Source organism: Rhipicephalus sanguineus, chromosome 11 (assembly GCF_013339695.2).
Source record: "Rhipicephalus sanguineus isolate Rsan-2018 chromosome 11, BIME_Rsan_1.4, whole genome shotgun sequence".
Lineage (NCBI taxonomy): Eukaryota > Metazoa > Arthropoda > Arachnida > Ixodida > Ixodidae > Rhipicephalus > Rhipicephalus sanguineus.
In genome coordinates this window covers 75737944-75997942 of record NC_051186.1, presented here as the reverse complement: position 1 = coordinate 75997942, position 259999 = coordinate 75737944, and the positions used below count along the sequence as shown (strand labels likewise).

The 259999-nt window shown below is 46.5% G+C and overlaps 5 protein-coding genes, 1 long non-coding RNA gene and 1 other non-coding gene across 8 annotated transcripts; 1 reads left to right on the top strand and 6 right to left on the bottom strand.

Moving 5' to 3' along the window:
- Positions 1-28691: 28691 nt before the first annotated feature.
- LOC119373836 (uncharacterized) lies at positions 28692-59757 on the bottom strand. The gene is made up of 8 exons (XM_049411187.1): positions 59654-59757; positions 58534-58679; positions 56748-56880; positions 51844-52079; positions 37096-37225; positions 36374-36519; positions 32752-32884; positions 28692-29059 (listed from the first exon to the last, which is right to left on the bottom strand). The coding sequence occupies exons 1-8, from the start codon at positions 59755-59757 to the stop codon at positions 28801-28803; spliced, it is 1287 nt and encodes a 428-aa protein (XP_049267144.1). The 3' UTR covers positions 28692-28800.
- Positions 59758-77856: 18099 nt separating this feature from the next.
- LOC119375166 (uncharacterized) lies at positions 77857-112451 on the bottom strand. The gene is made up of 5 exons (XM_037645358.2): positions 112430-112451; positions 88880-89009; positions 88140-88285; positions 84460-84586; positions 77857-78194 (listed from the first exon to the last, which is right to left on the bottom strand). Exons 1-5 carry the CDS (start codon positions 112449-112451, stop codon positions 77909-77911), a joined length of 711 nt encoding a protein of 236 aa, XP_037501286.1. The 3' UTR covers positions 77857-77908.
- Positions 112452-114084: 1633 nt separating this feature from the next.
- Positions 114085-147808, bottom strand: LOC119375165 (phospholipase ABHD3-like). The gene is made up of 6 exons (XM_037645357.2): positions 147569-147808; positions 138380-138658; positions 130218-130484; positions 124550-124672; positions 124178-124190; positions 114085-114895 (listed from the first exon to the last, which is right to left on the bottom strand). The coding sequence occupies exons 1-6, from the start codon at positions 147791-147793 to the stop codon at positions 114561-114563; spliced, it is 1242 nt and encodes a 413-aa protein (XP_037501285.1). The 5' UTR covers positions 147794-147808; the 3' UTR covers positions 114085-114560.
- A 6752-nt stretch (positions 147809-154560) lies between these two features.
- LOC119374355 (beta-1,4-mannosyl-glycoprotein 4-beta-N-acetylglucosaminyltransferase) lies at positions 154561-191789 on the bottom strand. Of its 2 annotated transcripts, XM_049410902.1 has the most exons (3): positions 191249-191789; positions 179745-180430; positions 154561-156388 (listed from the first exon to the last, which is right to left on the bottom strand). In XM_049410902.1, the coding sequence occupies exons 1-3, from the start codon at positions 191652-191654 to the stop codon at positions 156182-156184; spliced, it is 1299 nt and encodes a 432-aa protein (XP_049266859.1). In that variant the 5' UTR covers positions 191655-191789; the 3' UTR covers positions 154561-156181. The 2 variants fall into 2 exon arrangements, with proteins under 2 accessions (XP_049266859.1, XP_049266858.1); XM_049410901.1 differs by lacking the exon at positions 179745-180430 and having other exon boundaries at positions 154781-156388; positions 190563-191789.
- On the bottom strand, positions 174484-176368 carry LOC125756339 (uncharacterized). Its single transcript, XR_007414387.1, has 3 exons — positions 176242-176368; positions 174966-175149; positions 174484-174674 (listed from the first exon to the last, which is right to left on the bottom strand). It is a non-coding gene; the product is annotated as an uncharacterized LOC125756339 (long non-coding RNA).
- Positions 191790-207309: 15520 nt separating the features above from the next.
- On the bottom strand, positions 207310-217220 carry LOC119374354 (beta-1,4-mannosyl-glycoprotein 4-beta-N-acetylglucosaminyltransferase). The gene is made up of 2 exons (XM_037644434.2): positions 215905-217220; positions 207310-208495 (listed from the first exon to the last, which is right to left on the bottom strand). Exons 1-2 carry the CDS (start codon positions 216991-216993, stop codon positions 208463-208465), a joined length of 1122 nt encoding a protein of 373 aa, XP_037500362.1. The 5' UTR covers positions 216994-217220; the 3' UTR covers positions 207310-208462.
- A 10514-nt stretch (positions 217221-227734) lies between these two features.
- Trnas-gga (transfer RNA serine (anticodon GGA)) lies at positions 227735-227808 on the top strand. Its single transcript has one exon. It is a non-coding gene; the product is annotated as a tRNA-Ser (tRNA).
- The last annotated feature ends 32191 nt before the right edge of the window (positions 227809-259999 follow it).

Here is a 259999-nt window from a genome sequence, read left to right as displayed (position 1 = left end):
CAAGCCTGGAGTACATGCGCTAAATATCACGCAATGTCACTAGAAAGCTTCCAGAATATACGTGATCACCCGTTCCCTTCGTAAAGCTTTTGCGAATTAGATTTCTTGCCACCGAGAGAAAGCAACAGCTCGCGCCAGAAAATGAGGAACTATGCCAAGTGATTCCACCATTTCGGAGTTTAATAAACCAGGTAACTCGTGGTCGCACGAAAAACAAGCAAGAACAGCTGCATATACCGCGCGCTTGCTGCAACATTGGCGGATGTGCGTGAGCAGACGCTGTGGTTCAAGTCTCAAGTCGCATAGCCGACTCTCAAGTTGAGCCAATGTGATAAGCGTGAAAAATTCGGCCTGTTGTCACTTGCTTGAGCTCGTCTTTGTATTTGTCGGCGGATTGTTGTAGCCTCAGTATCTGGCTCAGCTCTCTTTCTTTTCTCTTCCATTTGGCCTTTTCGGTAGTGAGCAAAGCAGAGGCCGAATGGCTGTAGGCCGGGACACTTGTCGCATGAGGCAGCCTGCTCAGCCTTGTGCACGCCATTCATTGTGACACTGTGCATTATGATCGTCGGTTCGTTTCGCCGGTAGCGAATGTGGTGTCCGTGGGCTCCCATTCTTCGGCTTCGGGACCTAATGTCAGCGCTACACATGGCAACGATCGCGAGGTAGCGTTGCTACTGGTACATGCATTCGTTCACTGTTCGGACGCAGCACAGTCACGTTTAGTGGTACTTGCCATGCTTGGTTCAGTTGTTACCTTGGGATGCAAACGTCTGCAAATGACCGACGCTCCTGCATCCTTCTTAAGCCACCGCTTCTTATATTCTATGAAATCTTCGAATCGTAAATGACGGCTACATATTTTAGTGCAGCTTGAAGATGTATTAGGAGACCAATTATCCCGCCCTAATTACTGCAAGCCATCTGCTTCCGAACACCAGCTGCCGCTGGAATTTCACGGAACGACAACCGAACAATTAAGGCGAAAGCCTTAGATGCCTCATCAAACGCGAAAATTGACCGTCGGCGGTGTCAGCACGAGTGATGCCAGAAATCATTACGTGATGACGTCATCATATGACGTCAGAGATAATAAAATTTTGTTACATCATCGTGACGTGACATAACGTGACATTGTCATATTATATCTTCGCTTGACACAAACTGGGCCGATCAAGGAGGCAGTGCATGGCCAGCTAAGATTTAGAAAACTGGCAGCGCTTCCGTTCATTCAGGGTGTAAGAAAACCACGTTAGATGCGGAAATATCTGGGAGGGAGTCACGGGATGTTCAATACAGTGACTGCGAAGATAATGATGGCTTTCACCTTTCAGTCATCTTAAATGAATTCGTAACGGATTCCTGTGATTTTTTTTTCTTTATCAATAAAAGGAAATAAGAAAAGGACAATCGTGATTTTTTTCCGTTCCATTTGCAGAGTGCAGCACAACAGTATGACATACTGAGGCATGCGCATGACGTGGTTGCGATAGCCTGAAATAGAATATAAAAGGGAATACTATCAAACTCGAATGCAAGTAATGAACTGGCAGCACGGCCTGAGAGACTGCCGGCGTAATACGTACAGTGGGGATGGAAAGAAATGCGAACATGTGGCATCTACATTCCTTGCTGTTTCGCATTTATTTTCAAGTATAGTTGCAGCCTGGATGATTCATGAAAAGGCGGAGTCATTCATGATACAATCAAAGACCATATAGCACCTTTTTATTGCCACCATGGTTAGAGTGTGATGAAAAGAGCCCGACGCTATGTTTGTATTTCTTCCCATCCCTCCAGTACCTGTGAAAGCCTGCGAGAATCACGAATGCAATTAAACTCGGATGCAAACAAGAATTCGTGAGCTTCGTAATATACGCGGCCGTTCAGTGCCAGCCTAACATAGTCTACTCACACAGCGCCACCACACGCCAGCGGCGAACGCACGCGCAGCGCGCGCTCGACGGTCCGAGGAGAGCGTTCGCCCATGCACTGAATATAGAGGAGGCGCTCGCCATACCAATTTTGGTATAGATCCCGTTAACGAAACGGCCAGGAGACAACTAAATGATAGATAGATAGATAGATAGATAGATAGATAGATAGATAGATAGATAGATAGATAGATAGATAGATAGATAGATAGATAGATAGATAGATAGATAGATAGATAGATAGATAGATAGATAGATAGATAGATAGATAGATAGATAGATAGATAGATAGATAGATAGATAGATAGATAGATAGATAGATAGATAGATAGATAGATAGATAGATAGATAGATAGATAGATAGATAGATAGATAGATAGATAGATAGATAGATAGATACGCTCAAAGTCGCCAAACAAATGCTTCGCATTTAAAACACATTGCAGGTAACCACTCATATATTATCAGCACAGAATGTTCCAAGAACGTTTTAAATAACTGACAATCTGGGAAGTCTTACACCCGGTACATTCCTGCGGACGCATTAATGACCGAATTACACACTCCGTCTTTATTTCAAAACGTCTTTTATTCATTTTCACAGTGTCACCTAGTACACACCAGTATTGTGTGTGAAAATCCATTTTTCGTAACTAGGATACACGACTCGATGAGTAGGACACTACCAACTAGTTCTTGCGGCCGATCGTGCTGGCAGCTGCGGCCAAGAGCTCCACGTAGTTTTCAATCTTGCGATCGTTCGCACCCAGTGGGGGCAGTTTGGGAAGTGCCCTGCAAGCGTGGGATCCATTCTCGTATTCGCCGCACACAAGATTCAGCGAGTCTCCGAACACTGCTTGGAGCAAGTCGAGAATGAATAGTTTTCCACCGCTGCTTTCGCATGGAGTCAGCGACTGGTCGGCACAGCTCACCAAGTCATGGTACGAGCTGCAAGTGAGCACATAAAAACGCGAGATGTGTTTTCCGAGAAATCAGTGAAGTAAGCTATCACGAGTGCACTAAAATGCACTCGAGGCCTACGCTTCTGTGCAGATTATGGTTGGGTGTCGTATTTACGCACGCGTACGCGTTCCGCATAGGAATGGCCGACACCGCATCATGTGACCACTGCGGCAGTGATGAAACTATTCAACATATTCTGTGCGACTGCCCACAGTACTGTCCGTAGAGAAAGTCGCTTTGCAACGCGCTCGATAAATTGGACGACCGCACTCTTTCGGAAGAAAGAATCCTGCGCCATCGACCGGACCCAACGTCACAGAAAAAGGCTGTGCAAGCTCAACTGCGCTTCTGCGTTCAACCGGTCTCTCAGAACGGCTCTGTCTGGAACGTCTTGCGTGTGTGTGCATGTGTGTGTGTGTGTGTGTGCGTGCGTGTGTGCGTGTGTGTTTTTTTAGTTTTCATTTTATCGCTCTCTCTGTCCTCTTTCTTATCCCCCTTTCCCCACCACTGTGCAGGGTAGCAAACCGGTCACCTGCGTTTCCTTTTCATCTATTTCTCTCTCTCTCTCACAGACTCCGTTTGGCGTTGCAAATACGATGAGTATGAAGAACCTGCTATGACTCTAGTGCCTTAAATTCTCACTTATTAAACAAAACATCCGTCATTGTGGTGTAGCGGTTATGGTGCTCGACTGCTGATCCGAAGATCGCGGGTTCGATCCCGGCCTCGGTGGTCGCATTGCGATATAGGTGAACTGGCAGATGCCGGTGTTATGTGCGATGTCAGTGTACGTTAAAGAACACTAGACGGTCAAAATTTCCGCAGCCCTCCACACGGCGTGCCTCAGAATCATGTCGTGGTTTTGGAACGTAAAATCCCTTATATTATTATTGTTGTTAAACAAAACAGGCGGCTTTAAAAGCAAGGTATTTTGCAGAAGTGTTGAGAATAAGCCGAGTGCGATTTTTTTTACAGTAAGGGCCCTATAATATCAAGCCTTTCTGAAGATGAAGACCAAGTTCAGTCGATTAATTTTTATGGAAACCACATTGAACTGGTTGTGCATATAATATTATGAATGACCAGGAAATTATATAGTAGGTGTCGTTCCTTGCCCTCATTTTCCAAGGCTTGGCGGGGTGTGGAGGGAAAAAGAGGTTAAGTGGCTCTTTATTCGTCCCCTCCGGCGCCTCCAAGAAATCGCCTACGTAAACTGTGTGAGCTTAAATATTCTTTGAAAAAATGTGGGCGATTATAACGTTAAACTACTCCGCATTGTTTCCTTCCGTCCGTATACGTCGTTAGCTGTTAATGATTGGTCGAAACTTTCTGAGTCATGCTCACAGCACATGCTCGTAACACGATGCAACAAGTGACGCGTAAGGGATCCACCGCGTAATGACCCCTTACGCACGACCACGTCAAAAGAAAAAACAATAAACTGTTTTCAAAGTGGCATATTGTTGGTCATTTGTTCTTCGCTGTTCGTCAAAAATTTTCGGTGTGCCATAAAATCGCTTCCTTCAAGAATCAAGCAAGTTTATTTCCAACATAGCAGTTGGGGGAAAAGCGGCGAATGCAGCTTGAAGGTGCCTGGGGTCCGATACACAAGGCAGCGTACGCATACATTTCTAGGCAGCATAAGCGTACATAATGAACAAAGGATATTAAAGTAGTATCAAAACAAAGTAAGGACATGGAATATTGGTAAACATATGACATACACATAAACTCTGTATACACGCGCATATATAAACGGAAAAAAGAAGCATACTAAGAAGTAATAATGTTGGATCGTGATACGTACATTTAAACATGCTGGCTTTAAACAGGCTTATATCAATATATTGTTACAACACAAATGTTTAAAAAAGTGTTACAAGAATTGTGTAGCAATAAGAACAGACAGCACTGTTTAGCACAGTTCTGGCATAAAATATTCGCGGCCCTCTTTTTTACAAACATTGTTAAAATCAATAACCTGCTTCTGATATGTGTTTAAAAGATGCGGTACATGGAAAGCCAGTGGTTGTTTACCATAAGCTTTGCGCCATCGCGGTACCAATCATTTCTCGTGGCCTGTGGTTCTAGGATCACCTATTCGTTTTTTTTAAACCTGTAGTTACTACTTAAATGGTTCTTAATACTTTCGCGTGCCGGCACAAGCCCGCGAAAACTCGCAGCGTTAAAATGAAATGTGGAAGATAAAGATCGCATTACTATTCTGAACATTAACTTTTTTTTTTTTGAAATAGCCAGACAGTGTCTCATTACGAACGCAACTCAAGACGGCTGCCCGCCAATCACATTGCCAGCGGCTGGTTGTGCGTATGTGTATATCAGCTGATGAGACGGATTCGTATGCGTATAATAGGTGCTTTCAGACGCAGTATAACCATGTTGAGCTGTTTTTGAGCGTATACAACTCTCTGTGAACTCATCCTTGCTGAGAGAGAGGTAGGCAGAGAAATCAACATAATTAGGAACAGACGCAATCCTTTGCAGGTGGGCAGTATTCTTAGTCCAGAAAACCGTGGACGCTAATCATCTCTCTGGTCAGGTAGATGAAGTTGTGGGGCAAACTCGAAAACTGGGCTCCTCAATGTGCTCGACTCCACTGCCTTATATATCGTCTTGTCACGAGCCGCCGAAATCGCTGCAGGCACAGGTTAATCGGAGACGAAAGCGGGAACCTTTTTTAGCTCTCCTGGCTTGACACAACTAAAATTCCCGGCACTTCTGTCCACATAAACTCACAGCAGCTTGGATATGGAGCAGCGGCGAAGCTATCCGTTTTCAAGGACAGAAACTAAATTTCCTGAAACAGGAAGAGCAATTTATCGGGCTATAAAACGCTTACTGGTTCCCGCCCATATTTTTGTCGCCGATTACGTAAATTTCAGGCCAGGTAGAACAAAATAAAATGATGACATATTGCCCTAATGTTATAGAGCCCCTGCTGAGCGGTAGCCTCCTCTGCAATGCTCGATCAGAAAGCGCGAAGGCGTCGCATAGGCAGCCCGCACCGCAGAGAGCTTACAGTGCGTGGTCATCGAAACACGAATTACAGTCGTCACACCAGATTCGTAGGAAAAATATTTATTACATAATTACGTGAATGCTGCGTTAGTGCAATTTTGTCTCACTTGTTTCCCAGTCCGCAGCCGACAATGACCATTGTCGAAAGTGGGGGAGGGGGGTGGCTAGCGCCACCCTTCCCCCCGAGGTAGATACGCCTATGCATGCATGTCATGATTTCGTGTTATGACATGTCAGTTATGTTCGTCATACAGTCATGTTATACCATACCAGCGCCTCCTCTATCTTTCTGTGCCTGGGCGAAGGAGAGGAGCGCAATGGGAACCGGCCGTCGGCGTTAGCGCTCCTTTGATCCGCTTGGCGCCGCCATCGTTGTAGACCCGGAGTCGCGTCGTCGCTCGCGAAAACGAATGCGACGGCTGCATTCGAGGCTGCTATATGGTTCAGTTTTCGGCTGTATTCGCAATGTGTAAAGTATAATGAAAACTTTTAAACGGAAATCATGATCATTCTGGGCAACCAGCCAATTTCAAAGGCATGTGTTGTTCGCGGCTATTTGATCGAGACTCTCTCGCAGAAAATTGTTGTGATCGAGCGATGCGCAGAAGATTGTTTTGTGACCGTTACGTTCGCTTGACTGAGTGTCGGTTTTTGAGTGTCTCAAGGTCGCTTTTTGAAAACAGCATTTGCCAGGAGCTAATAGTAAAAGCTTGGCCGCTTAAAGTTCCCCGATGCGTGCTACCATCTACTGGTGTAGCACACTATACACAAGCCTGGAGTACATGCGCTAAATATCACGCAATGTCACTAGAAAGCTTCCAGAATATACGTGATCACCCGTTCCCTTCGTAAAGCTTTTGCGAATTAGATTTCTTGCCACCGAGAGAAAGCAACAGCTCGCGCCAGAAAATGAGGAACTATGCCAAGTGATTCCACCATTTCGGAGTTTAATAAACCAGGTAACTCGTGGTCGCACGAAAAACAAGCAAGAACAGCTGCATATACCACGCGCTTGCTGCAACATTGGCGGATGTGCGTGAGCAGACGCTTTGGTTCAAGTCTCAAGTCGCATAGCCGACTCTCAAGTTGAGCCAATGTGATAAGCGTGAAAAATTCGGCCTGTTGTCACTTGCTTGAGCTCGTCTTTGTATTTGTCGGCGGATTGTTGTAGCCTCAGTATCCGGCTCAGCTCTCTTTCTTTTCTCTTCCATTTGGCCTTTTCGGTAGTGAGCAAAGCAGAGGCCGAATGGCTCTAGGCCGGGACACTTGTCGCATGAGGCAGCCTGCTCAGCCTTGTGCACGCCATTCATTGTGACACTGTGCATTATGATCGTCGGTCGTTTCGCCGGTAGCGAATGTGGTGTCCGTGGGCTCCCATTCTTCGGCTTCGGGACCTAATGTCAGCGCTACACATGGCAACGATCGCGAGGTAGCGTTGCTACTGGTACATGCATTCGTTCACTGTTCGGACGCAGCACAGTCACGTTTAGTGGTACTTGCCATGCTTGGTTCAGTTGTTACCTTGGGATGCAAACGTCTGCAATGACCGACGCTCCTGCATCCTTCTTAAGCCACCGCTTCTTATATTCTATGAAATCTTCGAATCGTAAATGACGGCTACATATTTTAGTGCAGCTTGAAGATGTATTAGGAGACCAATTATCCCGCCCTAATTACTGCAAGCCATCTGCTCCGAACACCAGCTGCCGCTGGAATTTCACGGAACGACAACCGAACAATTAAGGCGAAAGCCTTAGATGCCTCATCAAACGCGAAAATTGACCGTCGGCGGTGTCAGCACGAGTGATGCCAGAAATCATTACGTGATGACGTCATCATATGACGTCAGAGATAATAAAATTTTGTTACATCATCGTGACGTGACATAACGTGACATTGTCATATTATATCTTCGCTTGACACAAACTGGGCCGATCAAGGAGGCAGTGCATGGCCAGCTAACATTTAGAAAACTGGCAGCGCTTCCGTTCATTCAGGGTGTAAGAAAACCACGTTAGATGCGGAAATATCTGGGAGGGAGTCACGGGATGTTCAATACAGTGACTGCGAAGATAATGATGGCTTTCGTCCTTTCAGTCATCTTAAGTGAATTCGTAACGGATCCTGTGATTTTTTTTTCTTTATCAATAAAAGGAAATAAGAAAGGACAATCGTGATTTTTTTCCGTTCCATTTGCAGAGTGCAGCACAACAGTATGACATACTGAGGCATGCGCATGACGTGGTTGCGATAGCCTGAAATAGAATATAAAAGGGAATACTATCAAACTCGAATGCAAGTAATGAACTGGCAGCACGGCCTGAGAGACTGCCGGCGTAATACGTACAGTGGGGATGGAAAGAAATGCGAACATGTGGCATCTACATTCCTTGCTGTTTCGCATTTATTTTCAAGTATAGTTGCAGCCTGGATGATTCATGAAAAGGCGGAGTCATTCATGATACAATCAAAGACCATATAGCACCTTTTTATTGCCACCATGGTTAGCGTGTGATGAAAAGAGACCGACGACTATGTTTGTATTTCTTCCATCCCGTTTCTCGAGTACCTGTGAAAGCCTGCGCGAATCACGAATGCCAATTAAACCTCGGATGCAACCCACGACTTCGTGAGCTTCGTAATCATACGCCGAAGGCCGTTCAGTGCCCGCCCTCACATAGTCTACTCACACAGACGCCACCACACGGCCAGCGGCGAACGGCACGCGCGCGCGCGGCGTCGTCTCGACGGGTCCGAGGCTGATTGCGTTTTCGTCCTGCAGTGCTACTGAATATCGAGGAGGGCGCTCGCCATACCCAATTTTGGTATAGATCCCGTTAACGAAACGGCCAGGAGTACAACTAATTGATAGATAGATAGATAGATAGATAGATAGATAGATAGATAGATAAGATAGCTAGGATAGATAGATAGATAGATAGATAGATAGATAGATAGACTAAGATAGATAGTGATAGATAGATAGATAGATAGATAGATAGATAGTATATGATAGATAGATAGCTAGATCGATAGATAGATAGATAGATAGATAGATAGATAGATAGATAGAAGATAGATAGATAGAAGATAGATAGATAGATAGATAGATAGATATAGATACGCTAAGTAGCTCAAAGGTCGCCAAACAAATGCTTCGCATTTTAAAACACATTGCAGGTAACCCACTCATATATATCAGCACAGAAGTTCCACGACACGTTTTTAAATAACTGACAATCTGGGAAGTCTTACACCCGGTACATTCCTGCGGACGCATTAATGACCGAATTACACACTCCGTCTTTATTTCAAAACGTCTTTTATTCATTTTCACAGTGTCACCTAGTACACACCAGTATTGTGTGTGAAAATCCATTTTTCGTAACTAGGATACACGACTCGATGAGTAGGACACTACCAACTAGTTCTTGACGGCCGATCGTGCTGGCAGCTGCGGCCAAGAGCTCCACGTAGTTTTCAATCTTGCGATCGTTCGCACCCAGTGGGGGCAGTTTGGGAAGTGCCCTGCAAGCGTGGGATCCATTCTCGTATTCGCCGCACACAAGATTCAGCGAGTCTCCGAACACTGCTTGGAGCAAGTCGAGAATGAATAGTTTTCCACCGCTGCTTTCGCATGGAGTCAGCGACTGGTCGGCACAGCTCACCAAGTCATGGTACGAGCTGCAAGTGAGCACATAAAAACGCGAGATGTGTTTTCCGAGAAATCAGTGAAGTAAGCTATCACGAGTGCACTAAAATGCTAATCTACAATTCGTTATATTGTGTCTCCTAGTGCGCAGTCATTTAAAGGGGAAGCGTAGAAAGTGGCATAGACGAGGATATTCTTTGACAATTTCAGTTTTCAAGAACCGATTACAGCAGGCTTTAAGCTTCGTCATTTCTCATTCAGCGGTGTCAGGAGACTTGGAACGACTCCGAAGGTATCGGGTTGTAGAAATAGGTTTGCATATTTTGTTAGATGCACAGTGCGTGGGCAGAAGCCTGCAGACTTGTCAGTTTAAAGGCCTATACTTGTAATCAGTGGACCTGTTAAAATTTATGCGCGGATGCTCCATGGCGTCATGAATTTATCATGCTGATGTCATGGTGACCACGTTTTTTCGAAGCTGGTACTAGCGCAGCTAGTATACATGTACAAGGTCAATATAAATAACACTGGTAGTGGTGCATATAAACAACACTCTTAAGAAAATTCCACGTAGTGCTCAATATTTTTCACGCGGTAGACACAGTAACCGGCGTAATTTTCGCCACCCCAAGCTTTTCGAGAATCTTAAAAGGTAACGCGCAACTTTTCTACGACCATTATATTAATATGAAGAGTTTATCTATGAAAGCGAAGAACGCCACGCCAATAAAACGAAACACATTCCTTCTTCGCAGTCGTTTTATTTATTGGTGCTTTTTGTGCTTAGCGCACCATTTTTAGCTGCTCAAAACGCTTCATTAACGAGCAGTATTTTGGTTGAAAGTGAACCACGCAGAATAAAGGGTGCATCCGCAACATGTGCTTAATATATGGTGGTTGGGAGGAGCATACAAATAAATACTAATTCGGAAGATTTGGGTACATCTGAACGTGACACCATCTCTCGGCGGCGGCGACGACGCGCTAACAATTCTGAATATAAAATGGCCGAAAAAATATCGTATCTGACGAAAAGCGAACTATTTATCGATGTCGAATCCCTCGTCTATACGGCAGAGACCAACTGGAACATTCTGGTAAATTAATAATAATAATAATTACAATAATAATAATAATAATAATAATAATAATAATAATAATAATAATAATAATCAATCAATCAATCAATCAATCAATCAATCAATCATTTATTTAACGTGCCAGGAACAACCGTGAGGTCTTTGTGCAGGCGCACGTAAAAATAAAATCAATAAAAATAAACAATACAATACAGACAGTCTCAGAAATAAAAAGAGCAAAAACACGTAGACAAAGAGAAATGAACACTAAAGGGGAGGAGTAAAATAAGACAATATGAGAAATATTGAAGGGGAATAAAAAATTAGATTGCACACATACAACTATGCGGAAAGACGGAGAAGGGAAGACTTTGTACACTGTGCCATACTATGTCAAAACAGTGCAAAGCTCGGATAAAACAGTGATTGTGGACTATGAAAAACGTCAAAATCAAGAAAATTAATATTATAAAGACTTTGTATTCTGTGAACGGTAGAGTGTTGGAAGAAGCAGGCGGGTACATGAAACGGTCTGTTCTCTCTGGTTAACTTACGCGGAATTCGAAAATTAACACAATTGAGAAGTACAGGGCAGGATATGAAACCGTGGACTAGCTTGTAGAGAAATAAGAGATCAGAACGATTTCGTCGGCAGTGAAGTGATGGCAGTGATAATGACTCAGCAGTATTTGAACGAGATCCAGAGTCATTTTTAGCAAAGCGATGGTTATATATGCTGAGGAATTTTTTCTGGACTCGTTCAATGGTGTTACCGCTGGATTGAGCAATGCCATTCCATATCACGGACGCATACTCAAGTTGCGGAAGACATATTGCCGTGTACAATTTGTGTAGGGCCATGGGAGACCTGAATTCTCGAGATATTCTACAAACACATCCGAGAGAACGAAGGCCCCGCATAGCAGCACGCTTAACGTGAGAAGAAAAGTTTAACGCGCTGTCAACAACAACACCAAGATCACTGATTTCATAAACCTTGCATAACGGCACAGAATTGACAAAGTATTGAAATGACACGCTAGATGTTTTGCGAGTGATAGACATGAATTTTGTCTTTGCGGTATTTAGAGAAAGGTTATTGCCGTTGCACCATTCGGAAAAAGAACACAAATCTGACTGCAACAAGCGACAGTCGTTAACTGAATGAATTTCCTTAAATATCTTGATGTCATCGGCATACAAGAGGAAAGAAGAATTACGAATGGCAAAAGAAACATCATTAACGTAAATTAAAAATAGGAGTGGGCCTAATACCGACCCTTGAGGGACCCCACTAGTCACTTTATACAAAGAAGAGGTTTGGCCATTTACGGCAACATAACAAGATCTATTGAGCAGATAGCTGTGCAAGAGATTCACAATCGACAAGTCAACGTCAAAGTTCGCCAGTTTAACCATAATCAGTGTGTGGCTGACTACGTCAAAAGCCTTGCTCAGGTCACAGTAGATTACGTCAACCTGTCCTCTCTGAGAAATAGGTGTGGAGATCTGCGTCATGAAACTAGCAAGATTTGTGGTAGTTGAGCGGCCAGCAAGAAAACCATGTTGATTTGGAATCAGTGAGTTTTTCACACTAAAAGACAATAATAATAATAATAATAATAATAATAATAATAATAATAATAATAATAATAATAATAATAATAGTAATAATAATAATAATATTAATAATAATAATAATAATAATAATAATAATAATAATAATAATAATAATAATAATAATAATAATAATAATAATAATAATAATTGTTGGGGTTTAACGTCCCGAAACCACGATATGAATACAGGCCTCAAGCATTTTATCCCCCATCGAAAATGCGGCCGCTGCGGTTTCGGTAAAGTTAGGGTATCGTACTACAAAAGGCGTGTTTTTATATTACATTTGAGCACCACGCACAAAAGAAACACATGGGACCGCATTGTAAATTTTAGGAATTGAAATCTTTGCACTAAATCGCGCAGAGCTTGGAACAGCGAAGCACTGGCCCGTCGCCGCTCATGCGCGGCTTCCTCCTCGGGAGTTTTCACTTTCTTAGGACGCCCCATGACTCTCTGGACACGATCGGGCACAGCCATGCTATGCACTAAAGAGCGGAGGTTTCGCGCGATGTCTCCGCGATGTCGCGCGAATTTTTTTCGGCAATACTTTTCCCCTTGCTCTTCTTTTTTCACTTCCTTTTTTCTCTCTCAACTTCTTTCTCTCTCTTTTATTGTTCTCTCTGTCCTCTTTTTAGTCTTTCTGCATTTCTTTATCTCTATTTCTCTTTCTCTTTCTTTCAGTATTACTCTTTACTCTCTCCCCTTCTCCTTTCCCTCCTCGTAACCATCGCATCTCTCCTCCTCACGCTCACTTCCATTTCCAAACCCCTTGCTACACTATACTATGCAAGGCTATGCTATGCTCTGCTATCATGCCTGGATAGCCGAGTGGTCAGGACGCTGGCCTTCGGATCGAAGGTACACGGGTTTGACTCCCGCCTCGTGAAGAATTTCTTTCTCTTTCATTAAATATTTTTTTCCGTCTCTATGTTTGTTTATCTCTTTCTTTATTTCTCTTTCTCTCTCTCAGTATCGTTCTCTCACCCGTCAGGGTTATTACAGGCCACGCCGTAGAAGTGGGCAGTGGGACTTGCCCAAGTTGTGTGGCACGTATCCGTTCGTGATGACGATAGTTTTGCGGCAGTGTCCACACTTTACGGCCGGCTTCAACAGTTTCGCTGTTATTAACTACTCTGGAAAAATGTACCTTTTCCCACGCATCTGGAATTCTGCCAGAATATCCCAGTGAGTATCTGCTTTAGAGAACCGGGAGTCCATTTCGAGAACTACTTTTTGGTCACACATTATATATTTTTTTCGAATATTTCCCATTCAGTCTCGGCAGAGGGCCGCTGTAGCCGCCGAGAGAAGTCCCCATATCCCGTTCATCGCAGACACTGACAGTCGCTGCCAACACAGCTCTTGCTGGAAGGAATCACTGAGCGCTTTCGGTGCTGGAAACCTTATGAGGCATCCTGCGGCTTCGCGAACTCTTTTGAGACGCTGAATCATGCCGAGTGTAGCTTCGCGTTAAGGAATACTCTTTTGACGCGATTAGCGCCGATTTCGTAATGTCGCGTCAGCTGCTTACGCATGGCGCCCGTGACGCAACCCAAAAGTTAACGAAGATAAGTCAGTGCATGTATTATACATCGTGGGGCCTCCCACTCCCGAAATAGAGTTCGTAACAACCTCGTAAGAGAGTAGCGCGCTTCAAGTGTCGAGCTGTGACGCATGATAGTTCGCGCTATACATTCCAATTTGTTGCTATCGCATTCATATCTTCGCCGTTGCTGCGAGACTGTGACTTTTTGTTTCTATTGTTACCCCGACAAATATTGTGATGGTAAACGCATAAGCTCCTTCTGCCACCCCGCTTCACTTCTTGATATACAATTACATGTCCGCAATAAAGCTGATTACAGCAGCCATGGTATGTTGCTACTGGTGACCGCCCCTTGCAAAGGAAATCTCACTATACATCATGACTATCAAGGGCCAGACTGAAGCGTCATTGAAGTGCCCACCTCATATTTATGGCGTTTTGGGGCGTTTTACACGGTGCTTTTGCTGCTTTTGCCCCGTTATTGAAATTCCAGTCGCTGTAAAGGCGACGCACTTGCTTAGGTGGTTCAACACAACGCTTTGGCGGGCTAGTTGGTGTGAATCCATAAAGCTCTTTTTCTGCTCTAGAAACCATTATGGATGTTTAGGTAGCTTTTGTCTGACTTCTTCTAGCGACGCTGCTGCATCTTGACGTTGAGAGTTAATAGCCCGCCACCAGAAAGTGCAATCCATTCTGTACTCACCAACACGTGTAGAAGATTACATCTTTGGTTTGGGCCTTCGCTACAGCCTTCTGCACAGCTCCTTGTAGTTCCCTCCAGCAAGAGTTCAGCTTTGTGGCGACGGAGTTCATGCAGACGACGGCTTTCCTGAACGCTGAATGACACAAGAGGTCAAGTATTGAATCACCAAGCAGGGTATTTCGAGATTCATTCATTCATTCATTCATTCATTCATTCATTCATTCATTCATTCATTCATTCATGCATTCATTCGTTCGTTCGTTCGTTCGTTCGTTCGTTCGTTCGTTTGTATAGGCTTGGGAGCCACGGGGGGGCAAGTGTGCACCAAAACGCAGCATTTTCATAAACGATATAGTTCTAATATAAACTTCACGACTTCGAATGCGTAGCGCATAAAAAACATAAAAGGAAGAGACGTAGAAAGGACAAGCATTAAGCTTCATTTGGAAACATACATGAATATATACTAACTCAAATCGCAAAGCTCTTACGCATGACGCTCATACAATGACACTACATAAAAACCATTTACAATATCAAAGAAGAACAGTGACGCTAAAGAATCCCGCATGCGTGGCCAGAAATGACACCCAATGATGCAATACCGGGAACGACAATAAAGTAATCCCATCTTGAAGAAAGCCAAGAAAATCTAACTTCATGCCAGCGTTACATTTACCAAGTGCTATATTAGGTAGTTGATTCCAAACTTCAAAAGATGTAATATATGTTCCGATATTGCATCTTGAGAAAACAGCATTTGAGAAGAGGGTGTTTTCTACACTGTATTATGGAAGACTCCGAACCATACCCTCGTGGTGTTTTGAAGTCATGTTGCAGATACCTTCCATGCGTTCCTTAAAACCATCGACTACTGATAACGAAGCAATCTTGGTCCCGCCTTCCATGCAGTCGTTGACGAATTTCAAACTGCAAGCGATCTGCTGTTTCTCGTTCCTGCAAATGTGATAAGACATGTTTTCAGTGAGACAGCGTTGTTTGTTGGACGTGGCTGTCTACGGCGCTCCACTAAAGGTGAAGCGGATTCTTCAACTGCGATACTGTGAATATTCTAGCGCGCGTGCTGACAGGGGGATACACCTACAATAACAGAAAGCTGAGCTAGTTGGTAAGTATTCATTCTAAAAGACAGGACGTCCAAACACGGACACAAGAAAGAAGTCAACGGACCACAAACGCCGGCTAACAACCGCAATGACACTACAACGGCGGAATAAAGAAGGCACAAAAACTTATCTGCGCATGCCCAGGCTTTAGGCGAACCTATGAATCCGCCACTAGTTGGGGTCTACGTGAAAGATAACTGTTAAGGCATTTGATTTCTTGTTTTTGCAAGTTAATCGACCATTGACTCACGCTTGCCGCTAAACTGTGCCGATTTTTCAGCGACGCCGTATGACTCGTTGCTGGAGGTTTCTTCGTGTCCGGAGAAATGATTCTTCAAAAATACTGAATAGAGCAACAAGTTTTCATCGTGGTCTGCATTTGAACCCGTGTCCCCACGCAGCTAAGGGGAGTTTCTTCGCACTAAGCTACACACTCATGCTTGCAGAAATGATTGTGCCTGAACTATGGGAAGAAAAACTCCCACAAATAAATTAATATACCATAATTATATTCGTCGCGGCGCAGGATTTCTGCCCGGGTCCCACGCTCCCAAGGCCAGTGTCTTGGACCCTGAGTCCCCCATGCTTGCAGAAGGTGCGAGAACCGTATGAATGCGTTGTGCCCGCAGTGAAAAGCAAATGTAAAACAGAACACTTTTCATGACGGCTCCGTCAACTTTCGTGGCGGTGGTACAAGAATCCTCCGCGTGATAAATTCTCAAGCCGTCAGCCGAAATCGCAAACATCAGTAAAATTCTACCTTTGCTTAAATTTCATGCCAGACATGTATTTTGGTGCTCGCGCGATCCGCCTTTTAGGAAGCTGCTCAAGAAGCTGATGAACGCTGGAAAGAAGGACGTGCAATGTCTATGAATGAGTTCGTACGTTTGTTGAAAATTCCGCTTAACCTTTGTGTGGTGTGCTAAACGGCTTCGCCCTTCACCCACTTTCACACAGCGCAATGGCTCCTCTATTTGTTTTTAAAGAAAAGCTTTCGTTCAAGCAGCCCGGATGTTGTAGACCACGTTTACGGCTGCTGCTGCTGCTTGTCCCTGGCCTTATGAGTCCCTGACTGAAAATTTAGTAATGAATCCGCCATCTGAGATACATGCAACTAAATACGGCATAATGACACTAACGAGCGCCGAGAGCGCTGCTGGACCGTCTCAGGTGGCTATCCGTCTTCGTGCTTAGCCTACGCTATTTGGAGAGGAGAGGAGCTCAAGGTCATACACGTACAAAGACAGAGGATGGGACGGGCGCTTTCCCGTTCTCTGTCACTGCTCCCGAGTCTGTACCAACAAGCCCAGTTTCGAGCACTGCTAAGCTACGCTAACTTGCCCACCGCAGTGGAAGAAGCAGAAGCCGGCTGCGCTGGCACATGTGCAACGCAGTGCACTGGTGTATTGCGTGAAGGGCTGGGACGGTGAAGACCCGAGTGGTTAACTTGCCAGACACGAGAGAAATTCCGGCCGTGTGCACTTCTGCGGACCTAACGATGGCCGTTGAAATGGGTGCAGAAGCTGTGAATACTTGCTCGCATGCTTTTTCAAACTCCTGCCCAGAAGAATGAAGGTGCGTCTTCTTCGCGTAAGGCACGAAGTTGTCGCCGCAAGCCCGGAGAGTCTCCAGCTTGCACCCAGCCTTGAGCTGCGCTCGACAAGAGCCTGTAACAAAGTTGCGGGGTATGGAGTCGGCAGCTGCCGTTTTGAACCTTAGGAGAATCTGCCGAGGCACCATTTGTCTGCATGTACTTCGCTAGATCAGGTTTTGCCACGATATCACTGCATTTCTCTTGTCATGGGGAGTATACTGCCAAAACAAATGAGCGAAGAAACAGGAAATTTGACTCTCGCAAGGAAGCATTGGTTCATGGGCGACGTCACAGTACAGTGCTTGAAATCTCTAATTTTTTACGCGCATTTAAGCCGTGCTTATGAGGAATCTTAGCACTTAGTCACAAACGTATTCAAGTGCCCCTGCTTTGGCGGAAGTTCAAACACATGACTTCGCGCTCAGTAACGAAACACCAAAGCCACTAAGCAAACAGCTCGTTGTTGTCAGTTCAAAAGTGGATAATGATATTTATAACGACGCGTTTTATCCAATCAAAATACAGTTACCAACTAATTATGGTTTCCAACCAACAAGGAATCCTTGCAAGCTTTACTATATAGTCTTTAGACAAGCTGTACGCCGTGCACAAAATATTATTCAGCACCTCCTCTTAACCCCCTTATTCGAACCCTAATTAACGCGCTATAAAAAATTCCCTGCATTATTTATTACCTGTCATTCGCCAAAGCTTTAAATAAATATTGTTATGGGTTTGACGACGGACGACTTTTCAATCGAACAACCTTCATAACTGGCATCCAACGTCTTGCGAACGGTTGCGGTCGCATCATCAGCGGTGCTGTAGATAACGTACACAAGTAAAAGATATAGGATTCACACCTTCCTTACCTTGGCCTAGGCTTAACATACCTGCCCCTCAAAGGAATAAATATTTTAGTGCTGTGACTGGAACTGAGACTGTTCATTTTCTATAAAGAAGAAGACATAGTAGATAAGGGAAGGCAGGGAGTTTAACCAGTGTGGGTTAACTGGTTTGCTACCCTACACATGGCTACAGGGGAGGGGGGGGGCATTGAAAGATGGAGAGGAAAGAGAGAGGACAGCTCATAACACGACACGCACAGGCAGTCACACTTTATACAACAACAACATAGCTAAAGGATCTGCCTTAAGGACTGTAGCTCGCGCCTTCTATGAACAATAAAATTCAGCACTTTAATAATAGGGCATGGGCCGTGTACAGTGCACTTCTTCATAAAGAACTTTGCTACAGGACATCATCGATTGCAATTTATTCCATTTCCAAGTAGTAGATTTATTCTGTAGCATGCCACGCTATCTTGAGTGACAAGCTGCTACTTTCTACGCCCAACCAATACTACTGTACACCGCACACTGCGCGGCGCATGCGTAAAGATGTGTGGTAACTAGAACTTGTTGCGTCAGCTAACAACCCCGTGACTGCATTACGCAGGTACTTAAAACGCTGTTCCTGTGCACATGCTGAAATCTGTGTCAACCGCGTAAGTAAATCACGTAGCATTACAACGGCGAAGTGCACACTTGAGTCTCTTTTCCATTATGCTTATGAGTGCCCGATTACACGTGCGAAAGAGAACAAGAATCAACGGCTCGCTCGTTTCAGTGTTACACAGCACCTAATTAAACCAAGAGCAACGAAGCCAATGAAAGCATCGGTTTAGTATGCTTAGTAATGTATGCTTTAGTAATTCTGACATAAATAGAAAGAAAATAATTAAAGTGGACGAAAATTGAACTTGCCGGTGGTAGAGATTGAACCTACAACGTTCGGATAATGCGTCCGATGCTCTAGCAATTGAGCTATAGCGGCGGTCGCATCCGTTTTATTGCGTATTTATGGGCCTGCAATCCTGGGAGTGTTTGCCAGCGCCACTCATAGCGAGGGTCCCGTCCCTCGCTATGTGAAGGTGGAGGCAGCATGTGAAGGTTTATTCGTCAGCTTCCACCTCGTAAAAAGTTCACGCGCTACGTGACGCTCATTGGCAAAAGAGAGAAAGAGTGTGTGTGTGTCTTTGTGTGTTCTCTACTCGCCGTTATTGCTACGAGTGGCACTGGCTAACGCTCCCAGGATTACACGCATAGGCGTGCGCAGGGTTACCCATCAGGGGGGGGGGGGCGAATGTTCATCGCAGCGCCCCCCCCCACCCTACTAAGACAATGTATGGCGAAGATTTTGCGCCCCCCCCCCTCTTAAGTGACTAGAAGGGCCAATGTACGGGGCAGATTAGCGCCCCTCCCCCCTCTTAGGTGATTAGGGGGGGGCGGCCGCCCCCCCCCCTGCCCCCCTGTGCGCACGCCTATGATTAAACGCCCACAAATGCCCAATCAATTTGATGGGAAAACGACCGCCGCTGTAGCTCAATTACTACAGTATCGGGTGCGTTAACCTTATGAGTGTCAAGTAGATTTTTCATCTATTGTAGTTTATTTTGATTCATGTCATAATTACTACACTACAGTTCAAAACTGCAAATAACGCCCCCTATACCTCTCTCAGTTTCATTTTCTGTTGGTTTAATCGGGCAATTTTTCTCTAGCACCACGCCATTCACTAGGAATTCAAACATGTAAGCATAAACGACTTATTGATTCGCTGTAAAAGAGACGCGGCCGGTTGGTTGGTTGGTTTGAGGGGTTTAACGTCCCAAAGTAAATCGAAGTACGAGAGATGCCGCGATGAAGGGCTCCGGACAAGTTTTGACCACCTAAAGTTCTTCAACATGCACTAATACCTCGCACAGTACACGCGCGTCTATCATTTCGCCTCCATCGAAGTGCGACCGCCGCGGCCCGGATGTAACGCGCGGCTTTCATGTCAGCAGCCGAGCGCCGTAATCAGTGCGCCACCGCGGTGGCACATCCGATACGCGAACGGCTCGATGTAGCTGGATCAAATCGAATTTGCTGATAATCATCGGGGGAGGGGGGATCATATATCATATATGCATACAGAGAAAAATGTACCCCGTAGACCTGATTCCCCATCAAGTCCTCGTGGTACAGTGTTACATATATGATAAAAAAAAAACAGTGTGAAATAATTTTTCTGAATGATTAAGAAAAGTCATCTCAGTATTGTTACGTATACTTTTGTGCAATGCATTTCCATGGCATCAATAATAGTTACCCGGATAGTTTATTTTTCCTTCTGTTTCAAGTTAATCAAATATGGTGGAATACTTCTCTCAAAGGAGTAGGAAGACCGCTGAGCTACTAAAAGGCAGCTCTATTTCTGCGGTTACTAATACCGTACGAAAGGTTATGAAGACTGTCACTTAATATGGTTTACCTTTAAAATCCCATCGATCATGCAGCAGGTTTATCCATCGGCAGCGCTCATGTAACGAAGGAGTGAGCGCTATTCGAAGTAGGAAATTTAACGACACGTTGCGCGTTTACCAATGCTTCAGAAATGTCTATAGACCACCATAACGTGCATGATATTTTAACAAGCCAGCTACCACAAAAACAAGGCTTACCAATCATCAAAGCCCCGAGCAGCACGACACTGACACCACGAAGTCTTGACACCATGATCTCGGCTTGTGCTCACACGCTGTCTGAAAATAAGGCATCTCCGGCCACTGGGTTTACACCACTTTTTTAAGCCAAGTATTTACGTGACGAGAGTTAGGCAAAGAAACACCCATAAGAAAAAAAAAGGAAATTTGCCGTGTAAAGTGCCTGGCTGGCTGCGCGCAACTTAGTATGCGGTACGAGTATCAGCATGGTCCCGCGGTTAAATGCGAATACAGGACGCAAAAGATTAACAAGACACGTGGAAAACTTGGGGCTATCCAAGTTTTTCACGTGTGGAAAACTTGGATGGAAATTTTTCTTTCTTGCATGAACAGATATTGTAGGACAGCTTCTACGTGCACATACAGCAGGGCAGCCATGCCCGTATGTATGTTGCTGCAATCAACAACATCGCGAACTGCTAAGAGGCTATAGTTATGTGCGGTCGAATTCAGATGTTTACGTCCACATTCACCTAAAAAGCAGAAAAGCGCGTATGATACAATCTCTTGACCGATTCGCATTAGTTCGATTGCACTTGGAACTCAATAATAAAGTGACCTTGAAGGCAATATCATCACGCAGTGTTCGAACCTGCGTTTGAAAATTTTTTGAAAATTCCACGCTTCAAAAACCTAGCTGCTAAATACAAACCGACAATCGCACAACAAAATACAGCTATGCAAACCGCATCTGTTAGTTCATTTAAAGCGCATCAATTCCAACTATGCATTTACGCCCTAATTTAACTGGTGAAATTATATGCATGGGCGCTCTGAAAGTTTTTCTAATAAGCTAGCCATATATCTTTGAGCTGAAAGTAGTGTATTAATTTCACACCTTTTGACGTTTCATGAAATGCAGATATCAAGACATTGCTTTTATTTGCTGATACAATTACAGACTTGCCCGGGAAGGCGTTGGTACAGTGTTCTGATATTTTAAAAAAAATATTTATTTTATTGCGATAGCAATTATATGGACGCTCTCGGCTGATTTTTGCCGTAGCCGTCGTGTTCTGTACAATGAACAAATCGATAAGATATGCCCGCGCATTGTATGTTCTACGTGCAAGTAAAAACGAGCGAGCGCTGTGGACGAACGCGGCTGAAGCAGAGATTTAACGAGCCGGCTACACCCGTCCTTCGCACGAAGGGCGCAAGGACGCATGCGCGACGCGAGGCCTGCCATCGATGACCCCTCAAGCGGAGAGCCAACTGCCCCGCCCGTCTATCGCCGGGCGAAGGAGCATGAAGGGGCGCCGGCAAGGGGGGGGGGGGGAGCAGCTTCACTCAAGCAGCAACCAAGGTATGCCTAAACTGGTAGCGAAACTTACAGAGACGCCCATGTGTCAAGTAGATGGCGGCTCTTTGCCATTGTCGCCATCTACGCATCGCGGGGACAACTAACAGCAAGCAAAAAATAAAAATAATAAAAAGTTACAGTTTCGCTGTAAGGGCGAAGCAATGAATGCGATAGCAAGAAAAGCGGCCCGTGATGGACGCGCTGCTACGTTGCAAAAACCTCTGCCCCACGGCAGCAACTAACGCGCGAGCATACAGCGGAAGGGCGAGGTTCTCCCTGCGCAAATATTAAAAGAAGCGAGCGAGCTGGCCGACGACATTCAAATGCGCCCGTTGCGCTTCTCGCGTCATCTCGCTGGTAATGAAGAAACGCTTATAAGCGCCTGCCGTCTCTGAGTCCTGCCAGCGGTAAAGGGTGTGTATATAACGCTCGCCATTAGCTTTCTGAAGAACCTACGCTTTCTGGCGTAGTGGTAGCGCCACGCGCTGCGGATTGAGAAGTCGCTGGTTCAATTCCGCGCCTCGGAAGCTTTTTTTCTGAATTATTTTTCTTTTGGTACTTTTATATTTATATATATAAGGTGCATGACGGCGGCGGCAAAAACCAGCCGAGACTAGAGTGTACTAGGACAGAGGAGTGCTCGGAACGGCCGCAGCACCAATGCACAGAAAGTGAAGCCCAAAGAGGGTCAATCCGCTTGCGGCGCAGCGATCGGTAGTCTGCAATGTGTCGTCATTTAAGAGTTTCGCGCGGCTCCGCCGAAGTGGTGCAGGGGTAAAATGCCCGCTTCCCACTCAAAAGGCCCGGGTTGTAGGAGCTGTGATCTCACTACTTCCGCGCTGAGACGACAGACAGTATGAAAACTGCTTCGCTTCTTTGAGTGGCCGTACTTTTTTACACCAGCGCTCTGTAGAGTTACTCGAAATCTGACCCAAAAGAGTTAGCTGTTAGCCTTATTTCGTATAACATTAAAATTTGCTGCTATCGCATTCATTGCTTCGCCTTTGCAAGGAAACTGCGATTTTTAACGGCGATGCTGTTCTTAATCGAGGTTTTCATGTCCGGGATTGTGGTAGCAGAGGGCTGCGAGTGCTGCGAGAAGCGAGGGCGTGCTGCGAGAGGCAAGGCTTTCTGCGGAAGGTGAGAGCGAGGGCGGAGAATGTCGAGGGGTGAACCTTCGAGAAACGCGCCAAGGTGGGGTGACGGTGAGGTGCGCTGGAGTATAATGTAGCGTGTCAGTGTTAAGGAGTGTGCGCTTTCAAGATGGGGAGCATTTCTCGTTATCCCGATGAAGAAGCCACCCGACGTGAGCGTCGGCGAGAACGGGCGTGTCGTCGCCGAGCCAACAGCGATGTTTGCGCCAGAGAGGCCGAAGATAAGCGTCACCGAACGGAAGACTTCAAAAACATGCAAGTACGACATAGCCTGACAAAGGACGGGCATAAGCTTCGCTGCTTCGATGGTGTTCGCGAAGTGGAGTTGGCTGGATTTTTTTTTGGTCAACTGTGAAGAGTTCTTTCAGGGAGACCCGGAAGAATTTCCTTTTGTACATTTTTGCTACGAAACGGCTGCGTGACAATTTTTTCTCTTTTGTGGACTTAAATCTGGGAGGCTTGCGCAGAACTGATAGTTCATCATTCTTTTTTTCTTCTCAGGAACATACGCGGCTCGACTCTGGCAGGCATAAACCGACGGCTTCCATTTTGTCATCTTGTCATTCATAATACCGGGTGTTCAAGGTTAAGCTTTCTGATTTTGTTAAAATTCAGCACTGAGAAGAACGTGAAAACCACCTTTACAGATAAGTTTTTCATACAGGGGAAGACAAATTGAGACAATAAGTATCGCTGTCAGCCGCCCAATTAACTAAGATTACATAATGAATTTTTAACGGCTGCAGCAAACGGGCATGTTTGTATTGAAAAGTTGGGGGCAGTAGCGTTGCTACGCAGTTCCACTTGGACGAATTGTTCTAGCATGTCTGTTCTCCGAGATATCCCGCTGCAAAGTGTAATTGCGGTTTGCATGATTAGGCATGCAAGACGGTGAGCACTGGCACAAAGCTCCTCCCCGATGTGCCGCGGAAGTTGCGTGCGGCGTTTAAAGGGACATTAGAGGCAAATATTAAGTCGACGTTGATAGTTGAAATAACGGTGTAGAAACCTCGTAGTGGTACTTTTGTGCCAAGGAAGTGCTTATTTTGAAATAAAATCACGTTTCAGTGGTCCGCACTGCTTCATCATTATCATCATCAGCCTGTCTACGCCCACTGCAGGGCAAAGGCCTCTCCCATGTTCCGCCAATCAACCCGGTCCTGTGCTTTCTGCTGCCACGTAATACCTGCAAACTTCTTAATCCCATCTACCCACCTAATTTTCTGTCTCCCCCTCACGCGTTTGCCATCTCTTGGAATCCAGTCAGTTACCATTAATGACCACCGGTTATCCTGCCGACGTGCTACGTGCCCGGCCCATATCCATTTCTTCTTCTTGATTTCAACTATGATGTCATTAACCCCCGTTTGTTCCCTGACCCACTCTGCTCTCTTCCTGTCTCTTAAGGTTACACCTATCATTTTCCTTTCCATCGCTCGCTGCGTCGTCCTCAATTTAAGTTGAACCCTCTTTGTAAGTCTCCAGGTTTCTGCTCCGTAGGTAAGTACCGGTAAGATGCAGCTGTTATATACCTTCCTCTTGAGGGATAGTGGTAGATTACCATTCATGATTTGATAATGCTTGCCGAATGAGCCCCAACCCATCCTTATTCTTCTAGTTATTTCACTCTCATGGTTCGGCTCCGCGGTTACTACCTGTCCTAAGTAGACGTACTCCTTTACAACTTCCAGTGTCTCGCCACCTATCGCAAAGCGCTGTTCTCTACCAAGATTGTTCCACATTACTTTAGTTTTATGCATATTAATTTTCAGACCTACTCTTCTACTTTCCGTATCCAGTTCAGTAATCATGAGCTGCAATTCGTCTCCCGCGTTACTCATCAATGCAATGTCATCAGCGAATCGTAGGTTACTGAGATACTCTCCATTAACTCTTATCCCTAGCTCTTCCCAATCTAGGGTCCTGAAAACCTCCTGTAAACACGCGGTGAATAACATTGGAGAGATCGTGTCTCCCTGCCGTACGCCCTTCTTTATTGGGATTCTGTCGCTTTCTTTATGCTTTAGCGCGCTGCTTTAGCGCGCTTCAAATCACCCGCCTGAAAGTGGTGTTTCTCAGGTCACTGCTGCCGTGCCCAACGTTGCCCGCCTTTACTGCGCGGCGGCGTGCTCTGGCGGCATGCGCCATTCGGGCATCCGGCAACATCACATGGATGCGGCATTTTGTCGAACTTTCTCTCAGAGCGACTTTCACGAGCGCGCAATTCACACGCGGCAGTACGCGATACCGAAACTACCACTGAGACGCGACCATGTGAGCGAAGCAGGGTGGCGGGCGAAGCGAAGTTCGGCGAAAACGGAACCTTTGAACCACGCGCGCCGTTCCCCATGGCAACGCCAAAGAGGTTCTTTTTTCCATGAATGAAACAAAAACGAAGAAGAAGCATTTTATTACGTCTCTTGATGCATGGTAGGTTCTTTTTTTATTGCAGCTAGTTTGATTACTAATGATTAATTGTATTCAGACTCTCCCACGTCATCGGGATCACTTCCAAAATGTCCCACTCGTGGCGCTCAACGTGTGATACATTTTGCGTAATTTCTGGGTAAGTAGGGTACTGCTGTTGATAATACTGCCGTTTTAGACGATTTCATACATTGAGCTTTCACTCTGACATAAATTGTTATTTGCCTTTTGTGTCCCTTTAATCTGACAACGGGTCGAAGGCATAGACGAAAATGTTAACGGTTACCTTTTTACTACTGGCTGGCGATAGCAAGCAATGACTGCTCGTCACATCAGGGAGGAACACTGCGCAGATCCTCACCGCTTTGGATGCGTAATCATGCAAACCACAAACTTTGCAGCGGGATATTTCGGAGTACAGACATGCAAGAAGAATTCTTCCAAGTGGAACTGTGTTGGTACGCGACTGCCCCCAACTTTTCAATACAAGCATGCCCGCTTGCTGCATTCATTAAAAAGTTCATTATTCAATCTTTGTTAATTGGGCGGCTGACAGCGATAATTATTGTCTCAAGTTGTCTCCCCCTGGATGAAAAACTTATCTGTAAAGGTGGTTTTCCCGTTCTTCTCAGTGCCGAAATTTAACAAAATGAGAAAGCTTAACTTCGAACACCCAGTATATTTGGTCAGCGCTAGATGCCGTCTTCTCAAAAAGAAAAAAAAAACGCTGGATGTGTTACGCCACTAGTAGTCATAGAAAACTTTTTCGTTTTGCTTGTGAAGTCCCAGTGGGTGGAGCCCTCAGTCGAGGGCCCCCATTTGCTGCTGCTATCCGGCTGGCCTATACTGGTCAATAAGTCTTCGCTGGTCGTCCAGGGCTCTGCGGGAAAGAGCGGCTTCAAACTGGGAGGGTGGGGGAGGGGGGAGGATTGGGTATTCTAGTTAGGCCGGGCGGTTTGAGGCGTTCCCACGTGGAATGGTGCAAGCTGGGGTGTCCTCCGCAGAAAGGATATCGGCAAGGATATTGTGTTCGGTAAAAATGTCTGGTGAAGTGCAAGGTTGGGGAACGTATTAGTTTGGAGCTGGCGCCAAGCAGCATCATCTGCACGGGCCTGTTTTGCGTGTGGAGCAAATCATATACAGGGTGCTGAAAATTAAGCTTTATGGTTTTCTTAAAATTCAGCACTCGGAAGGACGTGAAAACCACCTTTGCAGATAAGTTATGTAACCAGGTGTGAAACGAATTGAGAAAATATTTATCACTGTCAGCCGCCGAATTAACTAAGATTGCATAATGAACTTTTAGGTTTTTAATGAGTGCAGCATGCGGGCATGTTTGTATTGAATTGTTGAAGGCATTCGCGTTTCTACACAGTTCCACTTGGAAGAATTCTTTTTTGCATGTATGTGCTCCGAGATATCCCGCAGCAAGGTTTAATTGCGGATTGCATGCTTACGCATGCAAGACAGTGAGCACTGACGCAAAGCCCCGATGTGCCGCGGCACTTGCGTGCGGCGTTTAATATGATGACGGGTCTATGACGGTTACCCAAGATGATAACGATTACCCTTTTGCTACCAGCTGCAGATAGCAGGCAATGACCAGGGTTCACAACATATCTCACATGCATACAAGGTTTCGCAACCTTGTATGCACGTGAGATATGTTTTCTCAATTGCTGCAGCCTCCTGAACAACTTCAGTGATAATCTGTGCATCACTTGCGCATCAATGAATCGAAGCGATCTTGTGTGTCTCAGCGCATAATGAAGAAAAAATATAGTAGTTATCATCATCAACACTATCATCACCAGGCACTTCCATGCCCACGGCAGGACAGAGGGTCTCCCAATAATCTCCTATCTGCCTCGGCGTGCCCGAGCTGGCTCGATTTTGTGCCTTCAAATTTTTAATTTATTCGTCACATCTCAAGTTCGCCGTCCTCGGATAAGTTTCCCATGTATTGGTATTGATTACCTAAAACAACTACCCATCGGTTGTATATTGCAAATATTTTAGCAGGTTACTCAGCACTAGCATTTCAAGAAAAAACTGCACTCCACAATATAATGATATACTAATTGCCGTACACTATTAAGCGTGAGAGAGAAGAGGAATATAGGAAAGGTCCCGAGGTGAACTAGACTACGTCCAGTTTGCTACCCTACACATGGGTAGGGGAATAAGAGAGAGAGAGAAAGAGAAGGAGGGGCACATCACACACATTTCACATCACACACACAGCGCCGAGTTTCACAGGCGGTCGCGCAATGAAGTTGCTTTCAAGTACTGCAGTAGGGCTCGTGCGGCTTTCTGGGCTGAATTCTAGTTCTTTTTGTATTTCGCGGGCTTTCTTTGTAGCTTGGAAAAAATGGTATACGTGAGACTTCCTTTATCGCAAATAATGCAGTTGGGATTTCTGAAGACGCTCTCGAGCCTTGCAAGTCGCACTGCTTTCCTAAAGTCAATATTTAGCAAATTAGTGAAATAATCCTAATTAACAAATTAATTATTTACCAAACAAAAAATTGTCTGTAGTGCGAGAGGTGACTGTCAGCAATTTGCAACTGATTTCACTCGCCTGCCTCTAGGGTATTTTTTAAGCCGTGGCTAAAGATAGCTCCCGGTATACACCATGGTCATCACGTCCAACATCTGGAGTAGCAAGCCAGGCTGTAAACCATGCTAACGTTTCCAGGATATCATTTGAAAAATTGCTATCTATCTATCTATCTATCTATCTATCTATCTATCTATCTATCTATCTATCTATCTATCTATCTATCTATCTATCTATCTATCTATCTATCTATCTATCTATCTATCTATCTATCTATCTATCTATCTATCTATCTATCTATCTATCTATCTATCTATCTATCTATCTATGTTCCAAGAAACCTTTAGAAGAATTTACAACGAGTCAATTATTGCACCAGGAACTTTGGCTGTGGATGCATGTATTGTGAAGTTACACAAACTCCCCCTGGTTTTCGAAACGACGTTTATTCCTGTTGGCACTGTAATGTAGTCTGTACTGGCTTTGTGCGCGAAATGCGCTTTTCCTCTAGGTAGGTAGCTTCGAGGTCACAGTTGACTCGTAGCACACGATCAACTAGTTCTTGTGGCCGAGAGCGATGGCGGTTTCGGCCAACAGCTCGATGTAGTTCTCGATCCGGCGATCGTTCGCACCCAGGTCGGGCAGTTTGGGAAGCGCCCTGCAAGCTTGGGATCCCGCAGTGTAATCGCCGCAGGCCAGATTCAACGACTCTCCGAACACTCCTAGGAGCGAGTCCAGGGCGAATCGCTTTCCACCGCCGCTTTCGCACGGTGTCAGTGACTGGTCGGCACAGCTCGTCAAATCATGGTACGAGCTGCATGTTCGCACACAGAAAATCCCCATGTGTTATCCAAGAAATCGAGAGAGCAAATTATTATTACACATACTAACATACACCTCATTACAATCTGTATCTTAATGCTACGCTCTTTATTAGGGTGGAGGGCCAGAACTTGTAGACACATAAAGTATGCTTTGATAATTTCGAATAGGAACTGAGTTCCGCGGCATATAAGCATTTTCTTTTCGCATTCAAGGTTATTGCAAGCCGTGAAACGACTCTCGTAAATTATGTAGATTGTAGCCGCAGCAGGCTTACATATTTTGAAGTGGATTTCAGATCTCTTTTGATGTAATGGCTATGTGTATATTGATGAACACACCAGGCGCAGGCGCAAGCTCTCCAACTTATCAGCTTAAAAGCCTACCAAAAACTTGTGGAGCCGTTAAAACTGTGGCGTGGATGGCTCGGGACATCTTCAATGTATTGATAGCGCAATTTTCCAAGCAGCCCCCTCTTGCCCGTACCCTAGAACGCCATTAACCGGACCTAGTGCCTGCAAGCGAGCAACAACAACAACAACAACAATAATAATAATAATAATAATAATAATAATAATAATAATAATAATAATAATAATAATAATAATAATAATAATAGCATACCTGCGGGTAATTATTTGGAGCCGCAGCTTTATAAAACCGCTGCATAACATGCATTGTTTTTCTCGTGATGGAGACAGTAACCGGAAAAAATGCGGGGACTTTCAGATGTTTGTGAATATTGCGCCACCCGAAAGGTAATGTGACATGTAAGATCGATCGAAAACGTAATAGAGTTGATATGTGAATCTCTGGACGGAACGTAAATAAAACAAAAGAGTAATCTTCCTTAGGAGCCGTTTTACGTTTACCCGTCATTTCCTGCCTCACTGACCATTTTTAGATGCTCCGAAAGGGATTAAAATATTTCGTGGAAGCATAACTTTTTCGCGGTCGGTTGACCAGCCAGAATAATACACCAACATGATTTTCATGTGTGCATGATTGAGCGATAGGGATAAATAAAGGAAGATGAAAGAACGGTGAGACAGCCAAGCAGGCTAACCAAACTACGTCTCATAAAGCGAAGGTTCACACGTAAAAATCTAACTCAGACACAACGAAAATGTTTTGCATTTGTTGCAGAGGCTGCTCCATAGCTGAACCAGAAGTGCAAATCTGATATACCTTCTTGAAGGCTTTCTTTGAACGTTCGCGAATTCCGTAATTTTCATTTCCATTCGTTAGACCTTTTTACGATGCTTTGCATCCCTGCTATATATTTCCCTATTTCTTTTAGATGCGAAGCAGCTTTTGCTCGGGGCTGTGTCCGGCGTCGGTAGTGGCGTCCGCGCTCCACTGCGCATGCGCCTACTCTCTCTCCCACTCTCCTCCTCCGCGCTGCAGCCAAGGGGATGAAACTTCGCGGTTTTTCTGTCCCGTGACCGCAGCGATCCTAATGTTTGGGGGCTGTACATACCTACGAGCATAAATGAACCTTCTTGTTCCATTTTATATTCATTACCAGGTTACTTATTAACTCCGGAGTTTTTAATACGCAAGTGAACGCAAAGGTTGCAGTTCGAGATTGCGAAAATACGAACGCCACCCGGAGTGGAAAACGGGAACTGCGCCGTCCTATCTCTCACGGCGAAAAAGGGGCGTTTCTTGTCGCGCGCCCATGTATGCTACGGCCTACGGTGTCCCAAAGGCCGCTTTTGCCGCCGTAAAGCTTATTTCAGCGAAACCCCTGCAAGCTTCAGCGAAACAGACGCATGAATGGATTCGCGCCGTCATCACAAATCGTAGTCTGTTGAGTGGTGTTGCAATTTTTCACGCCACACCGGCATAAAATTCTTTAAGATTCCGGCGGACACAATGAACGATCTACATACTGCTCGTTTTGTTTTTCTACGCTCGCACGGCATATCAGGATGCGGTCGCATCAGTAGCTGTGTAATTTATTAGAGCATACACGTGCATGATTTATTTATTACTTTCTGACTGTCTGCTTTGCTGCTTGAATTATACTGTATACTTGAATTTGCTGTATGAATGATACGTTTCGGCAATAAAACATTCAAACAAACTCTGCTCTTTATTCTTGTCTAATATATGTGTACACGTAAACAAAAACAAGACCTACTTAGAATAAGTGGTGCAAAAATAGGTGGATGGGCAAACTTTCATCAATCAGAACGCAACGATTGCCGTTTTGATCATGTGGCGGGTTGCGCAACAGGAAGAAGGTCGCGCGCTCGCCATCTGAATACCTCCCACTCGCTCAGTTTGGCTTGCTGGTGCATCCCAATTGAATTGGGCGCTATATCGCCCCCCCCCCCGCCACTCGGATCCTCAGTCCTCATCAAGATGGCGTCCCCCAGTGCGTGTCTGCAATGAACCGCCATGTTTCAGTACCGCCCTCAAACACCAGCCGTTCGTCCGGCGCTGCGAGCGAATATCGCGTTCCATGGATGGTATAGGATGTTTCACTCCCTTGCTGCAGCCGCTGCAGCTATCCTATCCACTACTGTCCACTATGTGCGGGCATCACTGAAAGCTCAGCCTTCGTCGAATTGGTGCTTGCACTGTAAAGCCTGTAAATGTCACCCCTTGCTGCGTCAAACAATGGTGCTGCCCCGGTATAAAGATAGGACAGCGCGAGAAGTAGTTGAGGCGTTTTTTATTCACAAGTATGGCAATATGTGCGTTGCTAGGCCATCGGTTGCGTTGCACAAACTAGAGATAGATTACCTAACTGCCAACCTCTAATCGTTCACGTGGTTTTTGTATCCGTTTTTCATATTTGTGTTTATTCAATAAACTTCCAGTTGCTAGTCTGCGCTTGTGCGTGTGTCTTACTTGTCGGAGTTTTTCGCGCAGTATTCACTTTCGTAGTCACGTTGCTAAAGCACCAGTCACAGTAACGCCGTTAAACACGCTGAAGTAGCTTCCGCTAATTTTACAACGAAGCATTAGACGGTAGGCGTTTCGTGTATGCTTCCTTCGCGCCAACAGAAAGCGTATGTGCCAAACAAATTGGGCAAACCCTACCAATCATTACGAGTCCACTAAAGATTAGCAAGGTGACCCACGGGCAGCAACATCAACTATGATCGTGCACGAAACGCCAAGCGCACGCGTCAAGCCTGACAAGATGGCGCGTGTCACGCAGCGAAGAATGCGGCTCAAACATGCGGCTACCATATGCTGCCCAAATGAAAAATTTCAGAGGATATCAGACGCTGTTCAAAAGGACTGTGTGGATACAAATTTCCGAGTACGCTGCAAGGTGCGTGATAGTACATGGTTCGAAATTGAGTGTCACGTATGTGTCGTGCGCTGCAAACTTCCCTGATCATCGACTTTCACAAAGTTGAATGGCTCGTTACTTTTTGCGAACAGCCTGCCGTGCATCGCTAGTTAGAGTTAATATAATATTAATAATATCTGGGGTTTCACGTCCCGAAACCATGATATGATTATGAGAGACGCCGTAGTAAAGGGCTCCGGAAATTTCGACCACCTGGGATTCTTTAACGTGCACCTAAATCTAAGTACACGGGCCTCAAACATTTTCGCATCCATCGAAAATGCAGCCGCCGCATCCGGGATTCTATCCAGCGACCTTCGGGTCAGTGTTAATATACCTCCACCGGAACTTGAAATGCATTCTGTACTCACCAGCACGTGTAGAAGACTACTTTGTTAGCCTGTGCCTTGATTACAGCCTTCTGCACAGCTGCTCGGAATGTCCTCCAGCATGAGTTGAGCTTTGTGCCGACAGAGTTCATGCAGCCGACGGCTTTCCCGAACGCTGCAGGACAAATGAAGGGAAGTAGTGAACAAGAACGGTAGTTCAATCTGACCATTATTTCATTTATTGATTCACTCTTACGTTCACTTGTTGGCCCGTTCATTCATTCGTACAGTCATACATTCATGCGTTCACATTACCGGCGTTAGCGCCATCCAGGCAGGTGTGATCCAAAGCACAGTATAGTCATGTAGGATATAGACGCTAACTTTTACACTGCCAGACTTAAAGCTAAATTTGGCTTGTCGAATAAAGTGTTAATTGTTACGAAGGAGGACAGTTTTGTGTGGTTCTGTGTACACTATCAGCTGCTCAACACGATAACTTTCAAGGACTACACTTCACCTCCTTCGGCGTGTTTTAAACAAAACGCCGGCTTAGAACTACATTAAGTATGGTGATTCGCAGCCCAGCAGCTGACAATAGTAGGTTACGTCGTGTCTAAGGATGGAATCCTCCCCGATACAGCCAGACTGCGGGCAGTCGCCGAGTTCCTTAAACCGGCGTCTGTGTAAGAACCACGCACTTTTTACAGGTCTGTGTTCCTACTTCAAACGCTTGACTCGATTATGACCGCCATCACTTCGTCCCTGATGAAGTTGCTTGGAAAACTTGCGCGAACAACATCGCTAATGAAAGCAGCACATTCACCCTTCTTCCTTTTGTAGGGCCGCCATTCACCGCACGCAAATGACAATTATTCCATATCACACAGGCGCTTCTGATACTAGTCCACGGGCGCTAGTGCTCGTCGGTTCCTTGTCATTCTGTCTGTCCCGCGCTTTTCACGTAGCTCTGGTTGTAGACGTATTTCTGCCACTGCTAGGCATGCTGAAAAACACCGCTATATTGCACGTGTCGAATTATCTGAACAAGAGCACCCGAGGAACACTCGCGACTACACCACTACTGCGCTCACTTTTCTTCTAGGAGCACTTGTGTGGCTGTCAGCTCTTGCAAGTACACCTGGTGTCTCTTCGATACTCCTACTCACGCATTGGTGCCCCTACCGCATCGTCGAACGCACGTCACCTGTCAACTACGTCACTGAGCCCATCGCACCGTAGATGAACCTGCGTTGCCGTGAACGAGACGTTCTAAATGGGCACCGCCTCAAGGCTAATACGATCCGATCGTAGCGATGGGCTGTTAGGTCGCGGGAAGGCTGCCTTTTCGCTCTCATGTTCTTTAGCGCGTGGCCCGAGAACATCGCGCCTGCTCAGAATCTATGACCTACTTCGACGGTTGGTCCGAGTGCTGCGGAGCTATAAACATCTTTTCACATGTAAATGGAAGATAATGCCATTTTTTACACGGCCTTACATATTCTCACAACGTCTGCGCCAGAGATTGCCAATCTGCCGTAACAGGAATGGTTAAGGACCTATGTGTTCAATGGCGCGTTGACACGATCGCCCAAAAACTTGCTCTTTTAAGCGATAAATAGGACTAGAGGGTCTATTACAACTAAACATACATGGAAAATGCATTTGCAAGAATATTTGAGTGCAAAATAAGCCCTAGAAGTTGCCGGATATACACCCGCTACGCCGTCCAGTACGGCGTCCCTCACAATCACGTCGTGGTTGTGGCATAGAGTTTCCTAAAATTAACTAGAGGGGACTCTGGCGCTGCGATCGTTCATCCACCATGGGAATGATGGGTAGTACACGGATTTGCGTAATGTTCGTGCTTAAGGCTTCGAACCCAATTGTGGCTTTGTTTATTGCCGTGTTTCGGCGTTTGTTTCGGATAAAAGAGTGGACCGTTTTGAACTTCTTGACCAGATTGGAATTGGTAAGCTCAAGGAGGTTAAAGTGGTGAAGTGGAACTGCTGACTTTTGATGAACTCCGTTTTGCGACAAAGCGGATGCAGGCGACGCGGAGCCAAACGGAGCCAAACGAACGAAGTTCAGACAAATCCGTGTACTACCCATCATTCCCATGCTGGCTGAAGCGCCATGCGTTATTGTATTAAGTGGTTAGTAGTAGTGAGTAGTAAGCAAGTAGTAGTAGTAGTAACGAGTGTAGGAAACTCTATGGGGTGAGGGACTTAGAACCGCAACGAATAATATATTACTCCGCCCACAGCCCGCGACCATCACTTTGTCATGGCGTGTGTGACGTCATGTGCTGCATGGAGCGGAGCCGCCGTCTTCTGCATAAGTCTCAGCCCCTGCAATTCGTTCAGTTTCAATGCCAAGCTAAGTCAAGCTCAAATGAATCGAGTGCACGCGCATGTGACCAGGGAAATAAACCGTTCGCCGGCTAGAAAGCAGCCTGTCACGTCGCGGCTCGAGAGTGTGCCAGTGTTCCCTACTCTCAGGCGAATGGCGTCCTTATGAAAAAATATCAATGATGACGTAAGTGCTCGACCAAATGCTCGAAACTTTCGCCAGATTGTTTGTGAATGCACAAAGATTAACCGGCAGAACGCAGATTATGACTGAAGATTGGATCTCATGATCCTTTAAAGGGCCCCTAAACCATCAAGAGGAGCTCGCCTGCTCCTCTCCGTGCCTTTCGCTATCGACAACAGCCGTCATGAAGCCACATGTATGATTAGGTGACGTCGCGAGCAAGAGACGCTATCCGTGGGCGAATAAGAGCCTGTTTTCTGCATGGAGATGCGCGCGCTTCTTGCGTTTCAACCTCGAACACTGAGGAAGGGCACTCGGAGAGGTGGACAGACGAGCCGGCGAACGCAGCCTAGGGAAGGAAAGAGCGAAACGAAAAAACACGCGCAAGTCCGCCAGCGTTCACTGTATACTCGTGCACGACTGCAACGCCACAACTAAATTCCAACCTCTAGGTGGTTTAGGGGCCCTTTAAGGATTTTGGGAAGGGCGTGCGCAGAGCGCTAACGCTCTCTGTTGATAGGATACATTGAACGCAGGAGCACAAGCGATAAAAAAGGGAGGAATCACATGCTACACCGGCTTTTCTGTCCCACCTCACCATTTGGTGATAATTTTCATGTCTTAATAATTAATAAAAGGCGCCCCTTTCTTACACGCGTTCATGCCAGATTTCTTCCATCGCTGTACTGCAGCGTCGCTAAACGCGTGGACGCCCAGTTCAAACGAAGCCAATAAGTTTTTCGATTGAAGATTTGTTCGAGACGCCGAGTACCACATCGATACGACGCAATTTACAATGCGACTGATCGGCTCCACTCCGATCCCAACTAAGGACCTAATCTGACGATGAAAAAAGGAGTAACCCTTCGTGTTGGTTACGGAATTCCACACAAGTGACTTGCCTAATTTGACCATTAGCCAAAAAAGATACAGAAAAACAAGCTGTCTAATCTCAGAACACTCCCCAGTTTTACGTTACGAAACAGATCGCAGGGATCACGAGGTTATTCTACTAAGCGTTAAAGTCCACCACATTCATGATTGCAAAATAACCGTAAAGTAACGTTGCACTTCCAGCCTTTCGGAAGTGAAGGTCCCTCACAGTTTACCGACAGATTCCTCAACGTACCCTCGTGTTCCTTCGAAGCCACGTTGCAGACTCCTTCCACGTTTTTCTTAAAACCATTCACAACCGGCAATGAAGCGATCTTGCTCACACCTTCCATGCAGTCGTTGACGAACTTCCCAGTGCACGCGATCTGCTGTTTCTGGTTCCTGCAATTGTGACAAGGTATGATTAAAGTCAAGCGGTGTTATATTTTGCCCGTAGATGTCTGCAGTGTCATACGGGAATTTAAGCGCCAATGTGACTGTATTGTAGCACGCGTACTAGCAAAGGAATGACTTGCTCCAATTTTTTTTAAACCTTTCTTTGCGAATCTGCCCTGGTTTCGTTGACCGAGGCTGCTACTGCTGCTGTCGCCCCTCCCCCCGCCCCTCGGCGTCTGAGTGTGTGACTGACCGACGATTTAGCGATGGATTCACTAAATCGTCGCTGTAATGTACTGCATTATGACACTAAATAGCGTCAACAGCGCTGCACGGTGGTCTCAGCACAGATTTGCGCCCTCGCACCCGGCCTACACCATACTGGCCACCACAGTGGAATGTAATGGAAACCGTCCTGCGCTGCCACAGGCGGAACGCCGTACACTATAGGGCGAATTAAGGTCCGCGATAGTGGAGAGCCGAGCGGTACAAGTCTTGGCGCAAGACAGCTATTCCCGTCGTGTTAACTTCCTGGAACGTATCGAAGCGGTTAAAATGGTCACGTACGCTTTGAATACTTACTCGCATGCTTTTTTAAACTCGTCTCCTGAAGAATAAAGGTGTGTCTTCTTCGCGTAAGGTACGAAGTCGTCGCCGCAAGCCCGAAGAGTCTCCAGCTTGCATCCTGCCTTGAGCTGCGCTCGACAAGTGCCTGCGACCGTGTGACGTGCACGAGTGTGAGGAACTGCCGTCTTGAATTCCGGATAACCCACACTGATACCACATGTCGGCAACCTATTCGCGGGTCCACGCTTTTCCACAACACTACTGCACTTGCCTTGTCTTGACAAGATGGTATGGTATGGTATGGTATGGTATGGTATGGTATGGTATGGTATGGTGCGGTATGGTATGGCAAAACTTTATTGGGTCCTGAGCCTCAGCCAAGGGCTGATGCGGGCCGCTCCCACTCTGGGACAAGTAGGCTGAGCCTATGTGCCACGTCGTGGGCCAGCTGGCTTGCCCTGAGTTGGTCTTGAAGTGAGTAGCCGTGTAGTGTCTGTTGCCACCATGCTCAAAATAAATCTTGAAAGAAGTGTGTGATTTAACTCGTGAGGACGCGTTGGCGTTGGTTAATATGTGGCACCTTCGGCGAGGGCTTCGAACCCGTATTTCATTTGTTAACGCCCCTATATTGCAGAATACATCAAGATCGTTGAAAAATATAAACCAAGGACGAAGCGAGGGGACACAAACAAGCGCTTGTTTGTCTCCCCTCGCTTCGTTTTTCGTTTATATTCTCTTGCGCTGCGATTTACTTGTGCACTGGAGTACCAACTAGCCCAAACCTTCATGCTAACGTTACTCTAGCCTATGTTCAGGTGGATGTTGAGCCCGTCGTCACAATCGCATTAAAATGCAGCCGCCTTGGGCAGGGATCGACATCATGATGTCGCGCTCATTAGTGGAGCAGCACAGCCACTGAGAAAAGAAAACCTTCTACTTGCGAATTCAAAAGCGGACGACGAGATCTAAGAACGCGTTGCAGTCGATAAAACATGTTTACCGACTATTATTGTTGATGGCTACCAACCTCACAAGCAAGCATTTCAAGATTTATTTATAATCCACTAGTTAAGCTCTTGAGAACCAGGCGGCTTAGCAAGTTTTATTGAATCCCACGCCCCTCACGTCACCTATTCATTCCCTAATTAACACGCACGGAAAACTGGCGAGCATGCTTGCCCTACATTCCCTATATCTTTACAATATATTTTTATTGGTATACAGCGTTAGGTATTTCGAGAAAAATTTTATGTAACCGCCGTCTAGCCTTTTCAAGCGGTTGTGCTTGATTTTAATTGATTCGCAGTAAAAATGCACACAAATATATAGAGTATGCTACTGTAAACCACGAAGCCCTCGTAAATACGAGCCGACGTGGCAGCTGGTTTCGGTATCATCATCATCATCATCAGCCTGTCTACGCCCACTGCAGGGCAAAGGGCTCTCCCATGTTCCGCCAATCAACCCGGTCTTGTGCTTTCTGCTGCCACGTTATACCTACAAACTTCTTAATCTCATCTACCCACCTAATTTTCTGTCTCCCCCTCACGCGTTTGCCATCCCTTGGAATCCAGTCAGTTACCTTTGATGACCACCGGCTATCCTGCCGACGTGCCACGTGCCTGGCCCATATCCATTTCTTCTTCTTGATTTCAACTGTGATATCCTTAACCCCCGTTTGTTCCCTCACCCACTCTGCTCTCTTCCTCTCTCTTACGGTTACACCTATCATTTTCCTTTCCATCGCTCGCTGCGTCGTCCTCAATTTAAGTTGAACCCTCTTTGTAAGTCTCCAGGTTTCTGCTCCATTGGTAAGTGCCGGTAAGATGCAGCTGTTATATACTTTCCTTTTGAGGGATAGTGGCAGACTACCATTCATGATTTGGTAAAGCTTGCCGAATGAGCCTCATCCCATCTTTATTCTTCTAGTTATTTCACTCTCATGGTTCGGCTCCACGGTTACTACTTGTCCTAAATAGACGTACTCCTTTACAACTTCCAGTGTCTCGCCACCTATCGCAAAGCGCTGTTCTCTGCCAAGATTGTTTCACATTACTTTAGTTTTATGCATATTAATGTGAAGACCTGCTCTTCTACTTTCCGTATCCAGTTCAGTAATAATGAGCTGTAATTCGTCTCCCGCGTTACTCATCAATGCAATGTCATCAGCGAATCGCAGGTTACTGAGATACTCTCCATTAACTCTTATTCCTAATTCTTCGCAATATAGGGCCCTGAAAACCTCCTGTAAAAACGCGGTGAATAGCATTGGAGAGATCGTGACTCCCTGCCGTACGCCCTTCTTTATTGGGATTCTGTCGCTTTCTTTATGGAGGACTGTAGTGGCTGTGGATCCGCTGTAGATTTCTTCCATTATGTTTGTATAGGCTTCGTCGATGCCCTGATTCCGCAGTGCCTGCATGACTGCCGATGTCTCCACCGAATCAAATGCCTTCTCGTAATCTATGAAGGCTATGTGTAGGGGTTGGTTGCGTTCCGCGCATTTCTCTATCACCTGATTGATACTATGAATATGGTCTATTCTTGAGAAGCCTGTAGGAAATCCTGAATGGTTCTTTCGTTGATTGAACTCTAATGCCTTATTAATTTTGTTAGCAATTACTTTTGTAAATAGATTGTAGACAACGGACAGTAAGCTGATGGGCCTGTAATTTTTCAGGTCCTTGACGTCCCCTTTCTTATGGTTCAAGATGATGTTGGCATTCTTCCAACATTCTGGTATCCTCCCCGTCGAGAGACACTTCGTATACAGGGTGGCCAGTTTTTCTAACATAACCTCTCCACCGTCTTTCAACAGGTCTGATGTTATCTGATCCTCACCAGCGGCTTTGCCTCTTTGCATTGCATTTAGGGCTTTCTTTACTTCTCCTGTCAATACTGGTTGGATGTCAGATATAAGTGTTTCGCACTCTGACTGATCCGCGCCCACGCGCTACGATTAGCGTGTTCCGCGTGACCGAGTCGTAGCAAGAATGCCACAGCAGGTTTTGATAACTGCATAAACGGATATAGGTGGTGCGTAGGGATCCATGCACATGACCATAGGCGTCGCCCATATAGTTCTTTACTACAATACCTCAAGGGGAATCTGGCGCTACTGTCTACGCGGGCTCCATCAGCGGCGCTTCAACCACCATGGGAATGATGGGAAGTACAGGCTTCGGATCTGCTTTGAATGGCTTTCGTTCTTGAGATTCGCGACGCGTGTTTTGCCGAGTGTAAAACAAAGTGATATGAAGTTATTTCTAATGAAAACGCGCTTAAAACATTTCTACGTAAAACTTATTGCAAAAAGTCTGCGTGACCGCGAGATAGAAGTGAAACCTCGACACATTCAACCACCATTGCTCTACAGTTGTCTCCGATATTTGGCATCGCGATATAATGAATTATATTTTTACAACACTTAACACAAACACGCTTGTTTTTCCCTCGAAAGTAAGCATTATCTATTTATGGAAATAACAGCACTGTGTTGAGTGAGAAACACTTAACATATCACCTGCTGCGATGCCAGATGCGTCTGTCCAAGTGGTCTGCCCCCAACGTATCTCTCGTTTTGTTGTGAAGTCAAGTTAGAGGAGCGTGACGGTGCTTCTGCTTAGCTTTGCAGTCGTTTTGCAGTCGATTTTAAAGAGTTTTGACAAGTAGCGCTTATCAAAAAAACGTGAACTCTATGCAATTTCCTGCCCTCGCATGGGACGCTACATCTATGCGCAGCGGTGAATGCATGACGCTTCGCTAAAACTGTCAAATATAACCTGCAAAGCTGCAAAGTCGCAGCAAACCAAGAGACCTAGCGGTCTTCAGCCTTTTTTGAACAACAAAGGGACTGCGCCAGTATTCTGCAAGGCACCCCACTTCCCACGCCTCGCAGAGAACGAAAGTGAACCTGTAGAAAAAGATCTGTAGACAGTTCGCTAGCTAACACAATTCAACCTGAAGCCTGTACTTCCCATCATTCCCATGGTGGTTGAACGATCGCAGCGCCAGTTTCCTCTCTAGGTTATTGTATGAAACTCTATGGGGCGTAGAATGCAGATGACTTCTGAAGACGCTCCTTATTTATGGTTTTTTTATACACCGCGTTTTCTTATTCTGGCTGTCTCGTTTAGAGCAAGTGTACGTAACCTTGACCCCAGTTGCCACATGTGGCGCTGCTATCCCAAGGACTGTTTCGTCACAGCTCTTAGAGAGTAAAAAATAGCAGCGAGCATGTAATGAGAACCTGCCGGAAGCTATCGTGGTAGTCCGTTTGTGCACAGAAACGCCCCACACGACCCTAAACGGCTGCCCCCCAACAAATATAAAAGAAGCTGGTGCATATGGTATTCCTACTGTGTGTTTCCATGTTCCATGACAGATAAAAAAGAAAAGCTTGAGAGGTTGTTCTCGCGCCTTCGCTGAATATTGATATGCAGCACGTTTATGCATGGTGAGCGGGCCGTGATAGGACATTTTAGCACAAATAATTTTCTCCATGCCACTACCGACTGCAAATGATTGATTTTCCCATTGCCTACACTCTTGGAAAAAAAAGTTAGTAAAAAGCCAGTAAACGCATGTATTTACTTGTTTCAAGCGTATTTTACTGCATTAAGGCATTGTTAAGGCATTGACAAAATTGAACTTCTATTGAAAACGTGCCGAATCTGACGGACGCGTAACGCGTTGCAGGTGCTAATCGCGGAGGCCAGAGTAATGACGAATTACTTTACTTTACGGCTCCCAGAGGGAAACACCAGCCCGCCGACCGGGAGAGTGGTAGATACAAAAGGTGCGTTTGTAAAGCCTCTAGTGTCTGTGACCGTGGCGCAGTGGATAGCGTGCCCGGCATCTGTTGCTGTGGACCGAGCAGTTCTCGGTTCGACGGAACTTTTTTTCTTTGCCGATCTGATCGTGTAAATTTTTTCGACATCATTTCCGTGACGGAAATACGTCACTGAAGTCTTGGTAGACCCCAGCATAAAACACTTTCGTGTTAAAATGTAAATCCTGTGCACATTTGGAATCTATGTAAAGCACCTAAGGAAATGCTATAGTATAGAATTGTGAAAAGCCGGAATGTGCGTGTTTTCGTTATGCTTATGATTAGCGTACTCGCGTGCAATATCTGTCTCTAGCGCAGCGCTATTCACGATCTACAGGGTGTCCCAAATATCACGCAACACAATTTAAAAATAGAGGAACGGCGTTACGCGAAAGCAAGCCTATGGCATAACGTTCCCAGTGCACTGGAATAGCCACAAGTTTTTATTTCATTAATGAGGCTGAATTAATTAGTCAAAATTATAACTGCAACTTTACAAGTAATCACCTAATTATCAAAATGGCAATGGGACATGTGCAGACAAGTTACAATGACATCTAGCGGCGCTATTTGTAACAACGTACTTAATTGGGTGCTCATTTGTTCCGGTTGATGAAGAAAGCCCGCGAAATGTTAAAAGCGACACGTGACCAGACTGCAGTGCGCATCAGGAAGCAGCGCCATCAATTAGCCTTATTGTGAGATGGTTAGTCAAGTAAAATGTTTGGTTCGCCCTATCTACCACTCCCCGACCGAAGAAACGCGTCGCTTTGGTCTTGCGCCAGCCATAATCTGAACAGTGCTCCGGCCGTGTTATCAATGAAAACAGTCGGCCGTCAGATACGGATAATGATAGTGGCATACAAACGAGCAGAAAATTGAGACGCATGTTGTTGGTACTCGTGCTGTACCCTTGCCAAAGTGCATAACGCTGTCTCTGGCAACCGACAAAAGGCAAAGCGATTACTTGCAGTAAGCTTATTTAAGGGCGCTGCTTTCTTTTGCGGGTGGGAACGTAGTCACGCGCTATTTTTCATAATTTGCGGGTTCCCTTTATGAGCCGGAAAAAATGAGTACTCAATGAATACGTTCTTGAAAATAGTGTAGTTAGATGTCATTTCAACGTGCGTACACATGCCTCATTGACATTTTGATTTGAGAATTAGGTGAGTACTTCGTTAGTTACAAATATAATGACTAATTAATTTAGCCTCATTAACGAAAAAATTAGTAGCAGGTACTCCAGTGTATTGGGAGCGATATGCACTGGGTTTGCTTCGCGTAAGGCCATTCCTCTTTCTTTAAAAGCTGGAACGCCCTGTATACCACAAATCTAGCACAAAGTACTTATTGATTCACCGAGTATGAGATACGAACACAGTGATGTCACTGGGCGAAGTACAATTTACATTTTTTTTAGTGAGAGGGGGAGGGGAGTGGAGGTTAATAGGTGTACATGGAGAGAAAAAAAACCCGACATAAATGCGAAATAACTTCTAGCCCTCGTATTACAGTAGTAATTATACGAAAAATTGTCTCAAATATTTGTTGTGAAAGAAAAGAAAAGCAGGTAAATATTGTTACATATACTGTTCTTTCACGCACTTTATAGCTCGCATAAAACATTTAGTGGTTAGTGAATTTCTTCTTTATGTGTATATATATATATATATATATATATATATATATATATATATATATATATATATATATATATATATATATATATATATATATATAACATGTGTAACTCTCTTAAGGGAGCAGCTCTCGTCCATAGTGTGCTTAGTGGATGGAGTACGAAAGACTCCTACACTTAGTGAGCACCAGGGCACTTTTCAAGTTGTTCAAGGGCAGCTTTTCTTTTGGAATGCCTCGTTTCACACAGGCAAAAACAAAAAAAAATGTGGAGACATTGATGTGCGCCCAGATTACTGGTCTAGTTCACGAGAGCACCATTCCGGGCACGTTGGTAATTCGTAACTTCTGAAATTGTACTGGGTGTGTAATGGGCGGAATGGCGCTGAGTGTGTCTTCTTTGTCGTCCGTGTTCTTTCGGTGCACAGTCATTCTGAAGCTAGTTCACGATTTACAAATGTCTTATGAATGAGTGATGAAGTCTGTCATTTAAAATGGTTTACCTCTAAAAGTCCACGACACATAGAGACGTTACTCCACAGACGTTGACTGGAATTAGCATATGCAAACAGCTTCCTGCACAAGATACACCGATCCAGCTCACCGGAAGGCTACTGTGGTCACGAAGATGAAGATGTTGGGCATATTCTTTTGGAGCGCTTAAAGTACGCAAATGAAAGAGAAAAATTAAAAAAGAAACTAGCAAGTTTAGACAGGCCCCCTCACATTACACACATTACATGGACCGTGGCCTCAGATGCATCTTCTGGAAAAGGCGAACATCTTTCTAAAAGACTTCTTAGTGGACACCGGACTAGATAAGCGCTCGTGATGAACAGCTATGTGTTGCTATTGGCATCGTGCGCTCACTTGATGGCGCCACCGCTCTCCGAGTGCACAGCGCCAATGCGGCCACTTAGCGCATTTTGTCCCTGTTCCCCTCCCGGCACGTAACTCGAAGTTGTGTGCGGTGACCGTCGATGCGTGGAAGTGGCCAAGCGAAACGGGCTCCGCTCGCTTTTAGATGCGAAGCAGCTTTTGCTCGGGGCTGTGTCCGGCGGTGGCGTCCGCGCTCCACTGCGCATGCTCCTACTCTCTCTCCTCCACTCTTCTACGCTCCCTCTCATCGCGCCTCTCATTCTCTCCTGTGCAACGCCGCGATGAGCGCCCTCCTACGCTCCCCCCCCCCCTTCTCAGGCGCCTCATTCTCTCCTGCGCAACGTTGCGATGAGCGTCAGCGCATGCGCGTCCCCTCCCCCTCTCTCTCCTCTCCTACGCTCCCCCGCTCTCGCGCGCCTGTCGACCGCGTTCCCCGCTCGCCTTGTTAGAATTAACGGCTAGGCTAGAGAGAAGACACGACGCGCGTAGCGTTCCTCTTCGCGTTCCACGACGCTTTGAATGGATGGATGCAGCTTACGGTGCGGTACTTCGCCCCAGCTTAAGAACCTGGCGAGCCAGCTCCTAAAATAAATCACACCATCTGCCGCTCAAGCGAACCATCTTCCCACTGCTTGGCATCCACACATAGTTGCCTTTAGCGGGAGATGGTGTAATTTTTTGCTCCTACGGACAAATGGAAAACGTTCAGGAATACTTCAAACGAAGTAGTTCGCTTAAACGTGGCAATTTGTAACCGCTTTTCACGTTTACTGCGTGAGATAAGAACTGCACAGTGCCGTCGGTCCATCAGAAGTATTCGGAAAATGCGGCGCACAAATTAATGGCATAGAGTACGACGTGCGTGTAGAAGCGAGCAAACTTTCTTTCTTGGCATGCGATGGAAAATACTTTTTATCGGCAGCCTCACACTTCGCTTGTCCTAGGACCGGCGCGCATTAGCAGAAACCTGGGATAGTTGAAATGACGTATTAGCAACGATAAAAAGAAAGAGACCGCATGAAATGCCCGTCTCTTAGTTTTCTAAGCTAGCGCGGTTCGTACGTCGAACACTTTGCTAAATTATATTTTTCAACATGTGCAACTGTGTTTTTCGTCTACGACCTTCGATCATAAAGCCGATCCTGAGCCTCAGCCCGGCAATCGTGCACAGCCGACAAAGTGGGCACTGCAGAGGACTACTCTGCCTCGCTATGGTTGCCACAAAACCTCCGTTCGGGCTAACAATGATAAAATGAACAAGAGAACCAACAATGTGTCAATATTAGCTGGAGCAGTGGCGTAGCCAGAAATTTTGTTTTATTGCGATAGCAATTATATGGACAGTCTCGGCTGGATTTTGCCGTCGCCGTCGCCGTCGCCGCCGTCATGCACCGTATATGTATAAGTATGTATATATATATAAAGGCCCCAAAGAAAAATAACTCAGAAAAATGCTTCCGAAGCGCGGAATCGAACCAGGGACTTCTTGCTCCGCAGCGAGCGGCGCTATCCACTACGCCACGAAACGCAGATCCTCCACATAGCTAATGGCGAGCGTTATATACACACCATTTAGCGCTGGACGGACTCAGAGACAGAAGGCGATAATAAGCGTGCCTTCATTACCAGCGAGGTGGCGCTAGGAGCCCGACGGGCGCATTTAAAAGTCGTCGGCGAGCTCGCTCGCTTCTTCTTATATTTGCGCATGGGAGAAGCTTGCCCTCCCGCTGTCTGCTCGCGCGGTTTTCTCGTGGCGCGGGGTAGAGGAATGTTTCACGCTTTCACCGTGATGTCCGCGCTCATGTTACGGCGCGTACGAATGTCACTCGAGCTCAGGGACGCCGCTAAACGAACAAACAGAAGATGAGCGCGAACTATCAAGTGTCACAGCTCGACACTTGAAGCACGCTAGTTTCCTTCGCTGCTTCGGCCACCTTTGCAACAGAAGCGCTGTTCAAACTGAGAGTATCCATTGGCGAGCCTCACTTCGTATAGCATTATTTCCTTGCTATCGCATTCATTGCTTCGCCCTTACGGCGAAACTGTGACTTTTTTCTGTAGGGGTTCAACTTCATGTATTCGTCCGTTCCTTTGTATGTGCGCGTGTATACACACGTGAAATTAAAAAAAAACTATTCGGGGTGGGGGAGAGGGGTAGGAGGTTTACGCCAGTGGCCCTGATTACGCCAGTGGCCCGGACAGAAAGCGAAAGAAACCGTGCGAAGGCAGGACGCGTTTGCTTATCGGCCGCCCGAACGGCTGCGTTCTAAAGTTTTCGCCGATCAGCCTCGTACGACTTCCATGGCACATGATGAAATTGCACCTTCAACATGCGAACTCGCAAGAGCAGATAGTAGTCGAATTTTTTCGCCGCGTACACACGATCGCGCTGCTAGGGGCCATGGCCAACCTGCTGCGGCAAAGCGCGGCTGTGCGGATGGAACAGGGACATTTTGCCAGCAGCCGCCGCAGTGGCGTTGCATGTCCGATTTGAAACAGCAGTGCACGAGGCCCATATACGAAATGATGTGTTGTTCCATATACTGTGGACAGAACAAGAAATGTGTGCGCGTGGACGCTCTATTGTAATGGGAACTTCTACAAGGAAACTGCATTTACATTACCATGTAATCTTACCTCGTTTTAGGGTGCTATATGTTTGTATTGTGTATTCACTTGCTCAATTTTATTGCGATAGCAATTATATGGACACTCTCGGCTGGTTTTCGCGGTCGCCGTCGCCGACCGTCGACGCACCAAGGGCCCGTATATATATATATATATATATATAATATAATATACAGGGTGTCCGAGCTATCACGCAGCACGATTTAAAAAAAGAGGAACGGCGTTACGCGCATCAAACCTACAGCATATTGTTCCTAGTACACTAGAGTAGCCACTGCTATTTTTTTCGTTAATGAGGTTTAATTAATTAGTCATAATTATATTTCTAACTCGACAAGTACTCGCCTAATTGTCAAAATGTCAATGAGGCGTATGTAGGCATGTTCAAATGGCATCTAACTGCGCTACTTTCAACAACGTGCTAATTGCGCGCTCATTTTTTCCGGCTGATAAAGAAAGCCCGCTAAATATGGAAAATAAGACGTGACTACGCTCCCACCCGCAAAGGAAACCAGCGCCCTCAAATAAGCTTACTGCAAACAACCGCTTTCCCTGTTGCCTGTTGCGAAAGACAGCGTTCCGCATTTTGGCAAGAGTACAGGTCGGGCGCCAGCGATATGCGTGCAATTTCGCTGGAATTCAATCCGTTCGATAGTACGCCGCGATCATCCATATCTCACGGCCGACTGTTCTCATTGATAACGTGGCAGGTGTTCCGATTACGGCCTGACTCTGTAAAACCAAGCGGTGCGTTTCTAGGCCGGGGAGTGGCAGATACACTCTAAGCCAAAATCGAGTATTTGGGGAGTATTTCTGCCACACAACAATAATCGTCATCTGGCTTGCTCGCGTTTCCTTTCTTGAAAACCTAGCTCTCGTCACTTTCCTGTCAAGAATGCTATGTCGCGCTGATAACGCGCGTGCCGTTCGTGACCGGGAAGTGCCGCGACCGCGGTGATAACGCGAGGAAAGCACGCGAGGTGGATGACGATTGTTGTTGTGTGGCAGAAACACTCCCAAAATACTCGATTTTGGCTTAGAGTGTAGGGCGATACGCTTTTTTTTTCTGCATTTTTTCGTTGATACTGTCTGCCTCATAGGGAGCCTGTTTGAGGGCGCTGGTTCCCGACGCGCGCAACACTCTAGTCACGTGTCACTTTTCATATTTCGGGGGCTTTCTTGATCAGGCGGAAAAAATGAGCGCGCAATTAACACGTTGTTGAAAGTAGCGCAGTCAGATGCCATTTGAACATGCCTACATACGCCTCTTTGACATTTTGACAATTAGGCGAGTTTTTGTTGAGTTAGAAATATAATTATGACTAATTAATAAACCTCATTAACGAAAAAATAGCAGTGGCTACTCTAGTGTACTAGGAACAATATGCTGTAGGTTTGATTCGCGTAACGCCGTTCCTCTTTTCTTAAATCGTGCTGCGTGATAGCTGGGACACCCTGTATATAAAAGCAACAAAGGAAAATAATTCACAAAAATGTTTTCCGAAGCGAGGAATCGAATGGGCAACCTCTCGCTACGCAGCGCGCGGCGTTAAACGGCTAGGCCACGAGAAATGCGTCTTTCGGGCTGCTAACGGCGAGCTATTTGTATACACCATTTACTTCAGCATGCTTTCTTGGTCACCAGCGAGATGGTGCGAAGTGCACGCGGGACGCGCTTCAAAGGCCGGCGCCCTGCTCCTGCTACGCCGACTCTCTCCGCCCTACAGGGCCTGGTCGCCTGCGCGCGCTTATTTCGAGGAATGGGGGGGGGGGGGGGGGGTGTTAATATGTCTTGTGCTTTAGCCGCGATGTCCGCGCTGAAGTTACAGAGCGTACGAAGGTCACTTCGCTCGCTTCAGCGGCCGCGTTTGCGAAAGGAGCGCGCTGTTCAAAGAGAAGTAAGTAACAGCTGTGACTGTTGTTAGTTCACGTTAGTCCTGTGTATACGTGTTCGTTCGTTTCGTGCGTCCTGCTTTATGTTTGAGCAGTGCGCTTCAAGTGTCGAGCTGTGACGCATGATAGTTCGCGCTCGTCCTGCATGCGTTCTTTTCGTGCGTCATTTGGGCTTGAGCGACGCGCTGGCAATTTCAAGCTGCGTTACGTTCTTCCCGTTACATTCCAATTTTTTGTTATCGCATTCATTGCTTCCCCATTGCGGCGGAACTATGACTTTTTTATTTTGGTTAACCATTCATCTTCTTTTTTTTTTGCTGTTTAGCTTATAGAAATAGAGTAGCTGAGGTAATATAAACTTCAGCCTCTCCACAGCAAGCCAGTTAAAACAGAACAGAACAGTCCTTCGGCCATGCAGAATACTTTGCGATGAGTAGCGCTGGTGAAATGAAAGTGTCGGGGTAATTAGTAAGGGTCGCGTCTCTTCTTTTCTGAGGTTGCTCGCACGAGTACACGTAACGGCATGTTTGGTGCTTCCTGGCGCTTCAACAGTAGACTTCTGGCTAAGCCCCAAACTTTTTATTTATCCTTTTTTTCTTCCGGTGTCTTAAACTAGCATATCATGCAGAGCGTTATATTAAAGTGGCTTTCATGAAAAACAAAAGGCTTACCAATCAGCAGCACACCGAGAAGCACGAAACCGACGCCACAAAGTTTTGACACCATTGTCGCCGCTTCTACCCGCAGGCTGCGTCGAAATAAAGGATCTCCGCGGCCAATCGGTTCAGACCTTTTAACTAAGGCCTGTAAACGTGCCACCCCAGTAGGGCAGGAAAAGTCAAGAAAAATAAATCTTGGCGTGGGGAATCCTGCCACGCAGGCGCAGCGCCGCTTCATTCGACATTTAATATGCAGTATGACTATCCCACAGCTTCGCGCTTAAAAATAATAAAGGAGGCCAATGACACGCAGAACTTGTGAGCAGGTAGTAGCTCACACAAGAGAACCGTCGCACTTGTGAAATCTAATGGAAGACTTGGAATGTCTTCTTTATTTCTTGAATGACCGGACGTCGCCCAATAGCTTGCACGTACACATATAAGTGGGCAAGTGCACCCATCCTTACGTGCCTGAAATCGACTAAATCGCGAAGCATTCGAAGGAATACACAATGAGCAGCGGTTTAATCATGATTTTCACGCACAAATTCATGTCACATGCAGAAATGCGTTTATGACACGATATTGTCCACTAGGACGAGCACGGGGGCGATGCTTTTTTTTCAGGGGGGGGGGGGGGAATAATGCCACCTGGTCATGAACTGCGGCGAGCACCAGCCCGCATCCAGCAAAAACAAACGAAGAAGTCCGTTTGGGACAGCGCGCGCTCTCGCTCAGACTTAGTAAAAGAAATTACAGCATATCCACGGGTGAATGATGAAGAGCTTGGCGAAGCTCCCGAAGCAATCATGGTCTCGGGATCCGCTTCTCGTTGAGCCCGTTTCGCAGCGGCGTCCTTGGCGCGCACCTTTTTGGGATCCGCCTGGATGCCGCCAAGCGAGCGCCCGCCGCTGCGCATCGTCCATGCTCCACCAACGATCTGACACGTACGGCGACGATCCAGGAGAATGGTGGTGGTAGTGGTTTGAAGAGGAAAAAGCGCCTCATTTCTGCAGCCCGGTCGGGAGCACGGCGCAGCGCCTCAGGAGAATGAGGGAGGCGCTCGCTCCCCGCGCATCCCCGCGCAGCCCGCGCAGCAGCCAATCGGAGAGCAGCGGCACTTCTAGCGCCATCTAGTGTCCATTTACACAAGCGCCATATTGCACACAATTCTATTGGACCAACGCCATCTAAGAAATGAGACGAGAAATGGTGATGACACAGATTGTGTACAGCGCCATCTAGAATAACGTCCCTGAACTGCAGTTGTATGTACTTCTATGAGACAGCGCCATCTATTATACTGTTCGGGAGATACTGCCACTGCCGGTTACGCCTGACATGGGACAAGGTTAGACTAAGAGGAGCTACGCCCCTAAAAAGTGATAAGGCCGAGGCACAGTCTAACTAACGCGTGAAGTACGGCTTGAGTCGTACAACGTGGACAATCGCTGGGTGGTGCTTTCGACGTTGGGGCGACAATATATAAGCCAATTCATATTAATCTTACGGCGTTTCCGTGTCGAAATTGATCTTTCAGTCAATGCGATGACTGACGTAGCCGCCCAATGACAAGAGGAAGGGCGGCTCCAGCGCTTCAATGTAGACGTTGTGGTCATTGTGCTGTAGGGGTTGTGACTGGACAGCGGTGGTGGTTGGCGGCAACGGTGCAATAAATGTGCCACCATGCCGTTCTCGGCGCATCTCTAGTTTACAAATAACGTATTCACCACCGCCCACAGAAAACCACAAATCATGACAGAAAATCACAAGGGAAACACGGGAATGTGGCAACTCCGCTCTTCCTGCAGATTTCAGACTGGGTAGAACTGAGGTAATTTTTTATTCGTATTTGAGCTCACACAATATACAGCTGTACAATGTACAAGTTCTGCGTTTCTGCGTTTGTAAAAATATCCGCTATGTAAATAGGAAATGTACAACCTCAGCCAGAAGCCTTTTTGGCAGGGCGGAGGGGATTAAAGTCCTCAGGACCGATGAAAAAAAGTTCTTGACTGATTGGTGGGGGGGGGGGGTGTTCAAACGTACTTTATGCGTGTTTGTGCTGCATTTGTATATGCGTGTGTTTATATACAATGCAAAATCGGAAAATTTCAGGGAGGTGGGGGAGTGCTTGGAGCCCCCAACACCCCTCTCCCCCGCCCCCTTGGCTACGCCAGTGACCACAGCCATGGAACCTTCGCTCCGGCGACTACTACTTGTGGCCGATCGTGCCGGCAGCTTCGACCAACAGCTCGACATAGTTGTCGACCTTGCGATCCTTGGCACCCAGAGAGGGCAGCTTCGGAAGCGCCTTGCAGGCTTCCGATCCTTTCTTGTACTTGTTGCACACCAGGTTGACGGCGTCTCCGAAAACTCGTTGGAGCAGGTCGAGAGCGAATTCCTTTCCGCCGGTGCTTTCGCATGGCGTCAGCGACTGGTCGGTGCAGCCCACCAAATCATGGTATGAGCTGCACGTAGAAATGGGAGAGAAGTTACTGAAGTTACTGAAGGAAAAGCAGATTAAATTGCGACGCTTCACCGTAATTCAACTGATATGGACGAGTGTTCCTTTTCATTTCATTAGGGGGTGTGGGAGTGAGAAGGTAAGCCCTTATAAAGCTTTAAATAAGCATAATGTAGTCAAGCCGCTGCGGTGGCCCTGTGGCTACGGTGCTCGGCTGCTGACCCGAAAGACGCGGATTCGATCCCGACCGTGACGGTCGTCGTTCGATGGAGGCAGAAGGCTCAAAGCCCGTGCCTTGTGCGACTTTAGTAACATTACACCTTCCATCCTTTCCCAACTAATTTTGAAACAAGATTTCGCCGCATTCAACCATTGCATGCTCATACGAAAACGCGCCAGAGACTTCTCAAGGGGCTGAAATTTATGAGCTAGTCTGAAAAATGAATGCACATATTTTACTTCACGTCCTTTGTTTTCTTATCTGTTCCTATTTTTAAACTAGTAGTAATGCGTATTCAGTCAAGTGGGAAACCTTGAAAGCATTAACAATTTTTAATTTTGTATCCTGCCAATAATTCTTCCTCAATACAACCATAGAGATAGAAGCAGCCCACTCAAAGAGCAGTCGGATATTGTTCAAGAATAAAGCAAGAGCGTTTGATGTGCACTTTTGTGAAATATCCTGGAAATGTATACCCTTTGTTGCCCCTTAGCCTACCGTGATAACTCTTAACTAATAATGTGCAGCCTACGCAGATCAATATAGCATAAGTACTATAATTAAGCATACTACGGATTAGTGTAATAGATAATAGCTTGTATGTGTCACGTCTTTGAGTGCGAATCTAAAACGCTTGCACGATGCCGCGGAGGCTTCAAACACAAAACTGGACGATTATGAAGAATAACACGGTTGCTTCTAGGTTGTTGTTGTAGGCTTTAGCTCGGTGATGCTAGGTTGTTTCTAGGCTGTTGCCAGGCTTTCGTTGGGTGATGCTAGGCTGTTTCCACGCTGATTTGCAGCGTAGGGAGGTTCGAGTTAAACCAGTCACAGACACGGCAGGGCTGTCCAAGCTCTAGAGAGAGAAACTCGCGCTGAAACCGAGCGTTCGCACGTCTCATAGATTACGGGCACGTCGTCGTTGACGTAGGGCTTCCATCGCTTCGGGGTCTTCTCGCAGCCGCCGTTGCCTTTCCCGTTCCTCAGTATTCTCTCGTTGTACGTACTCGGGGTCTTCGGGTCGCCGCCGTCGCTTCGCAGCCATTTATTGGGCTTAGTGTTGCAATTCATGTTTAGTGGACCAGTGGTGAGCAGTTGGAGTTACCCAATTTTTGTGGTACATATCCGTTTATAATGATGATAGTTTTCGCCAATCATACGTTTTACCTCCAGCTTCGAGAGCTTCGCTGTTAAAAATGCAGAAGCAGTAGGGACGATGGAGGCTTGAAGACATGAGAAATTCGTGAACGCGAGCTGTCACTGGGTTTCTGCGACACCCCGCGTTCACGAATTTTTCGTGTCTGCAAATGGGGAGGCACGTGTTAGTTATATTTTTATATTTTTTACAGCTGAATTGATGACACGAACGTATTTCTGCTCCAGCACTGCGTGAATGCCAACGCCACATTTAATGTCATTTGCACATAAGGCAATTGAACTGCGGGGCTGTGCTTGATTTTATGGTCTTTCTTCTTGTCTGATAAAAGCCACTGTGGGTACGCGCATCAGCGCTCTGCATTTCACTAATAATCCACATTGCGATCACTGTGTTTTGCACTTCTATCTCCATCTAATTTATATGCCGTATTCACTTCGATACATTATATTCTGGTTAGTTCATATCTTACCAGGGAGTCTTCCTATTGTCGTTGCCTACTGCAACGTGAACTTTCTCGGTGCTACGGTCTTTGTGGACGAATTTTATAGCTCTAACTGTTAACACCACACGCACTGTACGTCTCAAATCTGTCTACAAACTTCAACAAAAAAAAAGCTTATATGCTTTACTATTCGGCATAGTTGCACTTATCCTGTACGTCTTTTTTTTTCGTTTTTTTTTTAAATGCGGAGCACTTTAGGGGCTCGGGCTGCCGTATGCTGTCGTATGCTGTCATCTCTGGGCGTAACGCAGGCAAAACCACGTACGAAAAAAGCAAAAAAGAGGAAGCAAGCGAGAGACAGAAAGAGAAAGAAAGAGAAAAAATAACATTAAGAAAAATTGAAATAAAGAGAAAAGGCGAGAGAAAAAAGACAGAAAAGAATGGAAGAAGAGAAATAGAAAGGAGGAAAGAAAGAGAAAACCGCAGAGAAGCAAAGATGGCTGCCCAGCTCCGCACTTCCTTCAGGCTTGGCACCCTGGTGCGAAGCTACCTTAATCGTTTTTTTTTAATTTTGCTGTGGATGATGCAGCAACATGGCGAGGAGGTCTTTACTCCGATGACTTTAGTGACAGCCGGGGTGATTATTACAGACTTGATATCACCGAAACTCGACATTCATTCGAGCATAACAGTAATGACAATAAGAAAGTTGATTGATGAACTCATGATTAAAAGGTGAACAACGCGAAGTACGACCTCTTGTGACAGCTGTATCTGCTTGTTTTTACGTGCTTTGCGTCGAATGGATGCGGCATGTCATATGCTGCTCATGAAGCCAAACAGAATAGTAGACGCAGCGCTATTGAAAGTCTCACATTTGTATGGATCAAACACTTTTGTTAGTAGGAACGTTAGAATCGTTGTATGCGGTGCTATTTTAGAACTCTGATGCTTAAAATTGACGATCAGACTACTCGAACAGTGTAATTAACAAACCACTTTTAAATGGGTGCTCCATCGGATGCTCGAGAGTAAGATGATGCCTGGGGTTCGGTACAGGACAGAATTACACTGCAGATGAGTTCACATGAGCGACCATGTGTAGTGGTCAATACAACGCTAGCAATTGCAAGTACTCCAATAGGAAAGGAACGCCTATTCAAGAGTTTCGCTACTGCACGAGTCACTAGACCATAACTGCACTCCCAGGTGCGTGCTCACTATAAGTACTGCAATTATTTCAATGTAATTTGTAATTATCCCGATTGCTGTCCACAAAAAAGTGCAGCTTCATATCTAAATCTTTTTTTTTTGTGCGAACTTACTTCGAGTACTGCCTTCGTGGTACTTTTAGTACCACGAAAAGAGCAATTCTCAGCGCTCCCACCGGCGAGCTAAATATACGGAGGCGGCGACGGTAGATGGCGATGCGTTTGCAGAAAGAAGGCAGAAACGGAGCCCGATTGGCTTCCATGAACGTTTCACTTTTGCGCTTCCATATATCGTTTGATTTCATGCCACTTTACATCCATATCGCATCCCGTCATCGTAATTCATTCGTCGACGCTATGAGCACATTATAAGTCAGTGCAGGTTTTGACTACATCTGAACTTTGCGCCACTAATTCCCGCCAATCAGCATCAACTATTGAACGTTTAAGCCACGAAGCATTTCTCATGTGAAAACATGCTGTGCAGCTGCATAGCTACAAACGTAATCGCACTAGCGTCGAGTATCATCCTACGGTTGGTTTTACCTTTATTATTTTTCTTTTGAAGAGGCGGGGTGGGGACAGTGGCCTTCACTGCCTCTTCCTTCGCCTGATGCACCTGGATTCTCTAGCGGAGCGAGCGTCCGATTTCTGACAAAGTATAAAGGCCGATGCCGAAAGGCATCGCCGTATGACAGAGCGATTCATTATGTCAGGTGACTTCAACTACCATATTATATTGCCTAATGCCAGCACTCGTTAGCACAAGCGAATGTTGCGTGTACCAGCGCATTTTGAAGCAAGGCCCCTCCACTCACAACATAGAACACAGACAGGCACTGTGAATGACCTGTTGTGTGTGTTAACGTGTTTAAAATGTGGTGCTTTTTCGACGTCTTCACTTACGAACTACCCCAACAGCTTTTAAGAATGCTAAAGTTGCCTGGTGTTAGCCAAATGATGACCAATGTTTCTCTAAAGTAGGCGATCTGGTTACTTATGCCGGTCAATCTTGTTGTAATACCAACACTGGCTTCAACCTCCTTCAGTGCAATGGTTCGGATGCCTGCCAATCATGTATTCTACGGTGCCCTGTCCACTAAGCCAGCGCCTCCAGAACGTGAAATGCACTCTACCATCATCATCATTCTCAGCCTGTTTTAGTCCACTGCAGGATAAATGTCTTCCTCAGTAACCTTCAGTTTATCTTATCCTGTGCGAGCTGATTCCATATTATCCTTGCGAAATTCTTAATATCGCGACGCCATCTAACTCTGCCCGCCTCGACTGCGTTTCCCATTCCCTTAGTAACCATTCTGTTCCTGTTCCTGTCCATAGGTTGTCTGTTCTACGCATTACGTGGCCAACCCAGGTCCATCTCTTTCTCTAAATGGGAACTAGGTAAAGCGCCAAGACATGAACTCGGCAAGCTCTACCAACCAACAAATGACTTAATAAAGAAACGGCAACAGTTGAAGGAGACTATCTGAAGGTCTTGAAAGGAATTCGCTTATCTGACCAAGCTCATCAACAAGAAGAAAGTCAGTGACTTAAGGAACTACAACGTCAAAGCGATAGAAGCAGCAGTAAAAAAAGACGCCAGCATCAAAGCAATGAAAACGAGAGCGTTATACACTCACCAGCATGTGTACGGGAGAACATCCTTGATGGGTGCCTTGACTATAGCCTTCTGCACGATTCCTCGGAATGTCCTCCAGCAGGAGTTGAGCTTTTTACCTACGGAGTTCATGCAGCCAACGGCTTCCACGTATGCTGCGTGACACAAGAAATCACGCGTTCCCTTACAAAGCAAGAGAATACCGATCCACGCTTTGATTCATTACCATTCTATATGCGCCAGTGTTATATAGAAGTGGAGGCGCAAAATTACAGCCGTCACAAAGCACATAGTTCCCGTCCGATTCGCCAGTATTATTGGCAAAGATTGACTGCTGCTGTAAAATACTTGCATGACGCTTGAGCTTCGCCTTCAAGAGTAGAACGCGAGAGCGTGATTGGGCCCCGTGCGCATCGCCTTCGACAATGCCGCAAGAAAAGGACCATTTGTGCAGGTAACATTGGCCGTTTCAGATTATCCTAGAATGCCTACTGCAAGTGCAGTTACGAAGTGCCCACTACGCCATAATTCTTTCCTTTGCAAATTGGCGAAGCACCCATACGCGTCCGTGAGGTGCCATGCTCACCTTCGCAGCTGCACACATTGTAATGGAGGGCAGATTTTAACCACCTGTTCATTGCGCAGTTCACATGTTTTGACGCCTGGTGCTATGGTACGATTCTGCCACGCTCGTTATATTTTAGTTATACTTTCGGGAGTCATATTTGTAACTCGCAAATCCGCTATCTCTCTTTCTCCGTCGTGGTAAAGGCCTAGCCAGGATATTTAAACCCTCTTTCTGCCTTATCTCGCGGGGAAAGCATGTATTTTTTATGCCCCAATCAAACATTGAACCAAACGAAAACTCGCGTTCCTGGGTCGAGATTTAAAGGGACACTAAAGAGAAACAATGAATTAGTTTAGATTGATAAAGTGTGCTCGGAGAACTATTGTGTAGTTTATTTCACCACCATAGGTTTATTATTAGAGGAGAAAACCAAGTTCAAAGTTTCATTTTTAAATTTCGCGCCGAACTTTGTAATTCGTGACGTAAAAGATTTCAAATAGCATTTAACGTATTTTGGCGCCACTGGCTCGACGAAATTTTCACAAACTCGTTATGTCAAGTCTCTGGCCCCCTCAGAGGACAATGTACTTCGATTTAACCGATTAGCAACTACGTAGACCCAAGCAGGCGCCGTCAAAAATATGTGACGTCACGGCAAATGGTGCGGGAATTCCAAGGTGGCGTCGCCAACTGTATTTTCTTTTCGCGCTTTTTCTCGCTTATTAAGCGTCCTCTCGCAGCAAGCGTGGTGTTTTTTGGTATCGTGGAAGACTACTTTACTAATGCGAGAAAAATCGTTTTGCTCTTTAGTGTCCATTTAAGACTTGAGGAATGCGTACGATGTTGTCTTGTTTTAATGAATGGTCAAATCAAACTAGTCGAAATTGCAGCCTTTCTATAGTTGTTCGTTAGAATTGCCGCAGTGGATTCGAACGCGCTTACAACAATTTGATAATTTAATAATGACGTGTAAGAGGGCGTTGTGCTAGGCACCGGTTAAACCGATTGACGAGGACTGACAAAAATGCAAGCAGCCTCGTCTCAGCACCTTCCCCAAGTTTCTACCACATGACGGAACGCCATGCTTACGAGATATGCTTGATTATAGTAATGCCTCCAAACAATCGCATCGCGAAACTCAGTGCGACATGTGTTACCTACGGCGACATAACCAGTCCTTAGCGAGGAGAGCTTCCTCTGTATCTGTACCGTTGCGTATCGAATGTATTTCGCGACGTACCCTCGTGCCTCTCCGAGCCCACGCTGCAGATGCTTTCCACATCTTCCTCAAAAGCATCGACAGCCAGCGTAGCAGCGACCTTCGTCAAACCGTCCACGCAGGTGTTGATGAATTTCTTACTGCACGTCAGCTGCTCCTGCAGCTTCCTGTAAGTGTAATAAGGCTTGACATCGAAATCAATAAGACACTGACTATTAATTAACCAATTAACGCCGTCCAAATACTGAATTTTGCTGAGTCAATGCTAGGGAGATATGAAAAAATCTCCATTTTCAAATCTCGCTAGTAAAAAAAACCTCTTATCGTAACGTTAGCGTCAATAGAACGTACAATCAATACTATTATTTTATTATCTCTAAGTATACAACTCTTAAGCAAGTTTATTCATGTTTGGCACAAATCGTAGGAAAGCTATGCCACTTTTTTTACTTCCACCTGCGATTTGGAAAAGTTTCGTTGTTTTTGGGCTGTAAATAATCGATCACAGTGACATAACGTCGCTCACTGTCAGGGAAATATTACTAAGAATAACCTTAGAACAGGCGTTACATAGAAGGATTCATATTAGCCCACATATAACTAGAATTACCATCTGCAGCAAGAACATCAGCCACTGAGTAAAGATAAGTGAAATAAATGGCAGCTCAAATGAATAACTGTTGCATTCGCATAATACTTCCTGAGTTCGGATACGAAACTAGCATTATTTTGGAAAACTTGCCAAGCCGATAGACGAACTACAAAAAAAAAACGGTTTCTTAAAGCTTAAGTACTGGCTTCCCCACGATTATTTGAGCAGAAACGTTTCAACGTTAACTTGTCGTTCTCAACAGTCTATTTAGGAGCGCGCTGGAAGAGGATAGTTAGAAGTCAGCGCCAGCCCTCGTCAGTTCCTTGTTTTTTTGTGATCCTTCCGCACTGTCTATGCATCATGAAATACGATTAAGTCCGGTCGCACACCTTGCTTCAGTTTGTATCTGGGGGCCGCGAGTCCTACCATAAACGCTCCTTTGTCTCTTGGCGATACTCCTTATACTTTGTACAGAAAGCTGCCAATACTAACCCACATCTATATACAAATGCTTCGCCCGAAGACAGCACCTCTGTTTTCCGCCCGTACGGCACGAAGTCGTCGCCGCAAGACCGGAGTGTCTCGATCTTGCATCCGTCCTTCAACTGTGCTCGACACACGCCTGCGGCAAAGTGACGGGGAGAGGAGGACATCATTGAGGCGTCGATAGCAGTGAATTCCTGTTTACGTCAGAAGACATCACTAACTCGGTCAGGCCCGTAGCCAGGCATTTTTTTTGTTGGGGGGGGGGGGGGGGTAGTGGCCCACTTCCTGTAGGCCTTGGCGATTTGAGAAAAACATCCATTTTCATTATTTATTTTCGGTAAAACACCATGTCTCACCAAAATTTCGCGGGGTGGGGGAGTGGGGGGTTGGACCCCCTGGCTACGGGCCTGAACTCGGTGGTTACTTGTCAGGAAACCCTTCACGACTACGCCCTATATATACATGGTCTCTGGCATAACTCGCCGCAGTTTTCTTTTTTTAGCAACCAGGTCGCTTTTCAGCAAAAACAAAAATCTAAGTATATTAAGGGGTGTATTGCCCTGGAACCGAACTATAGCAGATATAACCGAAACGTGGGCTATTGTTGACGCCCTTGCAGCCATCTGCGCATGCTTCGAACCTCCTCGGGCTGCTTTCTTGGCACGCACCAAACTATCTCCACACAATTTTTATTGCATTTATATTGCCGCTGTCACCGTGAGTAAAACTCGTGACATCAAGTTCAGCTACAGAACATCATTATCCCCCAGGAAACGCTGTAGCTCTTCGTGCAAATGTAAGAGCGTGAAATAGATTCGTAAAAGATGTTAGTCACGAAATGTGAGGTCTCGAGCAACAATTTATTCTCGAGTGAGCCGGGAATTCTGTCAGGCGTGATTTAACAAAGGGTCCCCGCCTGTAAACCGGCAGAAAACGAGAGCTGAGCAATTATTATTCAACAGTTAACCAGCATTATCACATCTAAACCAGGCTGCGTATTGCGATTAACATTACCTTGCACTAGCTCATAGCGAAGTTATCTTGTGCTGCTAGACGGGAATGATAGCTATGTCGCACGAAGATAGAAAAAAAAGCTTGTCGACCCTTCAAGAGCTATCCGAACACCCCCGGCGAATGTGAACTGACTTGACCGGTTTTCTGTATATGTGACTGCAGACACGCACTATCCCTCCTGATGTGTGTTACCACGTCCGAGCGCGTATAAGTGTGCCCGTACGCTGCCGCTGGTATTGAGCGTGAGCATGCTATCACGTCGAAATACGGCGGACACATGAGTGTAGGCTGCAACGAACGTGGCTGTCGTGCCAAACAGGTTATACGGGGTTCTCTCGAAGAACGATCGATAAACACAGCGTACAAATCACTGCACAAATTAACATGCCTGCGAAGATGGGTAGAAGTTTAATCTTGTAGGTTTCGCGGGTCGAAACGGCACTTCAGGTCTCCGCATGTATTCACTTTAATTTAACTACTCCAACTGATGTGCTCGTTTTCTATAGTTGAATAAAAAGCGATGAAGAGCTATAAACGTCGCAGACTTTTCTTCATATCCCAGCGGCCAAGAAATGTAAATACAGCCCGTCGATGCGAATAACTTAAGCCCATACAAAAGGATGGTACTGCCACGTGCGTTTCTTCATCACTTTTGCTGTAGTCGGTATTCGGCCACAACGACTGTCAGCAACGCTCAGCGCGAAGCGCGCCTCATTTTTCGAGAAACTTCGCGATCATTGTAGATTGTTTTGCTAAGATTGCGCTCAAGACGCGCACACTCGATATTATTCTAGAATTTGCACGACAGCCAGCGATAACGCTGGAATATTCGACGGCACATGTTTAAATGCCGACGCGCTTCACCGCTTGTCAGTTGATCGACGGTCGACGCTTTGTACGCCGCTATCAGTGCATACCGTGTGTATTGCTGTAAATTAACTTTCCGTTTCCCGGCCACAAGTTCGGCCAAAAAAACAGTTTCATCTTGAAAACGCCGACTGCTGTCTTCGTCGACGTCACGACCGCGTGACAGTATGTACACTTTCGGAAAGTAAACAGATTTGTTTTTTTTTTTCAGCAAGTAGCTGTTTGCAGTATAATGCTGTCAAATGAGCACGACGTGCGTGGCAGTTTCAGAACATTCCTCACCGCCATAATATGAGGCCACGTAGCAGGCCCGTAGGCATCTGTAAGGTGTTATGTACACTTTGTTGATGCTGCATGTGGCTGATGACGATGAAGAAATATGGATGAGCACATTGCAGTGGGTGGGAGGCATTAAACCACACACTCGTTGCGCAGTTAGCATTGCGTGATGACTTGTTGCAATTTTACTCTTCTGCCACGCTATATTACATAGGTTAACATGTTTTCTTGCGCGACTTGACGCCTGTATAGGGTCTTCTTGGAATTGAGCTTCAAGCACCAGCGTGGCTCGGTGGTAGAATACTCGACCGCCACGCAGAGGGCTCGGGTTCAAATCCCACTCCATCATGTTTTTTTTTTCTATTTTATTCTTTCATGCCAATCGGTTACTTTTTCATGTGTATCGGTTACGCCACCGACGGCGACGGCAATGCAGCAACGGGCGCCTAAGAGCTGCGCTCTAAAAAAAACAGCGTGATAGTTAAAAATATTCGTACGTTTGTGTCAAAAAAGCAAGAGTACCGGCGCTTCAAGAGATACGACAGCACTATAAAAAAATATAATATTAGTTGCTGCGGTATAACGTCCCAAAACTACGATATGATTATGAGGAATGCCGCGTTGGAGGAGTCCGCCAATTTCGACCACCTGGTGTTCTTTAACCTACACGGGTTTCAAGCCTTTGAGCCTCCATCGAAAATGCGGCCCCCGCGGCCGGGATTCGATCCCACGACCTTCGGGTCAGCAGTCGAGCACCATAACCATTACACCACCATGGCGGGTCTTATTAAAGAAGGGCAAAAACAAATGAATACGACTAAACAAGGGTTTTTGTAGTTACCGTCTCCCTGAGTTTTTAATCACTTTCGCTGGCACGCGAGATTCTGGATAACGTTCGATAACTTCGTGTACAAGTAACGAAAAGGACGACCCAGTGATGCAAAAACTGACATGCAAATATAACTTACGCAAAAGGAAAATCGATTACTGTTGTTCAAGCCGCGAAAATAACACGCTTCAAATTACCAAATTCTGGGGTTGTGATGAAATCACGATTTGATTAGGAGGAACACCGAAGCCGGATGCTTCGGTGTTCCTCCTATTTTGGTTACGTTTGTTTTTCTAAGGCGTACATAAATTAAGGTTCACGCGAGCGTGCCCATTTCTTCCCGATCTAAACGCGGCATCCGTGGCCGGGCATTGAACCCGCGTCCTCACGATTAGCAGAGCAACACCTCAGTCGCTAAACTGCCCCGGCGAATAAAGCAGCGCATAGTGCACAATTTATACGACAGTAACATTATCGGAAGACACGAGAGAGGGCCAACGCAAGTATAAAGCGAGAATTATGCGCAAACATTAACGCGTGGTATAAAAACAAATAAAACTGATGTAGCATCAGAATGGGGGCCTGAACAATTGACAGACACGTTGGAGGCATCACCGATGATGTTCAAGTGGTAGACTGGCCGCTTGACGTCGACACATACGCGTAAATGCGTTATATAAACCTGAGTTCGATGACAACCAAAATGCTATTCAAGAAAACAGAAGTTTGCGGAACTTTGCAGAAGCACTTTCTTCCAGAGTCTCTAAAAGATGTATTATTGTCGCAAGCTGCTGCTCTGCAATCTATACCAAAGAAAAAAAGAGTGCATGTTACAACGTACGTGAGTCCTTACTTGTCGCATAGGCCTATATAGCTCTCCCTAAATATACAAGTGAACTCCCTCTTAGAGAGTCTCGCCCCCAAAAACACTCCGAAGAGAGTATAATGATTTCCAGGTACAGCAAACGTATGTCGTTCTAGAGAGTCGCATAGGCCTATTTCACGAGTCAGGAATCACCTGAAGTGAGTTAAATGACCCCATTTTTTTTCTGCTAGAAATCTACGAGATACTAAATCTGCTAGAGATCCACGAGGACAGCCAGTGACCGAACAAACTGCAGACGCCTGAACGGACTGACTCACGAAAACATGACGCGATTGCCCAGCGTTGATAGCTTTGTACTCCTGTCGCCGAATCGAATCCCGGCCGCGGGGGCCGCATTTACGATGGAGGCGCGAAATTGTAGGGCCCCGTGTGCTTAGATTTAGGTGCACGTTAAGGAGCTCCAGGTGGTCGAAATTTCCGGAGTCCTCCACTACGGCGTCTCTCATAATCATATCCTGGTTTTGGAACGCTAAACCTCCCCGCAATTGTGGTTAGCTTTGTACTCCGTGTTGTTGGTCTTAGGGTTGTTATCACACGCTCGTTTACGCTTCCGTTTTTATTAAATAATTTCTGCGGTTTTATCTGCAAAAAAAAAAACACAGACACACAAGATTATCATGATGCACGAAGTACACGTCATGGTAAGTGGCACGGGAATACTTCTCACCTCAGGGGATTCTCCAGAGTGACCTCATTTTAAGCACACAGTGATATTTGCACGTCTGCCCCAACCAAATGGGGCCGCTGTGGCCGGAAATACAATAAGCATGTTCTAGTTATGAAGCGCAACACCTTAACCTATGATCTCAACTCAACGGGTAACACCCAGTTTCGGATGCGTGCGTAGAAGACCGCAGAACTCGTTGTGCGGCAGTTCCGCGCTAATCGCAATTGTAATCGCAGTCAAGTATAAACAAAGGCATGAGTCTCATGAGGTATGACTTCTTATAGACGCCTTACGGAGGAGTTATAAAGCGTCTCTTAATAAACAGTTTTCTTCTGCCAGGCCTCCGACTATTCGAGGAGGCTTTCCCGCCAGCCGCGTTTGTGCCTCTGCCTCTAGATTGAAGGTGTCAGTGCAGCATCCACACTTCGCCTCATTTACTTTACGATGGCTCTCATAAAGCAAACTGTTGGCACACTTCGCCGACAAAGCTCCACATTCCCTGTGTTGTGAAGCTTAATTGAAAGTGACAATGTTAAGTACTCAAATAGAAAGAGAAGACACGAAACATGATCCTTACCCATTAGCGACGCCGCGAGCAGGGCACCAACGACGGCCAATTTCGACGCCATGGCAGCGGCTCGTTCTGAAGCACTATCGCCAACAAGTGTGACTCTGGTTAAACGATCCGCAGCATTTTATTGGGTCCCGTGTTTACGAGAGGAAAGTTGGGCATCAAAATTCTTCAAAAGAAGAACGACACCTATCGCGTGCACTCACAGCATTGCCTGCACAAGTTGCCCAAAAAATAAGTATGCAGCAGCAGTGCCTCCACTTGCGCTCTAGGCCAAGAAAGAAGAGAACCCGATGAAATGTTTAGACGCCACGAGTCATGTGGATGCGCATTTCTGCCGCGAGAGCGCTTCAAAAATCTTAATTTTTTTCCCCTGTTTTTCCGAACGATCATTGCTGTCAGCTTGCGCGGGGATGTCATTCAACCCTGGCGTTACCTCACACATTCTCAAGTGGCTGCATTGAGCAATGCGATGAAAACTGGAGGGGACGCAATATCTGTGGCCGAACACCGACTTCCTCGTTCAGTTGTACGTAAAACCCACAAACAGCTTTTAGAAGATGAATACCAGGAATAGGTGGCTTATAAGTTCGCGCCGTGCGAAGAATAACACCGTCATCAGCCTGACAACGCTCACTGCAGGGCAAGAACCTCTCCCGAGTTCCGCCAATCAACGCGGTCCAGTGTCAGCTGCGCCCACGCTATACCGCAAACTTCTTAATCTCATCTGTCCTCTGCCTCCTCCTCCTCGCGCGCTTGCCTTCTCTTAGAATCCAGCCAGTTACTCTTAATGACCAGCGGTTATCTTGCCTACGCGCTGCATGCCCTGCCCAAGGCCATCTCTTCTTGATTTCGCCTAAGATGCTCCTTAACAACCGTTTGTTCCCTGACCCACCCTGTTCTCTTCTCATCCCTTAAGGTTATGCTTATCATTTTCCTTTGCATGGCTCGCTGCGTCATCCTCAATCTAAGCTGAACCCTTATCGTAAGCCTCCATGTTTCTTACCCGTAGGTACGTACCGGTATGATGCAGCTGTCATATACCTTTCTCTTGAGAGATAGTGGCAAATTACCATTCATGATTGGAGAATGCTTGCCCAATGTGCTCCATCTCGCACTTTTTCTTCTAGTTACTTTGATCCCATGGTTCGGCTCCGCGGCTGCTAGACCTGTCCTAAGTAGACGTATTCCTTTACAAATTCCAGTGCCTCGCTACCTATCGCAAAGCGCTGTTCTCTTCCGAGACTGTTGCGCATTACCTTAGCTTTCTGCATATTCATTTTCAGACCTACCGTTCCGCTTTCCTTGTCCGTTTCAGTAACCATGATTTGTAATTCGTCCCCGCAGTTACTCATCAGAGCAACGTCACCAGCAAATCGCATGTTACTAAGGTACTCTCCGTTAACTCCTATCCCTAACTGCTCCCAATCTAGTGCCCTGAAAACCTCCTGTAAGTTCACAGTGAACAGCATTTGAGGAGATCGTATCTGCCTGCCTTACACCCTTCTTTATTGCAACTTTATCGCTTTCTTTGTGGAGGACTATGGTGGCTGCGGAGCCGCTGTAGACTTCTTCCAGTATTTTCATATATGGTTGATTGACGCCCTAATTCTGTAGTGCGTGCAGGACTGATGAGATTGCGAAGAGTAACATGTTTTTCCTGCTAAATAGCTTCTGGTGACCGCTGTTACTCCATCAACTCTGTAAACGCCCATAGTTAATACATCGATCACCAATGTCGATCTTCTGGTCATGCATTTTCTACATGCCCCGAAAAAATTCTGTAGGAAGGAGCTTTTTTTATTAAAACAGTTTTATATCATCACCCAGTCAGTTTGGTGGAATTCGAATTAGAGGCAGCCCAACAGAGTTAGATAAAAAAATGTACACTCCGCAAATAATTATAGAGCCCTAGATACCATCAGACATGACGTTGTTCTAGTGAAACTCCTGCTGATGTAATTGAGAGGACCATTTTGGAGCGCAGCACGAAACTACAATAGGGGAAGGCCGCACTTACGCCCGCTGAAGGAGCCGTCATCAGCAAACAGCGGCTTAAGACTAATGTCCACGCATTGTTCCGTATGTTCACAAGTAATCTACCACAAGTAGCTACTAGAGGCACTACTCGTCAGCATTCAGATGATAAGATAAATTGAAAAAAATATTTGGATCATAAATAACTGTGAGTGTCATGTCAGTGTCACATGTGAGTGTCAAGGGGAGAAAAAACAGCTCAAGATGAAAATTCTGCAGCAGAAAAATTGCAGGCTGACCAAAAGATCGAGGTTCGATCTTAAAACGATAGTAAACGAGATAAAGGATCAAAAGCTCATGTCTCAGTAGGGCATGGGGATGTTCACTGCAGTCTTCCCCCATACATACAGCAACCCCTCCACAGGGCAAGAAAAGACCGGAAAGGCACGTATCCATCCGAGCTGCGGGCGTTTGCGTTAACGCTGCACTTCTATTCTCCATCAGCTTATGAGTATGTGCATTCGAAGTGTAATCAAGCACTGTAGCAGAGCGCACTATACGAGTAGGGTATACAGAATTTCATCAAAGGAAGTGCTGTCTTCACAGATGAGTCACTGTCTCGAAAAAGCTAGCCCAATGCCGCACTAAAAGTCTACTGTACTTTGATTGTTGATGACAAATGAGGAAACATGTTGGGATTGTGGGCGACTAAGTGGTTAGATATGTGAACTTTGGGACTGGAATGCATGACAGGCTGCATGTGTATATGCTCGTTGGCTTACACTTACGACTTAGGATGCCACTTGGGCTTTTTTAATTGATTTATTGACAGCATAAGAGGGAGCCGAGCCAACGAAATAGTATCGAGAAGATATATATCTATTGAAGTAGTGTCGACTGCAAGCTAAATGCCCATATTTAAAGCACGTCCATGCAAAGCCAAAACTATTGGGTTTTAGGAGGCTTTGAGCTTGTCTTGAGAAAAGAAATGGCTTTCAAGCCTTGATGAGCATATCCTTCTCGGTGATCATATCCTTGAGTGTGGTGCTTTGGACACCCACATTTATATTCCACTCAAAGAAAGTCGCCGAACTCCACATATGCATAAGACTCCGCTCATATGAAGAATGAAGTAAACAGGAAAATGAGTGAGGTGTGCTCTTACGAGGATGGTTATTTTTAAAAACCGGTGATACAGACCCTTCTTTGGTGTGCATACTTGCAAGGAAAACGCCAAAAGAAACAGAATAAAACTGACTGCATTCTCATCCGCCATTTGGCTTCTTATTCTTGACAACTTTGCTCGCCACAACCATTAGAAACCACGGAGGAGAGATGCGGTCAGCGCGGCGGGCCTTCTTCTTGCCTATGGCAATATGGCCGCCGCGTGTTAGGCGCGGCTTCACTGCGGTCCATTAGTAAGTATAGGCGGACTCCACTCCAGCAGGTTTTAATAAACCTCCTTGGCCCTGGCCGCCGATGCACCAGGACTCACACGGTCCATCTGCCTTATCAGATGATAACACTTGCAGCAACTGAGGGCTTTGGCCCGATGATGTTATAGCCAAAAAAAAAAAAGACCGCTACTGGGGGCATGTTGTTGGCCGAAGGAAGCGACGTCCTTCCGAAATAAAAGTTGAGGCAATCATTAGCTTGCCTTTGCAAAAACGAGTACTAACTTGAGTTTCTTTTTGGTTTAGCTGACTAATAAAGAAGCTACATTCCTAACTTCGGCAATATCGCTAGTCCTCTCACAGACGATCTTTGCGAAACCGATCCAAGTATTTTTCTGTTGGAACAAGACGCGTAAAGATGCTTTTGCTGTGAATAAAAATATTCTTGTCAGCATACCGGTTCTCGCGGCGCCAGATTACTCCCTCCTTTTCTTAGTTCAGTGTGGCGCCAGTGACCGCACAATGTGCGTTCTTCTAAGCCAAGGGAACGAAAAGGGCGAGGAGCATCCTGTTGGCTACGCGAGTCGAAAGCTAACGTCACGCGAGAAGGCCTACAGCACAAAAAAAAAAAATGCGCTTGCTTGGTGTGGGCTCTCGAAAAGCCCTCGTGTTACCTAAAAGGCTCTTCCTTTGGTTTTGAAACGGATCTCCCCGTTAGTGTGGTTAAGCCAAATGTCAAGTAAAAATGGCCGCTTGATGCGGTGGAGGCTAGCACTTAAAATTTTTATTTCACAGTGCGGCACAAGAGCGGAAAACACCGTGTTAATGCTGACTGCCTCGGTCGCACCTGCTAGTGTTGTTTCTTTCTTTTGTTTGTGTGCATGCAACTAGGTGCAAGTTTTTTTTTCCTCTTTTCCCTTGTCGTGTCAGTTTTCCTGCGGTCTGCTCCCAGTGAATTCAACTGTCGGGTTTTCCTAAACTTCGACGCCAGATAGCCATAGTAACTGCGTTCCAGCCGGTCGTTCACTACGTCATTTCAGATGCTGCCCTGCATACTAGCCAGATGAACTCTGAGCCAGGCATCTGCCGCCTGCTCCCTCTCTATATGCTCGGCAGCCCATCGTCACTCGACGAGCAGAGCTGGTTCTGAACGTCGCCTCCTCCTGGACGTGCTTTCAGCCGCGCTTCACGGGCTTGTTGCTCGAACCTGAAGACGCACAGTGCCATTTTCGCTCTTTCTGTGGTGCCTAACCTCAATAGTCCGCCCACCATCCACCTCGGGGTCTTCGCCCATGTCAAGCACAAGGACAATGTGGCCGTGCAAAACGCGTCAGTGCTGCGCTTGGACAAACTTGTCCCCATGTTGGCTACCTGTTCCCACCTTCCAGTCGTTCATGAAGCCTCGTCCTCTTGAACGCCTTCCGATACGGGTAGCTCTGGCCCGGTTGTAACGTTCATGGTGCTTGTCTCAATCTACGGTGGGACCTTCAGATAAGACTGGCCTGCTTGCCGCGTTATCTTCTTTCTTTTTATTTTCTGTCCCCCTCTGATTGGCTACTTAGCGCTTAAAAGCGCGTCGCAGGATAAAAAACTGAGTTCTGTGTTCTTGGCACTGGTCGTGGTCTGTTTCCTGGGACCGGCTGTCGTCCAGTCGCCGAATACGTAACATGGCTTAACATCAGCCTTCTTTTTCATGACCTTAATAAACGTGCACCTTGAGATGCCCAAGTTGGACTGTATTGATTATCACCAGCTTTGTGGAGAACAGCAGCTCCTTCGGTTCTACGGTATCTATCGCGTGAACAAAACGAGCATAGAAGCGAATGGCGGCACCGCAAGACGGGCCAGTGTGCTACGACAAGGAATGCACGGGATATGGCAAGCGATAGTTTCTACCCGCTCCGCTCAGTGCTCTACTAATCACACCCCTCGCTCTTTTAAATGCATACGGGAAATTCCTCATCCTTGAGGAAAAGCCAAACGTTTTTGAGGGAGAGCCAGCTTCATGGGGCGTTTCGCACTGCCTGATGTTCGATATTCAAGTGTTCCGGCTCTTTTTGTTCCATGTAGACGTAGATTTTCCCATGCATTGACGTGCAAGCAGTACCATGATCATACATAGTTTTATATAAAGGATAATTCGATTTACCCGAGTTCGATATAGTTGCGTTCGACCGTATATGAAAATTCAGGCAAAATAGTTGAGTAGTTTGGAATTTATTACGTATTACTTTTTTTTCTGGGATTTAACGTCCCAAAACCACGATATGATTATGAGAGACGCCGTAGTGGAGGGCTCCGGAAATTTTGACCACCTGGGGTTCCTTAACGTGCACTTAATCGAAGTACAGGGGCCTGAAACATTTTCGCCTGCATTGAAAATGCAGCGCCGCCGCGGCCGATTAAGTATTACTGAAACAAAACTGTTACAAAACGAAAGTGCTCCTACGACTTCCTTGAAAGACGGTGCTTTTACTGGGCCGAAATAAATAAATTTCGTATTGCATTCCTGGAAATGTTATATTTGTACTAGGCAGGCTTTTTAATGGAAAATAATGAGATAAAATTAGATGTCTTCATGCAATCAGTGTGATTTTAGTTCAGAATCTCGTATGACCACTCAGCCGTTATTGTTTTAAATTTCAAATAAAAGGCTTAGGTGCCCTTAGCTTCCCTTAAAGGAGAAGTCTTGCGTATTTTAACACAATGGGCTGGTGGGCTAGTTGGTGTGAATACACAGTGCTTTTTTTTTAGCGCGAAACGACAACACAAGAAAGAAAACATGACAAAGCGTATTTTACCAAATCAAGATATTGCCGTTTTTAATGGTATTGATAGCCCTGTAACTGCTAGGGTGGTTTAATTTGATTAGAGACTCGTTAGTAACTTTAAATAAAAAAAACTATGTGTCAAAACCGAAACGGGCAGCTGCATCCTGCTTCGACTGCAATGACGTCGCAGAAAGACGGCATGTTGTTTAAAACCGAAACGGGCAGCTGCATCCTGCTTCGACTGCAATGACGTCGCAGAAAGACGGCATGTTGTTCCGGTTGTTTAGGATTCATCCTGAACTTCGTTACAGAGCTACACTATACACGGGCTAAAGCAAGGAAAACGAAAACACGGCGCTGACTCTCAACTGCTATTTTATTTCAGAATTGTGAAACCTATATGGGGCGTTTAAAAAAAAAAAAAACCAAATGCGCTTTAACTGAAAGTGAGAAAAACGCACTTTTTTGCTACTGTCAATATGGTAGGGCCTGCTCCAACAATATTTTGCCAGTGTGATCCTTTCCCCTAAATGCTTAAATCTATATAGCCCACTATCGTCGGTATTTAGGAGTAAACTTTGTATTTGGCTCTTTTAGATTGTAACATTTCATTTGGGCTTGAATCAGCTTGTAGAAGAAGTCTAAAACGATTCGAATGTACGGTATAGCCAGGGCTGGGCAAGGATACTTTGAAATTGTATCGTTATACGATACAAGACACTCGGGCATGAAGTATTTGAGATACAGATACAAGAGACTACCAGAATAACTGTATCGATACGATACTTCCCAATTGTATCTTCAGATGCTTGGATACATTTCTAGATTTGTTGTTTTAGATCTGTGTAATGAAGCAGCAAACGCCCATGTACAAAAATGTTTGCTTGAAAATTTCTCAACTGCGTACAACCTTGTTTATTCAATAAAATATCTGTTAGTATCCGAAAAGGGAGGTCTTTCTTGCTCAGAGTATATTAGTTTCATTCCGTAAAAACTTATTTTGACTGCTTTGGATGCTTAACATGACAGTTTTTTTATACGCTGAGCTGTCGGTGGTTTTTGCTCGTCACTTTTCTACTGATGAGTGTCGCCCCTCTACTTGCCGACCAGCTAGCCGGTTGCCGTCTACTTACAAGAATGTTAATAAGAAGCCTTCGCACGATGTGGCAGAAGCCGCTTGCGAGTCTTACCTTGTCCGTAAACGTATTGCCGTGTTCGCAATACCGGATCGCCCGACAGGTGCACAGCAGCAACAATGCTGGTAGCGATGTTTTTTTTTAGCATAGTGTATACTTAGAGGACATAAAACTGCAATGCCTCTCCTATTCTACTGGCGTAAAGCGTTCGTTAGCAACATGTTCACTAACGTGCAATCTTTTAACGTTTCTTCTCTGAGAGAACTTGTGCCGCCCAGAAATGTCTCAGACGTATTGTAGCGAAGAGATACCACTATTTTTCACACTATTGTCACTTGTAGCTCCGATTGCCTGGTGATTTGTAACGCTAAGAAAACTTTACGTGGACCTAAAAAAAGGAATGCATATACATTTACGTAAAATAGCAAGGCGGTTGCGTATCAGTCAGGTAATAAGTATACGCGGTTTGTCACGTAACTAGAATAATATATTTAAAAATAAGTGGTTGACCGCAACTGAATGAAACCAACGGCACCTGGCTTACCGTCATGTGGCGCTCCTTAAGGTATTTGTATATTGTGATTAATTGGTTAACTTCCTAAAGTCAATTATGCAAAATCTTTAAAATTTACTTAGGGCCAAGTGCTTTCTCGTCCCGTCGTAGAGGGCATTCCAAAATGTCCGATCACATTTTTTGTGGTGCCGTACAAGCTGCGTATTGGATCTTTCTGGCTTTTAAAGAAAGCCCGTGAAATACGAAATAAAATCACGTGACTTCGCTCATGCGCTACTGTACTGCAGCGCTCTCAAACGTGCTTCGAGCGTTAACAGCTGGCGCACGGACCTTCAGCCTGCCGTTTCTCATGCAGAGACGAAGGCGTTTCCTCGCCACGTGCGGCCGTCAAGGAGGTTCGATGCAATAGGAATCCGACGCCTAGAGCCGCGGCCGCTCATTTCGCCGCGGTGCACGCGCCGGTTGTTTCGCTCGAAACACGTTTGAGAGCGCTGCCAGTCCGCTAGCGCACTAGAGTGGCTCGATGTCCTCCTCTCACACTGAACGGCGGGCGAGGAGGACAACGAGACACTCTAGTAGCGGAAGAGCGCAGTCACGTGGCGATATTTTGCGGACTTTCTTTAAACGCCGGAAAAAGTCGCCACACAGCATGTACGTTGCCACAAAAAATTGTATCGGTCGTTTTGGAATGCCCTCTAGACAAGGCAATGTAACGTACTTGGTACTGCAGTGAAAAATATTTTTTTTTCATAATTGATCTTAGTTGATTAACCAAATAAACGCAACATTAAAATAACCTAGAGAGCGCCCCGTTACGTCAAACCATATAAAGTTGGGTTCATTCAGTTAAGGTTACCGACTTTTTAAAAATGAAAAAAATATTTGGTTCTAGTGACGTTAAACACCCTGTATAAGCATGATACAGACGGCACCTCTAAAAGGTATTACAATTGAACACGATGCATCGTCAACTTAGGTGTTAATTTCACACAACATAAACTCAGTGCCTATGAAAAATAGCATAAAATGGCCCTCGGGAATACTCACGAGACAAAGGAGTAGCAGGTATTGTGTTTCTAGAGTCGATTCTCGCTTCTGCAGCATTCCTCGTGAACAGCGAGAACGAATCACCGTTCTCCCCATCCCGCGAAACATCCACCCCGAGAATAACGAGGGTAGGAGAAGGGTGAGGGCAGAGGCTCTTTTAGAAAGGGCTCACGATCAGGCCGGGGACTGTTGGTTCGTCGACGCGGCCTGGTATCCCGAGGGGAAGGCGTATGCGGCAGCCGTGGTTATGGCGCTCGGCTGCTGACCCGAAGGTAGCGGGATCGAATCCCGGCCGCGGCGGCTGCATTTTCGATGGAGGCGAAAATGTTTGAGGCCCGTGTACTTAGATTTAGGTGCACGTTAAAGAACCCCAGGTGGTCGAAATTTCCGGAGCCCTCCACTACGGCGTCTCTCATAATCATATCGTGGTTTTGGGACGTTAAACCCCAGATACTACTACTACTACTACTACTACGTATGTGGCAGTGAGCATCAAGCACGAGATGAGAACCACAAACTCGACGACGGTCCGGACGCCGGCGGCCTAAATAGCGGAGCAAGCGGCGATTGCGTTGGCCTTGCAGGACAACAGGAGGTCCACGATTTACAGCGAATCAAGATCAACAGTGAGAGAATTTGCCGAGGGCACCATCTCGGAACCGGCCTTGTGGAACCTTCGGGACTAGAACGTCGAGCCACACAGACTTCTGGTTCCCAGCTCAAGTGGCACAAATCGAGGGAGCCCCGCCCAATCTAAATGAGTCGGCCCACATAGCTGCGCGCGGACTGTAGACCACATAGCTACCGGAGGGCACGGCGCTGAAGTTTGGAGAATCTAAACCCTCCCAGCTCGTATAACGAAGTCACACGAAACATTTTTACCTGGGGCGGAGATAGTTTCCTCCACCACACAGAAAATTAAGCAGACCACAGGCTCTGACACTCAGGCGACTTCAGATCGGGGCGTACCCTCACCCCGCGCTATTACACCAAGGTTTATTGCGCCAGACGATTGCACCACATTACAGCCAATTAATGCATGTTCATTATGCGCAGATATATCCAATCTAGAACATACGCTCTGGCGGTGCCCAGCGTTACGCGGCGGCGAAGACATCACGCCGTCCAGATGGGAGGCTGCTATTATTAGCTCCGGACTCCAAGAACAGCTCTGGGCCGTCCAACAGGCCGGTGACGCAGCAGAGAGACTTGGTCTTTCTGTTCTGACGTGGGAGCGGCCCGCAACGTGCTAGAAGGCGTTCCGAGGGACCATAATAAAGTTTATCCCTCCATCTATAAATATATCCCCTTCCCAACATCTTTAAGATGTTTGCTTATAATTTCTATTATTGTGATGCAAACTCAATTTCTCCATTTTACTAAGTCGTAAGCAACATTGTTGATACTGTGTACTCTAGGTACACCCTCATTATTTTACTTTTGTCCTCAACATTGGAAATCAAAGTAAACTCATATGGAATGCAAATATTTAAATAGTAGGAATGACGCAAACAGTCAAAGATAAGAATAAAGCAGAGAACGTATTTTTGCAGCCTGATACAAAAAACATATTGCAGAAAAGAACTCCTTGAATCCTCTTAATGAGTAATACCGTGCCGTACGCCGATCCCTGGTGTGTGAAAGCCGCGAGACGAAAAGAAACCCCATTCTGCAGACTTCGTAACGAAGCACCACGCAAGAGAAACATCTATAAGGACACTATTGCGCCGTCAGAATGTCGACAAAAGACGCCGCAAGCATTCGAGCATGCAGCACGGTACAGTGGATACGAGCAAGTGTCATGGCACCGACACAACTACAAAAATCACACCATCTCCCGCTAAACGGGACCTGAGGCGATGCGAAGCAGAGTTTCGGCATGTAGAGCCAGCGTTTCAGAGGGGGAGTGGAGAGGGGGATGGGAAGTGGGGAGGGGAAAATGGGAGAGGTGAGGGGAGAGGGAGAGGGGAAATTGGGAGTGGAGAGGGGATGGGAGAGGGGAAGTGTAGAGGGGGAGGTGGTTGTGGAGAGGGCTTGCGCATGCGCAGTAAGTGTGGTCACGCCGCACACCACCACCACCCCCACCGGAGTGCACTCCGCTATAAGATGCTTCACATCTAAAAGAAAGAAAGTATCGAGACAAAAGGTCGGCTGCGAGTAGGCGTTTGGACGCTTGTTTCTTTCGCGATAGCGCGAGCGCCACTTCGTGACTCTGCTCCATCAATAGAACGCACTGTCCTGGTCGCCTCCCCGGGCTGGAGTACTCTGGCGGAAAGATAAAAGAATGTCACTGTCTTTAGTTTTATCCAGGTGGCTTAGTGGCAGAAGTATGAGCTTGAGAAGCGGAATTCAGTCAACGTGTGCTGCTTGACACGGCAGTGTTGCTATAGGAGTACCTTGTTTCTTAAGATGCACGATACAATATTGAAAGTATCACAAATACCGATACGCTCGGTATTTCCGATACTTTCTTGCGAGACGTATCGCGATACAGATACAAGATGCACAAAGAGTACCTCAGATAGTATCTAAAATACATGTATCTTCGATACTGCCCAGCACTGGATATAGCAATATTTTACGATAAAATTAGTATCATCCTTGTGCTTCCATCGGTGCCGTCCTCCGTCGCATGTGCGTAACGGCAATGACTAGGCTTTAAGAGCGACTGGTCCTTCCTGGCAAAAGGCGCCCTATTCGGGATTGTCGGCAGCGTTTTCTTCTTCTTGGCACCTATTGAAGGCTTTGAAAAGTGCTCCAGCTCTTCTCCTTCTTCTGAGCTCATTTTATGCCATGCCGTTTCGGATCACTTCTTCTTCAAGGAATAGATCGGTGCCCAATGTCTTCATTTCACATATCTTTTATTTCAAATATACCGTCTTGGAGCGAAAGAAGGACATGATACTGTAGCGTTAAACTCGAAAAGAAATGCTAAGAGGCAAAAATAAGTAGTAAAGTCGGCCTCTTACTCTTTATATTCGAGTTTTTCCCTACAACGTCATGTCCTTCAGTACGTGCTAACTCGCCCTAGAAAAAGTAATCGTGGAATGTAAACACGATAGCAAAGCAAAAAAGGCACAAATGAAACAGATTGCATGACACCATGCTGGCTGTTTTGGTCACGATCGTTGAGGCAGCGCTGGTTTAATGAATGTGGCTCAGTTTGATTGAAACAGGTGTAACATTTCGCTCACCTTTGATTAGAAACTTCCTTTTTGAGTTCACGTTGTAATCACGAATTGCCCCATATTGATCCCAACTGTTTTAGAAGTTAAAAATACTTAGGCGCGGTTTACACTCCCGTGAAATTTATCACAGTTTCGGTTTGTGAATTTGACTCTTTGTGGGAAAAAAACGCCACATATACGCACCAAGTACAGAAACCGTGACATGCGCAAGACGCAAAGATACATCAGGGCAGTGTAAAAATTACACATAATCAAGATTGGCAAATGTTACTAAATTTCTTCTCAGGAAGAGCGACTGATGGGTTCACTGATACAAGTGTTGTCTCTAATCGTTATATTGTAAGCCTCAGCGATTTCGCTTGTCAATTGGTTCGTATGTTTAAAAATGTCGTCGGTTTTGTGAATAATGGGCGACAACCACATGACCTGCAACGTTGCGGTAGATGGAGTTTTTAAACCCCCTGAAGTTATAGCTGAATCGCACATTCACACATCGTTTAGTTCGAATCGAACATTCACACACCGCAAGACAATGGAATCACATACACAGCCTGTTTAACACATGCGATATACCTGTTCTCATGATTAACACTCTACTTTCCATTTACTTGCTTATCCGTTAGCGCATTGTCAATAATCGGGCAGACGCGACCTATTTTATGTTTCGCAATAAAACCGAACATTGACGACATAGCTAGAGCCCATGTTCATCAGCCTATGCGCCAATCTCGGCACATAAGCAAAAACTGCGCCTTTTCTTTTTTCATCAGAACCAGTTTTACCACCCTTACCATTTATGTGCTTGACGTTACTAACAATGCGTTCACACACAGGTGAAATTACTGCATCAGGGTAACCAGCGTCCATTAAGCGATTAACCTTGTCATGAAAAGTGGGTCGAGCATGTGCAAAGACGATTTCTTCAGTGACGCAATGTTCCTCTTAACAATCTTAGATTGACCGGACTTCTAGTTTCAGCCGGGCTTAACAGAACTTATCAGCAACGTTTATTCAGAAACCTTTTTAAGAATTCACAACTTGTCAAATGTTGCACCGGGAACTCCGTGCTGTAGATGAATTTAGTGTTGATCTACATATGGAGCTCCATTCCGATTTCGAAACGGCGTTTATTCTTGTTGGTACTGTCACTATTGTGCACCAGCTTTGTGCGCGAACATTCACTTTTTGTAGCTAGGAACCTCACGCGACTTCGTACGGCCGACAGCGATGGCGGTTTCCGCCAAGAGCTCGACGTAGTTCTCGATCTTGCGATCGTTTGCATCCAGATCTGGCAGTTTGGGAAGCGCCTCGCAAGCTTGGGATCCCTCGGTGTAATTGCCGCACACCATACTCTGCGATCGTCGGTACACACCGAAGAGCGAGTCGAGGGCTTGTTGCCTTGAGCTGCTGCTTTCGCATGGTGTCAGTGACTGGTTGGCACAGCTCACCATGTCATAGAACGAGCTGCATGTTCGCACACAGAAAAGTCACATGTGTTATCTATAAAATGAATAGAACAAATATTAGTTTCACCTAATTATATTAATTACAAAGTCTATGTTAATGCCCAGTTCCTCAACAGGTTTGGAGGTCATAATGTTCACAAACATGATGTACACTTTGATAATTTCAACTGAGAACCGAATTCCGTGGCATATAAGCAGTTTCGTGTCGTATTCAAGCGAACCACACGAAACGACTCCTCGAAATTATGTAGCCTGCAGTCACAACACGTTAACATATTTTGAAATGCATTGATGCTTTTCTTTTGTGTAATGGTTATACGTACATTATTAGATACACCGGGCTCAGGCGCAATTTTGACAACCTGCGAGTTTAAATGTCTACCGAAAATTCATGGAGGAGTTAAAATTTGGGCGTGGATGCCTCGGAATGTCTTCAATTTATTCAATAATGCGTTTCCTTTAACCATGATTCTTGTCTGCAGCAAACCATGCCAACTGGCGGACCTAGCACCTTTAAAGAGCCCTGATAATATACTTTGGAGTAATTCTTCGTCGGCGTACCTTTATAAAACATCCAATTAGAGTTAATTGTTTTTCTCGTGATGCACACAGTAACCGTCAAAAGAGTTGGAACATTCATATTTTAACCAAAAGGGTAATGTGGGATGTAAGATTGACGTAATCATAATTAGTACGGTTGATAAACATGAATCGCAGAAAGTAATTTAAGTAAAACAAAACAAAGAACTTTATTAGCAGCCGTTTTATGTTTACATGTCGTTTCCTGCCTAAAAGACCATATTTAGATGCTTTAGATGCCTATTTAAAAGAATTCATTGAAGCATAATTTTTTTCGGGGTCCGTAGACCACGCAGAAGAATACACCACAATTTTCATAATGTGCATGGTTGAGCGATAGTGATAGATAAAGTGTGAGCATTGCTTATGCGCTTAATCTTCTCATATGCATGTACAGTGGCGTCCACCCTTAGGGTGCGCTCTGCGGAGCGCCAGTGCATACGGCGTGGCCGCGCATCAAAACGAAGCGGCGCAGGCGCACAAGAGCCCGCCGCTCTTGCTGTACCACGCCCAAGCAAGACCGACGCCTGGCTACTACGGAGCGGCGCGTTCGAGTGATAAAGCAGACGTCGCAAAGTATCTCCCGTGCGTCCGTGTGCGCATGCACCGCTACGCTTCGATGCGCGGCCGCGTCGGATGCACTGGCGCTCTGCGGAGCGCCGCCACGCTGAGCCGAGTTCACTATAACAGTGGACGGCACTCTACACACTCATCATCACTGCTTGGGTTTCGGTTGTGGGGCTCATACTCGACACAATAAAGGAGTGTCTTGAGCGTCCTAAACATTGCCTCAGAAGTTCTGGAGAGTTCTGTCCGGTCCCTGAATCCTCTCACGCTAACCGACCATCTCCAGCTTCACCTGGAACACATCCCTAGAGCTCCGTTCGGGACGCCGTTTACACCGCCTGCGTTCGGCGATGTCGCAAGACGAGCAGCCCAACACGGCAGCAACCTCAATGCTCGCCCTGGCGGCAACCCCTTCTTGGATGGTCACCAGGCCTCAAAAGAATACACCGATGTTCGCTGGGCTTCGTGGTGAGGACGTTGAAGACTGGCTGGAGGAGTATGGCCCCAAAGTGCCATGAACCACTGGGATGAGCCTGCGAAACTCACCCACGTTACGTTTTACCCCACAGGCGTCGGAGACATGGTTCTTCAACCATGCGAAGGATTTCCCGAATTGGACCTCTTTTACGCTTCAGCTAGGACAGATATTTGCCAACTCGTCTGTGCGCTCAGATATCGCGAAGAAGAGGCTTGCTGGGCGTGTTCAACACATAGCCGAGCCATACACTTCTTACATAGAAAAATTCCGCTACCTCCGCCGCCGCGTCGACAGCTCAATGGCGGAGAACGACCATGTGCGCCACCTGCTCAAAGATATTGGGACTGCCGCTTTCAATGAGCTCGTAGTGCAGAACCCCACGACCGTGGCCGGTATTGTCGCTACCTGTGAGCGCCTCGATGAGCTTCAGAGCACACGCTTGCAACCAGACATGTCGGACCTGAGGCCAATCAACGACATAGAGCTGCGTGAACTGATGCGCTCGATCATCCTTGAGGAACTCCATGCACCAGCTTCGCCGTGCCGTCTTGAGGTTCGTACGACGCCACCTGGTGCCAATCTACGTGACGTCGTGAGAGACGAACTGGCGTCCTTGACCGGCATGCAAGTCCCGAGCCCGCATCCCGTGCAAACGCCACCTTATGCTCAGATTGCTGCTATGACACCACCGCCCATGCTGACACCACTACAGGCGCCTGGAGTACACGGTTCGCTCAACTCCCTCACACCACAAGCACCGGTCCTGCCTTACAACGCCTGGCGCACTCCTCGGCCGATTTACTTCTATTGCGGCATCCGTGGCCATATTTCAAGATTTTTCCGGCGCCGTCAGCAAGACAAAAGACGAGTCTACGAAGACTTTCAACGGGAGGAGTTTTACACCATTGGACCACAATATCACCGCCCATACCAGAACAGCCCACATCGATCACAGTCTCCGCAGAACTTCGGCGCAGTTGTTAGTTCCCGATTCCCGCGTCGTCGCTAGTCTTCACCGATGCGGCGCTCCTCTTCCCCACTTCGACCTGCTACTTCGACTCCTGATCATCGACTGGAAAACTAAGTAGTGCAGCTTCGGGAGGGAAAGCTGCATCTTCCGCACTACCTGAAGCTCCTCCGGAGCGCCCGTCAAATATATTGTTGGTGTATGTTGAAGGTGTACGGACTGAGTCACTGGTGGACACAGGTGCATCGCTTTCCATCATTAGTGCGTACTTGTGTTCCCGCTTAGAGAAAAGTGAAGACGCCATACTATGGCCCTCCCCTTCGCTGCGCTGACGGAGTTCTTATTCAGCCTTCCAGTGCTTCTACAGTGCGGGTTTTCATTGATGGCATCCTTCATCATATTCAGTTTATGTTTCCCTATCAAAGATGGCGGCGCCGTCTACCACGTTTATTCCTCCTCTTTGTGCTGCCCACGTGCGACTTCCTTTCTTCAGCATCAGTTTTCATGTCTTGTCGTAAGCGAGTCATTCATATGGCAGACACAGAGTTTTCCTCCGAAGTCGTTCCTCACAGCTTGCGTTACGTCGCAGCCGCTGATTGCTATATTTCGCCGGGAGAAGAGAATATTTTACGCTGGCTCCTGATACCATTGATAATGGGGCCGTGTTCATTGCACCATCTGGTCGCTGCAAACCGGCGGGGCTTACTATCGCACCCGGTCTTGTGCGGTTTAACAACGGTAGAGCGTTGGTCGCCGCACTTAACCCCATCTCCTCGCCAGTGACGCTGCCCCAGGGCACTGCTGCGAGTTGCTTCGCTGACACCGAGCCTTTTCCGCTGGTTTCCATTCGCGCAGAATCACAACCTTTGTCTGCCTCAATTGATCCTAAGGCTGCGAGCGCTGCTTTAAATGCTACCATCAATCCCCACCTGATGAAAAAACAGGTCAGAACAGGAAGATGAAAGAAAGGGAAAGTTAACCAAGTAGGCTGAACAAACTGCGTCTCATAGAGCGGCTATTCTCACGCACAAATCTGTAGCTCACATCCAGCAAAACATTTTCCATTGGTTGCAAAGGCTGCTCTGTAGCTGAACCAGAAGGGCAGTTCTGATGTCATTTCTTGAAGGTTTTCTTCGAATGTTCGTGGATTACGTAGTTTTCATTGCCACTTGATACAGATTTTTTGATGTGTTGGCGGCCCCGTCTTGCTCCACTAGTATTTCTTCAAGTGTTCCGAAAACTAGCGCTTAAGTCAGGGGTCTCAAGCAGCCCACCAGCCTTTCTCTAGAGGCTTGGCCCGCACATGAATGTCCTCGTCCCATACTTTTTTTACTTCCTTAATTAGTCTTTCCGGGAGCTACACAGGCATGATTGGTCTCGAGCATTGTTTTCATGAGGTCACCATGTATTGACACACAACCGTGGAACAAAAACTCTATATTTCCGAATCGGCGTCCAGATTGCAGTCAGAAGTGACCCCATCAGAAGTGACTCATATGTGAAATATTGGAAATGTTTCCTTTCAAATGACAACATTAGCTGACAACTGCGGGCGACTTTAGGTTGCCTCGTCTATACTATAGTGTACTAGAATAATTTCCTAGTGACGCGTTCAGCATAGAGGGACAATAGGCCCGTTGAAGCAAACGCCAGGAGACGCCATTGGTGGCGTTGCTACACTTTTTTCTAGTCGCTGAGCCAGTTCGCACCGGTTTGGGCCTATTAGACGGGCTTCGCGGCTGCTTGCCTCGTGTGTGTGCCCTGCGACGCTACGTTCAACGTGGTAGTTCTTGTGAAAAAAAAATGGTGAAGGACGTTTTTTTTTAGAAGACGGCAGTCTTTCTTGGGACACTTGAACGCAGAAACTTTGGTCTGTCTGTCTGTCTGTCTGTCTGTCTGTCACACGACAACGATTGAGCCACCCGGCCAAAGTTTCAGCACTTTCTGAACGCCCCGCCATCTTGAACTGGTAGCTGCGTTCATACTTGTGAACATTGTCGATCAAAAAGCAAATATTACGCATATCTGAGGCGCAATATCAATACGTAAGTATTAGGTCGTGTTTTCCTTTACTAGAAAATACATATATACATAATTCTAAAGAACCTAGTGTTTCTTAGGCTGCGCTTAAAATGCGTCGCTATTCACGAAAAAGTCCTCTGCCGATGATATGGTGCTGCCACCTGGCAGTGGCCCTGGGAACAGCATCACGGTTGGCCGCGTATGAAACCAGGACTCATGTAGTACGGCCGGCAGAAGACTATCGTCTATCGACGAAATTTGCATCGAAGCACGCAGATACGCGGACAATTTTTTCTCGGACGCTCTCATGTAGGATGCTTCCATGTAGCCTCATTGCACGCCGTGGAATGGGGTAAGGAAAAGCCGGAATAATTTTATTGAGCTGCGTTTCTGTAATCGTCAATAAAGTACGAAGTGTTCACCACCATCAATATGCGTCCGTCGATGTCGGTGTTTAATTGTACGCCTTCTGGCGTAGCAACGAAGCGTAGTCGTTGCTGCGCAGTTTTGTGTAGTTTGTGATAAGCACACGATATAAATGTGTTATATGTTGCACAATAGAAGCAAAACAGACAGATATACTTGTATGCTGGGTTAGTGCAAATAGATGATAAAATAAAATGCGGATACTGCTGGAGGCGATGTCCAGAACTGCAATGAATCCGCCGGCCTGCGGCATTTACGCTAGCAGACGACGTCGTCGATACTAGTATGTTGATGGGTTTTCACTGAACTTCTTTACACTATAATATATAGTAAATGCAGTCTGTTTGTGCAGCAATCAAAGAATACGTCGCTTAAGGAACACCTGCAAACGCTGACAAGGACAACGTTAAACTCAGCGGTGGAGACAGCTGGCTGGTCTACTAGAAAAAGGACGCAGTGGCGGTGCCTGGTGGCGTCTACACAAACGGGCACCCGCGCTTCTTCTCAGACGCGTCACTAGGAAATTATCCTAATACACTATAGTCTATACACTCATCAGCAGCAGCAGGCACCGTAGTGGACATTCTCTGGAGCGCCAACCTCGCCGATAGGGGTTGGGGGCGCGGGGTGATACTCGGTGTTCTTCGCTACGTTACTTCAAGTGCTAGTCGCAGTTATCCCGAGATGCACGCATGTAGTAGGTTCCGCTAACTTCACAGCCAGGCTGTATACGGTAAGAGCACTGATTATGTTTCATTTTGCGTCAACAAAAAAATAATGTGTCACACAAATTGGGGAAACACTACCACCCACTACACGTCCACTGAAATTGAAGAAGGGGATCCACGTGCGGCAAACATCAGTTAGGATCATGCGTAAAACACCAAGCGCCGGCGTCAAGCCTGTCGAAACGGCGCGTGTCGCGAAACAGAAAATGCAAGAAGAACACGCGGCTACCATGCTGCCCAAATGGGAAACTTCAGAGGAGAGTACGCGAAATTAAAAAGGGAATTTCTGTACAGAAATTTTGCAATAGGTTGCAGAGTGGGTGATAAGCTATCATTCGAAATTCGGTGTCACATCGGTGTCACTTGCAAAACAGCTTCCCTGGTCCCCCGCCTTCACAGAGTGGAGTGGCCCAGAACTTATCTGACGAGGCTGTTGTGCATCGTTGTTTAGAGTTAATACATCGCCTCCGGAACTTTCAATGCATTCTGTACTCACCAGCACGTGTAGAAGACTACTTGGTCGGTGGGCGCCTTGATTACAGCCTTCTGCACATCTTCTCGGAGTGTCTTCCAGCATGAGTTGAGCTTTTCGCCGGCCGTGTTCATGCAGCTCACGGTTTTTTCTAACGCAGCATGAGATGTGAAGTTAAGTATTAACGAAAAAACGGTAATTCGATCTGATCACTAACTGATTTATTTGTTCAGTCGTCCCTCTGTTGGTTGATCCGTTCACTCATTCATGCAGTCATACATTCATATGTTCACATTATGGGCATAAGCGCCACCGAGGCAGATGTCTGCCAAAGCGGTGTACAGTCATGCAAGATATAGATTCAATACAAATTGTACGTTGCCACAGATTAAGTTAAATTTGGCCTGACGAGATGAAGTGTTACTTGTTACGAAGAAAGGCTGCTTTGTGTGGTTGTCTATAGGATATCAGCGCCTCAACAGCGTCTATCAAAGAACTGCACACTTTTACAGTTCTGTGTTCTTGCTTCAAACGCTCAACTCGAAATTTCGCCGCCATCATTTCGACCCTAACCAAGCGTCTTCAAAACATTTCAGCCCTTTGTAACTTACGCGCGCAACACCGATACTCAGATCAACGCTTGTTTTTCGCTCTTCTGCTTACTGTACAGAACCCATCCGTGATACACAATCGACACAATTGTTGCGTGCGAAGCGGATGCATCTGAATCTGCGCTTATTTCTGCCACTGATAAACATGCTGATTAGTGCCGCGATCTCGCCAGGACCTTTACCTCAACTAACCAATAGCGCCAGAAGGCTACTCGCTGCGGTACCACTTATGCGCCCACTTTTCTTCTAGGAGCGCTTGTATGGCTGTCAGTTCTTGCATGGGCACCTGGTCTCTCAGCGAAACTACTACCGTAGTATTAATGCCATTACCACACCGTCAAATGCACGTCACCTGTCAATATGTCATTGAACCTGTCGCACCGTAGACGGACCTGCACCGTCGCGGAAGAGACATTGTAAAGGGGTACCCCTTCAAGGCCTACTACGATCTGATCTTGTAGTGACGCGCTGTTATGCCGCGGGGAGGCCGCCTTTCCGTTCTCACGTTCTCCAGAGCGTGGCTCAGGATCGCCGCTCGTACTCAGAATCCGTGGCCTACTTCGACGGTTGGTCGCAGCGGGGCGGAGAAATAAACATCTAAAGTCGGCACTGTGTGTGTAATGTGAAATGTCTCTCCTTCTCTCTCTTTCTCTCTTTTACTCGCTTATTCCCCTCCCCGTGTGTAGGGTAGCAAACTGGACGTATAGTCTAGTTAACCTCCCTACCTTTCCTACATTCTTTCTCTCTCTTTACATATTTAAATGGAATATAATGCAATTAGTTACACGGCCTTAGATATTCTCTCAAAGTCTGCGCCAGAGATTCCCAATCTGCCGCAACACGAATGGCTGAGGACCCATGTGTTCAATGGGGCCATGACACAGTCACTCAACAATTCGCGGTTTTCAGCGAAAAACAGAAGTACAGGGTCTATTAGAACTATACATACATGGAAAATGCACTTTACAAGAATATTTAAGTACGAAATAAGCCCCAGAACTCGTCGGATACACACAACTAGGCCCTCCAGTATGGTGTCCCTCATAATCATATCATCGTTAAGGGACGTAAAACCCCAACGATTATTATATTACCCCGCTCACCGCCGGCGACCGTCACTTCGGCATGACGTGTGTGACGTCATGGGCTTGATGGAGCGGAGCCATCGTCTTTCTCAGTTTTAGCCGCTGCAAGTCGTTCACTTTCAATGCTAAGCTAAGATAAGCTGAAATGAATCGAGTGCACGCGCAGCTGACCAGGAAACAAAATCGCTCGCCTGCCAGCAAGCAGCTTGTTACGTCACGGCTCGAGACTGCGCCAGTGTTCCCGACCCTCAGGCGACTGGCGTCTTTATAAAAAAAATCGATGTTAAGGTAAGTGCTCGACCAAATGCGCGAAAATTTCGCCAGCTTGTTTGTGAATGCACAAGGACTAACCCCGCAGAACCCAGATTATGAGCGAAAATTGGATGTGAAGGCTCTTTAAGGATTCTGGGAAAGGTGTGCGCGAAGTGTTAACGCTAACTCTTAATTGACAGCATACATTCACCGCAGGAGTACATGCAATAGAAGGAGAAGGGAGCACATGCTTTACGGGCTTTTCTGTCTCACCTCCCCATTTGGTCCTTGTCTTAATAATCAATAAAAGGCAATCCTTTCGTGCTAGATTTATTCCATCGCTGCAATGAAGCGTAGCTAAACGTTTTGACGCCGAGTTCAAGCCAAGGCGAGACCTTCTTTTTTTTTTAAGGTTAACGATTTGTTCGAGATACTGAGCTCCCCATCAGAATGTCGCAATTTACAACGCTGTTGATCGGCTCCGCTCCTATCCTAACTAAGGACCTAATCTTGTAATGAATGAATGAATGAATGAAATAAACTTTTAACTTTCGGAAACAGTGTTCTTGGCCTGCCACGTGTCGGCAAGGAGGTTGATGTGTGCGGTCATTTCGGGCTTGCTATGGCATCTGGGTGACGGGACAGGCACTGAAGTACTAGGCGTGCAAGTGTGTCGGGAACGGCGTACATCGAGCAGTTGTGTGGATGAAGGGTCGGGCGGATTCGATGTCGCAGGATACGGTGCGTGTACGTGTTACTTTGGAGTCTTCGGAATGCTGTAGTTTCTTCCTAGATAAACTTGGGGTGAGGTGGCGGGTACACCGTGCGAGCTAGGCGATGGTGTTGCTGTATGCCACTACATGTCTGTGGTATGGTCTCCACTTCTTCTGCACCACTGGTTAACCGCGGGCTGAGTGAGGCGGTGAGGGAGGCCCGGTAGTCGTGACCGCCGGTCGCGGCGTGAGCGGCTTCGTTCCCTCGAGCCCCTCGTACCCCGGCACCCACACTACGCATGTGTAAGGAAGCGGAGTGTTGCTCTTACGCAAAATTTTGAGTGCTTCGATGAAGATTCGATCTGACGTCTGATTGCGAATAGCGATTGGGAATCTGTGAAGGCAACGACTGCGTCCGTACTTGGTGTTGTGGCAAGGTGATTGCCGCTTCGTCCACCGCCTCGAAGATTCGCACTCTGACGGTGGCAAATGCCAGCTCCTTTCCTCCTGAATTGACCACACGTAAAGCGTAGGCATTTTTACCCGGGCATTTAGCCGCGCCGATGTAGCGAGCGTCTGGATTGTGCTGGTGTCTTCTGCGGATAATGTCGACTCGAGCGATCCGTAGTTTCCGGTGGTAATTTGGTTGCATATTACGCGGCACTTGGGCGATGCTCAGAGATTCTCGGAGGTATAGCGGTACCTTCACATTGCGGTCCGCTTCGCAGGTGTAAAAAAGAAAGAAACTAAACTGAAAAAAAAAAGCCTTTGTCCACTTTGCGGCATTCCGCAGAATTAACTTGCCTAATTTGATCATCAGCGAAAAAAAACGAAAACCACAAAAGAAATAATACCAAGCTGTCTAATCTCGGAACACTAATGAATTCTGCTTTACGAAACAGAGAGCAGTGCTCATGAGGTTATTCTGCTAAACGTTAAAAACAACCACACTCATGATCGTAATGACTGAAAAGTAACATTCCACATCGAGCCTTTCGGAAGAGAAGGCTCCTAATAGTTCAGCGAAAGATTGCTCAACTGACGTTCGTGTTCTTCCAAAGTCTCGTTGCAGGCGTGTTCCACGTTTCGCTTAAAACCATCGGCAACTGGCAATGCGATGGCCTTGGTCAAACCTTCCATGCAGTCGTCGACGAACTTTGCACCGCACGTGATCTGCTTATTCTGCTCCCTGCAATTGTGAAAAAAACGTGTTTACGGCCACATGGCGTTATACTTTGCACGTGAACGTCTACCGCGCAGTACTCGTATTTAAGCGAATTGTGTAACTGCGCCAACGTGACAGTACTTCAATGACGGCTACCGACAAGGGGATGAATTGCTCCAACTTTTTTTTTAACTTTTTTTGCGAACCTGCTCTCGTTTCGTTGACCATGGCTGCTACTACTGCCGCTACACCCCCCGCCTCCCTATTGCCAGCTGAGTGTGCACCCCTGATTGATGATTTATTCATGAATTCACCACCTAGGATACATGCAGGCGCGCACTGCACCATGACACTAAATAGCTCCGACAGCGCAGCGGGGCAGTGTCAGCACTGCTATGCGCCGTGGCGACCGACCTACAACACACAGTGTAATGTAATAGGAAGTCGCGCTGTGCTGGCACAGGCGGAACTCTGGACACTGATGTAGATGACGAAGGACCGCGACAGTGGAGAGGCAAGTGTTTAAACTCTTAGCGCATGACAGCTATTGCTGCGGTGTTTGCTCTTAGGAACGTATCGGTGGTTGTTTAAATTGGCGCATATGCCGCGAATGCTTACTCGCATGATCTTTTCATCTCGTCTCCAGATGACTCCAGCTGTGTCTTCTTCGCGTAAGGCAGGAAGTCGTCGCCGCAAGCCCGAAGAGTGTCCAGCTTGCACCCGGCCTTCAACTGCGCTCGACAAGAACCTGCGAGCGAGTGACGTGCACGAGTGTAAGTGACTGCTGTTCTTCGGAACAACTCCACGAGTGCCGCATGTCGGCAAGCAATTTACGGGCCGACGCTTTGCCGAATTATGACTGCGCCTTTCTTGTCTTGGCAAGTTGCTAGTCGAAAAGAAATCATGGAACAAATGCGCGATTCAGTACTCGCCAAGACCGGTTGGCTGATCGGAGACGTCTTAGAAGAGGGCTGGGAATCCGTCTCTTTCTTTAACGCCACCTTCGTCTATCTTAAAGGGGTACTGACATGTTTTTTTCGAAGGTGAGTTTACTCCGCCATACAAATCTACTGTATGCAGAAATTGGCGCTGAGCAAGTGTGAAGCTCAGCAAATGCTGATAAGGTATTTTAATTTGATATTGAGGTCAATTTTCCATGGCGCACCTACTGACATCGACACTAGCTTGCCGTCAGGCTACAGTTTAAATTCTGGTGACTTCACGCAGCTGTCTGGCTAGTTGTGATGACGTAGTTACCAAAACTTCCAAGATGGCCGCTTGAGCGTATAAAAGCTTTCAAAATGGCCGCTTGTGCGTCACCTACGGAGCGACGGTGTGGAGCGGCAGTGGAAACGTCACTATATATTGTGCGAGCACGTGACGAGAAGCTCACACCATTTTGTGACGTCAGGGTACAGTAGGAACCGAAACTAGCTTTTAAAAACATACTGTAACTACGTTTTCAGGGCGCACTCGCGCTTAGCACTACCTTTTCTAGGCTCTTGAGGGCTTCCACCTTTCATTTGACGCAAAAAAAAGAACTGAAAATATTCGTGTCAGTACCCCTTTAATACCGTAATATCGCAGGTAAAGCGCAACAAACGTAGCATAGAAATTTCCGCAGATGCCACGCATTGTGGGAATCGGTTTCATGCGTAGCAGCCAGTGAGTAGCTGTCTATGCTGCAATATTTGGCTTAGAGTCAAGCGTTACGAGGTGGAGCGACGCGTTTTTGTAAACGGTAATAATAACAATAATAATAACAATAATAATAATAATAATAATATTAATATTATTATTATTATTATTATTATTATTATTATTATTATTATTATTATTATTATTATTAACTGGGGTTTGACGTCCCAAAACCAAGATATGATTATGAGAGACGCCGTAGTGGAGGGCTCCGGAAATTTTGGCCACCTGGGGTTCTTTAACGTGCACCTAAATATAAGTACACGGGCCTCAAACATTTTCGCCTCCATCGAAAATGCAGCCGCCACGGCCGGGATTCGATCCGGCGACCTTCGGGTGTTTTTGTAAATGGAGAAGGTGTGTGCACAGTGTGCGCTTACCAGGCACGCTAATTACACTGACGTTTAAAGGGAAACTTACGGTCTGACGTAACGTCAGCACTCATGTCAGAGCACAGCCGTGAATTTTGTTGAAACGAAGCGCCCGCTACGGTGCGATTCACATTTCGCATGCGATGAAGATCATACTCAGCATTCGTTAGTGTATTGTACCGGGGTCGAGCAACGCTTGACTATAGCTTGCTGAGTCATAGGAGTACATCTTCAATATTTCTTCGAGTGTTATAAAATCGGATAAAACCCTGGAAGCGAAATTGACGCTAAGCCTACAAGACGTCGGTATGATAGGAGTACATAAGCATTCTTTATTACCATGTTGTAAAATTAGATAGCCAGCACTGCAACTACAACTGACGTTGAACCGACAAGACTCTTGCGCGCAGGGTCTTTTTTCCAAAGTAGTTTGAAGGCATGGTGTGGCTCTGTGGTGGAATATTTGACTGCCACGAATAATGCTTTTGTTCGATTCCTGCTGGAATCCTTATTATTCTTTGTGTTCTTCGGGCCAACGTGGCTGATGATGCATATGCTTGACGCTCTCTCGTTTAAATTACCAATGTCTGTTCTCGCCGTTGCTGGGCAAATACAAACTGTGAACAACGTGTGGCGCATACCACCAAACCGAGGCCCGTGGTATACTAGCATGTGCCACATGTGACTGGGGGAAAGGGTTTCATGACGTACACACCAGGATTTTCGGGCTATTCATGTCATGACCATGTTCTTCATACCATAATGCCCTCCTATGCCAATTATTGGTCACTGCCAAGTTGAAAAAGCGACCACAAGAGCGCCCAGACGTAGGCTCTTAGATAGATAGATAGATAGATAGATAGATAGATAGATAGATAGATAGATAGATAGATAGATAGATAGATAGATAGATAGATAGATAGATAGATAGATAGATAGATAGATAGATAGATAGATAGATAGATAGATAGAGACAGACAGACAGACAGACAGACAGACAGACAGACAGACAGACAGATAGATAGATAGATAGATAGATAGATAGATAGATAGATAGATAGATAGATAGATAGATAGATAGATAGATAGATAGATAGATAGATAGATAGATAGATAGATAGATAGATAGATAGACAGACAGACAGACAGACAGACAGACAGACAGACAGACAGACAGACAGACAGACAGACAGACAGACAGATAGATAGATAGATAGATAGATAGATAGATAGATAGATAGATAGATAGATAGATAGATAGATATGGAAATAACGAACGGGCGTACGTCAAACAACGCGAATAACGTAACTAGTGGGTCGTTTAAAGAGTCCAACCCATTACAAAGGCCCCAGCTATAATTCGTCATCGTCATCAGCCGTCGCACCAACAAAGTACACGTAGTGCCTTACAGATGTGCAGCTGGTACCTCGCTTCTCCACAGAATGACGAATAATGGCGCAGTGGATGCTTCCCAACTTCACAACAATTATCATTTATGGCCTAGTGGGTACCTTGCTAGTGTACTTGTATTAGTAGCCCCAAGAGAGTTTACAACGGGCTCTAGAAATGCCGCTCTTCCAGCTTTCGCTGTGACTGTGCTGCGCTTTCCGCGCAGGTTGGCGTTTTCTTTTTCTTTCCTCCTTTCTTTCTTTCTTTTTCTCCTTTCCAGTTTTTTCTGTTTTTTTTCTATTTTTATTTCTAGTGATTTCTATTTCTCGTCCTATTCTTTTCTCTTTCTTTCTCTCTATTTTGATTTCTCGCTTGCTTGCTCGTTTTTTGTATTTTTACACGTCGTTTTGCCTGCTTTACGCCAAGCTACGACAGCCCGGGCCCCTAAAGTGCTCCACAGTTCATATCATCGTCGATGCGCTCGAAGAACAAGAGGAAGAAGACTTCTCGTTGGTGCGAGCGCGCGCTCAATATGCTACAAATGGCTATACTGTATGTGAATTTGCCAGCGTTACGCCAAGCTACATGAGAGGACGACAGCATACGACAGCCCGGGTCCCTAAAATGCTCCGCACTTAAAAAATGACGGCGTGCAGCTCGAGCAAAGGCAGACGATAGTAAGGTCCAGGAGGGTAGGAGCTACAAATATGCACGATAATATTACTCCTGATCATATTTTCCTGATCATATTACTCCTGAGCGATGCACCTCTTTAAAATCCTTATTTTTGATTTTATCAGAACATATCATTTTGCTATTTTATTGCGATAGGAATTATATGGACACTCTGCTGATTTTTGCCGCCGCCGTCATGCCCTGTATATATAAATAAAAGCCAGAAATAAAAATAGTTCAGAAAAAAAATGGTGAGTGCCAAACCGGAGATTCGAACATGCGACCCTTCGCTCCGCAGCGCGCTGCCTTAGACAATTACGCCATGCGTCATTCGTTCTCCAAGGTACTAACGGTAGAATGCAAACGCACGCGGCGTTGCGTGAAACGTACGGGACGCCACACGTGGCGAAATTAAAATTATGCGAAACGAGGGCCATGATGTATCGTTGTCCGCGCTGCATTTACGTCGTATCGCTGGCGACCCACGCTAGTTTTCAATTTTGGGGTTGTTGTTATTGTTGCCCTCCGAACATTGCTCATATCCAATGCAGGGGACTGGCTGAGTAGTGGGTGAATTGTAGCACTGCACCACTTATGGCCAGTGGGCCAGGGACAAGAAGAGGGTCCCGTGGCTCGTGGTGGCGCGAGCTAGTGGAAACGCTTTGGCTCTTGTAGGCTGATGTTACTGGAGGGAAGAAACGAGACGGCTGAACCAGAATCGCAGTATATATCTTACACTGTGACCACAATCCTGAGGCTAAAATTACAGCGCACGAAGAAAAGAAACGAACGACACAAGCGCTCACTAACAACTGCTTTGGAATGAATTGCTAGCTAGAAGAGCTAAAGTAAGGGCTAGTTGAAGTAACAACTGTGACAGCTCGCGCTCATCCTGTCTAAAACTGCGCGATCTTTTCGTGCGTGCTTCTTTGCGTTTGAACAGGGCGCAGCAAGTTTCTAGCTGTTTGCGGTTCTCCCTGTGACATTCCAATTTCTTACTATCGCACTCATTGCTTCGCCCTTGGGGCTAAACTGTGACTTTTTTCCGCACGCGAACAAGCATAACTTCTTAGATAACAAATATTTTTCATTAAAACTTGACACACTTCCATATCACAATAGTGGGTGTGCAATGGGCCTCGATAAGTAAATTCGTGCCAAAAGATTTAATATGGCCGCCTGTTATACGAAGGTGCTCCTAGTGTTAGTGTACAACTTTTTCGTTGCCTAATCACTGTTTTTAATAATTATCTGATGTTATTTGCTTCAATCGTTGCACTGGCCAAAGCTTCTTCGATGTACCTACAGAAAATTAGGTTTTTTTTATTTGGATTATTCGAATGAAGTGGTTTTTAGCTGAATTTGAGTTAAGAGTGTTCGTGTAACACCATTTTTCATGAAATGTTTCATTATTAAAAAGTAACAAAATAGATGGCTCGCTTTGTAATGCTTGCATGTGCCCAAAAAGGTGCGCTTTAACAAGCAGACTGATCATATCTAGTGCTTATCGATTTCTAATAAGTTTTTTCTGACACTTTGCGCTCAGCGGAGTTTCTGACTCGTCTTGGCTGACACCCGATTCCCGGCCTCTGGAATGGCGACCAGTGACGCTCGGTTTTCCAACCTTAGATGCACATGACCTTCTCGTCTGGCAACATGCCTCTTCCGTCACGACGGCCGGTCTGCGCAGTACTCGATATAAGCGTCAGTCTGTGACTGCTGGTTTGGGCTCGACACCGCCGGAAGGATGTCATGCTTACGGCCTTTGCTGTTTCAGGTTGGTAACTTGAATAATGTTTCTTTATAAGAAGTAGCAACCGTTGCTTCCTTGCGGTGTCGTGCCCATCAGAGCTTAGGAGTGTTTTGAAGCGACTCTTATCTTGTACGTACGTATGTGGTGCCATGCGTGAACTTTTGTTAATGTTAGCCGGTGATGTAGAATCAATTCCCGGTCCTATGAATAAGTTGGAGGCCGACGCATTCGCTCTTGCCCTTAGTGAAATACGTGACCTGAAGGAAAGTTACGAAGCCTTGCTCTCTAAACAAGCTACCGCCGAGATCGAAATTAAACAGCTAAAGCGCAAAGTAGAAACGCTTGAAAAAGCCAACGCTGTTCGCATTGCTGACGGGGCTGGTGCGGATGCTGACGCCCTTCGTGTCATGTCCGACAAAATGAAAGCGGTAGACAACGAAATTAAACGTTTAAGTACCAAGGTGAATTCGCAGGAAGAAATCAACGCTACTCAGTCTGTGACCGCCCCTTCTGGTTCGGTTGACGCTTTACGCGATGTGACGAACCAGCTGTCGAAGATTACGAATAGGTGCGACGATGCAGAAAATAGGTTACGTCGGTCTAATCTGCTTTTTTTTTTTTTAGCCATGAAGATGACCCCATTGAGAACTGGGCAGCCTCAGAAGATAAGATAGCGAAGTTTTGTTCAGACCACCCAGGCATTTCCATAACAAGTCAGCAATTACAGCGCGTGCACAGGTTGGGCAAATTTAACACGGATAGACGAAGGCCAATTATTGCAAAGTTTACATTTTTCAAGGACAAGCTGATTTTGTCAAATGCGCGCAAGCTTAAGGGAAGTAATTTTTACATACGCGAAGATTTTTCTACGAAAACGCGACTAGCTCGCCGAAAGCTCGAATACGCAAAAGCTCAAAACAAACCCTTTAAGCTATCCGTTGATAAATTTCGCATTGACACTCACACCTACGTTTTCGATCATTCTAGCAACGTAGTGGTGCTGTTGTCTACAAGATAGCTTGAGGATAACGCGCGCCCGCGTAAGCGGAGTCAGTTAAAGTCGCCATGTTTATCTTTGTCTCTGACTAACATTTGAAGCCTACTGCCCAAGAGGGATGAGTTGTGTTCTTACGCGGCCCGCCACGGTGGCCTAGTGGTTATTTATGGTGCTTGACAGTCGTGTTCTTACTTAGATGATAGTGATGCAGGCATATCAGTACTCACAGAGACTTGGCTTTATCCCGAAGTAACCAACGAAGAACTGTTCCCAGATAAGGACAACTATAACATATATCGATGTGACCATCTCGATAGAAGAGGAGGCGGCGTGTTAATAGCAGTAAAAAAGACAGTGTCATCATTTCCCCTTGATACTAACCCTTCTATAGAGATAACTTGGACTGCATGCGTTACAACTTACGCTAAAATACTTATAAGATCATGTTATCGCCCACCGGATGCCCATTGATCTTTCCCCAAAGATCTACGTGATAACATAGAGCGAGCTACACAACTCTATTCAGCTGACATAATATACCTTATCGGTGATTTCAATTACCCGCTCATTGATAGGTCTGCCTTGTCTACCACATGTCGCGTCTCATCAAATTTTCCCGTATGAACTCTCGACTACAACTTATCACAAGTTGTTCACCAATGCACCCGTGGTTATAACATATTGGACCTTGTTTTCACTAATGCACCAGAGAACTGTTTCACATTTTGACCGCACAAAAAAGACGAGGACAGAGGGAGGTACGACGACACAGGCGGTAAACTTTCAACTCATTTTATTCAGTGAAAGACGTAGCAATATATAGCGAGAGAATACTGGAGCGATATCAATTACATCAGATCAGGATAATGAGCGACCACATAGTTCCTTGCCCCAATTTCGACAGACCAATCTACATCCGGTATCACTTTTAACAGGCTCGGTGCATAACGTAACTACCGAAGGATTATAACCGTGATAATTTCGATCAATTCAGCACGGAGCTAGAAGATTTTGATCACGAGCTTTTTCTGCCGTCGTTTGCCTCAGAAACCGTGAACGAAAACTGGATTCTTTTTAAACATAAAATATTACGAGTTAGTTGACAAGTTTGTGCCGCTAATCTCTATATCCAACGATAAAACTAACCCTTGGTTTACTAAACATCTTCGAACATTCCGAAATAAAAAAATTCGGCAGATCCCACGCACCGTGGGAGTCGATGTTATGCGAAGCATCCGGCGGGTAGGTGACTGTGGCGTAACTTTTTTTACTGAGCGACACGTTACAAAATGACGCTAAAAATTTGTATAAATTTTCTACGCACACATATATATTTTGAAGAGCCGCATATGTGTTATATAACCAGTTTACGGCTGGGTAACGCTGACAATGTCAACGTGGGTATTACCAACGCCAGAAGCGGTAAGCTGATATGTAGTGCTTATACGTGCCCCGAGAACGCACGCACGTTTCACGAACCCGTGTGCATGTGTGCAAGAAGTTCTTGACAGTTCTTCAACAAGAGCATCATCACCGTGATCAGTGAGCACCAGCATCTGATCATGACTTGTTATAGGATCCGGTTGTGATCGTGGTGATGAGAGGTCCATGTGTAGTGAAGTATGGGTATAGTACAGCTGTTGGAATTTGTTAATGCCTCGATCATTTCGTCGACAAATTGTCTGTCGACAGAGCCGGCGACATGTCGGAACCTGAAGCCACCCTTCGCGTTGGTGAGGCATAGGCCGTCGAGGCTCCTATAGGCCTGGATAGTGCTACGTAGACCAACATCAGTGGATCCTGTTTGTCATATTCGTAGACTACCTGGGCGTATGTGGCCTACGTAGCCTAGTCTACAAAACGGCTGTCAATCAATCTGGCGTCATTCTCGGTCAGCATGAGAACATCACGCAGACTCGTAAGAAATGAAGGGGGCACTGCGTCGTTCTGGTGGACGAAGTGCACTTTACGGTGCGATGATGTGAATATCATACGCAACTTTCGTTAATGTATTGCCCCGGGGTCGATCAATGCTTCAATATAGCTTGCTGAATCATAGGAATACAATCGTAATGTTTATAAGACTGCTATAAAAGCGCAGCCAACACTGGAACTACAGACGTTAATCTGATATGACGCCTGTATCGTAGGAGAAGACATCGTAGGAGTATCATGTAGTGTTGATTGCTTTCTTGCAAAGTTGGATAGCCAGCACCACAACCACAATTGACGTTGCACCGCTATTACGCCTAGGCTGTTTTTCCAAACCAGTTTATTGACCTGGCGAGGCTCAGTGGTAGAATACCTGATTGCCACGCAGAATGCTTGGGTTCGATCCCTGCTGGCATCTTAATTTTCGTTCTTTCCATTCGTTGAATCAACGCTACCGATGTTGGTTTTCTTAACGCTCTAGCATTTAAGTTACCAATGTCTGTTCTCGCCGTTCCTGGGTAGATATAAACTGTCAATCACCTGTGGCGCATACCCGTACACCGCGGCCCGTGGTAAAGGGGTATGTGCCACACGTGTCTAGTGGAAAGGGTTCGGCGACGTACGCGACAGGATTTTAACGTTATGCATGTCATGACCCGGTAATCTTATTCATCAAATCCTCTTACCCTCCCATGCAAATTTTGGTCTATACCAAGTCAAGGAGGTGATCATGAGAGCACCCAGACGTAGGCGGCTAGATAGATAGATAGATAGATAGATAGATAGATAGATAGATAGATAGATAGATAGATAGATAGATAGATAGATAGATAGATAGATAGATAGATAGATAGATAGATAGATAGATAGATAGATAGATAGATAGATAGATAGATAGATAGATAGATAGATAGATAGATAGATAGATAGATAGATAGATAGATAGATAGATAGATAGATAGATAGATAGATAGATAGATAGATAGATACGTAGATAGAAACGCTCAAAGTGCCAGAGGTTCGCTAAGAAATGCTTCGCATTTAAAAGAAACCATATAATACCGCGAAACGCGATGATTCTGCGTCCTACTGGGATAAATACAGGGTGTGCTTACAAGAATATTGTAAAGATTTAGGCGCAGCGATGAAGAAATATTACTCGCAGGACTTACCCTCACTTCTCAAAAATAACCCAAAAAAGCTCTGGCAAATAATTTCACCCTAGAATAAGTATTCTAATCACGTTACATTATAGGATACTGGAAAACTCCGCTTTCCGATGAAGCCTCCACGATTGCTTTCAATTAGTATTTCGCCTCTGTTTTTCCACAGGAAGATTGTTCCAATGTGCCATTTGTTCCAGATCAACCTTTCACTTTCCTGGCTCCAATCACCTTCACTGCCGAAGGTATAGCGAAACTCATCATGAATCTTAAAGTCTCTACTTTATCAGGCATTGATAATGTTAACTCTAAAATACTGAAGAACACTACTGATATTTCAAGTCGCTTCCTGTGTCTCCTATATAACCAGTATCTATAATCAGGTGAGCTGACCAAGGATTGGAAGATTGGCAAGGCAATTCCTGTATTTAAGTCCGGTGACAGGCACTCGCCCCGTAATTATCGACCCAATTCTCTAACATGCATACCCTGATAACTACTTGAACATATCATACCTTCTCATGTCTACGATTCTCATACCTTTTTTTTTTGTCTAATCAGCATGGCTTCAGAAAAGGCTACTCATGTGACACTGAGTAATTAGAATTCACGACTGATCTTCACTTTATATGAACACTAACGATCAAATCGATTGCCTCTTCCTTGATATCGCCAAGGCATTCGATACTGTCCCTCATTGTCGTTTAATTTCTAAACTATCTGTACTCTGTATCGATTCATTAACCCTGTCTTGGCTATGCAACTACCTCTCTTCGCGTGAGTAATTTACGGTGGTCAACGACATTTCATTAACCTTTGTGACGTCACGTCCGGCGTTCCCCAAGGCAGTGTAATAGGTCCGTTACTTTTTCTAATATACATTAACGATTTGCCCGCTAACCATTCATCCTCAGTTAGGTTCTTCGCCGACGATTGCGCCATATACCGCAACATTAAATGTTTTGATGATCATTCCGCTCTCCAAAATGACCTTCACCTAACCTTCCTGTGGCGCGAAACTTGGCAGATGTCCCTTAACACATCTAAATGCAAGTTAACCTCATTCACTCGAAAGCGTACTAACTTAGCATTTCACTATACGATTAATGACATCGTTGTATCGGCTACCCCTAAATATCTCGGCGTTCACCTTTCATCGGATTTATCCTGGACTACGCATATAGCAGCTGTTTCAACGAATCCTCTGAATCTCTCAGATATCTCGGCAGAAACTTGCGCAACGCTCCTTCGAGCGTACGCGCATTATCATATATTACTAATATTTGCCCACAACTAGAGTAAGCATCATCCACATGGTCACCATATCAAGATTACCTAGTACGTATGTTGGAAGCCGTCCGGAATAGGGCAGCGAGATTCATCTCTGGGAACTAAGACTATCATTCAAGCATCACCCTAATAAAACAAGACCTTGCATTTCAGTCACTGGAAGAACGCCGCAACATTGCTCTTTTATGTCTGTTTCACAGGTACATTTATAGCAATAAATTTCACTGTTGCCACTTCATTTGGCTGTGCGCACATCCCGACGCATTCACAACGCACGTAGTTTCATGCGCATTCATGGTCACACGCAGGCATTTAACTCATCACCACTACCTCGAGCCATTGAATATTGGAACGATCTTCCTGATCACGTTGTATCCATCCCTAATCGTGAAACATTTCGTGATAGCCTGATTTCGTTGCACTCTAGTATTGTACAACGTTGTTGCACCTTGCTGTTTCTAATCTTTGTTTTTATTCTTTTCCTTTTTTCCTTTTTTTTGCTTTTTGTCTGTATTTCTCTTTATTGTTGTTTTGTATACACTGATGCCCTCTAACTCAATGCCCTTCAATGGGCTTGTAAGCATAAGCGTGCGCAGGGTTCCCCTTCAGGGGGGGCGAAGGTTCGTCGCAGCGCCCCCCTCCCTATTATGTCAATGTATGCGGCTGCCTTTGCGCCCCTCTTCTCGCCCCCCCTACAATGTATACGGCTGACTTTGCGCCCCCCCTTCTCGCCCCCCCCCCCCCTGCGCACGCCTATGCTTGTAAGGTATTTTGAATAAATAAATACCTTAAGAGAGCAATGAAATTGCTCCCGCTCCTTCGCACATTTGGGAACTGCGAAAAAATCTAAATTTTGTGAGCGCCTGGGTATTTCTTGAGTACGTAAAGGGTGGCCTTTGTTTCGGAGTTCCTCTATTCACACTAGAGAAACATTCAGGCATCGCTACACTACCAGATAACTAATACAGTTCACGAGTTACAAAAGCCTTCTGAACGAGTTTTGAAGCCATTCACCTGAGATAGTTTACCTTTCAAAGAATTTACGTTCATGGGTAGTAGAATTTACGTTCATGCAAGGACGACATCCTAAAGTGGCCCTTCAATTTCTTTACGAGGTGCTTCCACTAGCACATTTAATGTCGCGTTTAACGTTTCCTGAAGCTTCAACGGTGCGCTCCTGGCTAACCACACTAATTTTATTTCGTCCTTTCTCTTCGTCTCTTGCTATCAGCGTATAATGCAGAGCGTTCAAATGAAGCCGCTTAAACGAAAACAAGGCTCACCAATCAGCAAAGTCCAAAGCATCACAACATCGACACCACAAAGTCCTGAGGCCATCATCCCCGCTTCTACTCAAAGGCTGTCTTTCGAGATAAAGGATTCCCGGCTGCTCGTTTAGCCGCATTTTATTAAGGCGTGTGTGTGCACCACGACAGAGGGGCAGCAAAAGTAAAAAAAAAAAAAGAAACAGAAACGTTGCCGAGGAAACACGTGCCACGTAGGCGTAAAGATGCTTCGGTCGGCTTTTAGTACGCAGCATCGCAATCCCACAGCTGCGCAGTTCAAGATAATAAAGGAGGCAAACTAAGAAAAGAACTTGTGGAAAAGTTATGGCTCCACTAAGAGAATAGTTGCAATTTTGAAATCACATCGAAGGCTTAGCGTGGTTTCTTTATTTTTTGCATGACTGAATATTGACCAATAGCTTGCACGTGCGCATACAATACTCCAACTTTAGCAATCCTTACGTTGCTGTAATTAACTAAATGTCAAAGCCCCAAGAGCAAACTATTTTTGACAGTGGTCGGAATCTGGGGCCGAATTCACGGAACTTTTCTTTCGTCAGGACGTTTTCCCACTGGTCAGCCGGCTACTCTACACTATCTATCCCACATCATGGTTGCTTGAAATAACCTCTTACAAAAAATTTCAACGCAAGGCATTTTTTTAACACGGGCCCTGATTTTCAAAACCTCAAATTGGTGGGACAGGTTGTACGAACCGGAGAAATTGCCTCAGACAGGCTGGTCGACGTTTCGCTAGGAGGACCTATCTAGATGAAGTCCTTTCTGAGGCTTCAACAGTAAACTCGTGGCTAACTCCCGAGCATTTATATTTATTATTTCCCTTTCTGCCAACTGATATTCGCATATCATGCAGAGCTCATGATAAATCAGCTTACAAGAAAACGAGACTTGCCAATCATCAACACCTCAAGCAGCACAACGCAGACACTCCGAAATGTCAACAATGGGCCGCCATTCTTCAATCCACGTATTTACAAAGACGTCCTCCTACATCACCCTACAACATCGGATAGCACTCACCACTTATCAGACTGGCGAGTGCCATCCATCCAATGATTCGTCAGTACAGATTTATTTATTTATTTATTTATTTATTTATTTATTTATTTATTTATTTATTTATTTATTTATTTATTTATTTATTTATTTATTTATTTATTCATTCATTCATTTATACAGTACTGCTATCCTCTAGCTGAGGCTGTAAGCAGGAGTGGGAGCAACAAGTACAAAACGAAGTGAACAAATCACGATACAACAATCGTGTCACAAGAACAAGGGAAAAAAAAAAGAGCGCTCCAGAAGAGCAAGACGCAAACCGCATACGCATCCTTTCAACACTGGTACGCGCAAACTGATTGCAGAAAGATATGACAGTACTTCTTTTTCACGTAAAAAAAAACTAAAAAATTGGAGACGCGACAACCGTATCAGGTTGCCAGCGGTTAAACAAAAGGGTTATGATGCGCTCTAAAGAAAAATGAAACGAGTAAGTGTAACGCATATGGACAGCGTTCGAATCTGCAATGGTCGTAAATGATTGTGAAAGCGATTACAACTGAATAGTTTGTACAAAGGAATCAGTAATCGGACATTCCACAGCACCGGCTGGCAGGCGGTTCCACTCTCGAATTGTCTTCGGAAAAAAGAGTTTGCAATGGTTTCAGTGCGGAAAGAATAAACCTTTATTTTTTATTTTATGGTGGGACTGGGTGGCTCGCTTGGACGCTAGTTCTATGTACGTGCGCCTATGTATACCAATTTTATCATGGAATAGCAGGTGTATAAATTTAGATCGGTCACGTTGGCGCCTCTTTTGAAGACATTATAGACCTGCTTTGTTTACCAAGGCACTCGCGGAAGTGCGCCAACTACATGAACGATATACAAACCTAGCCGCTTTCTTTTGGGTAGATTCCATCTTGTTTATCTTGCCTTGAGTGTATGGGTCCTAAACGATCGATGCATATTCTATAACAGGACGGACTGAAGTTTTATATGCTATTAAATTAACCATGTGTGTACATTGCCGCAAAGTTGTTTTTAAATAACCAAGTTCCCGCATTGCCTTCCTCGCAACTTCCGATATATGTTCATTCCACCTCAGATCTGACATTATTGTAACCCCGAGGTATTTATATCTGTTTACGACAGCGAGAGAGTTGCCGCCTATGCAATATGAAAAACTTAATGGCAGTCGTTTTCGTGTCACAGTCATCGCAACTGATTTTTTTACGTTTATTTTCATTTGCCAATCTGTGCACCATACTGCAATTTGTGCTAAGGCATTGTTCTGCAGAGCCTGGTCACTAGGACTCTGAATGTGGTGACAGATTATGCAGTCATCAGCATAGAGCTTCATTGTAACAGGTACATTCTGAACTATATCATTAATAAATATTAAGAACGACGGCCCCAGCACGGACCCTTGTGGAATGCCCTACTTAACAAATACTGGATATGAGCACACATCGTCAATTCTGACACATTGGGTTCGGCTATAAAGATAAGCTTCGATCCATGCAAGGAGCGAATAATTATTTAACAGTGGGTTTAGTTTCAAAACAAAATGGCGCTGAATTGGCGAAGCACCTCATTTTTTCACGAATCTCTCAGCACTTCACATCATTGGACCTGCGGACTGGTTGTCATGGCTGCATGCGATCGCAGAATTACTTTCGGTACAGGTGGATGCTATGAGCCAGGCCAAAGCTTGGGCTAAGGTTGCCACCTGGCAGTGTGTTAAGGCGTTGACAAAATTGCACCTCTCCTATCGGTGACGCGCCGAATGGGACGAACGCGCAGCAACGACGCATTGCATGGGCTAACAGCGGAGGCCACGGTCATGATTCCTTACTTCGCTTTACCGCTCCCAGAGGGCGACACCAGCCCGCCAACCAGCAGCACTGTGAGAGGAAAGAGTGAGATATAAAAGGCGCGTTTCTGAAGCCTCCACAGAGCCTGACCGCGGCGCAGTGGATAGCGTGCCCGGCATCTGTTGTCGCCGACCGAGAGGCTGTGGGTTCGACTCCCGTTGACGGAAACTCCTTCTTTTCCATTTGATCGTGTGCATTTTTTATGTCATTTCCGTGACGGAAATGCGTCACTGAAGTCTTGGTGGACCCCGGCATAAAACACTTTCGTGTTAAAAAGAAGTACCAACGCGAACTTGTTTTGTCAACAAGATCAGCACTGCGCTTTGGTTCAAAAGTGAACGGCGAAAGCAAAAACGCTCATCAACTTGAGTTCTCGTTTCTCAATGCAATTTATTTGCTCACCTGCAGTATAAGCTAAACTTGCAGAACAAGAGTTCGATATACGCATTTTTAAACACACTGATGTCGCACACGCGCGAAAGAACATGATTTATCGACATTTGCTTGTCGGTGCTGCAGATCGACGTAGGATCTTCAACATTTACGAGGATTTATGTGTATAAACGTGTGTAAGACTATTTCGATGGCTTAGGCTGAGAAGCAAGTTTGGAATAAAAATAAGTATCACATACGTGCTGCTGCGTGCGTCTGACCAGTGCTTTCATAAGAAACTCGATCGGCGCAAGGGCTTCAACACGCAGCTCTATGCAAGCATCGCAAGGCAGTGCGTGCCGAAGTTCACACTTCGCACACCGCGTCTGCCCTTAGCTTTACACCCTCTTATCTCTACCGTTTTAAATTAAAGACGATAGTCTTTCTTTGAGAACTTGAACGCAGAAATTTTGATTCGCCAATTTTGATTGAGCCAATCGGCGAAACTTTAAGCACTTGCTGAACGCCCAGCTATCTTGAACTGGTAACTGTGTTCATACTTGTGAACATTGTCGATCAAAAAGCAAATATTACACATATCTGAGGTGCAACATCAATACGTAAGTATTAGCTGGTGTGTTCCTTTACTAGAAAATACATAGATACGTAATTCTAAAGACCCTACTGTTTCTTAAGCTGCGCTGAAAATGCTCGTGTTTCTTAGGCTGCGCTGAAGCGGCGCAGAAACGGCTGGCAAAAAAAAAAAAGCCGGCAGAAGACTGTCGTCTTTCGACGACATTTGCAGCGTAGCACGCAGATACGCGGCCAATTTTTCTCTTGCGTTCTTCAGTCAGCGTGCGCGGCAAGCACGTTAGCCAGAGCTATGGAGCCCATAAATTGGATGGAGCTTTCTTTTTAGCAGGCTATCACATTCATCGTTTCACTTATCGTGGACTCGTATGCCGCGCGCAATGGCGCACGGTAATGTAACGCCGCCATAGGATGCGAAAGAAAAGAGTGCAGTAATGTGAAAGAAAAAAGATGTGTAAAGAATGCACACGAATAGTATACCAGAAAACCAGGACGATAATACTAAATAGGCGCGATAGATCAGGTACATTACCCATTATCAGGAACCAGTGTGTAGTAAAAGAGCATTACGTATTTGGGCCGCTTTCTTTGGATACAGTTGAAAAGCGCGTGTTTGCTTTGAGGTGCACCGCTCAATCACGTCCCCATGCCTTGTTTATTTCGCAAAGACTAAGAAACACGCCACTGTGAAATGAATAGATATGTATGTGGCTAAACAACGTGGTTTCGATACATGACGCGTGTTTATAATTGCAGTGGGAAATACGATAAAGATGTGTTGCAGTGCAAGGTTCTCATAGAAGTTTGACAGTCATATCTCACCGGCCACGAACGCCTTTCTTCAAGGCTTACCTCAGATTGGAAGCACATGTCACTAGAGAACAACAGTTCGGCTTTGCAAAGCGGTGCGCCTCTTGCAGCTGCCGTGATTATGAGTTTTCAAGTGCACAGACGTACGATATAACAGACAATAATGCCAATGAAAGTATAGGGGGTGTTATTTGTAGTAATTAGAATGTAAATGTGAAGAAAGTAAAGCGGACGAAAAGATAACTTGCCGCCGGCAGGGACCGAACCTGCGACCTTCGAATAACGCGTCCGATGCTCTACCACTGAGCTTCGGCGGCGGTCATCTTCTCGTCCACTTTATGGGGGTATATATGTGCATTTTAACCTAGGAGGGTTGGCCAGCGCCGATCGCAGCCATGGCGACGAGTGTAGAACACTCTTTTTTCTGCCTGTTGGCGTCACGTAGCACGTGATCTCTTTACGAGCCAGCAGCTGACCAATAATCCCTCGCATACTACCTGAAGGCATCAAGTCTGCCAGAACGAGACCCTCGCTATGAATAAAGGAAAGAAGGTGACTTTTAAGGGCTCCTTTTTCTTTGTTAGACACAATATTAATCAGAACTAACAGACAATAATGCCAAGGAAAGTATAGGGGGTGTTATTCGTAGTAATTAGAATATAAATGTGAAGAAAGTAAAGTGGACGAAAAGATAACTTGCCGCCGGCAGGGACCGAACCTGCGACCTTCGAATAACGCGTCTGATGCTCTACCACTGAGCTACGGCGGCGGTCATCTTCTCGTCCACTTTATGGGGATATATATGCATTTTAACCTAGGAGTGTTGGTCAGCGCCGATCGCAGCCATGGCGACGAGTGTGGAACACTCTTTTTTCTGCCTGTTGGCGTCACGTAGCACGTGATCCTTTTACGAGCCAGCAGCTGACCAATCATCCCTCGCATACTACCTGAAGGCATCAAGTCTGCCAGAACGAGGCCCTTGCTATGAATGAAGGAAAGAAGGTGCCTTTTAAGGGCTCGTTTTTCTTTGTTAGACACAATATTAATGCCTCTTCCTATGGAGCCGCTAGCAGACAATTTCGCGAATGCTCCCAGGAAAAAATGGCGGATGTGCCCAGTGTTGCCGGAGCACCACGGCAGCGCAACAGTAAGAGAAGATAGAACACACAAGCACAAGCGGATACTTGTAACTGTTATTTCATTCAAGGAAAGCACAAAGTAGTAAAGCACTGAGCCTACTGGGCGTCACCGGAATTGAGAAAATATATTTTAACATACGATGACTACACTAACCGCAGCCTCTGTGCAAGCCAATAAGGTAAAACAACATAGTTCTAAGGGCGCATAACACGTAACTGATGTAAATATTACGACGTCAAAAAAAAAACTCACAAAATTCCTTATACACTCGCTTGAGACAACATGAAGGCGCATCCACCACCTTCTTTGTCTTCTCAGTCGATGCATTGTTGCTATCCCGACACCCTCCGATAGCTTTCTGTACTTAAAATTGTTTTCCATTGCCTCTAGCATCGGAGGTACCTCACCTGGTTTAGTACTGCCGTCGTTACCTCTCTACCGTTGAGGAAGCTACGATGTCATGCGATGGCGTCATAAGGATGTCACAAATTTTGCCGATCTGTGACGTCATGTTGACGTGAAATGGTGGCATCATCATGTCATGATGATTTTTTTGCATTACTCGTGCAGACGTCGACGGGGAACGCCGACAGGGAACGTCGGTAAATTTTCGTGTTTAATCAGGCCTCTAAGGCTTTCGCCTTAATATCTCTCTGTGAAAGAGCGATAGTTGAACATATTTTGAGCTTCTTGAATAACGAACGCTTCCATGAATTAACATGCCTGGTGATCATGATGATCAAGCAGGACAATGTTGCTGAACTGCGTATATACAGATTCGCATAAACTGCCATGCGTTGCTAAATGTGAAGAGTGATTAGTATTTAGTTAGGCGCACATTTAGGCAACGACCTGTCCGTACTTATATACACCTTTACACCTTGCCGCAACTAGTAGGGACGTTGTACACTACACGCATTGCACATTAATTCCTAGCAGCACATAACAGAGTCTGCAGAACGTTCAACCGGGTCAAGCGATCGCTTGTAGGCGTGCAGAGGACAGGCGCACATGTACCCTGACAGTACTTTCTTCCGTCTTCTTTCTTCCTTTTAACCCCTTCGGCCATCTCCCCCCAATGTAGGGTAGCAAACCGAACGCGCGTCTGGTAGACCTCTCTGCCTTTCATCCCTTTTCCTCGTCCTCCAACCTGGAGAACATTCCTTCAGTTGTTTACTAAGTTTGCTAGGATGTGAAATCCGAGGAACAAGGATATCCGTGAGAGTAAAAGAGGACGTCACAAAGTTGTCAAATGTCATCATCATGCGGATACACTTTATTTCGAGGTAAGCATTTTCATGTAGCCTTGCTCGCTGCTATATTTCACATACATACATTAAGAAAGGCTCAAAATATTTTAGTCCCTCATTGATTCTCCGATGAAAACTACATTTGTTCATGTCACTTGGGCGTCAAAGTTTCTGGAAATTTAAATCCCTCGCGTTTCATGAAGCCCCTATTGCAAAAACCAGCGCCACTGGGTACCAGCGTCCAGTGCCATGCCTGATTATGGGCCCAGCGTCGCGCTGGATACTGGGCCGCTGGAACGGCGTTTTACTGGGAGGCGCTGGCTACTCAAGCGCAAAACGGCTCTACAGCGTTAAAACGGTGGTCCCTACGTTCCCTGCATAAATATATTAGTAAAGAAAATCATATAGCAAGCATCACTGCAATAAAAAAAAAAAAGCCGTATGAAAAAAAAAAGCTCCACCACGAGGATTCGAACTCGCCACCTCTAAATCTCCAAACGAGTACTCTACCACTGCGCCACGCTGAATTTTTTTTTCCTTTCATGGTATTTATTCAACATAGGATAGCACTTGAGAGCAATTGAATACAGACAAAGAACTAATATGTTGATTATGCTCTTATCGCAACACAATGACGAACAGAAGGCACTACAGAATTCGGCACTACAGGCGCAGTCACCTCTATACGGCGCAGGCGCAGTATAGAGGTGACTGCGCCACGCTGAAACACGTCAATGTCGCTGTAAAAGGGCTAGCCAATACAGTAAGACAGCGTTTCGTTTCATATTTCGGTGTCGCGTATTCAAAGAAGACGCGATCTTCCTTTCCAAAGCACGCTTGCTTCTTTATTAGACACAAACAAAGGGTGGCCGGCAACGAATGCAATGCCCAAAATGGGAAGAGCGCTAGGTTTCTTTAAGAATTCCCGTTTTAACTCCGAAAAATATCAAATGGATCGAGGAGCAGGGTACAATTTGACGGCTGTTACTGCCGATTTTTAACAGCCGTTTCTCGCCCTTGCTAATGATGAAGATGTACAGAAGCTTTATGATGACTCGTTCGATAAACAAGCGCCTACATGTATTCATACTGAGTAGTTTTCTCGCGCGAGCGACGATATTACTGTGGGGCGGGCGTGTCTGTATTCCGACTTGCAGTTCTATCGATACCTAGAACTATAAAACCGCTCCGCAAAAACAAACACAATCAGTTGAAAACAGATGCCGGTGTGTTAGTTCACTAACGCGTACCGGTTGACAGGTATGTGTTCTGACGTATGAGTCAGAGAAGTACCGGCGAGTGCGGCCGGCTGCTTTCGGTGAGCCTGCGTTTGTTGCTGAAAGCGCGTCGCATCGATGGTCATCGCGCCTTGTGCGGACACCGTACACAAGAAAAAATAGTTATTTTAGGTTAACGGATGTCCAGGCTATACTTTACAGTAATTCTTACACGTTGGAATTGCGTGTGCTTAAACCAAGAAGCGCCGGTGGCATGTAGACGGACTCGGCCGGTACGCTAGGCCTAACACTCGCTGGGAACCGCACTGGGTAGGAATGATCTCGGCGCAGATGAGTTGCGATGGTTGAAGTTTCTGCATTTTAGCCTCGAAACCTTTTTAACTGTTACCTAACGTATAGCTAAAGTAAGTGGAAGTGCAAGAATTGCCCGAGATGCGTTTCCGGTGTGGCGATATCGAACGACGGCTGTTTTTCTGGCCTCCGTTGGCAGAGGTCGCGAAGCCAGAGCTCATTTACTTCTTGCCAACTGCACGGCGATGTAACGATTTGCTCTGTATGTTCAGACCAACGCCTCCAGACTTATAAACATTACAATTTTGAAGTCATTACCGCCATACATCACGGATGCAAAACTGATATATACATATATATGAGCGGCATGCACAAAATGTGTATTCATTGCAGCTACGTACGTGTTCCGCAAAAATTAACGACGTTATTGGCACTGCATGAATAAAAAAAAGCGTGGTAGAAAGCAAAATGATCAGTGTTGGCTGCTTTGGGTTATTAACATATTTTTCTCCCCTTTCGACATGGAAACATTAAATGTGACCGTGATTTCACATATATATGATATCACGTATACCATGAAAATAGTGCGCATCTCCTGGTCTTTTTCTGCCAAGCTAGAATTTGTGACACATGTTTGGAACCCGTCAGGATAGCATCTATCGGTACCATCGAATCAGACATTCGATATTCAACGATACCAAAGCATTCCGCCGCTCACGATACTGAAAGCAGCGCGCGGCACTGGCAGAACAGTGCAGGTTCCAGTATGTGCCAGCGCACGCCAGTGATAATTCCAGCGTCTCCAGCGCTTCCCAGTGAGCGCCAGCGCCACAGCGGCAAAGCCAGTGGCTCTACCAGTGCGACCCAGCGATTTCACAGTGCTTTCACCGGAGTCCCAGTGAATTCGAGCGTGTACCAGTATTCCCAGTGCGGTCCAGCGCCAAGAAACGTACTGGTATCCCGCTGGGAGTACTGGAACGGCGCTGGTTTTTGCAATAGACCCGTACGTTCACGAGATAATGAAGTATTATCCTAGAGGGAATAGTGGCTATAGAATGTTTTGAAAAAAAAAAAAAAAAAGAAGTATAAGCCATAAGTACTTTGTATATCAACACGTAATTGTAACCGTGTGTTCATATAAAAATAATTGCATTTAACAAAAAAAAAATAAAAGAAAAACGAGCCCTTAAAATTCTCTTTCTTTCGTCGATTCATTGCGAGAGCCTCATTATAACAGACTGGATGCCTTCAGGTAGTGTACGAGGGATTGTTGGTCAGCTGCCGAATCGTAAAAAATATCACGTGCTTCCTGACACCAGCAGGCAGAACAAATGTTCCGCATGGCTGCGATCGGCGCTAAAACTCCCAGGTCTAAATACCCCATAATGTGGACGGGGGAGCTCAGTTGGTAGAGCACCGGACGCATTATTCGAAGGTCGCAGGTTCAGTCCCTGCTAGATGCAAGTTATCTTTACGTCGACTTTACGTTCTTCCAATTTTCATCACAATTACTAGAAATAACATACCCTATACATTCCTTGGCTTTTTTGTCGTTAGGTCCACTTATTCTTGTGTCTAACACAAAAAAACTCACAATGTGCTTCGGCGCTCCTACGGTCATATGGTTCAAACAAGAGCGCTTTGTTTGACCATTTACGACTTCTCGTGCAAAAGCTGTTTTATGTTTTCCAGGCACAAAACTGACAGAGATGAAATGTAATCAGACACCACTTGGATCTTTCCTGGACATAGAATATCAATGTTCGAGTCTCCTGTAATGGAAAACGTTTCTTCACAACTAAAACCCTTCAAAACAGCTTAAAGTGCCAGAATGAAGCTACTGACATTGTTGTTATGGGGTGGTAGATTTCTAACAAAGACAGACCTGGAAGTAACTTAACTTTATTATAAGGACTTCAGCATTGGTCAAACTGACGTCAACATCACCTACTGTCGCAAAATCAATCGCAAAATATCACTCGCAAAAACCGCAATTACACCGCCTATACGGAGCTCTCGAGTTAAAAATTTAGTGGTGAAACCTTTTTAAACAATAGAGTGCAGGATTGAATCTGGAACATTAATTTTAGTAGGTAAAAGAAATCCACGTGTTAGCATCTACTTCTAAACTGCTGAACTCCTCCCATTATTTACGCTAACTGAGAATATTCATATTAACCAAACTAAAATTTGAATCCGAGTTAGGACCGAAGTGGCTCTTAAAGGCATCGAAGTTGGAAAATACAGATTAAAAGTGCAGCAGATAGCATCGTACTCATTTGATTTTTTAATAATAATAATAATAATATTAATAATAATAATAAAAGGACGTTATGGTTATCAGCGGCGAGGCAGCGTGGGGAACCGCTCAGAGAGACAGCAGCGATCAGAAGCACGAGTCGAGTGAAACCGAGCGTTGGCGATGCTGCTGGATGGAGGCCCATTTTCTTGTTCACAATCGCCCCTGCTGAAAGAGAGCCATCCTGGCGACCTAAGATGTTTGCGGCAGAGGTTCATGATATGGCTTGATACGGGAAACATGGACGATGTCTCGTCCACGACAGCGCATGTCATCAGATCGAGAAAGTGGCTCCATAGAAAAATTAACCGGAGAGGTTTGATCCAGGACGCGGTAAGGCCCTTCGTGCATTGGAACGAGCTTCGAGGAGAGTTCCAGAGTTTGACCTGGGAAAGATAGCCATACAAGAGACCCTGGGGCATAGCTAGGATCTAGAAGTGAGTTGCTACTGTTTTCTTTCTGGCGTCGCTGGCGTTGTTTTTTTTGTTTTTGTTTTTTTTTTTTAGTTTTAAACGTGCGGGAGAGCTGGCGGCCCTCTTCGACTTGTCGAGCAGCTTCGAAGACAGGTGTACACTCGGAAGCGTCAGGACGGTAGGGAAGTAGATTGTCGATAATATATGAAGGCTTGCGTCCGTAAAGGAGAAAGAAAGGCGAAAATCTCGTAGTTGTTTCTATCGCGGTGTTGTATGCGAATGTTAGATACGGTATAACACAGTCCCACTTACCATGGCCAGATGTCACGTCCATCGAGAGCATATCACTCAGCGTGCGGTTAAACCGTTCCGTTAGCCCGTTAGTCTCCGGGTGGTATGCCGTGGTTCTCTGGTGAATGATGTGGCATTCCCAAAGCAGAGCTTGGACGACCTCCGAGAGAAAAGCGCGGCTTCTGTCACTAAGGAAATCTCGATGTGTGCGATGTCGAAGGATGAAGCGAGGTAAAATGAAAGATGCGACATCCCGAGCGGTAGCACTCGGCAAAGCGGCAGTTTCGGCATAGCGTGTCAGATGGTAGACAACAACTATAATCCACCGATTGCCATCTGGTGTCATGGAAGTGGGCTGTAGAGGTCAACGCCGACGCGATCAAATGGATTGGCAGGGCATGGAAGCGGCCGCAATGCCTTTCCATACTGCCTGCGCCTCCTGCCGACGATATTGCTTCAGACTTCCGACCAGTCCTCAGTGAGGTCAGCGAAGCCATGGCGACAAGCATGGCTGAAGCCATCGTTAGGCAAGGTCTGCGCACACAACCCGAGTCTATTTTCTATGACACGGGTTCTGACCTCTGCTCGCATGACCTGATTGGCTCGGATGCACGCAGCATTTATTCCAATTCGCGGTGCCCTGGCCCGATGACAGCGGAGTTGCCAAAGTCGTGTGGGGCGCCGGCACATAATGTCGCTCCCGTTTCGCCGATACGTAGCATAGCGCCACACCAGCGCACTGTGACCAATCGTGATACGGCCCAACGACTCGTTTTTGTACGGCGTCTACAATCTCCTCTGCCTTGCTCCTGCATGCGGCGGCACAGTCGTCAGCGACACCTACAACACCGATGGTACAGCCAATGGCACCTGCCAGAGTACGCTGAGGAGCCTTCTCAAGCCAAATCGCAACCAGGACCGACCACCGACCACGGCGATGCCGACCACCGCGATGCAACCAGTGTCGCCCACCAGAGACACGTGTGGCAGCTCAGTGCGCTCGCAGTCATGGCCGAGTGTGCTGGCGAAGAACCACACTGTGATTTGGGCGCGCGAGCAGCTTGCGCGAAGTAAAGAATGACGAGGGCAGATTAGAACACCTTGTCCGACGAACGGGTATTGAGTGTGTCTCCCTCATCACAGTACATAACTTATACGTAGATGATGGCATGAGAGCCTCCCCCCCTCCCCCCGCCAACAAAATTGCTGTCTACGTCTCTGGTACCAGTGCATAGTATGTTGTGCTGTGGTAAAGTAGGGTGTGCTCTCGCGAGCGTGCACTATACTCATTTTAACATTGTGGCTATACCGTAAACTCCAACTAATCCGTTTTGGCGACAGCAAATTCATATCGTCACCTCGTCATAATGATACTTATATTTATGCTCTACTGACACCTTCCAGATACCAATCCAACAATTACACATTTTTTCAAGTAAATAAAAACATGAAGCGGCTTGTTCAGTACATTAGCCATTTAGTTTAATGAGCATTATACCGTATGTGTGGAATTATTGGAATGGCATACGAAACATTTTAGGAAGTCCAAAAAATAATAACGAACTCTTTCATCAGCCATTAGTGCGTATTCTGTAACCACGTTTTGATTGTGCTGCATGTAATGATAATTTACACTTCATACGTTGTCACAATTGTATATTACAGACAGCACATATTTGAACAGTTTGGGAAATTTTTGATCTGTTCATTATGTCGTTTTGTGGTTTTTTTTTTACTTCCTTACTTTCTTTATCCCACCCGCCTCGAATGTTACATGGCTTTGATGAAGTAGATCACATAAATACTACTAACTAAAGGGCTAGAAACACTGTAACAGAATAACATTAAGCGACAATCGACGAAATTTCATGGTATTGTTTCACAGTGGGCTTACTTCGTTGCGAGGCCTTTGTTGCTGTGTCGCAAGAAAGTTAGATTCACCAACCAGCTATTCTCACGAACGGCTTCGGCCGTGTTTCGTGCAACGCAGCATTTTCTACTCTCTGCAATCACAACGAAAGTATAAAATCATTACTATCTACAATAAAGAAAGGATCGGTACGACAGGCGAAAGGCTTTTACAATTCCGCGCGTATGATGTACAGCCGAGGACGTGTGAGCTATGCAAATGCGCTCTTTCCTCCAGTCATCGTCACTCTCCCAGGTTGTGCAACACTTGAACGCCGCGAGATTTGCACACTCGGTGCACACCTTGCACGAACGACGTGACGAAGCGCTCCAGGTAGAACGGCTGTCGCGGCCACAGCCAGCCGTCCACGAAACCCATGTGGCCGCCGCGGGGCGTCACCACGGCGGCCAGCCACGGCGACTTCATGATCTCCTCTTCCAGAGAGGCGCTGCGGGGGTTCAGCGCGTCGTCCGACGAGAAGAGGAACACCAGGGGGACGCTGCACCATGCCCAGCCATCCCTGCACGTACGAGCCAATGCACGCCCGGAACTTGTAATATATCGGTGCTCACGAGACTCTAAAAAAAAAAAAAGAAATTGGTGCAGCTAAGCACTAGTGTTGCGAAGACTGAGGAATCCTCGGAGCTGGTGGCCTTCCCCCTTTTCCTTCCCGTCTGTTCACTCTCTCCTTTCCTCTTTTCCCTCATCCTCACCCGCACAACAGTTTTCCTCATCCTCTCTTTCATTTTCACCCCCTTGCTATACTAAAAATGAAACATAGGTGCTACGCGTCTCCAATTAGCGCACTATTGTTCAGAGCCATATAGAGCACGTCAGAATATTTTTTTTTTCAAATCCGTCAAGCTCGGTAATTAACAAAGGTTTGTGGCGTGCTCTATACGTCTCAGAACAATACTGTGCAAATTGGAGACGCGTAGCGCCTATACTTAATTTTTTTATTACTTGGTGCTTTTCAGCCGAAACACCCTGTAATATACAAGTATAGGCTATACTTTACCCTGTACTTCATTGTTTCCCTCCTCCTCCTCACCGCTCTTTCCATTCCCACCCCTTCATATTCTATACCATGCATGGCTATGCTATACCAGGGGCTGAGTGACTGTAGCGCATAGCCGCCGAGTTTTCTGCAACGTCGAGCTTGAATATCTCCGCTGTTAAAAAAAAAAATAAAGATCACTGGTTACTGTTTTGGTAAGTCCTTGCTTTCCACAACCCTTTCGATAATCGCCTTAACTTGGCCCTTCCCATTCTGAGGCGGTTCTTTGAGAAATAGAGGGAGGGCGCCATCTTCGGCAGCCTTCGCGGGAGCTCGGCTTCGGTGCCTCGCTGCCGGTTGTCCAAGTAGCTTTCTTGCTCGGCTGTTTTCTTCGTCGTGCCTTTGGCGGCTCTCGCTCTTCTGTGCCACTCCTCCTCCTCCTCTATTTTTCTTTTTTCTTTAGCTCTTCTTATCTCCACGATGCTATTCCTGATCCCTGGCAAAATTTTCCCTCAAAATGAGCAAGGGCTATAGTCATCTGCTTTATAGTTCTGTCTTTCTTTTTACACGGTGATTACCAACAGAGACATGCGCCACCACTGGACATGACGTCAACACTAATTACCTTAGAACGGACACGCCAAGGATGACAAGGGGCCTTTGCAAAGATAGGTCCTGCTATCGAAACGTCGGCCAGCCAGTCAGAGGCATTCTAGGATAGTTTGAAACGACGAATGCTACGCGGACAAACGTTCATTTCCTTGAGGTTCGATTAAGGCATGCACCGAGAGCCAAAGCCAGGCTAGCAATTGCGAAGGCGATGCGCACGGGACCGATTACGCTATCTCGTTCTACTCTTGAAGGCGAAGCTCAAGACTGCTTCGTTTTACAGCGAAAACTAATATGAGATCGCATCAAGAGCCGATTTTGGTGGCGTAGTTGTCCGTTGCCGCCGCCGCCAGTGTCCGTAACCGCTGTTGAGCGAAATGAGAAAACCAATACCCAGTATCGAATGGGATTTGAACACGGTGCCTCATCGTGGGAGTCAAGTGTTTTACCACAGAGTGACGCCGGTGCCTGAAACTCATTCGCAAAAAGACCGCTATACCGGCGTCATGTCGGGCAAGGAATCGCGTTACATGTGTAATACAACGTGAGAGAAGAGGAAACTAACAACCAGGCGACACGCAATGCGAATCGGGCAACGAGTTGGTCATTCATAGCTTCCAACACATTACAATGGGCTCAGCCATAATTCTTTATCGTCATCAGCCACATGATCGGCAAACCACACCATCGTCAAAGTTCACTGAATGCCGTGCAGATGTGTAGCAGGTACCTCGATTATCCGCAGAATGACAAATAATGGCATTGTGGGTGCTTCCCTTCACAAAAATGATTATTTATGCCGTAGTGGGTACCTTGCAGGTGTACTTGTATTAGTTGCCCTTCAGAGGTTACGAGGGCTCTACAAAGGCGGCTCTTCCAGCTTTCGCTGTCACCGTGCAGTCCTTGTATTCCGCGAAGTCCTGGTATTTCTTTTTCTTTTATTTTTTGAAACGCTGGCTAGAACTAGCTGGTACACCCCGTATGCTGTTAAGGGGCTTGTAAGCCTGTCAACGATGGTGCAATTACACGCGTTTGAAGTGCACTGAAACTTTCTTTCTGTTGTCAGAGGCCCGAATGTTATGTGTTATCGTTGGTGATTCACCGTGTCGAGCTGGGTACATTACACGTACGGAGAATCTCCGTGTTCCGACAAAAACTTAGAACAGGATTGTTCATTTACCATTCTAATATTTCACTTGATGTTATGGGAAACAATAAGAAATTCAGGAATGTCGAAGTGGTGTCAGCTTAGCAGAAATGCTATGAATAGCCTCATTCTTGGCAAACATACGGGCGAAATATTCAATTGAATATTTTGTCGTGCCTGATATTAAGTAACCCTACCTCCGACAGTCCCGAGTGCATTCCATAAACACCAGTACAAGTTTAATCACATTTTGGAGACAGATATACCTCGAGAGTTATGCTAGCCTGAGTGTTTCTGCTAATGGGATAGGACTTAAACGGCTACCTGTTTTTATTTGAAGTTTTCCAATATAATATAACCGGAACAGCTCATTGGTAATATATTACATCGGCTAAATTGAAATCAAAATTCGTATTAAAATTATGATGTCCAGTGCATCATCCATTGCAGGTTAAACTGTCGAACACTGTTCTGTTTAAAAACAATTGAAGACAGTGTTGTCAGAATTTAAACAATACTCGAACCAGCTGCACTCCATGAAAGTCGAAACAGCGGAGCTGGTGCCCCCTTTCGTCAGGCTACTGGATTTCTCTATATTGCAAGAATTTTCTAAATATTTCTGTGTGGTGTCAGTGTTGTCTATTTGTTCCTCTGTGTTACGCTATGGTGTGGTAGTAAGGATTTATTGTACATTTGCAGCTCCTTGTAATATTGCATCTGCTGGATCCCGTTTCTTCAGGCGTTACACTTTGCTGTTAAGCTTCGGCAGCTTACGCTAAGGATTGCTTTGTTCTTCAGGTTAAGTCATGTGGTTGGCGCGCGACGATATGCTCATTCACGGCCGCGCTGGAGCGCTGTGGTAGCGCTTTACTGCGATTCTGGCCTATTCCACCCGGAAAATCGCCCAAACCGCGTATTACTAGCACGGCTGCGCTGGAACGCGAGCGAGCTGGAAACGCTGCTGCTGCGCAAACCATGCCCGCCTTGCCAAGGAATTGGGGCAAGCCGTTGTTGCATGTAACACCCTCTCACCATCCCAGCGAGCTTACAGCGACGCTAATCGCCTTCTCCCCCTCCTAACGAGCCTCTCCCTCCCCAGTCTCTGCGAGGCGCAGCTCTTTCCCCTTCCTACCGAGCCTCACTCACTCCACACCGCAAGGCCACATGGCCCAGTGCGAACCTGGGGGTCACGTGGCTCTGCGTGACGACCAGAGACCTCCCATTGACATGGCGTAAACAACTCCCTGTTAAAGGGGTCATGAAGCACCCCTTGGGCTTGTTGAAAAAACACATCCTGCGGAAACCTGACAAGGCTATGAACTGCTCTGCCAAATATTACAGTCGTGCGCGCCGCGTAAAGGCCACAAGCGGAGCGCGAAGTTGCCGTTTCCTCAGGCGCCCTCTTTTCAAACAGACGCCGGTTCTCACTCTCGTCGGTGGGCGGGGCGTCTGCACGTTGACGTCGCGGATCTGCCAGTTTACGTCGCAAGAGACATAGCATGCTTCTTGGCCGATAGCCGACGTAAATCGAGAGCGGCGTTCGGATCAGATGCGCTTCTTGCCGCGGGGTGCCGTCACTTGCCGGCGCCGCAATCCTCAGTACACGGTAGCCGCACTCGCGCAAGCGAATCACAGCGGGAGAGCGATCGCGTTTCGTGACGCGCGCTGACGTAACTTGTTTGCCCCGTGCCATCCCTCCCTGTCTAGCTTCCAGTGCGCTCGTCGGCACGAGAAAAGAGAGAAAGCGCTGGGAGCGTGCGCCAAACCCCCGTAACTCCGCTGATTCTTGACGGATTCGAGAAATTTTTGCGGCAATCGATTCGGGAGGCAGTAAACTCCGATACTGAGGTCATTAGATCATTACTTGGAAAAGTGGTTCATGACCCGTTTAAAGAAATAACAGAAACGAAGAAGCAGCTGGAGAGAAATGGTCGCAGCAAGTAAGAACGCAGTGTCGTGACGTTCATGCGCCTGCGCCACATTGCTGAGAATCTGCCAGATCCATCACTGAGCCATCTATGGCTTCGACTGTACAGGTAGCAAAGACACCAATGCTTTGCACATTCCATTGTTTGGGGAACTGACTCTTGTCCGTATGAGTGGGTTCAGCGGAAAACGTTGTGACGCACACCAAAAGTGAACTTCTATTGTACTTCGGTACTGTACAGTCTCTGACAGTGTTATCTGCTGCCTGTTTGCAATGGACTATTAGCCCTTTCAGACGCCACCTATGAAAATCTTCTCTGTAAATGCGCCAAATCTATGCAGTGTTACTTCAAGGCACTCGATAATATACTGCAACGAAACTAATGTCGGAATACGTTAATTTATGTGCGTTACAGTAATCATTCCTAATTACTTTGTTATTAAATATCTATTTATTCTGAAGCCATTCAAGCTGTGTTTTTGCATAAATAGAATGAAATCTCAGGCTAGAAATATAGTGCGAATTTGTTTTCGCTTGTGTCCATGTTGAGCAAAGAAAAATTATACGTTTGACGTTTGCCGCGGGAAGTGGCACATCGAACGACTCGAAGGACATGATAGTGCCTTCAACAAAGTAATAACATGCAACAGTATTCTACAAAATAAAGTTAAATGAAGACATATTTTTTATGCAGGAGGCTCACTTGATCCAAAGCTCAATGTATCTTGTTCTTTCTTAGCCCCTAGTCAATACAAATAGCAATAACTGGTGTACATAATTGTGTACATATCATCTCAAAGGTTAGACGCCAATCAGCAAGATGTATCACTTTGAAAGCGCCTGTGGAAGTGTCATGGGGTGCACCCGTTTTACATTTTAACTGAGATACGGAAGCAATACCAATACATGGCGCCATCATACTTATCGTGTGAATTGGGAATCAGGAGAGAGTGAATTGCATAAGCAAGGATATTAAGGAATTTGGTAATGGGGCCGATATTCTGTTTCATGGGACATGAATGCCCACATACATGACCTTGACGGATATTCAGACACCAAAGGGTTATTGCTAGATCTCTGCGAGCAAGATAGTGTTGAGATAGTTACCAGGCAGCCTAGATGTGATGGGCAGATCACGTGGGAACTGTGAAATAGGCAATCGAACATTGATTATTGTTTTATGACAAAAGGAATTTATCACAAACCGAGTGAAATGAAAATAGCCGAGGAAGAGATTAACAGGTTGGGCAGTGATAATAAACGCATATTAGAAATGGGATATAAAACGACAAATGAGAGCATGGAATCAAAGTTTGCCAGCTCGTAATTAAATTACAAACAAATTATATAGCGGCGAAGTCGAGGAAGAAGGCAAAAAGCAGGCAAGGAGTGCGAGTATAGTGAGCTGCTGCATATAATAATGAACGAGATAGGAAAAGAGAAGAAAACTGTTTGCGGAAAGAAAAGAGAAATCCAAAAAGTTGGAGGAACAAGGAAAACCAGTAAGCAATCGAGAATCGACGTGAAGGATCATAGGAGCATAGATAGGCAAGAACGGAAAAGCGGCCACAGGACGAAGTCAGCAAGATATGGGAAATATATTTACAGAAAGAATTCATTGTACAGATGTTGATCGTGGAAAAAAAATTAAAAATGAAAGTGAACGCTGGGTGGTAGACATTCACGAAAAAAAATAAGGCCGCGCCTAGGGTATTTTGGAGCCACATAAAGGCGCTAGGTAGCAAATCTATCAGAATGCAACATGCTCTGCATGAAGGAGGGTTTTCAAATGGAAGGGTACGAAGGGCTATGTTACGTCCTAAAGGTAACAGCCGATTCGTTTAGTAAAATCGCCCAGGGGATTTCTTCGGCGAGTAAAAGTATGAAGGAGAGCGCAGCCCAGGAAGAGGTCGTACTTGAGAATATGAAATGGAAGGCCGAAGGAACAATTCTAAAGCGCGCTGCCCCTAGTTTAGATGGGGTTCCCGTCATCCTCATTGACGTACTGAGACATAACACTAATGAATCACTGTTGAAAGCCGCAGAAAAATGCTTGCAGGGCAGGCAAATAGTGGACAGTTCGCAAAACAGTAGAATGAACTTAATCTATGAAAGCAAGGGAGAAAATGAAAACCTTTTCTCGTATAGACCACTAGGCAACCAGTCAAATTAAAAATTGAAACTTGGACAAAACAGAACGATATTTTGGGACAAATATAGAATGAATTTGGAATTGGCAGGCGGTGATACGACGAACTATTTTTTTCTTACGAAGTGTATAGAAATATCAAAAGTAGAGAACAGGCCCTTGCACATGGCTTTGGGCATCACTGGGCTGACCTTATGCAGTTTTTGAGAGAGATTTACCCAGAAAATACAGCTTACTTAGAATGGGAAGGCACAAGTAGAAAAAGAACGCTGATATTTCCAAGGGGCTCAGTCAAGCATGTCCTTTGTCCCCACTCTATTCATGCTGAACAAAGTGAGGATGGGAAAGCGCTAGAAGGCCTTGTGGGGTAGAATAGGCATGAAGGAAAGAAGGTGACTCTTAAGGGCTCGTTTTTGTTTGTTAAACACAATAATAATGAGAACTAACAGGCAATAATTCCAGGGAAAGTATAAGGGATGTATTTGCAGTAATTAGGGTATAAATGTGAAGAAAGTAAATTGGACGAAAAGATAACTTGCATCCGGCAGGGACCGAACCTGCGACCTTCGAATAACGCGTCCGATGCTCTACCACGTACCTACGGCGGCGGTCATCCCCCCGTCCAATTTATGGGGTATATATGTGTATTTAAACCTGGGAGTGTTAGTCAGCGCCGATCGCAGCCATGACGGCGAGTGTGGCACACTTTTTTTAACAGGAAAGTTTTATGCCAGGGTCCACCAAGACTTCAGTGACGTATTTCCGTCACGGAAATGACGTCAAAAATATTTACACGATCAGATGGCAAAAAAAAATCACAGCATATCCACGGAGTGAATGATGATGAGTGGGCGAAGCTGCGGAGGTTCATCGGTAAACCGTGAATCTTCCGTGAATTCTGCCCAGTACATCATCACCGACGTGAGATCGGGCGCGTTTATACTAAAGGTTCGATGAGTTATGACGACTTGCAGCGCACTTTAATTTTACATGTACGCTGTGAATTTTCATTGTTTAGAAAACCATTGCTTAGAAAACATCTGGCGTCTTTCGTTAAGCAGCTGGCGTCTTTTCGTTTTGCTTTAGAAACATCTGGCGTTCTTTCGTTTTGCTTTTACAAAACATCTGGCGTCTTTTGTTGGTTTATTTCATCAATCAACGGCGTTTTGAACAAAATTTTTATTGTTTAATCACGCACAGGAGAAATCTCACCAGGCACTACCTTGGAAGTAAAGAATGGCTGCTAATGGGAATGAGAGACAGAAGAAGTCGGCTTTTAGCTAACGCTGCGAATTTTTTATTGTTCAACAACGCACAGGAAAAATCTCCCACCGGCACCACCTTGCAGGTCAAAGCGTAAGACTGGTTACATACTACGCTACGAGGGACGAACGGGTGCCGCTATAAGGAGCTTCGCCCCTAAAAAACGTTCCGTCAACGGGCATCGAACCCACGACCGCTCAGTCCGAAACAACAGATGCCGGGCACGCTATCCACTGCGCCGCGGTCACAGACTCTAGAGGTTTTACAAACGCGCCTTTTATATCTACCACCCTCCCGGTCGGCGGGGTGGTGTTGCCCTCTGGGAGCGGTAAAGTAAAGTAATTCGTCATTACTGTGGCCTCCGCGATAAGCACCTGCACGGCGTTACACGTCCGTCCCATTAATTGAACGCGTTTTCTGTAGAAGTTCAATTTTGTCAATGCCTTAACACACCGCGAGGTGGCGACCTTAGCCCAAGCGTCGTAAAAGCGTCGGCCTCGCTCATAGTGTCACGCTAATCCAAACCAAAAATAGCTCTGCGACACGCGCCTGCCTCACCTGGCTGTAACACCGCGTTCCCCGTTCACGCGCTCGCCCCGAGAAAAATCGCGGTCGGGCTACCGGGGCGGCACGACGCGCTTTGCGTTTCCCTCTACTGCGGCAGTGGTTTTCAATCACATTTTAACATGCCGCGGGATGGCGACCAAGTTCTGCGTCCAATATGCGACGCTATTCTGGCTATCACACCTCGTTCTCTGATTGCCCTTTCACCTTCAACTACTACAGCTAGCACAAGGGTTTGTTTAATCATTTAACATGGTTGTTAGTCGTCGGGATGGAGATGTACCACCAATCATCAAAGTGGGTGCATACACGTTAAGCGGCGCCCTAGCTGCCAGACATCAATATACATTGTGGAAACTCTCTTATATCAATGCACAGTAAACATTCAGTTACTTCTATAAGGGCACGTTTTACTTTCGTGTTATTCCGATTTCGTTGACGGAGGGATCAACCATGTTTTTTTTCTGCCAACCGGCAGAAAAAAAGAGTGTTCCACATTCGCCGCCATGGCTGCGATCGGCGCTAACACTCCCAGGTTTAAATACACATATATACCCGATAAATTGGACGGGAGGATGACCACCGCCGTGGCTCAATTGTAGAGCATCGGACGCGTTATTCGAAGATCGCAGGTTCGGTCCATGCCGGCGGCAACTTATCTTTTCGTCCACTTTACTTTCTTCGCATTTATATCCTAATTACTACAAATAACGTCCCCTATAATTTCCCTGGCATTATTGCCTGTTCTCATTAACAATAGGTACGAGGTGCTTCGAGGTCTGTGGAAAAGTGTAATGTTTCCGGGGCTTACATTTGGGAACTCAGTGGTGTGCATGAGGTCAGAGGTGCAATCAGGAATTGATGTGAATCAAAGGACTGTAGCTTGCCTCGCGTTGGGTGGTCACGGGAAGACGACAAATGAGGCTGTAAAGGGCGATATGGGATGGGCAAGTTTTGAGGTGAGGGAAGCTCATACCAAATGAGCTTCGAAGAGAGGCTAAGGAACATGAGAGTGGATGGGCAGCGAAGGTGTTCCGGTATTTGTATAGAAAGAGCGTTGACATACAGTGCAGAAAAAGAACTTGGAGACGCACTAGCAGGCCTACGGCTGCCAGTGTAAGCGATATGGCTAAAATACGCGTTAAGCGAAAAGTCAGTAAACAGGAGAGGATTTATTGGATGGCAGCGAGAGGAAAAAACTCACTCTGTGTAACCACCTAAAGGGCAAAAATGAAATGAGGGAGGCATTTTATGATAATTCAAGTGGACGAACTTTATTGTTTGAAGCGTGGTCCGGTTGCCTTAGAACGCGTACTTAAAAAGCGAGATTCAGTAAGGAAGAGGAAAAATTGTGTGCTGTCAAAAAGCAAAGAAACGCAAAGCAAAGCAAAGCTCATAGCAAAGCAAAGCTCATAGCAAAGCAAAGCAAAGCTCATAGCATCCATCAAAAAGCAAAGCAAAGCTCATAGCATCCATCAATTCATGGTGTGGAAAGCTGCAGTCCAAAACAAAGGCGCAAAAAATTCAGCAGTTCTCACAATTGACCAAAAGTTCACGCGCGCCTGAGGAATCTTACCTTGAGGCTGCAGTGTTCGTAGAAGTCCTCTAGAGAGGGGAAGCCGTATACCGGAGCAGCGTAGCGCTTGTTGAACGAGGACAGCGTCCAGCAACTGAACACCTTGTCTGCTTCGACTACCTTCTGCGAAGAAACCGTGTAAAAAAGAGCTTTTGAATAACTGCAAAGTTATTTGATGTTTGCTGAGTCCATTACTTCTGTTAAGGCCAATGTACAAGACACTTCTAGTAGCACACGTTTAGCGTCTACCTGCTGCATTGTTTCAAAAAGGAAGGTTTGGGGAGGTCTCGTTGTCTCCTTCTAGTACGTGATGTGCAATGGTCGGCAAAAAATGTGGAGCTCACTCAGACTCACCCATGAAATATCTTTTGCCCTTAGTACTCACTCGGACTCAGACTCAGCAAACGTTTCCTCAACCGGACCCACTCGGACTCAGACTCACTAAAATCTTTCTTGACCGGACTCACTTGTACTCAACCTCACCTAAATATTACTTACTTGGACTCAGTCAGACTCGCGGCTCGATCTGAGTCTGAGTGAGTCTGAGTGAGTCGACTATAATGAGTCCGTTATCATGTAATTAACTTTCTTGATCGGAATGTCAATGCACTTAAATTCCAATATGTCGCATAATCGGTGCTCTGCGATATGCATTTTAATCTCGCACCTTCACATACGAGTTATCAGTGAGTGCAATTCAGCAAGGACATTTTTATTTAAAGATATAACTCACACGAGATTACCTTATCAAGAAATTCCTTTGAAAAATTTTGCGGGGCAGGGGTCAAGACACGCCTCTGATCAATAAATATTGAGCTGACGTATGAACGCTAGTGCGTTGAAGTATCTGTGAGTAGGAGGGAATATCAACGTGAGCCGTCATAGGCTGATAGTAATGCTGAATTTCAGTAGTTATCAGTGATGTGTTTTCATTTTTGCAGAATCGATCGTTTTTTATACAAGTCCCTTCTTGCGACAGTAGTTGTATAGTCACTAAAAGCGAGCTTTTACCACTGATGTTATCGTCATCGAAAGTGTGCTGTCGGAGTAAGTAAGGTCTGAGTTTCAAGAGAATGGCTTACGCCGCGTGGGGCTCTGTGTGTTCAGTGGTGTCCACGTGTGTGCCTTGTCGCCCTGTGCCCAATGTTAGGTGTCACGGAATTGTGTCAGTATGGGCCCTCGGACATTGCAGTGCGAGAACGAAATTTTGCTTTATGTACGTTTTACGAAAGTTGTTACACGAGTTCAATAACTACAGTCGGATACGACTTAAGACGTCCGCGTTATTTCCTCCTCAGCGGCGGTGAGCACAAGTTTCCAGCAATGCGCGGACTTCTGTAGGACGTCATTAGCCGGACGGCCGGTGTCCCCGCGTTTGAAGAACGTTGCCCAATGTATGAGTTGGACTATCTCTTTAGTCACCGAGGCGACAGGTTGCAGCTCTTCGGTCAACTAGGTGGGACCTCTCACAACTTACGAATTTTATTGCGGTAGCAATTATATGGATATTGTCGACGGGTTTTTGCCGTCGCCGTCGCCGTCATGTCCCTCCCATATGAAGTCCAAATGGATAAGATCCTCCCACACATCGTATGTTCTACCGCGGGTAAAAGCGCGCGAGCAGGGGCTACGAACGAGGCCGAAGCACAGATCAAACGAGCCAGCCCATCTCCGTCGCTCGGAGCGTGCATGCGATAACATCACTCCGCTCGGGAGACCTGCCGTCGAAGCAGAGAGATAACGTCCCGCCCGTCTTTAACGAGCATGAAAAGACGCATGCACCCTCCGTCGCTCGGAGGGTGCATTCACTCGGAGGGGGGAGAACGGTGGGTGTCGCGCGAGCAAAAACTTTGAACTTTGAATCTAAGGACGCTGTCGCGGCTGGCGCGCGCGCTATCTCTGACAGCCATCACAGCGGGCGGCTCGTATACCCTTTTACGTGGTGCGCTCTCAACACGATGTGATTATGCAGAGAGCATCTCTCCCTGGAGCGGCCGTATTCTCTTACACCAGCGTTTTGTACTCGTAGTTACGCGAGATCGGATACGAAAGTTATCTGCCAGCCTTACTTCGTATAACCCTACAATTTGCTGCTGTCGCATTCATTGTTTCGCCCTTGCGGTGAAACTGTGACTTCATTTCTTGTAATACAGGATAGACATATGTAAGGAGCAATTTTAGACAAGTCCGTAAATTCAACTTTAACCTTAGCCCTATCCTGAATGCGAGGCTATGCCTGCCGATACTATAGGCTCCGTGCAGACGTAACTCCGCTGCCCGAGCGAAGGCGTCCCTAGCGGCAAGAAGCGCACATTTGGCGGGATGCTCTGACGCGCTCGCAATGGGGTGAGATCGAGGAACGATGCCTTTTACGATGACTATACTTTTCGTGCTTTTCACGCTTGGCCAGTGACCAGAGAGCGACGGCTCGTCCGCGCTATCAACGCGATCAGTCAGCCGCAGGTGGTGGATGATAAGAATAACATCGCATAAAACATCGCTCCGCGAGTGGACCCCTGCTCGCTCCACGCTCCCGTTGTGACGGCGCGAGGTATTTTCGCGGGCAGTTCATTTTGTGTCGGTTGTGCTGTTCGTAGGAATGCCGAACACCAAGAATAATTGCTGCGTTGTTCGGTGCAATAACACCTACAGGAATTATCTGGGCACGTGTTTTACGGCGTTACTCGTTCGACGACAAAAGTGAGTTTTGTGAATAGATGGGGTATTTTTTATTCTGGGGGGTACATTTGCCCGTGATTGTTGATCTGCCGAGCAGCACGTCTTTCACGACGCCGTGAACGTGCCCCGCTTCGAGGAGGTCTCTGCCCTTCTTTAGGTTAGCTCCTCGGAAGAAACTATCTATATCACGTAGCTTTCCGAACTTAAACGTAATAATAATTGGCGCGCTTTGCAGTACCATGGCAGCAAAACACGAGCCGCAACGACGAACTCGGCTGCACTGGTTAAGTCGGCGCAGCGAATGCAGTCCCATGGCCATTCCGTGGAAAGCGTTTTTTCATTCAGCGGCCGTGAGAGTGAAATTGCTGATATCACCAGTTTCAAGCTGCCGCTGAGTTCGCTGCCGCGTTAGCCCGAGGGTGATAAGCTGTGATTGTTTAGTGAGTGAGACGGCCCGCGTTACACGTGCGCAGTTTCACTCAACGGGCTCGTCACCTCCGTTGTCTTCCCCCAGTTCATGCACTTTATGTTGCCACTTTCGCCTGAGGATAGACTAGGTCTGGCGAAAAGAAGCACACGTGCTAACGCTACGTTCTCTGACAGCTGCTAACAATTTGACGTCTTTTGGAAGCAAACGGGAAAAAAGACGCCTCAAGCGAAGCACCAAAGCACGGCGCAGTGGCTTGCCGCCGCCTGCGTCGTCTGCTCCCTTATCCCGCCAAGTCTGCTGCCGTGGCCGCTTTGGCGCTGGAGGCAGCGTGCGACTGTGGCGGCTCCTAACGTATGCACGGTGCCCATACATGGTATGCAGCTTCATTCCAACGAATAGCCTTCTAAATGCAATAGAGTAAAGAAGTACAGACATTTCATACCGGGCGAATTTTTGCAGTGAATATTTTTCGTTGTTTTTTTAAGCCTAAGACCGTAAGCACCTGTTCCCTTCACAGGCAAACTCGACGTCGAGGTCGAAATATTTTGCCGCTGCTCAACCTAAATTGAAAATGCTAGAAATAAACCTTTCTTGAATTCAGACAGTTGTCATTAGCCTTTTCTAGTCATGAGCTAGAGGGCTTTGTATGAAAATGTTGCAAAGGGCCGTCATTTATGGCATTCCCATATCTGAGAAATACAGGGTATCACACGTAACTTCGGATGCTCATCATCGGAAGGCCGCGATGAAGGCAATGCCGAAACCGATCGCCTTGGCAGCGCGGGAAAGTCGGCCGCTCTTTCGCAACTGGCAGAAACGCCTCGTCACGAGAAAGGGACGAAGATTTAACGAAGGCGCGTCGCAGCACATTCTGGTCAGGGAGAATGGCAAGTCGTCTGACATATGCAGGTGTACCGCTTCCTATTTCTCAGTAATATTTCGTGCTTATCTGCTTATCTGCCCCTTTCGTAATGTATCAATATCCGCTAAAGAATCTGTCGCTTGTCGAAGAGTGCAAGAGCCGCTAGGGCTGTTCTTCAGCGTTACATTCTACTGAAGTGAAAATGCGCACAACTGGCGCTTTTCTTGCCCATTGTGCGAAAAACAACAGTTGAGCACAAAGCATCACACGCAAGAATAAGGGATGCGCTGGCGTACGTGAGATGGCTTGGTGCGTCCCTGAGAACACACTGCCGTCACGCGCCTTCATTCATATTTCGCCACTTGTTTCAGGGCGCTCAAACAACACAGCGGGAGAGTTTTCGGCGCTCCCAACGCGCTCCTGGGCTTCAGTTTCAATAAATGATATCTCGAGAACTCTTGCGACTTTTCAGATTTCTAAAAAGTGGGGCTTTCATAAATGGCGACCCCTTACAACGTTTCCATGTGAACAACTACCAGCAAGCTGATAATTACAATGTTACTTACACGCTTTTCGACAATCATTATTTCCCATTTAACTTTAACAGTGGCAAACTGTTTCCACATGGGGTGAAGCTCATTTGCGAAGGCGACAGGTGCCTTTCCGTCAAAGCATTTTTATGAAAATTTGGAGTAACTAAAAAACAACCACCATGTGTATTGGCTAATGACTCCATGCGAAACTTTTACTATACAATTAAAGAAATAAATTGACTTTTAAGGACCCGTCTTTTTCTTTGTTAGATACTAATGATACTAACAATATTAATGTTAATTAACAGACAATAAAGCCAGGTGAACATTATACATCGCAAAGCACACCTGGGTCAGGCAATTCGCTTTCATCAAAATACGACCGCCGCAGCTAGCATCGAGACCGCGTTTTTCGGGTCAGCAGCCAAGAACTGTAACCACTGAGCCAGCGCGGCGGCTATGTGTATATTTATATATTTTCATTATTAACATGCACTTCTTGTAAACGTTCTTGTAAACGGGCTCGCATGATTCGGCCACAGCTTCCGAGTACAAAGATTAGGTGATATGTTGGTTGAACAACTGATTTATTTGTCGCAAGATTATTAAACATAGTGAGGCAATTACTGTAGGTGAAAGTGAGCTTGAGGGCCCGTAGCATTTTCAACAGATCGCAACGAAGCACTATATGCTGTGCAAACTCCACGCACGGCCATTCTCGCCCTACATATAAATTACGCTCCGTATATTCGTATTCCACTCGAAATTTTTGTTCTCAGACTTCAAACACCTTTCCTACACTACAAATTGGCCGTCTTCGTCAACCTGCTGACCTACAAACCGAAACATATCTGACGATTACGCAAGCAACTGCAGTCTTCTTATATTCCTCATTTACACAGGAAACATCGTGTCAGAGTGCAGGCGTTAAAAGCTTCAAGTAAACGTAATGCTGAACGTCCACAGAGTGATAGCTTTCATGGAGCAAAATGGGGACTACCTAAAACCACAGGCCTCATTTGCAAGATATTTCTGCGCTTCACAGATATCTATATCGAGTATTTTTGCAAGAGACACTCTACGTGACATATTTGTTGCAGTGCAACTTAGATCATCTTTAGGAATCCCGGTAGAGATTTACGAGATCAATATTTATGTACTCACGGCCGTGCGCACCACCTCCTCGTTGTCGCGCAGGCAGCGCACAAAACGGCGAGTCATCCAGACGTTGAGCAGCATGTTCGTGCCCCAGCGCCCTAGATTACGGCTAGCTAGGCCCAACTGGAAAGGTGCCGACACGGCCACCGCCGCGTCTAGCTGCGCGCGGGGACCCCACTGGCACAAGTAAAGCGCCAGCTGCAGGCCGCCCAAGGAAACGCCCACACCAAGCACACACTCCGTCGGGTACCGTTTGCGCACCTCTGCCACTACCTGCAAATCCGCAACGATCTTCATGTACCATTCAGATTTTGAGGTATCAACAGCTGATGGAGAGTCCGGGTTAACTTTGACCAATTTGTTTGTGTCTGCTTAACGTACAGCTAAATGTAGGTGCACGGCTATTTTCCATATTGCTGGCATCGAAGTGAGGCCTGTCATGGTCGGCAATCTGACGTCGGCCCTTGAGGGTGGCAGTATACCAGTTGCATCGGCAGGTCCCTGTTGTTCGCGCTGCCTTCGGAGGAGCACAAACAAAAGAATATTTTTCGGCAAGAACTTTTTTCTTGCTGTTTCTTTATATATCTCTTTCCGTCTTTCTTTCTTTCTTTCTTTCTTTCTTCCTTTCTTTCTTTCTTTCTTTCCTTCTTTCCTTCTTTCTTTCCTTCCTTCTTTCTTTCTTTCTTTCTTTCTCTCGCTCTCTCTCTGTAATCGTTCTCAGAGTTATTACAGGCCGCACCATAGCGGGGAGTAGTGGGATATGGCCATATTCTGTGGAACATAGTTGTTCATGACGACGATATTTTTGTGGCATGGCCACGCACTTTAACAGTTTCTCTGTTAATACATTCGTACACAAGTAGCGGCAACTTAGAAGAGCCCCCAACGAAGTCCACAATGGGGCCTCAAATCACCATTATTATAAAGTTATGGGTGAGGACGAGCACATAGTTAGCAGCCAACAACTGAAGCATATAGAGTACGTTGTCAAAATTTGCATCCTAACGAAGCGTCACTAGCGGCATACGAAGGCGTGCGTCTATGCGTCGCGTGTTGGATAAATTCGAACGCTACCCCATGACATAGCAAAGTACGCAGTTGAAATATTTTGGGCTTCTCTAAGAAATCACAGAAGATACGTGTGTAGTCAACCGCCTGAAAGGTTTCAGTCGGTGGAAAAACAGGCTCCTAGGATTTAACAAAGGCGTGAGATAAAAAATAGCGGCCAAATCGTCAAAGCTTTCGCGTCTGTGCTTTTGGCAATTAGCAGGCCGCCACTACATACATCTAGAGATGTATGTAGTCTGTATATGTATGTAGTCTATATATGTAGATGTATGTAATCTAGAGCTAGATTCCCGCTAAGCTGGAAGGAGCTCGTGCGCAAAGATCAAGCGTAAGCAAGTTTTGTGAATACATGACACACGGAGCGTTCAACGCGCAGCGTTCCGCTCGAAAGTCAGTGGGACTGCATGAATGGCCCATCTCACAACAAAAACCCCTTCCCCACTTCTGCAATACGGCACACTTGCGATCGTGAAGGATATGCGCAGTCGCGAAAGGAGCTATAGACGGCACTCGTGATGTCGCGCTCTCTGTTGACTAAAGCAGGTAGCGGAACGACATTTCCCTGCTTCGACAGTGCTTATTGCCACACAGTGAACCAGGTGTCATGGTAGAGTTTCTGTTAAAATGTGATGTGGATCAGTTTTCCGCATTGGGCAAATAAACCACCTGCAAATGACTTGGCGACGTCAAGTCAATATATTTGCGCTTGTTTCGTGCACTTGTTTCGCCGGAATTTGCACGTGTTTCACCAAAGCTCATATGAACACCGCCGCGGCAAGAGCACATCGCACTGTTCAAAAGGGCAAACGAGTGAATGCACATTATGATGCGCTGAGAGTGGTGACGTGCGTTGTGGGGCACTGGAACGCTGATGGATGAATATCGCACGTTGACTGTTAGTGGGCGTACAATAGTAGCCACTAAAAATTTTCTCGCGCTTCTCCACGTGCGTCACTACGTACCGCAAGCTGGCTCAAGTGGCACATGATGAGTCTGCATGCAACCAGGCTGTCGAGTCTGTTTTGTATGAGGGCTGCATGCCAGCAGTATTTCGATTTTCTATTGCGATAGCAATTATGTGGACACTCCCGGCTGATTTTTGCCGTTGCCGTCGCCGTCATGCCCTGGATATGTATATGTATGTATATAAAAAGGCGCAAAGAAAAATAACGCAGAAGAAAAAAATTTCGAAGCACCCGACCGGGTATTCGAACCATCGACCCCTGCTCCCCAGCCCCCTGCATTAGACAACTCAACCACGCCTCATGCATGCGCCGGCGAAATAACGGCGACCTATTTATATACACCATTTACCGCTGGTGTTAAGCAAATTTCGGAGGAGCTTGAGTGCGTTTTCTATCACGCAGCGCTCTTAATATTCTTTCAATTTGAAAACTACCCTTGACACGCGCACGACAAGGTGGCCCTTTTCTGTACCCACTCGTGATGTGGAAGAAGAAACAAACAAAAAACACCTTGCATCAGACGCCCCCGTGTGGCAAGAAACGCGGGGGGTCACTCCACGCGCCGCAGTTTCAACGAAAATTCCAATTTCGTGCTCTCGCATGCATTGCTTCGCCCTTGCGGCGAAACCGTGACTTTTTTGTACTCAAAAACGAAGCACAACATAGCCAGTGGCAATCCAGAATGAAAAAAATTAAGGCAGATTAGCACTCATGGTGCCGAGCCTGAAGGAAGTGCGGATCGAAGTGGCCTTCTTTCTTTCTTTCTTTCTTTCTGTCTTTCTTTCTTTCTTTATTTCTCTCGTTCTTCCTTCGTCTCTTTGTATTTCTCTCTTCTGTGTACTTTTTCAGTCTTTTGTCTGTTAAAATCTATTTCTTTCTTTCTCTATCTATCTATCTATCTATCTATCTATCTATCTATCTATCTATCTATCTATCTATATATATATATATATATATATATATTGCTTTCTATTTCTTGCTCCTGCTAGCTCTCTTTCTTGCCTCTTTCAATCTCTGTCTCTATTTATCGGTTCCTCTTTGTTTTTATCTCTCTGTGTTTTCTTTCCTTTCGTTCTCTCTTGTAACTCTGTATTTCTCTTTGTTTCTAAGCTATGGTTTAATCTCTCCCCTCCTCCTTTTCCTCCTCCTCACCCTCACATATCTCATGCTCACCTCCCCTCGCCCTTCGTATACTATACTATACAAGAGTGCCTGGATAGCCCAGAGGTTACGATGCTTGCCTTCGGGCTGTGGGTTAGAATCCCGCCTCGTCATGAAATTTTATTGCGATTGCAATTATATGGACACTCTCGGCTGCGTTTTGCTGTCGCCGTTGCCGTCATGTACCGGATGTGTATATGTGTGTATAAATAAAAGCCACAAAGAAAAATAAATTTAAAAAATTCCGGAGCGCACCACAGCGATTCGAACCTGCGGCCCCTCGCTCTGCAGCGTGCTGCTTTAATCAACTCGGCCACGCGCCGCCGGCTGTTTAGCACAGCAACGGCGAGTTATTTATATCCCCCATTTAACGTTAACGGCACGCAGAGCTCGGAGGTGCTTCAGTGTGTCTAGTATCAACCGCGAGAATGCCCGAAGGGCGCGCTTTAACGCAACACTCCTATATTTACCTGCAGTTTGAAAGCTGCCCTTGAGACGCGCACTAAATAATGACCCATTTCGGTACCCCCACTTCTGATGTGGAACGCTGAGTAAACAATGCATCGAACACCACCGCACGACAAGAGATGCGGAGGGGTCACTCCACGTGCCACATGCAGTTTTTAAGAAGAAGTGTAAGAGCGTTGGGTTGTAGCGTGCTGCTCAAACACGAAGAAGTAACAACCGTAACAGTTCGCGCTCGTCCTGTGTATACCTGTACGTTCTTTTCGAGTGTCGTTCCTTGCGTTTTGGCAGCGCGCTGCAAGTGTCGAGTTTTGCAGCTTCCAACGCGCTCGAGCGGTGCGTTGCAAGTATCGAGCTGCTTGCCGTTCTTCGCGTGACATTCTAATTTGTTGCTATCGCATTAATTGCTTCGCTGTTGCGGCGACACTGTGACTTTTTTTTTGCCAAGAATTCCTTCCTTTCTGTTTCTTTCTTTCTTTCTCGCTTTCTTTCTCCCTCTCTGTGCTTGTTCCCTCGCCCATCAGGGTTATTGCAGGCCACAGTGCGCAAATCGGCTAACGTGTTTGGAAGCTTTGTCTTTGACGACTGAGAGCCAAGGTTTAATATTTAAATGCTGGTTTTAGCCACCACAACATCAAGACCTGCGTTTCCCCGCTTTTACCTTCAGCCGCGTTTCGTAACAATAAATTTCATGTCCCAAGCTGTGCTTCGCATCCGCCGAACGGCAGATCTAGGCGATTATCACCTGGCTGGGTGTCATCACTGACTGATTGACTGACTAATTGACTGGCTAAATGGGATGCAAAATAAATGAATCTTCATCACTACTGCCTTTTGCAGTCTATTACAAAAACTACGAGGTTTACGCAAAAAGAAAATTCTTAAAATTTTGAGCCATAGGCTAGGCGATGGATGTGCCCATAGCTGTTGCTGAGGTATGCTATTTGAGGCGCAGAGTATCGTCGCAGATTATCAGCAGTGTCATTATTGGAACAAAATAATGGAAACACATATAAGTGATAGAATGGTGCCAATCCAAAAAAAAGAAAGAAAAAGGTGGGGTTCAGGGGAGCATGGAAGCTTCTGATGAAAAATTTGCTGCGTTCAACAAAAAGCAGTTGCGGCCTTGAAGAAGACATGCCCGCTAGTCCAAACGCCGGCTCCAGCACGCCCCTCTCTTTACAAATTTTTCATCAGAACAGCGCAACAGCGACGAAGTGCAAAGACCTCAACTCTTTCATCACAGTGCACTGCCACGCTTATACTTCGGAGTGAAGTTTGACTCGGATGTGGGCTTCACATATCGAAACAATGTAGCGTTCACTGCATGCCGTATTGGCATTCCCCCTCGCTTCATGTTCACTTAGTGTGCTCTGACAAGAACGGAAAATATCACCCGCGTACTGCCGCTCAGCTTCACGTAGCTAAAGGCGGAACGACTGTTGGCTGGCACTGCTTTGTTCATAGTTTGGTTTATGTTTCGGTTAACTTTACATACCGTCCTTACTGCGCGGTATGCTGCGTTAACGATCAACATGATTAAGTATGTGAAGCCTACGACAGCTCTCAGAATTTTTTTCACGGAGACACAATAAGATAAGCGCTACGCACTTTAGACTAATGAAATATTGAACAGCACTTGATGCCGCTCGCGAATCACTAGTACAGTATAGTGGATCAGGAGAAACATATGAGACGATATTTTTTTCCCGTTGTAGCTCACTAATATACATATTTTTTCGGCCTTTAAATCGCTGTAGCGTAATTTGTGTCGTCACACTGTATTGCACCTTGGGTTGGTGTCATATTTCTGAACATATTCTCGGAGACAGAAATTTCTCCGAGTTGTTGATAATTTTATCAACGACGGGTTTTCTGTACCCTTTCATGTTTTGATGCCCTGGCGTGTATCAGCATTTTTTGCCGCAATGTCTTGCTCGATAAGCCGTCGCGCTAACTTAGAAGGTTGGGTGCCCCGCTGCCGAACTCGGAGGCACGGGTTCGATTCCCAGCAGCGTCGGCCACATTTCGATGGGGGCGAAACGCGAGATCACGAATGTGCTTGATTTAGGCGCACGTTAAGAGAACCGCGGCTGGGCCAAATTAATCGGCAGTCGCCCACAACAGCGTTCCTCAAAATCGCATGATAGTTTTCGCTCACCAATCGCCATAAATTATATTACTTCTCGCTCTGCTTCCGCGCATGTGGATGTACCTTCCTTCTTTTCATCTACCCTGCACTTCACTGGACGTACATGTTACCTTCACATAAGTATTTATTTACTATTAACGGGACAGCGTTAAAGCACTCGTTTCGCAGAAATTGCGGTGTCGGCGTCGTTCGTTGTGAGTGAAAAATGACCGTTAACCATGAGCGGAAATTCGAGGTAGATGCAAATAAAGAAATTATAAATAAATCTTTCGTTCGAGTGGAATCGGGGATACGCAGCTGCGACCCCTCGCTCCGTGGCGCGGTGCGTTTAGCCGCTCGTCCACCACGCATACATCATCTAGCATACTAACGGCGAGCTATCTATATGCACCATTTACTGTTGGTGGTACGCACATCCCGGAGGTGCTTCAGTGTGGCTTTACTATCACCTGCGAGATGGCGCAGAGTGCCCACGGGCGCGCTTTAAACCAGTGTTCTTCCATCATACCAGTTTCGAAACTCCCCACAGGGCCCTGTATCAAAATCTGAACTCGTCATTGGCCGAAATCATGGGAGTTCTGCAGATTGTAGCGTCATCTGTTGACCAATACACTAACAAACGCTACATCAAACGCTGCGCAGTCATTAGCGCCGCCGCATACTACCAGAAAACATGGCAGCGCATGCAGCAGTGGCGTGCTTGTATTTTGTATCACTGCGCCTAGATGGCGCGACAATCTGCAAACCACCGCGGAATCGGGCAATGGCTTTTTCGGGTTTCGGAACACAGTTTCACATCTGGTATGATTGAAAAACTCTGCTTTAAACGGCATCGCCCCGCCGTGTTTCGTCGCGCCGAATGCATAGGTATAGAAGCTGGAGGACATCCGGACTTTGGCTTTCCTTGCGTCACGGTTTAAATGTCCACCAGGAAGCGAAGCTGAGCTAGCAATTGGGAAGGCGATACGAACACGGTCCAAATACACCATCACGTTCTACTCTTGGAAGCGAAGCTCAAGCGTCCTCTAAGTTTTATTGCGATATGGACAGTCTCGACGGGTTTTTGCCGTCGCCGTTGCCATCGCCGTCATGTCCCGTATAGAGTCCAAATTGATAAGATCCCCCGCGCATCGTATGTTCTACCGCGGGTAAACGTGCTGGAGCGGGGGCGACGAAAGCGGCCGAAGCAGAGATCAAACGAGCCGGCCCATTTCTGTCGCTCGGAGGGCGCATGCGATAACATTACCCTGCTCGGGAAGCCTGCCTTCGAAGCAAACAGAAAACGCCCCGCCCGTCTTGAACAAGCATGAAAAGACGCGAGGGAGGCGAGGGGTTGTCCGGAAGCGAACTGAAGGAGTTGCCGCTCGAGCAGCAAATTTGAACATTGATTCTAAGGGCGCGGTCGCGATCGCTGGCACGCGCACTATCTCAGGAGCCATCAGCTGGCGGCTCGTATACCCCTTGTACGTACTGCGCTCTAAACAAGAGGTTGCTATGCGGAAAGAGCATCTCTCCCTGGAGCGGCCGTATTCTCTTACACGAGCGCTTTGTAGTTACGCGAGATCGGATACAAAAGAGTTAGCTGCCAGCCTCACTTCGTATAACACTACAATTTGTTGCTGTCGCATTCATTGCTTCGCCCTTGTGGTGAAACTGTGACTTTTATGTGGCCTTTATGAGGCTCGTACTTCTTTCTGTCATGTGGAGCTTGACGCGTCCCGTGTAAGTTAGTTCTATGCGGCTGCACAACATAAGTTTCATCAGCTTCTGACAGCTGTTGTGTGGGTGTTCGTGTGTGTATTTCGAGAGTTGTAGCTCAACCCAGCCTATCGAAAGTCGCTTAGTACAGCATTTCACTCTTTTATAATGAAATCTTGTTCACATCTACTTGGCAAATTTAAATGGGCCTCATCAGATGCCGTTACTGTACATGACAGCACGGCGAGCTGGTCCGTGTAATTCTAAATCCCGTGGGTACTTTAGCTTTGATGGTGGTGTAGAAGTGTACTATACTTGTAAAACTATAACTACTTGCCTTTCAATCATCAATTATGCTATAGAGGACTAAGTATATGACCCACTAATATAGTAAATGCAATCTGACTTTTAAATGTAAGATTTATCAATTTGTATTTCGTCATTACAACAAGAAAGTAAACTGTATCGGTACCACCGTCGATCATATATATAGATTCCACAGTGGTACACTTAGGATACCGAATAAACTTTGCAGTGACATGTTGGTTGTCTCATTGGTTTTGCATCTTAATAGACGCTCAGTACGGCGAACACATGAACGGCAAAAAAAAAGGTAAGCCACCCAAGAGAATTTCACGCGCCGCTCAGAGTGCGCATACCTCTGCGAAGTCACTGACACTGGCCGCATAGGTGATTCGATTCGTAGTCAGAGGGACGCCACCGCAACCGCGGCCGTTGACCACTACACAAGGATTGCCGAGAGCCGTGAGCGCTGGCAGGAGGGCGCGCCAGGGCCGGCTCTGGCTGTCCGTGAAGCCGCCGCCAGCAAGGATCACCACCGGACCCGTCTGGTCCTCATTCACCCAGTCCAGCGCTACTAGGCCCCGGTCCGAGAGCTCCAACAGCTCGCGTCTGTACGACAGCCGCGGAAGCCAGCTCTGCGAACGAAATCAGCATGTTCGAAGTGCAGCATTGTTATGTGCTCAATATATCCCATTGTGCGCGCACCCCCGGCATGACATGTAGCCCTATGTACTCCGTGATTTTTGTGACTGCGGTTCGTTGAAAAGAGATTATCTTATGCTGCGAAGAGTTTTTGCAAGATGCGCTACATGGCGCGATTTCTGTATGAACTGACCATCTTCTGATAGCTGCAAGTTCGTACGCACGGCTATCAATGAAAATGTAATTACTCGCGCAGAAGAAACAGATATAGTGCGTTGTCAGGAACACCGCGTCTAAACTTCGCTTAATGCATGCACGGACTGTGCTGCCGGTAGTCACACATTACTCAAGTAGGTCAGTTAGGCCGCGGCACTTTAGGCAGTTTACTTCGTTCCTTTAGGCAAGAAAGACATCTCAGCGTCCGGTTTCCGAGGCTTGGATTGTGTCAGGATTACGGGGCTCTTTCCGTCCCCTCAAACGGACAAGTCGTAAGAGCAATGACCTAGCCAGCTGGCTTGAGAACTATTAATTGTGGCCATGTGGTTAACATTGTCCATTAGCTCTAGCCAAAATACAAAGACAAAAAAAAATAAGGCAGCGTCGCACTATAGCGGCGCCAAGCCTGAAGGAAGTGCGGAGCTGGGCAGCCTTCTTTTTCTCCTCGGTTTTCTCTTTCTTTCCTCCTCTATCTTTGTCTTTTTCTTGATCTCTGTATTTTTCTTCATATTTTTCGCGTTCTCTATCTTTCTATTTCTTGCCCCGCCACGGTGGTCTAGTGGTTATGGCGCTCGGCTGCGGGCCCGAACGTTGCGGGATCGAATCCCAGCCGCGGCGGCTGCATTTTCGATGGAAGCGAAAATGTTTGAGGCCCGTGTACTTAGATTTAGGTGCACGTTAAAGAACCCCAGGTGGTCTAAATTTCCGGAGCCCTCCACTACGGCCCCCTCAATAATCATATCGTGGTTTCGGGACGTTAGACCCAAGATATTAATATTATTCTTATTATATCTTTCTCGCTTGCTCCCTCTTTTCTTCTGTTTTTATACGTGGTTTTGCCTGCGTTACGCCAAGCGACGACAGCCCGTGCCCCTAAAGTGCTCCGCACTTTTCTTCATCAAGGTTCTCGAAGAACGAGAGGAAGAAACTTTTCCTTTGCGTGAGCGCGCACTCAATATGCTACAGATGGCTATGCTATTCGTTATTTTGCGTGCGTTACGCCACGCTACGACAGAATAGGATGACAGCATGAGACAGCATACGGCAGGCTGGGCCCCTAAAGTGCTTCGCACCTAAAAATAATACGTTGCCTATTTCCCGTGTTGACGATCTCCTGAAAAGGGGATATACCTATACATAATTATTTAAATAATTCACTAATTCACTGTGGCGCTTTTATATGGCAAAACCACGATATGTTATTGAGGGACGCCTTAATGGAGCGCTCCGGAAATTTTGACCATGAGGTGTTCTTTTTTACGCGCACCGTAATCTAGGTTACACGGGCCTCTAGCATTTCGCCTGCATTGAAATTAGGACCGCGCGATCGGGATTCGGTCCCCCGACCTTCGGGTCAGCAGTCGAGCACCATGGCTCGTCACCTAGACAAAAAGACAACGCTTACAAATGTAGTGGATAGTAGGTGATGGCAGGTGACGTAGGTGCTGGCCGCTCTCACACCAAAAATTAAAGAACCTCAGTAAAGTACACTCTTCCCAAGAAAGCTCAGTTTTCAGGGTAAGCGTGGAAATGAGTATGATCATCATGGGCGAAGTGGTAGATATAAAGTCTTACGCTAAGACGGCATGGTAAATGTGCAGTAACCAGAAGTGCTGTCATTTTGTTGTTATTAACAAAACGTATTTAGCAGGGGCCTCAAACACGCGGCGCCCGGACCTTTCGCTAGCCGCCCGCCCCGCACATGACTGCCTTCGTCCCAATTTTTTTTCGTAAGGCACCCTATGCTGTGACTATATGTTAGAATATGACCGTAAAACATTTCAGAATCGGTGTCCACGTTTTAGTCATCCAGGAGATCGGTACAGATATGTTTCGCGAATCCTGATGCCAGATCCTCTTAACAAATGATTCCTATGAGAGATACGTGAAAGGCCTGCTTTCCAGTGCAAAGTTCAATGCCACTCTCCGTCCCCCGATCCACTGCTAGGGTGCCTGGGTAGCCGAGTGGTTAGGACGCTCGCCATCGGATCGAGTTTAGGCTGGTTCGAGTCCCCTCTCGTGAAGAATTTCTTTTTGGCAAGATATTTTTTCTTTCTCTTTCTTTACGTCTTTCTTTCCGTCTGTCTGTTTCTTTCTTTCTTTATCTATCTATTTATTTATTTTTCCTTCTCTCTGTCTCTCTCAACTCGTTCTCAGGAAGCCGTACAGTGGCACATAGCCGTTATGATGATAGTTTTCTGCGATCGACTCACAAGGAACTATTTGCTAAACAGATTCGCTGTTGAAATAAAACGAGCATAGCCATGTATAATATGGTATAGCAAGGGGCGGGGAAGATAGAAGGGATAAGGCAATGGCCTAGCCAAACCTGGACCGGGTAGGCGCCCACCAGCTCTGCTGTGTTACAAGGTCATTGCAAGACTTTGTTCCCACTGTCCGTCTACGGACACTGGCGGAACCCCCTCCCCCCTCCTCACTACGGAGAACGCATTTGTCGCCCACACCTACCGTCCTCCGTTGGACCGGGCGCTTCTACTAGCAGGTGCGGCAGCGACGCAGTAACGCCCGAAAATGACCCTTCCTCGTATTTCAAGTGTGCGAGAAATGAGGTTTTGCGCGAAAGGACGATCTTCAATTTAGTGCTTCTGCCGGGGGGGCCTTTGGTGGCACCTGTGTTTGCGAATAGTGCTCAACAGGTGTGCACTGATGACATTGTTCGTCAAAACTTGACAAGGGACAAACCCGCCTCTCCCTTCACTCGTGGCGGATATGAAGAGAGGGTTAAGGGACTATACACGCGCTATCCGCACACCCGCTCCGCACGTGGCGGGACACCTGCCGCCCGCAAACGGAGGAGGAAAAACCGGAACGACGCCAATCGTCGCTCACGGGGTACCGGTTTTTCCTCCTCCGTTTGCGGGCGGCAGGTGTCCCGCCACGTGCGGAGCGGGTGTGCGGATGGCGCGTGTATAGTCCTTAAGTGGTCGTCCTCATGAAGGCGGTGACCATGGGCGTTGGAAAGCGTTCCCTTCATGGATCGCTCGTCAATTGATTCGACATTTCTAATTAAGGCATTTTCCCAACTAGGGACTGTATGTAACGAGCAGCGGATCTCCCGCTCGACACATTTTTCTGTCGTCTTACAACATGTAAATAACATTAATGAGAACTAAGAGACAATAATGCCAAGGAAAGTATAGGGGGTGTTATTTGTAATAGTTGGTATATAAATGTGTAGAAAGTAAAGTGGACGAAAAGGTAACATGTAAATAAACTTCTTTTAATTTTCCACTTCACGAGTCGCTCTCTGCCTCGGCTCTCTGCTCCGGACGTCCGTTGGCCTGCGCTTCGACATCTCCGCTCAGCAAAACGCTACCCGCTGGTCGGCTCATGCAGCAGGCTAGTTCGCAGCAGCTGTGACCCAGCGTTGCGGTACTAAGTGCAACGTGCGCCAATTTTTTTTCAGTTTTTTTTACTACTTTTGAAAGTATCTCACAAGGGTACTTCTGGCATCGCGGAAGCATGCAATTGGTTATTGGAACCTACCATTACCTCACAATCTCTATGTCTTCGACACCATTCAAGCTAACCTATAACGTAGTTTTATTCGGCACCTTGGCATTCGAACGTGAGCTCCACTCCGTGAAAGCCATAGAAAGAGTGAGGCTGATGCCTCCTTCGTCGGCGCATTGCCTGTCTATGTTTTTTTGGCAAGAGAAGACTAATTTTCATCGCTAAAACAGCTGCTTGAGTGAGTTGGTTCATGATTAAGATAGATTAAGATAGATAGGTGCGTGTGTTCCTTCTTAAGTGCTTCGCCTCTTTGCGCCAGTAAATCTATCTTAATTTTCATCGTTCACATAATGCGGCTCCTCCGCGGGAAAACTTGGAGCACATCGATACGTTCCATGATGCCGCTGTACAGAGCACTGTTTGAGGGATTTTTACGTTACAGCTTGCCGATGCTGGCTCATACATGCAAGACGAACAACCGCACCGTCAAAAGTTTGCAAGGCCAGGCACTACGCACGTGCTTAGGATTACCACGCTGCACCTCAATTCACGGAACAATTACGATCGCAAGAGACCATCCGATTCCAACATACGTCACCACTGACAATTTAAGAGCGCACATTGAACATATCCGTCGAGTTCCCGGACACCATATTGCTGCGTTGCCACTTCAGAGAGCGCAAGCCATGTTTTCAAAGATTGTTTCGACTCATAGAGAATGCTTTCCGTCGGGCTTTACTCCAGCAGCAAGACCACTAATGTCGCCTCCGTGGTGCCTACACCAACCACAGGTACGCCTCACAATTCCGGGAATAACGAAGAAGAGCCGTCATTCAACAGTGGCCCCACGACAGGCGACATTGTCACTACTCAATGAGAAGTATGGCCAAAGGACGCACAGTTACACCGAGGGATCGGTCTTTGCCGGCAGCTCCACAGGTGCTGTTGTTATTCCGGCCTGCCAAGTGACTGTCAAGTTGAGGGTGTCCCACAGGACATCAACAGCAGCGGAGCTTGCCGCCAGTGGCGCATCCAAGGGGGGGAGGGCACACCGGGCCCGTGTCCCCTCTCAAAAAAAATTTTTCCCCATGGGATACAGAGCGCAAGATGACACTCGATCCCACTTATCTGTCCGGACCCAATGTCGGATCAAGAAAGTGTCCCCCCCCCCTTCCCGAAAAAAATTTCTGCCTACGCCACTGCTTTCTGCCTTACGTGCCGCTATAATTTATATCGCGGAAGCCCAGCCTCAAAAGGGCGCTGTCTATTGCGGCTCTAGGGCATCCCTTCAGAGTCTGCAATCAGCATTACGACGAAAGGTGCACGAGCAGTTAGTAGACGAAATGAGAGAAGTTCTTCACCAAGGTTTATAAAAGAGACATGACGTTGTGTTTCAATGGCTGCCGGGACATTGTGGCATTGTCGCTAACAACCTCGCTGATGATGCTGCTCGGTCAGCGCCCACGAGGATGCCCAGACATCCCAATACCCTTGTAGAGGACAGCCGCTGCAAAGGGCCTTCGCTCGTTCGCTGACGCAATGTCGCAAACTCGGTTGAGCGACCCCAGTGCCTGTAACCGTGGCCTACATAAATTAGACCCATCTAGGAAGCTGCAAGTTCCATCACACCTCTCCCGCCATGATGCAACTTTACTGTGACGCCTGTGGTTAGGAGTAGCTTTGAGGAAGGCTTACTCTTTTCGCATAGGAATAGCAGACACCTCCAGATGCGACTCGTGCAATAGTGACGAAATGATAGAACATCTACTGTGTTTCTGTGAACGTTTCGTGAACGAGCGAATCGTTCTTCTCAATGTGGTCAACAAGAGAGACGACAGACCGTTTTCCGAAAGAGAATATCCTTGGATCGTGGCCCTACGCGTCGCAGGCCAGCAAAGCGATGCGAGCATTGCTACTGCTTCTAAAATCGGCCGGTTTGAGCTACCGCTTGTAGGCGTGCAATGGACAGGTGCATATGTCGCATATGGACCCTGACCGTGCTTTCTTCTTTCTTTTATTTCCTTCCCCCCAGTGTAGGGTAGCAAACCGGACGCCCGTATGATGGAACTCCATTCCTTTCCTTCCTCCTCCTCCTTGGCAATTCTTTCTAGGTATTTCTGTTGCGCAAGTCTTTTATAAGTATTTCTGTGCTGTATCATTTCCCTTTATTGGGCAGTGTGTTAAGCTTTGGGGCCACCATATGCTCATTGTACCCATCCACTCGCCCGAGACGCGTACTACTACCTCGGCTGCGCTGGGACGCAAGCAGCCTTGCAAAGCGCTACTTCTGTGCATGACATGCCCGTCTCGCTAGAATGTATGCTTTGACAAGGAAGCTGTGGAGGCGTCGTTGCATGTAAACCCCCTCCCCATGCGAGCGAGTTTCTCTTTCGCCACTCGAGGCGAGGCGCAGCAACGCCACCTTCTCATTCTCAGCGAGCCCCATGGCATCTTCATGATATCGCCCCGATGCGCACCGGGGCACCAAGGCGCCACGATGATTGGACGAAACGGTGCACCGGGGCGCCCCGATGCGCACCGGTGCGAGTTCATGAAGATGCCTTCACTCTCGCCACACCGCAATGCCGTTTGACCAGGGTGCCTTTCACTCTTCCAGCGCCACGCTGAGGCAACGCGCGACACTGCCGAGCTCTACTGAGCAATACGACAGCTCACGGCGAAGGGTCGACTAAGGGATCTTTTTTGTACGCTTTCCGTAACAGAACGGAACGAAACATCACGAGAGGGAGCAATCAGCCAATTGGAGAATGGCGAGCGCCCCGGAAGAAAGCATCACGTCTTGATGATCTGCTGAGGGAATTCAGAAAGGTAGTCAAACCATGAATAGACAGAAAATTATCATAACTGAATATCAGTATTGGGGGCATTGTTTTTCATTGATTGAAATGGCAGGGCACGATTACTTTCACAATTTGGTTAATGACTTGATTGGACGCAATCTCATGAGACGTTCGGTGAGAGAAGTGGTTACGATTTTTGCATACTCTCGACACCGGGTACAAAGCAGGCTTAGCCAGGCACAAAGCAGGCTAATTCGATTCTCCGGCGCAAGCGCCGGTCGACCGGAGACCGTTCTATATCCGTTCTATCGGACGGAATGGCTCCTCCGTCAGTTCTCATTCTTTGCCGAAATGATTGACAGCACTGACTTTTTCGGTTATTATTTTCACGTCTGACTGTCAGACAAGCAATCATTGCTCCCTCTCGTCCTCTCATGAAGTTTCTTTTCGTTCTGTCAGAGAGCGCGTACAAAATTGCTCCCTAAGAAAAGCTTAGCTGCTAAACCTTTTCATGGAAATCTACGTTCACGGACGCACAAGAACATCGTAAAATCGGTCAATGAGGTCGACGTTCCTCAATAACTGCACTAACAGAAGAATAGTGTTTTTCTCTTCTGCCGACAGATGTGGCGACGGTCCCAAAACAATCGGTTCAATAAATGTTCTAGTGTAGACTCCGTTTGAGTTTGTACTTCTAGCCTCACACTCTACATCTTTTCCTCTTTCGATTCCTCGTTTGTACTCCTAATTTTGGGTGTCAAAAGCCGCGAACTTGCCCCGTCAATTTTATAGTCTAGTGGTTTATTTTTTGCTGGATGGCAGCAACATCGTAAACCTTACACAGGGCCCGCACATATTTGTGGTTGCTTTGTGGTGCCTTTCTTGGCTTTCATGTTTACGCACCGTCGGTGTGCTTTGAGGCAGAGAATCTGAGCACCCTCTTATGAAAGCACAGTATTCACGGCCTTGTAATACAGGTTTCCTTCAGTTCACAGTGTCACTATATCTCGAATGGGTCTCGCACTACCGTATAACGTCAACGACGAGAGATCTATGTTAGTGATCTTCTAAAACAAGATATGTGCGATTATTGTACAGTTGTGTATTCTTGCTGTTATGCTCAGACGATGTGAAAGCGGTGACCATTAGATATTGTATTGCGAAAAAAACTATCATGATACCTTAATTCGTGTTTTAGGGCAATTATTCTGAATTAAATTGCAATTAATTATATATATTATCCCGATGTCGTTCATGTTCTGTTATTGCTTAAATAAAATCAAATCTCAGTCTAGAAATCAGACGGAATTTTGCATTCGGTATGTTCATTTCGGGCAAAGATATATACTTTTCACGTGGTTGGCGAACAGCGGCACGTCGAACGGCCCGTCGAACGTGGTAGTGCTTTAAGCAAGGTGAACCTATGCAACTTGCACCGCAAAATGAAGCTAAATGAATCACATTTATCGACACATTTATGAAGACGTCCAGGAAGCTAAATTCATCGAAAGCTCAAAGTACGTTGCTCTTTCTAGCCACTTGTCGACACAACTAGCTGTACGTAGATGTGTAGAAAGTGGCTCAAAGTGTTAAAGCCGGAAGTTTGCCGGTCTATTACACACATTTTCTCGTGTAGGCAACAGCAGGCGTGTTTCTTCTGCAAGCCCACATGCTACGTAGTATCGCTGCGATCTTTTCTCTTTCTCCACCTTCCTACCCTCTTACCTTCATTCATACTTTACCTCCTCCTCCTAATGATTCTTGCTACAGCGTAGAGTGAGGTGCGCGAAAAATTCGCGGGAACTCACGCGTGGGTTTTTATGATTGAGTAGTTTATGACAAATTTTTTTCCACGTGAGAAGCCTTTATAACCCTTCCTTTAATTTAAGTCGTAACCAAATCACAGCTAATTCACAGGTGTTAAAGCCCTTTACGCCGGCCAAATTTTTATCTACGGAACAGAGCAAAACAAGCTAAACACAATCGAAGGACGTCAAAGAAACGCTGGTGTTTTTTTTTTTTCGTTAGTCAGGATTTTGCTCGGTTCGCCATAAGAAAATGGATTACCAACTAGCTCAGCAAACTGTCACTCGGAAAGTAAATTCCTACCAGCCCTTTAAAACCGACTAACCAACATGTCTCATAAAAAAATTTTATGAAAAAGTACGAAGCCTGCTCAGGCGCATGGAGCACTAGTAGAATGGGAGGGTTTACTTTCCGTTCTTTGCTCTACGCCTTCGCACGACGTCCATTTTTCGGGAATATGAGACAAAACATTAACTGCGATATGCCTGCGTAAGCAGTGCCGCTTAATATCTTACTGATCGACTGTAATCACCCAACCTGCCTGCTCATCCGAAACAGCTAAACTGGTCAATGTGAATGCTGATGTTGTCGTTATAGCACGCTCACGTTGTAGAGGAAGCCGACGAGGCACTGCATGTTGGCGCCGAAGCACCAGATCGGGGCCCAGTAGTAGTTCCGGATGAATTCGTCCATGCCGCCGGACAGGAAGCGGCGTAGGCGGCCGGCGCGGCACACGAGCCGCGGTTTGCGCACCACTACCAGGATGTAGTACACGACGTACACGGCGCATGACACGCACACCAGGAGTTCGCCCTGGGTGGACAACTTCATGCGCGGTATGATGGCCATTCTTGTTCTCGCAGGTCGCCTCTCTTCTTTTTTCTTAGCCCTTCTTTATTCCACCGCACGAGCGGGTCGTGTTTCAACAGCATCGACTGGCCATGGTGATGATGATGGCAATGGCGCACCGTTCAATGCAAGAAAAGGGCACAGATGCGGTTTACGTAGCTCTTTATAGCAATGATAATTTTAGCCCCACGTCTATTATCGACAGAGGTAAATAAGTGTTCAAGGATCAGGAACATATCCTGGAATATAGAACCGCTCATATCTCTACCAGAGGCTTTATGAGTATGTCTACATCAAGTTCAAAGCGCGCAGTATGAATAACGTTGTAAAGCTTAAAAGAAGAAAAAAACATCGGCATTATAGAATGAAGTTGGTCAGACCAAGAGATAAACATTACAAGAGCAGTGCATGAGAAATAAAGAAAATTTAATATCTAATATTCATGACATGGGGCACATGCCTACGCAATCGGGCAATATGATAAAGTTAACAAAGCGCCTTTATTTTTTATGTACACCGTATAACGCTATAGAGAGCGCCGCAAACAGTTCATTGCCCGTACTCAAAAAAATAAAAAATAAAATAAAGACGCCAGGCCGGCGCGGAAAGGCCAGCACAGTCAGAGCGAAAACTGGAAGAGCGGCATTTCTACAGCCCTTTAAAAACTCCCTTGGGACAAGTACACTAGTAACGTACCCACTACGCCACAAATCATAATTTTTGTGAAGTTGGGAAGCACCCACTACGCCATTATTCTTCATTTTGCGGAGAGGCGAGGTACCATCTGTAAGGCATTATGTGCACTTTGTTCATGCGACGGCTGTCGACAAGCCCTTTGCAATGGGTTTGAAGCTTTAACAGACCCACTAGTTACGTAATTCACATTCTGTGACGCCCGGTCGTTATTTAACTCTCCCCACCACGCTATATATACAGTTCACGTTAACGTGAGAACGAGAGAGAGGAGGGAAAGAACTTTATTGAGACACTGACGAAATGGATCATGGCGGCCTTATGGGCCTCCTTGGCAACCAATAGAAGTACACTTGCGAGGAACACAATACGCTATAAATCATCATAATTTTTATGAAGTAGGAAAGCAGCCACTATGCCATTTTTCGTCATTCTTTGGAGAACCGTGGTACTCGCTAAACACCTGTAAGGCATTATGTGCACTTTGCTGATGCTGTGGCTCATGATGATGAAGAACTATGCCAGAGCCCTTTGTAATGGGTTGGAAGCATTCAACAAGCCACTCGTCGCACAAGTCACATGGTGTGACGCCTGTTTGCATTTTACTCTTCTACCACGCCACATTACATAAGTGAATGTGGTTCCTTCCCGACATTAGGCCTGTATAGGGTCTCTTTGCAAATCACTTTCAAGCACCGGCATAGCTCTGAGGTAGAATGCTGGGCTCCAACTCAGAGGCCCAGGTTCGAACCCCATTACAGCCTGGAATTTTTTGCTGATGTCGTTTTTTTTTTCTTATTTCGTGCGATATTCGGTGGCGGACAACTACGGCACCAAAAACGGCCCTTGTTGTGATCTCATAACAGCTTTCGCTGTAAAAAACAATAAGCGAAGTTTGCGCTCGTGGTGCAACGCTGGAACGAATGGCTGAGCTGGGTGGCCTTCCTTGTTTCTCTTTATTTTTCTTTCTTTCTTCCTGTCTTTCTTCCTCTCTCTTTTTTCATCCCCTTTTTGTCTCCATTTCTCTCTATCTCTTTCTTTCTTCATCTGTCTACTTCTCTCTCTCCACCTCGCTCTTTCTATATTTTTCTCTTTCTTCCCTTTCTTTCTCTCACTCTCTCTCTCCTATTATCGCTTCCTCTTCTTCATTTCTCTCTCCCTCTCTCTATTCCTTCTTCTCTCCTTTTTCTTCCTGCCTTGCTGTCTGTCTTTTTTTATCTCTTTTTTGTGTCGATTCATTTCTATCTCTCTCTGTCTATTTGTTTTTATGTATCGGCATCTTTTTTCTCTTTCTTCGCATTCTTTTTCTTTACTGCTCTCTCTTTTTTTTGTTTCTATATCTCTCTTTCCCGTCTCTCTCTTTTTATTTTTTTATCTCTGTACTTGTTCTCTTGCCAATCCTAGTTATTACATCCCACGCCAGACAAATCGACGCCGCGGGAGAGTGCGCCGATGACGACGCGAGCGCAGGTAGTTTATGATGATGATAATTTCTTCTTGTGGCGAGCCGGGTGTTTGCCAAGCTTAAACAGCTCAGCTGTTCAAAACGACTTGCGCTAAAAATTTTCGTAAGAGAATTTTTCGGCGAATCATGACGCAGGACATGTCATTAGCGTAGCCGGCTGACCAAAGGGAAAATGCTCTTACGAAACAGAAGTCCTGGCACTCATTATTGGCAGTCATTAATGATTGTTCATAATGGGCTAGCTTTTATTTTTATTTGATATAAACGGCCTACCTGAAAGTCCAGCACATTCGTCCCGTATAATCGATGCGGACGATACGACTATACTAAGTAAAGGTAAAGAGGTTGACTGGATGTTATTGAAACTAAATACCGACTTGATAAAGATCGTTAATGGTTCGATAATATTAAATTAAATATAAATGCTAGAAAGCCAAACGTCATTGTATTTTCGTCGCCTAATTGAATTATATCTAAGAATCCTTCTGTCTACGTAGGCGGTACCAGAGTGACGCTACTCCTAGGACAATGTTCCTCAGGGTCGAACTTGATGAACATCTAAAGCTTAACATGTATTACAGCTTACGCGGAATGCCGCATATGCCATTCGAATCTTGCTAAAAGTTCTCCCTTTCTTTCGTTTCGAAATACTGCTGCCAAATTACTGCGATTTCTTTCACAGCAATATAATCTATTGCATTTCATCATGGCGAAATGAGTACGCCACTCATTTATCAGCCATCCAACATCTTCAGAACCATGCAATGAGAATACTAATAACTTTCAGTAGTGTCGTGTCAAATGCGTCATCCTTATTCTGTTCACATCGAATTTTATCAGTTCCGAAGCTGCACAAATATTTTCTCGGCATTCTTATTTGCAAATGTGTGAATAGAAAACTTCCCATTCCTTTACTACACTAAAGTCAGTTTCCTCAGCCGTCATTGACTCGTTTTGCGAAGGCTAATAATTTACTTATTACCCAAACCCCGGACTAATTATGGCAAGTTTACCATAAAATTTTCGTCTGTATCCTTGTGGAATTCTTTGCCTCTGGATATCAAGAATGGATCCCTCGAAATGTTCAAGAAAGCCTTGCGTTTGCTCTTATCAATTTCATATTGCTTTATATAATTCAAAGTGACGGTTATTGTGTTTTATTGTATCTTTGTTTTTCGTGCTTTTTGTATAAAATTTCGTATGACAAATGCCTGTTTTTTCGTGCTTATCAGTATATTCTGTATACCTTTTTTCGTATTTTTACCACTGTCTACTATAGCATTATATCTCTGATGTATGATTTTATAGGAGGTCGTATACAGGTATCTGTATTATCAAATGCAGGGTATCACTTGTATTTCTGATTCTACTAAAGATAACAAAAATAAAAACCAATTGTCAGTCGTTGTCTTAGGACGCGAGACCCCAACAGTTATTATTGCGATAGTATTTATATGGACACTCTCGGCTGGTTATTGCCGTCAGCGTCAGTGTTGCCGTCATGTCCCATATATATATGACAGCAACAAAGAGAAATAATTCACAAGACATTTTTCTCGAAACGCACGACCGGGGATTTGAACCTGCGACCTCACTCCGCAGCCCGCGGCGTTGAACGCCTCGGCCACGGAGCATGCGTCGTTCAGCACACTAACAGCGAGCTATTTATACATAGCTTGCACGTGACGTCACAGGCATTTTCTCTGCGCAGGGGCCCCAACATGGCGGCCACCGTGACTTCTTTATCGCTTTAGAGTCTGTCAGTGCAGAGGAGGACATCCAGTCGTTCGGTCCCCGCGTTCTTTTGTGCTCTCCCCGCTTTCTTTTTTTCGCCAGCCGCGCCAAGGGGGAACACAAAGAAACGCAAAGATTTGGGTATGAAATATGCTTGGGGGCACCGGCACTAATCTGGGGGGGAGCCGCCTCAGTTTCTTGCTCCGCGTGTTCGAGCAAAAGTTCACACAGCGTCTCAGCGAGCTGGTACCCCAAGATGTCGGCTACGGTGACGTCAATGCAAGCTATGTATACACATTGTTTACCACCGGTGCTACGCATAGCCCGCAGGCGCTTCAGCGTGTTCTCTTCATCACCTGCGAGCCGGTGCGAAGGGCGCGCTTTAAAGGTCGGCGCCCCACTCGGTTTTCACCGGAGTTGAGATGCACGAGCGCCTCCTACATGTACTACCTGCACATTACCCTACAAGGCCTGGTCACCCGTGCGCGTGCCTATCTCTTTTTCTTTCTTTTTTTTTGGAGGGGGGGGGGGCTCTACGTCATGTGCTTTCACTGTGCCTTCATTTCATCGTCGAGCAAGTACCTGATGCCACCGATGTGATCGGTACAAACAGAGGTGGTATTAAGGGACAGAAAATGCCCTCTTGAAATGAATTGGTGAGAGCACGGGGACAGCACAGCAAACTTTATGTGGCGGAGAATATCATTGATTACTAAAAGGGCAGTAGAGAGAGAGAGGGGGGGCGAACTGTGCTTCCCTGGGCTGAAACTAGCGTGGCCCCTTCGTAAAGAATCACGAGTCTCTTGAAACGCAGGTAAAAATCATCGTGAGGAACAGGAACTGTACGTCGCACCATTGCGCACCAAAGTAGTGACGCACACTTGTTTCGCACAGTTATACAGTGCGCTCTTCAATTATACAGGAGGTGTAATTGAAGAGCGCACTGCAAGAATATCAGGACCTTTTTTTCTGATTGAAGTCTTTCGTGCAAAAGCTCGGTCGCTTTTCTAACCATCCAACTTGCCTTTTGGTGTGTCGCTTGAGTGCACAAGACCTCATGGTGAAATCTTTTCGATAATTATGACTGCCGGCCATATCAAAAGCTTCAACTTACGTCGCATATTTCCAAGGATCTCTCCTTGATGCGTCTGTGATGATGATATCAAATTTCGATCGCGAAACACCTCGTCGTTGTGATGCCGTTTCTTGAGTTCATTGAAAGGGCATGCGCTGCCGAGACGACCTGTATGCCTCGGCGATCGGAGGCTGTCAAGGTATATATGTTGCGGAGTAAAAGGTTTCGAGGTCAATTCACGAGTGCAATTTCGAAGGAACAAAGGGAATAACAAGTGCAAATCCTACGCACTCTTCAAAATGACGCTATGCGAAGCAATCAGCGAGAAGCTGCATACACCACATTGTTTGGCTTTGATACAAGTCATATCATTTATTATCGCACGTTTTTGTGCATGCATGTACATTATGGTATATCTCCTATGTTAATATGACGACAGCCACGGCTTCATAATGTTTTGATTATGTCTTTTGTGCTATTCAAGTAATGACACAGACAACACTCATCTCTTAATGGGACGCAAAAAGTTAGGTGGTCAGTCTGCGGCGGCTAACAGTTGCGCGCCGTCGTCCATTCGCCGACAACTTCATGCATAAGGCGTGCGGTTACCGCTTCTGTTGATATCATATTTGAAAGCAAAGCATGGCATGGAGCGAGGTCGTGCGGCGGCGACTGCTTTGCAACGCACCCAAGTATCAATGCGATGCGCCGCACAACAAATTGTGGGCACCAGCCACGCTAATCCCAGTGTTCTCTTAGCCTATAACCTTATCCTATATAGTCTCAGCCAGTTCTTTTTCAACAATGAGCAATATGACCGGGGGAGGTGCTTCGCCTGCCGTTGCGGCTAGGCGAGCTAAGTAGTAGGTCACCGCCGCTGCTGAGGAATGGTTGCGTATCTTTGTGAAATTATTTGCCTCATATATACCATAATCAAAACAAGGACGCGATTGATGTTCAAATTTCGCATTACAAAGTATCATCGTTGTCGGTGAACCTTTATTTTTCGCAAAACATGCGTCCGGCCCGGGTGCCCATTTATTGCCCTTTATTTTTTAAGCGACTAAAAAAAAGACGCACTTAATGCGTATCTTAACCAGAGCAAGGAAATTTTGGTATATACTAAATTAAGGAGACAACCACGAGCGCAGCTAGACGTATATAGGCGGCTAGATAGATAGATAGATAGATAGATAGATAGATAGATAGATAGATAGATAGATAGATAGATAGATAGATAGATAGATAGATAGATAGATAGATAGATAGATAGATAGATAGATAGATAGATAGATAGATAGATAGATAGATAGATAGATAGATAGATAGATAGATAGATAGATAGATAGATAGATAGATAGATAGATAGATAGATAGATAGATAGATAGATAGATAGATAGATAGATAGATAGATAGATAGATAGATAGATAGATAGATAGATAGATAGATAGATAGATAGATAGATAGATAGATAGATAGATAGATAGATAGATAGATAGATAGATAGATAGATAGATAGATAGATAGATAGATAGATAGATAGATAGATAGATAGATAGATAGATAGATAGATAGATAGATAGATAGATAGATAGATAGATAGATAGATAGATAGATAGATAGATAGATCACAGTTACAAAGCAAGGTAGCCAAAGCAGCAAGTTGTAGGAAGCACAAAAGAAGCCAGGAACTTCTACTAGGGGAAAGTTATATCATATTTTTGTACCATGTACTACAAATGCACTCCTTGCGTCAAAACTTACGAAGTTATGGACCGTTTCAGTACAGATATTGTGTCTTTAGCGACGAATTGGAGTTCTCAGTCGACGCTGCCATTTGATTGGCTGCGGGCTCGCTTAACTCTAAGCGCGCAAGGGAGCCTGCGCGATGTACCGTAACCCTGCGACGGTCGTTAAGCAGCTTATACGACTGCTGCATCAATTACCGTTCGGCGAATGTGAAGCAAGCAGAACGGAGAAATCCAAGAGACTAGTGACTCATGGCGCAAAATACACACTTCAAGAGCACGTCACTTTTGCTTTTATTTCCATTGTCGGGCTTTTCCCGTGTAGTTGACCATTGTCCTGACATTTTACCTCTTTCGCATCATAACAAATGTTCGCCTCCTACAGCAAAAGAGTATTTATTGTACCCGTGTCCGTAATGTCGCATAGCAAACATATGGCCTGTCTTACATACAGATGTCTGTAAAACATCGATGTACCAATGTGTAAGAAATGAACGATTGTTACAAGAAGCAGTAGCCAATTCACGCGCGAAATAATCGAGACCAAAAGGATTGATACTTTCGGTGATAAGTGCGTGTCAGAGTAGACGAATATTTTATTTTCAAAATAATTACGTTGCCTGGGTCGTCATTCATTGTTTTGTTTGTTTATTTTTTTTGTTTTGCTCTTTGCGCATGCGTGATATATGGTCACGAGTTTGCTTATATATTCGGCTCTGGGATTCTCAATAAAGTATTGCAAGTAAGAGCCGTTGTGTCTCACGTGTTCTTCGCTGTTCTCGTCTCGTAGTGCGCTTAATCATCATTTGTCACGTCTTACCGACACGCCCAAATAGCCGCGCTATCTGCGTCTTCGTTGACACTAGCATTAGCTTCTAAGAGCGACGGGTGATAAGAAAAAAAAACTCACAGGGTCACTTATGCATCCGCCTAAGACGACTCGAAGGCGAAAGACTTCTTTTCTTTTAGTCCATATTTTGATCTCGCCCCCTTCCGAAAACTTTCTGCTCTTAACGAGATTTTACACTGCCTCCAAGATCGAAGGCATTGCAAGCTTTCAGCACATCACCTGCTTTTCTACTGCCTCCGTGGTCGTGCCACCTTTGACCAAGCGACGATGCCGCGCGATGACGTAAACACGTGACGACAGATTATGTGACATCCTCATTACGCGATAATGACGTCACTATTTCGGCCAACTGTGACGCCAAGATGACTTCACGTAGTGACGTTATCACGTGATGGCTTCTTGCATCCCTCTTGTTGACACCGCCGGCGATAAATTTGCGCGTTTGATGAGGCATCTAAGGCTTTCGCCTTATTAGATAGCACGGAAACACAGAGCTCCTTCAAAACGCGGCGCCAGATCACCGGGGCAGAGTTCGCTTTGTACTTGCAGCATACAGCTTTTGGGATTTCTTAGCGAAATCAGCAGGTATGTACAGAAAGGGAAAACCATATATAAAAAAAGAAGCCGCACCATATGATTTGTAAACACAGCAGGTCGCGTTGTGTAATTCATACCTTTAACGTGTTCCACATCCTTGAAGATATTGACGCCACTAACTGATTTGCCTGTTGCATCACGAAGTGATTCCACGAGATGTCTGTGTTTGCGTAGTGTGACAATGACTATGAGAGGGCATTAGGGTTCTACGGTCGCATCAGACACATAAATTTTGCAGCGTTTTCTCGGACGTAGGCGGGAGCCGTTTCGTTGGGGTCGCATGGTGTAAGTTTCGAGCGTTCGTCGAAGAACAGGCCTTTCTTCCTGAGTGAGATGATGTAGCTGGTGTCGGATTTTTCGGCGATGTCTCCCCACCGCACTCCGTCGTCCCGCTGCGCCGCTGCCAGCTTCATCTGCGTGGTAGAACGTAAGAAAGACGTTACACTAAATTCACCGTCTTGCAGCCAGTAAGGTTAGAAGAAATTGTTGCATATTGTTCTCATTGAATTGTTGCCCCTCTTAGCATCTACAGCATTGCGCTGATGATTACAACGTTGCATTTTACCGTGGCTTTTTTCATAAGCGCTTTTTACTAGGCGTTTAACCGAACGCTAACGTAGCCAAGATTGCCGAAATTAATATGCAGTTATTCACTGTATGACACGCTAATACACACATGCCGCATCTGGCAAGGCAATACTTACGTTTTCTTCTCGATTAAATTCGAGTTATTTAGCCATAGTGAAAAGGACCGATGAATGCAATAATTGTTTGTTCTTTTTACTACCTATTACACATTTTGTTGTTGGCGTGCTACATTCGGCAGAACGATATTTTAGCTTTTTGAGCAGCTTCCCGAAGAGCCTTCACAAGGGCAAGGATGTCTTTGGTTAGTCGGAAAGTACCCATATCTCGCAGACCACGTCAGCGAGACTCCATCATCTTTTTTTCTAAGTTGACATCTGTTACGGTCAATGCGGCGAATGCGACTCCGAAAGTGCTACGTGAACAAACACTTGGAGCTTAGAATAACAGAGAGCTGAGCTAGTTGGTAAGTATTCATTCTAAAAAGACAGGGCGTGCAAACACGGACACAAGAAAGAAGTCAGGACACCACAAACGCCGGCGTTTGTGGTGTCCTGACTTCTTTCTTGTGTCCGTGTTTGCACGCCCTGTCTTTTTCGAATGAACACTTTGAGGTTGTTCGAAAGGGCATATATATATATATATATATATATATATATATATATATATATATATATATATATATATATATATAGCCCTGTGATCATAAGGTTTTACAACTTCACAGAAAAGATTTGAGTAATTGCAAGAAGCTCAACAATAGCTCGACATCTACATCGGAAGACTTCTCGGCCTCAGTACGTGACGTGCGCAGTAAACTTTGGCAGTAGGGGTGTGGGAATATCAAATTTTTCGAATACGAATCGAATACGAATATCCACCTTCGAATATCGAATCGAGTATCCAATATCAAAGGAAAAATGTCTCCACAGTAACGATATTTTATTTAACATGTAGCTATTTGAAGGAAAAACACATTAAGAGCCTGATTGGCAACACAACATACAATGCTATCTCCAGAACACAATGTCCAGGCTAGCACAATGCACATCAGAACACAAGCAAATATCACGGCACAATTGAAAGTAATGACAACATGTTATTATTGAAGAAATATGAGTTGCTCCACATGATCACGCAGCAGGCGATCCCTTCTAACAGACCCCCCCCCCCTTGGAACAGAAGTGGCTGGTATAGGGAGGTACATGGGGCAAAGCTTTGCCAGACTGGGGTATCTGAATGTGCCTACAGTCCGCCACCAGTCACGTGGGTCACTGTCTTTCTTCAGAAGTGGTCCCGCATAGTGAACGAGTGGTAGTGCGGCACGTTACGGCCGCATAATATTGAAAATATACGGTTACATGATCGCCAACAGCGCTGCACGTCGGAGATGCACCAGCAATAAATCATACGTATTGGGGCGCTCGTCGCAGGCAGATATCGTGCCTCCGTGTACTTACGATGTTTATCGCTCCTCTCGGCAAAGTTTTTAGCGATACGAACGCAGCAGAAATGTGGAAGACGAGTTATTTTATGCATGATAATCGAATCGCATATTCGAATTATTCGAATATTCGAAGTTATCGAATATTCGAAACTTTTCGAATACATGATTTTCGAATCGAATACGAATATTTCGAATGTAATATTCGATGAATATTCGAAACTTTCGAATATTCACACACCCCTATTTGGCAGTCTTGTAAAGCAGAGAGCGATGCGGGCGATAAGGTAACACTACTTTACGATAAGCTCAAAGTGAACGATCAACTGTACCTATGGAATGACGAACAAAAATGCAGACTGCCTTTGAGAGGCGTGCGTCACGACGGCGCCGGGAAGTCCAAGGACCACAACGCATGACGAGCACAGGGTGTGCATTCACTTTCCTTAATAAGCTTTAATGCAAGGAGTATTGTGAATAAAGTTGCAAAACTAGAAGATATATCGCTCATTCACTCTCCTGACGTTGTGGTCACAACCGAAACATGGCTACACGGCGACATTCATGATTCAGAAATAGTTCCTCCCTCCTATTCTCTTATGCGCACCGACCGCGATAGTCGCGGCGGTGAAGTCGCTGTCGCAGTGCGTAAGGATTTATCGTTTTGTAAATAGCAAGGCATTCCAGATCACGAAAGTGTGTGGGGCACTGTATATGTCCATGAAATCCCCGAGCTGTTTGGTGATATTTAGAGGAAGCCAAACGCGTCTGACGAATACATCATAAAAATTCACGACTTCCTTCACGGCAAGTTGAAAGACAGTACTAAGCTAATTCTTTCCGGAGATTTTAATTTGCCTACTATTGATTGGAATACGCTGACAGCTGGTAGTAGAGATGTTTCTAGTTCTGAGTTGCTTTTGAATGTAGGGTTCAGTTTTTCATTATCTCAGCTTGTCACAGAACCAACGCGCATTCAGGGGCATACGCTTTCAATAATAGACCTTGCATTTATCTCTAACCATCTAACAGCTGACGTCACACTAGAAGAGGGCATATCTGATCATAAACTTGTTCTTCTAACAATCACCATCGGCCTCAGCGTACCAGTTCTTAAATCACGTGTAGCTGTTAAAAACTACAATAGAGCTGACGCTGTCAGCATTACTGACTACCTCAAAGTAGCGTTAGAAACCTTTTCCATTGAAAATCACCATACGGTGAATAATCTATGGCTTAAACTATAAGCAGATGCAGATGCAGAAACATCGGAAGCAGATGCAGAAGCCACGCAAGCTGTTTCGGCGTAGCGTGTCAGATGGTAGACAGCTGTAACGATCCATGGATTACCGGTGACTGTCATAGGAAGCGGACCGTACAGATCGATGCCGACTACCTCAAATGGTTCCAGCGGACACGGGAGTGGTTGCAGTTGTCCGCTTTGAGCTGATGTGGGAAGCTTTCGACGCTGACAAAGCACGCACGAAGCAACGTTCTTCGCTACACTAGTGGACAAGCCCAGCCGGTAGTAGTGACATCTGATGCGATCGTACGTTTTCTGAAATCCCAAGTGTCCAGCGGTCATGTCGTCGTGGTATGCCTTGAGCACTTGAGCTCGAAGAGAGCGAGGGAGAACGGGCACCCAGCGTTGACCGTCAATATAATAAAATATCGTGAGGAAACATTCGTTCCCACGCGAATCAAACGTACAAAACACAGAAACCCGTGGATTACGCGTGGTGTACTACACCTGAAAAGAAGGCTGCAAAGAATGCGAAAGAAAAAAACGCAATCCTGACGATATCCGCCGACTTTCTGATGAGCTAAGGCATCTATTAGGAAACGCAAGGGACGTTTTTTTTCCAGTGACATCAACAAATTTTATGACACAGCATCCACAAAAGATTTGGCGCTATCTATCCAAGCCCCCGGACCACGTTACTCAAATCGTTACTAACGGGACTATTACCGATGAACCTCGCACTATTGCCAACACATTTTAACAGGTACTTTCAGTCGGTTTTTACACGTACTTCTGCGTGTGCTGAAAGCAAAACTCTGCTAAATTCTGCATTATCAATATCGGAACTAGTCATTACTCATGATGGAATACGTAACTTGTTGCTACGGATTGACGTTCAAAAATCTTCAGGCCCTGACAATCTTTCAGATGCCTTTCTCCGGCGCTACGCAGAATAAATAACTCCCTTCCTGCAGGCACTTTTCGTATCATCGCTTCAAACAGCCACTCTGCCGACGGACTGGCTTCGTGCTAGGGTCCTTCCTATTCATAAAGGGGGTGACAAGTTGCTTGTGACCAATTACAGGCCAATTTCACTGGCTGGTTCTTGTTGCAAACTAATGGAGCATATAATCAACAAGGCAATCACCGCCTATACTTAGAAGGTAACAACCTACTTTACTCCAAACAGCATGGCTTTCGAAAAGGGCTGTGTGCCATACCTCAACTTCTCGACATAGTACGTGCCTTTGCTACCATATAATTAACTGAAGACTTCAATCTGACGCAATATTTATAGATTTCTCTAAAGCATTTGATAACGTGCCCCATCAAAAACTAATTGACAAGCTGAAGGTTATCGGGATTGAAACCAATATAGTACACTGGATAGCCGCCTACCTCTCAAACCGCAGTCAGCACGTTAAAGTAAACGGCGCCGAATCTGAAGAGTTAGATGTTTACTCGGGTGTCCCACAAGAGTCTGTGCATAAGGGTGCGAACTGTACCACGCGAACCACTGCTGGCATTTCATTCGGAGGCAACTCGCCCAATGCGTCCAACTCGCCCAAACTATGCTAGCTGTCCGCAATAACCAGCTGGTCGATGAAGTTATCAATTTTAGTTTGTCGGCAGACGTTTTTGTGTACGTGACTACAATTGGGAGTGGAGTGTGAACTTTCGTTCAAATGTGTTTACATAACGCTAACGTCTTCGAATAAGCCATAAAATTCATCGCGCTTCGCTTCCAAAGCAGCGCAGACTCTCTACTCGCTTGGCGGGACGTTCGCGCTTTCATATAAGCAATTTCAACGCCATCCAGCCCAATGAGCGACGCTACGAACTCGGTGGCATGATCCTGACCGCGATAGCTCCGTGTATATATAAGATACGTTAAATGTTAATGTTTCTTAACCTCCTGTAATGCTAGCAACCATCTAAAGAACTATCATTACACGAAAATACCGCTAGTAGTCGAGGAACGCCGTGCGACGCGAGCGAATATAACGAAAATGCTGCTGTTCTAGCCGCAGCCTAGCAGACGACAAAAGCCAAATCCCCGCATTTGCGTCACCGGAGCGCCGTTCGCAGCGCCGCCATCGGTGGCTCACCAGGCCAAAATATGGCTCTGGGCCACGGTGTGCTCTGGGCCTAGCAAGGCGGACGCTGGCGCGGCGCCGTTCGCGATCAAACGCGACCTCATCATAGAGTTCTTACTACTGCCAACTCGCTTAAGACGTGTACTGTTATGATGCGCGTTTAAATGTGGACCACAGGCTGAACGTGAAGAGCGGCGGGGGAAGCAGAGCGGGCCGGTTCGCCGAGATAGCGGGTGCCGCTGTTCACTTACGAAATGGCCTTCCATCGCGGCTCGTTATCTTGTTTGTGGCTTAGAAACCGGCACCGCCTTGCAGAAATGGCACATTTCAAACAGCGGTTTATTTGATGAGGAATCATTTCGTGTCAGAAACAAAGCCTAGCCAATCTTTTCCATGTCGCCGTCAACCGCGATACCGGCCAGTGCTTCGGGCCTTGGCCAGAGTGATCGGAGACATCGGAACGGCGAGCAGCGGACCAGCGACGCAGGAGCCACCGGTGGCGTGACGTTACACGTCTCTTGCGCTGCCTATTGAGTACGGCCGTCAGACCAACGCGGCAGCCGTGCGGAAACAATCCGGAAGTTGGTTACCCGTGTGGCGTGCTAATCGACTCATGGTGCTGTTGGAACCTGTCGGATGTCTTTCGCTTCCGGCTGTGGGCGCAAAAAGCCGTTCAAATTCCCACCATGTGTACAGCACTTCGGGCCGCAGTGTGTGAGTGACCTCTAGGGCCCGTACCGCGTTCGCGGTAACATAAGGCGGCCGGCCATGTCCCATTTTTTGTGTTCACGGAAGGCGTAACCATACGATGAAGTGTCCTGCATGCTAGCAAATGCAAGGTACGGTGTCCAGGAGGAGCTTCGAGACTACTCTATTGCAGCCCGTAGAAACCGGAAAGTGAAATTTTGGTTGCTATTTTGCCTAATCCTTTAATCTTGAAGCACAAACTTTCGGAGTTAGAACAAATAAACAGCTTTTCATCAGGGGCAAATTGCTTATAAATATGACAAATCTGTCTACGACATTGTCAAGCTACCGTACTCTTTGTACACAAGAAAAATACATCGTACTGTTTGCGCAACTCTCTCAGGCTTTCCGGGGTGCTCTTTTTAGTTTTTTTTTTATTGCGAGAGCGATGATATTGACACTGTCCGCGGGGTTTTGCAGCGCCGCAGCCCTCATATTCAGTATGAAGTCCAAATCAATACCATCACCCCGCGCATCGTATGTACTACGCTGTGGTAAAAGCACGCGAGCGCGGGGAGATGAAATGAGCCGGTCACCTCCGTCTCACGAAGGGACAATGCCATAACATTGGCCCGCGTGCGAGGCCTGGCGTCATTGACTCTTCGGGAAGAGAGGAAACACCCCGCCCGTCTTTCGTCGGAAGGGGGTCGGAAGACGATGGAAATGTGAGGGGGGGGGGGGGTAGGGTGCGTCACTCTAGCAGCAGGTAAAAGCATGGTCTCGAAGAGCGCGCACCGACGCGCAATCTTGAAGGTCATGATTAAAGTGTCTCGATGCCGGCGAAGAACACAGGCCGCGCTAGCATCGGGGAGTCGCCCTAGACGCAGTTACGTGTTTGCCTTTTGCTACGTGTTAGCGTGTGACGGCTCGTTGTCGGAGTAGTGCAGCTTCCAGATGCACCAACGTTGTTTCACCGCCGACTGCTTCGAGTGCGACAGAACCAACTAATAACTGCTGCGATAAGCGCTGCAGGAAGCCAAAGATGTCGACGCGCGAATTCCGTCCATTGGTGGAGCGAGACAGAGGCCGGCAGGACGTGGAACACCTGCGCGCGTTCGCGGCTCAAGCTACGATCCTCTGCCTCTCGTGTTGCTGAGGCGCAGTGTGGTAGTGCATGCATGAGCACAGGCGTAGGTTACCCTATTACTCGCGAGCGTATACCGGGCTTTGTCCCTGCTAAATTGACGACGCTTTGAAGAAGTGCATATCGAGTACCAGTGTTCTTTATGTGCTTGTTGATATCATCTTTGCGCGAGATTCAGGATACGCTGTATCCAGGTATATTGTCACGTGGTCGTGACGCTGAGGAAGGCAGCACTCGGTGTGTCCAAAATGAAACTATTTTTGTCAACCTACAGCAATACACACTGTACACTCATAGCGGCGAACAGAGCGTCGGCCGTCGATAAACTGCACATCGCTGGGATGCGCCGTCTTTTATACATCAGGCATCCAACATTCTAGCCTTATCACTGGTGGTTGCGCCAGCTCTGGAATAATCTTGACTAATCGCGTCATGTGCGCAATATTGACAAAATGATCTACTACAATTTGGAATGTTCCCAGACATTCTAGCGCGGCCCGCGCAAGACAGCGATCACACGTGCACCGGACCAGTTACACAAACAGCAAACGAAGCTCGCGTGGCATTGCCCCCCTCTGAAAAAGCATCGCCCCGATCCTTAAAACGGAACATAGAATTGAAAACATGCATGCAATACAAAAGAAACATAATAAAGCAAGCAAAAATTGGAGACCAAAGGTTGCTTAACGCGCATAGAAAGGCCTCGGGCGTACCACATGCACGACCTCGGGGCGTGCCCGGCGCCGCTGAGAGTTCGTCATGCCGTCAGTGTTACCCTCGTAGTCAAGTTCGCCGAGACATCGAAGTACCCTGTATGGTCCGAAGTATCGTCGAAGAAGCTTCGCGCTAAGTCCCCGTCAGCGCATTGGCGTCCAGGCTCCGACACGGTCACCAGGCTGGTATTCCACGTGGCGGCATCGAAGGTTGTAACGACGGCTGTCGGTCTTTTGCTGGCTCTGGATGCGCAGACGGGCGAGTTGTCGGGCTTCTTCGGCGCGCTCAAGGGGGACGCCGACGTCGATGTCTTCTTCGTCGGACACGTTGGGTAACATGGCATCGAGCGTCGTTGCCGGGCTCCTTCCGAAGACCCACTTGTACGGCGTCATTTGCGTCGTTTCTTGCACGGCCGTGTTGCATGCGAAGGTCACGTACGGAAGGACGGCATCCCACGTCTTGTGTTCGACATCGACGTACATGGCCAGCATGTCGGCGACGGTCTTGTTTAGGCGCTCCCTGAGGCCATTGGTCTGTGGGTGGTACGCTAGGGTTTGGCGGTGGCTTGTTTGGCTGTATCTTAATATTGCCTGAGTTAGGTCAGCAGTAAATGCTGTACCTCTTTCTGTGATGAGGACCTCTGGGGCGCCATGACGAAGTACACTGTTTTCAATGAAGAACTTTGCTACCTCGGAGGCGCTGCCTTTGGGCAGGGCCCTTGTCTCTGCGGAGCGTGTGAGGTAGTCGGTAGCTACGATGATCAATTTGTTTCCGGAAGTCGACGTCGGGAACGGCCCCAGCAAGTCGATCCCGATTTGCTAGAACGGGAGGGGGGGGGGGGAGGGGGCTCGATTGGCTGCAGAAGTCCGGCCGGCCTAGTCAGCGGTGTCTTCCGTCTCTGACAATCATGGCAAGTCATTATGTAACGAGCGACGTCGGGGCCAAGGCGCGGCCAGTAGTACTTTTCCTGCATTCTTGCAAGCATGCGGGAAACACCAAGGCGTCCTGCCGTCGGTCATCGTGCAGGGCCTGGAGGACTTCTGGTCGCAATGCAGAAGGGACCACGAGAAGGTACTTGGCTCGAAGTGGTGATAAGTTCTTTTGGAGAACGCCGCTGCGTAAGAAAAACGACGCCAGTGCTCGCTTGAATACTATCGGAACGAAGGCGGTCTTGCCCTCGAGGTATTCCATAAGGCCTCCGAGATCCGGGTCGCATCGCTGTTGTTCAGCGAAGTCGTCGGCACTTATGGTTACCAAGAAGCAGTCATCATCCTGGTCGTCTTGCGGCGGCGGGTCCACGTGGGCACGAGACAGGCAGTCGGCGTCAGAGTGTTGTCTTCCCGACTTGTAAACGACGGTAATGTCGAATTCTTGAAGTCTCAAGCCCCATCGTGCGAGAGAAACTGAAAGGTCCTTCAAGTTAGCTAGCCAACACCAGGCGTGGTGGTCTCTCACAACTTTGAAGGGCCCAGTCTGGTCATTTCTTCTGTCTGTTTGAAGGGAAGGGTCTGGTCATTTCTTCTGTGAAGAGCGCCACGTTTTCATTTGGCAGCTGCACGCGGGTTTCGAGCAGAGCCTCGGCTCTTTCCTTGCGGACGACGTTGGTGAATGTTGCCAGGAACCTGGTTGCGAAAAATGTCCCATGTTGTCAGGGTTCGCTCTTGGTTCTCGAACCATGCTCTAGCTGCGTCCTCCAAGGCGAAATAGACATGCCGTAGCTTGCCTTCACAGCTCCATTTGTTGGAAACACACGCCACACGGTCGTACGCTTCGAGCCAGTTTTCTGGGTCTTCGAAAGATGATCCTCGGAAGGTTGGCGGCTTCCTGGGTTGATGCAGCATCACTGTCGCGGATGGTGGCACAGTGGCTGTCATCGTTGCCGCAGTCATGGTCATGGCCTTCGTTTTCCGGATCTTGTCTGGTAGGAGCCCGTGCTCTTGTGGTAGACCTCGCTGCCTGCGGCTAGCTCGCTGGTCGGGGTTGGCGTCGATGTCTTCTTCGCGATTGGGACTGGGTTCACGGCTTGATGGGGGTGTCCGGAACATGAACGAACAGAACCTCCACCAGATGTCACGTGGTCGTGACGCTGACAAAGCCAGCACTCGGCGTGTCCAAAATGATACTTTTTATTTGGCCGAATATGTGGCCGCGAAACGGAAATTCAACCTACAGCAATACACACTGTACACTGATAGCGGCGAACAGAGCATCGGCCGTCGATAAACTGCCACATCGCTGGGATGCGCCGTCTTTTATACATCATGCACCGAACGTTCTAGCCTTATCACTGGTGGTCGTGCCAGCTCTGGAATAATTTTGGCTATTCGCGTCATGTGCGGAATCTTGACAAAATGATCTACTACAATCTGGAATGTACCCGGACATTCTAGCGCGGCCCGCGCAAAACAGCGATCACACGTGCACCGGACCAGTTACACAAACATAGCAAAAGAAGCGCGCATGGCAATATGTTAAATAGTTCAGCTACCACAACGGTTAAATCATGATTATGGGCGTTAGTCGTCGCGATGGAAATATGCCACTAGGCGTCAACACGGATGCATCCACGTCAAAGGGTGATGTCGCTGCCAAACACCAATAGACATTGTACAAGCTCTCATATACCACTACACAATAAGCACTGCTTCAGTGAAGACATATTTCACTTTCGTGTTATACCGATTCCTATGACGGAGCGATCAGCCATGTTTTGTTTTTTTCCGGCACTGTCTTTCAGGTTACTACAGTTTCTTAAAGGAGCAGTGACATCAACTTTACGCATGTCGCGTTTTCTTCGTCCACGTGTAGTTATTTCCTTTCTGGTCAGGCTGGCACACCATCCACAGTCTTTCTCCTTTGACCAAATTCGATAATAGTAAATGCCAGCACAATTTTCGGGAGCCCGCAAAACCAATACAGTGAACTCTGATATCGTTGAATCTACAAAAGAATGTAGTCTGAAATCACACCACATGAGATTATAAAAGCAGCGTGCTGTTATTCAAGAACCACAACAAATGCAGGGAATTAGTTACAATCAACGGTGACACTGTCATGATTAGAAGTTTATCGCGAGGTGCTTGCAAAGCTAAGAGACGGTGTGGTCGCGAGTTCGGGAGAAACTTCAAAATCCTAAGTGACCTATCACTTAGCTGTCGACCTTTATTTAAATGCGCAACTACACAAGTCTAGCATTTCAATTTAATGAAAATGACAGTGGCCGCTGCTCAAGAGAGCCTGCATTTGTCATGCCTGAGTGCGCACAACAGAAGTGAAGACGTTAAAGTACAAAAGAATGCCAAAAAAAAATACACGAGCAACAGGCGCCAAATGCTTGTGCCAAACAGCAATAGTTCTTTAATGTAGCTGTAGCGACCGTCCGCCGGTTCTATCTCTCGTTTCCTAAAAACTCAACACCCATCGACGCATTTGCTCTCCTTTAGCGATTTAGGGGAAATTGTTTCCGCTTCTCAGGAAGCCAGTCCCCACTACTTGTAGCCTTATGCCTTTCTCTTGGTATCGTGGCTGCTCTCCCGACACTAAGATGCCTGCACAGCAATTTGCAAACCTGTTTTTACTTTTAAAAAAATTACAATCCTGTTCTCAAGATGTCAACACGTGTGTTACTTACATCCGCTAAACGGAGCTCCGCACAAGCTGTTAGCACGGGCATTTACATTTCTTTCTTTTTTTGTAAGGTAGTCACGCCCGACACTGCTACTACTTCCTATTGACAGAGAAGACGCCACGATGACGTCCCCTGTCATCGCCGCAGAGCTTCAGCTTACCTACTACTAGAACGTTTAAGCAAGTTACGGTAATACCGTGCCGTACAGCTCATCCTTTATCGCTGGTTCTGCTTTTGCCGCTCCTAATTCCAGTGATGGTACACCGACACTAAAAATATTTTTTTCAAGAATTACTATAGGGTTGCGACGCCTCATTGTTGCCTCGCCGCCAACGCAGGGTCAACGAGGAACCTGTCGTTCGGGGGACGTGCTCTCACTGGAACTGGGAGCGGAAAAAGCACAACGAGCGAGAACGGAGGAGCGGTGCGGTAATACCGCACCGTATGCGGCAGCGTATTACGGCAACATGCTGAAAGACCTTGGTGGCCCGATAAGCAGCGAGTATAGTACAATCATGTACAGGTCCATTTTCAACTCCGATGCATCACTTCTAAGACAACGAGACACTCGCACGTCATCGCTGGTTTTTTTTCTCGCCGTAGAAGACTTGCTTCTAGATACGCCTTCTACAATAGCATACGGCGACCTTAAACGCATGGTTTCGCTGCGCCTCAAGTCAGCAACTCATCTCGAAATTTTGTCCGCCAAACTAGAAGATCTCTCTGAGCGAATAAAGATTCCGACAACTTGTATTTTGTACTCGTGAGATGTTTATCCTGGTAATCGACCTTCTGTACATTGTGACAAGTAGGTTACCAGATGGTTATGCTTCAGCGATGTGTGTGAATATTATTTTACTCCGTGTTTCTGATTCTGTCGCCATAGGAGTTGAAGAGATTGTCTTGTCTCTTGGTGCGTATAGAGGTTCCCTGAAGCACCTTTTATTTTACAGCGAAAGCTGTTATGAGATCATTTCACCGGCCGTTTTTGGCGCCGTAGTTGTCCGCCGCCGCCGCCGCCGGTGTCCGTAACCAGTATCGCTCGAAATAAGAAAAAAAAACTAAATAAGAAAAAAATTCCAGGATGGAACGAGGTTCGAACCTGGGTCCTCTGCGTGGGAGCCCAGTATTCAACCTCTGAGCCATGCCGGTGCTTGAAACTGCTTTGCTAAAAGGTCCTATACAGGCTTCATGTCGGGAAGGAACCACATTAGCATATGCAATATAGCGTGGTAGAAGAGTAAAATAAGCACCAAGCGTCGCACAACGCGAATTCTGTAACCAGGCGTCACACAATGCGAATTGCGCAACGAGCAGGTTGTTGAATGCTTCCAACCCATTACAAAGGACGCTGCCATAATTCTTCATCATCAGGCACAGCATCAACAAAGTGCGCATAATGCCTTACATGGGTTTAGCAGGTACCAACGCTCTCCGTAGAATGACAAAAAATGGCAGAGTGCCTGCTGGCCTACTTCTCAAAAATTACAATTATTTATAGCGTAGTGGGTTCCTCGCAAGTGCACTTGGATTGGTTGCCAAGGAAGCCCATAAGCGCATGATACACTTCCTCTGGGTCTCAGTAAAATTACAATGATTTATAGCGTAGTGGGTTCCTCGCAAGGGCACTTGTATTGGTTGCCAAGGAAGCCCATAAGCGTATGATCCATTTCCTCGGGGTCTCAGTAAAGTTCTTCGCCCCCCCCCCCCCCCGTCTCTTTCCCACGTCAACGTATGTTATACAGCATGACGGGAGAGGGAAATAGCGACCGGGCGTCACCCAATGCAAATTACATAACTGGTGGGCCGTTTAAAGATTCCAACCCATTACAAAGGGCTGAGCCATAATTCTTCATCGTCATCAGTCGTCGCGTGAACAAAGTGCACATAATGCCTTACAGACGTGTAGCTGGTGCCTCACTTCTCCGCAGAATGACGAATAATGGCTTAGTAGGTGCTTCCAAACTTCACAAAAATTGTGATTTATGGCGTAGTGGGTACCTTTCTAGTGTACTTGTATTGTAGCCCCAAGAGAGCTTAACAGGCTCTAGAAACGCCGCTCTTCCAGCTTTCGCTGTGACTGTGCTGCGGTTTTAGCGCAGGCCTGGCGTTTTTTCAAATTAATAGCATAAAACAAAAAAAATTGCAGTTTTGAACTGTGGGTAAGAGACTCGGCCTCGGAGCGTGGGCCCCTACGTTCGAATCCCAACACTGCGAAAAACTTTAATGTGTTTCAAGCATTTATTTATTTGTGGTGATTCATCTTAAGTGAACTGTCCCTATCACAATGATCGCTTTCTCTTATATTGAAAGTCTCAACCAAAACTCGCGCTGACGTGGTACATCTTCTGGCGATTATCTTGATCTCACGCAGCTGTTGCTGACGCCTGCAGGGTAGGCGATGCGTAGCTGCGTGCGCGTTTCCTTTAAAGGGACTGCCTACCGTCCTTCATCGCTTTTCTGTTCTGTACCACAATAGAAAGCGTACGGTCTGAAGTGTCCAAACTTGCGGCAGTTTCTCTGGAAAATGAGTAGAAATTATTCACACAGAATTTTCCGATCTGCGTTCGGTCTTCTTCCATTGGCGCGAAACATGCCCACAACACTGGTTGGTGGACGCGATGACGATTGTACTTCCGGTAAAAATTAAAACCGAAAACACATGTGATTTCTGTAGGATTACTTGAGTAAGACCGAAAGTCGAGCTAGTTGGTACATATTCATCTTGAGAAACTTTTAGCGCAAACTAAGACAGGGACACAGAGGGATGGAACAACACTAGCGCTACTATCAACTGAAGGCTTTATTAGGCCAGAAGAATACATATATACCCGAACTACGTCACTCGCGGCACATGCGCACGGTCAACGGTTCAAACCAAGGCACTATCTCTCCGTATCTATTGTTAACCCCTTTTCTTTTAGGAGCGAAACTTCTTTCTTAGAAATCGTTAATGACGGGTGACTGATGCAAGATGATCCCCTAATGTTGATGTGATAAGCCTCTGCCTGTCCTCGCGTGGTGCGATCACGGTGCTTAAATAAGGTGACCGTTTCAGAGAAGCGTGCTTCGCATCCACACTGCGCAGAATGCATTGCTAAGTGCGTGAGCGGCTTTCCTTTTAACGACGAGAGGTGCTCCCTTAAACGTATGTTAAGGCAGCGAACCGTCTTCCCCACAGTGCCGCGAGTGACGTAGTCCGGGTATATATGTATTCTACTAGCCTATTAAGGCCTTCAGTTGATAGTAGCGCTGGTGTTGTTCCCTCCCTCTGTGTCCCTGTCTTAAGTTTGCGTAAAAGCTTCTCAAGAGGATTACTTTATTTTCGCTGAACACTATTGTAATGAATGTAAGAGTCGTTTTGAGCGCGCTAGCGGTTAATGAAGCCTTAGTGTACGATTATAGAACACTTGTTTTGCTGTAATCACTGTCCATGCGTTTACTTTAGCAGTGCTGCCGCAATCCAAGCCAAGTCAATTCATCAAAAAAGTCGCAGTTTCGCCGCAACGGCGAAGCAATCAATTCGATAGCAACAAATTGGAATGTAGCGAGAAGAACGGAAAGCAGCTCGAAATTTCCAGCGCGTTGCTCAAGCGCAAAGGACGCACGAAACGAACACACACAGGACGAGCGCGAACTATCAAATGTCACAGTTGTTACTTATTCCTGTTTGAACAGCGTGCTCGTTTTGCAAACGCGGCCGCTACAGCGAGCGAAGTGACCTTTGTACGCTGTGTAACTTCAGCGCCAACATCACGGTGAAAGCACAAGACATACAACCCCCCTGCTCCCTTCACGAGGCGCACGCAGGCGACCACGCCCCGCAGGGCGAAGTGCGCCTCGCCCCTCGCGCACTGCGCGCCATCTCGCTGGTGAGTAAGAACGCACGCTGAAGTAAATGGTGTATATAAATAGCCCGCCGTTAGCATGCTGAAAGACGGCACTCTTCGTGGTCTAGCCGTATAACGCCGCGCGCTGCGAAGCGAGAGGTCGGCCTTTCGATTCCGCGCGTGGGATAGGATTTCTGAATCATTTTCTTTGTGGCTTATATATATATATATATATATATATATATATATATATATATATATATATATATACGGTGCATGACGGCGGCGACGGCGACGACGATGGCATAAACCAGCCCAGACTGTCCATATAATTGCTGTCGCAATAAAAGAGATAATAGATGCGGTGCGCCTTCACAGCGCAGCACATGTGAGACATCCTAATAATACAGTGGCACAGTACGACCAGCGCGGAGAGCCGCATGGCATAGCGCATGAGTTGAAGCAGACGAAATCGAAGACGGATGGATGAATGCTATGAGTGTCCGCTTTATAACGGGGCGGTGACAAGTGTGCCACCAGGCTCGACAAATATATATATATATATATATATATATATATATATATATATATATATATATATATATATATATAGACGGCGCCGCAAGCAGCGCCAACGGGCGCCTTTTTGGATGCGTGGGAAGAAAAAAAGAAGAAAATTACTCTCTGGCGCAAACGAAAGGTGCCTCAAGAGAGTAAAATACAATTTCAAGTTATACACGTTTGTTTTAAAGCAAAAGGAGTCCACCTGCGAGGTTTTCTTGTCCTACCAGTAAATTCAACCCCATCGCCGTTGGGTGACGCTAGCGGTCATTCTTTCACGATTTTCAACATTGAATAAATATATAATTCCTTTTTTTATGGGGCAAAAGCATGCTCGTTGCCCCCGATGTGACGAACGATCTTCTCATTTTCACCACAATCAGAAAAATTTTCCCGAGCGGTAGACAGTCCACTTAATCAAGAGTTAATATATCGCGGATGCTCCAGCGCTTTGTCACTGACATTCTGCCCATTCTTACTTACGTAGATCTTTGGGCGCAAAAGCCCGAAGGATGACGTACGTCGAACGACGTACGTCATGGACGACGTACGTCGATGATGGCTCCTGACAGTGCGGCATGATTTTCGTGTGAGAATGATACCGTATAAGAAATGACGCTGTCGAGTCTGAGGACCTACGGAAGTAAAACTTGGCGCTTTCTTAATGAGCATGAGTTATCTTTATTTATTAAAGGTCGTGCGCACTTGGCTGTGGATTGCTTACCCTAAAGGCGTGATCACTGCTGCCTGAGATCAAGATAATTGGTAGAAGCAGAGGAAGAGGGAGTCTTGATGGACACTTTTGATTCATAAAAAAACGAACACAAATTGCGTTAGTGACGCTTTTATTTGTTTTTAAGGATAAGAACTGTTTGTTTGGTAGGTTAGTCTGATTTTCCTAGACGTAGATTTTATGCGTGTACATTAGTGGTATCATCTTGGTTTTGGAGCTAAAGTAAGCGGTCGACGTCTAGCACCCTACCTTTTCCTTCCTAGTCCTTCTTTTGTAGATGTTTATTTCTTTCCTGTTAACGCTATCAAGCATTCTTTGAACGCACTTAGAAGCAGCGCTGTCTCCTTTGCTTTTTTTTTTGGCACTAAAGATCACACTCGAAAGGGCAGTTTATTGACGTATCAAAATCTACTGCAGCAGAAGAAGAAGAAAAATATACTATCGCTACCGGCTTATACGAACTTGAAGTTCACATCAAAAGGCACTGGGTTTGCTGTATATAAAAAAAAAGGCGCCACGCCTGCGCGGCAAGCACAGCACAGTCACAGCGAAAGCTGGAAGAACGGATTTTCTGGAAGCCGTTATAAACTCTCTTGGGCCTACTAATACAAGTACACTTGCAAGGTACCCACTACGCCACAAATCATAACTTTTGTGAATTCGGGAAGCACCCACTACGCCATTATTCGTCATTTTGCGGAGAAGCCAGGTACCATCTGTAAGGCATGTGCACTTTATTAACCCATATATGCACAAACTCAGAAAAAATTATAAAAGAAATATTTTCTCTACAAAAAGTGTACTTCTACCCTCAAAAGAAAGCACAAGTTCTTTATTTACTGCCAGGTAAACCCAACACTGTTTTTTCAAGCCGTCCTATACATATAGGACACTGGGCATTAGGGGTGCTATGTGCGGGTGTGGTAAGCCTTGAAACGCATGACGTGCACACCGACATTGCACTTCTTCCTCTCCATGACGTCTTTCATACAAAGCATGTGTTTGCCGGGAGACAGCGGTCGGCATTTCACGTGCACTTCTCCCTCTCCATGACGTGTTTCATACAAAGCATGCGTTTGCCCGGAGAAAGCGGTCGGCATTTCACGTGCACTTCTACCTCTCCATGACGTCTTTCACACAAAGCACGCGTTTGCCCGGAGAAAGCGGTCGGCACGTGGCAGCATGAAAAGCAAGCAATGTCTAGGCTTACACACGTTGAGAATGAGGCCTGCTTGATGTGCTGTAGTTGGCGCTAGTCATCAGCTAAAGAAATAGCGATGTTATAGTGCATCAAAGAAGCGCCCGACACTCTCAGAAAAAAAAAGAGTATGCGTGACCCTTTTCGCAGAGTTCTGACTTGCCACGTATAGGACTCTCTTTAAATAGTCACGGTGACTCTCTTGGTGGGTCAGGGTCGGCTCGCTCTAGGAGAGTCCCCTGACCCTCTAGGAAGAGTGGAAAGACTCTCATCCGAAGGATCACGTTACCACTTACAGGGAGTCCGATGACTCTTGCCGGTAACACTCCTACGGAGGTCAAGTGACCCACACCGAAGCATCAAGCGACTCCACGAGTATTTTAGGCTACTCATTTACCCTTGCTCTACTTTTGCGCGACTACTGTTGAAAATAGTGTATTCATTTTAAGCAAGTCCAATAATACTTGCCGTTCTGCCCAGCGACTGCAAAAAAAGAATAGTTCAGTTTTACCATTATTCTAATAAAACTCGTCAATACAACACATATTTTCTAGCAAAGTTATATAGAAAGCGCGAAAAGATGGTCTGTGATTTCCAATTAAGAAGTTTGGGTATTCCTCATTTACATGCTTCTATGAGTATAGCCAACTAAAATGTGTGACTGATGTGCGCAGTGTCATATGGTGCAAAATAAACTGCAGAAATGGGCATCATGTTTCAATCTTTATTCCTTATGATTAAGAATAAATCAAAAAGTGGTGACGGCTGGAGGCATCAGACTTGTGGCTTGATAGGTTGTCGCTCCTGTTCAGCGTGAGCACCATGAAAAACGGTATCTGGAAAGCAGAACGTGATAGTATGATGAGAAAATGAAATTGCAGCAAAGGTTTGCAAAACCTACAAAATAAGTGGTTCACATAGACACAATGAAGGCTCACAACAAAAGAAATGCAAACATGTATGGTAAGGAACCAAGTTTTTTGCCGTTATTCGTGTAAAGCGCAACTTGCAAACAGTAGCTTTTGTAACACGTCACTTCGCGACAAACTTGCAGCACAAGATGATATGTGCCTCTTTTAAACAACAAACGAAATTGGTTTAGGCTCCTTTGCGTGGGTGCCACTCACCTCTTTTCCTACGTCGTCTTGTCCAACCAAAAGAAATGTAGGACCGACTGCCTCGTTGACAGGGCGAACGCCGCTGTTGATTTTCCCATCACGAGCGGTGAGGCGCCAGACCAGAGCGGCACCTTCGTTTCCCCGAGTGTGGCAGTCAACTGGAGTGAAGAGGCGGGAGAAGTGATGCGGGATTCTGGGAATAACCAAAACACACACATTATTTGTATTTAAAACCACCCTTTGTTCAACACACCATTATTGTACACACATCTGCCACGAGTATTTAGTTGAAATTTCGCAACGAAAACAAATTTTCACGTAAAAGGCAGCGGGAACCTCGTCTCGCAATAGGCACTGGCTATACACGAATGAAAGCACTTCTTTTCTGAGAAATCGCTTCAAAATTTGGTTTCAGAATAAACCCGTTTTTGCGCCGGCATATCCCGACACCCAAGCACATCCTTCGGCAGTCAGGGGCATGACGTGAGCGGTTACTGACCGCATGTTTTACAAACGTAACCCGTACTCAGATAAACACATGCGAGTACGCGGGCCCGAACGACACCCAACGCGTGCGGACGCCGTCTACGTCGAGATCAGACATGTCATATGCTAGAATGAGCACGCATAACTCCCACAATCACTTACACTCACTTGATTCTGTTATTGCGTCATCGCAGATGTTGGCAAACCGTCAAAACAGCAAACAGAAACGAAGGAAAAAAGTGCACGGCGGCGGCCGGAACAACGGGCACCGCCGAAAGTCTAGCATTCTCGCCTTACTGGCGAGGCATGTCCAACTTGAATGACTACCGCGTACGTTCTGGAAGCCACCGTACTATATCTGCACCACAAACTACCATCTTTTAGCCAACAAAAACCATTATATATAGTGCGTCTGAGCGTTTTGTACACAGGCTTTTTTTTTTTTCACGTTCCCACGCGCGGAAGCACGCTGCACACTCATGGTCGACGAAAATGTTATTATGGAGTAGACTAAAGTGAATCTCAAAACGACATCTTGCACCTTCAGTAGTGCAGACACAGCGTGCGATCAGCAAGAAATGACCCTTGATAATTGTTTGCATCGCTCACTTTATGGGAGCTTGTACAGCAACGCGCACAACGGTGGCAACTCGTTAACTGACAGCTTTAGTTGGGCATCCGCAACAGCCCCGCGGACACAGGCTGCTGTTGGAAATTGCTGGCAGATAACTTCCGCAGAGCTGCTGCAGACGCCCAGCTAAATCTGTATAATTAGTACCTACGAAATCAGTACACTCACCGTTAACTGGCGCCCGTTGTCCGCAGCTCCATGAATATTCCGCCCTCCAAGCGTCACTTCGTGCACGTAGCCGGCGTCAACACCACCGAAGACGCCCATGAACATGAAACCGATGAAACTTCAAGACACGCAACCCGCACAACCAACGCAACCACGCAAAGCATTCCAAGAGACGAGGAGACTGAGACGACTGAGACAGGAGGCAGAAGCAGCAGAAGCGGCGCGGCGCGCCACCCCGGCGCCGACCCCGTATCCGTCGGCGAGCAAGGCGCCACAACGGCGCCAAAGGGCAAGCGCGCGATATGTATGGCGTATACGGCGGCTCTTTCATGACGGAAGCCAATCGAAACGCGCTTCAGGAGCGTCCAGTGACTCCTTCCGAAATGCTAACCCTTTTTCTCTACCTGTACCTTCCAAAAGGGGTCAAATGGACACCCGAAGAGTCACGGTTCCATGACCATCTTTTGACTCTTTTTTTTTCTTAGAGTGTATATGTCGGACACTGGGCATATATGGGTTAATGCGACGGCTGATGACGATGAACAATTATGTCTGGACCCTTTGTAATGGTTGGAAGCTTCAAATGACACACAAGTTACGTAATTCGTATTGTGTGACGCCCGGTCGTTATTTCACTCTGCCACCACGCTATATAACGTGTGTTAACGTGACAAAGAGAGAGAAGCAAATAACTTTATTGAGAACCTGATCGCCCTGACCCTTGAGAACCTGATCGCCCAATAGCTTTGACTTGCACATGCTGCAAGTTATTGGAACACATAATACATAAACACATTTCCTGCTTCTTGGAGTCGCACTCAGTACTTTCACCAGCTCAGCATGGTTTTAGGCGTGGGTTTTCCACAGTAACACAATTGGTTGAAATTGTCCATGACTTCGCATTAGCCATAAATAACCAGTCACAGATAGATGCTGTTTTTTTAGACATCGCGAAGGCCTTCGACAAAATCTCTCATTCCAGACTACTTATGAAACTTTGGGCAGTATTAAAAAACCCACAGCTTTGTCATTGGATACAAGCATACCTGGGTTCTCGAAAACAGTATGTTGTTTTTAATGAACATTTCTCAAAAAAGCTGCCTGTAGATTCGGGTGTCCCCCAGGGATCAGTTTTAGGACCGTTATTGTTCCTTCTTTTTATAAATGACATGGTGGATGATTGTGGCGTTAAAATAAGACTATATGCTGACGATTGTGTTTTGTATAATGAGATAAATTCAACTTCAGATCAAAATGCACTGAATTTTGAGTTAGATAAAGTGATGCGTTGGTGCAGGACGTGGCAGATGGTTGTGAATTACGACAAATGCGCTGTAATGACCATAAGTAACAAGAAAAATCCTCTTTTATATACATATACAGTTGATCGTAAATCATTAAATCGTGTCAATGAGTTCAAATATCTAGGTCTTATTATAACTGATAACATTCACTGGGATAGTCATATCACAGCTATTTCTAATAAGGCATTGTCTAAACTTTATTTCTTAAGGAGGTCTCTCAAGAGAGCATCTACCATCTGTAAGCTCGCCACTTTCAAAGCGTTAATCCTGCCAATTTTAGAATATGCAAATGTTATTTGGGACCCGTTTACACAGACGAACACACGTAAGCTGGATAGAGTTCAGAGTAAGGCTGTACGATTTATTTTTAACAGTTACGGTCCATCATCTATTACTCAGTTACTTCGCCAAGCAGACTTAAAAAGCATTGCAGTTAGAAATAAAATCGCTCGCCTTAAGTTCATGTTTAAAATTGTCAAGGGTAAGTTACAGAGCCGAACGTGTGACTATATTTCGTTTTCCAGCGGTTATTCTACAAGGCTACGACATCCATACTCATTAGTGCCATTTAAATGCAAGAACAATGTTTTTAAATATTCTTTTTTTCCCCGAACAGTAACAGAATGGAATGAACTCGATAAAGACGTAGTAACGGTAGTTGACTGTGATACATTTCAGGCACTCCTTCAATTGTAACCCTGATGTATTTTGTATTACGAAAGGCTTGTCTGCATTTTTTTTTTTTCCACAATGTAAATTTTGACATTTCATGTTGATATTGTCAATTGAATTTTGTATTGTCTGAATTTGTTGTATTTGTTAAGAAACCTTGTTATATGTTTTGTACCACCCTGCTAGAGCCCCTATCATTGGGGTTAGCAGTATTGGAAATAAATAAATAAATAAAATAAATAAATAAATGGATCATGGGGGCCTTATGTGCTTCCTTGGCAACTAATAGAAGTGCACTTGCGAGGAATCCACTACGCTATAAAACATCATAATTTTTGTGAAGTAGGGAAGCAGTTACTATGCCATTTTTTTTTTCATTCTGCGTGGAAATTACGTACAACTTACTCCCGACAACCATTTTGGCTTTCGTACAGGAATATTTTTCAGAAAAATGGACCATAATACCAGTGGCTTGTCCTGGTGTGTGTTAATTCACTGCTTGCTTTAGGAAAAACTGATTTTCAGTCACAAGAAAAAAACTTTCTCAAAAACGCATGACTGTGGCCACTACGCACAAAAGCATGCAGCTTGGAAATTGCAAAGAATTTTTTATTAATTTTCAGTTACCCTCTGCCCTTAAACAACCCCAAAAGGGGATTCTGTGGGGATAGTTTTTATCAGTGCCAGTTTTTACCTTCGTTATTTTAATTGTAATTAGATAAAGTCACGAATACCACCCAAATTTGTAAAAATGGAATATCAGATTTGAACGACGGAAAGTTGGCCGAGTGTTTAGCAATCCATCATGAAATATATCAGACGTGCTGCCACGGGCACAGCAGCAGCGAACAAAACCCGCTGGTATGTCCTTATCGGCGAGCCTAACCTTTTTCATGGTGTGGCCTTTCTTTTGTGGTAACATGCTTAAATGGTGAAGCATGATGTAAAATGGCAACTTGGGCGAGTTGGTATCGGTTCATACTTCAAATAACAGCGCACCAACAAAACGAGCACACTAAAGGGGAGGCAGTGGCGAGTTCTAATCTGGCCTTGCACGTTCGTTCGTGTGGATGCTCCCCCGTTTTCACAGATACGAGGATTGTTTATAAGCACTGGCAGCAGATTAATCGGGAGGTGGCAGAATCTTATCACATTGTTAAGGAAAAAGATGATTGTGTAAGCCAGGCGTCAGTTGATCTGTGCGACAAAGAATTCGATTTTCTGCGGCAGGTGTTTCCATAAGTTCATCTTACTCATCTTACTTAGACAAGACAGCGGCGGCAATCCATTTCACGTGTGCTGCATTTGACGTTTACTTATATATGTGTGTGTGATGTGGAATAAACCTTTCAGTTGCGAGTCAGCGCTTGTTGTGTGGGTCGTTTCCTCCCCTTTAGTGTGCTTGTTTTGTTGGTGCGCTGTTATTTTAAGTATGAAGCAGGATATGTTTTTCTCAGGGCAACAGCATAGTAAACATACGAGCAAATTCCATCGTATCAAAATTTACGCAATATATTTCACTCTCACCTGAATGCCTTCCACGTCAAAACACCATGAACAATGCCATCCAGCGTAGCGCGGCTGAATTCCCTCTATAGTCCACATCTCACTAAACGTTCCCGTGTTTGGCATGTTGTTCTGTCTAAATGTTCTCATCGAGCGGAGACGCAGCGAGTCGTTTTCATAGACATGCCGAATGTAGGATACCGTGCACACACCACTCACATCAACAGGATCGCTGTTCTCCCAATAGAAGCCATACGTAAACCATCGGAGGCGCAGCTTTATTGGCTCACCGAAACCGTCGTGATGTTTCAAGAATAACACCACGTCTCGGCTAGGAATCTCGTCGGCATCGGACATGATGAAGAGGTCGTCATCCCGAATGTTCTTTAGCCGACGATGGCCTTCGTACCAAACGGACGTGCGGCAGTAGTTTTCGGGACCCCACGGATCGCCTTCGGCATAGTTGTAGAAGTCCACAGCTATCGGAACAATCTTGTGCGTATGCTCGCGCAGAAATCCGGCACTGAGGTTGTTTCTGAGGTACAGGGGCTTTTCTGAGCCGAAGTACGTGTAAGTAGATTCGACGACGAGATAATAATCGACAGCGTCGCCGAGCTCTTTGATGCGAATTTCCAGCAAGTCCAATTCGTGGTTGAAGACCAAGCCATTGATTACCTTGCGTGGTCTCGAGCGCCGTCGAATAAGACCTTGGGAATACCACTCTCCGAAACCTTCGCTAAACCACACGGCGTCAGGAATGGAGCACTGTCGTCCGTGCCAGCCCTTCTTGCAGACACACGTGGAGTCCTTTCTTTTGGACACACTACCTTCCGGAAAGCATTCGACTTCATCCTCATCAGTGCGATGCCCTGTCATCCCATTTGAATTCGCACGAGAAAGTCTTACGGATAATGCCGATGGGTTGGCGACTCCTTTAAGCCTAGAACTTCGTTCCCTTGTTGCATTCATGGCTCTAGTAGAGGCTGTATTGATCCTGTCTCGTTCCACCGACTTCCTTGCTTGGTCCGAATGGAAGACGTAGAATATCGCCGCTGGAAGAAGGCAGAAAATACACATTGTGGCTAGTGTCGTTTTAATCCTCGGAAGCATGACGATGTTTCTTTGTGACACACAAGAAGTCGCAATCCTTAGATGCGCCGGATGTAGACTGCGAGAATGAACACATACGGGATGGAGCACAAAACAATATATCTAAAACAGTACAGGCGCTGGCGGTATGCAGACTGCTCCGATCGATGCCACGTTTCTCTTAAAGGAAATCGGCTCTATTCAACTATCGAACGCTGCGCGATGACGCTCGCTCGTTCTTTCAGTATGCGTGCGCACATTAACAATATATTGTCCTGGCAGCAAGCATAGGGTACAGACATAGGCTTCCAGCTGCGGAAATGCTCACTTGGCATTTAGGCGGCGTTATAGATCTTGTCCCTTTTCTTTAGCGTTTCATCGAACATCTCGTCAATTGATTGGGCGTCTAGTTCTTTGCCTGTTCAAGTGTAATGCCAGAAAAAGCACGTGTCGCAAAGGCTTTGCGACACTATAGCTAGTGACCTTGATATGATCATCTGCTGTAGACTGATTGCACCTTCCATCACGAAAACGTTTGACCTTTCTAAGCATACTTTTCAAGTGCGGGAAGCGGCGCGGGTTCTTGCAGCTATGACTACTATGCTTTGCAGAAGCAGAGCCGCGTTCGTGCATTGAGAAACGCTTGGACAAATTCTGTAGATTATATTTGACGTAGTTTTCGGTTCTTTTTAAAGCGAAAGCATTGCAGAGCCCGTTTCGCAGAAATTTGGGTGTCGGCGTTGGCATCGTTGGTTGTAAGCAAAAAAACCAGCGTTGTCCTTGAGCGAAAAGTCGAGGTATATTCAAATAAATAAAATATTCGGCAGATCTCACGTACAGTTGGAATCGATGTTATGCGAAGCATGCGGCGGGAAGGTGACTGTGGCGTAATTTTTAAGTGAGCGTAACATTACGAAATGACGCTAAAGATATGTACAAGTACTACACGCACACACATATACTGAAGAGCCGCACATGTGTTTTATGACCAGTTTTTACAGTTGAATAACGATGCCAACAGGAACATGGGTATTAACAACACCAGACGCGCTAAGCTGATATGTAGTGCTTATATGTGTCCGTTATGATGGAAAAAGCACGCACATTTCACGAACCCGTGTGCATGTGTGGAAGGGGTTCTTGACAATGCTTGAACAAGGTCATCATCACCGTGAACCAGCAGCTGGGCAGGACTTGTTAGGGGATCCGTTCGTGATCACGGCTACGAGCGGCCTATGTGTAGTAAAGTTTGAGGCATAGTACAGCTGCTGGAAATAGTGGTTGCCTCGGTCATTTCACCGAGAAATTGTCTGTCGATAGAGCCTGCGACATGTCGGAATCTGAAGTCACCCTTTGCGTTGGTGAGGTATAGACCATCGAGGGTAGCCAGGGTAGCCCTGTGTAGTGCTACGCAAACCGACATCAGTGGACGTCGCTTAATGTATTCGTGACTACCTGGGCGCATTTGGCCCAGGTAGTGCCTACAAAGCGGCATTCAATCAAAATGCTGTCTTCCTTGGTCAGCGTGAGGCCATCGCCCAACTTTGTAATAAATGAAAAGAACACTGCATCGTTCTGGCGGACCGTGTTCATGGCATCAATGAACTAAAATGTCCAGAGACCACGTTCCATTAAGTAGGATGGAATACTGGGCGAGTTGGTGCGGATTCATCGTGGCTAAGAGCGCGAAAAACACAGACGAAGACGAGAAGGGGACAGGGCACAGCGTAGTAGAGTAGAGTAGATCCTATAAATTTGGCACACACCCACGCTGGGAGATTGGCCAAGAGCCGGATAGTTTTTAGGGGCGAAGCTCCTTAAGGCGGCACCCATTCGTCCCTCGTAGTGCGTAACCAGTCGTAACGCTAGTACCAGATCTTGACCTCCAAGGTGGTGCCGGTGGGAGATTTTTCCTGTGCGTTGTTGAACAATAAAAAATTCGCAGCGTCCGCGTTAACTAAAAGCCGAATTCTTCTGTCTCTCATTCCCCATTAGCAGCCATTGGCATGTTCCAGTAGGAAACGTTAGTAGAAGTAGAAGTGTAAGTGTTAGCTAAAAGCCGACTTCTTCTGTCTCTCATTCCCATTAGCAGCCATTGTTTACCTCCAAGGTTGTGCCTGGTGAGATTTCTCCTGTGCGTGATTAAACAATAAAAATTTTGTTCAAAACGCCGTTGATTGATGAAATAAACCAACGAAAGACGCCAGATGTTTTGTAAAATCAAAACGAAAGAACGCCAGATGTTTCTAAAGCAAAACGAAAAGACGCCAGCTGCTTAACGAAAGACGCCAGATGTTTTCTAAAGCAATGGTTTTCTACACAATGAAAATTCACAGCGTATATATAAAATTAAAGTGAGCTGCAAGTCGTCATAACTCATCGAACCTTTAGTATAAACGCGCCCGATCTCACGTCGGTGATGATGTACTGGGCAGAATTCACGGAAGATTCACGGTTTACCGATGAACCTCCGCAGCTTCGCCCACTCATCATCATTCACTCCGTGGATATGCTGTGATTTTTAAAATCTAATTGTTAAAGTAAAGCATAGATGTTTTTTCGATTTAAGAGGAAAGAAGTAAAATGAACAAAAATTAAGAATAGAAATAGAAAATCATATAAACAATGAAGCGGAGAATTTGAAGAAAGAATAAAGAAATTTTGAAAAGTAGAGATACAAGAGGAAAGATTGATTCTATAGCCTAAATCTCTGTGAACCTTTAAGAAACTCCTGCAGGGCATCGGTAATCTTCCCGTCACTGTATCCAAGAGACAAAGCCCCGAATGAAAGTATATTTGGTGCACTTAACTCCAATCTAAGGAGTCGGAAGACGGTACCTAAACTCAATTCGCGCAAGGTAGGGTATTTGTTACAGTGAATCAGATAATGTTCTGTTGACTCATGTACTCCGAAAAAAGAACAGTTAGGGGAAGCTGCCAGACCAGCTCTGTGTAAATAAAAATTTAGGTACGGAGTCTGACAACGTAGTCTAGTGATTGCGACTTCAGTTGCTCTTGTTTGACATATTTTACTACTCCAATAACGATTCAAATGCTGCAATTCTAATGTGTTCGTTATTGAAGGTGCATAAAATTCATCCAACAACAGTTTCCCCCTTAATCTCCACGAACGGTTCATCTCAGACGAACGGTTCATCTCAGACGCAATAAAATTGCTCAACATAGATTCCCATCACGTAAGCATTGCTCTCTCAGTGTTCCATTTGACATGTTTCTTCCCATCGGTATTCATACATAGCCTAGGAAAGACGCGTACGTTTAGCAAAGCGCCACGCCAATACCTTTAGGAGCTGGCTCGCCAGGTTCTTCAGCTGGGGCAAAGTCCCGCGCCGTAAGCGTAAAGTTAGTTCCATAGGCGACCACTACAGGCGCCGCTCGGGCGAAAGAGAAGTCTTCTTCCTCTTGTTCTTCAAGCGTCTTGATGATGACATTAACGCAGGAAAAACCACATATAGCATAGCCAACTGTAGCATGCGCACGCTCGCACGAAAGAGTCTTCTTCCTCTTGTTCTTCGAGAGGCTTGGTGATGATAATAAAGCAGGCAAAACCACATATAGCATAGCCAACTGTAGCATGCGGCGCTCGCTCCACTCCGTCAGTGCGCTTCGATACTAATAACATGAACGAAGAACACAAGGCAGCGGCGCGGAGTGCTCGCAAAGTAGCAGCAGCACGGGCTCACCGCCAGGACCCTGCGGTAAGAGCTCGCGAGGCCGCAGAGAGACATCAGCGTCGTGCGGACCCCGAGATACAAGCCCGCGAAAGCCAAAAAGTGCGGAAGCGGCGGCAAGAGAACCTCTAAGAGGTAAGGGCGTGGGATGCAGCGGGCAAGAGCCGAAAGCGGCCGCTACCTGAAGTTGGTGGCGCCGACGCGCGCTTCAAGCGCGATTTACTCGACTACATCTTCGGCCACAGCTGCAAGGTCTGCGACCGCTTGTGGTTCGACAGTAACCAGACCCCAATCGCTACTATAACAACGTGTCACGTCTTTATATGACAGTAGAGGAATATGTACGGAGCGTTCACGGTTTACCCGATTATCTCCGAGCCAGCTCCTCAATCGTCATTCACTTCGTGGATATGGCGTGATTTTTTTCCCAGCAACTCATCTCGAAATTTTGTCCGCCAAACTAGAAGATCTGTCTGAGCAAATAAAGATCCCGACAACTTGTATTTTGTACTCGTGAGATATTTATCCTGGTAATCGACCTTCTGTACATTGTGACAAGTAGGTTACCAGATGGTTACGCTTCAGCGATGTGTGTGAATATTATTGTACTCCGTGTTTCTGATTCTGTCGCCATAGGAGTTGAAGAGATTGTCTTGTCTCTTGGTGCGTATAGAGGTTCCCTGAAGCACCTTTTATCTTTCAAATTAATAGCATGAAACAAAAAATATTGCAGTTTTGAACTGTGGGTAAGAGACTCGTCCTCGGAGCGTGGGCCCCTACGTTCGAATTCCAACACTGCGAAAAACTTTAATGTGTTTCAAACATTTATTTATTTGTGGTGATTCATCTTACGTGACAGTTTAAGTGAACTGTCCCTATCGCAATGATCGCTTTCTCTTATATTGAAAGTCTCAACCAAAACTCGCGCTGACGTGGTACATCTCCTGGCGATTATCTTGATCTCACGCAGCTGTTGCTGACGCCTGCAGGGTAGGCGATGCGTAGCTGCGTGCGCATTTCCTTTAAAGGGACTGCCTACCGTCCTTCATTGCTTCTTTTTTTTTTACCACAATAGAAAGCGTACTGTCTGAAGTGTCCAACCTTGCAGCAGTTTCTCTGGAAAATGAGTAGAAATTATTCACACAGAATTTTCCGATCTGCGTTCGGTCTTCTTCCGTTGGCGCGAAACATGCCCACAACACTGGTTGGTGGACGCGATGACGATTGTACTGCCGGTAAAAATTAAAGCCGACAGCACATGTGATTTCTGTAGGATTACTTTAGTAAGACCGAAAGTCGAGCTAGTTGGTACATATTCATCTTGAGAAACTTTTAGCGCAAACTAAGGCAGGGACACAGAGGGAGGGAATAACACCAGCGCTACTATCAACTGAAGGCTTTAGAGGAGAAAGAGGGGGAAGCGTAGGAGAGGAGAGGGCGATACATATCACGTACTGTCGCGGCGCATTGTCTTTAGGGAGCCTTCATGTGTGCACGCCCCCTCCGTTTTTAAGACTGGTTACACACTACTACGACGGGGACGAACGGGTGCCGCTATAAGGAGCTTCGCACTTAAATTTTCCCGAGCGGTAGACAGTCCATTTAATCAAGAGTTAATATATCGCGGATGCTCCAGTGCTCTGTCACTGACATTCTGCCCATTCTTACTTACGTAGATCTTTGGGCGCAAAAGCCCGAAGGACGACGTACGTCAAACGACGTACGTCATGGACGACGTACGTCGAAGATGGCTCCTGACAGTGCGGCATGATTTTCGTGTGAGAATGATACCGTATAAGAAATGACGCTGCCGAGTCTGAGGACCTACGGAAGTAAAACTTGGCGCTTTCTTAATGAGCATGAGTTATCTTTATTTATTAAAGGTAGTGCGCACTTGGCTGTGGATTGCTTACACTAAAGGCGTGAGCCACTGCTGCCTGAGATCAAGATAATTGGTAGAAGCAGAGGAAGAGGGAGTCTTGATGGACACTTTTGATTCATAAAAACACGAACACAGATTGCGTTAGTGACGCTTTTATTTGTTTTTAAGGATGAGAACTGTTTGTTTGGTAGGTTAGTCTGATTTTCCTAGACGTAGATTTTATGCGTGTACATTAGTGGTATCATCTTGGTTTTGGAGCTAAAGTAAGCGGTCGACGTCTAGCACCCTACCTTTTCCTTCCTAGTCCTTCTTTTGTAGATGTTTATTTCTTTCCTGTTAATGCTATCAAGCATTCTTTGAACGCACTTAGAAGCAGCGCTGTCTCCTTTGCTTTTTATTTTTTTGGCACTAAAGATCACACTCGAAAGGGCAGTTTATTGACGTATCAAAATCTACTGCAGCAGAAGAAGAAGAAAAATATACTAACGATACCGGCTTATACGAACTTGAAGTTCACATCGAAAGGCACTGGGTTTGCTGTATATAAAAAAAAGGCGCCACGCCTGCGCGGTAAGCACAGCACAGTCACAGCGAAAGCTGGAAGAACGGATTACAGCGGCCGGCTGTAAACATTGCGCGCCGTCGCTTCTCGACCGCCACCGCACGCTGACAGAATTTGACGAATTCCCTAGAAGCAAATGTTGAAAATTACGACCGTGCATGGGGAAAAAGTGTTTTTGCGACTGAATGCGGCAGAAAACGGCACACGGCGCGAATGCGCTCATTCAGGCCGTCGACGGCTAGCCTTCGTCACTGGACCTTTCTTGATTACGTTTCGTCGTGTAATGCAAATCATTTCGGCTTTCTTAACAGCAATCTTTTCGTTTATGCACTGTCGTTAATCGCGCGAGCATGCCTCGTAAAACTTAACTCGAGTTCAACGTCGTATGAGATTCGCTGCAATTGCGAGTTGCAGCGCGCCGAAATGGCTCCTTCAATCTCCTGCACGTCGTAAACATACTTGACGTTGACGAGCTTCTTGCGTTTACGCAGATTGCTTGGCCTGAAGAACTCAGCCACGCCAGAAATTGGCCGAGATCCAAAGCGCAGCACAACCGACAGCGGCGGCTCCATTGCGCATCTGAGCTTAGTGCTGCATGCGGTCGCCAGTCTGACTACTCGAAACCAAAGAACTTGTCGTAGGGGGCGCTTTTTAGCACCGTTTTCGCAGCGCCGCCTGGGCAGCCAGTCAGGTCTATACACGAATGAAAGCACTTCTTTTCTGAGAAATCGCTTCAAAGTTTGGTTTCAGAATAAACACGGTTTTGCGCCGGCATATCCCGACACCCAAGCACATCCTTCGGCAGTCAGGGGCATGCCGTGAGCGGTTACTGACCGCATGTTTTACAAACGCAACCCATACTCAGATAAACACATGCGAGTACGCGGGCCCGAACGACACCCAGCGCGTGCGGACGCCGTCTACGTCGAGATCAGACACGTCATATGCTAGAAGTAGCACGCATAACTCCCACAATCACGTACACTCACTTGATTTTGTTATAGCGTCATCGCAGATGTTGGCAAACCGTGAAAACAGCAAACAGAAACGAAGGAAAAAAGTGCACGGCGGCGGCCGGAACAACGGGCACCGCCGAAAGTCTCTAGCATTTTCGCCTTACCGGCGAGGCGTGTCCAACTTGAATGACTACCGCGTACGTTCTGGAAGCCACCGTACTATATCTGCACCACAAACTACCGTCTTTAAGCCAACAAAAACCATTATATATAGTGCGTTTGAGCGTTTTGTACACAGGCTTTTTTTTTTCACGTTCCCACGCGCGGAAGCACGCTGCACACTCAAAATCGATGAAAATGTTATTATGGAGTAGACTAAAGTGCATCTCAAAACGCCATCTTGCACCTTCAGTAGTGCCGACACCGCGTGCGATCAGCAAGAAATGACCCTTGATAATTGTTGGCATCGCTCACTTTATGGGAGCTTGTACAGCAACGCGCACAGCGGTGGCAACTCGTTAACTGACAGCTTTAGTTGGGCATCCGCAACAGCTCCGCGGACACAGGCTGCTGTTGGAAATGGCTGGCAGATAACTTCCGCAGAGCTGCTGCAGACACCCAGCTGAAGCTGTATAATTAGTACCTACGAAATCAGTACACTCACCATTAACTGGCGCCCGTTGTCCGCAGCTCCATGAATATTCCGCCCTCCAAGCGTCACTTCGTGCACGTAGCCGGTGTCAACACCACCGAAGACGCGCATGAACATGGAACTGATGAAACTTCAAGACACGCAACCCGCACAACCAACGCAACCACGCAACGCATTCCAAGAGACGAGGAGACTGAGACGACTGAGACAGGAGGCAGAAGCAGCAGAAGCGGCGCGGCGCGCCACCCCGGCGCCGACCCCGTCTCCGTCGGCGAGCAAGGCGCCACAACGGCGCCAAAGGGCAAGCGCGCGATATGTATGGCGTATACGGCGGCTCTTTCATGACGGAAGCCAATCGAAACGCGCTTCAGGAGCGTCCAGTGACTCCTTCCGAAATGCTAACCTTTTTTCTCTGCCTGTACCTTCCAAAAGGGGTCAGATGGACACCCGAAGAGTCACGGTTCCATGACCATCTTTTGACTCTTTTTTTTTTCTTAGAGTGTATATGTAGGACACTGGGCATATCTGCGTTAATGCGACGGCTGATGTCGATGAACAATTATGTCTGGACCCTTTGTAATGGTTCGAAGCTTCAAATGACACACAAGTTACGTAATTCGTATTGTGTGACGCCCGGTCGTTATTTCACTCTTCCACCACGCTATATAACGTGTGTTAACGTGACAAAGAGAGAGAAGCAAATATCTTTATTAAGAACCTGATGAAATGGATCATGGGGGCCTTATGTGCTTCCTTGGCAACTAATAGAAGTGCACTTGCGAGGAAACCACTTCGCTATAAAATATCATAATTTTTGTGAAGTAGGGAAGCAGTTACTATGCCATTTTTTTCATTCTGCGTGGAACTTATGTGCAACTTACTCCCGACAACCATTTTGGCTTTCGTACAGGAATATTTTTTTAGAAAAATGGACCATAATACCAGTCGCTTGTCCTGGTGTGTGTTCATTCACTGCTTGCTTTCGGAAAAACTGATTTTCAGTCACAAGAAAAAAACTTCCTCCAAAACGCACGACTGTGGCCAATATGCACAAAGGCATGCAGCTTCGAAATTGCAGAGCATTTTGTTTTTTAATTTTCAGTTACCCTGTGCCCTAAAACAACCCCAAATGGGGAATCTGTGGGGATAGTTTTTATCAGTGCCAGTTTTTACCTTCGTTATTTTAATTGTAATTAGATAAAGTCACGAATACTACCCAAATTTGTAAAAATGGAATATCACATTTGAACGACGGAAAGTGGGCCTAGTGTTTAGCAATCCATCATGAAATATATCAGACGTGCTGGCACGGGCACGGCAGCAGCGAACGAAACCCGCTGGTATGTCCTTATCGGCGAGCCTAACCTTTTTCATGGTGTGGCATTTCTTTTGGGGTAACATGCTTAAATGGTGAAGCATGATGTAAAATGGCAACTTGGGCGAGTTGGTATCGGTTCATACTTCAAATAACAGCGCACCAACAAAACGAGCACACTAAAGGGGAGGCAGTGGCGAGTTCTAATCTGGCCTTGCACGTTCGTTCGTGTGGATGCTCCCCCGTTTTCACAGATACGAGGATTGTTTATAAGCACTGGCAGCAGATTAATCGGGAGGTGGCAGAATCTTATCACATTGTTAAGGAAAAAGATGATTGTGTAAGCCAGGCGTCAGTTGATCTGTGCGACAAAGAATTCGATTTTCTGCGGCAGGTGTTTCCATAAGTTCATCTTACTCATCTTACTTAGACAAGACAGCGGCGGCAATCCATTTCACGTGTGCTGCATTTGACGTTTACTTATATATGTGTGTGTGATGTGGAATAAACCTTTCAGTTGCGAGTCAGCGCTTGTTGTGTGTGTCGTTTCCTCCCCTTTAGTGTGCTCGTTTTGTTGGTGCGCTGTTATTTTAAGTATGAAGCAGGATATGTTTTTCTCAGGGCAACAGCATAGTAAACATAGGAGAAGATTCATTCGTATCAAAATTTACACAAGACATTGCACTCTCACCTGAATGCCTTCCACGTCAAAACACCATGAACAATGCCATCCAGCGTAGCGCGGCTGAGTTCCCTCTATAGTCCACATCTCACTAAACGTTCCCGTGTTTGGCATGTTGTTCTGTCTAAATGTTCTCATCGAGCGGAGACGCAGCGAGTCGTTTTCATAGACATCCCGCATATAGGATACCGTGCACACACCATTCACATCAATAGGATCGCTGTTCTCCCAATAGAAGCCATACATAAACCATCGGAGGCGCAGCTTTATTGGCTCACCGAAGCCATCGTGATGTTTCAAGAATAACACCACGTCTCGGCTTGGAATCTCGTCGGCATCGGACATAATGAAGAGGTCGTCATCCCGAATGTTTTTTAGCCGATGACGGCCTTCGTACCAGACGGACGTGCGGCAGTAGTTTTCGGGACCCCACGGATCGCCCTCGGCATAGTTGTAGAAGTCCACAGCTATCGGAACAATCTTGTGCTTATGCTCGCGCAGAAATCCGGCACTGAGGTTGTTTCTGAGGTACAGGGGCTTTTCTGAGCCGAAGTACGTGTAAGTAGATTCGACGACGAGATAATGATCGACAGCGTTGCCGAGCTCTTTGATGCGAATTTCCAGCAAGTCCAATTCATGGTTGAAGACCAAACCATTGATTACCTTGCGTGGTCTCGAGCGCCGTCGAATAAGACCTTCGGAATACCATCTCCCAAAGTCTTCGGTAAACCAAACGGCGTCGGGTATGGAGCACTCTCGCCCATGCCATCCCTTCTTGCAGACGCATGTAGACTTCTTTCTTCCGGAGACACTACCTTCTGGAAAGCACTCGACTTCATTTTTATCCAGGCGATGTACTGTCGTCACATTTCTGCTCGCACGAGAAGGTCTTCCGGATATTGGAGATGCACCATCGACTCCTTTCAGCCTAAAACTTTGCTCCCTCGTTGTATTGGGGGATGCCTTAGAAACCACAGGGTCCCTCTTTAGGGCCAACGACTTCTTTTGTTGGTTCGAGTGGAAGACGTAGAAGAATATCGCGCCAGGAACAAGGCCGAAAAAGCACACTGCGGTGACTATCGTTTTAAACTTCGGAAGCATGACAACGTTTCCTGGTGACAGAGAAGAAGTCGCAGTTCTTCTTAGGCCGGATTGTAGTATGTGAGCCAGAGGACATACGTGATGGAGAAAAGCAGTCCAAATACTTCACAAACTGACGGTAAGCAGACTACGTGGATCCTTTCCACGTTTCTCCTGAGATAAACCGCTTCTCTTGGAGTGTTGAAAGCGGCGTGATGACGCACATTGGTTCTTTCAACACCCGAGCCAAGACTAACGTATATCGGGCCTGTCAACAAGTGGAGCCTGTGCTGAAAATCTACCGGTTGCGACAACGCTGTCTTGGCTTTTAGGTACCGCCATCGCCCTTGTCCTTTTCCCCTTAGCGTTTTCGTCAGCACCTTGTTATGGTAGTGGGCGCCGCGTTCCTTGGGTGTTCAAATGCCAGACAGCCGAGTCGCGTGTAATGTCAGGCCGAGCAAGTGTCGCGCAGCCTTTGTAATAGTTCATTTCATCTCGCGATGATCTACGGCTGTTGCCCATTACCACCTTCCATCAAGCAAACGCTTCACCATTGTAAGTATATTATTTGAAGTGGAACAGACGTGTTTGCAGCTATCAATATTATGCTTTGCAGAAATGTAGCCGCGTTCATGCATTGAAATAATATATTACACTCGATGTGGTTTTCGATTATTTTTTTTGCTTTCTACTGCTAGGATGGTGCGTGCGGAATAAATATAATGCGGCAGCGGTAACACGCCTCAGCACAGGTGGTTAACGTTTCGTTCCGCCTTTTTTCACCATGCAATCGATCATGCGTCCTTCTCCCAGCGGTAAGATCACTGAGCGCCTCTTTATCTCGGAGGCTTTATTTCTGGCGATACCATTTGCGTCGATCCCTAACAAAACCCTACAAAAATTGCAGAAGGCAGCGCAGGGGTGCTAAGTGGGATGGCCTGATCTTCTCGGGCACGCGAGTTTGCTCCGAGCTCGCACTACGGCGGTCATGATAGGAAGCCAGCGCGAAGCGCGTGATAGCACCGTTGATAAAAACGACTACACGAACGAGCACGGCGTAGCGAACGCATGTGCAGCATTTGCGGCTGTTTCCAAAGGAACACCGCGTGCGCACGCGTCAGCGTAGCCACGCAGTCAACATTTCTGAAGTCCCTTCAACAGTGGTGGTGGTGGTGGTGAAAAGCATTTATTTACAAAGAGAGGTGTGGGACCTCTTTAGAGGTTCCTACAGACTAGGTGGAGTCGCTATTCCGGGACCCCTATGGTTGAAGCCGCCGCCCTGGCTCTCTGTACCAAGGTCAGTTGGGCCCGAAGGTCTGAGCAGCCGAGCAGGGCCGCCTCCCAGTCCTCTCGTGTAGGGTTCGGGTGAGGAGTAAGGGCTGTGTTGTTTTGACAGGCCCACACCATGTGGTAGGTGTCCGCCACCTCCCCACAGTGCTGGTGCTGTCCTGTGACCGTAGGGTCGAAATGTTTTATGATTGCAGGACATAACAATGTGTTAGTCTGGAGTCTTAATAGGATGCGCTCATCTGCTTTCTTCAACCCCCTTGCAGGAGGAGGGTAGCGGCGATGAATTTCCTTATAATATTCTAGAATTTCCCTATACCGGAGGAGAGGGTAACCCCCCCCCCTCTGTCTCCATTGGGATTGATGGAGGAAACCCGGAAATGAGCGCTGGGGCAGCCGCATCTGCAGCCTCCTTTCCCCGCAATCCCTGATGACCCGGAGTCCAAATAATACGTTTCGGGTGAGGGTCCGCGTCCCTTAAGCAGTTGCGCAGTATTTTGTAGGCTAAGGATGAGATGTCCCCTGCTACGTAGTTGCGACACGCGCCCCGCGAATCCGTAATGATGCATCTGGAATTATTGTGAGAGGCCGCAAGGGCAATGGCGACCTCTTCAGCCTGTGTTACAGTATATGCCCTAAAGGTTAGCCCATCCACCTGTGTTCCTTCGTGAATAGCAGCGGCCGTGTACCACCCCTCGGGGTTTGGGCCAGCAACGTCCACGTAGTAGACACCGCTCTTCTGTCCATATTGTAGCTCCAGCGCCAGAGCGCGCGCCTCACGTCGTGCGGCGTGTTCATCTCTGCCCATTTTAGTGGGGAGAGGTCGGACCAGAAAGGCTGTGCGCCACAGTTCTGGGCAGCGACGCCAGCGTGATTGTCGCGCTATCATTTTACCAACTGAACATCGCGCATTCCACAGGAGTGTTCGTGGGCGTTTGTCCTCTTTCGGGAAGACTCTTTCGTTCCACTTGCAGCGTGGAAATTTCCACTCTCGAAGGCATCAAGGGCGCACATGCAGCACTCTCGTGCAGCTCGTTTCGCTTCTCTCCAATATTATAATAAATAAATGGACAGGTTACTGCTATCTACGTCACACGTCTGAAGATTTTTATGCATAACGAATCGGTAGAAACAATGTCTCCACAAACAAGAAAATAGCAACATTTTTCGCCGCAAATGCCACCAGGGGCGCTTGCTTCATGACTGTGAGAGGTACGTCGTGAGCGCGGTGAAATTCAATGCCAAAAATGGTAGCCACGCGATGATATAACCTCTCATTCTTCGTGCGTGTGTGCATAGTTTGTGCGATTAAGCTCATCGATGAATCGGGCCGCTCGCTGGCGTTGCGGCGTGAGCACTGCCCGTCGGCAAGAGCAAACACGGTGGGCGGACCCGATCTTCGCCGCGGGCGTCTGTCAGTCAAACTTATTGACGCGTGAACTCGGGTACAAACTGGTTGATTCTGAAAATGCCCCGGTTCAACTTGTGACTGTGATAACGCTGGTGTGCCTGTCAAGCGTTTCATGCGGTGGACGATAAGCAGCAGCTTATTTGCATATAAAATAAATTAGTGAGCTCGCACTACTTGTGCGAGGCTGGAGCCATCCGAGGAGGCCGAGATGTCCTAGGTTAGTCCAGCTTTTTGCGTGGCTCGTCTTCCTGTCTGTTCGGTCTGCTTCGGAGTGAAGACCACGTCAGTTCCGCCACAATTTTGCCAGCCCCTATTAGCTAGGTCCTAATGATCATGGCATTTGATAGTGATGTATTCTTGGTAATGTTTTAATGAGCACGGCATCAATTACACATGTTTAATCAGCGAGGTCCTAATTATTATGACACTAATTATCATAATCCTAATCAGTACGGCCCTAATTAGCAAGATCTTAGTGAGTAAGGTGATAATTAGCTTGGCTTTAATTAGTCGGCCCTTTGTCATAATTAGCCAGGTCTAGCATGGCTTGGCCTAATTAGCTTGGTGATAGTATGTCCTCACTTTATTAGGTAGGTATACCGCCCTGCCAACTAGCTAATAAGGCGGGTGCACGTGCTCGGGGAGCGAGCAGACGATTAATAAGAGCAAGAAGAGGGCGCGCGCAGGCCGAGCAACGCGCTAGAATGTACAGGCCGACAATGATGGCTACACACGTGGCACCGGCGATTGCTCGGGCCGCGGTGTCGTAAGGCGCTCGTCCTGAGCTAATCTCAGAGGCCACGGCGCTGATTATTCTAAAGGGTACCCAGTGCAGAGATTAAACGCTTGAAAAGGAGTTTAAACAGCCCGTACCTCTAAAAATATCCTTAGTAAAAGATTCAGACACTTTTCTTGCATGGGTGCGCCTCTGCACTCAGTGGAACGACAAACAAATGAAAGAAGCTGCCTCTGGTTTGGCGACACCACCCCACTTTATCGACCGCCCTTGACGTGATGCCGCGTTCGATCGTAACCAATGAAACTCAGCGCGCGTTGAGGGGTGGATTTGAGCTTTTCGCACTGTTAGCTGGTTCAAAAGGCGGTGTCGCCAGAGCTCGGAAAGATTCCGAGTTTCGCCAAGCTAGGGCCATCCTGCATAGCACAACAGGAAATTTAAAGAAGGTGGACTGGTGGACCTATATTTTCGCGGTGTCCTTGGCATCTATGGTGTCGTAATTGAAAGTTTCACTGATGGCGTCATGTGCTCGGGCGATTGGTAGCTGCTATATGCCAAAGCAGAAACTGAACCAGGCGCTCTTATATTCTGTATGTAAATACCCCAGTGGTGATGGTCAAGTCGCAAAAAAAAGGAGGGCAAGTGCGAATCGGGAGATGCGTTGTCGCCGCAAAAAGTAAAAATGAAAACAGGGGCGGGGCTGCAGAACAATACAGACATTGCAAATACCAAGGATAAGCAGCAAACGCGTTTGATTACCGAACGTGGGTTCATGATTTAAACTCGGCGCAACGGACACGATATACAAACGAAGAATACACGAGGGCAGGCGCCGGACTCTCAACTGATCTTTATTCACGTCGACACACACGTATATACATGCACGTGGTTACACAAAAAACACGCGAAGGCGATAAAATATACAAGGTTTTATCACGCTGGCCTGCTCAAATACGAAATTTCTTTTTGCTGCAGGGCGATGGACGGAACGCTGAAGCATGAGTTGCTGTTATGAATGTGCGAAGCCTCTATTATCTCGCGAGTTGTCTGTTTATTATTCCTAGCGATGATGTTGGTTTTTTTTTTCAAATTGAGGGGCGCACCCGCACTCTTTGCAGTGCGTGCTTGTATGTGAAAAGCCATCGGTGCGGCAATTGGCCTCGTGCCCCCGTAATCTAACATTGATGCACCTTCCGGTTTGTCCTATGTATACCGCGTTACAAAACATGGGAAGCTGGTACACAACCCCCGTGGGGCAGGCAGTGGCTGGAGATCGGTGGTTGACACCGTATCCTGTCATCTTCTTCTCTTTTCTTTCTCTTGCCCTTTTGTTGACGCTTGCGAACATTCGTCCCATCCGATTAGGCTCAGAGAAAACTACTTTAACTCCGAACCGGCCTGCCACGTTCTTCAACCCGTGCGACAAGTTTATGCACATACGGTACAACAGCTACTTTCTTGTTGCTTTCCTAGTTTTTGTTTTTCTTGTCTCCGTTCCCTTCAGCCTTTATTGATCTGATTAACTTTTCACATGTTCTGGATACTGCATGTTCCGGGAAACCGGCGCACTCCAACCGGCTTACTCGTATAGATACGCTTTCCTTAATTCTATGACGTCATGTCTTCTGGACAGCCGACCTCAGACATGAAGTGGCGATGCCGTCTTTTACTACTTTGGAGTGGGCTGATGGGTAATTTAGAAGGCCTTTTTTGGAGCGTGGCCAAAATTCCCAACATAGATGACCAGGCGTCACGAAGATCGCCAAATCAAGAAATCTTAATTTCTGCTTCTCCGGAACCTCGTGCGTGAACGTTAGGCCGATGCCTTCCTGCTTGAACAGCTCTAAAATTGCCTTCCTGCTTGAACAGCTCTAAACCCATACCAACTCGCCCAACTATCAGTGTTACTGTACTGAACATGGTTCGATTTATAAGATCAGTGCGGCGACAGCTGACGAGAAAGGCGGAGTTGCTGTAGGTGAAATAACAGATGCCTGCGATCAAGACGCACCGAGCCACCATGTAAGCGTTAAACTATGCGCCTAAAGATGGCTAAATTATAAATTATGTGGTTCTGTTTATAGTGTCCACACGAAGCTCTGGGGGACTCCGGACAATTTCAACTACCTGGAGTTGTTGCATTAACATCGTACAGTAAACGAGCCTCTACCCTATCGCTTCTATCGGAAGGCGACCACCGCTGCCGGAATCGAGCCCGCGTCATTCAGGCAGGAATGACGCGGGTCAATGAAATGAGTATCAAAATAAAGTTGCTCACAGTCACGCCCGTGTGTTGCTTGCTACTGGTGGCACTCTTCAAATGATCGACTTCCCTGTTTGAAGTGCAGATGAAACGCGAGGTAACCATGCGCATTTACTTTTGAGGTTACCACTGTAGTAGCCGATAGTAGCTCACTGCATATAAGGCACACAGGCCTGCCAACAGACTCTGATGTTGGCATCGTTTTCGTTTTCATTGTGGCATCAACAAAAATGCTCTTGATAGCGATCTTGCACCCTAACGCTTCTTTTAGCTAATCGGGAAAGGACTTTTCAAGTTGCGTTTAAAACTGTACTGAGGTTAACAGGCAGTGCTGATTTTGTGTTTTAGAGCGTAGTTTACTGAACCAGAGGAGGCAGAGCTTAGTTATGCCTGCATAGGATTTCTGCGCCTGTATTCACAAAAACGCACGAAAAGTTAATATGGATAGCGCAGTGCCCATCACTAGAAAATTAGCTTAATTTCAAAATGTGGTTAGCCGCGCTAGTGGGCTCCAACCCATAATGCTGCTCTAAATAGCGCTAAAACAAGGCACAGAATAATGGAACACAAGGCACAATTAACACTGCATCGTAAGCTCCCATAATATGTGTCCCGTTTTACGCATAGATAGGTAAAGCACCTTTGCATCAGTTCATCACGTTACATGTTTGCGAGCATTCCACGCCATCTCAATTATTAGGGTTGAAATTGTGTACACTTCTTCAGCGATTTCGTTATTCGCTCTAAAGTTTCACGTCGTCATATTTCCTTACCTTACTTCATTTGTGATAACAACAAAAAATTTGTTGTTAATGCCATCATGCATAATCCGTGCACTTTTTTTGTTGTTGTTGTTGGAACAAGCTAATTCTAGTTTCGAAGCAGCGCCTTCGACATCAAAAAATCCACAAGTGTGGTCCTGGCCATTGTTTCTTTCTCAAAATACGAAGACATAGGACTTCCATTATTCTGAACTTTCACAAATATTCTTGGAAAATGTGTGATGGCACGTGGTGGCGTTAGTGAATATTGGCTTCCTAGATGAGAATAGTAACACTACAGGCATTCCATGTCAGCTCATTCACACAAATCTACTGCCGTGATCGTTCAGTGTACCATCATTTTACACGAAATGTCACTTATTCACACACGTAAACACCACAAAAGGAAACAAGACAGCAATTGTCTGCTGCAAAGAGCAGAATTCACAGCAGCTTTAACCAAAGGTAATGAAGTGGAAGAAAATGGAAGACGGGAGAGACATAGGTCTCTAATGAACACCCCGGACACGTTAGCCTGGTTTCTCGCCTGGCTTGCTACTCCAGGTGTCGGGTGATGGGTACGGTGTATACAATGGTAACGCATACACACAAATAGTACGTACAGTCACAAAGGCACATATATGCACAAAACAGTCATTCACAAACCTTGATTAGGTCGAGTGTTCCTCAAGAACACCAACAACGCTTTTGTGTTGTGCTTCGCAGAACCGCTCTCTTGCCACGGGCCGAGAAGGTGCTGCCGCCCCAAGCTCGAGCCGCGTTACAAATGAAGTGCTGCCTTCAGATCTGACGAACGCACAGCTCAACATATTGCCTATCGCACAGCTCGGGAAGAGCAGCTGCATGTAAGCCGATAGTCGAGTTCAGCCATTGAAATCCGTTCTGGAACGCTTTAATGGATCTAATACACCGTAAACTCCATATTTTTGCAATAGGAAATCAAGCAGCTAAGGTTGCAGGCGCGTAAAACAGCTTAGTATCGCTCAGGCTGGCGAGCGCTTCAGATTTGCATCCTACCTAAAGCGAATTGGGCTCAAGTGTTTGACGGCTCCATGTAGAGGTGGGTCCGCGAACGGCTAGGCTGTTCAGGAAACATCTCCGTAGAAGCAGTGCAACCTAATGCGCGGACAATTAATTCACTGATGGCAGATGGCACAGCGGATTCACACTGCCATTTCCTTGTCCCTGCGCATCCGTTAACGCTTCGCATCCCGTGGTCTGAATAATGATACGCATAATGATATAACGCATAATGATACTTTCTTTCGAAATCCTGCTGAAGCAGCGCGTAACTACGCAGCAAGGAAGAGCTACTGCATTGGCACATTCGCAAGACTCCTGGATAGAAGACTCAAGCGCTAAGCTGTTTTTCCTCGCGAACTTTTTTCCTGGGGCAGTATCGCGATAATATCTAAAAGATACTTCTGAGTATCTGTATTTCAGTATCGAGATCCACAAGTCTCAGTTGCGAAATGCTTATAGGATGTATCCATTACTATAGCACGATAATTTTCAGGCCTGTAGGTCTCGTTACTTTTTTTTTTTTTTGTCAGAAATGAGATGACGTGTTTCCAACGGGAAAGGAAGACTTTTTCGCGTGCTAAGCCAAGCAAAGGCGCGCCGCCGGTCGGTCGACACAGCGAAGGCAGCTGAAGTGTTCCCCACACGCACAGAATGACACATGTGATAAAACGCCTGACGCCGCTGACGCAGAATCTCGGAGGCAGTATTGTCGGCTTCTGCAAACGAAAGTCGCTGTCTCTCAAGGCCGGTGCAGTACCGCAGTACCGCTAATTTTTTTTTTTTTTCGGGCGGCCAGTCATTTCGCTTATTCGCGAGTCTCCTATTGAGGCCGAACCGACGCTGTCTGAAAGGCAGCCTGTCTGAGAAGCTGCTGTTGTTTGAGTGCACATAAGGTAACAACCACCTCAGCAAAAGAGATCTCGTATATGAAATAAATGCATACTTTTTCTATTCACTGGTGTTCGTTGGTGAATCGAGCGATATATGTATGGCTTGAAAATTGTAATGCGCTGAAAATTATTGGCAATATTACGCTGCACCTAATAAATGTCTTCAGGGTATCAGTATCCCCGAAATAAATAAGTATTCCAGTATCTGTATTCTTGTATCTGTGTTCCTGTATCAATATTCTGGGTACTTTCTTTTTCGTCATTTCGCTAATGTATCTCCGAAATTTCCCGTTACGTAAAAGGCAAATGTATATCAGTATCTGTATTTTAGTCTTCCCGCACATTAAAGGGGTGTATTTGTAACTGCGCAATAAACACTTATGTTGTTAGCCAGCGTCAAATCCTGTCTGTCTTTCCTATCCCGTTTGCCGGCGCTGCTTCCTGATATGATTCCGGCGCCTGTATTTCGATACCTGTATTCCGGAATACTTTTTCTGGGCTTCTCTTCCCGGCCCTGCTTTTCACGAATGCAGGTCAAGAAACGCCAAACTACCTCGTACAACTCAGTCGGAACATATACACCCAACGCGTATACGTTGCGCCTGCTTCGTGCGGTCGTCAGTAAAATGGAGCCACACGCCCCATGCACTACGTGCCCGCAGTGTATCGCGTTAAACTGCGCGAACTTCAATAGGATTTCCCGTTGGGTTTGTTGGCTTTTCTTCATGCACCTGTGTTCTTGCACGTAAAACACGAACGAATAGAAGGAGCACAGTTGCTCACGTAGAGCGTTCCGTGTGTGTCACTGTTTCCTTTCGTACGCGGAACAATGCACCTTCGTCACGGCTACGTCAGCTAGTTACGGCTCTTTACCTTGGTACGCCATGGTGCGCCGCTGTTTGTTTTAACAGAGCATGCGTACATTCATGAAAATTTTATTCAGAAAAATGTGATTTTCTCACTCAGTATGTTTTCGCCATCATACAATCAGCCAATGAGCGTCTCCGTACCGGCGACTACCTGTGCACTCCATCCAGCCGACTGCGTTATTTACGGGAAGACGAGCGACCGGTCTTTGGCTGTTTTCGAAATGACATTGTAAATTATCTGCCGCGTACAGCGACGTAATGTTTGGCTCCGGTTTTCACACGAGACATGCGACAAGTTACCTGACCATGTTGGAAACGTGCTGCAAGGCTCAAGAAAATTCTCTATTCAACATAAAGTGGCCAAGTAAGTACATCACTGTCAACGCAAAGAATGTCTCGTAAACGTGATACATTTGTTGCAAAAATGTAAACACCACCCAAGTATTCCGAAGAGATGGTTAACCGGCGAAACTGATACGTGGGGTCCCAGTGTTCTTTAGTGGGATATTCTTGACGGCTCAATAAAGTCTTTCGCAGTATTTGCTTACATCTGTCCAGAAATCTTAGTGTTTGCCGCCTGGGTGTTCCCTTCTTCATTTTTAGTGCACCATGGGTAGTAGTAGGGTTTGTTTCAATTGCTCTGCCGCATGCGTTTTCGACTGCGGACAACTTCGGTACTTTCAGTGGACCAGTGGTGAGTATTGGCGCTTGCACAGTTTCTGTGGTACATGCGCTCTAGGGGCCTTTGCGCACATAGGACGGATGAATTTTGGTTTCGCTTGTCTATATACCGGTTCGCTGATAAATCTTGTACTTGACATAAAGAAAGTTGCTTCCGCACGGAGGTCTGTCATACCATATAGTGGTTCCGCGAGTACTGCGTGTAGAAGTGCGCAGTAGTGTAGACCTGAGTCGGTGCGATGGACCAATAATGTGCGGCCCCACCCAAGCTTCTCTCCACCTTGAGACGACGCCAGGCATTTCACACGCACGTGCCTGTTCCCTATTGCACAATAGAGTGGCTCCCTCCCCGAACAAATATCTGTCTTCGGCAGCGGTGCCTCGGGTTGTGCGGGGCTAAATTCCGCACACACAAATACGTGCACATGTCATGCTGCTTGTCTGACCTAATTGTACATGGTGAGGAGGGTTTCCAGCCAGCTGCTCTCGAGGATACTTGAGATCATCTTGATTTTAGCTCTAAAAACGAAGAACACCTGTGAGACGACAGTGCAAGCGCTACTAACAACTGGTTTATTGCATAGGGTTGTTATGCCATATATAGCGTAGTGATGCGCAAGTGAAGCGAGCGCATGCAGGCGTGTCACTGACACAATCCGTTGCTTTTTTTTTTTTTTTTCATTGTATGATACGCTTCCCCGAGTATAGTGACGACGACATTTCCAGTGTCCGCGCCACTGCAGTAGGCAGGAAACTCTCCTCGCCACTTTGATTTGCGCGTGAGCAATTGCAACGCGCTACACTGAGTCGTTAAGACCGTTCTACGACGCTGCAGCCGTATTTCCTAGTACTCCGCACGCTGCATTGCCGGCAGCTGAAAAAGCTCTTTCTAAAGGTTTCATGCTTTCGTAGTCGCTCTGCTTTAACCGCTATCACATCTTGACACCTGTAACTCCTGACGATAGCACTTACATTAGCCAGAAGGTCTGCTCTTGTGTAAGCTCCGTGTTCAGCACAAATGTCGTATACACAGGCATGGGGCTTCGAATAATGCCGGCTACTTTCCACGTGTAGAAGTACGAAAGGACGTCTACTGCGACTTCGCTTACTTAGTCTATATGTCATGCGGTAAATCTCTTCTTGTTTGCTACGCTTTACGGACACGTAAAACTGGTAGAGTTCGGCACTCGCTTTCCATCGGCTGCCTAAACATCTGTGACGTCTTTAAGGTGGCGCAATGGTTTTTTTATACTTCAACGAAGAATTCCAACTATCGTACGTACACAGATTCTCCTTCAAACTACGTCGCTTTCAAACGTCACGTGCAGCGAAATATCATTTCCTGGATTTGAGAAATCGCCCTCTTCTATAGTTCAGCAGAAGACAGGCATCTGAGTCCAGAAAAGATATTAAGCAGGTCGAACGCACAAATATTCCTACTCTCGTTCCCAGACAGCTCTACCATCTCAGATCCACATATACATGAATGAATACATGAATAGGCAAAAAAAACTGTTGAAGCAACGAAGCTTATCAAATGTTTCAGCTCCACTAACGTGAAACCGGGGGAAGGGCGAAGCATGAAATCTGCACCAGTGTTTCAGCTTTATCGGCCCTGCGTCGGCGTTGTCTTTCGCGGGCGTTGTCGCTCCTTGCGAGCTTACAGTTCAGAGTCCATCGCAGAAAAAGCGTTACCGGAGCCAACGAGCGCTGTTCGCTCTCTCTCGCCGCACGGCGCGTGCTGATTGGGCGCCGGAGAAGCGCCGGTAGGAGGAGTAATCGCACCCTTGCTGACGTGGTGGCGCCCTCTTTTGCGTTGAACCGGATTCAATCTTTCAAATGGGAGGCAGACTTGCCGTAAGTTGTCATCGTGTTACACAACACAACATGGTACGAAGTATGTTTTACAGGACAAAACTTGCCATTTGAAACAAATTTCGCGAAGAAATTTAACAAATTTCTGTTAACATTCAATAACATCCTCATTATTTGTTTATTTTAAATTGGTTTAAATCGTGTTAGTTTATTCTGAACTGGTTTTGACCAATTATACACAATTTTTTAACATAGTTAGACAACTTGATGTGCCGTGACGACATGACACGCCGACAAGCTGAGACCATAAGGTGCTTCGCCCCTAGAAGGCGCGCGTATGGGGAGGGGAGGGGGGGGAGTAAGACATGCAATGCTGAAGTTGCCGTTCCGATTACCACCGGCGGTAATTTGTTTTCTCGTCCTCATTCATATTAGCATATCATTTAAATGCCTCACTTCAACTACAGATTACAAGTAACACCCACTACAGATTTCTTGGCTCCGCAATCTGTTAGCTTCAAGTGGCTGTGCGTAACGAAATCGGGCCATTCCTTCATTTTGCCGTCTTTTGTATAAGCTTCTTAAACTTATCTACGCCGCAGAAACCACAAGGAGTAGCATTCGCCATGCCCAACTAGATGGGTTATGCAAATATTTGTTCCAAATAAATGACGTCTCCTTAGTTGTTTTTTTTTTCATTTTTGTTATATGACTCGCAGACAAGCACTTTACAGAGTGCGCATGGCTAACTTTTTCTCAAAGTATAAAAATATGCCGACGCACTCTAAGATGATGCTACCGAATACGCGTTACTGGCTATTGCATGGAGTAAGTGACAATGTTTTTTGTGTTCTGCTTAGTTGCCTACTGAGGCAAGATTATTTATTTATTTTCCTTTATTTCCGATACGCTTAATCGCCGAGGCATCGTAGAGGAGGATCACTTACAATACATAGACAAAAATTTGTGGGGACGCCTAGCGCTTTCTATGCATGCGAAGACGAAACCCTTTTTGCAACTTCTTTTTATCTGCTGTTGAACGTTCTGATGAACGCTGTGCTGATTACTGTCAAATATTATGTTCTAGTTTGTGGCGATGTCATATCAAACTTTGTGGAGGTATTTTTGCCAGCCTCTATAATAAAATTTGGTTAAACTGCCTGTTAGGCTTCCGAAGAAGTTCCCATTGACGATCATATACATTCTGCAAGTATTTATAAATTGTTATTTTGAGGTTTCACAACATTCAAGTGCAGTTTATTTCACCTTCTAACGCGCAGGATGCCTAAGTATCGCCGACATTCAACTCTGCCTAGAGACGATTTTAAGGTCATAGAGAGGCCTCACCAAGGCCTTCCCATAAACAGTTTCGCAAGCCCGACGCTCGCAGATGCGGTGATAGCGGCATCTGGAGGTTTGTTTACAGGTGAGCAGTTTTATTCCGCATCAAGCCTGGCTGGGACATATTTATAGTCTCTACACCGCACCAAGAGGTTGCGAAGAAAGTCGCATCGCGAGTCTAATCGCCGATGGTCAATAGTGCCATTGTAAATCGTGAAGTGTACTGCATTTGTGTTTCAGTACAACTTATTATTTGACTGAGTACGGAGCTTCATAAACCTCTGGCTGGTAAACTGAGCATTTGGACGAGCCGTGTAGCATTTTTACTTCAAACTTCGTTTTATACTATGACCCAGCCGAGCGTTGCTTTAACTCTAACATTTCCACATTCCGCAATGAAACATGACAGCATTTACTTATACTAACAACTGTTTGTAGGAGAACACACTTGTTGTATGGGGTGGAGTCGGTGGGTAGTCCGCTTTCGCGTCCTGGAACCCGCAGCCGTACACTACCATCTAATTCCAGAAGGAACGAGCGCGTCGATCCCTCGCAAGCCTCTTCTTCCACCCCCCCCCCCACCTGGTATGTCGTGTGCTCTGGTGTACTTCGTCTGCGCGACCCTCCAGTCTACAGCGGCACTGAAGATCGTGATGTCGAGGACTGGCTGGCAGACTACGACGTGCGAGCGCGATTAACAAGTGGGATGACCCTGCGAAGCTGACTCACGTCATCTCCTACATGACTGATTCGGCCAACCTATGGTTCATCGACCGCCAAGCCGATATTCCCACCTGGTCGGCTTTTTTAAAGAGACCATGACTTCCTTTTTCGATCGTCCAGCTATGCGGAAACTTTGCGCTGAACGCCCTGCGTGGACGATATTAACAAACTTGGTGACAGCTTCACGAGCTACAGTCACCGTCATCGGCCTCTGTAGGCGGGTGGATGTGAGTATGTCGGAGGCTGACAGAATAAGGCACCTAATGAAAGGCATTGGCGATGGCTCTTTTCATATGCTTGTGGCCAAAAACCCACAAACCGCAACCGAAGTGATTCAGCTCTGCCAAAGTTTTGATGAGCTGCGCAAGCAGTGCATTTTTACGCTTCGCAATAGCACGCAAACAGCGGACCTTTCAACTGTGGGTTCCAGGAGTATTGATGCTTACTACACCGCAGTGCTGCCACAAATTCAGCAATACATCCATGAGAAAGTTGCTCGTCAGCTCTCCCTAGTGGCCACCATCAACGAGCCCCCCACAGCATTGGACCACTCACTTCGTCGTGCTATCCAGACATAAGTTGCCGAGGCTCTCAACTTCGCCAGTTTCCCAGCACAAGGTGCTGCGCCGCTTATTAATGCGGAAGCCGCCACCCGACCTCGTGCCCAACCGAGGCCCTCTTCATTCAGCCCAACCATCTACTACTTCAGGTCGCCACTTCCGGTACACCCGGTAAATGTACCCTTCTCGCCTCCCCGAACACCTGTGAATCCGTGGCATACTGTGGATAACCGGTCCGTCTGCCGGATAACCGGCCCCCACCCCGCGGCACTTTTGTTGAAGTAGGTGTAAAATAAATAATGAGAATAGGGGTTTATTCTCAAATGGTAAAGGTTTCCAGCAAGTGCCCCCCCCCCCGGAAAAAATTCCTGGCTACGGGCACGGGCCTGCCCTGGCGGCCTATATGAATTTAATGTAATGCCTTCGGCCTTTGCAATGTGCCTGCGACTTTTGAAAGAATGATGGACTTTATTCTCCGGGGACCTAAGCGGCACACCTGCCTTTGCTACTTGAACGACATAGTTGTCTTTTCTGCCAATTTGGACACTCATCTCGCCCTCTTTGAGCAAGTTCTTCAGTGCCTTACGGAAGCCGGTTTGCAATTAAACTTGAAGCGATTTCATTTTGGCGCCCGCAAACGCGATTCTAGGCCATGTCGTCTGAAAAGAAGGAATTCTACCACACCTTGCCAAACTTCGTTCTGTTGCCGAGAACCCCAAGCCTACTGCCTTAAAAGAGCTCCTTAATTTCGTCGGCTTGTGTTCCTATTTCCGGCGTCTCATCCCTAATTTCGCGTCTGTTATCAATCTCTTGACGCAGCTTCTTTCCGGCAGCGCAGATCTCTCGGCCTAGAAATTCCCGTTGCAACGACTCATTCACGACGTTGCGCCGGCTCCTCACATCTCCGCCAGTACCCCGCACCTCCACCAAATGTAACAAGCGTGTTCTCCTACAAGCACCTGTTGTTATTCCTGACAAGGCGTGATTCAGCCAAGCTGGTTCAGGCAGAAGCCCGGCAAGCGTGAACCACACGAACGTCAACGTCTTCTACATGCTAGAGCAGAGCTTACACCGATGTGCTCCGGTATATTACATATTTATTTTCATAGTTCCGCATTCGATAGAAGGACCACGATAGCGGAGAGACGTTTGCTCGCAGGAGCTTCTTTTAGATAAATACAGTGAAAACAGACATTGACAAAACAAACAGGTTTACAAATATTATATGAAGAGAAACAAAACACAGATCACTCTTGAAAAGTAAAGAGAGAAAGGAAACTCATGTTCCATTTTTTTTTATTATTTCCATCAATGATCGAAGCAAACAAGTTTTTAGGCAACATGTCAATAAGAAACACGAAGTCTGAAGATTAAGTATTTTGAACACGCATATGCAGGGTGTCCCTAAACATCACGCAGCACGATTTAAAAAAGGAGGAACGTCGTTACACGAAGCACACCTGGTGCATATTTTTCCCAGTATACTGTAGTAGCCACTACTAATTATTTTTTCAATGAGGCTTACTTAAATAGTCCTAATTATGTTTCTAACAGGACAAATGCTCATTTAATAATTAAAACGTGAATGATGCATGTGTAGGTATGTTCAAATCACATCTAACTGCGCTATTTTCAACAACGTACTAACTGCGTGCTCGCTTTTCTTTTTTATGGCTAACAAAGGAAGCCCGCGAAATTTGTGGGCGCTAGATTTTCGTGGGAAGAACACCTTCGGAAAGGAAATTTCATTGAGAGGTGGCACTTAGACAAACATGATTTTTTTGTAAAGTGCTTCCTAGGTGAAGAGAAATAACGTAGTTCTTTTTGGCACGCCACAGTGCCTTCTTCATTGCATCAACGACTCTATCACTACGCCATACCAGTAAGAACTAAAACGGAAAGCATACAAAAATATGGCCCCAGATCTTGGGTGGTAGTGTTCACCTTATTTCTGCAGCATACAACATAGTGGCGCTGTGATTACTTAGTGAAATCAGAGTGTGCATAGATATACAACAAAGAAGGGTACATAGCAAGAAGGAAACGGCATCGTTTGATTCGGTAAACCCAAGTTACGCTCAACTGACTTGCAGTTATTTACGCCAGGTTAACAATTTACCTGCCCAGCAACGAGAGCTTCCGCGTTGTAGATTTTCTTGAGGGATTCGGCAGGATGATATTGTTTGTGTGCGACAGATAAATGTTACGCGATGATATTGTTTGTGGAACACAACGCTCTGTACGTGATAGAATATATATGTGTAAAACTACGGTCCTACGGTCGCATCAGACACATAATTTTTCAGCGTTCTTCCTGACGTACGTAGGGGCCGTTTCGTTAGGGTCACATGGTGTAAGCGCCGGGCTGCCATCGAAGAGCAGGTCTTTTTTCCTGAGTGAGTTGATGTAGGCGCTGTCAGTTTTTTCGGCAATGTCTCCCCATCGTACTCAGTCGTCCCTCTGCGCCGCTGCTACCTTCATCTGCAGTGGTACAACGTCAGAATCAGCGTCGTGTTAAAGTCACCTTTTTACAGGCACGAAATATCAAAATAAATTGTTGCGGATTTGATACACTCGCTTAGTGGCTACAGCTCCGCGGCTATGGCGTTTCACGGCTGAGCAGGGCCCGTATTCATAAAGCCCTATAATTTTCTGTAAGAGAAATTTTTAGCCATCGTGACCCTGTGCAAATCATTAGCCAAGCTTACTGTCCAATTTTTGTAAACGCTCACGAACCAAAAGCCTTGTTAATTCGGTCCCAGAAGATGGCGGGTTCACTTAGATGACTAAGAGCACACATCGTTGAACTAGTTGATTCGTTACAGTAAGTGAGCCCATAGCGCTGTAAATAGAGGGACGAGAACATCGCAACATTTATTTTCACTAATTTTGTGCATGTTGAGTGGGCCCCGCAATGTGCTCACTTAGTTTTTTCGTCTAACTGCTAAGCTGCACACGAACGACACACACACACACGCACATGTGTATATATATATATATATATACCGGGTTCCGGGTTCGATTCCCAGTGCCGACCGGGAACCCACCGGTTTTTCTAAAGGGGTAGAGGAGTACACCTACCTGGCGCTCGGTTGTTAATGGGTGCTCATCTCGAAAGGTGGCCCCATAAGGTTCTGCAAAGACCCCTGGGCGCACCTTAAACCACCACAGCCTTGGTGAAATAGTTGAGCATCCGCCTCTGCTGTGGGAGGCAGAGAATTGCTGCCGCCGGGTACCTACCGGTAAAATAGGGACAAGCGCACTTCCGGCCTGGTGCTCGGCAGAACGAAGTTCAAAGTCGCTTGGGAGGGCACCCACCCTGTGGGAAATTGGCGGCATGGGACCGCCAGACCTAAAAATAAAGGTCACCCTCTTTTTTTTTTTTTTTTGATCTTACGCGTTGGTTTCACCGATACTGCCTCCCCAGATGCCTTAACAACATGCGACCGACGCGCCACGCTTCTCCCCCACATCTGATTCGGGACGCCTAACCGCTGGCTCTACAATCTCCTGTCTTCTGTTACGCTTACCCCGCTTTCTCCTGTTCGCCATTCGCGCCAAGGAGAGTATAAAAGAACGCAAGAGCTACGGTATACAAACCCCTTAGGGGCCCCAACACTCAAGCAATCTATTGCGTAGCATGGTGTCTTGTACCGTAGTACTTCGAAGCCATCACGTCGAACAAATTCATCGACGCAGATATCGAACCGTTCAGCTGTTCAACCCCAAGCGCAAACGCTCAACTCTGAGTTATTGATCCTGCGCAACAGGAGAGAACATGTTTTCCACCTTAACTGAGCCATTCCCGCCATGGGCTGTACCAGCTGGAATGGCAGGCACCCAGTTAGGCGGGGAAGTCTCTTCTGACGTGAAACTTCTACCAGCTCTGCCTTCCTCGACAGCAGTCGCATTTGTCTACTTAGCGAGACTACGCAAAGCAGCCAGGGTCATACGAGAGCAGCGGTACATGCCCTCATATTCCCAGGCACTTAGGCATGCCCTTCCCGGCGACGTTGAACGAATCAGCGAGGTGCACGCTATGCAAGCCAGACTGCATGGGAAACAACGACAGCCCATCTCACAAACCAGCCGGACCCACAACCCCACAGCACCACGGTGTGCGCAGCCGGAATAGCGGGTACCACGTGTTTTTGTACCAGACAAAAAACACAATTTTAAAAAAGTACCAAATCGAACCTTGGCCAAGGACAGCAGCCAGCGAGACCGGTGTCCCGGCCAATGTGCAGCGTTCTCCTACAAGCCACTACATCAAACGGAAGCATGGCGCGACACCTAAATCGAGGTACGGTCTGCGAAGATACTTCAGCGCTGCTCGCCGCGTATGCGCGAGTTTAAATGCTAGCTACGAAACAGGCTGATATAATTTCCGTCGAACGACATACACAGAAAAACAAGTTGAATTTCTTTTTAATCAGAAATCTCAATAACAAGCGGACACGCAATGAACAGCATGTAGCACGTATAGTCGCAAACTATACATGCTCGCAAAAAGAGCGCCTGAGGGGCTGTACTCATCTGCAACACCATCGATGCACAATTTTTCTAAACAAACCTTGAAGAATGGAACGAAATTCTCAGTCACGCCAAATATATCACGCAATATAACGTTACATTTAAACATTGTTAAGCGTACTTAACGACGCTGATGAAGTAGTAGTGACGTGCTGTATGTTTTGTTTTCTAGTTTAGGCAGTTGCTCTTGGCTTTATCGGGTAGAAAAGTCAAGATGAAGTAGAAAAGTTTAAAAGAAACAAAAAAGACCTGCGAGATGGCGCCACAGAAAATACCCGCAGTCGCCAACATACAAAGCACGAGACTGTCTCACGTTCGTCACAATCAGAAAGGCTTTTCGGCCTGCTTGAACCATAAAAGCAAGCACTGGCAACCACGCGTATGCCGCCTGATTAACACAATAGAGGCCACAAGGCAAACTTTCGAAGGGTAACCCTACATGCACTGCTATAGACCTTATAGCAAAATCTGCTGTCATCTAGCGGCCGCCGTGCGCATTTCCGCCAGTGTTGAAGGCTAAGCGCGCTCCGCATGTGCGCACACGGAGCGTAGCGTATTGGCGTGTGGCGGCTGATACGAACGGCAATGCCGACATATTTTCGTGTGCCGTGTTGCTCAGATTGAGGAAATGGGGGTGCTGAAAAAAGGTTTACAGGAAACTAACCTGCATGTTATTGGATTTCCTCGCGGCCCACGAGACGTGGCAGATCGTTCCGACGCCTCGGCTACTGCTTACGATAGCGCCGTTTTTACGTTCGCCGATCTTTATAGATGCGGTATGTGAAAGCACCGGCACTCATCAGAGAACGCTCTTTCGTGCACGCTGCAACCAGACAGTTTTCGCACCATGTGCTTGCAGGCACAGACAAAACGGCCTCGTGTACGAGCTTCAAAGCTGCATCGCGGCTATTCGCGCATGCTTGCGCTACTGTTGGCACCATTACTTAGTTTTTTTTTTAGATTGCGGTAACAAATACATGTTAAACAGGTAGCTCGAGTGCGTCATCGATTCCCAGCGAACGAACCGACTGTGCTGGAGCGCGATGTTTGTAGTTTGTTTTCGACTGTGGAGTTAACAAGGTAGCGTTTGGTGGGATGCTTTGCGCGCGTATTGCTTCACTATGCGTATTTTTCAAGCATTTCATGTGCTATCACTGCCAAATTCAGAGGGGCGGCCCGGATTGCCTGACTCCTCCCCCCTTACTTTTATTTTTAATTTATACACGAAGAAGAGCACATCTCAGGTTCTCCTAGAAGCTGATTCCCCTTCGGAAAAATCCTGTGTTCACCTCTTTGTGCTATGGAATGTTAACAGCAGACGCTTGTGTGCGGCACTTTTCGTATGAAACTGAAAAATTGCTGTTCCTGCAAATGTGTTAAACTCAGCCGTAGGTGCGTGACCCTTGGGTACGCGCTAAGGTGGTTTCGCAAGCGCTCATTCGGCGGCACAAAACTGCATTGCGGAAACGAATTGAAACTGTAAGTCGCCAGTAGGCCGCGAAATCGACGATGTGGACGCAAATATTCTTGGCGTATCGCGTCATTTGCGAGCATATGTCGGAAGGATATTCAATAAAACACCAGGTAACCGGCACCTACTTCTCGAGTCAACTGACACTTTTACTTTTCATGTTCACTTTTCACGTGCGTGATAAGTGGAAATATTTTACATTTTATTGGTGCGTACGTGGTGACTACAGCAGCGAAATATTTTTGCTTCGAAAATAAAAAAACAGGACAACGTGTTGCTTAAAATTAAGTGCACACTACATCTGGTCGATGTAGGCTGTCCCTTATGAAATACCCTTACAAAGGGTCAACAGCACTTTCTTACCGTCATCGCTGTGCCTAGCAGTGTCACGCGCTAAAGCATCCTCCCAACCATTCTACACAACACGCATGATATTCAGGTAGCTAACAACGCTTTATTCGCTACACTGAAAACAGACAAAATGTATAACCTAGCGCTAAACTTCATTCTCAACGACGACAGGCTTACATGTGACTCGGTGACAAACTTGGGCCTTCTTGTTGTGAGGCAGTTCTTTACACGTAATAACTGTCAACGTAATAACTATAAAATCCCGGTAACATGTACAGGCCCTTAACGTTTTTAGGCCTCGATTACTTTCTATCAAAGCAGATACAAGCAAGAAGTTATGGTAGCGACAGCAATACGATTCGGACACGAGCCTCCAACATGGCGCCGAATCGGTGCCGAATCGGCGATATGGGATGGGCAGGTTTTGAGGCGAGGGAGGCTCAGAGCAAAATAAGGTTCGAAGAAAGGCTAAGGAATATGAAGGAGAGTAGATGGGCAGAGAAGGTGTTCCGTTACTTGTATAGGAAGAGCGTGGACACACAGTGGAGAAAAAGAACTAGGAGGCTCACTAGTAAATATACGGCTGGTAGTGTAAGCAGTATGTCAACAAAGTGCGTTAAGCGAAAAGTCAGAGAGGCGGAGAGGATTTACTGGATGGCAGCTATGGAGAAAAAACCGGTTTTGAGTAACTACCGAAAGGGCAAAAATGAAATAAGGAGGGAGGCATTTTACGACAATTCAATGGGAAGCGCTTTCCTGTTTGAAGCGAGATCGGGTTGCCTTAGAACGGGTAGTTATAAAGCGAGATTCAGTAAAGAAGAAGAACAATGCACGTGCTGCGGGGAAGATCAGGAAACGGCGGAGCATGTTCTGATTGAATGTGGAGACATCCACCCAGGTGTACGTTTGGGCACGAGCCTACATGACGCCTTGGGTTTTAGAGACAATGGAAAGCTGAACGCACCCGCGATTGAAATAAGTAAGAGACGGTTAGAGTATTGGTGGCAGAAAACTAGAGAGAAAGGACAAAAATAAATATTGGGAAAAAAATTAAGGACATTCTGCCGTAAAGGACACAGAACGCAGCTGAAAACTTAAGGTTTTTTTTTTCTTCTGGAGTAAAATAGTTTTAATTGAAGTAAAGACACTAGGCCAACGCTAAAAAAAAAGAGTAAAGGTTTTTTTTTTCGAGCCTGGTGGCACACTTGTCACCGCCCCGTTATAAAGGGGACGCTCATAGCATCCATCCATCCAGCCTATTGGCAACGTCAGAAGCGTCCTCTCGTCAGTCATTGCAAAGAACAACGTCTGAGATTTAGCAACCTAAACCAGCCTTTGGCGATTAGGAGCGAAAGCTTCTGCACTTTTAAATACAATTCAGGGTGCCAAGATTGGCGACACTATGGCCTACATAGCCGTCCCCACAAGACAGCTTTATTTCGCACGCAACGCCAGCCAGTACAGGCTCCTGCCGAGGCTCCGACCAGGCATTTACTCAACATGCAGCTGAATAACTAGGTAGTTAACTGTATATGAGTGTATATAGACAGATAATGAACCGCGACTAATAGACAGCTAGACAGAAAATACCGCTTCCTTGTGGGGAAATCTACGCAGGCCAACCTGGGCGCTGTGGCAGTAAGGGATCACAGGAACGTCAACTATGTTTGGAGAACAAAGGAAGTGCGCAGTTCCGTGCGCACTTTGTAGCTTCCAGGAATCAGCCACTGCTGCGTGAGGTCAAGACAGTCGGAAGCATAGACGCGTCAGCAATGGAGTTAATAGAGACATGTAATAGCGAGACAAGTAGATTGAAATACATGAATGATACGTCTGTTTAATTTTTGTTAATTTGTTTCTTGGGAAACTAAATGCAGCTGCTCATTGTATTACTGTGACCTTTCTGATAATACTGCCACGCGCATGAGCACTCGTATATTCTGCAGACAGAATGCGCGCTTGAAATTTAGCTCACAACCTTTCACTTCCTGCTCCTTCGTTAGCAAGTCTTTTTCCCCGCTCTTAATATACCGGGCATGGCTTGAAGAAAGCAAACACATTGCGCTTAATCTTTTTCTCGTCTGTTTTGTTCTAAATGGTTAATAAATCAGAAGAGTACACTTTAAGGACATGTCAAAATCGGTTAGGGTACGTCGTACAAAGAAATGTACTGTGATCACCAGCTAACACGAAACTAATCTGCGCCTAAAGAACGCCTGCGTTTCTGCATGAAATGCGGTCTGTCACGTGTGCGCAAAAAAATTACGTGTACGTTTATTACGCGCTTCTGAAGATAGCGACGTACGCAGGCGGCATCGGCTGACAATGTTTCAGATTGCTTGTCTCCATTTTTACATATCGCGGTGAAAGGTCGCGGGATCGAATCCCGGCCGCGGCGGCTGCATTTTCGATGGAGGCGAAAATGTTTGAGGCCCGTGTACTTAGATTTAGGTGCACGTTAAAGATCCCCAGGTGGTCGAAATTTCCGGAGCCCTCCACTACGGCGTCTGTCATAATCATATCGTGGTTTTGGGACGTTAAACCCCAGATATTATTATTATTACATATCGCGATGACATTCACGGCTTTCTCTTTAAGCTGCGACGCGCCCTTTCTTTAATGACTGCCAGAAAACAAATCACTCTAAAAGGACAGCATCGCGGGGCGTTGTATTTCCTTTGTTTGCCCTCCCTAACACCACAGTGTCGCTGGATAGCGTTCAAAGTTAACTTAACAACGACGCTGGAGGTGCTATCCGCTTTAATGGCAATGGCTTCTAAAGGCAACGGTTGCCAGGCAGAGAAAATTTAAAGGGCGCAGCTCGCTTGTAAATAGCTGGAACTAGTTTAATGGATTTATTATGCCTGGTCTTTCAAGAACTGCCCCAGTGATGTAGTATTCTTAACTGTCATTCCACACGGCTTCTTTGTCACGAAAAGTAGCGTAGATTATATAAAAATTTCCATTGACAAGCGATGCCTGGAGTACAGTCCGTGCGTCGCGCGGGAAGTGCCGTCAGAAGTATATATCTTTATGGTTTGCAAACTTTTTTTAAGTGCGTAAGCTTGCATGTGCCGACACAATGATGAAACTGTGCGCCCATCCGGCCACCCCTGGCCTGTCTAAGACGAACTGATCTAAAGAAAGAAATGTACAAAAGAAAATTAGGAGCCCTTTTCGAATGCCCAACACTCGTTTCGATGATCGCGCGATGAGCTTTTCGTTGCGTCGGTCTAGACCCTGATGACCGCTAGAAACAAATAGAAGCTGCCGTACCAATGCCATCCAAAAAGAAGGTTCCAGGGAAAAGCAGGAATCATACAATTTCCTACGGTATAACTCAACGTTTTCGAATCACTGAGCAAACCCGAAGTTTCTGCGTGGATTTTTTTTCTTATCTATTTGGTGTTTTATCCGCGTTATCTTAACTGGTATTAACCAAAGACCGCAATACCACACAAATGTGGCAAGAGCATAGTTAACACGCGAGATATATTGATCTGACGAATATTCACGTCAGAAATTGCGCGCTCACCTGAATGCCTTCCACGTCGAAACACCACGAGCAATGCCATCCAGCGTAGCGTGGCGATGTTCCCGCTATGGTCCACATCTCACTGAACGTTCCCGTGTTCGATATGTTAGTCTGCAGAAACATTGTCATCGAACGGAGACGTAGAGAGTCGTTTTCATAGACATCTCGAATATAGGCTACCGTGCACACACCACTCACGTTAACAGGCTGGCTGTTCTCCCAGTAGAAGCCATACGTAAACCATCGCAGGCTCAGCTTCATCGGTTCGCCAAAACCGTCGTGATGTTTCAAGAATAACACCACGTCTCGGCTAGGAATCTCGTCGGCGTCGGACATGATGAAGAGGTCGTCATCTCGAATGTTCTTTAGCCGACGGTGGCCTTCGTACCAGACGGACGTGCGGAAGTAGTTTTCGGGACCCCACGGATCGCCCTCGGCATAGTTGTAGAAGTCCACAGCTATCGGAACAATCTTGTGCTTATGCTCGCGCAGAAATCCGGCGCTGAGGTTGTTTCTGAGGTACAGGGGCTTTTCTGAGCCGAAGTACGTGTAAGTAGATTCGACGACGAGATAATGATCGACAGCGTCGCCGAGCTCTTTGATGCGAATTTCCAGCAAGTCCAATTCGTGGTTGAAGACCAAGCCATTGATTACCTTGCGTGGTCTCGAGCGCCGTCGAATAAGACCCTGGGAATACCACTCTCCAAAACCTTCGCTAAACCACACGGCGTCAGGAATGGAGCACTTTCGTCCGTGCCAGCCCTTCTTGCAGACACACGTGGAGTCCTTTCTTTTGGACACACTACCTTCCGGAAAGCATTCGACTTCATCCTCATCAGCGCGATGCCCTGTCGTCCCATTTGAATTCGCACGAGAAAGCCTTACGGATAATGCCGATGACTTGGCGACTCCTTTAAGCCTAGAACTTTGTTCCCTTGTTGCATTCATGGCTCTAGTAGAGGCTGTATTGATTCTGTCTCGTTCCTCCGATTTCCTTGCTTGGTCCGAATGGAAGACGTAGAATATCGCCGCTGGAAGAAGGGCGAAAATACACAATGTGGCTAGTGTCGTTTTAAAGCTCGGAAGCATGACGATGTTTCCTTGTGACACACACGAAGTCGCAATCCTTATATGCGCCGGATGTAGACTGCGAGAATGAACACATATGGAATGGAGCACAAAAAAAAATATATCTAAAACAATACAGGCGCTGACGGTATGCAGACTGCTCCAATCGACGCCACGTTTCTCTTAAAGGAAATCGGCTCTATTCAACTATTGAACGCTGCGCGATGACGCTCGCTTGTTCTTTCAACATCCGTGCGCGCATTAACAATATATTGGTCCTGGCAGCAAGAGTAGGGTACAGACATGGGCTTCCAGCTGCGGAAATGCTCACTTGGCATTTAGGCGGCGTTATAGATCTTGTCCCTTTTCTTTAGCGTTTCAATTGAACATCTTGTCATTTGATTTGGCGTCTAGTTCTTTGCCTGTTCAAGTGCAAGACAATTGAGTCAAGTGTAATGTCAGAAAAAGCACGTGTCGCAAAGCCTTTGCTATAGCTAGTGACCTCGATATGATCAACTGCTGTAGACTGATTGCACCTTCCATCACGAAAACGTTTGACCTTTCTAAGCATACTTTTCAAGTGCGGGAAGCGGCGCAAAGAGCGCGGGTTCTTGCAGCTATGACTACTATGCTTTGCAGAAGCAGAGCCGCGTTCGTGCATTGAGAAACGCTTGGACAAATTCTGTAGATTATATTTGACGTAGTTTTCGGTTCTTTTTAACGCGAAAGCATTACAGAGCTCGTTTCGCAGAAATTTGGGTGTCGGCGTCGGCGGTTGTAAGCAAAAAACCAGCGTTGTGCTTGAGCGAAAAGTCGAGATATATTCAAATAAATAAAAAATTCGGCAGATCTCACGTACAGTTGGAATAGATGTTATGCGAAGCATGCGGCGGGAAGGTGACTGTGGCGTAATTTTTAAGTGAGCGTAACATTACGAAATGACACTAAAGATATGTACAAGTACTATACGCACACACATATGCTGAAGAGCCGCACATGTGTTATATGACCAGTTCTTTACAGTTGGATAACGATGCCAACAGGAACATGGGTATTAACAACACCAGACGCGGTAAGCTGATATGTAGTGCTTATATGTGAACCCGTGTGCATGTGTGGAAGGGGTTCTTGACAATGCTTGAACCATCACCGTGAACCAGCAGCTGGGCAGGACTTGTTATCGGATCCGTTCATGATCACGGCTACGAGGGGTCTATGTGTAGTAAAGTTTGAGGCATAGTACAACTGCTGGAAATCGTGGCTGCCTCGGCCATTTCACCGAGAAATTGTCTGTCGATAGAGCCTGCGACATGTCGGAATCTGAAGTCACCCTTTGCGTTGGTGAGGTATAGACCATCGAGGGTAACCAGGGTAGCCCTGGGTAGTGCTACGTAAACCAACATCAGTGGACGTCGCTTAAAGTATTCGTGACTGCCTGGGCGCATTTGGCCCAGGTAGTCTCTACAAAGCGGCTGTCAATCAAAATGACGTCTTCATTGGTCAGCATGAGGCCATGGCCCAACTTTGTAAGAAATGAAGAGAATACTGCGTCGTTCTGGCCGACCGTGTTCATGGCATCAATGAACTAAAATGTCCAGAGACCACGTTCCATTAAGTAGGATGGAATACTGGGCGAGTTGGTGCGGATTCATCGTGGCTAAGAGCACGAAAAACACAGAGGAAGACGAGAAGGGGACAGGGCACAGCGTAGTAGAGTAGAGTAGATCCTATAACTTTGGCACACACCCACGCTGGGGGATTGGCCAAGAGCCGGATAGTTTTTAAAATCTAATTGTTAAAGTAAAGCGTAGATTTTTTTCTATTTAAGAGGAAAGAAGTAAAAAGAACAAAAATTAAGAATAGAAATAGAAAATCATATAAACAATGAAGCGGAGAATTTGAAGAAAGAATAAAGAAATTTTGAAAAGTAGAGAAACAAGAGGAAAGATTGATTCTATAGCCTAAATCTCTGTGAACCGTTAAGAAACTCCTGCAGGGCATCGGCAATCTTCCCGTCACTGTATCCAAGAGACAAAGCCCCGAATGAATGTACATTTGGTGCACTTAACTCCAATCTAAGGAGTCGGAAGACGGTACCTAAACTCAATTCGCGCAAGGTAGGGTATCTGTTACAGTGAATCAGATAATGTTCTGTTGACCCATGTACTCCGCAAAAAGAACAGTTAGGGGAAGCTGCCAGACCAGCTCTGCATAGGCGTGCGCACAGGGGGGGCAGGGGGGCGGCCGCCCCCCCTAATCACCTAAGAGGGGGGGGGGCGAAATCTGCCCCGTACATGGACCCTTCTCTTCACCTAAGGGAGGGGGGGGGCGCAAAATCTGCCCCATACATTGGCTTAGTAGGGTGGGGGGGCGCTGCGACGAACCTTTGCCCCCCCTAATGGGGAACCCTGCGCACGCCTATGCAGCTCTGTGTAAATAAAAATTTACGTATGGAGTCTGACAACGTAGTCTAGTGATTGCGACTTCAATTGCTCTTGTTTGACACATTTTACTACTCCAATAACGATTCAAATGCTGCAATTCTAATGTGTTCGTTATTGACGGTGCATAAAATTCATCCAACAACAGTTTCCCCCTTAATCTCGCACCTATAATGAATGTTGATGTCGGTAATACCTGAATAACCGGGCCATTCAAAGATGTCTTTGCTTAGCGTATCTGCTGTGCCGTGTCCACTTCTCGTCTTCGTCTGTGTTTTCCCGCTGTTAGCCACGATTAACCACGCGCCAGCTGGCTCTTCGTGTGCACGAGCTCCGACCGACGGGCCAAATTGTACGTGGTGAAAATTATTTCTGTGATGATTTTTAAGAGCGGAACTGTTAACGCTTTTCGCTGCGCCGTGTAGTGCGAGCAGGATTCACCATCATCACGAAGTAGTACGCACTCGCATAGGCGTGCGCAGGGTTCCTCATTAGGGGGGGCAAAGGTTCATCGCAGCGCCCCCCCCCCCGCCCTACTAAGTCAATGTATGGGACAGATTTTGCGCCCCCCCCCCTCTTAGGTGACTAGAAGGGCCAATGTACGGGGCAGATTTTGCGCCCCCCTCTTAGGTGATTAGGAGGGGCGGCCGCCCCCGCCCCCCCTGCACCCCCTGTGCGCACGCCTATGCGCACTCGCTTCGTCGTCCTCGATTTCTTCCCTCGCACAACACATGCGCCGATTTGTCTTGCGTGGAATGCAAAAACTATGATGGGCGAGTCTGTTACGTGACTAAAAATCAGGTAACATCACGTAACAACAAGTCGTGCGACAGGAAATCACGTAACATCACGAAACATCTAGTCACATGACTAAAATCACGTAACAGCACGTAACTTCTAGTCACTCGACTAAATATCACGTAACATTTGGTCACGTGACTAAAATCACGCAACCGCGTAATAGCTAGTCACTTTACTAAAATCACTTTACTAAACTGACGAGGCGGTGGTTGCGCCGGTTTGCACACTGCACTTTGTGCGCAGTGTGTCACCACAAATTGTCGCAGGAGCGGATACCCAACGCTACAACCAAAAGTGACGTTACATCCCAGCTGTTTACTCGGTGAGTGATCATGACATGGATTCTCACAGCGCCTGATTTCTGCCCGAATTTTCAATGCGTATATTCCCTGTTACTGCGTTGATCGAGACTGTGAATCACCCGTCGCTTAGACCCGCATAACATGAACTGTGGTACGCGGGAATGTGCCACACGTGACTGAGAGAAATGGTTTCAGGACGTATGCGATAGGCACTTTACGTTGTTCATCTCATGACCAATGAATAGGGTTTGACACACTGATCCCCTGCTATGCCAATTTTGGCATGTTACAAGTTATGGAGACGACCAGGAGAGCGCCCAGACGTAGGTGGCTAAATAGACAGATACGTAGATCATCATGATCATCATCAGCCTGTCTATGCCCACTGCAGGGCAAAGGTCTCTCCCATGTTCCGCCAATCAACCCGGTCCTGTGCTTTCTGCTGCCACGTTATTCCTACAAACTTCTTAATCTCATCTGCCCACCTAATTTTCTGTCTCCCCCTCACGCGTTTGCCATCTCTTGGAATCCAGTCAGTAATGACCACCGGTTATCCTGCCGACGTGCTACGTGCCGGCCCATATCCAATTCTTCTTCTTGATTTGAACTATGATATCCCTAACCTCCGTTTTTTCCCTGGCCCACTCTGCTCTCTTCCTGTCTCTTTAGGTTACACCTATCATTTTCCTTTCCGTCGCTCGCTGCGTCGTCCTCAATATAGGTTGAACCCTGTTTGTAAGTCTCCAGGTTTCTGCTCCGTATGTAAGTACCGGTAAGATGCAGCTGTTATGTACCTTCCTCTTGTGATTGGTAACGTAAATGGAAACGTCCAAAGTGCGTTAGGTTCGCTAAGAAATGCTTCGCATTTAATAATACAGAGCTTTGATTCGAGTGGAAATGCAAACTAGGCCTTTTGCGTGGCAAGTAGGTGTTCTTCCACATGGCCACACCAGTGCTCGAAACTGCTTCGAAAAAAAAAACTATATACGAATGAGTTGTAGTGCGAGGCGTCTCCTTAACGTATCTAATATTGCGTGGCAGAAGCGTACAGTTTACCAGGCGTTAAAACATGTGAATTGAGCAAACGATGCGTTCTACGTAGCCGCAATCCACCGCGCCGTCGCTTTCGCTCAGAAATAGCGGAAACCTGTAGATGTGCTCCTGGCGATTTTTTGTGTGTGTTTGAACGACAACGCAGCAGGTATTTTTCGACATCGCTGAGGCCCGCAAGAATCGTTATCCCGATGCACATCCATCCGTGTCGCGTAGACGCTCGCGGGAACACTGCGCCGGGCCCCGCGAGCGCTTCCGACAGGCGGCAGATGGCGTTCGGCGCTTTACCAGCCTATACCTACAAACTTCTTAATTTCATCTACCCACCTAATTTTCTGCTCCCCCTCACGTTTGCCATCTCTTCGAAACATTACCCTTAATGACCACCGGTTATCCTGACGTGCTATGCCCGGCCCATATCCATTTCTTCTTCTTGATTTCAACTATGATGTCAACGAGTGCGTGGTTTAAAGGACTTCGCTCCGCTTTTTCAGCCCTCCTCCCCACTTTATCGTACCTGCTTTGGGTTCCCCTACTTCAAAGTATTGGTTACGCGGTTATGAGATTATGATACGAGTAGTAGCATGAAAAGGCGAACAAAACATTAAATGTAGCGTCCCACCCTGGTAGAACAGCGGATAACGTTTTGCGCTACTAAGCTGCATGACGTGGGTGGAATTCCTTGCAATGGGGGCCGCATTTTAATGGAGATTAAATGCGAAAAGACGCATGTGCTTAAATTTAAAGTGCATGTTAAGGAATCCCATGTGGCCGATATCAATCCGGATCCGGATGTCCCCGCTACGGCGTGCCTCATAATGATATAGTTGTTTTGCCGAGGAAAATACCGTAATTTAAACTTAATTAAATTATATGTATCAGAGAGGGACAGCCGCCGTGAAACGAGGCTATGAAATGCGAGATTACTAGGACTAAATGTTGTACGGAGGAGAGGAGATGAGATTGCTTGATGAAAGCATTCGTCTCGTGATTAATTAAACATCCGATAATTGCGCCGCAACCTTTATTAGGCGCCACATACCGAGATGATTTGCTGGAATCTAGGCATATGTTGCATTAGAAATATTTCAATAAATCTCTCCTCGCGAAGTCAACGAGAATTTGTTTGCAGTAGTTATTATTTTGCTTTGCACATGTTGTGGCCGTGTTAGTAATGTAGTCCTGCTGCTTTACGCAAATTCTCCGTTTTGTCTGTTTGGCTGGTATGTGGGGTTTAATATCCCAAAGCTACTTAGTCTATGACAGAAGCCGCAGTAAAAGTATCCCGACAATTTCAACCACCCGTGGTTCCAGCAATGATATCGCACACACTCTACTCTAGCATTTTGCCTCCATCGAAATGCGACCGCCACGGCCGGAATCGAACCCGCGACTTTCAGTTAGGAGCCGAGCATCGTAACCACTGAACCAGCGCCACGACCGTTGTATCGGCTGTCACCTATTATAACTAAGCATTATATAAAGTTGTTCCCCAGTCATACCTGTTTGTTGCTTGCTTCTGGTGACATCCTTCAAATGACAGACTACATTACTTGAAGTGCAGATGAAATGCAAGGTTACCTTGTGAGTCTACATTTGATTTTCTTCTTACTGTACTATCCGATTGCATATCGCTACATGTAGAGCGCCTGGGCCTGCCAAAGGGCCCTCACGTTGGCTTCGTTTTCGTTTGGCTTTTGACATCAACAAGAATGTTCTCTCTATGGACGTTGCACCTATAGGCTTCCCTGGTGAATCGGTAAAAGACTTGCATTTCAGACAGTAGTCGGTGCTGATTTTCTGTTTTTAGGTGGAAGTTTACGAAACCCGGGGCAGCAAAGCTTAGATATGCTTGTAGCCCTGTCTAGGCTTCCTGAAGTACAGTGTTTCGGTGGTTCCTGCTTGATGAAGCATCCTTCAGGCCAATAAAATTGTAGAGTGAAAAATAGGACACAGAGTGGCGCTACTATCAAGTTTTTGTTTCTGTATCGCTCACCGAGCTTTTACAAATGTACTTATGTTATTGCGGACGTACAACATTGTGTTTCGCGTTGCTTCGGGTCGTCGCCGCGGTTCTCGTTCAAGGCCACGTTCGCATGAGATATATAATATATAAAGTTGCATAATATAACACATAATGAGGTTGTATAAATTTGTAAGTTGTATAACATATAAAAAATAAAGACAGAAAAAGTCGCAGTTTTCGCCGCAAGGGCGAGCAAGAACTTGATATGTCACACGAAGCAGGGGCGTAGCCAGAAAATTTTTTCGGGGGGGGGGGGGGGGTTCAACCATACTTTATGTATGTTCGTGCGTGCGTTTGTATGTGTGCGGGCCTATATACGCAAGCAAATTTGAAAAATTTCGGGGGGGGGGGTTGAACCCCCCAACCCCCCCCCCCTTGGCTACGCCCCTGACACGAAGCACCAGAAGCAGCTCGATACTTGCAGCGCGCCGCTGAAGCACAAAGAAGGGGGCCCTAAATGAACGCACAGGCATGCACAGGGCAAGCGTGAGCTAACAACTGTCACAGTTGTTACGCCTATGTGCTTGAGCAACGCGCTGCAAGTGTCGACAATGGAGAATCAGACGCTCTTGGATATTTCTTCTTTTAAACTGCGGCGCGTAGAGTGACCCCCTGCGTCTCCTGCCACACGGGGCGTCTGATGCAAGGTGTGCCTCTAGGTGTGCCCGGTGTTTGTATTTTTTTTTCTTTCCGCATCACGAGTGCGTACAGACAAGAGCCACTTTGTCGTGCGCGTCTCGAGGGCAGTTTTCAAATCGAAAGAAAATTAGCAGCGTTGCGTGATAGACAACACGCTCATACTCCTCCTATATTTGCTTACCACCAGCGGTGCATGGTGTATATAAATAGCTCGCCGTTATTACGCCGGCGCATGCATGCCGTCTGGTTCAGTTGTCTAACGCAGCGCACTGGGGAGCGAGGGGTTGCTGCTTCGAATACGCGGTCGGGTACTTCAGAACTTTTTCTTCGGCTTTATTTTTCTTTGTGCCTTTTTTATATATATACATACATATACATATCCTGGGTATGACGGCACCGGCAAAAATCAGCCGAGAGTGTCCATATAATTGCTATCGCAATAAAAACAAATTTGGCTCACTGAGGTGTGCACCACTGGATACCCGCTAACAGCACAGTAGTCAGCTGAGAGTAGAGTTGTGTCACCTTGTCACGCTTAAACTTATTATGTATGGTGCAGTGCCCATCACCAGAAAATTAGCTTATTTCAGTATGACGGTTAGCAGCGTGTCTTTGTTCGAACACACGATAACAATGTAAACAGCTCAAAAACAAGATACAAAATAACGGAAACAGAGCACAATTAGCACTGCGTCGTATACTCGCGAAACGTGTGTCACGTTTTCCCGCTGTCTACATTATTCCGTAATTAATGCAAATATTTGTAGCGCATATACGTTAGCCACGTTTGCCTCACAACATCACCTTACATTTTTACGAGAATTCCGCTCCATCTCAGCTATTAACGTTGAAACAGTGCACATTTCTTCATCGTTGCCTTTCTTCTGTCGAAACGTTCGTGTCGTCAGAATATATGTTTTACGTGGTTCATTTGTGATAGCACCAAAATTAAGCTCGTTGTTAGTCTCCTCATGCATAGTACGTGGACTCTTGTTTTTTGCTGTTGTAACAGCTCATTACCCTTTGAAGCTACGCCTTCGACACTGACACACAACTGTTGTGGACGAGTGCGTTTTTAGATGCGAAGCAGCTTTTGCTCGAGGGCTGTGTCCGTCCGTCCCTCACGCGTCCGCTTCCCACTGCGCATGCACCAACTCTCCCCCCCCCTCTCCTCACGTGAGCGCGAGCAGGTGGGAGGAGGTGGCGTTTCTCTCCCGTTTCTCTCTCTCCGCCACAGCTGTGCGCTCGTATATAATGCGGCATGCGCGCGCTCCCGTTGCACTCTCCTTCGCAACGGCGCTATGGACGGTCGCGAGATGAACGTAAACGGCAACGCAGGCAAGCAAATCTCGAAGCTGCGAGGCAACGCGAAGCCGAAGCGCAACGGAAACATCGAGCTGGGGAGGGGGTTAACATAAGCGGTACACAACATATACACAACTCCACACACAAATGAAACATACACGGAAACATACAAATGGAACAACAATGGAAACACAAGTGAACAACCAGCGCTGCTTCGGATACCCACATGGTTCCCTTTAGTGGGAGATGGTGTAATTTTTTTTATAGTTATTTCTCGAGATACCAAGAAACAGGACTTATGCTGCGCGGAACTTTAACGATTGATTCACAATTGATTGACTACAAGTTGTTGCTTTACTGGTCTACCTTTACTTCGGTATCCTAGACGTCAATTTTAACACTCCAGGCATTCCATGTAAGCCCATCACATAAAGCTACTCTCGTGATCGTTCTTTCTGCAATTTATTTACACGAAATGCCACTCATTGACACAAGTAAACACCCCAAAAGGAAAATAAACACGCTATCAATTGGCTGCTGCAAAGGTCGAAATCCACAACAGCTTGAAAAGGAAGCGATGAAGTAGGACAAAATGGTGGACGAACGCACAGCACAACACATCACTTATAGCACAGTTTGGAAAGAGCAAGTGTGTCACAGCTGGTACTCGAGTTCAGCCCTTGAAATCCGTGCTGGAACGTGTTTTTGGCTCCATCTTTTGGCAACAGTAAATCAGTAGCCAGCGCTGCAGATCTTTAAAACTGCTCAGTGTCACTCACGGTGTCAAGCGCTGAAAATTGTGTGCTGTCCAAATGAATTGGGCAGAAGTGTTTGTCGGCTGTATGTACAGGTGGGTCACGAACGGCTACGCTGTTCAGAAAACATCCCTGTAAAGACAGTACAACATATTCGCGTGGACTATGATTCGCTGCTGTTGCGGCGCTATACTCTTAATCAGGTCCTGGTTAAATGCTGGCTATATCCAGGAAACCAGACGAAAAATTTGCGGTTTTCTGGCTATATCTAGCACTTCAAGCGGGATCTGATTAGGAGTGTACGTATGGACACTGCCATTTCCTTGTCCATCCGCATCCGGTAACGCTTCGCATTACGTAGGATAAAGAAGAGATCTCGCACGCATCATGATATTGTGTCAGCATGCCATGGTGCGTGGCCATTTGTTTTGGCAAAATAATAAGTATAGGCAGGAAAATCTTGTTTACTCACAGCTTTTATTAGCAACGTATCGCCAAGCAAGTCAATCAATACTCGACAAAGTAATGTAGAGATGAGCATGTCTTATATTTTGAACCAATGGGCGCATTTCGTATTACGGCTATACACGTATAAGGCAGCTTTTAACGCTGTCGTTTCGTTGTGGCTTCGCTGGCTCGGACTTATCCCTTCGACGCAGCTGGCGTTCCTAACACGCAGCCTGCTCGACTTATGTATATCAAACTTAGGACCTGTGTGAAGTCGACGGAGCCGTAACCAGCTCTGCAGTTATGGGCAGCATAGGAAACCAGACGAGGGTAAGCCACACACACCGCCAATGCGAACCAGACACAAGAACCACGTTGCACCTTCAATGGAGCCAAATAACAGATACACCTATCTTAAGTCAACCTGAAAAGCCTCCGTAATAGGTCTGGTTACATTTCAGAGTTCGGCTGCCTATTCAAAGTATCTTTACTTGTAACCTGCACAATAAATTTCATTGCAAAAAAGCAAATTGAGTTGCCATTTTATCCTTTAAGCGAGCTACTACAAGATGACGAAAATGCCGGGAATGGTGCCGTTTCAATATCTGCTACAAGTTCGTTCCCATAGAAGTGACAGGACCTACAATAAAAAAAGATGGTTGAACCCTCTGCTACAGTGTACTCTACCTCTGCCTAGCGTTTCTCTTCACGTTTCACGACGCTTTGGTAGAGTGCATACCGAGTATCAGTGCATACCGCGCGCCGCACACTCACTCACGAAGCCACAAGGAATTTTTCGTCGACTAAGAGGCTTTCTTTCTGAGAAATCCGTATGGATTTCCTTGTGGCTTCGTGCTACAAATGAGTGGTTGTCTATTTTCCCTTTCTGAACCCTTCCGCCACCTTGCGGGATTCCGCAGAACTGATATTCAATATGTGTCCTGTTGCTTTGAGTTGTCGATGAATTCGCCCTCGCGCTGCCAATTGCTAGCTTCCTGGTTAGCTCAATTGGTAGAGCGACCGCCCCGGAAAGGCGTTGGTCCCGGGTTCGAACCCCGGACCAGGACGAATTTTTCGGCGACGAAGAGACTTTCTTTCTGAGAAATCCGTATGGATTTCCTTGTGGCTTTGTGCTACAAACGGGTGGTTGTCCATTTTCCCTTTCTTAACCCTCCCGTCACCTTGCGGGATTCCTCAGAACTGATTTTCAAAACACATTCGTGTTAAAAAAGTCACAGTTTCGCCGCAAGGGCGAAGCAATGAATGCGATACCAAGAAATTGGAATATCACACGAAGAACGATAAGCACCTCGATACTTGCAGCGCCCCGCTGCAGCACAAAGAAAGACGTCCGAAAACACACAGGCATACACAAGACAAGCTTGAGTTAACAAGTGTCACAGTTACGTCTTTGTGCTTGAGCAATGCGCTGAAAGTGTCCACGATGGAGAATCAGACGCTCTTAGATATTTCTTTTTAGGAGCGAAGCTCCTTAGGCCCGCACCCCGCCGTCGCCGTTGAAGCTCCCTTCTCTTAAGCATCGCTTTAGGTTGCAGTGGCCGGTGATTTAAGAGGAAATGTTTAGGCCTTGAGCGGTTTGGTTCTAGTTCACCGGAAATTCGAGGTTAAAAGAAGTAAGTTCTGTGCACACTGGTTAAAATGCCCGTATTCACTTTCACCACATTTATCGTGGATTGTGAAATGACAACCATCATTCTAGCGCACTACGGGCGCTTTGTCGAAGGTAGCAGCAGACGCTCTCCCTACCCGGCGCCGGCGCGACAAGACAATGAAACGCTGCGCGCGCCGAACGCCGCGCACGTCGTTCCGTCGCCGCCGTCGAAGCTCCCCGCCGCATCACCATTCGAATCCCTCTCCTACCTGTCTCCCTCTCCCTGAGCTGCGCGCGCCGCACACTCACTCACTCGCTCAGTCGTTCCCTCCACCGAGCGCAGCAGACGCTCTCCCCACCCGTTCCCCACCCTACCGCCTTCTTGAAAGCTAGCAGCGAGATCACGCGCATAATCATTTGCGTCCCATTTCTAGGGAGCTTCGCTCACCGTTTGTATTCGTACACGGCACAACCGCTGATTTTTTTTTTCGCTGGAATCTGCGGTAAGCAGAAAAACACCAAGGCGTTAGAAAGTGTCCAACTGAACGCTTCGCAAAGCGTTCCACAAATTTCTAACTGCACTTCTTAGCGCAACTACGTAGATTCTGTAATTTATTGAATAATATTGCCTAATTAAGCACATAAGCAGAACACAAGAAAAGTGTGCGACTTATTCCATGCAAGAGTCAGCAGCATGCATTTGGTGACCATCGGCATAATTTTTATACTCTTGCTAAAGTTACCTGGGACACTTTTATACATTCTCACTTCTCCTTTTGCGTCAAATCTACCATTGTCCGAAGCTGTAAAAACTGGCAGCCTACAAGAAAGCAATATATGTAGTATTTCATAAGTTTATAGAGGCAGGCAGTTCTAGCGACATGATGCTTGACAATGTTCCTATTCCAAGGTCTTGCCCAAAGCATATTTTCTTTTGCTTTCATTGTCATGCTCATTATATACTGGTCCGTATTTTTTCGTCATTACATTTCTGCGTGTTCTGTGTTAGCATACTGACATTTAGTTTCTGTGTTTTCGGGAACAATATCATGCTGTGGGTATGTGCCTTGCTTCAGTGCTTCAAGGTCCACTTCAGCGTGGCATAGCGCGAGCTCATCAGAGCGGGGCAGAACGAAGAAGAACCTGGCAAGGCAGTGAAAAAGAATTGTCGCTTTCGTTTCCAGCTCCCCGGAAAAATCGTGACCGTCTACTACTGGTGATAGAAGAACAACGCTTACCGACGTTCAAGCTCGAAAGACCTGGACCCGTAAACGTGAGCTCCGTGAATCCAATAATTTATTTCTAAGACTGGCCCTTTCTAAGGCTGGCTGCTTTCAAGCGTGTGCATGACTGCTTTTGCCTATTTCTGGTCAGGCCAAAGTTGTGCGAATGATATGCCATAAGGCAATACTGTTATCTTCGTAATGTCTTGTGCCCTGTAACGAGCATTTGTGATAACAGCAGACAGTCCTCCCTAACCCATGTCGTACGCGATTTTGAATGGCGTACGTAAATGTCGTACGCCATTTTCAGAATTGCCGACTTCTGGTGTAATTTTGTTGATATTTGCCGTTTGCTTACCTTCTCCATTTAACTAATGCACAGTTTTGTGCCTACAATGATCTACTGTGGTAGGATAATCAGATTTGAACGGATTACGGTAATAGCAAGTGCCGAAATGTGATTTCTTGGAGAAAATGCCATTCACGCAATGAGTAATAATGGCATTCTTATGATGTGATTCTCTGCTGTGTGATCGCTATCCATGCGCTTGCTCGGCGCCTATGCACAACCTAATCGTCTAGGCGCGAAAAAGCATACGTACCATTGTTCTCCAACAGTGCCAACATGATTTTACGCTTGCCTTAGTTATTTTTCTGTCGTAATGGTTATTTTTTTCTGGGCGTTTGGTGTCATTAAGCTTAAACTATGGCGTAGCGGCGATATTGCTGAGAGTGAACAATATGTGTGACCTCCAGAAAACATACACCTGCCCCCTGGACGGTGACGCAGAACTATCGGTATATTGACTATCGATAGCTTCGACCGTTTTTTTTTAACTATCGATAGTGCAAGGAGACTATCGATAGTACTACTATCGATAAACTGTTGATAGTGCGATCGATAGTACCATGGGTAGCATTACTACTGCTATAATATACTGTCGATAGTGGTGCGAATAATTAGGTGTTGGCCATCGACATTGCGAGAACTTCTGCGATCGCTTACTATCAGCAATACTCAGTTCCTTTAGCTTATGATCAATTTTTGGCGAAAGAAATAAAACATTTCCACAGTGAAAATGCCGGAATATGCCCATCATTAAATTCGTATTCAAAGTAACCAGTTACACTTTACAATTAACAAGCTTAGTTCTTCATATTTTTATTTTGAAATCGCAAAATACAAAAGGAGCCACGAAGTTCGATCACGTGCAACGGCTTCATTTCCGTCTGATATGAACAGTTCAACTTAATTGTCATGTGTCAGCCAAGCAGTCTGGTGAAGGAACACAAGCATGCCAACTTTCTTGCACTTCAGCATGTTCGACTATACACCCCGCACATGGGAAACCAAGCTTATGCTGCAATGAGTTCGCGTGGTTGATTTTGTACTATCGATAGCACTATCGAATTTACTATTGCTAGCACTATTGGTAGTATTTTTTTCTCATCGATAGTTCGACAGTGACTCGAATATCGATGGTATCGACATTGTATCGATAGTTCTGCATCTCTACCAATGAAGCAATTGCATACGTTACATTGACGAAATTCTTATCATTTCCTTGCATCGACTGTGACCAACGTCCCGCTGAAGATAGGCTCGTTCAGAATAATGCAACCGTTCTTCCTACCGTGCTATCTATCAAAGGCGAACACCTGACTTCTTTTTACCAATTTTAGCCGCAGAACGCCATTGGGCGACATCTTGCCTATACCGATTGCGAGGTCTTCGCCATTGTTGCCTGTGTTCGCCGTGTTGTTTAGTACTTGTATGTCCTCAGTGCTACAAGGCTGACCATAACGAATATTGCTTTGATCAAGATTCCATGCGCTTGCACAAGAAATCCGACCCAGAAAGCCACGACTCGTTTCCATAAGCTATATCGTAAATAAGCGCAAACACCCGCTTCTAATACGTAGCGCAATCAACCGGAACTCCCTTGGAGCGGCATAATGATAACAAGGAATAGAAAACACTGCAGAAGGTGACATCAACTTAAATACGCATAGAAGTGATGAAAAAAAATCACAGCATATCCACGGAGTGAATGATGATGAGTGGGCGAAGCTGCGGAGGTTCATCGGTAAACCGTGAATCTTCCGTGAATTCTGCCCAGTACATCATCACCGCCGTGAGATCGGGCGCGTTTATACTAAAGGTTCGATGAGTTATGACGACTTGCAGCGCACTTTAATTTTACATGTACGCTGTGAATTTTCATTGGTTAGAAAACCATTGCTTAGAAAACATCTGGCGTCTTTCGTTAAGCAGCTGGCGTCTTTTCGTTTTGCTTTAGAAACATCTGGCGTTCTTTCGTTTTGCTTTTACAAAACATCTGGCGTCTTTTGTTGGTTTATTTCATCAATCAACGGCGTTTTGAACAAAATTTTTATTGTTTAATCACGCACAGGAGAAATCTCACCAGGCACTACCTTGGAGGTAAAGAATGGCTGCTAATGGGAATGAGAGACAGAAGAAGTCGGCTTTTAGCTAACGCTGCGAATTTTTTATTGTTAACAACGCACAGGAAAAATCTCCCACCGGCACCACCTTGCAGGTCAAAGCGTAAGACTGGTTACATACTACTGCTACGAGGGACGAACGGGTGCCGCTATAAGGAGCTTCGCCCCTAAAAAATTAATGATCGGGCAAAAATAAGAAATAAGCTTGCTCAGAACAGGTCATTGGAGATTCTGGTCATCCTGCAGCAAGCACAAAAAACGCCAGGCCTGCGCGGAAACCGCAGCACAGTCACAGCGAAAGCTGGAAGAGCGGCGTTTCTAGAACCGGTTGTAAGCTCTCCTGGGGCTACTAATACAAGTACCCACTACACCATAAATACAAGCAAGGTACTTACTACGCCATAAGTCACAATTTTTGTGAAGTTGGGAAGCACCTACTAAGCCATTATTCGTCATTCTGTGGAGAAGCGAGGCACCAGCTAGCACGTCTGTAAGGCATTATGTGCACTTTGTTGACGCGACGACTGATGACGATGAATCCCATTGTAATGGGTTGGAAGCTTTAAACGGCCCACCAGTTATGCAATTTGCACTGGGTGACGCCCGGTCATTATTTCCCTCTCCCGCCATGCTGTATAACATGCGTTGACGGGGGAGCGCGAGGGGGGGAGTTGGGAGCGAAGAACTTTACTGAGACCCCGAGGAAATGGATCATCCGTTTATGGGCTTCCTTGGCAACCAATACAAGTGCACTTGCAAGGAACCCACTACGCTATAAATCAATGCAATTTTTGAGAAGTAGAGAAGCAGGCCCTATGACATTTTTCGTCATTCTACGGAGAGCCGTGGTACCTGCTAAACGCATGTAAGGCGTTATGCGCTTTGTTGATGCTGTGCCTGATGACGATGAAGCATTATGGCGGAGCACTTTGTAATGGGTTGGAAGCATTCAACAACCTACTCGTTGCGCAATTCGCATTGTGTGACACCTGGTTACATAATTCGCGTTGTGCGACGCTCGGTGCTTATTTTACTCATTACCACGCTATATTGCATATGTTAATGTGGTTCCTTCCCGACATGAAGTCTGTATAGGACCTTTCTGCAAAGCAGTTTCAAGCACCGGCATGGCTCAGAGGTTGAATGCTGGGCTCCCACGCAGAGGGCCCAGATTCGAACCTCGATCCATCCTGGAATTTTTTTTTCTTATTTAGTTTTTTTTTATTTCGAGCGATAGTGGTTACGGACACCGGTGGCGGTGGACAACTACGGCGCCAAAAACGGCTGCTGAAATGATCTCATATCAGCTTTCGCTGTAAAAAATAGGCTGATTGTGACGATGCCGCTGCTGATTATGATGTTAAAGAAAGCGAATGGACAAGTTGGCTTTCGCAACGCCCGTCCGCGAAGCACGTGTGTTAGGGGCATTCGCAGCACAAAACTCTTTTGTTCGATTTTCCTTACCGGTGTCATTTGAACGTCGTCGACGAGCTGTTTGTGCTTCCGAGTACTTAGATTTTAGGTGCACGCTAAACAACAAGTATTCAAAATTTATCTCGAGTGTCCCGGCGCGGCGCGCCTCATCATCATATTTCGGTCCTCGCACGCGAAACCCCAGTGATTATCATTTTACCTGCGCAGAGCCCCTCAGAATCCCCAGGTGGACTTGAGCAGTATGGCTGACAAGGCTAAGCCAGCCGCGCTGAAGTCAGCTCCGAAGCCGAAATCTTCGAAAGGTGTGTCCATTGCATCCTAAAAATGTGTTATCGTTGTGCAAAGCGTTGGTTTTGATCTGGTATCATGAAATTTTCCTTTTACCTCTTATGCTACCTGTTATCGCCAGTCACGCTTTTCTGTTATTCTACACCCCCTGGATTGGCATCTGAGTTGAAATATAAAGTTACGTACGTCACCGACTCAGTAGCATTCAAGTCATTAAATAGCGCGAGCGTAGGTGGCCTTCCACCGACCTATGGTCGGGAAGGTTTTATCAAACGCCCGTCTGTTTGTGATGGTAATAACGACGAACTATTAATCGAACGGACGCAAAGCGTCGCTCAACACGAACAATTCTCATCGATACACTTAATCGACTGATGCTCTTCGAGTAATCACTTTCCGGACAATGAAAAGAGTGACACGATAATCACATTCGAATGCTCAGCAAGAGTGCTGACTGTCTGTACCAATTCAATGGCAGTCAAGTGATAGATACTGCCGTTTGCAAATTCTTTTCTCTGGCGCTGGCCGACTCTTTTTCGCCACACAGCTGATGCATTACCCCATGCAGTTTGCCTTGGTAAGTGAACTCTCATTACTTGATGCACTCATGATACGGTGGGGAGTTTTCGTGACTTTGGATGCGTCACGAGACATACAAGCGCTGTGGGTATGCCCCAGAAGATTTTGCCCAATCATGGAGGACCTATGAAAAATACGGAATAGACATACTCTATTCCACCTCTAATGTCGATTAGTTCATGTAACGGTGCAGTTGAGGCAAAACTCGCAAGGTTCCTTATGCTTTCGCCTAAGACGACTCGAAGGCGAAAGCCAGCTTCTTTTTCTTCTCAGTCGATGTATTGATACTCCAATGCACCCTTGTGAAAGCTTTCTGCACCTAACGCGGTTTTGCACTCCTTACATTGCAAACTTCATTGCATTGCAAACTTTCTTACATGCATTACAAGCATCGTCATCATGCACAGCATCAACAAAGTGCAGAATGCCTCTCAGATGTGTAGCGGGTACCACGGTTCTCCGCAGAACGACGAAAAATGCCATAGTGGCTGCTTCCCTACTTCACAAAAATTATGTTGATTTATAGCGCAGGGGGTACCTCGCAGTGCATTTGTACTAATTACCAAGGAGCCCATAAGGCCCCCATGATCCATTTGCTCAGGGCCTCAATGAAGTTATTTCTCTCTCTCTCTTTTTCTCACGTTAGCATATTTTATATAGCGTGGTAGGAGAGTGAAATAACGATCGGGCATCACACAGTGAGAATGACGCAACTGGTTGGTCGTTTAAAGCTTCCAATCCGTCACAAAGGGCTAAGCCATAAATCTTTATTATCATCAGCCGCCGCACCAACAACGTGCACATAATTCCTTACAGATGTGTAACGGGTACCTCGCTTCTCCGCAAAATGACAAATAGTGGCGTAGTCGGTGCTTCCCAACTTCACAAAAAATATGATTTATGGCGTGGTGGGCACCCTTCAAGTGTACTTGTATTAGTATCCCAAAGAGTGTTTGCAACGCGCTCTAGAAATCAGTGTTGTACGGAACGGCGTTGTTCCAGGAACTAGTTCCTTTTTGGAGGAACGCAGGAACGCCACCGTTCCATTGAGGATCAGTGGAACTGTAATGGTAACTCGTTACGTTTACGTAGGAACGGCAGAGGGAACGGCGTTCCTTCTGTAAACGTTCCTCGGCATTGAACAGGCGCGCGCACGCAACACATCATGCCGAACTGGGCGGATGGGCGACCGCGTGAGGTGCAAGAATCTACCGCTTGCCTGTCACTTGACTATGCTGCAGCCTGGAAGCGCGCGATGCCGAGACCGGCCACGTGCGGAAGCATCAGCTGATGTTGTTTTTGTCTGAGCCAGTCTAACAGCGATCAAATGCCGCGCTGGAGCGCAGACACACCTTGGAAAACTTTTACTTGACATTCGAGAATCATCGATAGATGGATGGATGGATGCTATGAGCGCCCCCTTTATAACGGGGCGGTGACATGTCTGCCACCATGCTCGAAGAAAAAAGAAAAAAAAACTTCCTTGTTTCATGCTGGCCTAATACCTTATCTACATTGATTAAATCTATGTTATTATCGAGTCCCAGTGAAAGGCCGCCGCCAGGAAAGGGCGCGCTATTTTTTTGCCTCGGTGACTTTTTTTTCGGCCAACTCGAAAGTGGCATTGTGTGTGTGTGTACGTGTGTTAGGGGGGGGGGCGTATTCGGGCGGTTCTGCTACGGGTACTCGTGATCTTGTCGGCATAGAGAAAAGCGGAGGAGTGGACTTACAGTAATCGAGGCGTCTGCATGCGCGAGGTTCTGCGTAGTCTTCGAAGGGCGCGAATCATCGAATACGAATATTTCGAATGTATTATTCGACGAATATTCGAAACTTTCGAATATTCGCACACCCCTAGAAATAATTGATTGATTGATTGATTGATTGATTGATTGATTGATTGATTGATTGATTGATTGATTGATTGATTGATTGATTGATTGATTGATTGATTGATTGATTGATTGATTGATTGATTGATTGATTGATTGATAACATTACAGTCACTAGGTTGTAGCATAAGTAAGGAGGGACGCTGTGAGACGTCCTCTTATGTTTCACAACATAAAATGATCTGGCCAGGGAGCATCTTTTCATCAGCACTACCATTCTACAAGCGGCTAGTCGCGCTCGCGTCTCATCATATGGGTACGGCCAAGCAGCAGCACACCTGCTTACTTACCAAGCTTATTTTTGCTACAATTCATATTGCTACTAAGGTTGGTAGGCTTACTTCGCATAACATTCCAGCCTTTTGCTGTCGCGTTCAATGCTTCGGCCTTATGGCAAAAATTTGAATTTTTAATGGACGTGCCACAGATTTGCGTCCTGGTACATGGCGAGTTTAAGATATAGACGGTTTTTTCATGCTGAAATTGTCTATAACTCTACGAACCTTACAGGCCAGTCTGCCGCGAAGCGTCAGAGCCCATCGGCAAGCAAGGCTGAAAGTAGTGCAGCGCCCAGTGCTGAAGAATTTCGTAGTCCCGATGGCAATGAGGGGTGCATCAGTCCAAGTGACCCGAGCCCACTACAGAACCCAGTCCCCAAAAGCACCGTTGCGGAGCGCTACAGTCCGCAGGTAAAGGGTTAAATCTGCAATAATGTCGCAAGCTGTCAATGTTGCCTCTTTTTGCAAACTGAAATCCTTTCTTAGGCTATGAAGAAGGACAACATGCAACACTGAATACAGAATCTTAAATCGTTCAGGACTGGAACATGATGAGATAAATTTTACGCGTAGAAGCAAAGCGGCAGAAAGGAATATGACGGGACAAAATCTGCTCTTCACCTAATAGGTGCTACGGGAAATGTATAACAACCCGCAACAGAATTCGTCACAGCAGAATTGCGTGCGCCTGCTTATTTGACGCTACCCCATTGTCCTGTCACATGAGCTCTAATGATTCTTCCGTAGGAAACCTAATGTGCACACCAGCATAGCTTCTTTCTGCTGAGTGATTTCTTTTTGCGTTCCTTTCTGTTTCGCAACCAGGGCTGGCAAAATCTTTTTTCTGATGCCAGGACAACGGACATTTGAAGCATAGCGTGTATGTAGCAAAACTATGCACAGTATGGTGTAGAACTTAAACGCGTAGATGCCAGGAACAGCGCTTGTATAGTAACGTCTCGTGAGCAAAAAATCCAAAGGCCTTCAACTATGTTAAGATATAAGGTTTGTTTTGTTTTCTTATATTTAAAATTTTCTATCGGGACATAGCCATTTGACTAGCTACTTCATGAGTTGTTTCTTGATATTCGCCGCGGTGGTCTAGTGGTTATGGTGCTCGACTGATGACCCGAAGGTCGCGGGACCGAATACCGGCCCGGGCGGCCGCATTTTCGATGGAGGCGAAAATGCTTGAGGCCCGTATGCTTAGATTTAGGTGCACGCTAAAGAACCCCGGGTGGTCGAAATTTCTGGAGCCCTGCACTACGGCGTCTCTCATAATCATATCGTGGTTTTGGGAAGTTAAACCCCATTAATTATTATTTACTACATCACAGTTATTTAACACTAGTACATTTTGATGAGTGCAGTCTTACAAGCCACCATTAGGCTTTTACTGGCCTGTTAACAGTTGTGTGCTACTCAGAAATATTATTATTATTATTATTATTATTATTATTATTATTATTATTATTATTATTATTATTATTATTATTATTATTATTATTATTATTATTATTATTATTATTATTATTATTGTGGTTGTTGTTGTTCTTGTCGTGGTCATAACACAAGCTTTTTTGAGCTGGCTATTCCCGACGTACTGTCTTTTGGTGTGTAAAAATTGCACCATATCCCGCTAAAGCGAAGCATGTGTGGATGCGAAGCAGCGGGGAGATGGTTCGCTTGAGCGGGAGATGGTGTAATACCCCTGTCACACGGGCACCCATGAACTCCGTTTAACTCCCTCGTCTTTTCTTCGAGGGAGATGGGGTTCATGTCACACGGTCACCATTTCGCTGAGGAAGTTAAATGGAGCTTTTGGTGGAGGGAGTTCGGTAATGACCATTTCGGTTCGATGGAGTACTCTCGTTCCCAGCCAGCTACTGCTACGCTGAAAACCGCACTAGCAAAATCGTCCTAATGAGCTCAATTATAATTTTAAAAACTATGCTCTTTTTTTTGCGTAGCATTTCACGCCCCGTAGTGTAAGTTTTAGTTGTATTTTTTCGGACATCAGCGCTTGTGCTCTCCACACCAACGCCTCGCCAAGCCGCCGCTGTGAAGCGTCGCGCCATATTTGATTCTGCACGTGTGAGGCGCACGCACATGCACTGTGACAGCAATGGTGATTCCGAGCACCAGCCTAGAGCCGCGAACACACACAATTTCACAGCGCAGAACTATATTCTAGGCACTATAGCACAACGAAGACGGGCCAAACGATCCACACCGTGCTGGCCTCCCGTCCGCTCACCCAAAACAACAGCGCAGTGTGGCCAGCGTCGCTTTCAACTTCGCCATGCTTGCGAAACACATTATTTGCAGTAACATCGCATATTTTCTCGATTTAATTTTATTTGATTACATGCCACACACACACACACACAAAAACACGTTTTTGTTGCTTTAAAGGCGACTACACACGCAAAAAATTGGACGTTTTGACGAGCGCAGCAGCGCTGTTTTTGCTCCATGCGGCAACCGTCGAAAGCTTACACCGAGCCGTGTAGCACAGCCACAACTCCATTCTGGTTAAGCTCCATTAGGAAGTTCAATGCGAGACGGAGATAAACAGAGTTCGGTGGTGGCCGTATGACAGGGGTATAATTTTTTTAGGAGCTGGCTCGCCAGGTTCTTAAGCTGGGGTGAAGTCCCGCGCCGTAAGCTGCATCCATCCATTAAAAGCGTCGTGGAACACGAAGAGGAACGCTACGCACGTCGTGTCTTCCCTGTAGCCTGGTCGTTATTTCTCACAGGGCGAGCGGGGAACGCGGTAGACAGGTGCGCGAGAGTGGGGGAGCGTAGGAGAGTAGCGAGAGGGGGAGGGGGCGCGTATGCGCTAACGCTAATCGCGGCGTTGCGCAGGAGAGAATGAAGCGCGCGAGAGGGGGAGGAGCGTAGGAAAGGACGGGGAAGGAGGATGCGCATACGCAGTTAGGGTGGTCACGCCGCACAACACCACCACCGGATTGAAGTCCGCCATAAGCTGCTTCGTATCTAAAATGCATTCATTCAGAATCAGCATGAATTTCCCACTGACTGCTCGACTATCACAAATTGTCACGGATCTCGATCTTGCAATGGATGGATTTAGAGACACGAGAGACGGCGGCGGCGCTGCATACGACTTTATGCCCCAACACGGCAAACCTCAAAATTCATACACTCAATACACTCAAAATTCACACACAAGAAACATGCAACAAACATAACCTATTCACAAACAATGGCTAAGCTCACTTTCTTAGTGAGTGAGTAATCCATCTCCACCTAAGTTAGGCGCGGCTCTTAGCCATAAGCCAGTCTAGCCATCATTTCTTCGCAGTCGCTAACCTAATCTAACGTTCGTACTGTTCGTACGGTCGGTGTTCGTACGGCTTGGTATCAAGGTCGACTTTCTATGAAGTCGGGTCCGTCGTCGACGTTCTCGATTAGCTCCTACAGTAGTCATCGCTCGGTAGCAACCAAACGAGCCGCTTGTCTACGTCGCCAGTTTTCCGGCCGTCGTCAAGACCGTCGCCGAGGCAGAGGTGTTAGGCGTAGCTGCATTCTCGGCCCCTGCTCCTAAGTGATGTCTGGCCGCACTCATAACGTGGCATCCAGGGATTATTCTGCGGGTCGAACCCATTCTGCCGCAGAAGGCGGAGCGTCGCAGGGTCTCAGGGAAACCGCTGTAACGATGCTGCTGTGAGTACGAGGAGCTGTACCCGGCTGTTGCCGAGATCGACGTCCACACCATGTACTCAAGTGCTGCATCCTCCAGACCCCGCACCCGCTCCTGTCCTCACTGCTGCGATGCTGGCTCGACCACCTTCGTCGACCGGTGCCCAACACCGACTCGTTCCTCAGATTCTGATCACGGCTCGGGTCGCGTGCCACGACCACTGTCACCGCGAATCGGGTGCATGACGTGTCACGCACATCATCGAGCATCTTTCCACACACATGAACACCATCGCGAACTATCGCATGCCATCTCACACCATCGAGCACTTTTCCCTTCAAGGTCGGATACCATCGCATCTGTTCCGTCGTCTGGCACGTGTGAAGTGCCCCTTTACTCATGACAGAAATCATGCGAGTTTAAACGCCCGCACTTCGGGGAGAGCAGGTTAAGTCCATTTTACTTTGATACTAGCTATGCTTTTGACGTTATCAGCCACTCGCTGCTCATGAGCAAACTTATGCACTTTGACGTCGACTCTTCAGTTGTCTGCGGACACGTTTAAACTGCGCGAAGAAGACAACAGGTAAGAACATAGAAAGACGCAATCACACGGAGGACAGATTCCCAACCAGGTCGGAAGTCGGCGTTCCGAAGTTCCGAACTAGGTTGAAAGTCTGTGTTTCTAGGGAGGAAGTCTGTACGTGCTTTCGCGTTCTTGCGGGTTGTCTTCTTCGCGCAGTTTAAACGTGTCTGCTGAACTATGAACCAACTAGCCCAACAACATGCCATATTTTAGTTGTTAATCTCCCGCACAGCTATCTTGTTGATAGATTGTTCGATGTTGCCCTGAATAGGCAGACGTCTTCCTTGGGCAAGGCTGCTAATAGGGTCATTCAGCTGTCAGTGTTGGGCCAACTATTATTATTATTATTATTATTATTATTATTATTATTATTATTATTATTATTATTATTATTATTATTATTATTATTATTATTATTCAATTGAGTGCGCGTCATGATGCAGGATCACCCGGTGGACGCTAAGGAAAACGCTTCTAACGTGGCAAGTCTGAAGGACGTGGTCTCTTCGAAAGCGCAGCGTCGAAACAAATCAACTAGTGCGTCGAAGTCACCCGTCGCGAGCACAAAGGTGAGTAAGGCTGGCAACTCTAAGGCGAAGAGCAGCGTCGCTATCCCTGCACCCGACGCCGGTACTTCCAAAGCAAGGGACACCGCAGCGAGGACGACGGCTGACGTGCCGAAGGACACTGGAACCACCTTCGCCGGCTTAGACCCCAAGGACACGAGTGCGATTCTTCCCAACCCGAGACCAGAAGTCGTTCATACCGGCAAGTCTAGTCCGAAAGTAGACGACGTCAGTACGTCACCGAGTGTCGCGGCGTCCAGTCGAGTGAGTGGCGCAAAGGAAGACGTAGTCCTTGGAGTTGTCGGTGCGAGAAAAATCGTGAATAGCGCGAAGGCGGCGGGGAAGAGCGCTGACGGCAGTCGCCTGGGCAGAGACGACAACAAGGCTGCCTCCAGTCCAGCTGCGTCGAAGCCCGGTAAGGGCAAGGCGCGTGGTCGCGTGGCCATGTTTGCCGTCGCCGACGAAGAAGAGGACAACAAAAACGACGAGCAGAAGGCAGCACGCAAGCGTCAATACGGCAGGCGCAAGTCGGTCGTCGCCGCTGCGTATGCCAGGTTTCGGAAGGCCATCAAGGCGCAGCAGCGTGAGTACGCTGCCAGTCCACCCTCTACGCTGGGTATTGATTTGGCATTCCTGGACAGTGCTTTGCTTTTGACGTCTCAAGGGAATGTTTTCGGCCTCTCATTTGAAAAACAAATTCTCAGTCCTGCGGTGGAATTTATGACTCTTTTCAGGCCTCTGCATAATAAGGCACCCTAAAAAAACTCAAACTATGAAATTTGCAGGTGTATATATATTGCGATTTTGGCCACAGCTATTCGCGACTCCCATGCGAGAACTTCCTATGCATACCCAAGCTACCAGCATTGAATGGCGCGGTTCAGAGGTGCGGCACTTCAAAAAAATAGACTTACTACATGCCTTCGTGGTCTAGAGCTGTGGACAGGTCCGCCGTATTGCGCCCAAAGCCAACTACTCTTTTGAGGCAATGACTCGTCACTTTCGAAGGAGGCGGGCTCGCCGCGCCATAAGCGACCGTGGTTGACCTGGGCCCTATCAGTGTTCTATCCACTTTATTAAGGGCGGGCAAGTACCAATTCATTACAAACCAGCCACGTATGAGAACCTCTGTTGTCTGATTTCATTTTAACGAAGAAGATATATCCTGTTGTGAGTGCAGGCATACCGCTTTGCGCTGGATCTTTCGTTGCACATGGCCTTCTGGCAACATCTATTGATGAGCGTACTGACCAGGCAACCCTAAATGAGGTGGAAATACGAAAAAGAACGTGTTGATGGCGTGAATTTCACTCTAAAAAGAAGAAAAACGCAAGTCGGACAATTTTCGAAAGCAGTGATCTAGAATAACTTACCTGTACACTTCGAAATTACTTAGCTCTGTTTTTTTTTTTTCGTAACCTGTCTACAGAAGAGCTCAGGCCACCGGGGGAACTTATGTATAGTATGCGCCGTGCAATGCGTTTTGGTGACGTTAGCCCCAACGAACGACGCCCTGTAATGCAAACAAAAGTACCGGGAAGACTTATATTTCGCATTTTGTTGCACGCATACTAAAGGATGGAAACTCCAAAATTTCCAACTTTATTCCCTAGCATGACCCCCTCCACACCTCACCCCTTCTCCCTGTGGCTTCTTAATGTCAACTATAGAATTAAGACAGCGCGAGAAGACAGGCCCAGTAAAGGGAGGGCGAGATAACAGCACTGCCTGAATGTTAATTCAGTGCGGTGCAAAATCCTCCAAGGACACTGGAATGCAGATAATCCCGGTATAGCCAATATTCCAATAAACTTGATGCGATAAAAAATATGGTTAGTCAAAGCATCCAGCGCGTACGGAAGATGAACAATAATATGTTAGGGTTGCAGCTTGGGTGCCGACACAAATAAAGGGCAACCGAGATGGCCTGCATAGCGACACTATAAACTTACACGCGGGCAGCGGTGTCAGCTCGTGAAAACAGCAACACTGCGGCAGTTGCTCGGAGTGACCTTCGTCCATCAGTGGGAATAAATGCAAGGCTGATCACAGTGAAGGTGACACCTATAATGAACAGCCAGTGATATTCCATTCGGTGAAATTGACAGAAGCATCAGGGCTTACATGGATGAGAAGCTGTGAAGGTCAACTATGACTCCTGCAAAAACTTCAAGTCTATTCTAGTAAAGTTGTAATCGTTGTGTAACGAGGGCACCGTGTCAAAATATTTTACGCTAGCTTGCATACAACCAAAGTTTTTACTGCAGCTGCTCGAAAAAATCGGCGCTACTTGGATATCGGGCTGATTCTGTGCGATCACGAATGTTAGCTGGCTTTTTTGTACATATCTTGCGCGCGTACATTGATCAACAATATAAGAGGACCCGGAGCTGCCAATTCTCCGCATGCTTGATGAACTGCTCATGCGCGTATTTCAGCGGGTGGAGATAACTCCAAAAGCAGCTCGGAGGGCACGATGAGTACCAAGGAGCAGATGTCGCTGTTCCTGGTGGCGACGGTAGCCGCGTTCCTCTTCGTCTTCATGGCCGTCCTCATCTTCGTTTTCTTCGTGGGAGGAACCGTCATACCCGATGGCATCGCGTGCGTCACCAAAGGTGCGACACAGGAATATCGGTCTAATGCGAAGCTTCGTGGTCTGTCTATGCCGAAGAGTGTACAGTCTGCAATAGTGGGCCAACTCTTTAGAGCGGGGCTCTCGTATAAGTTGGATTCCAACATCTTGTAAGTGTACAGCGGGTTTTGTTGTATGCTCTACTTGAAAGCTGTGGAATTGCGTTTTGAGCACCAAAGACCATATTCACAACAACGTTTTACGCTTAGGGCACAACGTCTTACCGCACTGCTGCAATGTATGCGCGGTCGTGTGCCTATAGTTCGTAATTCTAGTGCGCACAAAATAACTAGCATGCAGGTTGATCACAGCGCACAGTTAAGTTGCATAATGAGGTCCGATAGCAAAAATGTATTGCACTTCAGTTTCTGATTGGCACAGCCTCGAATAACACGACCTGATACCTTCGGCGCGTGTAAGGTTCGCGCGTACACGCTTAAAACAGCAGGTTACGGGTGTACTGAGCTGACGCACAGAATAAGAACAAGGTTCGAGCATATCAAATAGCTACGCACGAAGTATGTATGCAGTCATGCCCGAACTGGCGTGAATATGAGCTGGAGGTGGCCTGTCTGCCTATTGACTTGCCGTACGAACTTAGACGTTAGTCTGTATTTCTGAACCTCCGATCTTTTTTTTTCTTGTATGGTATCGGTCGATGTTCGGATAAGTTGTTTTCTCATTCACAATTTGCATGTATGCTGGAGCGTATAGCAGTCATTACCAAGAACGGTGTCATTCCTTCAAGGTCAAGATGTCTTTCATCATAGTGTACTTTCTTCAACTCTATTTCTTAAGTACTAATAAGAAACCGTAAATCTGCAGTTTAGCAAAAGTGTCCCTTGAGAGCTAACTTTTTGAGAATTCGCAATGAGCTGGTTATTGATACAAAATTAAAAACCACAGTTTCACCGCGAGTGCGAAGCAATGAATGCGATAGCAACAAACTGTAATGTTATACGACGTAAGGCTGGCAGCTATAGCTCTTTTAGATCTAGTCCCGCGTAACTCTACAAAACGCCGGTGTAAGAGAGTACGGCTACTCCTGGGAGAACAGCGGATTTCGCACAGTCAGTCTCTTCGCTTTGAGAGCATAGCAGGTGGATGGGTATATGAGCTGTATGCTGAGGCCTGCCGAGGTAGCGCGCGCGCGCCGATCGCGACTTAGAATCAAAGTTCACAGTTGCTGCTCGAGCGACACCCCACTCCCCCTCTTTTCATGCTCGTTCAAGATGGGCGGGACATTTCCTCTCTGCTTGAGCAGCATTCGACGGCAGGCATAACACGCGGCGGGGGAGAGGAAGGGGGAGGAGCGGGATGATATCGCATGCGCCCTCCGAGCGACGGAGACGGGCCGGCTCGTTTGATATCTGCTTCAGCAGCGTTCGTCGCCCAAACCCAGTCGCTTCTACCAGGGTGTAGAACATACGATGCGCGGAGAGCGCGTTATCGATTTAGACTTTATACGGAACATGACGGCGACGGCGAAAATCCGTCGAGAGTGTTTATATAATTGCCATCGCAATAAAATTCAAATTTACTTTAGTAATATCTGCGCCACAACTGCAGCACTGGTACATCCGTCTGACGTCACAAAGCCCGTATGCCTGTGCTCGAATTGTCCCAAGAGATTGACCTCTGACCTATGAAATTCAGGTCTTCCATTAAATGGGTTTAAGCGTTTTAATGTTTCCTTATGATTTATGGTCGCAGAGTCTTATCTTGACGACGACTATCGAGTCATACATTTCGGGCTACTTGTAAATGTAGCCAGCTATAATGAGATAGCCATAAAAATGTGAGCGATAAGATAATGCCCTATCAAAGAAATGTGTGTGAGAAAATAATACGCTTTTAGATTCGCACTATTGTGCGTCATCCGCAAGCATTTTCAAAAATAGAACGTTCCTTGAGTAGAGGTATAAGGCGGGCTAGTTGGTGTTCATTTATCTTAAAAGGTGTTCCATGTAAACAGAAACACTGCGCGAAACGAAAAGTACATGATACACGACGTCGAGCGCTTCGTGTGTCCCGTATTTTTTCGTTGCTGTGTCTGTGTTCACTTAGCGCAGTTTTTAGGATGAACGTTCCTTACCCTTGATTTCGTGCATATCACTTCTTATCCAAGAAGGCTCAATAAAGAAAACTTCATCGAATCCCTGTTACATGTTGCAGCACTGCAGGTATGCATTTGTTCACATGCCATCTCGAAGGTCTCTTTGTGCAAACTACTAGATTTACTGTTCACACAATTGAGCTTGCTTGCACTAGGTAAAGGCGCCTTTATGGAAGTCGCGCGTCACGCATGCAGAGTGCCTAGAGGCCAAGCAGTATCTGGACAGCCTTCTGAACGACACCAAGGACCCGTGCACCGATTTTTACGGCTACGTGTGCGGCTCGTGGCACAGCAAAGGCGGTAGCTTCCACGCCGAGGCATCGAGAGACGCACTATTCAGGCTCAACTCGACACTGCTCCACCTGGGTAAAATCACGCGCGTGGAAGAGATACGCCAGGGAATGCACCTCCTCAAGCCCATATACAGGTGAGCACCGGTTATTTGTACCCCAGTGTAAGAGCAATTAAAATAAAAAAGAATGCATCAACACCCATGTTGGTGGCGTTTAAGCTCGACAAACGTTCTATTACCACAACACATTCAGTTCGTTTTAGACACGGGACGATGTCCAGGACGTCTTGCTTCGATACGGAGGAGTTGCGCTGTTCTATTCCAGTGTACGTCCGGCTACAGTGAATGAACGAATTTACATGTGATTGTAAACGCCAGTTGGCTTTCACTACTATTTACGTGGCCTTTATTGAATGTCTCCGTAGAGTGTGGCGCCTAGTCTTTGTTCAACTTACGCAGCAGTAGCACTAGTACGAGGTGCACCGACATTATAGGCGGCGCACCTGACTGTGAAGGCGGGGATTTTGCAGAATGTTTGTAGATCTTCCTCGAATCGTGAGTCGTTCTCCCTCTATGTCACGTGTTCTTTTCTTTCTTTGCGGTGCGACAAAGCCCTAAAAAAAACACCCTTGTGACCTCACCCTCAGTAGCTGGCACTGCGTGGACTACTACCTAGTTTATGTCAAGTGCAGTGACATTACATTCAATGTAATGAACGTGTTCAAGCCTTTTATGAGAACAAGACATATACCTTAACATTCTTTTCGAGACCACCAGATGCCCGATGTACCTCAGTACTTCAATATGTCTTCCGCTAAGTTCCCATATTTGGATGCGCTGTCTTAATTCACAGAAACATTCGTGAATTCCAGCTTTGTATTTACCTTGGAAAAAAAGCCCTTGCTTTTTTTTTGCATTCGATCGGCATTCGGCGAGTCGATCATGTTAGCTCCTAAAGCAGTGCTGGACTGAAGTATAGGTTTGGTAGCCCAGCGTCTTGGATCCCCAATTTTAACGCACTATAATATCCGCATAATCAGCGCCCTCGGAGCATTTCCGCGTTCTACTGATCCCTTTTTCTTGCGCGCACGCAGCGGCTGCTACACCTTCATGTCGAGGGAAATTAAACTGAAGGATGCGCTACAGGAGACGCAGACGTTACTCGACATCATGCAGCTGATGCGGGCGTCTAATTTCTTCGATGTGGTGCGCTTCCTGGTGCGACAGACTCTGCAGGTACGTATAGCGCAGCTCACCATTACAGCCACGTTACACATGAATGCCCGCTGTGCAGTTTGCAGCAAAAACTGGTGGACCACAGAAAATTCAGCCAAAGCCAGAGTCTGGCACAGAGAAATTATTTTTGACGTTGACAAGCGTATTGCCTATTCTGTTGACGCTGCAGGTGCTGCAAAGATTTTTAGGTGTCCCGATTACCTTGTTTTGCTAAAAATGTGGCTCAGGGCAAGGCCGGTGCAAAATAAAGAGTCTTGCATTTGTTCGAATCACGTGGTGAGGGTCTCAGGTTTACATCAGCGATGCCAAGTGAGGGATGCTTGAAATTTTCAGATCTTCACATTATCTGTAGTGATCACATTTGCTGGCGATATCGACTTCGCTCGAACAAATCAATATTTGGCTCTAATTCGACCCGGCCAAAACTGTAATAGAGGCATATCAAGAACTGCTTGCGAGCTGTACTCTCTAAGTCGTGCGAGCATCTTGTTGAAGACGGCGTGCAACGCCAAGTTGAACGCCTTAAAGTCAGCTGGTTTTCCATAAGCGACAATTACGTCCGTAATAGAGAGCCTGGTAAAGGAGTTGAAGGCTGCCGCTCAAGCTGTCAGACGTGACGAAGGCGAGCAACAGGCACGTGCTGGACGTATCTCTTACGCGCAGCAGCTTTCACACCGCCCGAAAAAGGCCGCGGAAAAGTGCGGCGTACCCGTTGCTTTACAGCACCGAACACTCTTGTACGCATGCGTCCCGCGGTGTACGGGCCAAGCCATAGTAAGGCATTTAATTTCAGCATTGTCACCCGTTTTGTTCAGTGCAAATACACAGTGGTATACAGGATTGCGGTGTCCTGTGGCCGTTGCCTTGTTGTCGTTATGACGGCAAAACTACCGGTGCATAAACGTAAGGCTTCCACCAAGTGTGCAGGAGGTGTGCACCTTGCGGACCACTGCAGGCGATGCTCATGTGGGCCCTTCTACAAAAAAACCGCAATACTGTGAAACGTCGCCACGCAGGGGGAGAAGGATATATGCGAAACTTCACTCCTTACAAATGAAGCTGACTCGTATGGTTGTAGTCGTTCTTTTTCTCCCTCTGAAAGGAAGCGTGATTATCTACGCGTAAATATTATACCATAGGGTTATGGAATAATCCTACGGTATAATACACGATCAATATTTATGATTTTTTATGATCCATAGAAACGGGCCTCCTGTGCCCATGCGGTCAACAATTTTAAATACGAAGCGTTCTTTAGCGAACCAGTTAACGACCCACCTTCTTAGCGAACCAGTTTTGTCATTTTTAGTGCTCTAGCGTGGGCGCTTTCTTTTATCGCTTGTTCTTCGACGGCCACCCCTCACTCAATCCTCCTCACGGGGCCTGTAAGTTACACTGAGATAACTATATATACATAGGAAAATATTTGGACGCAGGAAATGTGGATATTTACTTGTTTTACCGTTTCGACCGTGACACGGCCTTCGCGCCGGAATACTGAGATACAAGCAAGCAGCCGTTTACCTTTTCCTTATTCTTTCACAAATGCGGCATGTGCCACTTGCCGTATTCACGTAAGCGTAACTTACAACGTGTCGCCGCAGATTGGCGTGGCCACTCTGTTCCGCGTGCGCTTCTTCTACGAGGACGGTCGGCCCATGATGTACATCAGCTCTGGCTTCACGATAACGCAGAAGATCGGCCTGAATTTCTACGAGGGTGAAACTCGCAATACCTTCGTCAGGGTCCTACAGGTAAGCTCACGTGGGGAGGCTCAAGAAATTCCTGCACGTATAGCGAGAGTAAATCATAGCAAAAGACTGGTCAAGTGAGCACTTTCGCGATTGCTACCTTGCACGCATGGGGCTACACCAGTGAGCAGAATGAAAGGTAAATCAAGAAAAAAGCAAAAGAAACATGGAGATCTGTTTACTACAACAGTTAAACAGTTAAGAGACACTGATATGTAAAAGACAATTAGGTATGAGAGAGACAAATGTGACTGCATTCAAATAGGCGTTGATCAGAAAATGAGGACATCGTACCCTGCTTATAAGAGACACGTATTATAAGGCACGAGAACTGCTCCCCGGTGTATGAAACTTATAAAGAGTTTCAACTGTATAAGCGTTTAGATGTGTCGGTAGGTGCTAGTAAGGACCGTAATACGTCAGGCATGTCCTTTTGAGTAAGCCGCTTGTTCAATTAGATTTTACGAGAGAGGCTGTTCTCAGCCTACAGCTGATAAAATCGTGCAACGTTCTACAATTCAAATATAACTTTATACTTAACAATTCAACCAATGCCAATATGATTTGTAGAACTGTTTATCTTGAGGAACAAAAATTCGTTCTATGGGCCTCACCCTGACTCTTCTAAGTGCTGCAACAATTAATTCGGGCCCGTTTTTCATTTTGTTGTGTATCGTGGGAGGAAGAATTCGCAGTTCCGCCCGAAAGTTGAAGCAGGGACAGTGATAAGAACGCGTGCATGAAATTCTGTATTTTTATCGAACCTATATAGAGCAGACATGCGCCTTATAATTAAGTGATCAAGCGTGGCGTCGCGCGGATAGACGTAAATATTCACACTTGAATACCGCGAGCTGCGAGCACTGGCTTTCGCATCGCTGGCACGATAAACAGCGCATGCGCAATTGAGCAATGGGCCTGAGTTGCTTGTTGCTTCTGTGAGATAATGAGAGCTGAGCGTTAGGGATGCGGCTGACGTGATTTACGAGTGTGAAAAGAAGGGAGCAAGCGCGTTCAGTTGATTCTCGTTCCTGTGAAGTAAGCTCGGCTGAACATGACGGGCCGGAGATTCTAGCAGGCCTGCAGAGGTAGTAGCTTAAAGCTACAACGGCCGCTGGATGGAAAAGCCGCGTGAAGCTACAAACCCCCCGCGGCACACTCAACGTTTAAAACCGCGGAAGGTTACTTAAAGGGACGGCTCGCGCGTCGGTTGTTGGCAGCCTTTGCAATTCGGAGCGTGCCTCCGTTTATTACTTTCACGTCCCCATGCAGAGCTCACTACTGAACAAACGCGTGCTCTAGTCCAAGCCCCCTTCCATAAGGTGTGACGACAAGAACGAGTATGTAATATAAATTGCCGTGGACCTACGGCACTGCTTCTGGGCAAAGCAAGAGTTGTTCCCGTCGACTGAAATATATTGTTGTTGGATAGCAAGACAGCCTGCTATCCACTGGTCAATTTTACCTGGAACACGTGTGGTTTCTGTTTTTAGATTATTCCTTCGACAGTATGAAAAGACTCATTGAGCGAACATACTGGTCTCTCAAAGAAACGGCACCTAAACTTTCATACCGATGCCATGTCAGGTGCGCGCCTTGACGGAGCAGAGCGGGGAATTGCAGCATCTGCTGCCATGCTGGACACCATGTGGTCACTCCGCCATGGAGCTAGACACCATGACAGAGCGAATCGCCGCGTTGCGACGTCGCGCTCGCTATCGGAAGTTTGTGTTATCCGCGCCATCCTTACCCATGAAAGCTCTGATTACGTTGTAACTTCGTCTCCATAATTGCTATAAAGAAATTGGTTTATTAACAACAGAAGAAATTCAAAAGTAACAACGCTGGAGATTGCGTTGCACATAGCATCACGTGATGCATGTTCTCTATTGCATAATTTCTTGACAGTTCTGTTTTCTTTGTATCGTTCTTTGCCCTATGCTGTCGTTAGTTGCTCGTGTAGTCTCTGATTGCGCTGTCAATATTCTTTTACTTTCGATATCTTACACCGCTGCAAATATACGACGCCCTCTCGTTTTTTTTTTTCGTTCTTATTTTCTGCCAGCTCTGGCTCAATGAAAGCGACGTCGATAACCGCATCGACCTCCTCAGGAACATGGACGTCGAAGTGAAGAAGATCTTCGACAAGGGGAACAAGACCGAGGCGCGAATGTCTTTGGACCAGTCAGTCAGAGACCTGGTCAGCGGAGTCACGACTGAAAATTGGGTCACCGCAGTGAGAGCCTCGCTTCGCGAAGGGATCGTGGTCACGACCACGGATGATGTAATAACCGTTGGCTACGACATTTACCGGCCCGCTATGCAGGTAGGTAAACGATCCCGGACATGCTACATTCGGATGTGACCGTACAACAAACCCGTGGGAGCCTGTACGACTTCACCATGCAGTAAGAGAAAGCAAACCATCGGTGTAAGGAAATCTTCTCTTTCTTTAATTGCGTCAGAGGTGACCTCTCGTATAACAACTGAAATAGCTGTAAATCAGTTTCTCAGTTGTGGTACGATTTGATGGTTGATTACGCTGTGTATTACAACTCTGGTGTTACGAGGACAACATAGGTTTCTGAGTGAAGTCGCACTGACGTTCCGAGTCGGAGCATGAACTAGAAAAAAGTTTGGGTTCCAGCACTCAAGATCACTGTTGACCGTAAAAGAGCAGTAAACGATGACTCAAATCATGAAGCGGCTACGAGCTCTTCGCACGCAGGAAGAGTTCCAATTCCTCCACCTGACCCGACCTGCTCTTTCTACTAATTAAAAGTCAGTTCATTTATTTCTATAATTACGGCTGTAATTGATGCATCTAGCTATCTTAACGCGTCTGTTGATTTAGGAAAGGTAATTATGAAGGCAGCGAGCAAAATTTTCATTTCCCATATTTCGGGGATTTTCGGACACATTTCTTAAAACACTCCTCCCACTCCTCTCCTGCTCCAATAATCTCTCCCACTGCTACGTCGAGTAGCTGACAGTAGATAGCGAGTTACTGCGAAAATTTTACATATGTTTAATTGAATGGACGCGCCCGTTCGTCTTTCCATAGCCCATAAAAGAAGATGGCAAAGCCCGGCGCAGTAATTTTCAGACATCTGCATGTGTTGCCTGCTGACACCCACGCTAGTGGCTTACAGATCCATAACGATACTTGCAAACACAGCTTGTAGCGTGAAGATATGGCGATATATAAAAAAGCTTCGGGCGAACATTCTTTACTCGCTGTCGAAAGCAGCGAGAGCTTCATCTATACTGGTCGCTATGGTAATACGGAGGTTTCATTAAGCAGTTCCAGTACTCATTCGAAAAAAAAAATGACTCACTTCCGCCGCATAGTCTCTAACAGCAGAGGGGCAGACGGAGTCCTATCAACATTCACACCTCCATTGAGTCCGACAAGGCACCCACGATTTCGATGCGATGCCTTCCGCACACGCAGAAAGTGGTGACGTATGGACTGCGTGACGCCGTGTTTTACCTGGCCACCAACCTGATGGCTGAAGTGCTTCGCGTACTTGCGACCAAAGGCGTGATCTCCAAGAGCGCCATGAGCAAGGGCCACTACTGCCTGGTGTTCACCCACCAGTGTCTGGCACTAACATGGGCCTACCTGGCCGCACGGCTGCTCGCGCCTTTTGGCAGCACGGGCGTCATCTCCAACATCTTCAGGTTCATCAGGGATGTCGTCGATGACACCAACGAAGTGTTCAGCTGGATGAAAGTGCGCAGAAGCGTTGATCATTGAGCTTGTTGATAGATTTCACCGTTCGCAGAAGCGCTAGACGACGAGGCAAGAGCGTACAATAGATAGGCGCAGACGAACAATATTTTAGCATCAAGAACATTGCTATCTCAACGGCATAGCTGTCAGACCGTGTGGTGCAGTTGCACGCAGTGGTCTACCTTTTCACGTGGCATTGCCATTGATTAAATTCTATGTGGTTGCGCATCAATTTTGCCATATATATCTTTCTTCAATAATAACGCCCGCCAGCCGTTTTCGCGTACCGAGAGGTCGTGGTTTCGACTCCTTTCAACGGAACTTTTTAGTTTTTTTTTGCCATCTGATGACGTTCGTTTTGCTGACGTATTTCCGTGACGGAAATACGTCATGAAAGTCTTGGTGGACCCAGGCATAATACACTTTAGTGTTAATATATCACGTTAGTCTGCTCATGTACTGCATGTTCTTGTCTCGTCGTCCAGTCTCGTAACTAACAGTGGATGTATGCAATCCCCGCGCCGCAGCTCTTGGCGCGAGTAACTTCCTTTATTTGTTTCGGGTCGACGGGCCATCACTTAAGTTTACAGAGTCGTCAGCTTTTAGACGGAATGCTGACGCACTGCTTTTTTAGTTTTCTTTCCGTTTTGAAACTTTCGTGGCTCGTATTTCAAAGCTGAAATCTTTATATTACTCATCATTCTTATCCCATTCGTTATTGTGGGAGCTTTCGGACAAAATACTGATGATGCGTAATCATTTTAACTTTTAACGGCGACGCTGTTTAAGTACCCTACGACAGGTTTGTCACGTCAAAAAGACAAAAAAATAGCCAGCAAATTAAAAAAACTAGCCTAAAAGGAGCTAAGTTGAGGCAAGTGCAGTAAAAGTAGCCAAAATAGCCACGAGTGCGAGAAAATAACTTCGACGTTCTTATTTAAATCAATAAATACAAAAGCCTTTTCGGCGAAAATGTAAATAAGTACAACTTGAATACATCGAAATCAGGATTACTGTTATTCAAGCATAAATTGTTCACTTTAGAAATAATTTCGTGCGGGATGACAAACTTATGTCGCTGTTGCAAAAATGAAACTCTCTTCACGCGTCCTTCAAGGCATTTCTTAAAAGTACTAGAATTAACGGCAATAAAAAATGAGTGTAAGCCATGAGTGCACTCACTCTCACAGTTTCTGTCACTGAATCATAAATTGTAGTCATTTTCGCGATCAACTGCTGCTTCGTACAGATAATATCCCTTCTGTTAATATGCCTGAGTCACTGTCCGTACCAAATCCGAAGAAATAATGCAGACAGTTCGTCAGATAACCGATTTCTGATGTCAGTGAGCGCAGGAGTCTGATATATAAAAAAATTCGGCGGATCCCACGCATTGTGGGAATCGGTTTCATGCGAAGCAGTCAGCGAGTACTTTTATGCTGTATTTTATGGCTTTGAGCCATGCGTTACGAGATGGATCGACGTGTTTTTGTAAGTGTAGTAGCTGTGTGCACATAGAGGCTTAACAGGCACGTCGACAACACTGGCGTTTAAAGGGTAAGTTATGTTGCGACGTAACGTCAGTCCTCACGTTAGAGTACATGGGTCAGTATTATTTAAACAAAGTGCACTTTATAGTGCAATTATGTGAATACCATACTGTCACGTGGTCGTGACGTCGACGAAGACAGCAGTCGGCGTTTCGAGGATCAAACTGTTTATTTGGCCGAACTTGTGGCCGGAAAATGAGAACTAGAAACTACAGCAATACACGCTGTACAAAGATAGCGGCGAACAGGGCGTCGTCCGTCGATCAACTGACAAGTGGTGAGGCGCGTTGGCTTTTATACAGGCGCTATCGAACTTTCCAGCGATATCGCTGCTTGTTGCGCATTTTCTAGAATAAGCTCGAGCGTTCGCGTCTTGCGCGCAATCTTAACAAAACGATCTACTAATCTCGTGAAGCTTCTCGAACACTAAGGCGCGGTTCGCGCTGAGCGTCGCTGGCAGTCTTTGTGGGCGAAAACGGAATACAACAGAAGTGATAATAAGGAACGCACGTGGCAATGCCCCCCTCTGAAAAAGCATCGTCCCGATGCTTAAAACAGAACATTGGGGGGGGGGGGTTATGGTCAATGCATGCAACAATAAATAGCAAAAAGACAGAAAGTACAATAAACAATAATCGCAAGCAAGAAAGTACAATAATAAAGGAAAAGTACAGCCTTCAGATCATTAACGCGCGTAATACGGCTTGAGGCGCACGACATGGACGACTTCAGGTCGTGCACGGCGCTGCTGAGAGTTCGTAATGCCGTCAGGGACAACCTCGTAGTCGAGTGCGCCGAGGCGTCGAAGTACCCTGTACGGTCCGAAGTATCGTCGAAGAAGCTTCTCACTAAGTCCCCGTCGGCGTATTGGCGTCCATACCCACACACGGTCACCGGGTTGGTATTCCATGTGGCGTCGTCGAAGGTTGTAGCGGCGGCTGTCAGTCGTCTGCTGGTTCTTAATCCGTAGGCGGGCGAGCTGTCGTGCTTCTTCGGCGCGCTGTAGGTAGGTGGTCACGTCGATGTTTTCCTCGTCGGTCACGTTTGGTAACATGGCGTCGAGCGTCGTTGCCGGGCTCCGTCCGTAGACCAACTTGTATGGCGTCATCTGCGTCGTTTCCTGTACGGCCGTGTTGTACGCGAAGGTCACGTAAGGAAGGATGGCATCCCACGTCTTGTGTTCGACGTCAACGTACATAGCCAGCATGTCGGCGATTGTCTTATTTAGACGCTCGGTGAGGCCGTTGGTCTCTGGGTGGTACGCGGTGGTCCGGCGGTGGCTTGTGTGGCTGTATTCCAAGATCGCCTGAGTTAGGTCAGCCGTAAACGCCGTACCTCTGTCGGTGATGAGAACCTCTGGGGCGCCGTGTCGAAGGACGATGCTCTCAACGAAGAACTTGGCTACCTCAGCGGCACTGCCTTTGGGCAGGGCTTTTGTTTCGGCGTAGCGGGTGAGGTAGTCGGTGGCCACGACGATCCATTTATTTCCGCAAGTCGACGTTGGGAACGGCCCCAGGAGGTCCATCCTGATCTGCTGGAATGGTCGCCGAGGAGGCTCGATTGGCTGGAGGAAGCCGGCTGGTCTTGTGGGCGGCGTCTTTCGTCGCTGACAGTCTCGGCACATCCTTACGTAGCGAGTGACGTCGGCGGCAAGGCGTGGCCAGTAGTACTTTTCCTGTAGTCGTGCGAGCGTGCGGGAAAGTCCGAGGTGTCCAGCCGTCGGGTCGTCGTGCAGGGCATGCAGAATTTCTGGTCGCAGTCCTGAAGGTACAACGACAAGGTAGCTGGCTCGGGCAGGAGAGAAGTTCTTCTTTACGAGGACGTTGTTTTTCAAGGAAAATGATGCCAAACTTCGCATGAATATTTTTGGGACAACGATGGTCCTGCCCTCCAGGTATTCAACTAGACTCTTCAGCTCCGGGTCGGCTCGCTGTTGTTCGGCGAAGTCGTCGGTACTTATGGCTCCCAAGAAGTTGTCATCATCGTGGTCGTCGGGCGGTGGTGGGTCGACGGGGGCACGAGACAAGCAGTCGGCGTCGGAGTGTTTCTTTCCGGACTTGTAAACGACGGTAATGTCGAATTCTTGAAGTCGTAGGCTCCACCGTGCGAGCCGACCTGAAGGGTCCTTCAAGTTAGCTAGCCAACAGAATGCGTGGTGGTCGCTCACAACTTTGAAGGGCCTGCCGTAGAGGTAGGGGCGAAACTTGGATGTAGCCCAGATGATCGCTAGGCACTCCTTTTCCGTTGTGGAATAGTTCGCTTCTGCCTTTGATAGCGACCGGCTAGCATAACTGATGACCCTTTCCTGCCCCGCAGTCTTCTGCACAAGGACGGCGCCGAGTCCTACGCTGCTTGCGTCGGTGTGGATTTCCGTATCAGCGTATTCATCGAAATGCGCTATTATCGGAGGCATCTGAAGGCGTCGTTTCAGTTCTTCAAATGCTTCGATTTGCGCCGTTTCCCACTTGAATGGCACGTCGCTCCTCGTGAGGTGAGTTAGCGGCTCGGCGATTCGTGAAAATTCCTTGACGAAGCGCCTGTAGTAGGCGCACAAGCCGAGAAAACGGCGCACGGATTTGGTGTCGCTGGGTGGCGGGAAGGCAGCGATGGCAGCTGTTTTCCGCGGGTCTGGGCGAACACCATCCCTGCTGATAACGTGACCCAAAAACAAGAGCTCCTCGTACGCGAAGCGGCACTTTTCAGGCTTCAAAGTGAGGCCGGAGGTCTTGATTGTTTCAAGTACAGCTTCAAGGCGCCGGAGGTGTTCGCCGAAGCTTGAGGCAAACACAACGACGTCGTCCAAGTACACGAGGCACGTCTGCCACTTCAAGCCAGCCAGCACTGTGTCCATAACACGTTGGAATGTCGCAGGTTCCGAACAAAGACCAAAGGGCATGACCTTGAACTCGAAGAGGCCGTCTGGTGTTATAAAGGCCGTCTTTTCTCGGTCTCTCTCGTCGACTTCGATTTGCCAGTAGCCAGTCTTGAGGTCCATCGACGAAAAGTACTTCGCGTTGTGGAGTCGATCCAGGGCGTCGTCTATCCGTGGTAGGGGGTACACGTCCCTCTTCGTGATTTTGTTCAGGCGACGATAATCGACGCAGAAACGTAGGGTTCCATCCTTCTTCCTCACTAACACTACGGGAGACGCCCACGGACTCTTGGACGGCTGGATGATGTCGTCGCGTAGCATTTCGTCGACTTGCTTCTTAACGGCGTCCCTTTCTCGCGTCGAAACCCGGTAGGGACTCTGACGGAGTGGTCGAGCATTTTCTTCCGTTATGATACGGTGTTTAGCAAGGGGCGTTTGCCGGACCCGTGATGACGACGAGAAACAGTCCTTGTATTTCTTCAGAAGGCATCGGAGCTGTTGGTGTTAGCGGGCGGGAAGGCTTGGATTTACGTCGAAGGATGGCTCAGGCATTGCAGTTGTCGTTGTAGCTTCGTCAGAATCTGAAATGGCAAACGCATCGCTGACAGCCAAGATTTCTTCGATGTACGCAATCGTCGTGCCCCTGCTCAGGTGTCTGTATTCTTGGCTGAAATTCGTTATCATCACGCTTCCTTTCCCTTCATACAGCCGAGCAATGCCTCTTGCGACGCAAATGTCACGGTCTAGCAGCAAACCCTGATCGCTCTCGATGACACCTTCGATGCATTCAGCTGTTTCGGTGCCGACGGGAATTATGATGCTGGATCTAGGAGGAATGGTGACTTGATCCTCGAGCACGTTCAGGGCATGTTGACATGGGTTCGTATCCGGCGGTGCCGCTTTCTCCGACGATAGGGTTATCGACTTGGTTCTTAAGTCGATGACGGCGCCGTGGTCACTTAGGAAGTCCATTCCAAGTATCACATCCCTGGAGCAGTTTCGTAGGATTACAAAGCTCGCAGGATAAGTCCGGTTGTTGATAGTGACTTTCGCCGTGCAGACACCAATCGGCGTTATTAGATGGCCTCCAGCGGTCCGGATCTCGGGGCCTTCCCAAGCAGTCCTAACTTTTTTCAGCTTCGCGGCGAACGGTCCACTGATGACAGAGTAGTCGGCTCCGGTGTCGACGAGAGCTGTGACGCTGTGGCCGTCGATAAGGACGTCGAGGTCGCTAGTTCGTCGTCTTGCATTGCAGTTAGGTCGTGGCGTCGGGTCACGGCTATGTCGGTTTGTTCCGCTGCTTCCCCGTTGCGTTGTCAGGTCCACTTCGGTCCGCGAGGCTTCGTCGTCAGGGCTCTGTCTGGTTCGCGTCGGGTCTTCAAGGTTTCGTCGTGGCGTCGTCGTCGGCGGCGGAGGATCTTCAATGTTTCGTCGTAACAGCAACCGCACCTCCATCGGTTGCTGCCCTTAGTTTTCCGGATACGGGCTAGGCGACCGGCCCCGGAACGGGCCCAGTGTACTGGCGGCGTTGGGGAGAGGCGTAGCGGCCTGGCGACGGCGATCGGGAAGGTCCTCGGGGGTCCACTGCGCTCCTGCCAGATAGTCGGCGATGTCACGTGGTCGTTCACCCTGCTGTGGACGCGGCGCGTCGATGGCGAACCCGCGCAGTCCCATCCGTCGATAGTGGCAGCGGCGGTAGGTGTGGCCGGCTTCTCCGCAGTGGTAGCAGAGTGGACGATGGTCGGGGGCGCGCCAAACGTCGGTCTTCCTTGGCGTGTATCGCTGGCCTGTTGGCGGGCGGTATGGCATAGGTGGTGGTGGCGGTGGTGCCTGGCGGCGGAACTGCTGTGGCGGCGCGCCGTCTTGACGCGGGCGAGGAGGGGGGGGCGTTGCGTCGGGCTGCAGCAGCATAACTCATTGCTTGGAGCTGCGGCGGGTGCCGGCTGAGGAACACCCAGTGACTCTTTGATTTCCTCGCGGACAATGTTTGCAATCGAATCCGCTTGAGGCTGCGGCGAAGGTAACAGCTTGCGCAACTCCTCCCGCACGATCGCTCGGATGGTTTCGCGCAAGTCGTCGGTGGCTAGTGAGTGCACTTCGGAATAGATTGCAGACAGCGGCGAGCGGTTGTACTGTTTCGTCCGCATGTCCAGTGTCTTTTCAGTAGTCGTAGCCTCGGTGAGGAATTCGGCGACCGTCGTGGGCGGGTTGCGGACAAGTACCGCGAAAAGTTCTTGTTTGACACCCCCGCATGAGCAGGCGAACTTTTTTGTCCTCCGCCATCGCAGCGTCGGCCTGACGGAAAAGTCGAGTCATCTCTTCCGTGAAGATGGTGACGTTTTCGTTTGGCAGCTGCACCCGGGTCTCCAGCAGAGCAGCGGCCTTTTCCTTGCGGACGATGCTCGCGAAGGTATTGAGGAACGTCGTCCGGAAGAGGTCCCAGGATTGAAGGCTCGATTCATGGTTTTCGAACCACGTCTTT

Bases quoted from the DNA above. Each gene is read 5' to 3' on its own strand.
- LOC119375165 (XM_037645357.2), bottom strand. From the start codon at position 147,793: ATGAAGTTGTCCACCCAGGGCGAACTCCTGGTGTGCGTGTCATGCGCC. The intron at 130,485-138,379 runs GTATGCGCACTC...GCGGATTTGCAG, and splicing joins GTGTCAGTGACTTCGCAGAG to GTAGTGGCAGAGGTGCGCAA. The intron at 124,673-130,217 runs GTGAGTACATAA...GTTTCTTCGCAG, and splicing joins AGGAGGTGGTGCGCACGGCC to AAGGTAGTCGAAGCAGACAA.
- LOC119374354 (XM_037644434.2), bottom strand. From the start codon at position 216,993: ATGCTTCCGAGCTTTAAAACGACACTAGCCACATTGTGTATTTTCGCC. The intron at 208,496-215,904 runs GTGAGCGCGCAA...GTACCACTGCAG, and splicing joins TCGACGTGGAAGGCATTCAG to ATGAAGGTAGCAGCGGCGCA.
- LOC119374355 (XM_049410902.1), bottom strand. From the start codon at position 191,654: ATGCTTCCGAAGTTTAAAACGATAGTCACCGCAGTGTGCTTTTTCGGC. The intron at 180,431-191,248 runs GTCTTATTCGAC...GGTATTCCCAAG, and splicing joins TGGGAGATGGTATTCCGAAG to GTCTTATTCGACGGCGCTCG. The intron at 156,389-179,744 runs GTGAGAGTGAAA...TCTACCACGCAG, and splicing joins TTGACGTGGAAGGCATTCAG to ATGAAGCTGGCAGCGGCGCA.
- LOC119375166 (XM_037645358.2), bottom strand. From the start codon at position 112,451: ATGGACGTGACATCTGGCCATG. The intron at 88,286-88,879 runs GTAAGCATTCGC...TCACAATTGCAG, and splicing joins GAGATGAAAAGATCATGCGA to GGAGCAGAATAAGCAGATCA. The intron at 78,195-84,459 runs GTGAGTACAGAA...GCGAACATGCAG, and splicing joins GTAGTCTTCTACACGTGCTG to CTCGTTCTATGACATGGTGA.
- LOC119373836 (XM_049411187.1), bottom strand. From the start codon at position 59,757: ATGTCCTCCTCTCCCCGTCACTTTGCCGCAGGCGTGTGTCGAGCACAG. The intron at 56,881-58,533 runs GTACGTCGCGAA...TGTGTCACGCAG, and splicing joins GGGCTCGGAGAGGCACGAGG to CATACGTGGAAGCCGTTGGC. The intron at 36,520-37,095 runs GTAAGTATTCAA...TCACAATTGCAG, and splicing joins GAGTTTAAAAAAGCATGCGA to GAACCAGAAACAGCAGATCG.